A 284,670-nucleotide genomic window follows, 5' to 3' on the forward strand; every position below is an offset into this window, starting at 1 on the left:
CCACGCAGGGCTCCCACCGGCACTGCTTTCTGCCTGGGAATGGGACTGCTGCCCCGCTGGGCTCTGCTGTGTCCCAGGGTTGGCGCAGTGTGCATTAGCTGGGGCTACAGCCACTGTGCCCATTTTCCCCTCGCTGCTCCAGGGCTCACAATCATTTCATTCACCATCACTGCCCACTCTCTCTGAGAGAAGCATTCTACTAGAAACATGCTGGGATTCATTCTTAGGAAGTGGCTGGATCTGAATGGCAGCATTGCCTCCTCCTCACTGCCAAGTGCTCCCGGGGCCTGTGGAAATAGAAAGCAATCCATAAAGCCAACGTGACCAGCATGGGGCCAGCAGCCCCTCTGCCCTCTCCTATGGCACGGGCATCCTGGAACAGGCAGAAAACAATAGAGAGAGACGATGCTGTCCCAAAAGGCTCAGGCAACTGGGCTCAGCGGCTGCTGCTTTGCCAGCAGTGCAGCCGGAGCAGTTTGCATTCACCTCCCGTTCACACAGCCTTTGTGTAATAAACTGCTGTAGCCCCAGAGAAGGGAACATTCAAAAAAATGCCCCGAGGCAATGCATAGCAGAAGCCTGAGAATCCTACTGTATGAGTCACTGACCTCCACACACTGCATCTATTTCAGCCTTTAATTAATAAAGTTTTACATTTCTATAGCACTTTCCATCTGGGAAGATCCTAAAACGATGTGAGGACTTAAGAGAGCACGCAACACCGCGGAAACGTGGTTCCCAGATAGGTGGGACTATGCAGGGCAGCAAAGCTCAGCCACGGGCATGGGGAGAGAATTCTTAATTTTAAATAGAGCCTCTGTTATATCACTGAGCATTTCAAATCCGTGGAGAATAGAAGATTTTAGCTTCTAAGGCACCACTTGAATGAATAAGCATTGTAGACTGCTTTCTTTATCCTGGTGGGAAGCAGGGCAATACAAATACTGTGTGATTTTAATTTAGGGTGTGAAAGGACCCCAAGACAACCAACACTGTTGGCTCAAGGCTTCCCACCTTCCCGATGAACACCTTATTCCCACATGCTGGACACAAGGCTGAATGCACCACTCTTCTTGGCCCGCTTCTCCAGGCTGAGAGGTCTGTGCCAATGAACCAGCCTTGCACAGGGGGACCCTACCCTTGCTCAGCCCCCCCCAGCATCCCCTGGCTAAGTGCTTGGCCAAAGTGAGCTGGCATCTGTTGGCTGCAAAGAGATTTCAAAGGGATGTCAACATTCTCTTTTTCTCAGTGCAGTTCCAGCCTATTTTTATCTGCCTCTTTCTGGAAGAAATACACGGGCATGGACAGGGCTAGTCGTAAAATTTCATTGCTTCCCGAGGAGAAATTGCAGGCAAATTACAGACTAGTGCACTCCTTTTATGTCTGTGCTGCTCGGGGCATGTCAGCACTGCCGCATTCCCTTCCACCCCGCCACATTCCTCACCACCCATCCTCTCTGCTTGCTGATGGAGCTGCTGACGTGCTTTCCTCCGTGATTAAAGCACCCTGCTCGCTCACACGGGGCTGGACATGGTGGCAGTGGGTTGTTGGTGCAGACAGAAATAGGTCCAAGTTGCCTTTATGGTGTTGCAGGGAAACAGAGCAGATTAGTGCCGTTCTCAAACATGAAGAATCACAGAGTTGTTTAGATTGGGAAAGACCATGAAGATCATCATGCCAACTGCTGACCATGAGGTGGGCAAAGCCCAAGCTTGTGTCCAGCTATCCCCAGTGCCCGAATTACAGAATCACAGAACCATAAGGGTTGGAAGGGACATCTGGAGGTTACCTAGGAAGCTCCTTGCCAAGCAGGTTCACTACGTAGGCTGTGGGGGAATCCAGATGGGTCTTGAAAATCTCCACAGGGAATCCAAAGGTCTCTCTCCTCCCTAAGCTGGAAATCCCACTGCCACATATCAGAACTTCCTCCAAAGGGAGATATGCTGCCATCAATGACAGGCATTGCCACCAAAATGTGATCAAAGGGGGAGTTATCAACTTAAGTGTACTGAGGCATTTCTGTTTCAGAGAAGAGAATTATCATTGAGAAAACGATTCTGTAAGGTAGATGCTATTGACAGAAAAATAAAAGGAATACAGTCCTTACCAGACAGACCTAAGTTGCTCCAAATTGCTGTCAGCTTGAAATATCTCACTGGTAATTTGTTTTCAAATTCTTTCTCCCTAAATTTGATTTGTTGCAGTACAGTGGAAGATCTATTCGACACGGCATCTCGGAGAGCGTCCCAGTGTCCTCTCGCCAATGGTGAGCTATCACTTCTAGGAGCTGGCAGCATTTGTTATGAAAAGGGACATCGTCGCTTGAAAAGCAGATTTTGTCTGAGGACATGGATCTGCTGCTGTTACAAATAGAGGCTAAGATCACAGGAGGGAAATCATTGGGGGAAAAAAAAATCGCATCTCCTCTCATCTCTCAGCCTGTCTGCATGGGCAGCTGGCTGTGCTCTGTGTCTGTGCCTTGGGGTACAGAAAGGATGGGGCAGCGGTGTCCCGTTGTCTTACCAGTTTCCTAAGAAAGGAATAAACATTTCATAAATATCACCAGGATACTTCTTAACCAGAGAAAATGTTGGTGGGGTTCCCACCTCCTGGGGTATTGTAGAAAGAGAATGAACATCACACCCAGCACATTTATCTGCTGATCTGCTTTCCTCTAATGCAGAAGAGAAAAGTAGCACTGACTTGGGAAGCATCCTGCTGGATTCAGTGGTGTCTTGTGGGGGCATCCCCTTACCTCTGCACAACCATTCCCAGCTCTCCAGAAACATACATCACTAAAGCAAAGGAGGACAGGTATGCCCCCAGCATTGCTTACTTCTGGGTCTTTCCAGGAAAGGATTGGCAATGTTAGCATATTTCTGCTGGTGTCAGAATGGTGCCACGTTGTATCTGGAGCAGCAAATCCCCAGGTGCCCCTGCCAGGCTTTGGGACTTTATGTGTCCTCAAGCTCAGGGACATTTTTCCTCTCTGCAGGAGAAGCTGGAGCAGCACAAACCCACGTCTTGCTGCTTGGTGAGGCATCTATGCATCACATCCAAAGCCCTTCTAGAACCTTGTGGCAGAAATGGAGTTGTAAAGTGCTCAACCATTTATAGATGAAACTCTGGCGGAAACCCCAGCCAGCCGCGTCCGTCCTGCTGGAGCAGAGCAGTGGGGCCTCAATGGGAGTGAGGAGTAAGGAGCTGCAGTGCAGGGCATCCAAAGCAGAGCAGTTCACTCACAGTCCAACCCCAGCCATCACCACCTGAGGTGTGCCTCCTAACTGACATCAAGTGGGGGGGAAGGGTGACTCCTTAAGTGCAGGTTTAATTGGGTAAATCAGGGAGGGGTGGTAAGTTTTGTAGCCACACAGACATTGTATCAAAGGGGTGGTTTGGAGATTTTAGGAGGGAGTCTGTGGGAGGTTCCTCTGAGGAATATGGGGAGAACAACATGGTTTAGAGCCAAACAGTGCACTTCTGCTTGATTGATTTAGGACAGAAGAAATGAACTACCAACCAGAGCTCCTCTCTCAACAGTCTTCATCCTGAGCTATGTGGACTTCTTGGGGGGGGGGGGGGGAGGGAACTGAAACCTCAGCACCTTTTACTCGGTTCCTTTGCAGTGCTTCAATCTGAGCAGTGGTTAAAAAAAAAAAAAAAAAAAATCAAAGAGTGCCTGTAACCATGGTGATGCTCCCAGCTCCCTCTGCAGCCGCATCCCTCCTGCTGCATCCTGGAGCTGGCAGGCATGGGGAAGATGGAGATGCCCAGCAGTGAGTGGGGATTGGCCCCACTGCTGCATCTTCCAGGGAAAGAAGTGCAACTCCAGGGGAACATTTACTTCAGACAGTATGGAAATGGTGGTGACCACCTTGTGGTGACAGCCACGTTCAGGATGAGAACTGCCCCATGCAAACGTTGGCATGAGTGTGGTCTCCATCTGCAGGGAGCGCTGCCTTGCTCCAGCTCCATGTTGGTCCATTCTTCTGACACTTGGGCCATTGGGAGATTCTGGGCCACATCCTCCAGCATAACCTGGGTTTCAGCCCTTGGCAGCTGGGGAACTGCCAGTTTGGCTTTCATTTAGGGTAAAGCTGTTTAATTCCTCGCCAGCTCAGCACCGCCTTCCTGCACAGCTCTGTTAGCTGGATCTGCACACAGAATATTAGGGATTAATGAGACAGGTGATTAAATGCAGTTCTGCTTAAATTCAATCCCAAGAGAACGGACGTGGAACTGCCCTGCTGTGAATTAGGCAATAAAGTGGGGGAAAGTGGAAAACATGGCAGGGACTGGTTCTCTTTCATTAGTGCTCTCGTGCCTAATGATCCCAGCACCTCTGCTGTCAGAAAAAGGCAGAAGGCACAATTATAGCATGATTCCAGCAAACCTGTGCAGGTGCCGGTCTCGCACTGCAATCCTTGGCTGCCAAGCCAGTCACAAAAGGATGTACAAGGGCTGCTGATGCACTTGGGTAGAAGAAATGGGGCAAAACAGCCTTCCAGCACCAGCACTTCCACACAGCAGCAGCATCCACTTCTTCCAGGGGAACCAAGGGCGCAGGTTTGCCTTATGTAGCCCAGGAAAGCTGGGAATGCAGCAAGATCCCTGATTAAGGAAATCTCAGAAAGATCCCCAGGATCATAAATGAGCCATCAGATGTCAGCATCAAGGCCACAAACCTCCAACCCAGCTGTCCTGTGCAGCTGGGGACATCCATGCTGGCAGGTCTGAAGCAGTTAAGGCTGTCCAGCCCATGCTCTCTGCTCACAGCTTCATTCTCCTTCCAAAATACTGAGATAAAACTACCCATGAGCATCACTAAAGTCCTTGAGAGAAGATAACTTCAATTCCTCCATCTGCTTGCAATTCTCCACCAACCGAGAACCGGGAATAGGCATAAGCAGAGTTCTCTGTGCCCAGCAGCAGCAACATAGCTCCTGCTGAAACATCTGGGTTTGTGCTCCCCCAAACCTCACATTCAGATAAAGCAGTGCTTTTCTTGCACTTGGTTCATGCTGAATGTAGAGGCCAGCTCCCGGTGGCACAGAGGTCCAAATTCCCGCTTTCTCCCCTGTTATCCAGGCATGGTGAGCTGCTCAGGAGCAGAACAAACTGCCTGCAAAACTCTGCTCTCTGTTCCCTGAGGTTTGCTGGGAGTTCGTGCCCCAGGCTGCAGTCTGACGGAGAGAGCCAGTCCCGCACGCTTCAGATGGATATAAAAAGGATATGCAATCAGACATGCACTTAAGCAAGTATATTACCAAGCGAAATGACTTTGGTTTGACTAAGCTAATTAAAAATGGAACAAAGCAATGATCAGATTAAGGTCATAATTAATAACTCCATAGGTTCAAATTATCCAGTCACCAAATAAATACTGCATGTCAGCAGAGGAAGACACAGCAGATGACTGGAGGGTATGGGTGTCCTGCTCAGAGCTCCTGCAGAGACAGCAGCTATCTCTGAATGCAGCTCACTGAGGCAACACATTGGCTTCACTGTCAAGAAGACCCCACTTGTAGGGCTCCAGGGTATGGAAATCACATGGACTGCAGGTGGGTGGGGGCCCCTGGGTCCCCTGTCCCAATAACCAGTGCAGGAGCTCCATTAGCAGAGATTGCATCCTCTTCTTGTGCAGCCATTCTCCTTTGGGGAATTTTTAATGCTTTGAGCCTTTTTAAGTCATCACTGAGACACCTGTGATATCGAGAGCCGTTAGCTGTGGTCGCCTGTGGGCAAGGAGGAGGCCTCTGCACATCCCCAGTGCCCCAAGGACTTTCCCTCACACTTTGGCTGCCTTCAGCCCCATCTCACCCAGCACAAACCTCCCAGAAAGGATTTGACACACAGAAGAGAAGTTTTGTCACTACTGAGAACAGGGCTTTATTGCAGCCCCAGTCCCCAAACCTTCAGCCCCTCTCGTGCAGGTGGCAGTGACCCTTAATCATGCCTTAAACCACCTCCCACCTCTGGGTGCAGCTAGGGATGGGCTGGCCACACTGGGGCACCCAAATTTATAGAAAACTACACAAGTTTTGCATAAGACCTGCAAGTGTGGGCTGTCTCATCCAGGCTTTAGAGGCAAACTGACAGTCAGGGCCTGGCTGGAGAACCCCCCATCCCTCCTGACAGATGGAGGGAGGCACAGCCACAGATATTCACTCAGGAGCCCTCTGTACCAGCAGCTGAAGCATTTTCCCAGGGGAAAAAAAAAAAAAAAGCCTTTTATGATTTATTACTGTTCACAACATAAAATATCATTGCAAATCTAGCATTTCACTGCTTAGGCTGCAGCCCTTGGGAAAACACTGCTAAACCACACCAGCGAAGCCCTGGGCTCTGCAAGAAGCCACAAATCAATTGCACGAGAAGCTACGGCACTCAGGTCCCCAAGCAAGAGAACTTCAGGGCCCCTTGTGTCCCTGCCCTGCACCCTGTGGCACGACAGCAGCAGGCTCACGTGGATCATCCCTATAGCAGGAGGGCAGGCAGTGGTCCTTTCCTACTCTGCTTCCCTGCAGCTCTGCAGTCTGGAGGGAGAGCAGCACTGCTGTGCTCCCAGCAGCTTCTCAGCACCCTCCATCTTCTTACTTAAGGAAGACATGACTGCCTGTTACACAGGTTTTGAGGCTTCCATCCTGCTACCAAAGCCCTGAAGAGGCTTGAGCTGCAGCCTGGTGGCCACCAGGTGTGGGTGAGCAGTACCTGGGGCTGATCTCATCCCAGTGCTCCTGCTGCCCTCACCACAGGGCACCTGCACTCATGGCTGAGCATCACAACCTCTGTGCCAACAGCAATCCGTTTTTGCGTTTAAAGAAATTATGGAAGCGATGTGTTTAGAAATAACAAAGCTCTCCCAACTGCACACTGTAGGTAAAAACCTCACAGTGTTTCCCAGCTTCAGTAGCCAAGGGAGAGAATGAGCTTAATTGCTTTTGTAACGAGACGTGGAGGCACTGTGCTGGTGGCACAGGTGAGCTGTGCCCAGCAGTCTGTGGGCAATGTCCCTTTGTGCAGCTGCAAGTTTTGGTGTGTTTGTGCACCAGGGAAATGCTGCTGCCACGTGTGTAAGGGCCTTTGTACAGGCCTTTGGGGAGCACAGGACCACAGTTTTTGCTAGAAATGCTCAAAGCACTCAAAAGAGCAGCAGCAGGGAGGGTGCAGGGAGCAGCACTCCATCAGTGGCTTTGGCCAAAGCAGAAGCATTTCCCTCCAGAAATGCATCCCATTGCAGTTTCTTTGCAGTTTGCAGCACAGACAGAACCTTTTGCAAACAGGTCAGCATTGTTTCTGTGTATGTTTACACTCCACTATTTTTGGAGCCTGCTCTGGGAGCAGCTGTGTTCATTGAAAAGCCAGCCCTGCTGTCTACTGATGCTGGGATTTGGGGCACTGAATCCTAAATCCTCAGTGTTTGGCCAAGTTCACATGTTCAGAGGACTGTAGTGATGCTCTGGGTATGGAGTTTTGTCAGCAGCAGCTGCAGCAGAGCAGCCAAGAGCAGAAGGCTTTGCCAATTACACGATCCTACTGTTAATTATCTTCATTAAGAACACGCCACTGGGTGACATCTCCATGGTGGTTGGGTCCCAGATCCCCAGAGCTGCACCTGTGGATATGTCTGGAGCAGTCTGAGGGCTGAGTGATGGACAGTGGAGTGGGGGGCATGCAGGGAGCACCCCATATCCCCCCAGCTCCTTCCTCTCTATGCAGGAGGAAGGGGAGGGAGCAGGGATGCCCAGAGATGCTCCTTCCTTGACCCCAGTGTGTCCCCGTGCTCAGGATACAAGGAATGGGGAAAGCTGGATTGTCCCCTCCAGTCCCTCCCCTCCCAGCCCGTTCCATAGCCCTCAGTCACTGTTTATGAAAAGCAAATGTTTTGCTGTTAGCTAATCCAGCTTGTTTGTGAAAGCCCCGAAGGCTCATTTTAATTGCGAGTAAATGATTCTTAACGATATAAATCAGAGCCAGCAGAGGCCGGGAGCATTTGTGATATCTTGCACTGTAACCAGGAGTCAAGAAATGAATTAAGCTCAAATTGAAAAGAGGAAGGTTTCAATCTGAAATTGGGCAAATACGAGACTTCATCAAGTAGAGATAATCACTGTGCAGGATAATAATGAGGCTTCAGCTTAGCAGTTTTGCATGGAGAATCCTTAACGTGCCCGTGGCAGATTTCACTGCTGCAAGCAGTGCAAGAGACAACTCAATAAGGGACCCAAAGGGAAGCAAACACCATGGCAGCCCCAGTACCCCGGCCTCTCTGTCTGCACCTCAGCCCCTTTGGGTCCCAAAGCCACGGGGATCCCCAACACTGCCCCAAAAAGCCCCTCCTTGTGGTTACAGTGGGTATCTGGGGGAAATTCCTTTGAAAAAATGGCTTCGCATGGCAGCTTGGGAACAGGATCCCCATCCCTGGGCCATTTCAGGGCCGTGGCACTGAAGAGTGGTGACAGGACCCAGTAGGTGATGGCTGGCCTTGGGGACGTGGAAGGTTGTTTCCAACCTTGATTCCATGATTCTCAACCTCTGCTGAGAGCCCTGTGCTTACAGTGAAGGAGTGAGAACACATCCTCACCTCCACCCTTAGTAACTGAAAGCTGATTGGCTTTGCTTAATCTGCTGTGCAGCTATCAGACTGCAGGCAGGACAAAAGCATTAATGTAGATTGCCAACAAGCTCATGGTCTCCAGGTAGGAAGGGGAAATCCATCGGGCTAAGAGGGAAGAGCTCACGCAGCCGCTGCCCTCGCAGTGCTACGTGCTGTGTCCTCAGCAGTGCATTAGTCATGGAGATGCCATGAAGTCACCCAGGATGCTCGCCGGATGGAGCAGGAGGGAAAAGTCAAGCCCAAAGGCGAGGTGAATTGTTTCTTGGCTATAAATTATCTCTTTGAAGCAGAGATGAGGTCTCTTCTGGGAAAGGGCTGAAAAATTCCACTGCAAACTCAGGAAAATAAATGTATTCACATCACTGCCCATCTGGGCCAGCACCCGACCTCTGAGAGTCACCAGGGGCCAGGGCAGCTCTGTTCCTTCACCCTGCTCAGCTGAGGCACTGTGAGGCAAGTGGCCATGAAGGGCTGACCTGAGACCAAAGCAAAGCCCAAGCTTTTGGCATCCCTGCTGGAAGAGAAAGATGAATTTGTGCCCACACTGGGAGAAGTGATACCCCACGGGTCCCAAGGTGTGGAAATGGCCTCCTGCTCTCCTCCATGCCCCCAAAAAACAACATTATTGCATGACACTGTGACCAATCCCAGTGCAACAGCCCCTGCTGCCCCCTGTTCTGCTGCATGTAGGCTCCACATAGAGGTTATCACTTCTCCCAGAGAGCTCCCAAAACCAGGTGATCCTGGCCAGGGCCACTCAATTACATAGGAATCCTGTGGGTCTGGATAGCATGCAGCCCTTGGGGACATCCTTGGGCTACACCCACAAGGATGGAGGGACACTGGGAGCATCATGGAGCACAAGGGTTAATGGAACTGGGTTGCTCTCTAAATGTGAAAATAGGCGGCTTCTGCTGGCAGTGTGGGGTCTGTGGAGCAACATTTATCGTGCTGGTGATGCTCAGAACTGATGAGACAATCTCAGGAGTAAAGCTGATTTCTAATGCATTTATTATTGTCAGATATTTTCAGTAACCTTCACAGCACAGTGATGGATTTTAAGACAAAATTCCAAAGTAAAGGAGATCATTTTTGCCAGGCAGGCTGGTTAAACAGCAGCCCCCTAAACTGCCTGCAGCCCCCATCCCTTCTCCTGATGGGGCTTTGATCACCACCTCTCACACAGCCGTGGCTCCTTCCACTGCCCGGGATGAAAGGAGATGGCCCCATGGGGGGATGTGACCCTCTGGGTGATCCCTGGCCAGCCCCAGCCTATACTTCAGTACATCCCCATGGCTGGGGGCTTCTGTGCAACCAGAGAACAGCTGGGTACCAATCCCATCCAGCCATCCACACATAGAATAGGACAGAACACGATAGCAGGGTACCACTGCCATCCATCCACATGCACATAGGATAGGACAGAACATGACAACTGGGTACCAATCTCATCCATCCATCCAAATCCACACATACAGCATAGGATGGAATAGGATAGCTGAGTACCCACCCATAGGAATATAAATACATATATGTATTTTAAGAGAAGAGTCCTTTACCATTTCAATCACACCACAGACTTAATTTCCATGCTGCACTTCTGACAGCACAAGGAGCAAAGCAGTACCACACTCCCGTAAGGCTGTGCTGTGTTTTGGGGCTGGCTGCCTCTCCCCACCAGGGTGGGACATTGCTTTCAGCCTGTTGAACTCCACAAACATCTGCAGGCTTTGGGAAACCCCCGAGTGCTGGGCTGAGCTGTGCCACGCAGCACCTCAGGGGTCGAAGCTCCTGCACTCCCACCCGTGGTGCTTTCAATGAGAAATTGCTTGTTGACGCACATGCTGCTTTGTGATTACCCAACTGCAGAGCAACAGATCCCACCGGCGTGCTGCAGAGCTTGGGAGTGAATACAAGAAGCAGGCTTTGCATCTTTTATATGCTTTAAACATCATCTGGAACGCAATTAATTCTTCCCACCTGCATGCTGGGGATCACAGGGTGCTGCAGTATTGATGGGTTCTTGTCATGAGCCCACCCCAGGATCCTGATGTTTTACAGGCAGATGGCTTGCCTCAGCTGAAGCCACCAGGTGGGACGTGTGGCCATGAGCCCCGTGGGATGGTGCCACTTCCCGTGGTGCTGCCCCACTGCTGGCACTGCTCAATGCACAGCAGCCATTGCCATAACCCGGTCAAGAAGCAGCGTTCATGAATTATTACAGCCAAAACCCAGCACAGAAGTTGCCCTGATGAACTCCAGGTGAACTTCCTTGCAACTACAAAAGGGATGAGGCTGGCTGGGTGCTCAGGTAGGGCTTCTGGGAATACTGGAGTGGTGGGAAGACTCCAGTGGCTTCACCCATACCAACCTGAGTCCTGAAGATGCTCAAGGTCACCTGAAGACCCTCAGGGTCAGGCTGGATAGGGATCTCGGTATCCTGACTGAGCTGTAGGTGTCCCAGTCCATTGCAGGGGAGTTGGAATGGGTGACCCTTAAAGGTCCCTTCCAGCTCAAACAATCTTATCGTTCCATGAGAAGCTACTTTGGACCAAAAGGCTCCCAGTGAGGGGCTTCCCAGGACGAGCACTGCCCTTCTGCTTGAGGGTGATAGAGATGGGAAGGATGAGGGCTTCTCCTGAGATAGGTGTCCCCTGATGGGCATCGTTGGCTTGGGCTAGTGCCACTGGTTCTCACTGAGTATTATGGGATGGGTTAGGTGTTCAGACCAACCCAAGCTCTTTCCTCATCCCATGGGGTCACCCCAGGGCCAGAGTTAGAAAATCTCCAGCTTCTCAATGTTAGCAAGCCAGGAGAGGGAGAGGAGGGTGGGAAAGAAAAAGAAGGGACTTTTGCAGAAGGGACACCAAGCAATCTTTCCCTTTCCTCATTCGCTCACACCTGCCCATTTCTGGGTGATGCCACCCTCATTATAAGTATGACCATACAGTCCCTGCTATGGCTCCATGCAGCACACAGGACAGGAAGCCTTCTGATGAGCTCCTGGTGGTGCCAAAGCCAGCTGTTGGTTCCAGTGACGCTGCATGGAGCTGGCAGCTCCATTGGGCAGGGCTTCAGCCAGTCAAAATGCATGTGGGACACTGCTAGAGGTTGTCTTTGAGTGTGTTTCCAGAGAAAAGCAGCATTTAACTGGATGAAAGCGGAAAGACCAATTTTTCTTCTCCTCTCAATAAATGTAAGTTCCACTTGCTCCCAAGTTGACCTAATAATTGTAATTCTAAATTAAATGTAAATGTATTGGCTGCTGGTAAAGGTCATCCCACAGAAAACGGCTGTGTTTGCCTCTTCTTCAAATGTATGAATACTAAGCATGTATAATTCACAGAATCATTAGCAGATAAAGACATTCCCCACCTTTGCTCCCTCACTCTTGAGCAAATCCATTGCATAAGTCAGCAAGCAAAAGGAAATCTGTTCAGCCTTACCTTCCATAGCTGGGTCCATCTGCCAGAAAAAAGTGCAGTGCTCATCGTGGCTTAGGATGTGGCAGAAGGCTGCCTGAGTTTGGGCACAGCTTGGGCTGTGACTGCAGGACCCATAGCTGCACCCAAAGCTCCTCTACCCCCAAGGACAGAAGCACTCAGCCCCCTTCCCACCCTGCAGTACCCACAGAAATAGGACACACACATTGTAAAAATTGCTCTAAACCAGAAAACAGGTGCCATATCATGGCTGTGCTGTTGATTCTAATTGCCCTGAGCAGCCTCACCTGGGACCCCCAGCTCTATATAAGCTCCAGCTCTTCCCTTCCTCCCCCTTTTCAGTGTGAGCCAATTGCTGAGGGCTGGCTAGCAGGGTGGTTTATCAGTGTTGCCTCTGTCCTAGGCACCAAACCATAGAGCTGAGCTCTGTAACAGTGCTAACAGCCCCTAGTGCTGTGATAATATCAGGGCCTACTGACAGTATCCAGAGGATAGAGCAGGAGTTAATGCCTCCTGTTGTGCCTGGGCAGCAGTCAGTGAGCCAGGAGAGCAGAAGTCAGCTCTGGGGGCAGGTAAGCACTGGCTGTAGTGGGTGGTTGGGTTTCAGAGGTGTTCCTGCTTTTGTGCAGGGGTCTGGGAAGTGATGGGTGGTTTGGGTCCTTGTTGCTGTCTCAGACAGAGCTGTGCCTGCCCCAAAGCTCATGGGATGCTTTCTTGCTTCATCTCCCACCTTGTTCTACATTGAGGAAAACCTGAGTGCTGGTGGGGACTTTAGCTGGCCGGATTCTGCCAGGTGCTCTCAGAGGTGGAGAGGTGTGCTGTTGTCATGTGTTCCACTGAGCCCCTGTGAGGGCTCATTGTAGGAGGTGCCAACCTAACTTCCCCAGTAGCAGCTCCCCAGGCCTTGCTAGGTGCATCTCCTACACGCTGAGCTCTGTCCTTGAGCCTTTCTGCAGTTGCATGGAGGGAGGCGGGAGGTGCCACCGTCCTGGGGAGGTGTTTGCTCATCCTGACGCCTTTATTTGCATGGAGGCACTTGGGGCTTTTTGTTGTTGGCTGACTTACTGTGTGAGTTCTCAAAGCTGTGGTACTGAATTATAAATTGAGACACTGTATTCCATGAAAGATTGCTCTTTGACTATAGGCAGCATTATCGAATATGGCAGTCACAATAAATGCATGCTATAAAGCCTAGCTAAATATGCTCTGCAATCCAAGATGTGCAAATCAAGCAAGGAGAAAAATAACTGTAATATTTTTTTCCAAACAATTCCAGAACCTTGGGTGATGATTTTGTTTAGCTTTATGCGTTGGCTCCTTGGTGAAATGCTCTGGCAGCAGATAATGAAATGACCTACTTCTGCTGTCTTTGCTCATGACAACACATAAATTAAGAATTATGCCCCTTCAAATTAAACTTATTGTTTTTGTGGAAGCAGGAGCCCAGAGCAGGGCTGTGTGCTGGGGGCAGGAGCTGGTGCTGCCCGTCCCCTGGGGCTGAGCTTGGAGGATGCTGTGCCCATCAGCTCTGTCTCCTTGGGACCTCTTGGGGCCTCGGGGCCAAGCAGTGATGCTTAGCCATGGCTTAAGTAACTCTCTGGGTTTAAGCAAAAGCTGACTTGAAAGATCCTATAAACTGGTATCGCTTAGAGCAAATGTTCAGGGAGACCCTCCCTCTTGATGGGGATTGCTGTGCCTCTGCCTGCATGTGGTGTGTAATGCATTGTAATACTTTCTGACCAGGTAACAGCAAAGGGATGCTTGCTTTAATTGAATTTTAGATGGGGAGCACAGTTTACAGCCTATGGGGCTGGGACTTGGGGTGGAGCGGGGGTCTCTGAGCTGTGATGGGGGCACTATTGAGCCAGAGTGTGGTTATTTGTTAAAATGACATCTGTGTGTGGCTGCTGCTGACTTGGAGCAGAGAAGCTGGGTCAGGACAAGGTTGTTTAATAACACTGTGTAATTTCCTGAGGATGCTGAGGGCTGGGAGGAAGGAGCGAGGTCCAGGAGCGCTGCATGCAGGTGGGGGGGCTGGAGAGCTGGGATGGCTCTTGCCTTCCCCAAACACACTCAGTAGCCTGTGTGGTCCATTACGAAACCAAGTGCTGTATTTCCATAAGCAGAAAGCTAAATATAGAGCTCGTTGTGCTCTGTTTCTGCACCCTGGGGGCACTTTCCACATGTGCCTGTCTGCGCTGGGGCTGTGAGCGAGCGTGGGGACGTGGGGACACCTGGAGCAGGATGGGCCCATTGGCTGGGGATGGTGCTGAGCTCCTCCCCCATGGGCTGCAGCTGTTCTCCATGCTGATGCCACTCCTGAAAATGTCTTATTTAGGGCAGATTTTATTTTACAAAGCAGACTGAGGCTCAGTCTGAGCTGAGCTGCCTGGTGCCCTTCATTTGGAGAGGTGTGCCGGTAGGCTGATCGAAGGTGCGCCAGCCTCATGGCTTGATTTTCTTTTCCCTTTTCATGGCAGATTGATTTTCCTGCCAATGTGCTCTCCCCCAATGAAGTTCCCATCAGTGCTAAGTTCAGGCCCTGCTTTGTTCTAATTATTGCTCTCCCCACACAAAGTGAGTGAGGCAAATCCTGTGGTCTATTTTAAGGTGTAAGGGAGATGATAACCCTGCACAGCTGGGGAGGCTGTAGGGAGTGTTGACTCAAAGCAACATCTTCCCTCCTCCACTTTCCTTTTTGCTGGAAAGCCCCTGGGAAAGTGATGCCCACTTGTTGATATGGAGCTGTCTCCCTGGCAGGAGCTGTTTTTCCCTGGGGTCTGGGATAAAGCCAGGACCTGCATGCTGCCCAGAGGCTGTGCGGAGAGGGGCTGGCCTGCTCCAGGGTCACTCCTCTCCCAGGCTGCACAGTGGGATTCCAGTCTTGTGCTGTCCTGGTTATCACTAACTCCCCAGTGCATTTTTTTTTCCCCAGAGATCTTTTTGCTCTTGCCTGCACTCAAAGCCTCCCACAATAACATTATGCAGTAGTAATGTAAACTCAGCCACCCAAATTCCAGGTGAGATCCTTGCAGGCTGTACTTGGAGCCGTGTCTCAACCAATAGAAGCGTATCCCTTCCTCCATCCAAAGTCAACTACAGAGCTGATCCTGTAAGCCACTGCAGCTCCATGCCCACCTGAGCATAACTCCTCATGGGAGGGCAGCAGGTGGGCTGTGGTACTGTCATTGTGGCATTGCCTTGCCTGTCAGTGAATGGGTCTTGTTTTGGGGAATACAATGTAAGAGATATTGATAAATCCTGTTGTGAAGTTGGGAGCCAGGTGTGGTGTGGAAGCTGTGATGACTTGTGCAGCTGGGATGCTGCTGTGGGTGGGAGGCTCAGTGCTGGAGCTCCACACTGCTCTGTAGGTATAGGAGATTCGGGCTGGGAGATAGAGCCATGAGGGCTGAAAGTGCCCTGAAACCAAAGCAGCCCTTGTATGCCTGGAAAGAGGTCTCGGGGCTTGGCCAGACCCTAATCCTGTCCTGTCACTTGGTACCACTGAAAAGAGCCTGGTGCTTGACCCCTGCCTTTTGATAAGGATTGGCTGGATCCCCTCTCAGCCCCAGCTGAGTTGGAGCTCATCTGAGCTGAGTGCCATTTTTCAGTTGAAATGCTGTCTCACTCTGAAAGTCCAACTGTAGACAAAAAGGCTATTTCGGAGATGGCATTTTTACCAACTACCTCAAAATGTCTTAAAATAATCCACCAGGAACATGGGAAGGCTCAGACTGGAAGGAGCACTGGAGATTCTCTATGCTACCCCCAAAGCAAAGCCAACCTGGGCTGGATTTGCCTCTGAATTTATGCTGGTTTTTTTGTTTTGTTTTGTTTTTTTTTACATCTTTTAGTGCAAACCTGATTTATTTTCTATTTGAAGCAAGCCCCAAAATCTGATCTCCATCAAAAAAAAGTTTTAAAAGTTTAAATATGGCAAGCAGTTGAAAAGATGGGTGTGAACATAAGTACTTCAACATCGAACATTTGCTGACCTGTCCTGGATCCCTTTTTAGGGACACCTGTCCAAGCTGGGAATGCCCTGCATGGGCTGTGCCTTGTTGCCTTGCCCCTGTCCCTTGCAGAGCTGCTGCCACGAGCACAGAAGGCTGAGCTGAAACTTCAGAGCACTGAGTGTGGAAGAGGCACCTTTAAAGGCAGTTACCGGTGTGTGCATAAAACCATCTCTGTTTTATTACTCCCATTTTGTTTTTCTTCCTGTTACTAATCTCATTATGCTTAGGAGTGTAAATTTAGGTTGGCACAAATCTGTATTGCTAAAATATTTTACCTTAAGTTCTTCGAAGCTCTCTCCATCTGTGAGGATAATGCTAAGTATTAATTAACCAGCTAATCCTATGCAGCGCTTGCAAAACATAAAACACTATGTGGAAGCCAGGTCCAAAGCATGATTCTGACCTCATAACAAACTTTGGGGAGAATGATTCAGGCACTGTCTGTTCCCAGACAGCAACTCCTTGCTGCTCTGTGAGCTGCTGATTGATGTCCCAAACCCAGAGCCGTGGCTGACCCAGTGCTGAGCCTTTGGCTGGCAATCATCTGCATGGCATCTCTGCAGGACGTGGAGGCAGAATGAGCATTTTGGTGTGAGTTCTGCTTATGTCCTGAACTACTGAACCAGGTGGAAAATGCCTCTTGTGATGGCATGTGGCAACTGACCTCTGCTCCTGCACCCACACCTGCAGTGCCAGGGCCAGCAGTGATCCCAGGGTAGACTTGGCCACAGCTCTCCAGTTTGGAGAGGAGATATCAAGTCAGAGTGCCCAGCTTAGAGAAACCTGTTTTGCTGTGGGCTGTGGTGGGCTGCTTGGGTGTCCCATGGCTGTGGGACCCTGGCTGTAAGATGAGCACAGCACCTGGCCCTTTGTTTGAGGGCATTGGGCTGTTCCTGAGGGGATACAACCTTTTGTACTGGAATGATCCAGAATTCACATCATGTCACTAGGATCAGAATCTGGAATGCTATTTCTAATTAAGTGTTGCTCTGATATTTCAAATTTTCTCCCAGCTTCACAGTATTCTGATAATTGCAACCTCACTCCCGTCCCTCTGGCTTTAATTTGCAGCCCATCACAATGCTGGTTAGAAGAATCAATCTTTAAGGTCATTATCTTCATCTTTTTCCCAATATGTTCTCCTGTAGTTTGACCAAATCATTGTGTTCTTCCTTCAGATCTAGGTTTTTGCCCTCTGTGGCTGCAGGAGACAAATGACCCTTGGGTGAGGAGCCATCCCCATGGCTGAGCACTGCTGGCTCTATAGGGCACAGAGCAAAAACGTGCCCCCAAAGCATTGATCACTGCAGACTCTAATTAAGGCACACTTCTCACTGTGGCTGCGTGGGGCTCTGTGTGTATTTGAGCAATGCACTGACAGCTCTGGGTGTTATCTCCTGCTTTGCTTTGTCCCACAGAGTATCCTCTGTGCTGTAGGTGGGGATGAGACCACAGTCACACTGATGAGAAGCTTGTGTGGCATGTGGCCTCTTCCTGGAGGGAAAGGAGGAAAACCAATTTAGGAACCTTAAGAATGAAGTCTCAAGTGAAGTATTTACTTTAACACTACTCCTTATCCCTGTTCCTCTTAGGCGAAGAGCTTTTACAGCCCTGTTTTGCTGCCGTCTGGATGGCAGTAAGGACAGCAATAACTGTCTTTTGAGGGGCAGAAGGGAAAAAAATGAGTCAATATATGCTACAGAAACTGCTGCTGTTCTTCTTGGGGCCCGATGCCATTTCCTGAGGCTGAAGACCAGAACCTGTGCAGCACTGGGGCAGCTGCTAGCCCTGCTGTGCCTTCACTGCCCTGCAGATTCCACACGGCGCAGCATGCTGCTGCCTGCCCTGTCTCAACCCTGTGCTTGCTGGCACTATGTTAAAGGATTCTATTATCCCCTTTGCAGAGGTTTTCCTTCTCCAAATGCTCTGGCTTGCTCTCTGCTCCCTTGCACTGCTGTCCCACAATTAACAGCTGTTTCCCTCCACTTGCAGACCAATGCTTTCATTGCCAGCTCCTGGTATGCTGGACGTATCCACAGTTCTCCCAGTGATGCCTTCTCCTATTTCCAATTTTTGCTTCCTATTTTTATTTCCTTTTATCTCAAATCCTTTTTTTCCCACCCAGAAATGATCCCGCCAGAGGGTGATTCCGTCGGTAATATTGCTTTTGCATTTTAGACTTTTCAAGGACTAATGAACTTTATTAGATTATAATGAACTTATTACTCAGCGCTGCTGACCTGCTTTCTAAAGAACTTGAATTATTATTTGGAACAGGCCTGTTGAGGGACTGCTTTTTTCTTTTTGCAGTGCAGCGTTGGGCTCGTTAACTCTTTGGATTTCACTTTATTTGACTTTGGTTATCTGAAGATCACAGAATGGCCCAGGTTGGAAGGGACCTCAAGGGTGATGAATCTCCAACCCCCTGCCACATGCAGGGCCACCAACCTCTGGTTAATACCAGCCCAGGCTGCCCAGGGCCCCATCCAACCTGGCCTTGAACACCTCCAGGGATGGACAGGGCATCCACAGCCTCTCTGGGCAGCTGTTCCAGCACCTCACCACTCTCACAGTGAAGAAAGATAAGATCCACATGGAACACAGCAGCTCTGTGCTCTGAGGTGTATGGGCTGCAAGGACGTGGAAATCCAGCCTTTGGGGGATGTACCAAAGCTGTTGGCTCCCATCTCTGGCTTCCAAGGCATTGCTGTGTCTTTGCACCATGGGAGGTTCTTGGGGACACTGAGAAATGTTCCCTGGCCAAGTACTGAAAGTCTTGAAGCTGAGACGTGGGCTCAGGAGGTGCTGGAGATGTTCATGATGCAATCTCTTATGCTTTGCTCCTCTGGAAGAGGGATTGATCAGCTTGGATGAGAGGAGATCAGGGGAGATCTTATCACTGCCTGGAAGGAGGCTGTGGTGAGGGTGGTCTGCGTCTGCTCCCAGGTAACAGAGATAGAATGAGAGGTGATGGCCTCAAGGTGTGTAAGGGAGTTCAGGTTCGGTATTAGGAGACTTTTCTTCTCTGCAGGTAGTGATGCAGTGGCACAGGGAGGTGGTGGGGTCACCGTCTCTGGAGGTGTTCAAGAGCTGTGGAGGTGTGTCACTGAGGGGTTTGGTGGGGCAAGGCATTGTGCTGGTGTTGGCTCACAGCTTGCTGGAGCCCTGTGCTCAGCTCTGTGGGATGTGGCAGCAGCAGGTGTGGAGAGAGGAAGCATGGACAGGAAAGGACCAGCATTTCCTTTCTATTGCTTCATTGTTGCTTCAGTGCAAGTCACTGGAGGAGAGGCAGGGAATGGTGGATCTATGCCTCGGAAATTCCCTTTTTAGGTAATTTCTTGCTACTGGAGGGAGAGGCCGAGGGGGTTGGGTGTTCCAGAAGTCCCAGAACGAGACAGGACTTCTCAGCACTCGTGCAGAGTGAAGCTGGAGCTGGATGCTCCTTGCAGAGTGGGGTGGGGTCTGAGCCAGTGGCACGGGATGTTGGTAGTTGAGCAGTGGGGCGGGGATGCAGGGCAGGAGGGCAGAGGCTAGCACTGCTCGATGTGCATTTGTGGATGAATATTGCTGGCAATTATGATAATGGTCAGGATACCCAAACCTGACATCTTCCTCGTGGATGATGAATAAGCTGTCTGACTCCCGTACATTTTTTATTCAGAACCTCAATGCCAGCTAATCCGGTGCTCCTGTGCTAAATGCTAATGAGCAGCGTGCTGCCTGCCGCCCATACTGAGCAGAGAGGCAGCTCTTGGGATCAAGAGGGTTAAGTATTGAAATTGTCTCGTACATTAAATAATTAGTAGACAAACAGATTGACTTCTCGAGCCATCACCAGCCCCATCTGTTTCCTGTGTGCTTGCTCTCCCTTTCCCTGACGGATAATTGGGCAGAGCCGCACTGCATTCCTCACCCCTCACCTGGGCACGGCACAAGGAGAAGCGAGGCTGCCCCGTGCCCAGTGGGGAGCAGCCAAACCCCACACGGGTGGTGATGGAGCAGTGGAAATGCTACATGCCCAGCCCTGCGCACAGCGCTGCCGCCGGCCCCTTCCAGCTGGAAGAGAAACCGAGGGCAGGGGCCCAGGAGGAATAATTCCACTGCGCTTCAGCCCGGCTCACAACAAAACAGCACGGAGCACAGGCTGCGGGCCGGCCGGGGGGAATGCTTTGAAAGGCCATTTGCTGCACAGAGATGTTTCTGTAAATGGTCCAGATGGGGGCTTGAAAGCTTTTATTCCTTTATTTCCTTTTCGGTGCTGATGCTCGAAGGTTTCCTGTAATTGCTTCCCTGTTTTTACTGCTCTGCAGCTTTCCTGAAATATTTTTTGTTTTAATTACGATATTGATTTAGATACAGTGCTAAAAAGACCCCTGAAAAAAGTTAATGAAAAGCAATTACCAAGGAGTGCTCTAATGGAAAGGAGCTGCGTGGGAGCCAGCCTGGTCCTTGCGGTTATTGGTACAGGTGGGCCCCGGGAAGGGGCACGTGGGCTTGCATGTGGCAAGGCTCTGCCCTCCATAAGGCTGTGGGGAGGGGAAGTTGTGCCCAGACCTCTTGGCAAACCACGTGCAGGTGCCCAAACCTTGCTCAGCCTGACTACCGGGGTGATGCGAGGCACCCTACTGCCCACCCCATCAGCGGCCACCCCTGGTGGCACCAAGCTGTGCTTCTTGCTCTGCTCTCCCCCGCTGGATGCCACAGGGTGACCTTTTGTGCCGTGTTCTGATTTTTTTTGTTTTTGTGAAAGGGCTCCCATAAGGCTGTTACCATGACAGATCGCTGCTCAGCGACGTGAGTGTGACGTGGGCTGTGGAAGAAAGGAGGCATTGAGAGGCACTGAATGTTATCTTGTCAAGGTAATAAAAGAGATGAACCTTAGGCCTGCCATGGAGAAGTTGACTTTTTTCTAAAATATGACATATTGCTGGGAAAACTCTATTAAGAATTTTTAAAGGTGAAAACCCTTCATCCAGTGGACTCCTGAGGAAGGTTCTTTGGCATAGGATATATAAAGAAAGACTTTGTCCTCAGATATTCCAGCATGAAAGGGAAGTCCTATGAATACTCACCTGATTAATGAGACAGAGGACTCATAAATATGCCGGAAAACCCACAATGTCTGGAGATGAAATAGATGCCTCGTTGGGATGCAAATGTAGGGATCCTACAAGGTGGTGCTCACAGCAGTGATCAGGCTGAGATCAGCCTGGAAAATACCACGCCAGTGTTTGCACAGAAGTTCCCAGGGTGTGCAGCAGCAGGCGATATGCTGAAATGGATCCTCTGGTACAGCCTTTGCTTTTTCCCATTGCATTCAATCCCATCACTGCAATGGGTGTGTATGTGGGTCCATCTGGTTCCATCTTGCAGTGCTCTGGAGGATGCTGAGTACATGATTGCAGCGTTGGGCACGTGTTTGCTGGGTGCCACCTCTGGATCCAAACTGGGATACGAAGGAACACAGAATACCAAAATGTTTCCACGCTGGTCATGGGGATGTCATGCTCAGCAGCATGTTTTCATGCATGTATGCAGGGACAGCATGGGCTGGGGGATCTGCTGTGTCAGCTCCCTGCCCAGTGGATCTGGCATTGTAGAATCACAGAATGGCATGGGTTGGAGGGAATACCGAAGATGATCTATTTCCATCCCCTTGCTGAAGGCAGGGCTTCCAACTGTTAAATTAGGCACCAGATCAGGTTGTCCAAGGCCCTATCCATCCTGTTCTTCAGCACTTCCAGGGATGGGAAGCCTACAGCTTCTCTGGGCAGTCTGTGTTGGAACCTCAGCATCTTTTCAGTGGATGCCATGGTTCAGTGCAGGTCTGAAGAACAGCTAGTAATGACTGCTGGAGACAAAGCCCTCTGTGCCAACCCCGGATTGCTGCTCTGTGGAGAACACCTGGCTCAAGGTGTGGGTGGCAGTGGTTGGGGGAGCCCACGGCAGTGGGGGGACTTCCTATACTCAGTACCACAATATCTCTGCAGTGGGAATGCTCAGCACCACCAGGGGTTGGGATGCACTAGTGCTGTCATCAGCTACCTGAGCCATTGTCATGGAAACGAGGAGCTGGCAGTAAGCAACAGGAAGCATCCCAAAAAGCAGCCTGCCATGGTTGTGCTGGGAGATGAGTCAAGGTGATGCTGGTGCTTGACACGAAATGGTGCTGAGCTCAATGCACTGAGGACTGCGGGGACAGAGAGCACAAACAGCCCACCCTGCTGGAATCCTGCATGGCTCCTGGGTAAAGATTGGGGATCACCTTGTTGCTCCCCACTGCATCCAGCCTGGGATCATGCTGGGAAAGGAACTTGGAGCAACTTGGGCCACAGTGTTCACCAGCAGAGGCTTTGTATGGTAAGAGAATGTATAGCAATTTCCCCATATAATCCAACCAAGACCCAGCCCCTGGGTCATCTTCAGCTTTATTACGGGCTGGGGAAATGCCTGCATCCATGCAGATCCTCTGAGCAGTTTTGGGGTGGAGAGGTGCCTTTGGTGGAGGGCCTGGGGGATAAAGGGGAGGGCATCTCTGACCACTCTCTGTGCACTGAAGAGATTTTAAGATTGGATGCTTTGTTACATGATGTGATCTTGTTCCTGAAATGTTAATCATTGAAAATACAAGTGGCTGGTGGTCACGCTCAGCACTCTCCTGCTCCCACCCACTGAGCTCCGTCCCCACATCCCTCCTGGGCTCTGGATGACGGATGGCTCTCTTCCTCACTCCCTCTCACTGATCCCTCTCTTTTTGCTGGGTACATTTGCCAGCAGCAATGCCAGCTCTTCCCTCATGAATACCAGTGCATCAGCCCTGCGAGGAGTGTTTCAGCTCAGCGGCTCTGTGTGTGTCCCCAGGCAGTGGCAGCTGGTACTGAAGGTGGTGGCCCCAGGCTGGCAGCGGTGAGTGCCACTTTTCCATGCACAAAATGCAATCAGCATCCAGCTGCTATTACCAGCTCTGCTTGTTATTGATGATGGCAGCTATCACACCTCTATGCAATGTGGACTGCATCTCTCAGCCCTGCCCTGAGCTCACTGCTGGCTTGTCCCCATCCAGACACCTCCATGCATCCACCAGAGCTGCTTTGGGATTAGACCTGTGTCCTTATAACTTGCAAACATAACTGTGCAGCCTTCTGGGGCTCTGAGATGCACAGGTCCTGTTTTGCACAGTGTGTTGAAAGGAAAGTAATGTATGTCTCCAGTTTAATGGTCTAAAAGTCTGTCTTGTGCAGAAAACCCAGAGTCCCCAAATCCATTTTCATTTATAACATCATGAGCAGTTCTACTGGCAGTGGTTTTTCCTTCATTTATTTATTTATTGGAGGGAGAAATTCCCCATCCTAGCATAATGCTCTTGCTTGGATTGAGTGGCTGAAATTTGGAGTTCTGAAGCTCCAGCCCTGTGCTCAGCATGCTCCCCATGCCCTGCGGGGTGGTGCATCTCAATGGGTAAAGGTAGAAAGGCAAAGCAGCTGCCAGAAAACAGAAAGAAGCAGAGCTCACCAACCAAACCCACAGCACCTTTGGCATGAGCTGTGCTGAAAATCCAAGGGGAGCGTGTGTTGACCCAAAGGGTGAGCTGGTACTGAGCAGGGTCCCAGCCAGCCCTGCCCATGTGGCGGTGGTTGGTGCAGGGCTGCTGGAGGAGCAGGGAATTTGTCATCGTGTCGGTGACAAATGGCTCTGTTGAGTAAAAAAATGGGTTATTGATTTGTAAGCGGAAATGTGGGTGAGATGGTGCCTGCTGTGCCCGCTGCTCCCAGCAGCACTGGGGATGTGAAGGAAGAGATGCAGCCAGCTCCACTCTGCTGCAACCAGCCCAGCAGAGTCCTCTGCGCTCCTTCCACCCCAACCAGGTTCCAGCAGAGTGCTGTGAGAACCCACATCTATGATACGCCCAACGTCAGGGGCTGCACTCTCACAGCCTTCTCCTTGGAAAGCAGCCTGGGTATCTTGTTGTCCTTTTTTTTCTTCCCCCTATGTTTAGCTGCTGTTGCTTTACCCCATCACACCTTAAACAGCCCAAGTGCAATTAATCACCGTTTGCTTCTTTGTGTTTGCATGGGATTCCTGATTCGCAGTAAATCCTGTGGGGGAAGAGATGCAATTATGAAAGAAATGCCTATTAAAAAGAACTATATTTGCCATAAAAAATGTCAGGACAATCATCCTTTAGCTGTTTGCAGCATTGCCAGCTGCGGTATATGATCCTGGCACTCCAGCCAGGCTGTGGGGAGCTGAACAGGAGAGCAGGATGGGGCAGCACACAGCTGGAAACCAGAGGAGGGATCAATGATTTGCTGTCAAGCGAAAGGATGGATTGAGCGACTTTCTGCAGGAATCTGCCCTTGGTCTAATAGGAGTCAGTGTTTTCCCTAACGATCTGAATGATGGAATATTCACTGCTATGTCTGCAGAGGGTTGAGACGGGAATAAGTGCTGCAGTTGCAGAGAAGGAGACTTCTCATGGCCTGTGCTGGGTGCTCTGCTGGGGGCTGCAGGGGCTCTGCCACTGAGTCACACAATCATAAATGTTGGAAAGACCTCTGAGACCATTGAGTCCAAACTCCAGACCATCCCCACCATGCCCACTAAGCATGTCCCTCAGTGCCACATCTATGCACTTCTTGAATACCGGTGGGGTGGTGACTCCACTGCTGGGCAGCCCATGCTGGTGCATGACCACTGGAAGGGAAGAAGAAGAGTTTGGAGAAATCTTTCTGGAGGGATGGAGCTCACTTACTGAGGCAGGGCTGACCCTCAGGTTCTTCTATCCTCAACTCCTGTGAGTCTGCATTGTTCCAAAAGCAGCATTTCATCTCCTCTGACTTCTAGGGAAAAGTATCTTGTCACCTTGGAAGCCAATCCTGGTGCCTTCATCTCAAACGCTTCAGGAGGCCTTAACCCAGCTCTTCCAACACGGGGCAGAAAGGGGAGAGCCTGCAAACTCAGCCAGAGCGGGCTCAGGTTTGAGCAGCCTGACTCCATGGAAAAACATTGGGTTTCTAAGCACACCAAGTCTGAGCGATGTTATTGGTATGAAATGAGAATAAATAAATAAAAAAAAAATCCACCCATTCCTCTGGCAAAGACAGCTGGGCATTTGGAGTGGCGGTGTTTGAAATGCAAAATGTACCTCGTTGGAGAGTTGTTTGATGCCATTCATCTTCCGCCGCTTGTTTGCGGTGCGCGGCGGTAAGGCGTGCTTTGTGAAAGCGCTCCGGCTGGCTCGGAGCTAAGGAAGAGCGAAGGATGCTAATATCAGACGTTTCAATCCCCACTGCAGCCTACATTGCTCAGAGCAAGATGACTTGCAAACATCTAACACAAATGAGGAAGATGAATCGTATTCAAGGTCAGGCTCTATGCCAGGAAACTGATAGAGGCAAAAGCGGTTAATTGCTTTAGATTCCAGCAGCCCCCAAACGTGCCCTGCGTACAGACATCCGCGCCTCGCGCTGCTGTGGACCTCGCCACCCAAACCGGCAAATAAAAGAGGAAATGGAGGTGCTTGTCGTGATTTTTAATGTCAAAATTAGATTCACTGTTGCCTTATGGTCTCTGTAATTACCAGACATCGCTCATCGTTTTTCTCAGCTCAAGGGATACTCTGTTATTGACCTCACTGGGAAGATATAAATACATTACTGAATGGAAATATCACCGTTACTGTTGTGGGAAGGTCTGCACCACGGCTCAGAGGACCCTGAAATCTTTATCTCAGTGTACCTACAGCAGAGAACACCTGATACTGTTGGTGCGATAGCAAACCAAGAGCTTTTAGAGGAGAAAAACCTATTACTGATTATTAAAGTGAGCTGCAACAGCGAACCGTGAGCTGCCGGAGGAGACAAACAGATAAGAATCGATCAGCACAGCCCTTGATGGAGGTGCTGGGGGCAGAGCAGCCTCCTGGTCCCAGGATGATGAGGCCGCCAAGCTGCTCAGGACTGCAGCAGGGCCATGGGGTCAAAGGGTGTTTCCCAGGATGTGATGAGCATCAAAGGCAAGAGGAGGCTGGCAAGGCGCTCCTATGGAGCTGTGCGTGGTGAAGCTGTGGATTGAACTTTATGATGGTAGGATGGTCTTATAGAGCTGTGCATGGAGCATCATGGTGGTAGGATGCTCTTACATAGTGGCTCACGGGGTATGGTGGTGGTGGGGTGCTCTTGTGATGCCGTGCATGGAACATTATGGACACCCTCCAATGTAAGAGTCCAGCCCAGAGCCCAGCTGTGCAGGGGGATCACTGCAGCCTGTGTTTGCAACTCCAGGCAGGGATGCCCATCTGTCAGCTCCCCACTGCTGGCAGCCCTGGGGATGCCTGAGTCCCTCACCCCTCAAGACACAAGGTCCCAGCAAAGCGCTGCATGCCATGGGGAGGGCTGTCCCACGCCCACACTGAGATCCCAAGAGCTGGGAACATCTCTGAGCCTCCAGGCAGGGGATGAGCTGTCCTTGTCCACAGCAGTCACACGCTTTGCTTTCTGGGTCCTTGGGCAGCCTCTGAGTAAATAGCAGTGCTCAGCAGGGAGACCTCCTCCCAGGGATCCACATTCCTTTCTGAATGAGGGATCATAGACCACTGGGGCTCCTGAGGCCGCCATCCCACCAGTCCCTCTTATCCCTGCCCTGTTTTCCTCTCAGTGAGCATGGTCAGAGCTCGTGGACCTGGGGAGGTTTCTCTCCTTTCCCTTCTACGCAGAACCCCCCTGTGTTCGTTTACTTGTACCCAGAGCTGTTGGAGTTGGAGAGAATTGCTGCGAAAAAGAGAAATGGGTCCTCAGCTTGGGAGAGCTGAGAAGCCCATGGGATGTCTGAGGAACGGAGGGGTGAGCAGCCATCCCATGCGGCTCCCAGCCCGTGCTCTGCTCCCAGCTGGGTCCCTCCAGCCCTAACTAGGACGTGGTGCATTGTGTGTCCCTGCAGGGAGCACCACTGTGCCAGTGCCTGCACGGCATGGCGCCCGGCCCTGCTGCAAATGTCACGCCAGTGTCTGTAAGTGCCCTAACATATTGGAGATCAGCGGCGAGGGGAGGGAAGATGACCTTTTGCATTTTGCCCGGAGCAGGCGAGGGTAATGCAATTATAATTTCGTGTAATTCATCTCCTGACGCTGCCATGGCTCAGAGTAGCGCAGTGAAACGTGGGACCCCGAGTGTGGCTCCTGGGCATGTCCCAGCTGGGGCAGCATCCCCGAGCCCTGCGGTGCTCATCTGTGCCCAAAACTGTGCCGGGTGCAGCTGGAGCTGTGGCACAGCAGCCCAGGGCACAGCACAGCGCATGCACAGCAGCTGTGTGGCACCGAGCAGCAATTTGTCTCTCTGCTGCGGGGCTGTCCTGTGCATTTGGATCTGCCCCAGCACAAAGCATCCTCCTGGCAGAGGGTGTGAGGGGCTGTGACCCCCCAGTGCTGGCGCTGGAGAGCCGCACCTGCTTGACGTTGTTTTTCATTGTTAACTGACAGCATTCTGGTGGTTGGGGATTTTATCCCCAGTAAATCCTCCAGGAATCCCAAACAGCGGAGTCAATCTTGGTAAGATGTGTGACAATGGAACCAGACCTCATTTTGCTGAGTTTGGTCTGTGGGTGCAACACTCCCACTGCCCACCAGCCTCTCCCAGCACCAAATAGGAATCACACAACATCTAAAGGTGTTTTGCTGCTGAGTGATGAAACAGAAACCAGCAGAGATGAAAGGGTTTTGTTAATAGGAGCGGCGTGGAGGAGTGCATTGTGGCAGGCACCACTGGCATCTGGAAGCTGTGTGCTCCTGATTTTGGATAGGTTTGTGTGACTGGGGGAGTTCTGGGCAATGTGAAGCTCCGAGCTGAAATCTCATGTAGGCCAAAGAGGCGAGGATTTGCTCAGCCCCTACTGCAGTCAGGGGGGACGCAGCAGGGACATGGCCTGGGGATCACATCACTGCATGCATTGTGCACCGTGTCTGCAAAGCACAGAAAAATGATTCTGTGCAGGAGAGCCAAGGAAGCTCCTCCATCAGCGCCGGGTGGTGTGGGCTCAGTCAATGAGAGCGATATCCTGAATGCCAGCCTCTAATCTATCTCTTCACGCTGCCCTTTGTGCTTCCCATGGATCCTCCACAGCACTCATCTTAAAGGTGCCAAGAAATACATCTTCTCCTTTTAAAAACTGCCCCATCCTTGGGCAGAGGAAACAGAGATGGCTGCTTTCCATGCACAGGGATGTGTCAGCCCTCTGCCCTGGTGGGAGGCAATGGATGTGAGGACGGATGCTGATGGACCTGGCAGGCAGAAGGTCGTTTCCAACCTCAATGATTCCATGATTCTGTTCTCAGTGTTTGGCTCCCAGTGTTGGGATGGCCCTCACTCACAGCTCTCTCCTTCTTGCAAATCCGTGTCAAATCCCAATGCTTATATCTGGATTTGTTGACTGCTTTTGGAGTAGCATGAAGGGAAAAGCAGAAGTTAAAACAACACAGCACCTCCCAAGTATGGATTGGATGTAGTAACTACCTTCTTATTTCATAACAGAAAAGAATGTATCCTGCTTATTTTGGAAGCATGGATTTTCTACGTGAAGAATGTGAAGGCGTTTCTCCAGTCAATGCCATTTAATTGCACCACGAAGAATTAAGGAGCAGAGCTGAACCCCCTGCTTCCCGCAGCTCTCTGCTGAGGACAGGACCTGTCTGTACCATCGCTGCCCCACAGGCCCCTCTCTCCTTGTCCCTGTGGGGCAGGGATGTAACCCCCAGCTCAGGCTGCCCATGCCCTTAGGCACGCACAGTGCTGGAGTCCTCTGCCCTCATGTTTTCTTCTCCATCTGTAGTGGTCCCCAGAACCACTTGCATGGCCAAGCAAGGCCCACCTGGCAGTGCAGAACACCAAAGGGCTCTCGGAGAGAGGCAGAACATTTACATTCACAGCTCTGCCAGAGGTTGGGGATTTATCTCTGTCCTGGGAGGGAGCCTTATTAGAGGCTTTTGGGTACACGCTCCTGAATAATGAGGACAATCCTGTCTCAGGAAGATAAATCCCAGTATAATGATGCCATTGTCTTTCCTTATTGTAACTCTCTGTCAGCACCTCATTTAACTGCTGTTTTACCCAAAGATTTTGACAGCCTGCTTTAGCACAGGAAGGATAACACAATGCTTCTTAATTGCCACTAAACCTAAAATTAACGCTGGGCTAACAAGCGTGGCCCAACTCACTGGGGCCAATGGGCTGAGCATGGAGGGCTTCTGGCACAAGGCTGCCAGAAACACAGACATCACCCAGTGCATGCACACAGGAGGAGGAGCAGCAGGGAGAGGGGAGGAGGAACCGGAGGGCACAGGGCATCAGGGGGCCCGCTGCCCTCGGGATGCAGCAGCAGCAGCAGGCACCGCAGCTCTGGGCAGCTCCCTCGGCAGCTCCCTCCCCGTGATGTGACACTCTGTGGGCGCTGTAAGAATGAGCTCGGTTATTCCCTGGAAAAGAGAAAACTCATTTATTTATGAGGCTGTTTGATTTCCTTGCGATGCCTCATCTAGCAGCCCCTCTCCATTAGAAACCCTCTCAAGCTATGCTAGAGAAAGCCACATCTTATTATTTAAATTAATAAAGCAGCTGCAAATTTTTACTTCATTTTTAAAATACGGCTATAGAAAATATCCTTCCATGGACCATTTTTCCCGTAGTTTTCTTCTGGAATATTCCTAATTATGGCCATTATTAATTTTAACGACTCACCCGTCATCAATTCTACAGTCATTTGTAAGTGTCCTGCCGCTGACTTTAAGAAAAAAATTGCAAAGCAGCTCCCTCCCCCGGCTGCCTCCTTAATGAAACCTGGGATTACTTAAGGAATTGGCACTTGGCCCCAGCGATGCAGAATTGCCCGGTCCTTGGTCAGAGCCGGCCCTGTCCACCCGCTGATGGATGGCATCATTCAGAGCTTTTATAGGCACAGTGAAAGAGGCCAATCTGTCCGCGCTGATAAATCTAAATCTTGTATCATATTTCATAGCCCTACCAGACGGCGGTGGGAAGCCAACGTGATGCTGCGGCGTCCTGGGGAAACGGCTCCTCTGGGGCAGCACCGGCGTCCTTGGGCGAGCTGCAACGTCAGGAGGGAGCAGGGCAAGGTCGGAGTGGGAGCTGGGAGGAACCATGAGGTCACCTCTCTGACCTCTGCACCAGGACAACGTGTCTAGAGGAAGAACTCCCAGCTGCACATGGGCACCAGGCAGCATGGGAGCCCTTCTGTTGGAGAAGCCACTCCTGGGGTCCCTGGGGCTGCTGTGCCCAGGAGTGGGGGCTCACCGGGGTCCTGTTCCCTATAGCACCCAGTGAGAACCATTTCTCCTAATGGTACCTAACAGGAGGAATGATGCTGCTGCTCTCCTGGTGCCATGAAACCAGAAGCCAGCAGGTGCCTCCCTGGCAACTTCGGTTATATCTGCATTCACTCCCCTGGTTGGAGAGCCCAGGTTGGGTCTATTACCAGCGTGTGCTGGCAATACAGATAACCCCTTCCAGCACCCCATGCAGCAGCTGTGCATCCATCCTCCTTACAACACCTGGTATATTTCCTCTGGCAGGGCTTCATCTGCAGCCACTGCTGCAAGGGTTACCCAGGCTGGCCAAAGGCAGCACGGAGAGGGCTCAGAAACTCTAACTCTGTTCCCAGCAACCAACAGACTTGCTTGAAATCTGTGGCAATGCTGAAATATGGTTTATTTTTGAGCGTTTTATTTCTGCTCTTAATTTCCACTGTGCTTGGGAGGAGGGGAGAATGCTAAAAGCATTCAATCTCCTGAGGAGCCCATGAGGATTTAAAAGGTGTTTGCTCTTTACATATGCAAGGTTTAGTGATGATAGCTTGAAATGTGAAAAAACCCCACATTTCCTCTTTACTGCAACTCTAACCAGTGAAATATGGGCCGGCCAGCAGCTGCCGCAGCCGTTTTATCCTCCGATTTACTGCTCTCACTTCAAGCCCAGTCCTGAGAGCCCAGCTCCCTTTGTACCACTTTTCTATTAGTGCTTTTTATTTGTGGCCAGGAGGCAGGGCCATGCTGCGTGCCAGCGCTCTGTGCTTGCCGAGCTAAGCTGAGCCCCTGGAGCATGGCACTGCTGCAGCTCTGCGTGCTGTGCTGGAACAGATGGGGATGGGACAGAAACAGCTATGGGATGGGGATGGGACGGGGTGAGGATGAGACGGGATGGGGATGCTCCTGCTCATCGCATCCCAGCCTTTGCATGGCCATCCCCTCCAATCCCCACCTCTGCTCCCTTGGCCGTGCTCCCAGTTCTCCCAGTGCCTGCAGAGCGACGCCAGCCCAGGTCGCCTTGCACTCAGCCGAGGGCACTTAATCACTGTCTTGGTGTGATGGAAATACGAGCTGCTCCTGTGCCAGTCAGGACACGCTCTTCGTGCACGGCCAAAGATGAGCAAGGAGCCATCCGAGCATGAAATAGTTGTCAGGCTTCCAGAGGGTCACAAGATAGATGGATTATGAAGTGAAGACTCCCACAGATCTCAGATGATCAAATAGAAAGGCTGCAGGAGAAGATTGCTTCAGCTTATTGGGTCCTGGGAGCACTCCCCTGTGCTCAGAGCTGGGCTGGAGCACAAAGGCTGCCTGGTTCCACGGGGCTCTCCATCAGCTCTCTGGGTTTGCCCCAGGTTCAGCTGTCACCATACAGAGCTCGCACATCTCGGCCACCGGCATGATCTTTGCTGTTCCCATCTCAGCTCCCAGAAGCAGGCAGGCTTCATTCCTGTGCCACGTGGAGCAGGAGCCACCCGGAGTCAGAGCACTTGAAGAACCGGAGATCAGGGTTAGGGGACGTATGGAGCAAGGTGGAGAGGAGCAAATGGGATCAGCTGCTACAGGTCTGCTGCAGAGGATTGAGTGCCTGCAGGTTTGCCATCCCTCTGCCATGCTATGGGACATAGAGCTGCCAATTCCCAGGTCCCTGCCATCCAAGCCCATTGTGCAGGAAGTTCAGCTGGGTGCAAGCTCCACACTCAGTTCTCCCTTGCCTTCAACTGACCTCCAGCCGGGGAGTTCCTCCCATGTGCTCTCCCACACCCCGATGATCCTGTTATCATAACCCGACCCTAAACACGGCTCCATGCCACCCCCACCCACTGCTGCTGCCCCCTCCTGCCCCCACCTGCCACTCTTCCTTGAGTCCGGGCTCAGCCCCACGTGAATTAATTGCTGGAGTCCACGTCAGAGCCTTTATGCAGCGCTGCCGTGTAATTCCACCTCCTTGTTTCCACTCCTCCACTCATTGATTCACTCCAGGTTGGCTGCAATCAGCCCAATCTCTTCTCTCTGCAAGCCACAATCCCACCCGTGTACAGAGCATTCCCCATGTACGGGGGTGAGCTCAGCACCTCCAGACTCTGGCAGCAGTGCCAGCCCTATGTGTAGACTTTTCCATGCTCAGGTTTGCCCCTGCCCTCATCATTCCACCGCACTGTTTTCGCCTGACTGAGCAAGGGGCGAAGCCAGGCTTTCACAGAGAGCCCACCTGCAGCACTGCTGTCTGTAGGGATGTGCTTAGTGGGCACGGTGGGGATGGGCTGATGGCTGGACTTGGTGATCTTAGTGGTCTTCTCCAACCTTGACGTTTCTGTGATTCTGTGTACATGAGGAGCTTGTAAGGAGACCAACATAACAAATTCCTGCAGAACTTCTTAGAAAATCACCTCAAAATCCACCTACACATCATGGTTATCCCCATCTCTTGCTCAGGAGTCAATCCAGCCCTACCTACCAGCAAACAGCTGAGTGGAGCTGAGATGGGAGCCATCCGCTGGGGGTTGAAGGAGAGCCTCCAGGTGGGCTGTGCAGCAGCGTGATGGAGGTGTTAGGATCGAGAAATCATCTTGCTTATTGATCTCTAGTAAAATCTCATAATTGGAAAAACAGTGACTGCGTGCATTAATGCTCCTAAAGGAAGGAGGTGAAATCACTCTGAGGCTGACAGTGCTCCAATGCCTGCAATCCCTCCTGAAATGGGGCAGCAGGGCTCCCTGCAGCTGCATCGCTCCATTTCAGGACACAGAGCAGAGCACCCATCTCCATGCTGCCTCCAGCAGGCAGAACTTTATCCCACCAGCCTCACCTATTAGCATGCTGCTCTGCTCTCGGTTTCATAAGCTGGTCTGACTTTGTGAGATAAAAAAGTAATAACGCTGCCCTCTATTATTTATTAGCAGCCTTTATTTCTCCCAGCAAAAAAAATCCCTTCCTCCCCAGCTTGGCTGGGAGCTCAGCATGATGCTGTCACCCCCTTCCCCAGATTGCAGACATGGTTTGGAGTGGATGGGACACCCCTGCGTCCCAGACATCACTGTGTTATCAACAGTGTTTTTCTCCTAAAGCCAAAACGCTGCATCATACCAGCACCATGAAGAACACCATCTGTCCCAGCCAAAATCAGGACAGTAATAACAAAGGGATACTGCATTCTTTGACAGGGCATGCAGCAGGGGGGATCCATCCTACATGTGTTTGCAGCAGGCTTTGCAATCCTGTCGGACACCGTTCCTTTGTTTTAGCCCTGATCCCGAACACAGGAGGTCCATTTCCATGGTGTGCTGCATTGAGCATCCCAGGAACCCTGTCAGTGACTGGGGACAAAGGGAACACTGTGCTCATCTTCAGCATTGTCCCCTGGCCACAGTGCTGGGAACAGAACCCCTGTTTCCAGGCTGGCCTGTGCCAGGAAGCATCAGGTTGACTCTGGCTCTGCATCTGCCTGCTTAGTGCCCAGAATGTGCCAAAACACAGGCTCTTATATCCGTCATCTTCTTGCCATCACTGCTGTTCAGGCAGTTCAGGAAGTGGCTCACCCCAGTTTGGCACCCATCCCTGGCATGCAGGCCCACGGTGCAGCCCCAGCGTGGACCCTCTGTGCCCCATGGGGACACAGCCTTGCTCCTGTGGGCACCAGAGAGGTCCAGGGCCAAACCAGATGGGCCGTGTCCGAGAGAAAGGGTCCCCAGAAGGAGAAGACTGAGGTGCAGAGCACTCCTGTCCATGGGGCTACAGGGCCCCTGCTCTGCACCCAGAACTCCTTCCTCCTCCCGAAATCCCCAGGAGAAGGAATTTCCCTGCTTGGGATCGGTTCCCAGGCTGTCAAGATGTTTCCCTCTTAAATAAGATCTTCAGAAGGATGCTTTTCGGATCCTTGCAGCTTTATTTATTTAGTTGGTTTAGTTTAAGATTAATCAGAAATGGGGAAAGAGCCAGAGACATGCAGAAGAGACTCTAAATAATTCTGAGTGATTGAGAGCACCGTGATTAATGGGATCTGCCAATGCCATTCGGGTGGGAGCAGCCTTCCGAAAAATGGATTTATGTTAAATGGAAAAATACAATAATGTCATTCACAACAGGAGAAAATGCAGTAGAAAAACCTGCCCTGAACAGCAGTCACATATAATTCAGGTTCATGATGAACCAAACTTAACTTCTCTGAGCTCTGTGTGTCCCGACTCTAAATTCATTCATTATTTTTGATTATCTGCAGCCCTACCCAAGTGCAATACATTATTTCGTACAGCATTCACCACGCTTCGCGTCGGGTGCAGTTTAATATTTCATACTGTTCATTAAGTAACACATTCAGCTCGGCTCACAGCGCCTCATTCGCGATCCCATCTCCATCACAGCAGAGAAACAAACAAAAGGCAGAAGGAGAAAGGGAGCAAAGAGTGCTGACTTCGGGCACTGGTGCCTATGCGAGGGGATGGTGCTCTCGTTCACCCAGCTCCTCTTGGAGCAGCCCAACCCAACAGGAGACGAGCCAGGACCTGCAGAGGCCTATTTGTCCATACCTACGTGCAAGGTCCATTTGTTGCTCCCTCTGCAAAGGGAATCTGCTCACCGAGAGCGCAGCAAGCACAGGGCAGGGGCTGTGTGGGCCATCGGAGCAGCAGGTGTAGGAGCAGGGCTCCCAGAGCACTCATTTTTTTCCTCCCAGCTGCACAGCCATCACCAGTGGGCAGGATCCTCTGCCTTCTCTCCCTTTCCTCCTCCCACCCCATTTGCCAGCGCAGAAGAATTACAAGAACAGAAGGTGAAGATAGATCTTCCTCCTTTATTTTTATTTCTTGTTTTTTGGCACCCACCCCTCGCCGCTCCGCCAAGCCGCTCCCGCCCGCCGCCAGCACCCACGCTGCAGGGCCGCGCACCACCCATGGGTGCCATCAGCTCCATCCCAGCACGGGGAGGGGGTGGCAGAAACCCTGGGGAGAGCGGATTGCCCTCACCTGCACCCACTGCCCGAGCCCCATCCAGCATCCCCTCCGTCCCTCCCACTCTGTGGAAGCATCCCCAGCTCTGCTCATCCTTTTCCCCTGTGCAGTGTAGGTGCATGGGGGATTTGTACAGCAGTATCGTGATTTTTTTTTATATATGGTTTTTTTTTTCTGTTTTGCTCTCTGTTCTTCTCTGAGTAATCCCTAACATTCAAAAGCTTTTATTATTTCTTTTTTTTTCTATCTCTGCTGAGAAATGAGCCGATGTTTTTTTCCAAAAACTATCTATTATAACCCCAAGATCTTGTTCCTGTGAGTTAATAGTCAGCTCAGAGCCCATCATTTTCTTTCTGAACTTGGGAATGTTTTTTCCCATGTGCATCACTATTTATCCACACTGAATTTCTCCTGTCACTTTCTTGGCCGCTCACTCAGCATAAGGTCCTCCTGCAATCCCTCACAGTCAGCCCCTGTCCTTAATATCCTAAATAATTTGGAACCATCAGCAAAGCTGTCATTTCACTCCCTCTCCTGCTCCACTGAGACTGCACGCAGAGACGTTTTGGGGAGATGGGGCTGGTGGGGTGTGTGACCCATAGAAGAGGAGCAAGGGGGGCTGCTCTGCTGTGCTTCCTGTGGGCAGGGCAGCGATGGGCTCGGGGCAGTCCCAGTGATGGGGGACTTTTAGCGCTGGGAATGGAGGGGATGTTTGTGAGGGGCTGGGGCTGAGCAGAGCTGTGAAAGTAGGCAGATATGCTCGGGTCATGTTTTATCATAGAATCACTTAGTTGGAAGGGATCTTAAAGATCACTGAGCTCCAACTCATGGGCAGGGTTACCATCGTGTCCTTGGACATTGCAGATGGGGAATGAGAAGGGTCTTTCACACAAAGCTGGCGTGCTCTGCTGAGGATGCCCAGCATTAAGACAGGATTGGGGCACAGCATTACCTGTAGGACCAACGGCCCTCATCCAACCTCTGGGATGGGCACACCCCATGGACCGACTTGTTGTGCCCCTGTGGTTTATTGGGGAATGGGATGGAGGGTCCAAGCTGCCCATCAGGCTGAGCGTGTCCCCCAGAGGAGCAGCCGTGGTTTTCCTGCTCAAGCAGATGCTACACAAAATCAATGCTCCCTGGGGAATTGTTCCAGAAGGTGGATGGAATAAAGTGATTCACAGCACTGAAAAAAAAAAAAAATAAAATAAAATAAAAAGAGAGACATCAGAACTCCTGGAAGCTGTTCAGTTGGCATCGTGAGGTCTGCGAATAACAGACGCCCAAAGGAACTAATGTTTTAAGCCAAAGCAATTTGGGTAACAGGACAGGCTTGGGGGAAAAAAAAACACAGTGCCAGATTTTGGATTATGCTGCACATCAGTGCTAAAAAAGAAGCCACACATGTTGTGGATGTATAGCCCAGGAACACATTTTATGAGCATATTCCTAATGTGGCATGTGTGTCGCTTTCTCTTATTATTGATAATAACTAACTATAGCTCCTGCTTCAGCTCTCCCTCCTGTTCTCTCCCATTCGACTGTAGGATTTAACAATACAGTGATGATACCCAAAAGCATGATCCAGATTCCATCAAACAGCATTAAAACGTCCCAGTGAGCACAGCAGCTGTTCAGAGGGTTCACTTGGCTCTGACATTGGGGAGCATCCATCTCTCAGACTGGCATCTGTGTGGGAGGGCTGGAGAAGGGTCTTCTGTTGACGCAGCCTAGGCATCAGCTTCTCCCGATCAACAAGGCTGTGTGTCAGCAGTGGCAGTGCTCATTCTTTCTAGAAGAGCTTCTCTTAAGTGTACCAGGTGCCCTCGCAGAGCTGAGAGCATGTTTTTTCCTTCTGTAAACCCAAATCAAGCCTTCTCTGTTCACCTTTTTTAGGGTAGTATGGTTAGGTTGCAGTTGCAGTTGGACTTGATGATCTCTAGGATCTTCTCCAGCTTGAGCAATTCTATGATACTTTTCATTTCTATGATACTTTATCCCCACAAAAAGCCCATAGGAATTGCTGGGAACCTGTTGGTGAATTTGTTTAACTGCAGTTTTGGGGGAGGGTTATGAGGCTGGAGGTAGGAGCTGTGAGGTGTGAGGTGAGGGCTGAACTACTGCTGCACAGGGATGACCCCGAGGGCTGGTGCCTCCAGGCTCTGGAAATGCTCAGGGCAGGTTGCTCAGCTGGCTCCATCCCTATGTACAATTCATGACGCAGCCCCCAGGTACCTGGGAAGTGCTGCCTGATGGGCAGGTCGTGCATCACAGCTGGGAAAGCCTTGGTTGGTCCCAGTGCCACTGAAGGCTGTGCCTCCAGACCCCCTGAAGCACCCCTCCCCCCCCGGGCTGGTCTTGCTACAAACTGCTCCTGAGGGCGACTTATATTATTGCTGTTGGTTGTGTGCCCAAGGTTTCAGTGCAGGATGTTCTTGTAGCTCTTGTGCGGTGTTTCTTCTGGCAGCTTTCAACACCAACATCTCTGTTCCCACCACGCTTGTATCTGAAATGGACTGCACAGCAGCAAGTAGTCTGTTAGTGTCAGCCTTGAAGAACAACATACACTGTGCTCCTCTGCTTTCACCCCTTCCCTCCCTCTTGGAGCCCAGGGATGGGCTGGGTGATTTGTAGACTCAGCTGAAGGTGGTTGGTGGCCCTGGTCCCAAGGAGCTCAGGCACAAACATCGTGCTATGTAGTGGAGCTGGTGGTGTTTGGGCCAGATCTGAGGTTCTGCCCCAAATTCTAACTTCCTCCATTTATCAGCATCCCACAGAAGAATCCGTCCTGTTCATGAAATAGATGCAGCTTGGGCCACGTGTCTCCAGTGATCGTGGCCCATTAGGGTTGGCCACCACCCCTTATCAGCATCCCACAGAAAAATCCATCCTGTACCGTGAATCAGAAGCCAGTTGGGCCACGTGTCTCCACTGGCCATGGCCCAGCAGGGCTGGCTTCCACCCAGGCGGTGCAGCCAGCTCATCCCTACCGTGCGTTGCCGGGCCGGGGGACGGAAGCACAGCTCACCCCCGTGTCACGCCGAGCACCACTGTGCACCAGGCTTGGCGTGACAGCTCGGCTGCCTGTGGTCGTCTATGGCAACTGAGCCACCTTGGAAGGCTGCGCTGCCTGTGTGGGTTTGAAATTATGTGGTTGTTTTTGTTCCCTCGTAGAAAAAAAGACAATCTGATTTGTATGTAACTCTGAATAAATTCCTTGTTAACCTTTAGAGCCATCTGGAGGGAAAGTGACTCCTCGCACTGTGGCAGAGAAGGGAAAGGGGCTTCTAATGATGGGTTTTGGAGGGTTTTGAAGGGGCTGGAGGCAGAGCAAGGGGTACTTGGAGACCTGAGTGGCATCTGGGAGCCCCAAAGATGCCTGAACAGAGCCCAGCGAGGAGATGTTGGAGGCTGAAGTGTGCTGGTGGTGGCAGGAAGTGATTGGTGGCGATTTGCTGCTGGATCAGGAATGGCTTCCGTCTGCTTGTCTCACATGGAAATGGAGATGGAAAATCCCTTTCTGAGGAGTCTCCAGCCCAGGAGTGTGCTGGAGCTCTCCTTTTGTCATTGGGGTCACACTGCTCCAGGCCGGCATGCCCTCAGCTCTACAGAACAGACAGCCTTTGGGGCTTATGTTATTCAGTTACGAAGGGCTGAGGGTCCAGATCTGCTCCAGATGCTCAGGGTCCCTCAAGTCATGCAGGCAGAGTTGGATCAGACCTGAAGATCCATCCACTGTGTCGGGGGGGAAGGGACTGCTCCTCTCCAGCGTGTTGGGGTGGCGAGGAATGGGAGCAGAGGGCTGGGGGAATATTGCCCATGCCATGGCTATGGGGGCTCTCTGGGATGGGGATTCCCAGCAGCCTGGACAAAGGGATTACGTTTCCCCCACATGAGAAAGCAGAGGGAGTGGCAGCCAAATAAACAGTGCGACTTTATTTTCTTTCTTTCTCCATTCCTTTGAAAGTTTATAAATATTTTGAAAACTTTCCAAAGGGAGGGGAAAAAACAGCAAGTTGTGCATCAGTGACTCAATGCAGTGTCACTTTGCTCATTAGGAAAGAAGGAAATCACATCATTACTGGAATTAATAAAGAAAAATCTCACGGTTGACTAGGAGAGGGAAGGGGGTTTGCTTTGAACAGATTGGATGTAACAACGGAGTGGCTGCTTTTCAGCCATGCTGAGATCCGTCTGAAGGTCTCAATTATAAGCAGCTCAAAAAAGCCAATGAGAAAAGGAATTTACAACACAAAAGAAATAAATTAGGTCTCAGATGCCACTGTACATATGTAATGATTGGGATGCTGAGGAAGAGGAGTCTCTCACTGTGGCTGCCACGATCCAGATTTGCTCTTGGGGAGTCTGGGGTGGGTGCTGTGATGGAGAAATGCACAGAGCACGGCTCCTGGGGCTTGGGAGAGGCAGCAGCCCATCCTTGGGACCACCTGAGCTCTGATAACTGTGCAGATCGTTTGCCTTCACCCAGCGGCAAATTCTGCCTTACGCATCGATCTGCCGCAGCCTCCCAATAACTGCTTACACCGGAGCTTTTTCAGGTTCAGGTCAGATATTATCTCTCCCTGCTCTTGTTTGTGTTTGCGCAGCGCATCCTCATTAATTAGGATGTCTTGTTGGACGAAGCGTGGTCTTCAGGGAGTTCCTCTAGTGATTTGTTTACAGATGTCAGGTTAGCAATAAATTGGGAGAAATAATTGACCTTTCCTGTAAGACTTTGCTAATCCTGTTTCTTCTTAACTGTTTCCAATGCTTAGTGTACTGCGGTGTTTTTCTTAATCAATTGTTCCGACTGCGAGAACATTAAAGGAGCTGCGATCAGGAACACGTAGCAGTGATGCCATTTTAATGATTCATTCGCCGCTTCTCATTAATTCATTGCCTTTCGCCTTTCGAGCGCTGACTGAAGAAGTTTTCGGGACTTGACGCAGCTCTCTCAAACCTCCTCTTTTGCTGCTGGCCGAGATGCTGCAGGGCTCCATGGCAGGGCAAGGAGTGAATTCCGCTGGGTCCCAGCCCCCAGCAGTGCCCGCCGCTGATCCCAGCCAACGTGCAAAGAGAGCAGCCAGCACAATGCTGCCATTAAAACCCGTTACTTTTAAACAACTTAATTTCCCCAATGAACCGAGCCACTGTAAAGACAAATCCCGCGTGGTGGGCTGAGGGTAATTGTGATGCTCTCATTAGAACTGCTCAGACTGCATTTTTTTTTTTCCCGAACTTTTGGAAGTTGCCTCAGACAACATGGAGGAGATCCAGCTTTTGTTTCAAAGGAAATTATTCAATTTTTTTGTTATTATTATATTTCCAAAACCCTAAGATTTCCTTGGAAAACAAAAGCAGAGGGGAATAGAACATGAAAATATTGGGGGATTTTCCATGTCATTTCTTTAAAGAGCATGGTAATACTTCCTTCTGGTCCACCACAGTCAGCACAGCCAATATTAAGCATGGAAGCACCAGCACCTGGCACTGCGAACCAGAGAGATGTGGGTGCCCCATCCCTGGCAGATGCTCAGGGCCAGGCTGCATGAGGCTCCGTGCAGCCTGAATTCGCATCAGGGGACTGGAACAGGATGATTTTTAAGGTCCCTTCTATTCCAATCATTCTATGATTCTATCATTCTGATCCTGTAATTAATAAAGTACAGACTGAGTTGAAGCTGTTGGACGCAGCCCATTCCATCCCACACCATCTCCTCCTGCCACTGAGGCACAGCACCCAGCAGCTCAGTGGTACATCCCCCACTGCCTTTGCACAGCTCCTGCTTTCCCCAGGGCCACATTAATATCTTGCCAGACCCAGCAGTCTGTAAATCACACCGTCATTAGCTGGCGCCTCAGTTGTGTTTCATAAGCAGTCAGTTTGAGGCAGCATGGCAAACGGTGTGCTATCTCTGGGCTACAGCAGCCCTGGGGATGCTCTGGGAATAGTTCCGGCCAGTTCAGATCTGCTGTCACCACACACATTATTGTTAGCAATCTCCCCTTCTGTCAAATCCTAGCTTGGGGAGGGATGGGCAGAGGGACCCATCATCATATGCGTACTCATGGAGACAGATGTCATCACCATCATATAGATCTATGCTCCTCAGGACAAAAACAAGCTAAACATTTGTAAAATCAAGACATTTCTAGCTGTCAGGATAGTGGAATGTGCCAGGAGGTGGATGGTGAATGCCCCAGCCTTCCTTCCTTGCTCATTTGACTTCGTAATGCTGCCCCATTTTCATGCAGATTCCCATTGGCCTTGCAGGCAGGAGCACAGCATTGGTGATAGGAGTTCCTCCCACATTCACTTTTGGGTTCATTTGGGCTTATTTTTGTGATGTTTTGTTCATATTTGCTTGTAAGTGACATTCTTCCCTCTCCCACTGTCTGTGCAGTTAGCTGTGCCTGGATGGTTCAGGTTGGTTGGAACTTCTGTCTGTAGGATATGATTTCATTTATGGAAGGGGAAATCACAGAACTGTACAAAGCTTCAGCAAAACTGAAGATATAAGAAACTGATAATGATGTAATTGATATAAACCCAGAGCAACAGGCTAGACAACAAGCAGGGAACTGCTGCTGCAACTTGGACAACTTGTATGGATCATCAGATCTTAACTAAAATATATCCAAAGCCTGACAAGACCTGAGAAGTCCTGAAGCTGACACAGCTAGTTACTGCTATGATGCTGAAGGCACTGGGTGACAGGGTTGTGCAGGGAGATGTCTGCCATCACCATGCAGAGGCATGGTAAATAGCAGTGTGGTGGAGAAGCATGGCTCAGCCCCAAATAAGGCAGAGGGAAGCCATGAGCTTGAAATTAGAATATTTCATGGGAAAGGCCCTTATCTGCTCTCACTGCACACAGCTGCATGCATTTCCCCCACATATACAATAAATACAGTTTGTGTGACTCCTGAGGAGGAGGATTTCGTCTGAGGAAGCCCATCCAGCAGTGGAGGTGCAAAGGTCATTCCATCCATTTCCAGCACATCGTTACACGGCAGAGGAGTGCGGCCTCTGCATAGATTTAACAATCTGATAAATGGAGGATCCAGCCAAGCTACATGAGTTTAGAGCTTATTTTATGAGACTGACCACATGGTGAATTTAATAGTGCTGAGCTAGCAGCCTTCCCCACACAACTTCAACTAATGACTACTTCTAGAACTGCTACAAGAGCAGCACAGGGCAGTGCATGTGTGGCTGTAAAGGCAGAGACCCACAGATGTAACAACTGCAGCAAACCCGTGATGGGAAGCAGCTCTTCACCAGGAGCCATTAGCAGATGTGAGAGAAAAGCCTGAAAGTCAAATGATGAGAGAGAAATCTTACGGCCACGAGTTGCTCAGGAAGGGATCCAGCTATGGACAAAACCAGAATAAGGAAAACGCACCAGGAAATGGCACTGCTGGAATGCATTGTGCAGGGAAAGTACCTTGGATGTGAACTTCTTCTGACTCATCCTAATGCCAGGCAGAGGAGGTGCTGGAGGAGGCTGACATGCTGTCATGGGCCATACTGAACCAAGAAGTCAGGCCTGTGTCCCTCCAGCTCCTTCTGGACACCCCCAGCAGTGTGTGAGGCCAGAGCCCTTCCAACAGAGGTACCCTGCATTGACTCTGACAGCTTCCATCAGGTCCCCGCCAATACTGCCTCTTGGGACCACCTTTGGATCACTGGCACCTTGATGGAGGCCTCTTTCTGTTTGAGTTGGCACAGTGCAGCTAAGGCAAGTAGAACCTTGCATGCACCACTGCCTTGGAAAAACAGCCAGGAAACACCAGCACGTGCCATGGCCTCTCCAGCACCCAGCAAGTGTGTGGTGCTGACTGTGCCCTCAGTCGTTCAGCTCTTCTGTCCTGCTGCAGGCAGGAATGGTAATTGGGTGGCTGGCAAGCAATCATTGTGCATTTCACATTCTGATAAGCACTTACAAGACAAATGATCAGTTCATCTTCTCGAGCTTTCTGCGAGGACGTATAAAGCTGTTCAGTACTGAGTGGGGGCATCCTGTGCCTGCGGGCCAGAGGAAGCACACCTAAATGGTGCAGGGATGGGTACAGTGCAGAGCCTGGAGGGAAATTCTGGGTGAGCTCATCGGCTCTTGGCCTGTTATCATTAATAAGATGATTTGGGCAATTGTCTTAAAGAGCAAGATAATACCAAGTCTGGTTTTGAGAACGCTCAGCCATAATTGCATTAATGGGATGAGTGCTGACGACTTCCCAGAAGATGTGATAATCCCTGCGTTGTGTTGCTTTGCTGCTATGGCATTTTGGGTTAGAGAGCGTGCAGCTGCTGCATGTGTTTGTTTCCCATGGGCCGCTGCAGGGTGCTTTGCTCTAGCTGTCAGAGAACCACCATGATTTCAGAAGGCCCAAGAGCGTACCCAGTGCTCCAGCTCCTTGTCCTCCCACGCTTTGCTACCTCTGCAGGGCTTCCCCAGCAGAGGGATGAGCACGACATCAGCTCCATGGGGTGAGTTGAACTTTGTTATGAAAGAAGGAAAACAAACTTTGAGCGGTGTCCTGCCTTTTGGGTGGCCAGCCGGCACTCATGCTGCTCCTGGTGCTTTCTTCCCCTTGTTTCCAGCTTCCTCTGGAGCTTTTCCAAGTGTTCATGCCCATGAGTTTTCCTGGAGTAAGAGCAAGAGCTTATTTGACACGCAGTAGCTGTCCTGAATTGTCATGTTCTGCACTTCCTCTAATCGTGACTTCTCAGAAAGATGAGATGCTATGCTGGCATGGCGTTACTCGGATCATAGCTGGGCTGAGAGAAATCCTTGTCATCGTGAGCTGTCATTCAGACTGGTACCAGTTAGCCTGGCCTTGTGGCTGAGAGGTGTGAGGGATGAGTATGAAAGCAACTGTGACTAATGGAAGCTCTTCTCCAACATACGTCGTCATGGGAGTTAATGAAAAGAGGAAAGAGAGCTGGCTCTTGAACTTTCCATCCAGAGAAGTGAAGTGTAACACCAGGCAGAAAAAAGAGCTATCATTTTCAGATTCCTTTCCAGCAATTATTTTGTATTTTCAAGCATCTCTAAGCTCTCAGAGAACAGCTTAGGAGACTTTTCTGAGTATTTCTTGGAAAACCCCAGCATCGGAACAAAAAACCCCACTCTTGCCCCCATTCCTGCCCTTTCTGGCAGGGGCAGTGAGGGCAGGGAAGGTTCCGGACCTGCCATACTGGGTGCTTGTCCCACTTGAAGTGTTTGTCACTGTGCACTTGATGCTCATCTGAGCAAGCGAGCGTAGGAGCAGCTGAGCTGCCGCCTCAAGCTGCCCCTTCGGATTGCATTAAGTCCTTGTGGCTTGGCCTTACTGCAGCAGGAGAAGTTGCCCTGTGAAAGCAAGCAGTGGAAAGCACACAGCACGTAAGCACTGAAAAAGCCCTGCTCCATTCAAGAAGTAACGTCTGGATTAATTATTTCTGTCTCTTTGCAAGAGATGAATAAATGCTGTACAGTGAATTTTGAGAATGGGAGGAGTGACTTCAGGAGGCCAGGCGGGGAAGGACGAGGAGGAAGGGGACAAGAGCTGCAGGGATTTTGTTGGGGCTGGGGTTGGTGCTGCATAGAAGATCAGGGGGAAAAGAGGTGCCGGTGCCTATGGGAAGTCATGGCTCTACTCCTGTTAGTTATCTGGGGCTTCCTCTGCCCATTTTACTTCCTTTTTTGTGTGTCTGAGTCCTGGGGCTTCCCACCCCTGTAGAGGAAGGAGTGGTTCTGGGTTGCTAATTTGCCTGGAGCTGGGAGGGCTACAGCCCTGTGAGCTTCCCTGCCCATCCATGGGTGCTCAAACCACCCTTGGTGTTCTATCCTCTTTGCTGGCGTGGTTTTAACCTGCCCCTGAATTGAGTCTCTGAAAAAGCCTGTGTTTGTTTGCTAATTAATGCTGCTCTGTTAGCACCTGTGGCACCAGACTGGGAGGCAAACAGCAGTAATTGGGGAGGAAAGGGCTCCAGCAGAGCTTTGCTTTCACTGCACCCTCCTTTCCTCCTCCTTTTAGTAAAAGTGAGAGAGCCAGTCTGAATATTGCTTTTCATGCGCCTTTCTTTTTATCCCTTTTATAAGCAAGCCAGCTTTGAAACAACAGCAGCAAACTTCCAACTGGATTCCTAGGGTAGCTCAGTGATCAGGAGAGCTGCCAGACACGTGTATGGCCCTGTATCTCATACAGCTGAGTCTATAGCCAGGTGAATTCTGCACCAAGAGCACTGTACTCTGTCTGCTTCTTGCCCCCAAGCTTTCAAACAAACTGGAGGATCCCATTTAAATTAGTAGTGGCACTGACAGCCTGGCTTATTTGTAGGTTTTGTGGTTTTGGAATCTCAGCAAGTTTTGGGGTATGACTGCAGGCATTGCTGGGGATGTGGCCTCGTGGCACCCCAGTTCTGGGCTCACCCTGCTGGTGGCTCTGCATCACCATCAGCCCATAGTGGTGCCACCATCACTCAGTGTCACCCAGTGGAGACATCAATCCTGGGGTTGGAGTAACAAAGTGACGGTGACCCTGGAGCTTGGATTGCTCCAACCTCATCTTCCCCAGTGGGTTTTAGGACCCAGATTTCAGTATAGAGATAGTAAGCAGATTTTTGAACAGTAATTGATGCTGTGGAGACCGAAATCTTTCCCAGCCCTTCTCCAAAGCACCAGACATCTCTTCTCAATGTTTGCAGCATGCTCAGCTGCAGTGCCCATACCTCTTGGGGAGGACAACATCCATGTAGGGTGCAAATAGGGCCATGTGAAGCAAGACCTGACCTTCTGAGCAAAGACATGTTGTGGGTGCCCCATCTATGATCCTGGTACTGAGCCCACCAAGCACTCAGGATGTCGGCTCTACTTTCCATCAGCAGCACAGGTCAGTATGAATCGTACCACGAACTCAACCATGGATCTGTGGGTCCTTGATGTCTTCTGTACATTTCCACCACCAAAGACAGATGTTCTGGTGCCCAGCTCTGTGGCCATGAGGAGCTGTGGTGTTCATGGATGCAGTGAAGCAGATCACTGGTAATGGTGATGGGCTTGGATATGGAGTGTAGAGCAGCCCCTGCCTGCCAATAGGGCAAACAGATCTGTCACTTGGGCAGAGCCATCAGGAGGAAGAAAAGTTTCATTTCCAATGTTTTTTAATGGATTTTCGGGGGTTAAGGGCTCTCTCTGAAGCAGGCGAGTGATGACATCAGAGACATCTTTAAAAGGTAGAAACAGATGTTACCCACTGTTACGCCTCAGAGAAAAAGTATGGATCCCAAAGCCCCTAATGATCATTCTGGCCACTTCAGAGCCTCCAAGATGGCAATGCCATTAGTTGCACAGCAGGACGAGCATTATCTCTGCTTCCCAGTTTCCCTGGCTAAGGCATCCAAGAGCACAGGAGATGTCCCAGGCAGGTGTTCCCATCACCGATACAATAGTAGGAGGCAGTGGGTGGAGCCATCAGCTTTCCTGGTCCCGCTCTTACCAGCCCCGAGCATAGGGATGCTCTGCAGTCACAAGATCTATTTCTCAAACCTGAAAGCATCTTGTGCTTCTGCACCTGGAAATCACAACAACGTCAAGGATGTGTTTGTTGGTACCTGCACAGGCTCCTTTGGAGCTCCCAGCATCCCAATCAGCTGGCTGCTGGTAAACGTGCTCTGCGGTTCTGTGCGCTGTGTGCAGGAGCACTGTAAATATTTAAACCTATCAGAGCGAGATTTCCTAAGAACTCTAAAGAGATTGATTCCCCAAACCCTTGTGACTGCAAACGGAGGCTTCGTGCCAGCTTCCTCCCAGCCAGCGTTTTCCAGGGAGCCTGCATGCAGCTCTGTGATGTGCCAGCAGATTTGGGACTTGCTGTTCCTGCTAGAAATCCCTTTCCCCAGCAGTGCAGGAGCTGCCAGCAGTGTGCTGCTGTGTTCAGACCTGCCGTGCTCTATCTTCTTGCAGGTCTGTATCTCTGGTGCTGCTCTTCCTGCGTTCTTGTCCTTGGCAGCCTCCAGCTCTGGGCACAGCACCACAGCTCAGCCACACCTGGATGCACAGAGCCCAGCATGGAGATCCGTGGCCACGTTCATGGTAGAGTGGCTGCAGCACCCCGCATTGTGCATCAGACCCCTGTGGCTCTGCATGTACCCATGGTGTTTCCCAAAGCTGGGTATTAACGGGAGCAAAGACAGACCATGACTCCAGGAGCTCCTTGGGCTTCCTGAGGCCATGCAGCAGGACCAGCAGGAGGGACATCCTGCAGCCCTCAGTGGCACCCCAGCTACCTCGTGCCCCGGGTCACCAGCAGGAGGGGAGCAGCCAGGTGGCATTGGTTGGGTACAGCATATGAGCTGCTGGTTGGGTGCCATGAGAGGGGATGGAGGGACACCGGTGACTCCCTGAGTGCTTCCCAGCTGGAAGGAGCATGGCTGGGGGCTGCAGGGATCTGTGAAATGCACGGTATGTTGACCTGGAGTGATGCTGCAGGCAGCAGCTGCTCCTGTTATGCTTGGAGATGTTTTCTCAGCTCAGCCCAGAAATGCTAAAACACGGGCTCTGCCTGTGCTTGCCTGAGGCCAAGTGAGCAAAGAATCGCACAGCACGAGGAGAAAAATATCTAGAGGAAGGTCAGAGAGCACCGTCCGTGAGCAGTGCCAGGGAGAACTGCAGCAGTGCCAGCGCCGGGGGGAGATGGGGTGGGATGAAAGGAACAACCACGGTGCTGTCAGTGCAGACTGGGGCCAGAATGATGTGCGTGAAATCCCTGAAGAGTTGATGCCAGAAAAAATAAAACCCAACAGAACGTCATACATCAAAATCATAACAAACAAAATAGGCAAAGGGGAACGGAGAAAAGGAATAACATAGGTGGAGAGGGCAGCAAGATGGGCAGGAGATAGGCAGAGGTGAGTGGTGCAGCAAGTGGGATGGAGCAGCACTGCCCAGAGCTGAGATGGGCCGAGCATAGCTGCAAATGAAGCAGTGAAGTAGGGGCGTGAAGGAGGTTGTCTGGAGCACAGACAGCAAGCTGCAGCACAGCGCAAGCACACAGGGCTGCTGGAGCTGCAGCAGGAGAGAGGAACAAGCTGACAGCCCCAGTGGCACTGTGCCCCCTGCCGTCGCTCTCCTGACCTAACCCTTACAGAGCAAACCCCACGTGCTACATTTTCCATGACAAAAACAGTAATGGAAAGGGACTCACAAGTCCCTGTGAGTCCTCTATAGCTGCGCCTGGCTCCAGCCACCCTTCCTGCAGGCACTGCAGCCCTGACAGCACGTGCTGTTCAACTGTTCTCTGCGATGAATGGAGCTGCAGCAATAGCCACCCTGGTACAGTTGGTGCATAAATAACATTAAAATATCGGGATTGTGGAAGGGAAATCTCTGTCATTTCTCTGCGGTAGTTTTCCATCAGCGCGTTCCATGGCTGGGCAGGGTGAGAGGTACAGGCAGGGATGCGGGAGCAAACTACTGCCTGCGTGGGTCATGGGTCCTCTTGTGCATAGAAAGGGGTGCTGGGGGGCACAGGGCTTCGTCAGACTGTGGGATGAAAACAAGACCCCCTGTGTGATGGTCGCTGTAGAAGTCACCTGGCTGGGCTTTGAGTCAACATGCTCAAAGCCGAAGGGAAGCCTCACTCCCTGCCCGTGGGGTCAGGACACCCCAAAAACCCCTGCCCCCATCCTGGTAGCTGTCACCCATTCAGGGAGAACTCCAGGTCTTGAAGTGCAACAGCTGGAAATTACAAAGCTTTTATATATGGGTATATCCTGCAAATTAGAACAGGAGAAATCCTGCTTTTAAAAGGGGCCTGACACCTCCAGGTGCTGCCTCACCTCTGTGCAAAGCAGCATCACCCCACAGCTGCACTGGGACAGGTGGGGATGAGGCTTTGGGTTGTGGTGCCAGGGCTCAGGGCTGTGCCCCAGTGGGGCTGCGAGGGGAGGGCTGCAGGCAGCCCGGTGCTGAAGGATTAGCAGCAATCTTGTTTGCAGCCAGCCTCCAGATGATACAACATAATAAGACATATAACAGCCTCTTGGAAGAAAGAAAGTTATAGTTCCCACAGCAACCGTAACTCAGCCGTGTTACACACATATATATATATTAAGGCATAAATTTAACAGCATATATTTTAATACAAAATGCTGGCAATACACATGGGGGCAAATAGCAGGGGTTGATCCATCATGTTTGGCTCTCCCCATTTTCTCCTGCTACGATCCCCCCCAGCTGCAGCCCCAGCACAGGGAGGGGGCAAAGTGACCATGGAGTGAGTACAAGCCAGGGGCTACCCAAACCCAGGGCATGGAAATACCACATGGGGCAGTGGAACATCCCGCAGGGCACTGACAAATGGCCTTGGATGTGGCAAGGATTTCTCCCACCACTCGTAAGGCTGAATGCAGAATGAGATCCTTTCAACAGATTTTTTTTTTTCTTCTTTCCAATTCTGGGGGAATTGTGCAACAGGGACATAATTCTCTATTACTTTTTATGAAATGGCTTAAAATCGTGGCATTTTAGCTCGTTTTTCCAGACACATTCCAGACCCCAGGAGCAAAGCAGTGCTTTCCCCATGAACTGCTGATGGCTGGCAGCAATGACTGCAGACACAGGGACAGCACACGCTGTACTGATGGCACATCCCACCCCGCAAGCAGCACAGTGCTGCCAGCAGGACACGTCCTGCTCTCCTCCAGCCACCCCAAAAATGTCCCAGAGACAAGCATTTGCTCTATGCTTTGCATGCCCACTGAACCCCTCTGGTCTGATAAACAGCAGCAGCATCTCTACAGGGCACTGAACCTTTCTTTCACATGATTGTGTGCTTTCTCCCACTTTCCTGGGCAGTGGCCACATCACAGCAATGCCCCACGGCCACCTGCAAGCACCTTGATGGTGATATGCAGAAATGGCAACCACAGGTGACCAGTGAGTGGCACAGCTCACATCAGAGCCCACAAGCATTATCTTCTTCCCCTCCTGTGGGCAGGAGCTAAGGCTTTACAGGGCTGCAAGGCTCAAAGCATCAGCACCTGCTGTGGCCCAGCTGCAGCCAGTTGGGTGCTGGGTGCTGGAAGCAGCCCTGATGGGGACATCTCCTTCCCTGGGAGATGCACTAAACTGAGCTCCCTGCTCCTGGCCCAGCTATAGGGTGACTTTTCTTCATGCTGTGCTCGCCTTAAGGGTATGGCCCCCAGGCTTGGCCTGGCTCTGCTCATCTCACACAGGTACTGGGGCTCTGCACCCATGGAGTGCTCTGCGACATGAGATGGGGACCTTGAAGTTCTCTGTGCTCAGATCCATCCTCTGTGCATGCTGTTATTCTGGTGTTCCACTTGTCTGAGTCTGTGCTGCCTGATGTTAAATATGTGTGCTTTTATATATATGTATATATACCTGCACGCTATTTACTGAGAAATCCCAGCTAATCTCTATCCATCCAGGGGTTTAGGATGCCCTTTCAGCAGGGATTTGTAGCATTTGCTACACTTATTTCCTGAGAATGCATTACCTGGACTTTCGGATGAATAATGTAGGTCCTTGTTCAGCAAGTTACTTACAAATGTCGAGCCTTAAACTGCTGAAGTCCATGGATCTGCTTGTGTACTTAAAGTTAGATACGGGCTTAAGTGCTACAGTAAATCAGGGCCTTATAGCCCAATCTGGCACTCCTAATAAGGTCTGCAGATATAAATAGCAGCCTGTATTGACCCAAGGGTGCGTTTGCCTTGGTCAGTGCTACATCTTGCAAGATAAATGCCAACGGTTGTGGCAACAAAGCTGAAATGTCCTCAGTGGATACAGGGACCCAGTGAACAAGCACAGGGCAAACTCAGAAGGTGCGGGTCAGAGACTTCTTACATGGTCTGATGGTGACAGAACAAGGGGAAATGGCTTTAAAGTAGAAGATTTAAGTTAGATTTTAAGATGATGCTCTTTACTCAGGGGTAAGGCTGCCCAGAGAGCTGTGATTGCCCTATCCCAGGATGTGCCCAAGGCTGGATGGGGCCCTGGGCAGGCTGAGCTGGTGGGGGACACCCAGCCCACTGCACAAGGTTGGAAATATATCAAGTTGAATGTTTCCCCTAACCAGGTGAGTTAAGGTTTCTTCTAACACAACCATTCTGTCATTCTATGAGGCTATGGCCCCTGGGTGTTGGGATATTGGCTGGGGAGATGAAATGGATATTCAGGTTAAAGATTAGGAACTTTTTTTTCTCAGGAGTGGTGATGTACTGGCACAGCTGCCCAGGCAGATGGTGGAGTCACCATCCCTGGAGGTGTTCAAGAGCCATGGAGATGCAGCACTGAGGGACGTGGCCAGTTGGCATGGTGGGGCTGGGTTGGCAGTTGGACTAAATGACGTTAGTGGTCTTTTCCAGCTTTAATGACTCTGTATCCCACAGCTACCTGTGAGGAGGCATGCAATGGGGCGGTGTTGGCCTCTCAGGTAATGCGTGTAGAACATGAGGCCTCAGCCCACACCAGGAGAGCCTCAGGTTGGACGTAAGGGAGAACGTCTTAATGGAGAGCACAGTCAGGAGTGGGGATGGGCTGCAGAGTGGCGTGGAATCCCCATCTCTGAGGTACTGATGTGTAAACGTGGCACTGAGGGATGTGATTTGGTGATGGGTTCAGTAGGTCTGGTTGACCCTGAAGGGCTTCCCAGCCTGGCTGACGGATGATTTGGGCAGCAACCATCTGTTGAGACAGAACAGCTGAACAGGTGGTTCTGGGGTAAGCAATGAGGCCAGATGCACTGAGCCAACAGCTGGCAGGGGGGGGCACAGGCCTGTCCCCTCACAAGAGGCCCACAGGAGCCCCATGTCCCCAGGCTGCTGGAAGCTGCACAGAACAGGAATTTACGCCCTGTGTTGCTCGTGCCTGCCTCTTGGTGTCATCCAGAGCTAAGTGCAAATTTAGATAAAAACTCTGGTAAAAACATCACTTTTTGTTGTGGGAGGGTGCAGGATAAATTTTAACCCCAACGCTTCCAGCAGCCAAAGATGAAATGCATCTTCAGGAGAATCACTGCAGCCCAGATGGGCTTTCATCCCACTTTATCAGGTGGCTTGTCCATGCTCTTGAGGCACTTCATTAGAGCATTTAAATGATCTGTAAAGCTAAAACTCATCTTTTTGTCAGCCCTCTGGAGCACTGCCCTGCACCCAACCATCCTCAGAGCCCAGCACTGCAAAGTATCCTCCTGAAAGCCTCTTGTAACAGTGACTTTCTGTCTGTTGACTGAAATTATTGCCTGTGGAGAATACACGGGTGCCTTCCCCAGGATTTATGGCAGAACTGTAGGTGTGTGTCTGCCTGCTCAGCCCACAGGCTCTCTGCTTGGCTCTGGCAGAGTCTCCTTCCCCTCCATCCCTCCCAGCCCTCTCTGCACCACGACTTTGGAAGAAGTCTGCATGCCACAAACCAGCAATTTTTAACATCAAAGCACACAACATCAGAGATCTTCTGGCTCTTACAAGTCCAGAGATAAAATCTCCATCTGAAGTATTCTAAAGCAGTGTTTTAGGGTCTAAGCTCAAGTGAGTAAGGCTTGTTCAAGCATTTCTAAGCTGCTGGGGCTGAAGGAAGGGATGCAGTGGTGGGCACAGCTGGCGGTGGGCTATCCCCTCCGCAGCAGCATTTTGGGGATGTCTGAACAAGGTGGAGCTGGGCTGTCAGCAAGGGTTGTCAGCACATACTGTTCTCCCCAAACCTGCTCCCAGGAAAGCCTGCAGCTCACTATTTTGTAAGAAAACTGGCTTCTCACCAATGAGCAGCGCTCTGTGTGTATGTATGTAAAAGGGAAGGCTTCTGAGCATACCCAAGGTTGGGTATAAAATAAAGGCACGCGGTTGCCTTGCTTGCACGCACACTGCATTTTCAGGGTAGGTAACTCAGGAACGTTATCCCGCTCCCAGCACAGGGAGGATTTGCAGAATTTGTGAAGTGCTCAATGTTTTTATGAAGTGTTTCTAACCCTCTTCTCTTTGAGCAGTAAAGCTTGGCAGGGGAGCGGTTCACCTGCTCATAAATTAGAAGGCGAATTAAAGATGTGCCATTGAATTTCTGCTCTCACCACTTCTACCTCCTGCTTTTAAGACGTCTGGGTGTGGCGATCCTTGGAGGGGGGAGAGCAGCCCCGTGTGCCTCTGTCACCCTGCGTGGGATGAACAGAGATGGGAGCTGTCACTGTGTCAAAGCTGCCCCCAGCCCAAGGGCGGACTGATGGAGCAGGGGAGCAGGCAGCAGGGCAGGGCTGTGCCACACATGGCACACAGCCTGGAATTTCCCTTGACTCTTGCTCCCAAGCTGCAAGCAGCCTGGATTTGGCAGCCTTCACCCTCCCAATGTGGTCCTGGGTTTTGCTGCCCGCTGCAAAGCTCCATTAACCAGCGGCTTGATCTCATATTAACAAGGGGAAGGAGGCTGGGAAAGGAGCCGCAATTAAGGGAGGTGAAAGTTAAACATCAAGGGAAGTTTTTAATTGAACAGTAGCCCTGCAGGGAAACACAAAGGAGAATTTGGCAGTTTTGCGGACAGTGATAATGTCACACTTTTTGGAGAAAGAGGAGGGGAAAAAAAGAGAGCTGGGGTGGTCAGGAGCTTTGAAGAAGTAGGACGTGTACAAAAGGAAGGAGAGGGAGAAGAGAAATGCTGCTGCATGCTGCTGGCTCTGCATTGTGGCCACATCCTGCCATGTGCCAGGTCTGGCAGGAGCCGCCGTGCCCTGCTGTGTGCATGCAGCTCCCCAGAAGTTTGGGCTGTTTATTTCAACTCAGCAAGTTCAGGACAAAAATGCAGTTCCCTGTCAGCGATAGCACAGGACTTAAACTCAGCACCCTGCTGTGTCCTTATTGAAGCAGCCCCCAGAGCTCCTTCCCTTGCAAACCAGAACAAATTGGGTCGTTTTGTATTTTGCCAGTGACGGATTTTGGTGAGCTCAAACAGCCTGTGAGCCTCCCGGTGTTTGCTGCCTGGCCCCCAGGGCCCTTTAGCAGGATTCTCTCTTTGGAGATCAGTCCTTCCCACGAACCCAAGGCTGTCTCAGTCTGTTCTCCCACTAAGCCATCAATGTTAGATTTTCTCTTTTAGGATTTAGGGGCGGAATTTTTGGCCCCGTGCAGCCACCTCCCAGTCTCACCCTGACACAGAACTGGCCGGGGCTCGTTGGCACCACAGAAAAGGAAAGCACCCAGAGGAGGGCAAGGCTCAGCTCAACACCTGCTCAGCTGGCCCAGGGGACACAAACCCATCAGAACTTTGCTTCTGGTGCAGGGCATCACCTGTGCTGCCACCCAAGGGAGATGTGGTTGGAATCAAGGGAGAAGACCTCTGCGTCTGACCAAATCCAACCAGTCCACTCAATTCTCCGGTTCTGGCTGGTTTATCTGATGCTTAGGAGCAATCTGAAGCTCAGGAGTTAGAAGAGAAATTATTCAATGAATAATGATTCCATGATTTGGAACAAGTAACGTGAACTTGGGAAACTTCAGTACTTGCTGGTTGATCCCAGGGAGAAAAGAGAGACTTCAGTGCCTGAACTGTTTGTGTTGTTGACTATGCCAGTGAAGGATGATGGAAGATAGCCAAAATTTTTGCCCTTTTTCCACCTAAGCAGTTTTCCTTTAAAATTAATGTGGATGCCAATATCAGCCCCTTTGCAGTGCTGGGTGACTCTGAGCCTAAACATTTCCTAATTTGCTGCCCTGTCCAACAGCACTGTGGATATTTTGGATCTTTGCAAGTTGTAACTGAGAGGGAAGTGAAGGGTTTTGCTCATCCAAGGTCCTATTTTTGCACTTGAGGTGGTAGCCCTCCCTTAGGGACCTAAACACTCCAAGATGGGAGAGAGCTTTTACTGCGAGAGCAAAACAGAATTAAAGCAGCTGTGCAAATCAAGGCAGCAAACTGCAAAGCCCAGCAGCTGGTGGTTGAGAGCGCCGAGGTGCAAAGACTGGGAGCTGAGAGCCCTGGGGACGAGGCAGGTCTACATTTGCTGAACCAAACTCACTTCACAACACTCATTTTCTGCCCTGCTGAGAGCCACAGCTCCCAGGGGAGCACCTCATCTGCAGGGACTCACGTTGATGTCACTCATCCCATGGGCTGTGCAGCACCCAGCGAGGCAGGCACGGGGCTGAGCCCACGCAGCGCGGCGTTCCCTCCTGCACACAGCAGCAATGGTGAAAACCCTGCTGGGACTAACACACCTTTAATTAACGGCAATTTGGTGGAAAATCCTGTAGCTTCAAAACGACCATGTGAAGAATTGAGGCGTGCTCTCTTGCTCTGGTTTATTTTAATCGTGTGCACAGGGATTTATTGAGAAATCCTGGCGGTGTTTTTGAGCATTAGGTGGCTCTCTCCATTACAAATCCACGGGTTTATGTGCACTGGGTAATGGACTTCTGACGGAATTTGGAAACTGGAAAGAAGCCAGGGCTGGGGAGTCCTCAGGGCGTCACAGCTGGCACCCAAGGAAGACCAAAAATGGAGAGGGAAAAAGTTAATGAAAACACATATTTGTATAAACAATCAATGAAGATCGTGTTCGTGTGTTAAACAACCACCTTGAAATTGGTCTGTCTCTGAGGACTGAGCAATTGCAGACTACCTTAGCATGAATGATTTATGACATTCATGAACTTGGCAACTGCATCAGTTTTCCTAAACCTGGCAGCAAACACCACCTGCATATTAAGTGAAGATTTATGATTTATAAAACTCACCTCATTATGCAGAGGAACATGAATTGTCTTATGTGTGCAGTCTATAACTCCCGGGACAGATGAAAAGGCAGCTATGACACACAATTTATGTGCTCTGGCTGCTGAAGTTTGTAAGGGAAAAATAGGCAGAATAACTGGGTCTTTGAGTTGGATATGTTCAAAGCTGCTGAACGACGCGGTGGCTAAAATCGCCTGCTTCCTTGGAAGAAAAAAAGGCTTTGCAAAGATTAATGGTGGAGGTCACGCAAATCAGTGCACTAAACGATGCCCTCTCTCCAAAAAGCACAGGGAGAGGAAGCATGCAGATACCTCCACGGAAAGCATGCACTCGGCATTGAGCTTGTTGGCTGTATTCCTCCCCGTCCTTCCTGGTGTCCTTTTATGATCTTCCTCACATCGGGATGCAGGTTGCTGGTTTCAGGGAGCAGCTCTGCCACGTTTGTTTGTGTGTTTGTAGCTCAGGGTGGAAGCCCTGTGCTTTGGGGAGGGCTAAAGCAGAAAACGTGAGCTGAGCGCATGATGGGGTTCAATCCTTTGGGGCACGGAGAGCACTGGGAGACTTACAGACAGGCAGAGCTGGTGGACTGGAAGTGGGTGACACAATTCAAGGAGTTCAGCTCAGATCTACCATCTGAGTGTGAGTCTGTGTGGTCTGTGTGTGCCCTTCACTGCCCCATCTTGTGCAGACACCAAGGGCAGTGGTCCTATGTGCCAGGCAGAGGTCTTGCAGCTGTCCTCGTGCTCCTGGATTTGTGCCTGTGACATGTCCCCTGCCATACAGTGGGGCAGTTGCAAGCACCTCCCCTTCGTCCTTGCTGGATCCATCTCCATCTGAATGAAGGGACCTGAGCTGAGAAATGCAGGTCAGTGAAGGCTCCAGGGGTGTTGCTGCTCTGGGGCTGCAGTGGGGCTGTCCCCACGGGGGTGGCAGGAGGAGTGGTGCTGGGAGTGCTGCTGCTAAGCGGGGACTGGGGGAGCTCCTTGAGATGGAGCTGAGGTGCTGTGGGACATGTCCTCCTTTGGGAACGAAGGGGCTGAGAAAGGCTGGCACAGCAGCAGGAGGTGAAGGAACGAGGCTGGAGGATGCCTGGCTATGTCCTTGTTCTGCTGTTTGGGGAGAACGCAGTCACTATTTATGCTGTAAAAACCTGCATCGTATCTCTTTGAAACACATCTTGGTGCTACTGGAGAGGAGGGAGTCAGGAATGTGAATGGCTTTCTATTTTTTCCCCCCTCTCATTGTCTTATTGCCAAGGTATCAGAGAATGAGTGAATTCTCTTTTAAACCCAAATCAGGAATTTTTCTCCTCCAAATGTTACCCATTTGTTTCATGCCTCCCATGGGGCTGATTTCAAAACGAAATCGTTGTAACTGTGAGCATAAAATAAATTGTAGGCTCTACCTGGCCTTGGCCATTCCAGCAGGAGTTTCCAGCACAGCCCTGCCAGCTGGGGAAGGGCCTTCCCCCCCTGCCTCACGTGCAGCCAGCCAGCACAAAGTAGAGCTGCACGAAGCTTTCTGCCTCGTAGCTTACAAAGGAGAGGATGCATGTTTAGGAAATGACAAAGGAAATAGTAAGGATGTATTAATGGAGTGATTTATGACGCTTTCAGATGGAAAAAAAAAAAAGAAAACAACTGCACTGTTAGAGGATAAAGACACTGCCTGAGGACTCGCATGCTGGCTGGGGATTTTGCATCCTCTAGGTTGCATCAGGGATGGGAACTGATGGCTGGTGGATATAAAACCCAGGGAGCAGGTTAAACTGGAGTGGTAAAAGGGCAGTGGGTGACAGGCAGCAAAAGGAACTGCTGCAGGAGGGAACAGCGCGGTCACAGGAGGGTGCAACTGGCTGCCCTTGGTGCCTTGTGTTGGCCAGAGGGAATGTGGAGGACTGTGTCTTCCCATAGCTGTTAGAAATCTAAGAATGTGGCTCTGCAAACAGCAGAGAGGGCAAAAGGATTGGAGAGGCTTGGAAGTCAGGAAGGACAGCAAAGGAGAGGGTGTGGACCCTTGGGCTCATGCTGGAAGCTGTGGGATATTTGGGAGAGATGGTGAGCCTGCTGTGGGACACTGGGCCAGAGTAGAGGACCTGGGGGGAAAAGCCCACCATGAACCAGGCAGGGTGAGAAGTGAATCCCTGCACAGCAAAGGACAGGCTTGAGCCAGGGCAAGTGGGAGGCAAAGCCTTATCAAAGTCCCCAGGGCTTCTGCTGGTGCAGTCCTATCAGCCCTCCCACCACGTCAGTGTGGCACGGCTTGTTGTGACCTTCAGAGCAGCAGGACAGACCCAGCTGTCAGCACTGCTTCGCCTCTCTGAAACTGCTCTTTGTACCTCAGCTGCTTCAGATCAGGGCAAAAAAAAATCTGCAGAGCACTGCATTTGGAAGTTTTCGTTTGTAACATGCTAATTGCCCTCATTATTATGGTTCCTGGAGGCACCTCATATCCTTATTACAGCAGCTGCAGTCATGCAGGGGTGAGATGTGGTTTGCTGCTCCCTCTGGTCGCTGCGTCCCTGGTTGAGTGACAGGTCTCAGCCACAAGCACTGCAAGGAGAAGGTCTGGTGAGCTGCTGGCAGGCTCGCAGGCAGCCTTTGTGTCTGTCTGCTGGTTTTGTTGCTTCTGCGTTACTTCCCGGCGTATTTTATGATGCTCCACAGGCTGCTGCCTGTTGCCAGTCCCACTGGCACCACAGGAGGAAACCAGGACGGATGCTGTGGTGTTGAACAGCTCAGTGCTGAATGCCCACCCCAAATCCTTTCACTCTTGCTGCAGTCCTCCCAAGATGACGAGCTAACCAAGCATCTGGTGTAGCTCATTACTGTGGTGGTGCACATGAACTGTGAAGTACCCAAAACCAGGAGAAACACCTCCCTGCAGCTGGGAGGTCTCATTTATGCCCTCTTCTCATTGCTCCTGAGCACTGTAAGCAGCCCTTCAATAGGCACAAGAAGATAACTTCCAATTCAAACATGACCTTCTCCTCTTGTGCACTAAGCATGGTGGGACTCTGCTTGGCCTTCTGCTGTGCCCAAACCCTGCTCTTTCCATCAGACTCCATGTCAGGGCACAGGAAAGCAACAGAAGTGCTGCTTTCTGACAGCTGTCTCCCCAGGCTTCCCTGTACCAAGGCACCTAAAGCCATGCCTTTCTCATTCAGGGTAACTTCATGTACGAGCAGGGGAGCAGGAATCATCTTCAATCTCTGCTGACGGGAAGTAATGGATGTGGAGATGGTAACGCAGAGTCCCTGTGGGCCTTGTCGTGCTGAAGGCTCCAGGCTGCCTCAGCACTGACAGACGCCTCAGACATGCTTCTTCCTTTGAGAAGGGGTGCGACCTCCCTGTGTTTCACATTTTACAGTGACATCCTTCAGACAGATGCCTGTGGAGCTGACAGACATGGCAAAGCGGCTTGAAGCTCTTTAGGAAACCAGCTACAGCCTCGCTCCACTCCTGTGAGAGCCCAACAGATGCTGGGCTGCTGATCCTGATGGAGCAGGGGTGGCTGCTCTGGTAGGATGTCTGCAGCTGTGCAGGGCTGCCCTGCTGTGGGACAGCCCTGGCCGTGCTTCAAACCACCTCGGGTATGGCAGGAAGGCAACAAGTCAGGTCCCCATGGGCAGCTCCTTTGCACCACATCTGTGGCACTGTGCTGTGGGCAACTTGTACCTGGTCCCACTGTGGATCATCCAAGGAGAATGGCATCGTTTAGACCTTCAGAGCAGGACGATTTCCTTTTGTTTCTGACAATTCTTCAGCGGCTGCCAAAATATATTTCCTTGTAGTTCTGTTGGGAGCTGTTTGAGATCTCCTGCCACCGGGCCCTGGGTGAAGCTTGTTCCCTGCAAGACCGGGAAGCATGGAGCAGCTGTGCAGAGAGCTGCACATAAGTGCATTTGTGTTTTAATTGCAGCCCTGCCAATGCTTGGGAGCTGTCAGCGATGTGAATTAAGCTGTCATTTTCCCAGGATCATGATGCAGAGAGCAGTCTGTGAGCAGCACTACCATGGCTGTCTGCTGCCCCTGCCTGGCACTGCAGCAGCTGACATCCAATCCTGCCTGGCACAGCAGCAGGTGAAACCCATCCCTGTTTAGCATGGCAGTGGGTGACACCAGTCCCTGCATGACATGGCAATGGGTGACACCCATCCCTGTCTGACACAGCAGTGTGTGGCACCGCTCCCTGCCTGGCATGGCAGTGTGTGAATCCCATCCCCATCCCAGCAGGTGCCTCCCCCTGCCCTGCGGCCTGGCTGGGTTGGAGGTGGCTGGCTTCAGGCATGCAGCACCATGCTTTTCCATCAGTAGGACACCTGGGGGTGATCAGCCCCTCTGAGCCCTGCAGAAGCACCCAGTGAGCTGTTAAAGCCAGGCATATGCTGTCTTGTGTTAGCCATTATATTGGCAGGGGATGCTCCCTGATCTCTGCTGCCCTTCTGGGCTGCGCAGACAGACGCTGCCCAGCCTTCCCTGCTCTGCTCCATGGGTCAGGCACTCAATCTGGGGCTGCAGAGCCCCACCAAACCGAGGCAGGAAGCTTCCACCTGTGAACCGAGGTGGGAATTTCTGGTAAATCAAAAAACAGAACTCCAGTGCTGTAGGACTGTATTGGTGGGACACTGCTGCACCCTGCGGAGCATGGCCTGCAGGTGAAGCCGGCAGGAGAGGGAAGCCCACAACAGCTGGGGCTGCTCGGAAAGCTGTCATGCACCAACAGCCCCCACCTCGCTCAATGCAGGGCCGAGCAGCGCACAGCTCCCACCGCATGGCTTCAGGCAGCACCTAAGATGCCTGCACGACCGCCGCGCAGGCGCAATCGGACCGCACATTCACGGGGCGCCACGCGCATGCGGCTCCTCTGGGAGAACTGCGCATGCGCGCCTCTACCCTGACGCAAGCTCGCTGCAATCGCCCTGCGCTTTATCCTGTCCGACCTTGAGTGCGCGGCGGCTCTCAGGACCCGAGCTGCTCGCGGCTGTGCCGGTGTGCAGCGGGCTACGTCGGCTCTCGCGCCTCCGTCAGGTGGTGCCGACGGAGCTCCCTTTTTTCCTCACAGTCTTCCGTCGGGGGCTTACAGCTTTACGCGGCCGTCGGCCCCAAAGCAGCATCCCGAAAGCGAGCGGTGGGAGCAGGCGGTCTCGCGGGCAGCCCGCGCCGGGGGTCCTGCGGCGATCGCTCCCCCCCGCAGCCCACGTGGGGAGAGGCTTCCAGAAGAGCCGCGGCGCCGCACGCCCCGTCCTTCGCCGCTCCGCCATGATCAGTGCTAGCCGTGCCGCCGCGCGCCTTCCCCTGCTGCTGCCGCGGGGCGGCCCTGGGCCCACCGTCCCTGGACTGGCGCAGGTCCTCGTGGGGCCCGAGGGGGCCGGGCGGGCACGGCGCGGCCTGGGCGGGGGGGGGGCGGGGATCTGCTGGTGGGGAGCGGGGCTGGGGGGGTTCTGCGGCGAATTTCCGCTCGGCTCGCGTTTAAGGTTTAGAAAAGGAAGCGCGGTGTTGCAGTAGGGCTGCGTTATTTTAGAAGCTGCCATCCTCTGGAAGTTGTGGAGTGGAGGTTTCTGAGCGTTCCTCTTTGTTTTGTAGACTTTCTGGAATGGCCTCAGTCAGAATGTCCTCAGAGCGGCAGCGAGCAGAAAATATGCGTAAGTGTCACCCTGCTTATCTGTGTCTGTGTGCTTGGCGTTTTTTCTCGCTGCCCTGAGCTCAGAATTGAGCTGGTACCAGAATAGCAATACCAGCGAGGTGGTACCAGAACGTGTGCGGTTCTGAGGCTGCATCTTTCTGTCTTTTCATCTTCTCTTTTTCTGGTGGAACCTTTGTCATCATCCTCCCTGCCCCCACCACTCACAAGATGCACATTGCTGAGATGTATGTGATGAAAAGAATAAAACGTAACAGCTGGAACAAATTGCTTTACGCTCCTGTGAGGGCAGGATGATGCGTGCCTCTGTGTCACTGCAGATAAAGCTTATTTCGATCAGTTTGTGCATGTTAATTGCTTGCTTTTTTACAAGATAATGAGTAAAAAGTGGCAGTTGTGTAACTCAGTCAGGTGTCTTGTGGGCAGTGCTGACTCGTGACACAGAATGGGAGATCTGTTTATTTCAGGAAAACTGCCCAGCTCTGATCAGCACAAAGAAACTGAGCAGTTGTGTGTTTTCACTATCGCTGCTTTGTGTTGTGTGGTTAGGGCAGCCAAACACCTTGGGGAGTGAGCAGGTGATGCCCTGGTCATAACCAGCCCCACTGACATGTGATGCTGTGTGCTTCTTGCCCCAGAATGTGGCTTTGTTTATGAAGAAGAGCTGTTGAGTCGGGGGTTCTCTCTGGCCTTGAAGGTGGTAATGCACCTTTCCTAGCAAGAAGAGGCAGGTTCAAATTTGCTTTGTGTGAGAATCATTATAAATTCTTCAGAATTAATTTGTTGCTTTTCAGGGTCAAAAAGATGGTTGTTTTTCACTCTGTCTCAGAGGATCCTGCTTGGGCTTAGCTAATTCTGCATTTAAGTATTTTTCACTTCATGCTAAGCAATCATAAATGAACTCATCCAATTCACTTGCATCTTGACTCCAGGTAGATGCTTTCTAACAAGTCTGAGTGTGAAAATCAAAAGTAACCCAAAACAAGTCCAGGAGACTTCATGTGAGAAGAACCAGAATTAATTGCAACTTATTTTACATCTAAATCTTAATGGATGTTGGGAACACGCGTAGTCAAGATTTTCTTGGTGAAAGAATAGCATTTTATGTACTTAAATGAATACAAGTCAAGCTGTAAGTGGTCTGATTGAATAGAGACCCAAAGTTTAAAATCCAGGATAAGAATGAGAGGGCATGTTATGGTCTGAGATAGAACGTGGGTTTGCTTCAACGTCTGGTCAAAAATGAGTTCATCCTGTCTTCACAACAGAAAGGTTGTTGCTATTTGCTTATCTGCCTTCCTTTAGTAGTAACGTTGTTTATCCTGTAATGTCCTTTACAGCTCAGAAGCAATTAAGGGTGCCGTTATTGGAATCGATTTGGGTACAACAAACTCCTGTGTGGCTGTTATGGAAGGTAAACAAGCCAAAGTAAGTAAGAACAAATAAATAAATACCATCTTTATGTCCGAATTAGTGTTTTCAGAGGCTGTGTTTTCTGATGGTGTCCTCTTGTGGTTTTTACATAGGTGCTGGAGAACTCTGAAGGTGCCAGGACAACGCCTTCAGTTGTTGCCTTCACAGCTGATGGTGAGCGCTTGGTCGGAATGCCGGCCAAGAGGCAGGCAGTAACTAATCCCCATAACACCTTCTATGCTACCAAGCGGCTCATCGGGCGGCGCTTTGATGACTCTGAAGTGAAGAAGGACATGTAAGTGAGGGGGGAGGGCAGTTCCACCTGCAGCACAGAAAAGAAAGTACAGTGCTGTGTGATGTGAGCAGGCATAGCCCTTGTTTGGGTGAGGTAGTGTGAGCGGTGGCTGGGTGAGAAGGTAGTTATGCCCTCATGTTTCAAAGCTTTACTTATTTTCTGAGGGCTGTGCTGTATTTTAACGTTCTTAGAGAAGTGCTCAAGTGGAACACCACCTGGACTTTCTCCCCCAGGCACTGTGCTGAGCAGTCAACATCTACCAAAGGAGACTTCTTGCATTCTTGAGAATATTTGGTGAATAATCAGTGGTCTGTGATTGTGCCTAAGGCTTCTGATTAAATGGTGTAGGTGAATAAGAACAGAAGTATATTGGCACTTCTAGGACACCCTGGACTGAATAATTCAGTATTCTGTGTCTAGAACTTGCATGTGTTGTTCTGATGGTGCTTATCGTGGTGGCTCCATGCTGTTTCTGTTGATACAGAAGTTCTGTATGGCATTATTGTTTTTTCTGTATTTTTTCAGTAAAAATGTTCCATTTAAAATTGTCCGTGCCTCCAATGGTGATGCCTGGGTAGAGGCCCATGGGAAGCTGTATTCTCCAAGCCAAATCGGTGCCTTTGTACTAATGAAGATGAAGGAGACTGCAGGTTGGTGCAGTTTGATCTTTGCTATGCATAAACACAAGTGTGAGCCCAGTGCTGGGCGCTGGTAACTTCTTTGACATGGGAATTCTTGCATAGTGAGATGTCCTGTGGGACTGGTTGTGGGAGGGTTTGGTGGTGGGCAGTTCTAAAGCCTCGAGGAGGGTCAGTGTGTCTGCTTCAGTGCCTTGCATTTTATCAGAATGGGATACCAGTTGTGTTTTTATTGTAAACTGAATTGAATGTAACACCCTTGCTTCAGAAGGGGGAGCTCCTTTTCCATGCAGACTTCTAATCCTTGTACCTCCCAGGCTGCAGCTCAGCGTGGGCTGTGGCTGTGAGGTGGCTTGGACCAGAAGTACAGTGAGAGAGGGAATCCTCAAGGGATCTGTTGTGCTGGCTGCAGGAACAGCTATGGTGACTTTGAGTCTAACCAGGGAGAAATGTCCTTTCACCTGGAAAGTTTTTTTTCTCCTTTTTCAATTCCTAATATGATTTCTGGCATAATTGTGTAAAATAATAATAAAAAAAAAAAAGAGTAGCTGTCTTCTGTAGTCTGGTCTGGAAAGTATGAAGTGTTTGGAGGGCTGGATTGAAGCTTGTTGCTGAAGCTTCAGCAGGGGGCTGCTTCCTCTGTTGGCTTTTTCCCTAAATGCTGCATAAATTCAAATGACAAGTTATCTGGTGCAAGGGTTAATGGAAAGGTAAAGATCCCACCTGTGAATTCTTGCTGGATCATGCATGCTTTTAGTGTATCTGAATCTGCATTTGATGACACTACTGTTTTCTTAAGAGAGAATTACACCCTTAAATTGGGATGTGATATGTATTTATCTGATTTACTGTCTCAAATGCTTGTGAGCATGTAGTGCTCATGGATGTTATTTATACTGTATGTTACTTGCAATGAACTGTACAATCAGGACAAAAATGAGTTCTGAGTGCTTTGCATATAAGATACTCCAATGAAACAGAAAACAGTCTTGGTCTTGCACTCTAAAAAGGCAAGTTGAGCTCAAATTCTCATTGTTCAGTGGCATCAGTTGTTGTCTGAAGTGCAGAGGTGCACTGCTGGTACAAATCCACACTGCTTCATGTGATGGGGAAAGGCTTGGTTTCTGCAAAGCTCCTGCATCTTCCCAGAAAGCAGCAGGTTCTTGATCAGGAAGCCTGTGTTCTGTTGTCAGTTTAGGAATATAATTTCAACCTAAGTGGCAGTGTTGGTGGTGTTCTTTTCACTTTAAAGATAACTGTTTTGTCTCCTATTTTTTTTTTTTTCTCCAGAAAACTACTTGGGGCACCCAGCCAAGAATGCTGTGATTACAGTTCCTGCTTATTTCAATGATTCTCAGAGACAGGTATTCAGCAAGCTCTAAGATTTTCAGGCTTATAACTGTATATAGTATCAGTTCTCAGTGCTTTTTTCTTGTTTGTTTGTTTTTTTTCCTTCTTCCTCTGCCACATTAGGCTACAAAAGATGCTGGGCAGATCTCTGGCCTAAATGTTTTAAGGGTGATTAATGAACCAACAGCAGCTGCTCTTGCCTATGGTCTGGATAAGTCTGAAGACAAAATGTAAGTGCCTCTTCCTAACACCCTTGATTAAATGAGCGTGCTGTCATTTGTTTTGTAAATGCATCTTTATTTTTTATCTTAATTGCTGGTTGGAATTCTGCCAAAGTAAACTCTCAGATGTGAATTGTGTTATGTGATGTCACCTGTATCCCATGCAGACTCTGCTTGATCGAGGAAGTTCATAATGTGCAGCTACAACTTAATGATCCAAGCTGAGTGTCAGTGTAATTATTTTACCTGCTGGTGGGGCTGTAGCTGTGGCTCAGGACAGCTGTGTGAGAGGCTGTCCCCATGGTGCCAGAGCAGTGTCATAAGAGATATGCTGAGGTTTGGTGCCTTCTATCCACAGTCTGTTTCTTTCTATGCCTGTGTTCAGCCTTCTACCACTGCCAAGGGTGATCACATAAATACAGGGTAGTTTTGTTGGGTTTTTTTGTAACTGGTTTTGTATTTGTGTTGGGATTATAGTGGTGTGAAAGCCTCACATACTGCAGAGCATGTTTCTTGATGGTTCAGGTGTCTTTGCCTTCCACACTAGATGGGAGTGCGCCTTTTTTCATGAAGAAGGAGCCGTCCTCTGGAATAACTGGCAAGGTTATGTGCCATCATTCCATAGCATGTTCTGCAGCAAAAACTTCTACCCAGGCTCAGTGCACTCAAAGAATGTGCACACTGTAATCTGCTTATTGTTATCTTTAGAGAAGGCTTTTAACTTCTGTGGACAGCAATATGAGTTCTGCACATTCTTCATTTCTTCATTTCCTGGTGGGAATGGTTTCTGAGCCACACTATTTTGTCTAGAAAGTAATATTTTTCTCCATCTGTTCTTGTAGCATTGCAGTTTATGACTTGGGTGGTGGCACTTTTGATATTTCCATTTTGGAAATCCAGAAAGGAGTCTTTGAGGTGAAGTCAACCAACGGTGATACTTTCTTAGGTGGAGAAGATTTTGACCAGGCTTTACTACAGTATATTGTTAAAGAATTCAAGAGAGAGGTAAGACATCTCATCAGAATTCAACCTTGCGTTACATTGTCTTCTAACATCACTTGGTGTGCAAAGATGGGAATTTTAATAAAATATTGGAATTTCACTTGAGATCTGTGGTACAATTGAAATTTAAAAAACATTGAAGACACCTGTAAGAACAGGAAGTCAGGCTAACGTTTATTTTCTTTAAGCTGAACGCTCCTCTCCTGGAAGACAGATGAAACAGTAGGACTTCTGCTTTTTTTTTCTCCTAATGTAGCAGGGCTATTTAGCCTGGGGCAGAGAAGACAGAGAGGGGATCTGATCAATGCTTATAAATATCTAAAGGGCAGGTGTCAAGTGGATGGGCCGTGGGTTTTTTTGCTGGCGCCCAGTGAGAGGAGCTGGGTCAGCTGGCACAGGCTGGGATGAAGGCAGGAAGTTCCATCTGCACGTGAGGAAAAACATCACTTTCTGTGATGGAGCACAACAGGCTGCCCAGAGGGGGGGGTTATGGAGTCTCCTTGTCTGGAGATGCTTAAAACTCACCTGGACACTTGCTTCTGCAGCTTACTGTAGGGAACCTGCTTTATCAGAGTGCTGGGCTAGATGATGCCCGGAAGTCACTTTAGACCTCTATGGTTGTGTGATTCTTTAATTATCCTATATTTAGTCTGCTTACTCTTACTAATATGGTTCTGTGGACTGATTGAATGTGTCAGCACAGATGCATACAGTACATTGTTGGCTGTGGAGAAATTGCAGTGTAATTCCAACTCCATTGCGAATCCTTGCCTTTGTGTTCTGTGCTGCAGCTGCTTTTCTAGCCTTTTATCAGTAACTTACTAGATAATCTCTTCCAGAGCTAGCAGACGTTTTTGGAATTCTAAAGAAGTTTGCCAGTAGAGATATCAGCAGAACATGTCAGGCTGTATTTATACAAACACTTTTGCAGTCAAGTGTGATTAAAAAATATAAACTGCAATGAAGGAAAGCTGTTCATGACTTGCTGCTAACCTAATTTGTTGTTGTTGTTGCTTAGACAGGTGTTGACCTGACTAAAGACAACATGGCCCTTCAGAGGGTGAGAGAAGCATCAGAGAAAGCAAAGTGTGAGCTTTCTTCATCTGTGCAGGTAGGTGGCTGGGTTCAAAGCAGACCATCAAAATGTTTTACTGGACTGTTCTGCATTATTTTTTGGTTCCGTAACTCTGAAGTAGCTGCTTTTGTCTTGTGCTAACAGAGAAACTTCATTCAAGTGGCATCAGTGTAACTGAAAGTTCTTAGGCAGGATAATCTCTCAGAGTCTATTTAGGAGCCAAATCAGTTGTTGGAAGCAGAGAGTGATCACAGATGCTGGATTCTGTTTGTGTTCTGGTACCGTGTTTTCTCAACTTGCAGGGAATGTGACTTTGTTCCCAATTTACATATTTCAGAAGTGTGATGAGCATTTAGTACTGCTGTGTTATTGGAAGTACTTGGGACTTTGTGTGAGCAGTTCTGAAATCTTGTGGTAGTATTCACACCACTGGACTAATAACAAGGAACAATTTCTATAAAGAATCTTGTTCCCCAATAATGGGGCTATCCAGAGAATAAGCAGCCTATATTCCTTTTTCACCCATTTTGTATATTATTCAATATATGTATTGATGTATTCAAGCACATCCATTATTCTGGAGAGGCAGTAAGCTAAGGGTGTAATATTCTTGCTGAAGTGAAATTAAGGTCAGTTATATAGTAATTGAAATGGGGATTCTGCCATTTTCTGGGTTCTGAATAAATTTTATTTGTTGGCTGGTGGGAAGCTCATAGCACAGGGTTCAAACCAGTCACAATGGTTGCATAGTTCTGCCAGAGACATAGCAGGCTCTGTGTTAGCGGGCTCAAGAGCTGGCAAATGCAGTCTGCATACCAGAAAAAAAACCCAGAATCTTCAGTGCTGAAGGAAAGGCAGCTCCTTTTTGGCCCTGTCCTCCCTATTTCTGAGGATGCTATTTACAAAGTAAAATAGCACGTAGAAAAGATGGATATTTTTTTTTTATTAAATCAAAGATGCAGGTTTGCTGTGGACAAATAACAGTAAGAGGGTTTATGGCCCCTGGTGCTGGTGATGTTTGTTAAGTAGCAATGAACTGGATCTCAGACAAGCTGTTTGCAAACGATGGTGGGTTACTTCCATTCAGTAGCTTACCACGTATGAACTGTTAGGTAGCTGTTTGGCCAAGACTTTCTGAAGATGAAATTTTGGGCTATATTGAGAAAAAGGAGTTACAGTCATAACTTCAAATGTTTCAGTTCTTACTTAGCTGTGATAGAGATTAAATACTGGTGCTTACAACCTCTTTAGTGTGAGCATGCACATAGGTGCTTCGGTACAGGCAGAACAGAACCTGTAGCTTGATCTATAAATCTGTGGGGAGTTGCCTTGCTTTCCATTCCTGCTTTTCACACTGTTTTTGTGCTGCAGACGGATATTAACTTGCCATACCTTACTATGGATGCCTCTGGACCAAAGCACTTGAACATGAAGCTGAGTCGCTCGCAGTTTGAGGGCATTGTAGCAGATCTGATCAAAAGGACAGTAGCACCATGCCAGAAAGCCATGCAGGATGCTGAAGTCAGCAAGAGTGACATTGGTGAAGTCATCCTTGTCGGTGGCATGACCAGAATGCCAAAGGTAAGAGCTGTCCCTGCCCCAGACACAACTGGCACAGCTGCTCACTGCTTACTGTTAAGGGTGATCTGTATGGAAAAGCTGGGAGTCTGCTAACCTCACAGCTCCAGTAGCTGAAGGCCCCAGGAGCAGATGTGCCAAGTGGCCACGTGAGAGGGGCAGTGAGGCACTCCTGCTGCTCAGCGTGGGCCTGAGGGCTGCAGCTGAGTTGCAGTTTAAAAAGGCAAGTGGGGGAAGTATTGGGAATTGCAAATTCAGCTTGATTTTCTGTTGACTGAACGTATGAAGTATTGGTGAGATGTACAGAATGTTTTCTCCTGTCTACCTTTATCACACACCGAATTCCACTTCAGTAACAGCTGCTTGGTAGTCTTTGCTTTCCAGTAGCTTTCTTCACTGTGCAGGGCACGTGCAGCGGGCAGTGAAGAAACTGCACCAGCACAACTTTTGTTACCTGCTGGTTGTGTGAGTTTGTCTGCTTGCTGCACTGGCTGTTGTCAAGCATATTTACTTGGCTGTTCTGAACACTCATTACCTAACACCTGGCCCTGGTGTTCTGGTGATAAGCTCCAAGTGACTTAGAGGCTTGCTATGCTGACATGTACTGTCTTGCAGATAAGGCACCGCCTTCTGGTAATGTACTGTTTTTGTTCAGAGCAATGCAGACTGCTGTTTAGCTCCCCTGAAGTCAGTGCTCCATTTGTGTGCACACTGCTGTCTTCATAAATACAGATAAACATTTTGTATGGTGATCAGTTAAAAAAAAAAATTGCTGCATGGCAATGATTTGGGGGATTGGTTGTTTTTTTTATTTTTTTCTCCCCTTCCTGAAATGTATTGGCTGCAGTTGGTGTGATAGTAAGAGCAGAAGGTCACTCAGGCAGGGGAACCAGAGGGACAAGATAAGCAAAAGCTGCTGCTCTGAGCAAAGCTGAAGTTGCAGTAACCTTCCCAAAGCCCAAGTTGTTCCAGCTGGAAAAAAAGAATAGATAACCATGTATAAAGTGAGAAAAGCAATTCTGGAAGTGGGGAAACCATTCCTGAGGCATTATGTGCCCTTTGGGAGTGGGAGACAGTATTAAATACTTTTTAGTTACAATTTTTATTTCCCCCAGTTATTAATAGCTCCTGTACTTACAGCTTTGAGGTTATATATACTTTCCTGAGTGCCTGAAGCCAGAGTTACAGCTCTGGCTGTGAGATCAGTGCCTGTATGTTGTGCATAGCACAGTGTGTTCTTTCATATATGTTGTTGTTTGCTTCATTCCTGCCAGGAGGGAACTTGCCTTTGGAGTGCTCACATGGCCAGTGCTCCAAGAAACATAAATGGGTGGTTAGATGTAAGGGTTCTTTCATGATGTAAAATATACTTCCAGAGAGAGAAATACTTGCAGTTAGTTATTTGGTTGTGCATAAAGCATCTTCCCCTTTAGCAAACACTGCCTGCAGATGTCTCTGCTTATTTGCAGAGGCACTGGACGTTGGTTTATGGTGCAGTTTCCCAGGCATACGGCGCTCACCTGTGTAGATGCCTGCCTGTTGAGCCCTCTCAGGGAGGAGGGAAGCTGTGAACGGGAACCAGCTCCCACACTCATCTCTGTAAGGGAGAGAAATGAACTACTGAGCTGTGGCACTGTTGGTGACACATCACTGCATTCCCTTCTGGATACTTCAGCATTCAATCTGTTGCAGTCGTGAACCCGTCATTCCAAAGGGACGGAGCAGTGAAAAGCTAATAATGCAGCCTAAACTGTCTGCTGACATGGCCTATCTGCCTCCCTGGTGAAACAGCCCATTAAGTAAAGAGCTTTTCCATTTCTTTTTTTATTTTTTGGTTGTTTTTTTTTGTTTTGTTTTTTTGTAACACACAAACAAGATGAACTGTCCTTGTGCTCTGGGTGTTTGACCTTCGTTGTGCTGTCTCCACAGTTGTGCTGCCCTTGACAGCTGTGTTCTGCCCACTGTTGACTTATACAAGATCTGGAGGAGCAGTTCTCAACTCCCACTTGATCAGCATGGACTGATCCCTTCTGAGGATAGCTGGTTTTTGTGAGAGGACCGATGTAGTGTGTGCTCAAGCTGAGTTGGCTGACTTAGCTGTGTGAAAACCTCCAGAGAAAAGGATTTCTAGACTGAAATGAATGCGTTTAACAGCGTGCTTGAAAGATGGGGAGTTAGGGAGCAATCACAAGTCCGAAGCTTAGAGTTTCTCTCATGCTACTGGGCTACATGGCAGCAGGAACATAAAGACGTAAACCTTTGGCCAGGGCTGGAATGTTCTTGTGGGCACAGCACTGTGCAGTAATGGCTCACTCTATGTGAACTTTGCTTTCTCCCTATTCAGGTGCAGCAGACTGTGCAGGATTTGTTTGGCCGTGCTCCGAGCAAAGCAGTTAATCCTGATGAAGCTGTTGCTATTGGTGCAGCTATTCAAGGTGGTGTGTTAGCTGGTGATGTTACTGATGTGCTGCTGCTGGATGTGACTCCCCTCTCCTTGGGGATCGAGACGCTAGGGGGTGTCTTCACCAAGCTCATCAACAGGAATACTACCATACCAACCAAGAAGAGCCAGGTACAAAATTACAGTGTCCGTGTGCTGGGGGTTTTATGGTGGTCTCAGTGCCCAGTAAAAGCTGCTTAGAGCATCTCAGCAGACAGTCTTCTCAAGGAGAGGAGGCTTAGGAGTCAAAATTGAATGCTGGCCACCTAATATCTGTTACTTACTAGTATGCTCAAAAGAGGAGAATAAACTGAATTGAGTTAATATGTGCCAGGGTATCTCAGGATGTTTGTCCTGCTCAGGATTGCAGTGTGTGTGTGCCGTGATGTAATGTCAACACATCATTCTGAAGAGGAATTGTGTGGAGACCTTCTGTAACTGAGCACAGCACCTGTTTAATTAGGCCACCTTTCTTGACCTATATGCCTTGGTGGTTTTTTTCCCAGATGTTTTCCTGTTTTTCTATTAGGGGCTTTGGGCCCCTAATAGACTTGGGTGTGATCTGTTCTCTCACTTTGCCTTGTCTGGGTTACTAGTGTGTGCTCTTTCTGATAACATTTGTTCTCTCTGGGCTGTGGGGTTGGGACAAGAGCCTTGCTGCTTCAGGAGGTGATGTTCTGGTAGTGTGACTGGCTGCCAGCCACTGGAGCCTGCTGCTGGCATAACTTTGGCAGCTTTCGCACATTCAAATGCATTTAAGATGAAATGCCAGTGAACTTGGCTGTTGCTCGTCTTGGTGCTTTGTTGTTTAGTCAGAGCTCTTTAAGGAATAGGAATGTGAAAGCAAGAATCAATTCACATATTGCATTTTAGTAGCTGTGTAGTTACTTTATTTGTCTTCCACAGGTGTTTTCTACTGCTGCGGATGGGCAGACACAAGTGGAGATTAAAGTATGCCAGGGAGAGAGAGAGATGGCCAGTGACAACAAACTTCTTGGCCAGTTCACCTTGGTATGTTGGCTAGTCATATTCATGACCTTAGACTTAACCTTCTTTGAGAAGGTCAAAGCTTTCTCTGTGTCAGGTTACTCCTTAGGGCAGTGTAAGGAGGGATTTATCCTGCTGAAGACATTTGTTGCTATTAGTAGTACTTAAAAAAAAAAAAAAAAGGCAATCTTTTGAAAGTAAAGCCTGATTCTGGCCAGCTTTTTAGTGGTAGGGGAACAGGTAGTGTTTAAGATGGAGCTCAGAGTTTCTGAACACTGTTGGGTGATGCAGTGGCTGCTGTGGCTTTCGGGCTAGATTCAGTCACCTAGATGGCTGTCTCCATTTCTGGGCATGAAGAAGTAACGAGCTCTGTAGTGTTAGACCTGTGCAGCAGATAATCTGAATGCTGAGCTTTCCTCTAGTGTTGCAAAGATGAGACTTAACCAAATCAAGCTCCATGCTAGTTTGGTCCTTAGGATGGCTCATTTCCAGCCCAGTTCCACTATTCTACAAGCACATGTAGAACTGCCCAACCTACTGGAGGACAGTCGTGCTCCAGTGACTCACATGTGTGCCATGTGGCTGACTAACCTGCTCCCTGCAGAATTGGATGGCTCAGCTATTAGTGTCTGCAAAGTTCCATCAGGTACCACTGAAATTGCTGTTGCTAGGAGGAGCCTTCCAAAAAGAAGGGGGCTGCCTTCCTTTCGTACTTCTAAAGGAAATGGAACTGTCTGGCACTATTTTAATATCACAGTCTCAGGGGTAGCCAGTGGAGTATAGTTGTACAGAACTGGGGAAGGAGCGCCGTGTTCTGAAGGCAAGTTGTGCCATGTTTAGCATTAAAGCTGAACCTGGGCCACCTCCAAACAAAAACTTGGGGGCTACATCTTGTTTCTGTGCCGTTGTCCTGGGCAGAAATCTAGATCATCTTGAGTTTAAGTTACTGCTAATTCACCTCGCTGGTGCCAACGGGTGTTTGAAGGGCTCAGCTCAGAGGCTTAGTTAATATTCAATTTAACTGGCAAATCACCAAGATGATGTGCCCAGTGCTGGAGCCTCATGCCCTGAGCCTGTGTTTGCAGGGCAGCTAATGACTAAGCACTTGTCCTTCGCAGGTTGGGATTCCTCCAGCACCACGTGGGGTGCCCCAGATTGAGGTCACTTTTGACATTGATGCTAATGGTATCGTTCATGTGTCAGCCAAGGACAAAGGCACTGGACGTGAACAGCAAAGTAAGTGCTCTGGGGTGCTGTGTAGGGCTGAGAAGGAGGGGTGCAGAGCAGTATGCTGTGCCTTGGGGGACAGAAGTTGGAGTTTGGGAATCCTGCACCTTGTTGCTGTGCTGTGCTCCAGGGTGCACTGCTCCTCTCAGACTATTGTCTGTGTGATTCTGTGCTTACACAGAGGCTGCTGAGCCTGCCAGCATGGAGGTGCCAGCTCTTAAGGGAGAAATCTGGTAAACTAAAGCTTCTGTTCTGTGACCCTGTTTTGTTTCTCATTGCTTTGTTGCAAGTACCTTGAAATCTGGGCATATTGAAGCAGCAGGTATTTTGAGCAACCACCTCATGCCTTTTCATTCATTGAGGCTAGAACCATCTCTAAATAGCAGGCTGTAGCTTCAGGCTGTCAGTATGTTGCACTCTGAGAGCAGTGGGACATCAGGCCTGGTGTTCTAGGCTAGTTAGTGACCTGGCTGACCTTCTGATGCCCTGATATGGAATTAGAAAATGAATTTGAAGCATCGATAGATTCCTCTGGTACAAAATAGATTTCTGTGTGCCTCTGACTGGGAAGGCTCTATACTGTCCTTCAGTTATTTCTTGGAGGAAATAAATTACTTAAGTGAACAAATACATGCCTCCAGTTAAGAAAACTGCGGTTGACTCTACTGGCACTGTGATGGTGTTTGCTGTTGGTCTAAATCATGCTGCTTGGTTTGGGGTCTAAATTTGTTTCCAAAAACATACTGTGTGCTACATTGATTTCCTCGTGGATTTTTCCATGTGTGGCAGCCCTCTAGCTCTGAATAAATGTCTCCTGATACTTCTTAGCTGCCTTTCTGCATGCAGTGTGGTTCTAACTAGAAGACTAAACACCTTATCTCACATATCTGAAAGACACCTGTGTATCCTTGTTTAGGGTTTAGTGGTTTTGTTTTATCATATTGGCGAAAATGATGTAGGAAACTTTGGGTCTTGAAGTATCCTTTTCTGGACTTTGCAATACTCAGGATTTTACTCTTCTCTTTCCTAATGGAATAATGCTTTTCTGCAGAAAAACAATTGCTTATGTCTGGGCTGTACTCTGTGGCACAAATGGAAAAAAAAAATGGAGGTCTTACAGAAACCAGCCCATAGAATCATGTCATGCTTGCTTATTAAGGGTAGCATGAGGAGCTAGCTGGGTAGGAATGTTGTCTTACCTCACAGCCTGAGTTGATTTCCAGCAGTGAAAATCCGTATGAAAGTGATTTCTGGATTATGTTATGTTCTGTTTTTGTTTTTTTTTTTTTCCTCCCTGGAGTTTTGTTTTTTTTAACCTGCTGGAGTGCCCCTTGAGTCTGTGGGCCTCTTGTACTCATTTACTTTCCAGAAGTAATAACTGGAGAGAAGACAAGGTGACTTGCAAAGCACTGGTCAGGAAGCATATGGCAAAGCTGGAGAGCATGGATCTAAGATGACAGGGTTTTGTCTTGCTGGCTGCATCACTGCCACTTCAAAGGCTGGCTGTTCTTTGTACTGCCCATGGAGCCTTGAAAGGTGCAGAGTCCCATAGCAAGGCAGCTGCCAGTGAGAGGGTTTGGGAAATGATAATCTCCTTTCCTCAAAGATGAGAGTGCATTCTTTATTAATGTTACTTCTCTCATGCAGTTGTTATCCAGTCTTCTGGTGGCCTTAGCAAAGATGAAATTGAGAACATGGTGAAGAATGCAGAGAAATATGCAGAGGAAGACAGACGAAGAAAGGTAAAGTGATTTTGCTACAGCATCTTGCAGTCAGTAGTTTACCCACTGCTTATTGCCATCATGTGCTATCAACTGTCACCACCTTGAAGGAGCCCCTGGGTTCTGATCTGCAGTCTCGAGCTGTTTGCTTGTACACTTATTTAGATACATGCTTGCTTATATTCAGTCAACCCTCTGAAGCTGCAAGAAAAGCTGCACGGAGGGTCATTTAGATTTGGTTTGGGTGACTGGCCCTGTAAAATTGGTAATTCAATTCCTTCCTGAAAAGTTATTGGGATATGGAGGCAGCAGTAAGCAAACTCACTTGTGTGCAGCTTTGCAAATGCAGCTAATGCTTTCTGTCATCAGTGCTCTGTACTTAACTGTCCAGCTGCCTGTTATCTTGGCTGCTTTTCTGAAGTTAGCCTACTACAGCCAGGTTCTCACAGCGTTCTGTTCAAATGGAAGCAGTCCCTTCCAACATGAGCCATTCTATGATTCTGTCAAGGCCTTTGATATGGTCTCACATCGCTGTCTCATCTCTAAATTGGAAAGACATGAATTCGAAGGGTGGATTATTCAGTGGATAAAGAATTGGTTGGATGGTCACAGCCAGAGGGTTGTCAATGGGTCTTTGTCCAAGTGGAGGCCAGTTGCAAGTGGTGGCCTCCAGGGGCCTGTATTGAGGCCAGTGCTCAACATTTTTATCAATGATGGGATTAAGTGCCACCCTCAGCAAGTTTACTGATGACAGGTAGCTGGTGGTGCAGGGCAGGGAGGTGACTGTCCCTCTCTATTCTCTCCTTACAAGCACCTGCAGCACTGCAACCAGGGCAGGCCCCCAGCACAGTAAAGATGTGGAATTGTTGGGTGGGGTCCAGAGGAGGCCACAAGGGTGCTAGAAGGTCTGGAGTATCTATCTTGTGAAGAAAGGCTGAGGCAGCTGGGGTGGTTCAGCCTGGAGAAGAGAAGGCACAGGGGAGATGTCAGTGCAGCCTTCCAGTACTTGAAGGGAGCATATAAGCAGCAGGGAAACCAGCTTTTTACACAGTAAGACAAGGGGGAATGGTTTTAAACTGCAAAAAGGGGAGAATTGGATACGAGGAAGCTCTTTACTTAGAGGGTGGTGAGACGTTGTGACAGACAACACGCTGTGTGGGAGCTGTGGGTGCCCCATCCCTAGAGGTGCATGAGGCCGGGCTGCACGTGGCCCTGAGTAGTCTGGTGTGGTGGGTGCAGCCAGCCCATGGCAGGGGTTGGAGCTGAGTGATCTTTAAGGTCCCTTCCAACTCAAGCCATTCTGTGATTCTTAGGATGCTTCTGAGTTTATTTTAGAGCTTAATTTGTAGAACCTGCTAATCAGAGCTGCACCACATCCTCTTCCTTGTGAAGTGGGAAGTTGCTTTCTGTAGTCCTTCAGGTCTTGCTGTCTGGCATCTTGGGGGTGTTATTCATCTGAGCACAGCGTTTGCCCTTGATGCACATGAAGCCACGAGGAGACATTTGAAAGCTTCGCTGACGTTGTCAGAAAGGACTGGCATTGACTGACTGACACTTGCCATGGCTGAGTGGCTGAACCTGGGATTATTAATAGGATTAATGGTTGGAACTAATTGGTTTAATGAGAGTGGGACTACTGAATTACACTTCTGAATACAGAGGATTGATTTTAGACAGGCATGGGGAAGGCCTGACCAGAGATACGGCACCAGCATATGTGTAGTGATTGCTGAAGCTGGCACACTGAATTTACTGCCTTGCGTACTCCTACCCTGTGTAAACCTGTCTCAAATGTTCCCACAGCCCTATAAATCTTACCTGCAGTAAGTGAAGAGATCAGAAGAGAACTAAAGGAGAAAATATAAATCCACATGAAGTAGCATTTCCGTGCCTCAAAGGCTCTGGATCCACGAAAGATTGGATATTATCACCTTTAGGTTAGATGCAGAACATTTAAAGACTTTGGTCTGAAAGTCCTACTCTTTAAATAACTGCATCATTGCCAGAGAATGTGGATAGTGGCAGAGAACTTGAAGAGGCTGCAGGAATTTTCTGTTGTACTTTGACTTTAAATCACAGCATAAGCTCTTCCCTATTGTAGTCAAAGTGGGAGTCATCTCTGTCCACTGAGCTATCACATGGGGTGATTGTTGCTTTCTTCACTAATGCTGCTATCTCTTTACATGGTCTGCATAACTGTAATTGTCAAAATTCCATGCTTTGCTGGATTTACCACCCTGCTGTAAACTTTGACATCCCATGAACAGTAAAAATATAGAATAGAAACGAAATTGTCATCAGCTTTCCTCAGCCACCTAAGCATATCATCACATCCTCATTCAGGTAGACTGTTCTTTGAGATGAAGAGGGCTGGGTGTCCCAAACTGATGATGATGCCAACAGTTGGATCAAATTGTACCTTAGGACTACCACTCTTCTTCAGTCAGTGCCCAGGGAAGCATCACTACAACAACCCAGTGTTTAAGTTGTCTCTTAAGTTGATGAAGAAGCTTAAGGGTATTCTCAGACAATTCTGTGGCTTTCTGAATGAGCAGGACGTAGAACTGTGCTGTTACTGCTTTTGCTCACCCTTTCAGCATGCTGGTAGCACTGCTTTGTTGCTTCTAGGGAAGTGGGACTTGCTGGGTATTGAAGAGTAAGAACTGCAGCTGTGTTGCCTTGTTTAGACTGCTTGTTTGGCCTTGGTGGTGCTGGGATACACCTAGAAATGGCTCATCTGCAGTTCATTTCTCTACCTTGCTGTGAAGAACTGTGGTGGGAGCTAGAATGGAGTTAGGCAGCTTGGGAAAATCAATGTTAACAGCTAGTTCATATGTATGTAGCTTGTAGCACCAGTGCTGTGTGCAGTAGGCCCTCATGAGTTCTCTTACCCAGGAACGTGTGGAAGCTGTAAACATGGCTGAAGGCATCATCCATGATACGGAGTCTAAGATGGAGGAATTCAAGGATCAGCTGCCAGCAGATGAGGTAGGTAGTTTCTGTTACCTTAAAAGTAAAGGAGGTGAGATACTTCACCACGTCTCTGCTCAAATTCTCACTTAACTTATAGCTGACTCTCACCAGTGGCTCCAGCTCTGTGTGTTGCCAGTCTGCCTGAAGGCAGCACAGTCACTGACTTCCAGGGTTTCCCACTTGGATCGGTGTGACCAGGAGGATGTGGAAGCCTACTGATGTGGATGTGGTTTGAATGATAGCGAGTATCTTATTTCAAAGTGTGAATTCAGTGGAAGTGAAGATCTGAGAGCCTGAGAAGCTGTTAATCCAAGATTTCTGCATGAACTGTCCTTGGCATGGCCTTGCAGTGCTTTGATAAGGACTGTGCAGTGGCCTGTATGAGAGTACTGCTCAAAAGCTGTGCTCTGCAGAGGGACAAAGCAGAGTTGCTCTGCAGTCCTGGTGGTCTCAGTAGCGTGAATGCAGCACCTGAGAACTGGAAGGCAATGAAAATTCTTTTATTCACTTAGCTCCATTTTTTTTTCTTTGTCTTTGGAGTGAAGTGGATATTCATTGTCAAGGGAGCACTTGTAATAACATTCCAGGTGGCAGTTTAATTTCCATGTTATGATCCATGTTACGAATTTCAAAAGCCAAGTTTCAAACGGATTGCGCAGTCTTCAAGTTAAAAACTCTTGGAAAAAGAATAAAAGGGCACTGTGAGGTGTCTGAGGGAATGAGTTATAGTGTGGTTAAGTAGTCTCTGATGACTGCAAACTGTTTTGGCTCAGATCCTTTGTGCTTGGGATTAAGATTTTCTATCCTGTGAGGGGAAAACTCCAGCACTTACATCTGTGTTCCCTGCAGGGACTGTTCCCAGTGATGTTTTTTGGGAGGGAAAACCAAGGGAAAGCGAGCAGCAGTGCTTGAAAGAGGCCCTGCGTGGTCTGGGTAGAGACAGCAGCCTGGCACAGACCTCAGTTGCCTTCCCAATCCCATGGGTCTGAATGAGGAGAGCTCTGCCCACGTTCTTGCTGCGAGCAGTGCTGAGCAAGCGCTGCTGGCACAGCTGTCCCCCAGTAACCTCACTTCCCAAGCCTGCGTCGCCAGCAGCGTGCCAGCCTGACAGGGAGATGCCAGACTGTGTGGAGGGTTTGACAGATGGCTACAGGGGCTGGGATGAGACCGCATTGCTTTTGTTTGCCTCTCTGCTCCTCCCACGTGTAACAAAGGGATTAAACAGGGTTGTGAGCAGCGTTACTTGCTGGCTTTCCAACAGAACCTTAAGTATAGATGAAAATCAGTTTTCTTTTCCCTTTACCCTGGCTCTGGCGCAGCCAAATGGCTGGTGAGGGGTGCATGTTCCTCCTTGGCGGGCTGCTCAGTCTCTGCAGTGCTGAAACTGCAAACAAGGGGATCGATTAATGCCAGCTGGGGTGCATTTAGTGAGGTGGACAGGTGCCCGTTGGAACTGAGCACAGTTCTAGTCCCTGCAGACCATATGGCTCCAATTTGAGATTAACTTCACAGCTTCTGACCAAAAAAAAAAAAGGTATCTTTTCTGTGGCCACTAGGTGGATGAAATGACTGGACTGGGATGCTGGGTGAACAACGTGCAGTGCTTCATCGTGTTTCTCTGATTTCTTTGCAGTGCAACAAATTGAAGGAAGAAATTGCTAAAATGAGAGAACTTCTGGCTCGTAAAGACACTGAAACGGGAGAAAATATTAGGCAGGCAGCAACCAGTCTGCAGCAGGCTTCCTTGAAACTCTTTGAAATGGCATACAAGAAGGTAGGTTCACAGTCATTTGTGTTTTCTAGTGCTTGGATGAGGAGGGGTGAATCATGCCACCAAACATCTGGGCAGGGGCTGTGCTGGAGGTGATGCTGTGTCAGTGCAGCTCCCTTTGAGTGACAGCTTGCTACAGGGGCAGCTGTAGGAAGTCAGAGCAGAAGGCGGCCTGCAATCCTGGCCATCCTGCTGTAGGTGGGCTGCCTCACAGATTGTGTTACGTTACTGTATAGCGTTGTATAGGAAGGTGGGGAAGCTGTTAATAAGGAGCATTGGGAACACACGGATCAGGCTTTCCTCCAAATGTGTAGAAGGTACCTAAAGTAGTAAAGTGATGCTTGGAATATTTTAAATGATTGTGTAACAGGTTTCCTGGTCAGCTTGCCTAAAATCCCTGTAATAAGCGACTGGGGCTTTTTTCTCAGTGAAGGGCCAGCCTGTTTGAGCCCCTCTTGGGAGATGTGCTTAACCTGTCCAAGGGATATTTATCGGAATGGAAATGGCACTCACTGCCCAGGCAGCCTTGGTGGTGCTAAGCTTCCTTCCTGTAGAAAGCTGCTTTTCTGATGTCAAACTGGAGCTGTGCAGTGCTGCAGTGTAAGCTTTTTATGTCCACTGGGGAAGAGTAATTAATGGAAAGATAATTTCCTTGTGTTAGTAGCAGTCACGCACAGATAAAGATGGCTTCCATTCCAATGAAGGATTACCTTTTTTCTTTGAAGAAAAGTGGAAGAAACCTTGTGGCTCTATAAGTAACCAAGGCAGCTAGTTTGGAAAAAATGGCTGGGAGAAGCATATTGTTGTTACTGTAACTAATAAGCTAACTCTATCACAGATGGCCTCGGAGCGAGAGAGTTCTGGAAGTTCAGGAGATCAGAAGGAAGAGAAGCAATAAGAAGTCTGTCTCACCTTGATGAGAGTACAAAGAAGAGGTGGATATTCTTGATGCTTGGGAGAGAAGGGACCTTCCTGAGCAGAAATGGGCAGAATTCAGACTTACTGTGTTTTTGCAGTATTCTATATATAAAATTCTTAAATGTATAAACTTAGTGATGTGTCTGCTAGATAAATTGTCACATGATGAAAGTTAATTCATGCAAGATGAAGTTCTAAGTGTTTGGCCCTGTGGTATTCAACTGAGGCTCATGGGGACTTGCTGAGCATTTAATTCTAATACTTGACACAATGGTGTGCTACATCTGATATCAAAGTTTGAAAACCATGTTATTAAATCAAAAGGTGGAGATTGAAATTCTGGTGGATCCTCCTTGTGGATCTGAGTATTTGTGAACAGGTAATAAGGCCTGTGAACAATGCAATGGTAAGGCTGGTTGTGTTGCCAGAGAATACTCAGATCTGCAGCTAGGTTAGCACCCTAATTCTGATGGAGGTGGGTTACTTCAAATGTAGTTGTAACATTTCTTACAGAAGAGGCCATGTGGAAGTTGCATACTTTACTTGTCTGAGCCTTCTGCTCCATCCTGTGTCTGTTCTTTGCTTATGGCAAAAAAATTTCCTGGATAATAAAACTGTTATTGGATCCATTCTGGATTTTTTTTAAATAAAAGCAGAAAAGTATCCAACGTGGAGTTCTTAGTATCCTGGCCTTTGGTGGAAAATAAGAGTGCAATCTGCCCAACAGCCTCTGTGCAAGGGCAGTGACCAGCCATACCAGCAGTGGGTTTCTGGAATTTGTGCTTGATTTGAGCATGGAAGGAACGTGCTTGGTATGAGGTTTGGGTCCATCCCGTCTGTGAGGCACTGCTGCTGCCCTCACATGAGATGCCTGGAAGTCCTTGTGTAATCTGTGGTACACTGTCCTGGCACTCTGTGCTTGGGCTCAGTCTGCTGAAACAGGCTGTAGACTGAAAACAGCAGTTGCCCACTGCTGCTTCTCACAACCAAAGTTTCCCCCTGGATATGCTGTCCCCTTGTCCCATTGCATAGTCACCTCCCTTTGTTGCACTTTCTCCCTTTTCTGTCCCTGTGTGTGCAACCTTGTGGAAAGAGAAAAAGCACCACTTGTAGCTGCCTTTATCTGACAGCTCACATGTGTAGGCAAGAGGAAAACATTTAATCCCAGTTTCCTAATTAGAGAAGCTATTAGAGAAGGCTGTAAGTACTGATAAAGTAAGCCTCCCTTTTCCTTTCAGCTGTGTACTGCTAGGGATCAAGACTGTCTACTTCAGACATTGATCTCCCAGCAGTCCAAGAAAGCCTGGAAACAGCTTCCACTCTAAAACAGACACTGACCTAGCTCAGTGAAGCTTTTCTCCTGTTGCCACTTTAAAGAGTGGTGAGTAGCTGACTGTGAAGTGAGAAGGACCTTGGAGCATTTTAGTTTGCCTTAAAAGAAGGTGAGGAAGGGGCTTGGTGCAGCCATGGGAAGAGGAGGGGTGATGTGTTATGTGCCCAGGCTGCAGTGTGCTGTGGTTTGAGGGAGGCAGGCTAGGGTGGCTGTGCTGTGCCAGCTTGTGTGTGTGAAAATCCTTATGCAAAGGCAGGGCAGCCCAGGAACGGGAGGCTGTGGATGCCTCATCCCTAGAGGTATTCAAGGCCAGGCTGGATGTGGCTCTGGGCAGCCTGGTCTGCTGGTTGGCGCATAGCACATAGCAGGGGTTGAAACCAGATGATCATCATGGTCCTTTTCAACCCAGGCCATTCTGTGATGATAACCCTGCTGCTCATAAGCTCTTACCTCAGTTCTGGGCCCGTGGTGCCACCAGGACAAAGGCAGCAGATCAGCATCTCACAGCCTCCAGGCTCCTGAATCATTGAGCAGAACTGGCCTTCTTGAATGAATTCTTCTCCCTGTCACAGTTTGAACACATCTCTCGTTTACATTCTTTATTTTTTAATGTGTTGTTCTTTGCTTCCTCAGCTGCCAGGGAGGCAGGAACTGCAGCAGCCCATGGACTGAGGGCTTTGCTGCTCACGCGCTGCTGTCAGCACACCCAGATGTGCACGGTGTCAGTGCCGCAGCTCCGTGTGGCCCGTTGGTCTGTGCATGACAGTAATTACAAAGGCTTTACAGATTCTTTGGGGGCTGGGCAGTCTGTGCTGGGCATCCTTTGCTCCCCACAACCCGGGGGACGGCAGCGCTCAGCGCTGTGGGATCGGCGGGGTGCTGCAGGGAAAGGTTCTGCCGGTAGGGCGCTGTGCGCGGCCCGGAACCGGACGAATCTCGGAGCGCTGCTCGCACATCGGCCGGTCGCTCCCGCTGGAGCCGGCTAGGACGCGGTGCTCCCTTCCGACCCGGCACGCGTCTGCACGGCGCGCTCCGCTCCTCCCTTCCGAGGGTTAACGCAGCGCCTTCCCTATGGGCCCCGCCTCGGACGGCCGCCGCCGTCGCCTGCACAGATCCGGGGCGCCCCGGGCCATGCCACGCCGCTCCCGCCAGGCGCGGCCCCTTTAAGAGCGCCCGCGGCCGACCCCAGTGTTCTCGCGAGACCGCCGCCGAGCACGCCCCGCCTCGCCGGGAAGTGCCGCGAACTACTCGTCCCATAACCCCCCGCGCGGTCCGTCGGCCAATAGCGAGGCGCCCCGCTCCCGCGCGGGAGGGGTGGGCGGGCTGGCGCCCCCCGCCCCGGTCCCCCGGAAGTGATGTCACAGGCCCCATGTGAGCCGATTGCAACACATGCAGCGCGGCGAGGGGGAGCGCGAGCAACCGGTGTCCGACGTCAGCGCCGCCGCCAGCCGCGCGCCGCCGGGGGGGAGCGGGCCTGAGGTGAGGGCGCGGCGGGGCCTGGGCCGGGCGGGGCGGCGGGGCCGGGCGGGGCCGAGCCGGGGCTAACCGCTGTGCGTGTGTGCCGCCGCGCCGCTGCAGGCCGCCGCAGCCGCAGGAGGAGGAGGAGGAGGAGGAGGAGGAGGAGGGAGAAGATGGCGGACGATCCCAGCGCTGCCGACCGCAACGTGGAGATCTGGAAGATCAAGAAGCTCATCAAGAGCCTGGAGGCGGCCCGCGGGTGAGCGGCGGGGTCCGGGGGGCGGTGGGAGGCGGGGCTCGGTCTTCAGCTCCGCTGCCGGGCGGCGTGGCCGTGGCCGAGAGTAACCGTGGGGCGAGGGGGAACGGCTGTACCGGGAGCGCGTGGGGCGGGGAACGGGCGGCGTTCCGCGGGGAGCCGGGCCTCACCGGGCCTCAACGTGTCCTCCGGCCCCGGCGGCGCTGCCGGCAGGTGGCCGAGCGGAGGGAGGGAGGAGAGGCCCCGCACCGCGGCTGCCCTGTGCTGCCGCCGACGCCGGGAGAGCTGGGCTCGGGCGCGGCGGAAGGGCCCCGCGGGGCGGGCAGGCAGGCAGCACCCTTTGTTGGACCTCTTCTCTCGTCCGCGCTTTGCCGGTCTTTTCGCTCCCTCTTCTTTTTCCTCGTGGAAGTCCTTTGCTCCTTTTCCCCCGAAGTAAGCTTCTCCGAAAGGCTGGGAGCGCTAAGTGTGAGGGCTGTGCCCTCCCAGAAGTTGGCGTTGCACTTTAATGCCGTTCTTTCCTTAGAAGTAAAGAGTGCTGGCTGTTTCTGCGGTGTGCCCCGTGTCAGAGAGGGCATGGGCCTGTCTGTGTGGGGCAGTGGGCAGTGGCTCCATGTATGGGTCAGGAATTGCTTAGACTTCCGTTGCTGCAGGAACTGTAGGCATCAGAGCTGTAAAAAAGCGAGAAAGGTATGTGCTTCAGTAAAGTAAAAATGAAGGGCAATTCCTTAGTTACCCTTATGGCTGCAGTTCTATAGGCTGCTCTGAAATGGTGTTAAGCCAATGGGGGCACTGCTGCCATCCTGCTCAGGGCACCCTTCCCAGTGGTGCCTCCCTTTGAGCAGCTCCAGGCCAAAATGCCCAATTCTTGGTGCTGGTGGAGTGGGCTGGGGAACCATTCAGCTGGAAGCTAACCCAGAGAAGAGGGAAAGGGGAGGAGAACCTGAGCCAGATCTCCATTAGTTTGTATTTTTAATCTGACTTGTGATGTAGCCATGTAAGGGTTGGGGTGTGGGAGAAGAGAATGTGGAGCTGGTGCTGTCCTTGTCTCCTCCAGAGTCGCCTTTGGCTGCCTGAGCTGATCACTCAGCTGTGCCCTCATGCATTGCTGACAGCATGTGTTGTGCTGGCAGGGGCATCCCAGTGAGCAAGGGAGCCTGAGGACAGCTCTTGCCATGCAGGTGGAAGGGCTCAGGCAGCTACAGGCATCTGTTGCAGCTCGTGAAGACCCTTCTGGTCCCGGTATAGTGCTGAGGGAGGCTGGGCTGTATCTGGGAAGGGCTATCTTTCTAACTGCATGCAAAAGCATGTGTGCATTGAACAGCAGCTCTTGGTTTGCTCATCGTTGGGAATAGGTGGATGTTGAAGAGGCCAAGGTTAGAACTCCAGGAAAAGGTGAGGTAGGAGGAGCGTTTTGGAGTGGGTGACCCCCTGAGTCTGGGGCAGCTGCCCAGCTGTCCTCCCCCACCCATCTGTGTTCCCTCTTCATGTTCAAGATGCTACAAGTGCAGTAAAATGCATGTAGGGGTTTGAGGTGAGCCCTCTGGTCTGGCATATCTGCTAGATGTCGTGTTACTCTTGTTCCTTCACGTAATGTGTGCTAGCTGCTAAAGCACCTGGCAAAGGCTGCTGATGCTAGCAGTCCTTGCTGTAAGCAGGATTATGCCGGTTACATGTAAATGCATGTTCTGCTTTCACGGAGTCCCAGTTAAAATTATCCTCCTCTCTTTGGGTCCAGTAAGGGGAAGAGATGCTGTAGCTCCTACCAGAAGCATTAGGCTCACTGGCACAAGAGGTGTGAGCCAGCGAAACAGGCTTTTCCTGCCTTTGGGAGAGTCACTTCCTCTTCCTGCCAAGTAGGAAGACCTGTTCTGGGGTGGGTTAGGGGGCAAAGCCTCTAAGTAGGATGATGTGGAAGCCAGGACTCCTTGGTTCCTCCACCTTCCCTTACTCATGTACTCCTAATAGTGACCCAGCAGCTGTGTCCCAGTTTCTTGCACTGGTTGTTCCTGCAGTGGATCAAAGGGACGGGAAATAGAGGAAGCTGGAGCTGGGCATTCAGGTTGTGTTGTGGCAGCTGGGCACTTCTGCTGTTTTCCAGCCGTTTCTATAAAGCCTTGATAAAATGTGTGGAGTTCTACCAGAATGTTAAGGAAGCACAGGAACAAGGAAATGCTTTTATCATGCCTGGGATAATTGAGGTAAGTGGCAGTGTGTGGCCAGAAAATGAGGCGAGAAGATTAGAGCTTCAGCTTTACCAGGAGCTCATCAGCTGGAGGGCAGTGAGGGGAAAGCTGCTGCTTGAATGTTAAGGGAGCATCCTAGCAAGAATGTCATGTATTTTTTTTCAAGCTTTGCTCTTCTCTGGAGAGCTGGTGTTACCAATGAACTCTGGTTAGCAAGAGCCTGACAAAAACACAAAAACCAACACCCCTCCAAACCTACCCCCAAACCCTCTCTCTGCTTGCAGGGAGTAGCAGGAGGTACATTTGGTATCTAGTTTTGTCTGTGCACGTTCCTCCAAAGCGGAGCCGCAAGCTGTCTGCCCCTGTACGGAGTTAATTAATTGGTCTTTCTGATATGGTGATAAGGGAAAGGGAGTAGCTGGTGTCTGCAGAATGTGTGTGAGAGAGGGCAGGTGGGGCCTGAGTTCTGTGCTTCAGGCCGTGTTCCAGCCAGGAGGAGATGAGAGTGAAAGGCCTTGTGAGAAGTTTAGCCCTTCTCTCTGGTAGCTTGAGCCGCTCAGATTCTCATCAAGCATCTCAGCTTCTCCCTTACAAAAGCATTCTGCTTTCTGAGCAGTCAGCAGTCCACAGTTGGTTTGTGTAACACACAGTCGCTGTGAAAGACTGTGCCCCCCCGGTAGAGCTGCAGCTGTCTCTGCACTTGGATGTTGCAGCAGCTTGAGCAGGAGTGGTATTAGCCACTGTGATTTTCCTTATCCCATGTCTCAGGGCTTTTCTGTTATTGCTTCATGCAGTTTTCCAGTGTCAGTATTAAACTGACAATCGCTCTTTGTTCTTCCATGGTTCAGAATGGTTAGCAGGACTGAGTTCAATTTTTCTGCTCATGTAAGCTGTAAATGCTTGGCAGAATCAAGTATCAGCAACAACTAGCAGTCTCCTTGCAGGCTTAGGCCTGAGATGTCACACTTGAATAGTGTTTGAAAAACTTCTCCAAGTCTTAGTAACAAGGGCTCTATTCCTGCAAACAGTTCTCTGCTGGGCAGATGGGTTTTCTGACCTGGAATAAGAGCACAGTGGGTGCCGCTGCAAATTGTAAGGCTGTGTTATAATGATAAAACCTTCAGGAACCTGCTCGCACGAGACACCTCTCCTGCACTGAGCTTAAAGACAGGACCCTTTGCTTGCCACCCTGCTCTGCTGAAACAGGAGGCAGAACAGAGCAGAAAGGTGTTCTTGGCAGCTCTGCCTGCCAGCACAACTGTGGCTGACAAACAGTAGGTGGAGGTTGGGGATCAGAATGTGTCTCCAAACTGAGTGTTTTGGAAGGTGAACTAGCAGGACATATGCAGGCTTTCTGGGCAAACTCAAAAACAAGGCCTGAACAAGTAATTTATTCCAGTTATGACTGAAAGGAGTGCATGAAGGCAGGAGGACGGAGAAACAGCAAGAGAAGAGGGCAATCGTGGTGTCTCTGGAGCCATGGGGAAGTGAAATGAGGCTGTTTCTCACTAGGGTTTGGATTTTGTCGAGTTGAAACTTCCATCTGCTTTATGGGAGAAACCAAACGGGAGGCAAATAAAAAGCAACCAGTAAAGAGAGGTGTGAAAATGTACAGGAATTCCTGCAAAATGAAATGTATACTCATTCTGCAAGCTGACCTGTAGCTTGCAGAGTGCGTGTTGCAGAAAGCTGCGGTAGCAGCTGGGCTTTCCATCAGTCCATCTGGAGCCTTGCTGGTCCTGGTGGAAGGGCCCGCCTTTGGAATTGGCTTTGGACTGCTCCTGCTCCCTAGCCATGAGCAACAGTGATGGGAATCTGCTCGGGTGGAGGTGGGTGGTGGGCTGTGCATCTTTGCAGCTTGTGCTGGTGTCGCTTCCGTGACCAGGCAGGTTGGCAGGGCTGAGACCTGTTGGGATAACCCAGTGACTGGAGAGCGGGACAAGCTGTGGTCTATTCTGCTGTTAGCACAGTGGGCCTTGCCAGAGGTGACCTCAAAGCCCACAGAGTTGTGACAGGATGCTGGAGCTGTAAATGCTGCTGTGATGCAGTCAGAGAATAGCCAGGTTTGCATTGCTCCTGATTTCTTTGGAATAAGCTCTGGGGAAGCTTGGGGCTGCCAGAGTTGTATTGCTCCACACTGGTGAGCTGTGTTTCTCTCCTGAGTTAAGCAGTGCAAATATTCAGTTCTGGTAGCGTCTGTAGCACTTGACTGTGGGGAGCACATTCTGCCAATAGCAGGTACTGGGCAGCTCTGTTGTGTGTGCTGGAACAGTTGTTGAATGTGCTAGAACAGTTGGTTCTAACTTCATTGTGAGTTGCTCTCCTGCATGATACTGCAGGTGATGTAATGGTTCCTGCTGTACCAGTACCATTGTGCCCAGCTGTGGCAGTACCATGCATGATGGCACCAGCGTGGCTGTCTAGTCCTTAAATGATGCCATGCACTGGGTGGAGGATTTATCTTGATCTTGCATTGCTAAGACTCGTTTCTGGCCATGCTACCAGAGATGTGTGGGCTCAGAGACTCCCTCCCCTGCTCCCAGGATGGCCGTGAACCACTTCCGCTCCCATCTCAGTGGGGATCCATTTGTCATTGTGGTTGTGCCAGGGTTTGTGTTCTGGGAGACAGTTTAACTCTTGATACTGAATCTATTTCTGCAGAGCTAAAGCTTTCACCTTAGGATGTGGAGTATTGCAGAGACCTTGGCCTGGCTCAGCTGGGGACCTGCGAGGGGCAGCACTGTGCAGGGTACTCCTTGGCTTTCCTACTTGTGCTGCGTTGGCTGGGCTGCAGTGCTGATGTGTCAGGTTGGTGCCTGCTATCGAATAGCCCTGGAGATCTCTGCACAGCAAGCTGCTGTGGTGTGCAGGTGTTTCCAGCAGCTTTCACTTGGGCGGGGAATGTGAGAGGGGTATGTGAGGAAAGGACTGGGTAGGCGGTGTGGCACGCAGGGTTTATCTTTGCTGATAGCTGCTTGGGCTTTATGAGCTAGCGTTAAAGTGTGAAGTGTTTAGGGAAGAGGTTATGATTTAAGTTCATATCTGAGCTGAAGTGCTTCCTTGAAAAAGTGCTTCCTTGAAAAAGTGCTTTCTCGATCTGGTCGTCTTCAGGCTCTTTTTCCAAAGAAGGGCATGTTTCTGTTAGAGAGGAAAGTTAGAATACTAAGACTGCTTCTTGCTCTTGATAGTGCAAGGAGGAAGCGTTTGCAGAGGCTGGTGTGGAAATAGCCCATGGCAGGGGGATAACAGGGCTGTGTGGCAGGTTGTCATCTTGCTCATGGTGGCTGCCTGCTGAGGTCTGCCATGCGCTGGGGACAAGCTGTGTAAACACTCTGTGCGAGCAGGGCTGATGGGGCTCAGGAGGAAGGCAGGGTCCCTTCAGAGCTTGCATTTGGGGGTGTCTGGAGCAGTGTTAATGATGGGTGGTCTGTGCCAGACTGGAGGACAGCCCCCATGGCAGAAGGGCTGCTGACGCCCTGCCTGTGTGTCATTGTTGTAAAACACTTCCTGGGCTCTACCTGCCTGCTCTACCTGTTCCTTTTGAATTATAGCAACAATTAAGTGCTGTTTTGAGAATACATTCTAGCAGGTGGCAGAAAATTACCTGCTCTGGGAGAATTGTTACGTGCCAGACAAACTGCAGTTGGTGTTTTATAGCCTTTGGTAGTTTGGTAGCCTGATACCCGCCTTTATAACCACGTGAATCATTGCTGAACAGCATGATTCATGCACAGATCATCATTCACAGAGAGCTAATGAATGAGACCCTGACTGCTGAAGAGAAATGACGTGGTAGGAGATGGGAATGAGCACCTCGAAAGAGGACAGTCTTTTTTGGCTTTGTGGCAACAGTTCTTTTTTTCCCTGTTGGCTCCGTATTCCCATGCAGCTCTGAGGCATTAACATCTTAACGAGCAAATCTGGATTTGTGCTTCAGTCCTTCAGTGTACATCTTGTACCCAACTGGCCCATTAGCATAATGCAACAAGTCTTTAAAACTTGGAGCATTAATAATTGGAGAGTGAGGAGGGAGAGCAGGGGAGCTGTGGCAAAACCAAGCCTGCCAGTGAGTCACAAGTGTCTGAAGTGCAGAAATGTCTGTTCCACTTACCAGTAATTGGAAGTCCAGGCTTTCTGCATTAGGTCAGATGCAGCCAGTAAGGCCTATTCAAAACGTGGCTGTGCAATTATCTTTTTGTCATGTGTTGCCTTTGATCCGGGGATTTCAGTGTGGCATTGATTCACCTTCCCCATGGGGCGCTCAGTTTCCACTGGTGCTGATCCAACGTGCCCCAGCGATGTGGGGTGAAGGCTGGGTTCCCTCCTGGAGCCCCAGGACCGATATGGGACCCACACTGCTGCCAGAGCAGAGGCCCCAGTGCAGGAGCCACTTCCAGCTGAGGAAGGGAAGATCTTGGAGCAGGAGGTCACCAGCTCTGAGGCAGGATGCTGCTTATGCTGAGCTCTAACAGCGGTGTGCGCTGGGCCAGTGGGCAAGGACTCAGTTACCTGCTGCCTTCAGACAAGCGATACCTGGCCAAGTCCTCTGCTGTGTGGGGAAGAAGTCAGTGACCCAGTTCTTCTGTCGCTGCCCTTCTGTCCCTGGGGAGCGGTGTGCACTGAGCTCAGGAGGCAGGTGCTGGCAGCAGTCCTGCTGCTGGGGGGACCGCACAACCTTACCAACCCTTGAGATGTGCTTGTAGCCTTGCCTCTGCTCTGGGGCAGAAGCAGCCATCTGCTGCCTCCCTGTGGGAAGTTCTCCTCTGCTCTGGAGCAGCGGTGTGCCGAGGAAGGCGGGCTCACTTTCTGTGTCCAGGGTGGGTGCCGGCACGGTGCTGAGCTCCATAGCCTGCACTCGGTTCGCGTGGCACCTGGGAGCTTTTCCTCACTTCCGCTTTGAGAGGGTCAGTGGGTTAGGGTAAGAGGACAGAATATCTCCTCGGGGCACTCTTATTAATGCCTGCCTTGAAGCTGTTTCTGGTTACACAGAACGCTTTGTATATCATCTTCCTGTAACATGGGACCTTCTGGCAGATGGGATAGAAGATTCCTGTCTAGAGCTCTGGATCAAGGTTACGGCATGAGACCTTGGTGCTGTGTGGACTGAGGTAGCAATAACTGCACAGCCTTGTGCTGTGCTGCTAAGTGGTGTCTGTCTAGGGCAGAGGTGGCACTCCGAAGATGACTGGGGAATTAACCAGTTGGCTTCCTGGACTTGAGGGGCTTCCCTTTCTCCAGCTAAAGCTTATGCTGAAAAGTACTCTTGAGGAAAGAATGACCTGGTCTCCCAGCTCCATGGTCCTTCTCCTGTGCCTGTTCTCCTCCTTCTGCTTTTTCTCTGCTTCTGAGATGATACCAGGTCAAGGGAGATCCTTCCCGACATACGTTTGCTTGAGAATTTATTGCTTCTGGGTCTTTGTGTCCTTCTTTAATAGACCTGGGAACCTCTGAGGATCACTTTGGGCTAGTGTTGCCTTTTGGTAGGTTATCCAGAATGGTGGTGTACGCAGTGGTGAAATACAGTGCCTTTGAGGTGGGGGCTGTGATGTTCTTACTGAAGCGCTGCAATGAAAAGTGCTGCCTACAGCATGGCTTTCAGCTCTTCTTTACCTTAAGCTAAAGGGAGTAATGGTAATTCCCACTGTCCACTAAGTGGTGGTGTGGGCTGTGTATAGATATCTGTGCATCTGAGCTATGCTTTGAGACCATCTTCTGAACAGAGTGGGATTCCCTTTGTTTCTGGTAGAAACATCTCACAAAGCTGTTGCATCCCAAGCAGCAATTAGATTGCAGTGTGTTGCCTGTGTTAGTATCGAAGCTTTGGACCGCTGTTCTGAAGCACAGGCAGTTCAGGCCTTGGGTGAGCTTCCAGGTGACTGGCTCTGAAGCACTAAAGGGGTGCCTGGCTCTTTCTTCATAGGCTCACAGGATTTCTAGGAAAAGCTGCATCGCTTTTGTATCTGCGGTCATCTGTGTGGGTTTGGCATCTCAAGTGAACTTATGCCACTTCCTATTTGAAGGAGACTGTGTTGTTAAAAGACAAAGTCTTTAAAGGGCACATCTAAGACCTGTTTATGCACTTCCCAGCCATAATTCATCAGCTGTGAGAGCGTACTCATAGAACTTCCCTTAGGCAAGGTCAGTGCTGTTATACCCAGACTTACATGAATAGGGAGTGTCTAGTGGCCTGTGTTCTGTGAGTGAGTCCAAACCAGCAATTTCATACTTGCTTGTACCAAAGGACACTTGCTTTTTATAGCCTTTCATTCAACATCTCTGCTAAGATACAGGATCCAAAAAAGTCCTCAGCTGTTCTTTTACATTGCTGCTTGCCTGGGACTGTGCTCTGTCAACATGGCCCTTCACTGCGGAGTCGTAGGCCAATGGAAGTAGTGCTCTTGGACCTGTGCTGTGTGCCTGGATGCCATAAGCTCTACCTGGGTTTACGTGGGTATTTCTGGCACTCATCTTGCAGCTGGCCATGGATGTGCTGCTGATGGAAGGGGTCCGTTTGTAATTCTGGCTGTGCATGCGGCATGAGCTACCCAGTAATCTGTTGTCCTCTGGGCTGGAGACAGGAGACCTTGGGAAGGTAACAGCACTTGAAGCATCATGTGGCAGCAGTTACAGTAAGCCTCCTAGCTGTATCCTGTGGGTAAGGGCAGATTATCTGAAAGCTGCTTCGCACTCCTGCCGGGCTCTGGTGGTTGCATGTAGGCCTTGTGCTGCACACTTGGTTTCCAAGAAAAGCAAGGCACTTGTAAGCTGCTGCGATGTGAAAATAGGCTCGTCTTGAGTCACAGAGAATGGCTGACCTCCCTTGCCTCTGTGTCTCCATGTTACGCAGTGCGCTATTAGTGTAAACTGCTTCATTGTGGAAGAAGCACGGCTCAGCTGTTGTTGGTCAAGTCTCTGATGCCCCAGGATGGGCCAGGAGCTGCTATTTATACTGCACGGCTGTTACGTGAGTGCTGTCCCATGTCCCAGGAGGCCAACTGCACCTCGGGAGGAGAGGAGGGGACAGCAGTTGGTGCTGCTGTGTTGGTGCTTCTCATGACATGTGGCCTTCCAGTGGCCATTTCCTTGAGGTAATGCTGTGGGAGATCTTTGGGAAGCCACTGGGCCTGTCTCTGCTGTCAGCTGGAGGTCTGGGGGCCTGCTCAGCTGTTTGTTGTGAGCAGGAAAACTGAACTCCTGCAGATGGAGATGGCTGCCCAGAGCAGGAGGCTCAGCTGTAACAACACCTATCCATGGGGTGTCTTTGGCAGTTTGTTTCAAATGTAATGCACTGCGTGCTGTGTGCACTTGTGTGTTGTCAGGGTGGTTTCTTCATGTTAAACTGAGAAGTGCAGACACAGAGCGCCACTCCTGATGCCTGTTTTGGCTGAGGGCTCAGTATGGCTGTCCAGGTGGGTGAAGCGCTGTCTCAAGTCCCCTATTTGCTTCTGAAGAGCCCAACGTGTCCTGCTTAGAGCTGTATCCCACAGCTGTCATAAGGCACAGTGAGACCTGTGGGACAGTGCCATTTTTAGGAAGCGCAGGAAGATCTTGTAGTAAAAACCTTCTGGAGGCCGAGGTGCCCATTTGCAGGAGCACCAGCAGAACCTGTCCCCTAAGCTCTGGACAAGGCCAGAATTGATTCACGCTGCACACACTGCCGCTCGCTGTGATGAAATGCTGGTGTTTGTAGCTCCCTCTCCCACACAGCTCTGGTGGGTTTTAGGAGTGAAGTTGGAGGTTCTCCGGGTGGTAGGAGTAAATTCAGAGCCCGGATCTGTGCTGGAGGTACCCAGTATCTCCAGGCCACACTAAATCTGAGCTAATTGCCAATTACTGGCAGGGCTGGCATGATGTGTTTAGTAACCATAGCACCCAGCAGTGAAGTGTTTCCACTTTTCCAGAGGTTGGCACTTAATTGCCCCCACCCGCCCAGTTTCTTTGCAGGTGCCTGCATTGCTTCCAATTGTTTTCTCCTCTGTAGTTCTATGAGCAGTGGCACATTTTGTGCTGTCCTGCAGACGAGGATGCCAGTTTCTTGCAAAGCAAACATCTCAGCATTTTGGATCTTGGTGCACATCCTTACATTGCAGTGGCAGCTATTTGGCTGCTGTGCTGGCACTCTGAGTCCGGAATAGAGACAGCCACTGTCTGTAGCTGCTTAAAACTTCCTGGCGCGGTTCAGTCTGCAAGCATTAGCTTCCAGCTGATTGAGCAGAATTTGTCTTGGGTGCACTGGAACCGTGGGGGAGAACTTCCTGGCTGTGCTGAGGAGATTGTAATGGGCAATGCCCTGGGTCCCTCCTTGGGGGAGAGCTGTGGGGCTGATGTGGGGAGAACTCGGCTTGCTATGTGTTTGATCCCTAGCTGTGAGCGAGTGCTTCCCTTAATCCAGATTGATTATTTAATTGTTCACTCTAACAGCTCAGTAATGAAGTTCTGCCTGGCGCTGTGCTTGCTGCAGGAATCGCAGTTGGCAGCAGCCTGCCAGGCACAAATGACCCGTGTGCTCCTGAGTAGCAAAACCCGTTGGTTTCAGAGAGTGCTGTTCACAGAGGCTTTACCAGCACGATTTCCATACAGTGTTCCTGGAGGTAAATGTGCTCAAACTCTTTCAGCAGCTGTGGAGGAGGATGAGGCATGGGAGGTACAGAAGTAACCTGTCGTCTTGCTGAGGCACTGGCTGCGAAGACCAATAGGAAACTCGGAGGCTGTATTGCTATGCAGAGATGCAGAGTACTTCCATCCCCCAAGCATTTTTGAACTGCTGTTTTCTTACAATTTCTTTGCTGCATTTTGTCTCTGAGGCACTTTTAATAGGTGGAGCTGCAGGTTTTCAGACCTGGCCATTCTGCAGGAAGGTCATGTGCTGGTACAAGCTAGCTTTGGAGGAGGAAAGCCATTTCTGTGGCAGGTGAATGTGGTCTCTGTGCTGCATGAGGCAGCTCTGCGGCCATCGTCACCACCTGTGTGCAGATGTGCTTCAGCTGATGTCCAGTTTGGCAGGGACCTGCTCTCAATTAGGGATCAGACCTCAACCATGCCCTCATATGAAGAAGAGGGAGATGAACAGGCAGCAGTGGGTGCTGTTACAGTAGGCTAGCTGGGTGGGCTGGCTGTGCTCAGCAGTGGTGTGTGCCAGCTGGGGCTGCCCCTCAGGGTGTGGGGATGTGTGTAGCAGTGCTGGGAGCTGAGCACCCGCTGTCCTGCTGGGCACTGCAGCAGTCGCTGCCTGGAATCACTTTGGCTGAGTAAATAGTGATGAAGGCATGTCAAACCTGAGAACTGCGCTTCAAGTTGGTGATGGAAGGTGCTTTTGGCTATAAATCTGTGCTGGAGTGTAGCGACGGGTTGCATCACATGGATTACTGTGCAAAGCATAAATGAGAGCGAACATGTTGTCTAAAACTCCTCCTCAAGGTAGAAGGCACAAGGCCTTCCTCCTTGCTATTTCCACCAGGCTCCTGCACCTTGCTGTCTGCTTGTTCCCAGTGTGGTTCCTTGTGCAGAGGAAAGGTTGCACTGCAGTCTGTTCCTATCAGGAGAGCCAAGGGGCACGTTGGTCCTGTGTCTCATGCTGCCAGGAACTCCCACAGGTCACACAGCCAGCTAGGAGTGCTCTGCTGAGCTCCCTCATCTCTGGGAAGCAGTGAATCTCTGCTTTCAGAGGAAGAAACGAACTGTGAGCTCGCTTCAGGAGTGTTACTTTGAGAAACGTTGGGAAGAGCCACTTTCCTTCTGATAGGCCTCACTCAAAGGAGCCTGCTGGGAGAGGGAAGCCATTACATGTCCCCAAAGCGTGAGCCATTCACCAGGGAGCGAGCTGCTGTAATTGAGTGGTACATGCAGTATTCTTGGCTAGCATGACCTGGAAGTCTGCGATAGCTGTCAGGCAGGCACAGAGCTCCTTCTGGGAATAATGCTTGTGAGTGGCTCTTTACAACTTTCTTGATTAGTGTGTATGAGGATCTTGGATATTAAACCCAATTAGTTGTCTTTAAGGTCAGAGACTTATTTGACCTACCAGCATCAGATTCAACTTGGCCTGAATTGAAGATCTTCAGGAGAGCTGTACGACTTCTGTAAAGAGGCTAATGAAGTGAGGCTTCCTGAAGTGCTTCCCTGCTGCCTCTGTAGCCCGAACACTTCAGGCAAAGACTGTTAGAGCATCGCAGCATCTTGTCCTAACGTTTAAAAAAATCCATAAGAGCAAAAGGTTGCTTTCTTTTTTTCTTTTTTTTTTTTTTTTTCATGGCTGAAAAGCATTTAGTTGGTGATCTGGTTCAGATAGGAGTGCAGCTTTTGCTCTTGAGAAGGCTGCATGACATGGTGAGGCATTTGATTTTGATGACATTAGTCTAAACGTGAAGGATGCAGCCTGGGTTAAATTTGAGATGGTGCAGAAGCAGCACTTCAGACATCTGGGATACTTCAGTGGCAAATGGGAGATACATACTGGAAGACAGACAGGAATGTCCCTCATTTTCTTTTTGGCTTTGGGTGGAATTGAACCACAGTGTTGCTTTTGGAAATAAAACCTCTGCAGGTTCTGTCCCAGAGCTGTTGGAAAAACGAATATCAGTCTTTTTTTTTCATTTAGCTTAAGCCAGCTCTGTGATTTGTGGGGTCTTATCTCCTGACTGTGTGCCTGGGGCTGGTGCTTCTGAGCCAGCAGTGCTGTACTTAAGTACACTTTTATTTAAAGCAGAGGGCTTCCCTAGGAGGCGCAGTGCTAGCAGGGAAGTAACAAAGAACGGCTGCGACAAAATGACCTTCCAGTTCAGTTTTTTTGTGTTAATCTGAGGAGAACAATGTGTTAAAGCAACTCTTGGACTGGTTAGTGCTCCAGCTGTCTGAGAACAAATGGAATGGGCTTAAAAATGTCCTTAAAGTATGTGGCTGCATTGTTTTAAATAACTGCAAGCAGTCCTCAGCTGGAGTTACGTTCCGTTCTCCCCAAGTAGTATGCCAGGTTAAACCTTCTGGAGGACTTTGACCATAAGTGGCTAACACAGATTCTTGGTTATGGAAGCAAATCTTTTGAATAGCCTGTTATATTTTCTTTTCTCTCTCACCGTTGTCCAGCAGAAGATGAACTATCCTGTTTGCAGTGCATTGAAGCATCCTTTGAGACTGGGGAAACCACGGGAGGAGGGAGGAGACGACTGCTGGCATGGAATGTGGTATGAATACACAATGGTACTTTGGTGTCTGCTCACAAGTCGTCTTTTTCCTTTTTCAGCAATGGTACCAGCATGATATCGTTGATCATTCCCCCCAAAGACCAGATATCACGAGTGGCAAAAATGTTAGCGGATGAGTTCGGCACTGCCTCCAACATTAAATCCCGAGTGAATCGCCTTTCAGTACTGGGAGCCATTACATCTGTACAGCAAAGACTCAAACTCTATAACAAAGGTAACATCTGTGGCTGCTGGCAAACTTCCCCCATGTGGAAGCTCTCTTAAGTTCCTGTATGCATAAGCAGAATTCTGCTAATCAGTTCTATTAGCCTGTGCTGCTGTTTTGCTTTGGTATTCCAGATATTTTGGGTGATTGCTTTAGTGGTAGCCCTTGGAAGCGAGTAGTAGGAGGGTCCTTGTTTTTGATAAGTGGGCTCATGGTTTGGTCCCGAGCAGTGCTGACTCACATAAACCTGGTCAGCCCTAAGAGCTGTTTACTGTAATTCATTTGCACTGAACTAGTGACTTTCCACTGGTCAGAAACAAGTGTTGAAAGAGGGGTCACCAGTCCTGTCCTTACACTGGCAAACGGCCTTCACTGAGGTGGTCAGTCTTGAAATTGCTGTCTGGGTGCTGTGAAAGCTTTATGGGGGCATTCATTCTTTCTTTGGCTTTTATGAGCTTGCAGGCTTCTGGGTTTAACATAAGGTACGTGTTCCTAAAGCTTTGCTCTGAGTCTTCTCTTCAGTGTTGGATAAGGTTGCCATCTGGTTACTGCTCTCAGTTGTTCAGTATAGGTGCACTAAATCAGCTTGTGGAGATCTGGGAGGGAATACAGTGGGGGAAATGGTAGGTAAAAAAGCCTTGGGACCTTCACATTCAATTCTGGCTTAAGTCTCAATGCCTGATAGTTTTTATTGGTTATGTCTTGCGCTCTTTCATCGCGATCTAAAATTGTGTTATATACTTTGTAGTACCTCCAAATGGTCTGGTTGTTTACTGTGGAACAATTGTGACAGAAGAAGGAAAAGAGAAGAAAGTCAACATCGACTTTGAACCTTTCAAACCAATCAATACGTCGTTGTATTTGTGTGACAACAAATTCCACACGGAGGTAAGAAGACTTTTATTGTCCACTGGTTTTGCAGTAGTCAAGATTTGCTTTGCCAGATTCTTTGAAACAATTCTTGGTGTGCATGAGTCCATGGTTTGTAGAACAGCTGGCTTTAATTAAGATGTCCTGCTGCTGAAGGCACTGAATGTCTTGTGACTGGCTAATATGCAGAAATGTGTGATATTTGCTGAAAGGAGTTGAAGAGCCGAGTCCACCTCCTGCTATAGCTTTTTTATAGATTTTTATGGCCCAGCAAGCAGCTGCTGAGTTTGTGTAACCCGCAGACATTAGCTCTTCACTGTAATTGGAAGCAGTCTTTTTTTTTTCTTAACCTTAGAGGCCCATAGATCTTATTCCAAGCCAGGCCTTACAGTAATGGCAAGATAGCTTCAGTGCTGCCAGTCTTGATAATGGATGTGTTACCTGAGACCCCCGATGAAGAAACCTGCATGTGCATCAGGGGCGAGGAGGGATTACTTTCATCCAGCATCTACTTATCTTAGTGAAATGAATGGTTTGAGGCATATTTAAATTAATGTGGATTCTTGTAGCTTTAACTGCATGAGGTCAGTTTGTGTCTGTGTCTGTTTTGGCTCTAGCAGTGGCAGTCTGAAAGTCTTCAGTAGGTGACAGTACTTCGTGTTCATAATGTTCACCACAAATAATGTGTGATACACCTTTGACCTATGAGGTGTGGCAACAGGGTACAGCTCTTGCAAATTCAGCTTGAGCCCATGTGTCCATAGATGTCTGAAACCAAGGGGTAAACGAGAGTCAGGGGCAGAAAGCCAGGGGAGATATTTGTCCCTGCAGTTGTTGGCAGTGGGTAGATGGTGATAGGCTGCCTCTGCCCTATCAGGAGAGGGATTAATTTGGTCTTGGCTGCAGCTCCTGCTTCAGGGCACTGATTCAATACAGAAAAGTAGCTGCTGCCCAACAGGCTGTTCCCAGGAGGCAGCTGTTAATACTCTTGCTGGTGTGTAGCACTGCTCAGCAGGAGAGTGCCAATAACTTGAGAGGAATTTTTGGTAATTGATACTACTGATGACGTGATTACTAACAGCACCTTTCTGTGGTGGCTCTTTGCTCTCCTGTGTCTTATTTGAGTGTGTGCTTATTTTTACTTGGTATTGTCTGCACTGCAGAGTCAAATTTAGCTGTGAAGGCGTACTGCATGCTGCCTCCAGCAGTGAGGTGAGATGATGTTAACATTGCAGTTCAGATTTGTCTGTGATTGTTGGGTTTGGTCGTTGAGCCATGCTTTTAACCTACTGGTTCTTGATGCGTGGCTGGAACTCGAGACAGGGTATCTGCCAGGACACACAGACAGATGACGGGGGGAAGTGAGGACATGTCAAGGAGTGGAAAAAAGGGCCTGATCTTCAGCGTTAGGCTGAAGTGGAAAAAGGACGCTTCCCAGGCTGGAGGAACAGAACAAAGGCATGAATTCCTTTTTTGTCCTTGGTAGGTTGGGTAGTGGAATTGCTGACAGGACTAATGAAGAGGAAATTGGGGGAATTGCTGATCACTGGATACTTTAAGAGGAAATCAAGAACATCAGAATCGTAGTCATTTGCTGTCTGGCAAGGGTATCTGATAAGATTTTCTCTAGACATGTTATTGCCTGTGTGAAACTGAAGTAACTTCCCAAGAGGGATATGAATCCTAATGTGTTTCTGAAGGCTAGGATTTACATTGACTTATTTTGATATCTTGGCTGGAGCATTCATTCCAGTCACACGATTTGCTTGGCTCTGTCCCAGTTAAATAGATTGCAATTTAATATGCCACTTCCTCATCTCATTCATCCCTCTGCTGAGGAATTAATACAGAATATTTACTTTGGCCAGAAGATTCCATTAAACCTTAGTGTCTGTTTCTTTTAAGCCTGAAACCCGTAGACTTGGTTGTGTGGATTTTGGATAAAGATGACTGGTTTTTATTCCTGCTGCTCAGCCCAGTAATCAGGCTTGCAGGCATGCAGACACTTAGGGATCCAGTGGAGTAAATCACCTTCACTCTTTCACTGTTAAATTGGTGACAAAACAATGTGGGCCTCTCCAAATTCTCCATCTGACTAATGTATTTCTGCCAGCATTAGATATAACATCAGGACTGTTATTCTGTTCTTCTTGGACAAATAGAATCGTTTGTGTGCTGTGCCTACCAGTTTGGGCTGCCTTGAGAGGGAACAGCAGGTGACAGATTCCACTGAAAAAAAGGGTTGAGGTAACCACAGATGTGTCACACCAGCAGAATGAGGGCTGAGCAAGAAATCAGACAGTAGGAGCTTGGAAGCCTTCGTACAGTGCAATTGTCAGTCAGTGTGAATGACCTTACAGGAAGAATTTGGTTCCCCTCCATAAAGAGAAGAAACTTGCTCCATAACTGTTTTTTCAGCAAAAGGAAATTATGACTCTATAGCTAGTTATTCACAAGGCAGTTATTGCTGCTGTTAAATGAATTTTGCTTTGGAGGGCTGAATTTGTCATACCTTCTTTAGATAGCTCATTGTTCTGTCTTCGGGACTCCTGTAAGTCAACAGGTGCAGCAGAACAGTACTTGTGATGGCTGGAAGTTGAGCTTTCTTGGTGCTTTGTAGTATAAAACTGAGCTGACTAATAGCCCAATCAGCTCACTAAGCAGGCTTGGCTTTCCTGGCTGGAATGCCAGGAGAATTACTCTTCCACTTTCGCCAGCTGGAGAAGTGATGCAGCCTTGTGGAGGTACAATTCCTTTAACCCAAAGCTTTTCCAGTGCCACTCGTGAAGGTTTTACTGGTACACTTAAATGTGACAACATATGATCAGCTGGTAACACTGTGAAAATAGTTATTGAGCTTAAGCATTAGTTTCTTTCCATATCCTTCATCATTTGAGGTGTGACCTGGAGTAGTCCCAGCTTCTGAATCTGCTACCCTTTGTCTGATTGACTTGTAAAAAATCTTAAGAATTGTGTATTGAACTGAAGTGTACTGAGGTATGTTGTGCCTGGCAGTCATTTTGAACCAGGATCCAGGGCAAACCAGTTCCTTATGGTGAAAACACTTCTCTGTTCCAGGCTCTTACAGCGCTGCTTTCTGATGATAGCAAGTTTGGCTTTATTGTAATAGATGGTAGTGGTGCACTCTTTGGAACTCTTCAAGGAAACACAAGAGAAGTCCTGCACAAATTCACTGTGGATCTTCCAAAGAAGCATGGTAATGTGCTTGTTTATCTCTAAACTGCTCACAGCTGAATACCAGTGTGTTGAGAGGGGGTGTGAAGGTAGAAGCAGGGAACTTAGCTTGGATGTGTACAGCTGAACTCAGTTCTTTGCTCCCTTGAAATTTGACAGCAAAGCCTCTAGTCTGAGCCTTCTGTCAAAATTAATGAATCACAGTAATGTGCAGCTGATCTCCTTGAAGGGGTACTTGTTATTTCTTGATGCATCTGGCCATTTACTTGATTTGGGGTCTCAAGCAACAATGAAAAGCACAGACCTGTTCCTTGCAGGAAGCACAGACGCGTAGTGGAGCAAGCACAACTCTAGTTCCATTATGTTATGCTGTATTGCACTAAGCCACTGATGAATGTAGTGAATTGTCTGTTAGCTCCTGTTGGCTTATTGTCCTACCCTACAGCTACAGAGAAGGACATGTTTCTGTAGCAGAGAACACTGGGTAATGATGCGTCAGCAAGGACGGTGTGTGAGGCAGTGGAAGTAGCTTTGCTGAAGGTACAGGATACAGAGTGTGCAGATGTGCAACATCTCCATAGAGTTGCAATCTGTACTTATAAATAAACAAACCTGCTGTGAGATGCATGGAGAAAAATCTTTCTGTGAATAAATAACTCCATTTGCTGCGTCTGCCCTTGGCTTCACTTACTCAAGGCCCGGTGGGGACCATGTACTAACAACCTTCCTGAAATGGAAAGTCTTCCAAAGTGCTACCTCACATCTGCTCTCTTGTAAAGGTAGAGGAGGTCAGTCTGCCTTGCGTTTCGCTCGTTTGAGAATGGAGAAGCGGCACAACTACGTGAGGAAGGTAGCAGAGACGGCCGTGCAGCTGTTCATTTCTGGTGACAAGGTGAACGTGGCTGGTCTGGTTCTAGCTGGATCGGCCGACTTCAAAACTGAATTGAGCCAATCTGACATGTTTGATCAGGTGAGTGGCCTTCTCTGAGTAATGCTTGAAGTTGTAAGCTGGTAGGAATGTGGTGCTGATACAGTAGCTCTGGCGTAAGGTGTGCGTCCAGAAACAGTAACCTTGATGTCATCAGTGATTGCCCTCTTTTCACTCTGAAAGCTTTCTGAGGTCCCTCTGACGTCTGCTTACAAGTGAACAAAATAAATTTGTGATGTGACTCTTGCCAGCTATTTACTCTTGAGGTGTTACGAAGTAGCTCTGTTGTGGTACAGCTGTCTAATGCTTTTTGTCTCCTCTTTTTTTCTTGCTTAGCGGTTGCAATCCAAAGTGCTCAAATTAGTTGACATTTCCTATGGAGGAGAAAATGGATTCAATCAAGCAATCGAATTGTCAACTGAGGTCCTCTCCAATGTGAAGTTCATTCAAGAGAAAAAACTAATAGGTATGTGACTACATATTTAGTGTTTTCCTGAGCCAAATGTACTTCACTGAATGCTCTGATCTTGTTTTAGGCCTGGTTGAGTGTGTGCGCTTCCTGAATTGAGAAGAGCACAGCTTGCAGTGATGCTTTCTGTTCTCCAGACACCTTCTTAAATACTGCAGAATGTAATGGCTCTTCAAGAAGAGTTTGCTTTGTTGCTGTTTTCCCCACCAGGGCTCCTCTGACCTTCTGTCTATCATTTCATCAGCAGTTGCCTTGGTTTCAGGCATTCTGGTGACATTGGGATGGGAGGGAAGGAAACGTTTCCTCAGATTGTTTGCATCTTCAGCGCGAGAATTAAGATTTGTTTTTGAGATGGCAGTAGAAATGATGCTTTGTCTAACCGTCAGCAGACAGATGCTGCTGATTTGAGAGTGTAAGGGAGCAGTAGTAACAGTAGCTACTTCACACTGAAGAGAATGACGCTAAGTAGCCATTCTGATGATGGTGGATCAGTCCTATCGATTGTTCCTCAGCTAAGCTAAGCCTTCAGGTGGATCAAGATTCCTGACAGGGAAGGGTTTGATAGAGCCGATTTACTGGTGATGAATCTTCTGAGTTGCGTGCTCTGATCAGTTGTCACACACTTTGCTTTCCTACAGCAGTGCTGCAGTTCTCAGTCTCTTCTTGCATTGTTAGAAGTCCACGTGGTGTGTCTTTGTTCATGATAATCTATTTCTTTGTATCTTGGCTGCAGGACGATACTTTGATGAAATCAGTCAGGACACGGGGAAGTACTGCTTTGGCGTTGAAGATACACTAAAAGCTTTGGAGATGGGAGCAGTAGAAATACTGATAGTTTATGAAAATCTGGATATAATGAGATACGTTCTGCACTGCCAAGGCACAGAGGGTAGGTGGTGCTTCTCATGAACCTTCCAGTTGCACAGGAGTTTAACACCTAAGCCATCTTACTTAGGTAGACCACACCGGTGAAGATCCTCAAGTAGGTCTTAAGAAATGGGTTAAGGGAAAGTTGTGGAGGCCCACCTCTAACTTGCAGCTTCCCTGCTATTCCATAGGATGAGTCTGAAATTAGCAAACTTTCATTAGGGAGAAAAGAATTGCAGTGCTAGGGTGACAATTTCTCATAACACTGCCACTGTCTGTCCTTCACTAATGTAAGTATAAGTGCACTGATACCAGTGCATCATAGAAGGGAGTCTGACTTGAGCTCTGTGGCCATTTGAGAAAAAAACAACAATCATACAGAAATCCTATGCGTGTGGCGTGATCCTTGCCTTTATTTGTGGTGTGCTGCTTTTTTGTGGTCGTTGGGTGGGTTTTTTTTCCCTGTGGTACAGTTTCTTGACACTACACACTGATGTGCCTTGTTTAGCTTCCCACAGAGCATCTGCTAGGGAGAAAGGCAGTGTCAGCTCTCTGTGTTGTGATGACTCTTCCGGTCTCCCACTGACTTTAACCTGCTTCTGATAGTCTCATCTAACCTAATATTTTTTTTTTTCTTCCTTCTCAGAGGAGAAGATCCTGTATTTGACACCAGAGCAAGAGAAGGATAAGTCCCACTTCACAGACAAAGAGGTACTTTAGCTTTGCAGGTAGTAGCTTTATTCTGGTGAAGCCAGACTGAATGTCTGACTTGGTTTGTCACAAGCATGATGACCTTTCATGCACTGAGAGGAGACCTGGGCAGGGTAGCCTGTGGCTCCTCAAGTTCAGCTTCAATGTAACTGCTGGATTCTGCTTTGTTTGTCCAGTCTTTATCCTGCTAGTTCTGAGGCTGTATAAATTAGGTTAGGTGACAGGCAAGAGAGTGTCTTTGACCACCATCAACTCATGCACCAAAGGAGTTTGGTAGCTGCCGTGTGTCGTGTGGTCTGAGGTCCCAGATATTACTTCCTGCTCTTTGCTCACTGCTTCAATATAAATTTAAAAAAAAGATTATAAACTGATACAATGAATTTAAGTGTAAGGGAGTATTTGCTGCTTGATAAATTTGTAATATGTATCTGTCATTGATGTCAATTCATTTCATGCCTTTACAGGCTGGAAAAACTCAAGAAGGTGGGTCTGTATTGTTTGATAGTAGTGCAAGCTGGGCAAAAGTCTGTCCCTTATAAAAATGGTGGTCATCTGTGTCTTGCATTAGGACTGTCAGCACAGCCATTGCAGCCACTTTTTCTCCGTGTGGGGGTAATTGCCAATTTCTTCTGTGTGCAGAAGGTTTACGTCATTATCTGAAGTGATGTAGTGTTTCTATGCCAATAATCACTTGACCTTCTACTTGCAACACTCTGCTTTTTGCCTGTGTATTTGCATAGGCCAGTATTTCCCAGAGTAAACAGTGCCTGGTTAGATGAATGCCAATAAACTGTTTGCTGGGTACAAAGTAAGTCTAAAGAAACAGTGAAAATTAAGTGCAGCATGAGGTGACAGTTGAGTGGAAGAATAAACACTTCCTCACTGACTTCCGTGGTATGGAAGCCCAAAACAAGAGCTGTCAATATTTAATCTCTTAGCACCAGGAGTCTTGTGCTTGTGCCAGCAGCGTCTACCACTGAGACCATGGCAAATGTCATGCTGCTCTGACCTGTAGAGCACGAAGGCTAATGTGTCTTCTGAAGACGCTGATGTTGAAGGCAAAGACAATTTGCAACGTGAGTGTTATTGGCAGTTAACATGCAGTGACTGTAATGTTCTTTTTTTTTTTTTGCTCCCCAAATGTCTACGCAGACTGGCCAAGAACACGAACTGATAGAAAGTATGCCCCTTCTGGAGTGGTTTGCAAACAACTACAAGAAATTTGGAGCAACATTGGAAATTGTTACAGACAAATCACAGGAAGGATCCCAATTTGTCAAAGGATTTGGAGGAATCGGAGGTAAACTGCAGAAGAAAAATGTTGCTGTGTTTTGTTTTTTTGTGATGGGTGATCTGATTATTTGGTGCCAACACAAACGGAGAACTAAACAGATGAGTCCTCCTCTTACTGATCGTTACACTGGTTTTAGAAACCTATGTTCAGCAGGGATCTCCAGCATGAATTCCACATCCAATGGGATGCATGTTAGGCAGCTGTCACTTTCAGGCTGTTCCTCAGATTGTTTTGTCCTTCAGAGTGCACAGGGGCTGGGTTCTCCTTTTTTCCAGCTGCTGAATTTCGGAAGGGCTGTGAACTGCTTCCATCTGTATGCAGCATACAGTTGCTTTGTGGAATGCTATGCCCTACTATGTAGAAATGGTGTGTGACAAACACAAGTCTCATTTTTGAAGCAGGTGGATATGTTACTTGTCTCTCAAAACTTATCTGTATTTTGCCCTCCTGCCTTAAGCTTCTTTGCAAGAGAAAGTGTTATTAGACCAACTCTGTGGAGAAACAAAAGTTCTGCAGTCATTTGGTCCATCTCTTAAACTCACCAACAAGCTTAGCTTGTAGTCTGTTGGAGGTGCAAGTAGAAAACAGTCTTCAGTCTGACAAAAGTCAGTAGCAGAGCAAAACAAACACACCTGCCACACACCTTGTTCTCCCCAGACTATCCATTGCTTATTTGTTGATATGCCAAATGCTTTGCCTAGCTAAAGTAGACATGAGCAAGGAAGGATTTCTAGGGATTGAAGAGCAGCACTTGGAGGAAATAAACACTTTGAGGAGTTTGGCTGTGTATGAAACAGCAGGCTTCTAACCTTTTGAGGGCTTATTATTGTAGGAGTCTTCTAGTCTTGTCAGATCCAGGCTCTTAGCATGGTTGGATACTGCTTGCTACCAGGCTTCAGTTCTTGCAGTTCAAATAAATTTCACCTAGGGTAAATTGTTTCCAGAGATAAAAGCATCCTAGAAACCTGGCTTGATGTGGAGGTTAAGAGACCAGGAAGACAGCTGCTGAATTCAGCTTACACTCCACTGTAAAAGTTGCTTCAGCATCAGCTGCTGTCTGAACGTAACTGCTGGGCCTTGGTCAAAGCAGTCGTGTTAGGGCAGATGACCCATTTGTGGTGGTCCTCCTAGCAGCGGGTCAGCTTTGCCGTAAGGAGGCTGGTCTGTGCTGGGCAGGTAGGTATTTCTTTGGCAGTGTGTTGCGTTGAGCTGTGACTCGTGGGTTCTCACCATAGCAGTGTCTGCTGCCAGCCAGCAGCCTGAACACATCTTGCAATGCGAGCACAAAGTTAGCTTCTGCAAATTCAGGTGAGACACTCTTGATGTGCAGGGAGGGAATCAACTTGCCAGCGCCGTCCCAGCTCTTTGAATTTGGAAGAAGCTAAAGTGTGTTGTTTTTACCAGGTATCTTGCGGTACCGAGTGGACTTCCAGGGAATGGAATACCAAGGAGGAGACGATGAATTTTTTGACCTTGATGACTACTAGGTAGTCGACCTGGGTCCGGCAAAACGTGCCTCGCCCCTCCAGCATCCAACCCAAGGAGCAAACTCATGGTGGAAAACACAACAGATCCCTGCCTTAGAATTGGAACATTTCCAGAACTTGATCCACAAACATTGGATATAAAAAAGCAAAACCCTACACTTTGATTTGTCATAGTGTCAGTACAGCAGTAAGCTACTAAGTTCCTATATGCCACTTTGGACTAATTTAAAAAGAATCCCAATTTTTACTTTTACTCAATGGTGAAATTGGTTGCTCTTGTATTTTATGAAAATGATTTTTTTAACCTTCATGATGCATTAACTGCTGTAAACCTCTTCCTTCAAAAATTAATAGAAGTAAGATCCTACTGGTTTGTTTCTTTTTACTTTGATTGGAGAAATCAATTGCTGCATTTTGCAGCAACGTGACCCATTTACATGGCATTCTCAGCTTAGACTGCAGAAGAAGAAATGTAATGAAATTGGAGCCATTCGTTCTCTTCAAAAGAATGAGAAAGCACTTACCTGTGCTAGCTTTATGAGGTGTGGCTTGCAAATTCAGATGGTTTGGGGAGGCTTACCAGCCAAACGTGCTTTTGCCTATCTGCAGAAGCACTGCTCTTACAGACTAGGAAATGCACTTCACTGATTGCAATGAAAATGCTGCTGAGGTCTTTGGGCTTAATTGGATTTGAGCAGTGCAGCCTTCAGATTTTTTTTTTTTTCAGTGTTGACAAAAATAAACATGATTTAAGTGAAGTAAGGTACACTTTGTTTTGTTCCTCAGTCTTTTTTTTGTTTGTTTTTTGCTTTAGGACTGCGTAAGGTTTCCTTGATTATGTGAATTTGATTGAACCCACAGTTCTTTAATGGAAGCGGGTGATTTCCTGAAATAATCAGTAATCTGAGTCCTTGGCTGAAGCCTTAGTGCTGGTGATTTGGGCCGCTTGGTGGGTTGTGCTGAAGCTCATCAGCACCAAGGCGTCCATCTCCCAGCACTAAGGAGCTCTGCTGTGGCTCTCAAGTGTCCTGTAAATCTGATGCTGAGCTCTAACGCGCCCTTAGCGGGTTAAAACTTCTGGTTGCATCAAGATTCAAAAGCTTTTTTGTCATGCCTGCTATGTAGGATGCGTTTCGATCTGTCAGGAATGGCTAAGGGTTTTTCAGGTGGTCCTGCAGGCACAAGATGAAGCTAGTGGTGCAAGATGATCACGTCTTGCTTCTGTTGGGGGTTATTGGGTTCTCTGATGGGCACTGTGACACCTTTGTGCCTGGGAGTTCTGTTCTTCACTGGGATCGCTCTGAATGCATCAGTCAAAAGCAGCTTCTGTTGCTGTAGTTGCATACCTGCCTATTTTTTTTTTTCCAATAATCCTGTTTCACTTGAATGGAGGAGGAGCTCATCTTAAACTTCTGCAACACTGTTCTTTGAGGTCCAAAATTACTGTCATTGTGAGCAATATAACTTGTAACCCTGGATTATAACCCGGCAGATGGCTTTGCTGTTGTTTTCACATCAAAGCTGGAATCTCTCTCGGAAGGTGTCTGGGTCTGCCACAGGTGTGCACAAACCCAGCTTTGAGCACAGCTGCGGCCTTCACAGCGGTATGTTCTGGATTTTGCCATTGTAAATGGGTCTAATGTGACATGACAAGACCAGAAAAATTGGGTGTAAATTTACATTTTTGAATATACTGCTTGTTGTTTCACATGATACGTTTAGGGTATGCAGCTCCTTTTTGTAGTTTTTATTTTTACTATTTAAGTTTGGAAATGATGCCAAATTTTTGTATTTCTTTAATCAATGTGTTCTCTTCAGTGATATATATTGCATTATATATTGATGTGTATATCAATATATACTGATATGTATTACACTTACACATACAAACACGTTAAACGGGGGTGAAAAATCCTAGCCTTTGCATACTATATAGCCTCTGCAGAGAGATCCCAAGCAGTGATATCTTGGTGTTGTGATGTACAGAAATGGAGAAGAGTATTAAACCATATTTAAGAATATAGTATGGACTCCTGATTTATTTCCTTTAGTCCAGGAAACGCCTGCTTTACTCTGTTCTGTGCCTGCAAGGCTGCAGATCTGTATGCGTGAGCTTTAAGGTGGCTGCTGCAGAGCTGAGCTTGGGAACATCTTGTTTCCTCATCATGCTGAGCTGCTCTCTTAAGCTGTGCTGGAAATCTGACTTCAGAGGGGGATAAAAAAAACACCACACCAATAAAAAGTTCAGATGATGTTGTGCTGGATTACCTAAGGTGGTCTCATAGAACTGTGGAGCTGAAAAAATACTTTGCAGGTGCAGGAGCTGGTGCTTAGTGCTCCCATCACAGATCACCTGAGTGCTGAGAGGCCCCTGCTACCCAACCCTTCAGTTCAGGACTAACCCAGATCAGAGCTGTACTTGCTGTACTCTGGCCTACCTGCTGTGGTTTTCCCTGTATCCAAAATAGATGCGTGGATGGCTTTGCCAGAGGGCAATATGGAAATGTGCCATCAATAGCAGGAGTTGTAACAGATGCTTTAAATCACCCTCCACTGCTCTCACCTGGCAGTGATTGTCTGAAGCTGAGCACCCACCTTGCGCTGCAGTGCCAGGACAGCAGGATGGGTGCTGCAGTTGCTGGGCTGCTCTTCCTTTCCATGTAGGCTAATACTGCAATAAGATTTGCAGCTTCTCTGGGGCAGTTTGATATGGAGCTCAGCTTCTGAGCTCCCTGCCTTGCTCCTTGGTCTGTGTTGTATATAGGCCGGTGGTTCTTTGGTCCCTGGGTGCCGGAGGCTGTGGAGCTGTGGTATTTCTGCTGATAAGGTAAAAACGATGCACAAAATGCTTTGCTGTGTGCATCCCATGCTGTCTGCAGCCCTGGTACAAAAAGCTGACTGCATTCAGCTCGTGGTGCAGATCAAAGCGTTGAGCTGAGATCAGCATGAAATGAGGCATCCCATCAGTCAGGGCACGTCATGGGAGAAGCAGCAAACATGCACCCAGCCTCACCGCTTGCTGTAACCAAGCTGTGGATGTATGTTGTTTTCAGGAAAAGCAAACATTCCTCAATTAACCTTTTAACTGCCAGCAAACCTGGTTTCTGATGTTCAAGCTTGCATTCCAAGGAGAAAAGAGGAGCAGCAGAGCCTGGCTGTTGTGAATGGATGCCTGAGAGCTGTCTAGTTAATTGTCACAGGAGCTCCATGGCAGATGTGCTTGGAAGCTGCTGTTACCTCCTGTACTAATCTACATGGTTGCTTCTCACATCTCTTCCCCTTCACGTTTCAGTGAGAAAACACAACTGGGTCTGCTTTGCAGAGTGGCCATGTGAGCGGGGCCAGGTCCCCTCACTGTGTGTGTCTGGCACCTTCCAGCTGGCAGACAGCAGCAGCACTCGGGTCCCTGACATCACCCAGCGAGGTGTCAGCAGAAGGATGAGGCCAGTGAGGAGAAAAGTGGTGAAGTTATTGCTTGTAACTGCTGACAGAAGGACACCTATCCCTTTAGCCCTTCGGAAAGTGCTTTCGATGCAGGCTCGCTTCTATTTGAGTTGCAAGGGTCAGCGTTAGCGCAGGGGCTGTCTCATTTGAAAGCACTGACTTAGTCTTTTTTTTCACCCTGAATAGTGCCACAGGCTTGGGTTGGTGACAGGCACCTCTTCTGCCTGGCATGTGCACAGGACATCACCCTGCAGAGCTCAGAAGTGACTACATGCACCTGCAGGAGCTTATAGGGTGGATGGTTTGTGCTTAAAAGCCATGCAGTGTGGCTCCCAGCATCCCTGCTGTCCTGCGGGCTGCTAACTGAGCATCCTCCTGGAAGGGATCCTCTCTGGATTTGCTGCCTGAATTTGTATTTTATGCAAAGTAAGTCTTACTGCATCCCCCTTATTGCATCCCCCTGTCCAGTGTTAAGTAGGCAATGCATGTTCAGGTATTTGGATAATCGTCTTTTTAAGCACTGCTTTTTGCGTAGCTGTAATTACAGCCAAATTTTGCCCTTTAGAACTCGTTATTCAGGGTGCTGGAGCCCGGCCTGTGTGTTGTCACCATCAGCCTACAGCTGCCATTGTCCTGGTAAGCTGAGCGCAGCCGGCAGCGCTGAAAGGCAGCTCTGGAATTTCGCTCAGTTATTTTTAGTCGGTGGCAAAAAAACTGCACTTCCAACACTTCTGAATCTTTGTCAGTGCATAAATAAATCAAAGGACAAACGCTGGCCTCTCGCTAACAGTGGGACACTGGAGTGGACTTAACCCGCAGCTGGGGTCAGCAGGGATGAGCCCCTCTCCTTGCTGCAGGGCTGCTGCCTTGCATGGGAGGAGAAGGGGCTGCAGGGGGTGGTGGCACAGCTTGTCCTGCTCTATGGATCATTGCCATGCTGAAGGTGCTGCTGGATCCTTGCCCTTCTTCCTGTGCCTCTTTGCAGGCCACTTCCCTTTGCCTATCCTCCAAATAGAGGGAGATTTCCCTTGATTCCTGGGGTGCTGTGCCTGCAGGCTGGCTCCTGGAGCAGCCATGGTCACCCCGTGGATGTGGCAGCTCTGAAATCCAGGACCTGGAGAGCAGAGCTCCTGAAGGATGCTGTGTTTGAGTCTGGGCTGCTGAACTGTTTGGTAAGTGTTAGATTATTCTTTTCAACCCCACTGCCTCTAAAGCTGCAGGGCAAAAACCTGTTTCCAACCCATGGTTTCTCTCTTTTAATATCAGGACAGGTTTCTCTGCAAAGCTGCTTCACTTCTTGGGCCCCCTAGTTTCTGTACTGGCACAAAATTACAGCATTCTCCAGCAAAAGGATCCCTGCAGCTGAGTTTCCTTGTTTTGCAGCCCTTGCTGTGTGCCCAGGACTGCTCTGCTGCTCTCACCCTGCACACCCAATAGCACTCAGGTGCTGACGGACGCTGCCCAGTCTCTGGCAGCTCCATGCAGGTAGGGCAGGGCTGAGTGTTAGGGCTCTTGGTGGTGAGGATGCCCACAACTAGTTGTGCCCCTGCCAAGTTGTGCAGGGCCACTAAAAACTGGTGGCCAGTTCTGGGCCTGATCCTGTTCTCGGGGACTGTCCAGGTTCAGATCTTGGAGGGAGGTGAAAGCCAGGCTGTGAGCTGGGAACGCTGCTGGGTGAAGCCACAGCACTGCAAGTGAGAGATGGACAGGGCCTTTGGTTTCCATCATGCTGTGCTGCTCATGTTGGCATGGGGGAAAATCCTCCAAAGATTTTGGGGTTCTCCTGAGCCACGTGCATGCCCAAGCAGCTGCTGCTTAAAGGGGCACAGTGCTGTGCAGCCCTGGGCAGCAGGCACAGGGGCCACATGCAGGCTCACAGAATCCTTCTGTGTTTCTTGCCTGTGTTTGGGGAGCTGCTTTCAGCCCAGTTGGCCATAAGAAAAGTTCACGGTTGTCCCATGCCTGTGTGGTACCCAATCCTGGGGGAGGGCTGTTCAGGAGGGATGTGCTCAGCACAGACCTCTGGGTTTCCCCTAATGGGATATCCCTGAGTGCTAAGGGCTGGATTTACCCAAGTTAGAAGAATGTATTCTTTGTGCACAGGAGGGCATGGAGGCAGGCAACTCACCTAAGAGCTAAAAGTGTGTGGAAAGTCCTTTTTCTATTAAGGAGAATGGAAAACAGAAAAGGGAAAGTGGCAGAAAAACAGGGCAGGGAGAGCCATCCTCTGGATGCTGTCCTTGAGGAAAACCAGGTGGCTTTGAATGGCCATAGGCAGCCTGGAACTGTGGGTCCTGCAAGTTGTGCTCCTGGGGCTCATCACACTGTGACAACCATGTGGCCCCATGCCACAGTGCTCTTGGGCCGTCCTCAGGCAGGGAGTGATGCTCTCACTTTCTTCCCACTGTGCCTATGGCTTTGTTGTCCTTCGGGCGCTACAGCCCTTGTGGAAGGCTTTGCTGCTGTTCTGCCTTTTCTTTGTGAAGCGTGTGACCTGGCGGCCAGAAAGCAAGAAAGGAGAAGTTTGCTTAGAGATTGTCTCTGTTATAGAAGGGCTTTTCTTATCTGTTTAAGGCTTTTGAGGTTGCTGAGCTGAGATGCCTGTAGGAGCCCAGCGTGGGGCTGGGCACAAACCTGTACGTGGCTGCTTCTCACGAGGAGCAGTTTCCCTTGGTGTGCCCCAAGCGTGCCATTGGCCTGAGCAAGCTGCTGTTGACTCGCCATGGGAAGGTACAACTTCAACCTTTTGCACATGAGATAAAGCATGGGGACATTCCAGGTGAGAGCACTGGAGTCCATCTCTGCCCAGGTGTGCTCGGAAGCCAGGAACACGCTTTGGGAGGGCGGGACATGAGGATGCATCAATCCTACACCTGGGTTTCGTTGTCACTGCTGTTTTGTCACATGCCAACACGCCCTGTCTCTTTCTCGTCACTCTTTTCTTCCCTCTTTCACCACAACGATGTCTTATCTCCACTAAATCTTCTTATTTTATTACACCAGGGTGGATTTTGTTTGCAGCCTAAGCAGCTGTCCACAGCCCACAGGGATTGCAGAGACCTTTGTAAAGCCATGGGGTGCAGGGGTGGCACTCCTCTAGGCCAACCTCTGCATTTCCAGGTGCCTGCTAGGAGCTAGGACTGCCTCCTGTGGAGAAAATCAAGACATGTCTGGAAAGATGTGACAGCATGTCTACAGAGGTGTAAAAACAAATATATTCCAGGCATCCGAGTTAGAAAATAATGAAGAAGGTGTGTGGTTTTGACTGTAGTGGAGCTGGGAGCATCCCTGAGCGCTGCAGGGTGCAGAGCAACACTGCTGGGACAGCTGGGTCACAGCCCTTCCTGCTGGTTTGATGAGGGCTGACCACAGGTCTGCATGAGGTCATCTCTGCTCCAGCTTTGAGGCGATTCTCACTGCCCCTTGTCTGTTCCATGCAGTTGCAGCAGAGGCACAACCCCAGGGCTGCTCCAGCACACCCCACCCAGCCATGAGTCATGGGATCCGGGCACTGCAGCTGGGCACGGCCTCATTTCCCACACCTGATCTCCATTTCCTTCCCTGATCTGTTATCTCCACATCTGTATTCAACAAGCAAAGCCACTGGAGGAGCAGGCACAGGGCTGAGCCTGTGTCTGGGGCAGGTGGGTACCCGGAAGCCCATTGAGCAGCACTGCTGCCTGTGACAAAAGCCACGTGCAGCGTCCTTGTGCCAAGCAGCCCAGCAGCCAACGCAGATTTTGCTGCTCCAACCCTGCAGGGTTCTGCTGTGCAGGCCCTTCCTGCAGCCTGAGCTCAGGGCTCTGTGCTGACCATGGTTACTGCATCTGCAGGTGCAGGAGTTGTTACACATCCAGCTCTTTATCAAAATTAATAATAAAACATCAAACCTCGTGTCATCCATTTTGGATACAAAATATTTATTTGAAGGAGGAAGAAACATTTTCATACTTGGAGTGTGCTTGTGTCCTGCTCCTACCAGCTGTGAGTGAAGTAATATTGTTCTGCCAGCAGGGACATTTGAATTGTATCTGCCTTTGCTTCCCTGTGCTGCAGTGCATTACTGATCATTGAGCAGCCTGCCATCTCTATCCAGCAGCTGAGTTCTTGATTTAGAGCACACACCCAACAAACATGCTTTTCAAGTTGTTGCAGTGATTCACCAGAGCCAAGTGACTCGGCAGAGTATTCTTTGTATTTTGGACTAAATTTATCAAAGCCTTGGTTCTTCATCCACCTCGTTAGGCCCTGGTTGGAGGAATCTCCTTGTCTTGAGAAGCTTGCCTCCGAAACAATTTTAAGTTACAAATATGAGGCTGTATGTCATGTTGTCTCAACCTTCCAGCACAAAAACCCAAAATCTGATTTTTATAACACTTACCTTAATTACTGCCAACACTTCTTTCTTGTTTTTTTTTTTTTTTTTTTTTTTTTTTTCTTTTTTATTCTACCAGTGATTAAGCAAGTTACAGATTTTTGCCCGGGTTCCTTCCAACGGAACATTCTGCTGCAGTGCTCGAGTCCTGCAAGTGCTCCTGTAGTGCCTGTCACTGAGATGCATTAATGGCAGTGCCATTCAGGCTGCAAGGCCATGGATTTACTTCCCTTCAAACCCCTGCAGGAATGTTTGCCTGTTTCTTTTGTTACATGTTCAGCAATGCTTTGCACTTTCAGGAAACAATACAGCAGTGCCTAGGTGTACAGTGTGCTTTATAGGTGGCTCTGTGACATGGCATTGTCCCGGCCCGCAAGGCTCTTCCCTGCGTGTATTTTGAATTAGACCTACTGAATTTTTGCTTTGATGTTTCAAATCTGCTGGCTTGTTTGGTCCCTGGAGTGAACAAAGAGAGCGAGCAGATTGGGATCTGCATAGCAACCAGGGAACAACTTCATCTGCAAGTCCTTAATTGTAGGCAGTGGTGTGAAGGTGGAAAGAATCCAGCCCAGCTCTCAGTCCCCAGGACTGGGTCCCATGGGGATGGAGAGTGTTGGGGTGAGGATGGGGGTCAGTGTGAAGCTGTGAGGGTCCTGGGGCAAGCACACAACCGTGGATGTGCTGAGCAAGTTTTGGCTGCAGCCGTGTAAATGTGGCAGATCCTGGGGCACATTAGTCCCATTTCCTCCACAGGGTGCTGGGCAGCACGGGGGAGATGGGGTTTGTGGACAGGGAGATCTGCTGGGCTCCGATTGCGTTCAAATTGTTGTGTTCCCAGGCAACAAACAGGAGCCAAGGAAATGGCCACAAGTTGTATCAGAGGAGGTTTAGGTGAGACACAGGAAAATTTTTCTCTCAGAGTTGTCAGGCACTGGAATGGCTGCCCAGGGAGCTGGAGGAGTCGCTGTCCCTGGCAGTGTTCAAGAGGCATCTGGATGAGGAGCTGTGAGATCTGGGTTAGTGCTTGTGGTAGCAGTGGTGATGGGAGGACAGTTGGACTGGATGATCTTGCAGGTCCAACCTTGTGATTCTGATTCTAAATTGTGTGAGAAGGACGCAGTTCTGATGGGAAGAATTCTTTATAGCATTGTTATGAATAAAGTACACTTCTGCTGACAGAAAAGCACCACAAAGCAGGCTTCTTGTCAATAACAAAGGACTTTGCGTCATTTCCATCTGCTCTACTCCACATTTTTAAACACTTGGCTCAGGTTTTAACAGGTAAAACGTGCTGAGCAGGAGAACTACCGTGCGCATTTCTGTCAGAAGCATGGCATCGCAGTGCTGCGTTATTACACCAGACTCTTGCAGATGACGCTTTTGCTTCCAATTTTCAACGCATACCACCGCATTCAGTGCCTGCCGCATCGTCAGGTCGACCGTGCTGTCCCTGTAACACTGCGCAGCCGCTGGCGGGCGCGTGGGGCACCTGCAGGCCTCAGCGCCAGGCAGGCACAGAAAGAGCCGGGAGCCGGAGGTGGGCCGGGCCATCCCGCGCCAAGCCCCAGGGCTTCACCTCAGCGCCTCTGAGGGAGGACCAAAGTAAGCGGGGCCAACTCCAAGCTAAGGAGAAAACCGGGCTCAAAAAGCGAAACGCAGCGAGAGCTGACTGCGGGTCGAGGTTGCACACAGCCCCACCGTTTCCCGCCCGGCGCCATTTTCCCTCACCACAGCGCTCACACGCCGGGGCCCGGCCTGCTACCGAGCGTGGCCCGTCAGGCGGCTCGGCGCCTTCCCGGCGACCCCCGCACGGCCGCAAAGCGCGCCGGGCGCCTGCCGCAACCAATAAGAGCGCGGCGCCGCGGGGACCGCCGGGAGTTGTGGTCCGCTTCGAGGAGAGCGGGAGGCGGCGGGCGCCGCTTTTCTTCTGGGCGTCGTGACGTCACGTGCGTGCGCGCGCGCGAGCGGGGGGGCGGGCGGGCGAGCGAGCGAGTGGCGGCGGGGCCTGGCGGGCGCGGGGCGGGCGGGCGCCGCGCGGAGCTGCCGCCGCTATGGAGCCCGACTCGGTGATCGAGGACAAGACTATCGAGCTGATGGTGAGTCACGGCCGCCCCTCCCCCTCCGCAGCTTCCCGCTGGGCCCGGCGCCGCGCTGTGGGCCCGATGGGCCCGGCGCTGCTTGGAGGTTCCTGCGGGCCGGGCCCGGCCGCTGCGCCGCTCCTCCCGCCTCCTTATTCCTTTGGGGGGCCGCTGAGGAAAAAAGCGTTAAAAAAAAAGAAGCAAAATAAAAAAGCAAACAGCTAATTCAAGAAATAGAGAAACTAACGAAAAAAAAACCCACCAAAAAGCAAAAATCAAAAAAACCATACCGCGCATCCAAATGATCGCTGTGTGAATGGGGGGGCTGGAGGCGGGCTGCCTGCACCCGGTGCGCGGCTGCGGTCCGGAACTCCGGGCCCGGGGGGAGCGGCCCTTCCGCCAGCCCTGCAGGGAGCGGCCGAACCGCGGCCCGGCGGGAAGGACCCGCATCGCCACCGCTGGGGGGGAGCGGCGCCGGGAGCTGAGAGCAAGAGTGCGAATCTCCGGTACTGCGACGGTTCTATTTTGTATCGCCGTACGCGGTATTTGCTGCTGTATACGGAATTCAGCACGATGCAATGGAGTTGGGTGGTAAAAGAACCCGAAATGGGCTGTTGCTGCGCTGTGAGGGGGAGCTGGGCGCTGTGTAGGCACTGGATGGTTGGGGTTTTTTAGCTAGCTTAGCGCCCGCTCACACAGCAGCTGTGGAAAACGCCAGCTTCCCTCTGGTGTTGCCTGCTGTGTGTAAGCACAGATGGAAGGCCAAAAGGAAACGGCCCGATGGCATTTCGGTGCTCGCTGCCCGTCGGTGAGGCCAGCAGCTTGAAGGCCATCTCAGTGATCCCACTGTCCCAGTGGATCTGGGGAGCTCCCTCTCATTGTCAGCGACATCGGAGCGGCTGCGGTGCAGCTGTGTCTTCCAGCAGCAGCTCCCTGCAGAAAGCTGCCTTCTGCATTTCCAACACAGCCAACTGGATCCCAGCAGTGCTTTCCTAACTGTGCCAGCGGGTTGCAAATACCGCCTGGCCTTGGGGCGTGTGAGCTGCTCCAATGGGGCTGGGAGGGACGGTGGCCTCACTCAGGTTTCTTGCTTGCCCTTTGTTACAACTCTCCCTTTTGAGACGTCTTCCCTGGTTTTGGCCAAATTGCCAACGGGCAGAAGCAAATGTAATTTCTGATAGCAGCTCTGTCCCCTCGTTACAGCTGCATCTTGGAAATGTGCTAAGGGAAAGGCAAATATGTATGGATATTAAAATTTTCAATTCTTAGGAGGCTTAGGAAACAAATTTTTTCCTTTTTCAAAGCAAATTAATATAAAATTTTAGTAAAATGAACAACTAATTCTGTAGTTCCCAATAGAAATTGATATTCCATAAAGCTTAGTTGGTAGTTTAGTTTTGATCCTGGCAAAGGCTTGCAGAGAACCACTTGTGTCTGAGCAGAAATGTTTCACTGGAGTCACCAAAAGCCCATTGAAATGGAGCCCTGGCACAAAGGTTCTGTGCTCTGCTGTTGTGGCAGATGAGATTCTCTGGAAGGTTTGCTGAAACAAACAGAGCAGAAGTAGAAGTTGTATTGACAGAGCTTTCAGTCAGCAGTTACAGTGTTTTATGCACTCTTGTATCAGTTGATAATAGCAGCAGTAATCATTGCAAAGCCAGAAATGATCTGGAGGTGCAGGACCTGATGGATGCTCCTCTGTTCGAGAGTGTTATTGTCAGAAAGAAGAATGGGTGCTTGCTTACTGCAGGCGAGAAGTTGTAGCCTCCTGCTGATCCAGGAGGCTGTATTTGCAGCACTTTGGGTGCTTGCTCACTGCCTTCCAATGCCAGAGCTGACTCCCCAGTACTGCAGCTGCAGATGGATGATGCAGGAGTTCTGAGCAGCAAATACAAAGCAGTTCTGAGTGGCTGATAAACAAGAGATAACGTGTCAACGTGTTGCATAAAGGCAGAGAACAGGGTGTTCTAGCCCTCAACTTCTCCTTCACTGGCTGGGTCATTTATGCTTATTTAAAGAAAAATCAGTCATAGAAATAATACTGGTCTATTTTTAAAGCTGAAATCTAAGAGAAATATTTTAAGGTTTCAGAGTGACAACTTCTATTTGCTGTATGGAGTGCTAGCTAGTGTTCTGGAGTCGCCGTCTTAGGACAGCTGGAGGCTTTAGCTGTTAAGTTCTAGCTGTGGAAATCACGTCGTTAGCCTTTTAACAGTGATGAGCAGGTGATTTGGTGAGGACTTTCCGTGGCTTTCAGTTGTACACGGGATGGTATTTGGCCCACAGGCCTGTGCTGGCACTGGGGGGATGCAGGGCTGCAGCTGGGCTCGGGGAGCGCTGTGTCCATTGGATGCTGTGAGCGGGTGAAGGATTGGCAATGAGGAGTAAGGAGGTAATCCAGAACAGATGGAGGGCTTGCCAAAATGATGCAGAGGGCTCTTTCTTTGCAAGGTTTTGGTTTTCTCCGTGAAATCAGATAACAGGAACCTTTTTGCTTTTCTAAAGGATCAAACTTTCTGAAGGTGAAATACTGACAACAAATGATTTGTGAAATGTGTTTGTTTTTTTTTACCAACGCATCCTGAGCTGTTTATAAAATCTGAGTTCAGTTGCATCAAACCCATTACACGTGTTTGCCTTGAATACCTGCTAAAAGCCTCGTGGTTCTCCTTCCCTCTGAAAGCTGCACTAAGCCACGCTTTTGTTTCCCCCTGAGGCTTTAAGACAGGGGATAGTTAGTTTCTTAGTTTGCGTTAAATGCGGTTGTACAAGAACGTAGAGGTGTGGAAAACACATCCGGTACAGGTTAAAAAGTGACACAGGCACGGGTGGAACTGCCCTCATCGTAACATCTGGATCACAAATAAAAAGTGTCCTTTTCTCCCAGTGCCTGCTGGGCACCCCGGGGCATGGTTACTGGAGTGCTCCCACTCACTGAGCTGCCATCAGCTCTTCCCGCTGTGCCCTCGATGTGCTGTGCTGTGCTTTGCTGTGCTGCCAGCGCTCACCTCCTGCTGCAGAGCTGGTGGTTGGAGCTCTGCACGCCACTGCTCCATGTGGGGGGCATGGAGGGGCGCTGGGAAGGAGGGCTGTGCTCAGCAGAACCACCAATGTGTGCTTGTTTATGTGTTATTGGAATCTGTATCTCAAACTTACCTATATGGAAAATATTCTTCTTCGTGTGGCACCCTTGTTGTCTAGAATGTCTCTCTCATTGCTGTCCAGTGTTTAAGTGCCTCTGTAAATAATAAATGAAGAACTATAATTCAATATGTTACCAAAAGTCTTTCGGTTTCTCCTGGCAGAGTTTTGATGGGAGCTGCAGGTCTTCAAATTCACAAGGTAACATCTCAGAACAGAGCGTTTCTCACAGGACCACTGTGAGACCGCTGTGTTGCCAGCAGCAACTTGTGTAGATCGTGCTGGTGCTACCTTCAGTTCCCTGGGTCACTGCAGCTGGAGGTGGCGTGCACCCAAACGGTGTGAAGCTTTACTGTGCAACACAAACCTGAGCATTCCATTTGGAAACTCACGTACAACAGCTGGATGTGTCTCAATAGGCCTATAATGTTCTGCCTTGTTTCTTCCCTCCCTGTCTCAATCAGTGCATGCCAAGCAAGCAGTTGCATTTTGTTCAATTTTTCCCAAATGTTTCAGAAGAATCCTTCAGAGGGTTTACTCTTGTGGTGATAGAGATAGTGATGGACTGGGCGATGATCGTATTTGCATCTGGAACAAAGGAGGCACTGTTCTGGCTCCAGTGTCGCTGTTTTGCTCTTAATCAAAGCCTGGGAGTAGATGGAGAGCCAGCAGGACCTTTGGAGACCTGTGTATTAACTAGTTACTGTGCTTTGCTAGGACAGCAGGCTATGCTTTACAGTGCTCTTTATTTATTAGCTAAATGAGCAGTGTTCTGAGCTGTGTGTCAGACATGTGAGTGTGCAGCCAGCAGCATGCTGGGCTGCTTCATCAGTTAGGGGCAGAAAGGGAAATGGTGAGGGCAGGTGTCTGACGTGGTGAGGTTGCCTGCTGGCTGCTCGGGAGGCGCAGAAGAGCCTTTGGGGCAGCAGATGTAAGATCTGTGCTGCTGCAGAGGTCATTAGACTGACAGTCACATTTCATAGTGCCCGTAAGAGGAGGAATGAAAATGTAAAGTGAATAGATTACTGTGACTTTGGCAGCAGTACAGAAAATGGGAAGGAAGAGCTTAAGAAAATGAATTAGAGCTGGGTAACTGAATTTAAAGCCAGCAGAGCTATGGTGAAATGAGGGAAGTAGCCAGAGACGTGTGGAAAGCTGTACCTTTTGGGAAGGGCTTGGTGGAACAATAGGCTGAGTGGGGAACTGATTACCAAGGGAAGAAGGGCGGTGGTGAGCACAGAGATGCTCAGGGCAGGTAAGGGGTGAGAAAAGCCAGCTGAAGTACTGCTTTGGATGGCAGCAGCTACTGGTCTGTTCAGATGGAGGAGAACTGCAGATGCTCCATTTGTGGGGAAAATTCTGAACCTAAGCATCTTTAAATTCTTTCCAAGGGAAGCTTGCAATTTTTTCAGGAAGCTCAATGCTGGCATTTCACCAAAGGCTTTTTAAATCTCATTTGGGATTATTTTTGCCTCATTTCAGTTAAATTATCTAACATGACTCGATTTGCCAGCCTCTGCAACAGCGCTGAGCACATGAAGAGCAGCAGCCAGAGTTGCCTTGGTGCCTGAGAAGCACGTGTGACCTCCAGCCCTTGTGAGCATCCCCAGAGAGCTCCAGGGCACTGAGCTGAAATTGCACAGGCCCTGAATCATGCTGGGAAGAACCCAGTGTGCTACTGGCAGTGTGGGATGGGGTCGGACCCACGGGCAGGCACACCAGCCCGGCCCTCTGACCTGCTCCTGGGTGCTCCTATAGGAACTGACAGGGTGCATGGATGGCGTTGGTGGTTTCAGGCCGTGCTGGCTGTGTCTGTCTGTCCCTTGGGGAGAGTTGTTGGATGTCAAGAATTTGGATCACCAGCATCTCAGCAAATCAAACAGAGCTGTCTTCTTCCAAGCTGTACCCTGAGAGAGGCTAGGGGACGTTCTCTGAAGGATGGATGTACCTTTTCATTTTGTGTGTGTTTGCTAAAGCACCTTCGCTGCTTGTTAAATCAACTTGATGTATGGCTTTTGATGCGTTACGTTTTATTGCTGTGCAGTTTAGAGGTCACTCTTGCTTTGGCATTTTCAGTTTCATCTTCCTGTGCTGCTTTGAGTGCTTGTGCAGCAGGGTGAAAAGCGAGATGGGCTTCATATGAAATGGATGGTGCAGCAAATGTGCAGTGAGGCAGGAATGGCGTGTGGGAGAGAATGAGGGACCACGGCTGTAAGAGGGCTGCTCTGCAACGAGCTGCTGTTACTGCAAGGGAGAGAAGAAATGGAAGGGAAACGAGGATATGTACTGAGTTGTTTAAACTAATGCTGATTAATAACAGTACTTACATTCTAGCTTTTTTTCTCTGGTGATGTTTTCTTTATACTAATGCTACTGTTTATTACATAATCTGATTTCACAGCTTGATTTCCATGGTGCTGATAGTACTTCATTATTCACAGCAAATCCAGTTTTTCTGGAAAATCCCTCCCTTCTCCAGTTTCTTGGTGTATTTATGAGTTCATTGGGGTTACATCTGATAGCCTGCTTCATTTTCCTGTGCTACTTCCATGCATTTCCCACTACGAGTGGTGCATGACCGAGACCAAATAATGCAGAACTATTGCAATACCTTTTGTGCTTTAATAATAAAAAAAAGGGAGTCTCCTTTTGGGAAATTAATTCCTTTCTGAAACAGGCAAACTTGACAATGGGAGTGTTTGAGGGAGGTGTGATGTTTCTTCATTGCTTTGCTGAAACAGGTCCCCGTAGGAGTTGCATCCCTGTGCTTGTAACCTGCAACCGCAGAGTGTTTAGAGGTAAGCACAGAGTAGTTCCACATCCTGGGCCCACTCCTATACAAATGCAGACAGATTTCTAAGATGTAGATAAATACCTGCTTGCTAGGAATAGGGGGAACCACTGTGCTTTCCGTGTAAACTGGCATAAAGCTTTTGGGATCAATTCTTGGCCATACAGCGTGGCAAAGTTTGTTTCCTTCACTGGCCTGGCTGAGGCAGCCAGCTGTGCGTGGTGTGGCCTGGCTGCATTCTGTTTTGTGCTGCTGAGGGGCTCCACAGTGTGGAATTTAGGCACAGAAGCCGTGTACAGCCTGCACTGTGTGCCCCCTGGGGAGGTGTGTGTACTCAGGACGGCTTGCACACTGATGTGCTGTTTAAATCTTCTGTCTTTTTAAGTCGCACCAATTGAAGCATTTCAGACAAAAGCTCTTGGAAAGCCTATACTCAGAATCTGTTTGCAAAACTTAAGCTCCAATTACAGCTTGTATTTGATAGGAGATCTTTGAAGCAATTCTGTCTTGGCACCACAGGACCTGCCAGGGAAACTTGATATTCATGTTGTCTCCATCGCTCCTCCATGGAGAGGAGCTTCCAAGAGAAAAATCAGACCTGTGCTGTCACACTCACATTCGTGCCTTTGTGCCTCTGCTGCTGACATCCCGCTGGCTCTGTTTTGATTTAACAAATCAGTACATTTATATAATTTTGATGGCTGGCTGAGCTATATTGTACTCTTAAAGTTCTGAGTCATATGCCGTGACATCTTATTGCTTTACTTGGCAGCATTAAGGTTCATGTATTGGATGTGGTATTAGACTTACAGCCCTGCTTCACCTTTGAAATGTATGTTGCCCTGTGGTTGATGCCTGCTTTACAAAGGGTCGAAAAGCAAAACATCATCCCACGCTGGAGATGCTCCTCTCCTGGTGTACCAGGATTGGGTTGGAAAGGTGAGTGTGAGAGATGGTGCTAGCTAGCTGCTCTGTGGGCAGTGCAGCGGTGTGTTCTAGAAAATGCTTCTGCTGCTTCTGGCTGGGGTTAGAGGAAATCATTCTGTCGGCTGTCTCAGACTTGCAGAAAGGTCTGGCTAGGAGTCACACAGCCTGGTCTGTTCAGGGTAGGCTTTCATTATTCTGTTACATCTGTAGTTGGAACTTCCACAGGCTCGGTTTTCTCTTAGGTTACAGTTAAAGCTACTTCAAAGGCTTGGTCTCCTACTGTAAGCATGCTGCTGGAGGTTCTGGATGAAGTCCTTTACCATCTTGCTCTGGGAGGGGTGCCCTTCCTCTCAGTCAGGAATAGCGTGCCTTGTTTTGCTCTCTCCCAGCTCCGGGTTTTTCTGGAGGTGCAGCAGTGCTGAGTGCTCTCATGCGGATGGCTGGCTCCATTTGTGCTGCTGGGTGCATGAGGAAAGCTGGATCATTTTGAGTCTGGAAAAGGAAAAAAAACAAAACTCAAACAAACGTGGCAATGAAATGCTTTGGAGCATGTTTGTGGAAAAATGAGGAGAGCTACTGCAGTGTTTTGCAAAGCCACGAACTCCCAGCCTGGCAGTGCACACAGCATGGTGGTCAGCTGTACGCTGGTGGATGAAGCTGTAGTGGTCACTCCACCGTAGGCAGCGCAGTTTCTTCTCATCTTCCTCGATCTTTGCAAAGTGAGCTGCTGTCCCAAAACAATTTGTTTAGGATTCATTCATTTAGAACATGGGAAAGAGCAATTTGTTGTCTGTGAGTCCATTTCTTTGTCTTAGATCCACCAATCCGATGTCCCCACTAACGCAGGTGTTACTGGTAAGGTGTATTGGCCCTGTCTAACAGTGCTAGCAGTGCTTAATTGGAATTTCATTCAAGCAAGGAGTAGATACACCAAGCTGAAGATGATTGGCTGCTCTCTTTTAACAGAAAAGAAGGAAAGCCCATTCGAATCCCCTTTCATTCTGGATTGGTGGATCTGAAGCGCAGAAACAAAGTTTCAGGTAAGCAGTCACCCTGTACTATATCCTGCTGCTTCTGCTTAGATGAGTTTGTCCGCAAGTTCAGTACCTGCTTTAACTGCTTGATGTCCCTCAGATTGCAGAACACCCCAAGCTGCCAGTGTGAGATTGGAGTGAGGAGTGTATTCAGGGGAGACAGCTGTGCTTTGTTAGGATGCTGCTGATCTCTGAAGGCAAGGCCTAGGATAGATGTGCCATCTGCAGAGCTAGACAGCAGTACCTACAGACAAAGGGGCACTAAGGAAACACGTCCCAGATCTTGCATCTGGAAGGTGGAGGCAGCCTTATCAATGACTTGAAACTCTTCTGTTGAGTTCAGAAACTAATGGCTATCTGCTCTGATTTCTGGCTGTATTTTCTCGTGAGTTCATCGGAAATGTAGAGAACAACTCCACTCATTTGTGTTACAAATTGCAGTGGCTTTGTCCTGCTGTTCAGGGCAGCGCTTGGAACCAGCATTTTAAATCCTTAGGGAGATTTCAGGTTCTCTTAGTGATGGTTCTCAAAGCGGTGCTGAGGAGGTGCTGCAGAGCTGCAGCAGGTTTGTTTCAGAGTAGCACTGTGGGTGTGTTTTGAGTCCTGTTGCTCTGAGACTTTGAAATGACTGTAAAAGGCTGCAGTATGGTGTTTCAGATAAGTTTGGGAGGTATCTGTGTGTGTTAGGAGGAAAAGTCAGATCCCTGGCTGATAGAGAAGAATGTTATGTGCCTTGAATGTCCAGTGGGAAGGTGAGCCCCTCTCCTAAGGCCCGGCTCTGTTGTGAGTTAGTGCTTTAATGAACTTGTCAACTCATTTCTAAAGCTAGTGTGAAGCAGGTATGCCTCAATTCCTTTTGATATTAATAGCAATTACACTAAGCTGCTTGAGTGCTCTCCTCTGTAGACAGCTATTCAAACAGATGTTAAGGCCTCAATATTTAATATATCATAGAAGAAACTCTGGTAGGTGCAGCTGATACTTTGTATTATTTTAGCTGTGTCTTTCATTTGCTGGTATGGTATTTTCTGCAAAAATCTTACTTGCATTTAGTTGATGAACACATACGTAATGAATTGCTTGTGCATGGGATACTGTTGTTTCCATGCTTGAGTTTTTGAATACTTGAGTGATTAGGTTAGGGTGAAGAAGTCCTGGGCATGGTTTTTAGTACAGTCTGAAAAATCCCACCCATTCTGAGGGTTAATCCTTAGTCTGACACATTTCTTGCAGTCTCTCCTACTCCATCAGGCCATCCCTCACTTTGGAGCTGCACTGCAATAGAATCTCCTGGAGCGTTTGCTGCCCTGAGTGTGCCCTTTTCTAAAATGAGAGAATTGGGAGACAGGACTGATCTTGACATCTCTAATGATGAGAACTGTAATGAGAAAATAATTTAACACGCGCTGGGGGGAGGGAAGGAGAAGCTGTAATATGTATTCCTGCTGATTAAGATCCCCTGTGTGCTGGTATTCAATACTGTACGAATTGCTGAACTGCTTGAAACGTGGAACAGTCCTGTCAGAGGCATTCAGAAAGCTAAGCTGAGCACAGATGTAAGTGTATGCACATTGCAGGCTTAGTTCTAGTCCAGGTTTTGAATCCTACATTTTTAAGAGTAAAGTGCAAGTCAGCTTCAAAGGCTGCTGAAATACTCCCCTGCAGCATGAGGAACACAAACACTGACCGTGTCTGTAGCATTTTATAACACACTGAGGTTGGATTTCACATGTACTTCAACTCTTCCAAGTTAAAGTGCACACTGCTTTGTCCATATCTGACTTTTTAAATCAGGTTAATTTTTGTTAGATTGCATTAGTCCTTATCCTTCATAACTTGACACAGAAAAGAGTCAGAGCCAGCTCTTACAGTCTTAATAAGCTTCATCTAGATTTTTTGAAGTGTTTGACTTACTCACTGTAAGTAAGTTTTACTATTCCAGTTGGCAGCACCAGGTCTCCACAGCTGTTTTTTTCCTCCGGTTCTGATTTACTGTTAGCAGGTGTACTGCTGTATGAAGGCCTGTAACACCTCTGCTCCTTCAGCATAAGGGAAGGAAAGCCAGTTTTCTTCTGAGGGGGTCTCTGTGTAACGTAGGATGTGCGAGTGCAGCAAGGACTGTTGGAATTCTGAGCTTTTGAAACTGCTGGAGCTGGGATGTTGTGTATGAAGGACGTAAAGATTCACCTAGATACTGTATTTCAGAAGATTTAGAGTGATTTCAGTGGAGAATAACTATGCTGTAAATGTACTGGGATTTTCTTTGTAGTCTTCCATGTCCTCCCAAAAACGAGATGCTGCATTTCACGAGTTTTATCCTGACGAATGAATTATAATGGAGTAAGGTTGTTGCTGTATTCAAAGAAAATGCATTTAATCTTTTCTCCACTGAACCCCTGTTCCTTTTGTAGCATTTGTTCTGTTGTAGCGAACGCATACTTTGATCTTCAGGAGCAGAGCGGGACTGCATTGTTGATCACGCTTCTGTGAATTCATTGCCCTATGTAGAAGAACTGCGTGGTAATGGAAAACAATTTTTCAGATAAATTCTCATTTGTCTTGCTTGGAGCTTCCTGAGTTCTCACTTAGTGTTCTCCCCAAATGCGAGAATCTTACGTGCAGGTCTTGAATGACAGCTGGGAGGCTGAGCTATAATATTTTTGGAATGGCAGTCGTTTATCTGAATAGATTTTTCTGCTGGAGGTGTGACTCAGCTATTGGTTTCCTATTATTTTAATTGGAAAGGAAAAATCAAAAATGTTTTACAAGTTCAGATGAGTTTGCTACTCTTTCACAGCTCTTCCAAACACAGCAAAGCGAGAGTAAGCCAGATCTCTTGTACGGAAACCGCCTGCTTGATGTGGGAGTGTGGCCGTTCTTGAAGCAGAACAGCTGAGCACAGGAGTTGCACTCTGGGCATTGTGGGGGTGGTGCTCAGCCTTCCAAACAGCCGCTCAAGACTGGATGTGAGATTGCATTTTGTATGTGGAAAGGTAGTGATGTGATGGCACCGGTCCATACCTGTGTGACGCATGTGAATACACCACACCTCTCAAGGGACAACTTGGTTTTGAAGTGAAAATAGGAAGAGTGCAAAGTCTTGCTATTGGTCTGACAAATTTTCTTTGGTTTAGAGGACCTCAGCAAAAATACCGAGTGTGCCAAAATGTGCAACGTAGTGAATGTACGACTGTGCCAAGCCAGGCTGTCACTTGTGGAACGTGCTTCTTTGTGTTATGTGCATGCCCACACACTTTGCTTCCAATTAATTAATCACAATTACGAATATACTTTGACACTTCTACTTTTCCACTTGTGAATACTCAGGGTACTTGTTCCAATGTCCAGTTGGTTCAGCACTGTTTTGCTTAGCAGTGTTCTGAATGATCACTTCAGGTAAAGCCACCAGGTAAGATCTAGATGACGTCCCAGCTAGCAAAAGGGATGGGGTGGTCGCCAACTGTACCCTGCCGAGTGTAAAATAATACTGAAGGCCTTTGAATGGTGTTAACTGCTTTCTGTTTTTTCTCTTATTGTGGTTCACGTTGATTTTTTGAGAAGGTTCTGGGCTTGATATTAAATTTGCCTTGGGAGCATTTAACTTCTGTAGTCATCCCATCTGAAAGTCAAAGTTTGTGTGTCAGAATCCCCCTTCAGCAGCACTCAACATGGGATGCCAGTGGGTGTGTCGTTCCCAGACAGAGCATTTCAAGTACCAGCTGTTACCCCACGGGTTTATCAATATTAATCACTAATGGAAAGAAAGAGACATCAGTTCTGTTGGTCTGGGCCTAAAGAAAAAGTAAACTGCACTGTAAATTGAAAATCTTGAATAGCATGTGAGTCTCTTACAACTAAACAACTGAAAGAGAACTTAGGGGGAAGATTGAGGTTTGTTGGCTGTACCTGGCCTTCCCAGTCTGAATCTTCGCACTGTGGAAATGCACAACAAGAGCTGAAGCACTGAGGAGCTGGTTGGTTTTCATGAGGAAGATGGGAAAAGCACTTCAGAACGTGGGAGCCCGGATGGTTTGTTAGGAGCTTACAAGCAATTTTGATTTTGTAGTCAACTGTGTGATCAGTAAGTCATTGCAGGAGGAGTGAATTCATTGGCTAGCCGCGCTTCTTGCCAAGTGCATTTTCTGTATTTCTGTTTGTAATTAGGAAGTAACTCCCTCCAAGCTTTTTTGACCTGCCCAGAAGCATTGCAGGTGCAGGGCTGGCTTTGCTTTAAGAACGGGCTCCCCGCGCTGTACACCTAGCATGCTAAATTGAGATTCCTCAAGTTACCTCTGTATAAATAAATAGAATGTGATTTTGGTGAAAAATGTTGAGGTCACAATTCCTGTACTTTATAGAAGTTGTGGTAATAAGGGTTAGTAATTAATGCTGCCTTAACGATGACACTGCAGCATTGCCATCACCAGACCGAAAATGTGCGTTAGTTCCATTGGGAGCACAAGCTCAAGTCCATATGTGTTTCTTGAGTTAATTTAGTGATCATTACAGAATAATATAAGAAAGAAATCACAAATGTTTCAGTTGGGAAGTAAATGTAAATTGTAGAGGCACTGAAACAAAGATGTTGTGGACACGTTACAGTGCTTTAAGCAAACAGTGCTTTGCACATACGGGAGGTCCCATGTGAGCAAAACCTCATGTTGCTCAGGGCTGAGAGGTTGTTTTTACCCTTTATCCTAAAAGTTATTACAATTCAGTATATCAGAAGATGTTTTTCCCCCCCACTTTTTGTCTGGGATGTGCTGGAGCAGGAGCCAGCCTCTCTGGAACCAGAGCCTTGTGCAAGGACTTAGTCATGCAGCTCTCTCTTCCTTTTCCCGTTCCCAGTCTTTATTTATAGCGCTGCAGCTCGCTGGGAAACTGCTGCAAGGCAAGTGGAAAGTGAGGGCAGAAACTCAGGTGGGTGTTACTCAAAAAGTAAAAGTCTTCATACAGTGCTGTGCTCTTGTTTATGACTGACGGCACTGATGCAGACAGGGTCAAGAAAATAACACGTCAGGGAAGCCCGCAAATATTTGCACATTGCTGTTTTAATGTGAAGTAGAATGCATTATTTAATTTGTAGCATTGTGCAACATCATTGCTACACTGAAGTGTCCAGTGTTCTTTATAAATCCTTTTATTCAGGGTTTTCGTAATGCCGTGGAGAGGTTTTTTGGTGTGGCTTAGACTTGGTGTGGAAATGGCTTCTTTGTCTAATGTGTTTTGAAGTAAATTAAAAAGTTGTTTTCAGGTTACCCACGTTGCTCTTCAGTTCCTCATACTGAGCTCATTTAGTGAGAGCCATTCCTAAAAACAGATGCAGCCTAAGTACTTCATTTTTAAGGCAGAGCTGTAGATGGCCTGTGCTGAAAAGGACCACAGTGCTCATCAGTTCCAACCCTCTGCTGTGTGCAGGTCACCAGGCTGCCCAGAGCCACATCCTGCCTGACCTCAAATGCCTGCAGGGATGGGGCATCCACAGCCTGCTCGGGCAACAGAAATCTTTTCTTGCTGTCTTGTTGAAATTCAGGTAGTTGCCCTGATATCAGTTGCCCTGATTGTCTACAGCTGTTCTGGGGACTGAATTCAAGTGTTTGTGTGAGGATATGTCATGTCAAGTAGCTGTAGATACTGAGTTAATTGGTAGCTGAATAGAAAATCACATTTCCTTAAGTTTTAAATGATCTTCTGAGAGCACAAAAAGGATCTATTTGATATGGAAGGAAAGAAAATACAAAAAAGCATTAATTTTATTGTTACCTCTGTCCATAAGATCTCCACATCTCATTCCATGTGCATAGTGCGGAACTTCCATTTGGAGTTGCACCCTTCCTACATAGGACTGGAGGAGAGAAATCAAGTGGATTTTGGTGCTGCTGGGATCATCTTGTCCTGGTTTTGCTTTCATTTCTCTTTAGCACAGAAGTGAACATCATAGGCTTTCTTGTGCTTTATTTGTAATATATGAAATAAAATTTGCAAAAAGGTTTTGCCCTCCTCAGCTCCTCTGGGTTCCCTCCTTCCCCTCATTACTTACTAACCACTCTCCTTGAGCCTTCATCTGCAGGTTTTCTGCTCTCACCTTCATCTGTGGCTTTTCTTTTTAATGATTTGGTATTTGTTACAACTAATTTGGAAGCCCACGTGAAAATTACAGGAAGGCAGGCTTCAGGGCTGGGCCTGTGACTGCTTGATAGTAATTGAATCCTTTTCTCTAACTTCATCTGATGGTTGTGTAGTGTACTATTGTATCCTTACAAGGAGCTGTGAAATAATACCACGGGGCTATAAAAGGTCTGGAGAGTCTGTCTGCATTGAATTTCTCCAGCTTCACAGAAGCATGTTTGCAAACTTTCCCCAGCTTCCAGCGTCAGCAGTGTGGCACTGAGTGGTTAAGCATGGCTCTTCCCAGCTCGGGGGGCGAGATGAGCCATAAATACTGCTGGGCTGTAATTTGGCTGACAGGATACCTTTAACTGATAACACCAGCTCTTCCCCCACTGACCCATTTAATCAGGATACCGTGCATGTTGACTAAGCACAGCTTGGTCTGGCAGCCTGAACTTAGTTAGCTGCTCTTTTCACAAAATTACTATCTTTGGTTGTGTCGGTGTCCCACACCTAGGCTGTAACCTCACAAGTTAATACGGGCTTTGCTGTCAGAGCAAATAAGCACAAGTGGGGAAAGTGGGGTGCCAGACCTTCATCACCAGCTCCCCAGGGCTGCGTTCTGAAGAGCTGCCGCTTAATGAAGGGCTCCTGTGCTCCTCTTACCCGGGTGGGGGGTGGGGAGGCAGAAGCCAGCAGTGCCTGGCAGTCCCAGCCCTGAGCAGGGGTTTGCCTCGCGCCGCTGAGCTGCTGCAGCTGGGGCACTGCTGGGAGGGAGCTCAGTGGGCATTGGGCACCACAGCCACGCAGCTGCAGGTGAGGCAAATCAGCTCGTTATCCTTGCCAGGGCAGAGGGATGGCTTATTTCCTGAAAAGGATCTTCAGTTGTTATTTTACCCTTGGCCACTAACCTTGCGATGAACGTAGAAATGCTGTAGATAAGTACCCATGTGAACGTACTAATGAGTTGCCTGCGTTGAGTGATTTGTTGTGGCATCTAACTGCTTCTTCTCTTCCTTCCTTTTTGTCACCCTGCAGTGTTCTGTGCCAAGGTCTTTGTGGCTAGGCTGCTCCAACCTGGTAGAGAGCATGTGCGCACTGAGATGCCTGCAGAGCATGCCCAGTGTCAGATGTCTCCAGGTGCCTTTCTTCTTTCTTGTTGTAAATGTTATGCGTATGCTGTTGAACTTTGTTAAACTCGTAGGACTCTTGTTTAATCAAATTGTTAAGTCTGCTAAATGTTTTTTGTGCATCCTTTTTCTGAAATCTTCTACTTAACTGCACTGTAGGGGTGAACCTTAAGAGTGCTTTCTGTACAGGAGGTTCTCTGGGGGGTGGTGAGCTTTTGTGTTTTATTGCCTGTTTATGAAGTTGTGATATAAGTAGCATAGTTGTGCATGTTGCCTGCTACGTTTTGCTTTCTTGTTTAATTTAAAAAAACAAAAACAAAAAACAACAAAAACCCACAACACATAATGAGCTTTGCCATTTCTCTTAAACTGCAATGAACTGAATAGCCTGTAATGTTTTTGTGATTTAATTTAGAAAGGATAAGCTTTTAATTTTCTACTAAATACAGCCCTGGTTACAGCCTTACTTTCATCATTGCGCATGTTTGAATGCAGGGCAGTCAGCATGGAGCCCTGCAGCTCTTGGAGTTCACAGAGTCCCTTAGCACTTCAGCTTCTGAAAGTGAGGAGCAGGGGGTGGGGGTGGCTCTTACTGATGGGGAATTGCTGCTGTTGCTTTACTGGTGTGGGAGGGACTGGAAAAGATAAATAATGAAACAGAGATTTTTGATACCAGCTCAGTTTTGAACTCCCAAAATATTTACCTTGGAAAGTAAATGCAGAACATGTGCATTATCTGTGTGGCACTTCCTGAAGTGTTTGGGGATGTATAATTGGTAGCAGATGTCATGATTATTTCATATTGGTAACTTCTGTAACGCAGTGGCATTGTTCAGTGGTTCGGTCTGCACAAAATGAATGTTTGAGAGACACTGCTTTTGTGAATGAGAACGTAAGCAAGCTGAGCTTTGTTTGCAGTCAGTCTGTTTCCACTCAGACACGGGGTAATGTGAATGCTTTGCCTTAGAGAGTAACAGTCTGCCTGAGAACCTCTGGCATGCAAAATGCAGCTCTGGATTTCGAAATTAAACTTTAGGATTTCTGTTAAAATACGTTTTTTTTTCTGTTGAAATGTTTTGTGTTTTCGGTTTTTAAGTGAAGGAGAATAAAGTTTCTAGGGTGAATGTACAGATGGATAGCAGTCCTACAGGAAGCGCTACTGCATCGTGGCCAAACCCTGGTAACAGCAGATGTTTGTAATCACGACAGTGTGGGACAGAGGTTGGAGCTGCCCTTGGATTTTGGGCATGCAGCTGTGTGGAACGGCCTGAGAACAGATAGCAGCAATTCTGCTGTTAATAACAGGCTTCTAGGTGGTGGCTGAGTGTCTTGGTTTTGTGACTGCAGGCTGTGAGGGGGTAAGCTGCTGGGCCACGTGTTGGGCTGGCTGGGCTCTGTCTGGGTTGGAGTCTGGATTTCAAGCAGAGTGTGCGTGTCTGCAAATCTGGAAACTGGGAGGACTCAACTCTTTAGTAGTACTGAATTGAAATAATGGCAAATTTTGTTATTATGAGCAGTTTTTAACAGGTAGTTAGTTGTCTGAGCTTGCACCTGCTACATTTACCAGGCTGAGCGTTAGATGAATATAAGCTGACTTCTGTTGGTATTACTGATTGTAGGAGAAAATACTGAACTGTGTCGGTGAATGCACTGCTGGCTACACAGAGTGTTCTGGTAAGGTGAGGCTGGAGAGCTGTCTTCAGCAGGCTGCTCACAGAGCCAGCTGTAGCCAACATTACTGCTACATAACAGTGTTCCAAAATAAAGGCCTTTATGTGTGTGTGTGCAGCAGTCAGATTTCTTGTAGAACTGCAACCGAGGTAAAGAGTTGTTCAATCTTTTAGAAGCAGCTGTGAGGGATTTAGAAAAAGAGCTCTCATTTCAGGCATGTGACTCCGTGAGCCCATGGGGAACTTGGAAATGAAAGTGGCACCAGCTTTCTTTCCCCTTTTCTTATTTTTGGCACCTCGACTTGCCTTTTGTTGTTCTTTAGCTTATAAGCCTGTGTGTAGAAATGGGTAGGGCACGTCTACCTGGAGATATGTGATCAGTAATATTAGATTAATGGTGATTAATAGTGAGTTCAAGGAGGGGAATTGAGAAGCCCTTCAGTGGCGTGAAATTATCAGTGTTGTATCAGTTATCTGTGTTTATATGTGTAGGGTAGCTAGTGAATGGTCCAAAGGAGGAAGGAATCCTAGTCTTGAGCCTGAAGCTTTTGCAGTTTCTTCAGGAGGTTCTGCTCCATCTTAGCCCCTTGTAGAATATTCAGGAGTGACCTTACACCAACCTGGAAGAAGGAAGCTGAGGTTAGGTGTAGCAATGCCATAAATCCTCGCTGTGCTTCTAAAATCAAACGGCAGCACTCAAGCAGATGTCCTGCGGTGCCAGTAGGTTGGATGGCCACGTTCTGATTCTTTAGGTGGAGTCATACTTTGTATTCTGTGCTTTCCTCTTGCAGAGAAATACCTGCTTATTTTGTGGGATTTTCTGGGCAGATGCCCTGCCTGAGGCAGGGAGTTGGGAGTTGGGATCGATGATCCTTGAGGTCCCTTCCAAGCCATTCTTTGAATATTTGCCCTCTTTCTGTGACCTGTTAGTGAACGGGCAGAGATAGATAACTTAAAAAAAACCCACACCATGGCTGGTGTTACTGCATGGAAAAGCATGTACTGAATGCCAATTACGTGTTGGAAGTACTGTGGAATCCGAGGGCTTATTTGTAACTACTGAATTGTCTTTAATAGTGGTTTAGTAACAAGGCGTTCACCTTCCTGTTCTGAACACACTTGGATTCAAATAGCTGCTGTTCTCATCCTATCTTTAATACAGATTTGACTGCAAGACTGAAAGCAGGCCGTTGCCTTACCTGAGCATTCCTACCGGTGTGCCTTTCTTGCTCACCCTGCTCACAGCCCTCCAACGTGGTTTCCTTGCTGCTCCTTTTTATTTGCTGTCTGTCAGGCATCAGTCTTCGTTGTCTGCAGTGTCCCTTGCCTCCTTAGCACTCCCCCAGGGCTGTGCACCGCAGGGAGGTGACATTGGTGTGGTTCTTGCCAGAGCCCTTCCTGCTTGCACGTTACAGCAGGAGTGCATTGATTTACTCCCGTAACTGGAAGCTGTCTTTGCAGAAACGTCTTAAAAGCCTTTTGAATTGACCAATTCATAATTTATTGCTGCTTGGAGGAACTTACAATTTGCAAGTGGAGTTATGAAGTGTTAGGGCTTCAATATTCTTTGCCTTATGATGGCATACTCTGCAAAGGAAATGATTTTCTGGCGATGGGGAATCTCAGTGCTATCACAGCTGAGCGAGGGCACGAAGAAGAAAATTTAATTTATGTATTGGAAAGATACAATTTAATGTGAATTTGCCAACACTTCTATTTGTTATTCTTGACTAATTTTGAGTTTCTGGTGTTGGCTTTTCTATTCAGAGACCAGATGGAAGTATAAAAATGGAAACTAGAACCGGAGAAAATGGTATCTGAAAACTAAGAATTGATTTATCGATATGAAAACTTCAGCATCTTATTTTTGTATCGCCGTGCTGTCGTTCTCACAGCACAGATTCAGACACGGACTTGAAGCAGGATTCTTGCAATCCCGAGTGCTGTAGGTGCGTTCTGTTCAAACCTTTTCCTACGATGTGCAAAATCACAAATGGGAGAATGATGAATAGCCTGTCACCGTGCAGCCTGCCTCCTTCTGAAAATGTTATTCCTCCCTGCAGCTGTTAAAATGAGTTGTAATAGCCAGACAACTGCTTTCCTTCTCCTCTTAGGTTTGAAATCATTTACAAATATTTCCTTGACATGTTTTCTGGTATGTTGCCTCAAAACAGTCGGACTGTTACTGTTCCTTCTTGGAAACAGTCCAACAGGTCCATTAAAAGAAATGCAGATTTGATTCCTTTTCTTGTTTGTTTTTTTGGAAGGAACACAGCGTTCTCTCCAATCTCTGAAATATTTGTGCTTGCCCCTCTGCTTTAAACAGGCTTCTTTTTGAGACACAAAGCTGTAGAGCCAAGCCCAGTTTTTGCAGAAGGCTCTCGTGATGGTTGGACTCGAGGATCGTAGTGGGCTTTTCCAACCTTAATGACTGCATGTTCTGTGATTCAAGCTGTAGATAGTGGCTCAGCACACCCGTTGCTATTTTATGCAGTGGGATGGTGCTAGGTCTGTAAGCCTGATGGTAAATGCCCATTTTTCTCCCTGCTCATCAGCAGTGGATACTAGGAGAACATAGATGTTTCTCCTAGTTGAGGCTGAGCCTCCTCCAAAAATGAACAGCAATTGGAGAGGTTTAGGTTGGATATTAGGAGGAAGTTTTTCACACAGAGCATGGTGATGCACTGGAACAGGTTGCCCAAGGAGGCTGTGGATGCCCCATCCCTGGAGGCATTCAAGGCCAGGCTGGATGTGGCTCTGGGCAGCCTGGGCTGCTGGTTGGTGACCCTGCACACAGCTAGGGGTTGGAACTGGATGAGCATTGTGGTCCTTTTCAACCCAGGCCATTCTATGATTCTTAGTGTCTGCTGCAGGTTCTGAGGGCTGCTGCAAGAGCTCAGTTTGATGTTTGCTGCACAGACAGCGATTGCAAGGTTTTTACCCAGCCCTCGTATTCTCCTCTCACCCATGCTCTGGTGCTGGGGCGTTTCTCTCTGCGCAGTGCCCAGAGCAGATCTCCCAGGTGCCCAGCACAGCTTTGTGCTGCACAGCCCTGATGAGGGCTGGACACCCATGGGATGAGGAATTGTGAAGTGCAGGGAGATTTTTTTTTCTCCCAGGAATGATTTATTATCCAGAAGAAAGTGTTGCGATAAGCACTTTTTTCAGTCATCCTTTGTGTATCTGAGTGCTTTCAGTTTTATGACTTTAATTATTAACTAGGCCTGCTGTTTTGTCGGGGCAAGAAGAGAGACCTTCACTTTATTGGGTCAATTTACAGTGTTTATTTTTAAGCAGAAGAGAATGGTTACTTGCTGGATGACTTTGAGTGTTAGCCCGTGAGCTCGTGTTGAGCTGTGAACCAGAGCTCTTGCTCTGCAGCCTCCGTAACTGAGGAGCAGAAGTGTTGTTCCCTGATATCAGACTGAATGTCTCTAAGTTTTGATTCCTGATCCCCCATCTTGAAATATTTCCATGTAATGCAAGCGTTTCAAGTTACTTAACTATGACTGTTAATTACAGGGCAGTTTTCTCTCACGTTTGTTTTTTTCTTCAGAAGCTTTTAGTATTCAAAAATCAGCTGCCTAATCTGTAATCTGTATGGCTGTGATAGAGATCAGAAGGAAGTTGTAGTTCCTTGACCCTCTTTGTGGTATTTCACTAAGCTGCACTCTGCAGAAGTCTTCTGAACATTGGAACAGAAATGTGAGCTTAGAAATGCACTCCTCATCAGTCACTTGCTAACTTGCCTTTGCTGGTGTTTCTCTGTGGTGCTGTTAGAGATCCCAATCTGCCTTCTCTCAGGCTGGGATGGATCCCTAAGGAGGCAAGCACGCTTCTTGATGATGGATTCACCTATCAGCAGAAGATGCTAGACCTTGCTTCAGCAAATCCCGAGCCACGGCTTCTATCTGCCCCAGATAAGCATCATTTCAAGCATCAATTTGTGTTCCTCAGGAAAGCTAACACAGTTGTGCTGAGGCTGATGCATTTCACAAGCAGTGGGCGGGAGCTGTTGTTCCTGATAGCCCTTACAGAAGCCTGCATCTTGGAGAGCAGAGATGCTGGGCACGCCTTTGTGCGCACGCTTCCTCTGCCTCTGTTGGAAATGTGGGGTTTCATTTTTTTGCTCCCTGCCCCTGTTAGGGCGCAAAGAAATCTGTAAAGTAAACTGCCATGTTCTTCAGCCTGCCTGCTAGTAATGCCATGCCTGTGCTGGGAGGGAGTGAAGTCTGCCGTAGCAGGGAAGAGGAGATGCAGGCGGTCTGTTCCATGTATGTCTGATGCAGGCCTCATCCTTGAAGATGTGTGCTGTGCCTCCCTTCAAAGAATCTGCAAAGAAACAGGAAATAAAAATTTCCTGCTGAGGTGGAAATTAAATATGTTCAGTTCCTTCACCCAGTGCTGGTAGGTTTTGGGTCACAGGCTCACAGCCAGGACGCTCGTGGGCAATTGAGCTGCAGTGTTGATAGCAGCGTTAGTTTAGTTTTCACGGATAGAATGGACGTAAATTACAGTCATAATATGCCAGTGGTTGACAAACCTGACGGTACCAAGCCAATCTTCCAGACACCCATGTATCAAATATGGGAGAAGTGATATAGTGGAGAAAGGAGGAACTGTAACCAAAACTTTGTACTGTTCTGTAGGATGTTTCTATGGCAAACGTGACTATTTTGCAACCCTTTGCTACAGACAGGTGGTGTAAGTCCTGAATTGAGGCATGGCATTGCGTTGCTGCTTTTAGGGGTTCTTACCTTTTGAAGCTGAACTTTTTCGAGTTCTTCAGTGTTTTTATCATTCTTCAGGTTGGCACATACTTCTTGATACAGATATTAAGCCAGAATTTAGGGATGACCTGAACTACGCTTCTTGAATAACCCTGATTTTTTTTGGGCATCTACTCTGCTCTTCACTTTGCAGGGTTTTCTTTAATAAATGCAGAAATATTTACTGCAAAGTTCAGTTTAACATAAAATATGAAAAGAGCTAAAGATTTTTTAAAAAATTGCTAGTGAGGAACAGTGGACTTGAAAATTCTCTCTGTGCAATATTTAGTAGCTCATAATTAAATGCCCTGCTTGAAAAATTGCTCAAAGAAGGACTTAGTGGAGATATCTTTGGAATTGTATATGTGACTGCAGAGTGTGAATGCACACTGCAGCTTGCTTTGGGAAGTCATGGTGCTCTTGTCTGCTATACTTTTGAAGGTATTTGAACTGGAGGAGTCGTTCAAGACATGATACAAAAAAAGACATCCATAATGTTGCAGGAATCCAGGAACAATTGTGTACTCTCAAGCTTAGGTAGATAAAGAAAGTGTAATCTGAAAGTCTTGAGCATGCCTACAGGTGTGTGCTTTGGGAGAAACAGTGCATATTGGGCCAAATGCCTGTGAATTCAGTATCCGAAGAGTGGAAATCCAGGATGCCTGGTGCTCTTAACTGCAGGGATTGTAATGTTTTCCTACTGAAGTGATGCGAAACTCAAACGTCTTCAGAAAGTGAGGAGATAATTGTTGGCCTGCTGCAGCAGCCCCAGCTTTGGTTTCAGGGCTTCATTGCACAGCGTGCAGCTTTTGGCTGTCACACTGCCTTTTGGATCCTGTAAAACTTCACCAGCTCTCTGTGGGGCCGGTGCAATGTGCTGTGCTGTAACGTGAATTGCTGAAGCGATGGATGAAAAACAATCCCCCTGAAAGTAGAACCTGAGACTCTGGGCACATCTTCCCCTGCTCTCAAATCCTTTTCTGTAGAGCCTTCAAACCAGAGTCTTTCTGCTGTTAATTAACTGCAAGTTGGAGTTGCAGGGAAAAGTGGCGCTGACCTTGGAGGTCAAGAGCATTTAGACCTCCATTATATAAACCATGTGAAATCCAAATTAGGCGACTGCATGTTCCTTGTAATGCCTAGATAAAATCAGCACTTGAGTGTAGTGTTTGGCTAAGGCCAGGCAAGGCTGAGTGGAGATTGGGAAAAAAATGAGTATTTGATTTTAGCATCTGTTATTGCTGAAAGCTTCTTTCTTAACCAGAGTTAGTCCACAGCCTTTTTCTAAGAAAGGGCTTTCTCAGGGCTTTTGGTTGAGTATCAAAAATGCACTGAAATTGGGTATTAAGCAAAGACTTTTTCATACACTTAGTAAGTGGTTAGGATTTGATGGATTAATATGGCTTCATTAGCTGCCAAATTGAAGAACATTGCTGTGCATCTTTGGAGAAAAACATGGACTTACAATGGCTCTTGAATGGCACTGGAATCTTTCTTGGAGCAGCTGGCTGGTTTTAGGCTTTATTTTTATTGAATGTTTTTATTGTGCTAGCTTCTATAATGTCTTGTATGTAAGAATGTTTCTTCCCACACTTCTATTTTGCAGAAGACGAATACTTGAGGTTACTGAACACATTCTGAGATTTTGCTGTTTCAGACTCCTCCATGTTTTTGAGTAATGTTTTCATAACTTTTACAGAAAAAAAATCTGTGTAGGATCCTCTTCAGAATGTGGCTGCAGTTCTCCTGCTCCCTGGAGAGGGGTGAAAGCCAGAGAACAAGTTCTGGTGTCATCCTGGTGGCCACTGAAAGTAGGAGAGGATGGAGAGGAAAGTGCCAGCTCTGCTCCTAGAAAAACTAGAGAAAGGACGCAGGCAAGCGTGGAGAATTATTTAGTTGAAGCTCATGTTTCTGATCCTTAAATCCTCGTTTGTCTGTCTTTCACGATAACGAACTTGATCCTGTGGCCTTGTGGTTGCTGGGAGTTGCTCTGCGTGCTTCTGTGTGCAGTGTGTGTCTGGAGGTGTCAGGGGAAAGGGGGAGGATGAGCACCAGCAAATGGCAGCGGGGGTGGAAGGAGAATTGGTCAGATTGTTAAGAATGGCTTAATTATTGGGGTTCTTTTAATAGACTGAAGTCTCTGATGCCCGTTTGTGTTCTTTGTATGGCTTTTAAGGCACCGTTGTGCTGGGAGCTGGGCTCAGCTGCTGTCTGGCACATTGAGGTAACTAAATTTGGGCAGAATCGGTTTCACGTGGATCCAGAAGTCTGAACCTAAATTTCCTCTGGGCGTCCAGGAATAACCCTTCAAGTATTTTAGCTTTGCACCAGGCAGCCAAATTGCAAATATATTTAATCTTAACATAGGCTGATTTATTTTGGATGAATCTGAAGGCGTCTGAGGATGACCCGGTTACCAGCTATATCTGAAATTTGCTTCTGAGATGCTCCTCGTCCTACCTTTAATCTGAAAAACTTTGAGGATGGGTGAGAATTGTGTAGAGAACATGCGGTGCGTTCTGTGTGCACTCAGGATGAGATGCACTGGAAGCTCCGACAACTCGAGCTGTGTTTAATTCAGAGATTACCACGCTCCTCAGTTTGAGGGATTTCAGCAGTGTCAGCAATGAGCCGGAGCGCTGTGCACGCTGCAGAAGCACTGAGATGTGTCTGCTGCGAGCAGGAATGCGGCCGGCTGCATGCAGCCCAGAGCCAAGGAGGGCTGGGTGCCCGGCTGAAAACAGGCAGGGCTTGTGAGCTGGAGGTAGAATTCAACCTCTGAGAAGGCTGGCAGAGCTTTGCACAGTCCAGCTGGTTGAAGATAAAGCCAGTTTTCAGCTGAAAGGAAAATGTGATCGGTGCGTAGCAAAGTTAAGCTATAAAAGTGAGAGGGAAAGCACAAACTCATGTGTGGGTTTGGAGGGCGAGAGCTGCTTGGTAGGTGCTGGTGTGAAGCTGAGGGCTGTGGGCTCCCACCTGCCCTTCTGCAGGGCTCCCATCCTGACGTGCAGAGAAGCAGTTTGCCTGATGTCCGTGTTGGGCAAGCCTGCGCCGTGGTGCTCAGAACAGTGCAGGGCTGACTCATCTGAGCCACAATTACACAACTCAGCACTCCCTGTCCTTACACATACAGCGTGGTAAGATGTGATGGATGCAGGCAGCTTTTGTTACCGACGCTTTGCTCCAGACACTCAGAAAATTAAATGAGAGCGGGGTGTGTTTGGGACAGTTACGCAAGGAATATTTTAGGCACCATCCTTGCAGTACCTGTTGAGGTAAGCTCTCCCCTAAGAAGTGCAAAGCTGTTGCATATTATATAAAAAAAAAAAATAGGGGAGGGCACAGGCAGTTTAAATCGTCTGACAGATCAAAAGCATTCTCCTCCCTGTCTAATTTTAGCAATTACACCTGCTGCTGGAAACACTGGTGTCTCTTGGGATTGTAGTAATTATATGGTTTTTTTTCCAGTAACGTCTATTGAGTGAAAATATATGCATGCTGGAAAACAGCTGGTAATTTGGACAGAAGTAGCAGGGCTTTCCCTTGTTCCAGCCTGAATTGACTCCTAGTTTAATCAGTCAGTTAAGTTTTTATACCAAGCTATGATTCTATGGTTCTGATCTGTATAAAAGCCTGTATCGTGCTATTTTTGCTTTTTCAGTTGCTCAGCAGTTGGGCTGCGCAGGTTGGGCTGCGCAGGTTGGGCTGTGCAGGTTGGGCTCACTGCCCTGCTGGCAGCTGCAGGATGCCCTGCGCATGGCTGGCTGCCCACTGCATGGAGCTGCCAGCGCCCTGAGTCCTTCGCTGGGGTTGGAGCCTTTGCTTGGTGTTTCATGGAGCTGGATCACAGCAGGAATTCTAAACTTGTGATGGTTTCGGCAGAATTTCACTTTAAAAACAGGCAGTGTGGTTTAGTACTCCGTGAGCATGGCCCACACTCACTCTTAAGGTTAATTTAATGTTAGACCAGGCGTGCTAAATATTAAGAGATACGCAGTCATCTATTTACTGAAGAGCAGCAAATGAATTTTGCAGTGACATAAGGCAAATTGACACTTCAGAAGCCAAGTTGAAATACTGGTGCTAATTGCAGTCCTCAAAGCATTCATGATTAAACTGGATAACCTGTTGTACACAGTTGTAGTTGTTAGTAGCCATTTGTGTTCTTCCTCACCTGCAGAATAACTGTTCTGGAGTGCTGGAAGTGCAGAAGCACTTGAGGTTTTCTTTCTCTGAGCACAGGGCTGTTGGGTACTGGAAGCTCTTACTGATCAGGCACGGCTTGCTGAAAATCAGGCCCCTGGGAGCTGTACAAATGGGTATGTAAAAGCAACATTAAGTCTGTGAGCTGAGGTCCAAGCAGTGTTTGTTCTCACATTGTTATCCCATTTGTGTTTAAGGTATCTGCTGGTACTGAATCTTCTTGCAAACCTTTCTGGGGTTAGTCAGAGGCTAATAAAAGCGATGCTTTATTTTCAGTATCAGGATTTCCTTCTAATTTTGCCTTCAGCTGTTAGATCTTGGTACACTCTCAGTATTCCAAGTATATTTTCGGTTGAACTTCCAGCAATAACTGCACTACCTGGCAACTGGGGAGCCTGGCTGCTAGGGGAGGACTGAAGGCAATTGAGCCTGATGTGTGTGGTTACCTAATGCTTACATAAACGGTTCAGTTTAAGCTGAAACAAGAAATTGTTAGTACAGATCTCAGATACAGGTATGACTGTGATTAGCAGAACTAACTTTCAATTTACTTGAAACCCTTCAAGTTGAACTCGATGACCCTTAGAGCTTTGTTTTCACAATGCTTTATAGTGACTGAGATGTGGATGAAGAGTTTTCTCTGCCATCATATTTTCTGAATCTCATTATTTGGCCGTGGGCTCCACTGTCTGCTTTTCATCTCAGGGGACTGTTTTCATGCAGGTATGGCTTAATTATCTCACTAAGTAGAAAATCAGAATGAACACAAATGACAAAAAGAGCTGGTGCGTGGCCCCATTTATTGTAGGCATCCTGAGCTGAGACCTGGAGCTGTGGCGTTGCTGTTGCTGTGAGGCCGAACATGTTTGTTGCCCTGCTTTCAGTAACTGTTCCTAGCCTTTTATTACTCTGTTGATACAAGAATCTTTTTTGTGCTTCCTCCCTATGTAGCCTTTGGCTATACTTGCAGAGATTTTTTTGAGGCTGTGAGTCTTTCCAGTTGTTAGCATAGGCACTTTTTGTCAGCGGCTGCCTATTTCTGAGCTGGAATTCAGAGCCACCAGAGTATTTTGCATTCCTCTGCAGATTTGGAGGGACATGAGATTTTGTCCTTGATGTGAGAAGAGCTGCTATGTGCTTTATGTGGTTTAGATTGGTGGTTCTCCTTCACTTAGTGTTTGGGCTCTCAGTAGTTAAAAGATGTCAAGTGTCAAGATGTTTCTAATAAACATAATTTATCAGATTCCTGGATTAGAAAATAGCAACCATTGCTTCCTAAAGAGGGACTTGCATTCGTTTTAAAGCACTCTTAAGCCATCTGGGGCTTCCTAGCTATTTCAAAAGCAAGAATCTGTGAGAGACGCATACCCACCACTTTGAGATGTTAGAGATGTCTCGCTGCTTTTCTTCCTAATCCCCTTCCTGATGTGGTCCCGTTGTCATGCTGGGTGGTGGATGCCTCTCCTCCCCTGGGTGCTGGTAATTAGTGCCTTCAGCAGTCCCTGCCTGGCAGAGCTGGTTTCAGAAGGCAGTGTGAGTCTGCAGGGAGCCAGCTTCAGCCTCTCTGTTCGACTTCTGAGTATCCAAGTATGTACGAAGTTACTTGTGTCATTTTTTGCAACTTCTGTAAGGCTAAATGTAGGCATGATTTGCTGAAGGATATCAGAACTGCTTTGATCGGTTTTGTTTGTCTTGTAGTTTTAACTAATATTCCTCCAGTGAGTGGGAACTTGGTCAGAAATGAGAACTTGAAAGACTCTGCTTACTTGATCTCAGATTACAATTACTGACCTAACAGTGGGGCAGTGAAAGTTCTTGTTGGCCACCACTTTCTATTTCATTATGGCTGAAAACCGTAATGCTGCTATTCCATTTCTCAAGGTAGCACAGCTCCTGTCTAGTTTGGGCTAAAGCTACGGATCCATCCTTCAGCAGGGAGGAGTTACTGGAGAGTCTCAACAATGTTGTTTGCCTGGCTGGGAGCTGCTGCAGCTGATTGTGAGTCTCGTCCCAGTTCCCAGGGTTATTGCTATCACCTCTGTAATTGCTCTGTCGGTACTGGAACTAAAACTGGGTTAAAGAACAAAGCTGCACCGTGCTGCTGCTGTTCAGTCGATTAAGTGTCTGAAAGCACTCCCAGATACAGAAGCGTGGGGCAGAGCTCAGCTCTACCTGCCTGTAGCTGGCACGGCTGGCAGAAGAAGAGAGAGCTTTCTGCTGGGGAAGGTGCACCTCTTTTCTTGGGTTCTGGGAGCAAGACCTGCCTTGCTGGCATCCGTCAGCAGGGAAATGGAGGTGCTTTTGTACCTGGTGTCATACATTTATACAGCTGTGGAACTGTAAATCCTGGGGAGATGCCAGAGTTTAGTTGCTACCAGGTACGTAAGGATCTTGATTGACACTGTGATTTATGACGTTTTGTAATACTTGCAATGCTTTTCCCTTTTGGAAATGTTGATGGTTGTTTTTATTTTTTGAACTTCTTGGAATCAGATTTCTGAAGGAAATGAGATTTATGTAATGATGTTGCTTGTCAGTATCTGTCTCTTCTCCCCAAGAAACTTTTGAGCCCGTTTGCCATGTTCACCTGCATCCCATAGAAGGGTGGAAATCCCAAGGACTGGAAGCACTGCGAGCAGAAAAGTTGAAGAAAGCTTGGAGTTCTTGCAGGGCTAGAGGAGGAGCGTGGGATCTGCCTCACAGAGAGCAGTTTGTGCACTTCATTGCAGCTGTTGATTTACTGTTAGTGGGGATGGAGACGGGCTGTTCATGGAGTGACTTTATTCAGCTGAGCGTGACCGTAGGGCAGCATGAAATGTCTGCTCAGACCCACTGTTACTGCGTCGGTGTCGCTGCCTTTCCTGGTAGGGGATGGAGGGTGCTTGTTCCAGGCTGACTAATTAAGGAATGACAGCTGGTTTGAAATATCATTCTAATTTTGCAAGAGCTATGAGTAAGTTAACAAGAATTTCTGGAAAAAATGAACTTACAAGCAGGATTAATTGACAGTATTCAGAAGCTCAGCTTCTATTGTGAGGAGCTGCTGGGCTTCTGTGGTCCTGGCAGTAGCGCATCCTGCCTGTTCTGTCTGCCTGTGAGCACTGCTCAGCCCCATTGCAGGGGCTCAGGGCTGCACAGCTGAGCAGGGAGGAGCTCACTGCCTTCACCCATGCTTGCTGCATGGGGAAACAGGGTGTGGATGATGTTACTGGTGCTTGGGAGCTATTGGGAAGCTGTGCAGGAGGGCAGTGGGTAGCTGTGTGTCAAGGCTGGGTGGGGTAGGCAGCAAGACGCAGGTGGAGAGCAGGGAATGAATGGCATGATAAGGAGTGTCCAACTTGTAGATGCCTATCTGCCTTCTTGCCTAATAGTTGGAGACCTTCCCGCGTGAGGACCGGTGACACCAGCTGTTAGAGTTCTGGAATTCTTCTGATGAGCACTGTGGATATGTAGGACAAATTAGTCTTGTCTGATTGCTTCTTCCTGGGCACCAGGACAGGATCCACCTGGGCATCTTGTGTTCTGCAGTTAAGTGTTGGTGATGTGTTAGTCTGGGTCTGTGAGTTGGGATGTACGTGATCTGGGGAATAACCAGAAAAGTTAAATATTGTACAGGGTAGAAGTAGAAAGAATTTATTAGGAAGAGAAGATATAATAGGGAGCAATTTGAAGCAGGTTTAGGATAGAAGAAGACAGTAAGCAATATAGTTGATAGCATTAAATTAACATAGCTGTGTGTTAAATACTGTCTCATAGGCAGAGTTAAATTTCCAGCTAAGAGTGGATCCATGCAGTCTGCCCTCATCTCCGTGGCCCAGACATCAAAAGGATATGGAGGTGCCAGTCAGCAGCATTGCTGCGGGTGCCAGGTAGTTGCTGTGGAACCAAGAAGCTGTCCTTGTGCAGAGCCGTGCTGACCCTGTGAAGGACAAGGGACGAGTGGAGAGGGGTAGAAGAAACACAGCCTTCCTATTGCTCCAGCACAGCAGTGTGCGTACCAGGGACACAGCACCCCCTGAAAGCCTGCTACCCTTGACCTGAGCAGCGTCAGAGCCAGAGCAGGGTTCTGTAATAAGAGCTTGCTTTGTAGTCAGTAGCACAGTGTGGAAGTCTGAACATCTTGGTCAGGTTTTTCTTGCACGCTTTGTGTTAAGAGTGCTGCTCTGCTGTAGCTCTGTTGTGTGTTCCTGGAATGAAAGGCATTGAATCATTTAGGGCTTTATTCTTAGCCTACATCCCAGAAAAAGATAACTGTAACCTCTGAGAATTTTCCCAGTGAAGAAGCAGAAGAAAGCAGCGGCAGACACTCCATGACCTATTGAAGCACAGTGAGGTTGGGCTGAATTGATAGAACGTGGGATTTCTGCTCTACCCGAGCCAGACATGGCAGTGGGAAACTTCAAGGTTTGATACTCTCTGAGAGTTCTTCTTCTTGGCTCCTAGGTAATGGCAGCTCATAGAATCAGTGCATGTTTTTAACCTTAAACATCAAAAGAAATGCTGATGTTCCTTTCTCACTTAGGTGCTTGCTATCTGAAAGCACTGTCAACAACATATGGGAATTTTTAAGAAGAGTTTTGATATTTTTGATTTTTAAACTGAGAAACGTGCCCAGCGTAATTCCCTGGAGCCATGCCTGCCTTTTGGGCCGGGCTGGCTGGTGAGGACCTGCTGGGTGCCAGGAAGGCTGCGGTGAAGCTGTGCAGCACGGAGTCTCATGGGCACAGCTGTGCTGGTGCTGGGCTGCAAGGGCCTGGGGCTTGCTTCTCCAGAGACCATAATTGGGAAGTTGGGCTTATTTCTCCAGTGTTACTGTTCTTATGTGTCCAGAAGTACTGGAACACACCTATCCAGGGAATAGCAGAGATACCTTTACTGCCTTTGTCCAATTCTGGATTCCCTGCCCGCATCTCCTGGGCTTGTATTTGGTGTTGCTGTGCGTGCCATAACCAGACAGAGTGGAGCGTTCTATCATCCAGCAGACAGCTTTCATAATGACATCTTCCCTCTGTGTGAGGTGTGATTTTCATATATAACAGCAAGGCAGAAAAGAGCTTGGGGTATGCTTCAGAAGCAGCCCTGGAGTCAAGTGGTGGAGCAGGGCTTGCCTGTAGGGAGAATGCTGTTAATTTTTGGTTTCGAGTTTGCTGATTTTGGTGTGCTTCACTCATAATAAGAGGGGGATACGGAGACGAAGTGACAAATGTTTATTGATGTGGAACAGTGTTTTGATTTGGGAATGTAGTTGTTAAGGAGTTAAATCATAATCAGCAATGGCAAGAGTAAAGGAGATGTGTGACTTATTTCATCATGTGTTTGACTGGAGTGTATTGTTCCTCTTTCTGCTAAGAGAGGGGAGGAAGGATAAAAAATACAGGCGATGTTTTACGACCTTCAGGTTTTCTTGATGGCCACCTGGCAGTTATTCAGTGTGCAGTGGGGAGGGCATGCTGGTAGGAAGCTCAAGAGTGAGTACCAGTGAGCAGGCAGAAAGAAATGGCAGCTGGGTAGTGACAGCAGAAGTGAGCAGGTAATTAAAAGAAGGAAAGATTCTTGTAAAGTCAAGTGACCTCTAAAAAGAACTATTTGTGGCTGAATGTTGCTAGAAATTCTTCCATCTGTTGTTCTCGAGCAAAAGGGAAGATGAGGAGCAGGGAGGAGCAGTGGTGATGGAGGGCGAGCCTTGAAATTGGGGTGAAGGAAGCTGCTGACTGCCAAGGGGCTGTGGCCACAAACTGACTGCAAGCTGCAGGAACATTCTGCAGAGGGTGATCCCTCCTCTCATGCTGAACTGGGTCTGCCAAGAGGATTTAATACTCTGTTGCATGCAAACAGAATACCATGATTTTTTTTTTTTTATTTTTTATTTTCAACTAGATGTGTACGATTTTGCTTTGGCAGAAAGTGCTAGTTGATTGCTTTGACAGGTTTAATTACTTTGGCCTGAGTAGGATGCAAGTGAATTTATTTCCCACTGAGAAAAGCGTTGAAAGGCTGCACGAAAACCCTTCAAAGAAATTGAAGAGGGGCTGGGGAGTTGTCTTTACAGTAAGTGGGTTTGATAAATGTGTCAGTTAAAAGGGGAATTTATTTACAAGACACAGGTTTTGTGGCCAGAAATCTCTGATAATTTCATTCACAGGGAAAATTAATTTTACCTGTTCAATTAATTTGCTTTTTCATCATGCTTGTGCAGCGAGGAATTGCCGTAGTGTGAAAAACAGAACATTGAAATCCTAATTCCGTTTTTCCTAGAACACGTCAGTGATGGAGGATCAGAATGAAGATGAGTCTCCAAAGAAAAATACCCTATGGCAGGTAGGTGTGTGTGCATGGGGAGAGGTGGGCCATGGCTTTCCTAGGGAAGCTTCCACGTACCTGTGTCTGCAGATGCATAATCTTCCTTACATGTAGGTTGACTCTGTCATCCTAAAATAAGCTCAGTGTTCAAGTGAAGGATGACATCAATGAACAATACTGGAGAAATGACAAGATCTTAAATTCTGTGGTTTGTGCTGACCTTGAAATGACACAGTTGTGCTTCAAAGGATGTGTGTGAATGAGGTCCAGCCTTTCAGAGCAGGTGGCCTTTATTTAAAAGGAAAAATCCAACACTTGTGCGTAGAAAGGAGCTGCAACCAGTTGGCTTTGGACTATTTTGGGAATATTTAGGAGAGCCTCAGAAGCCCTTTTTGATGTCATAAAGAGCTCAGAAGAGCCTGGCATGAGCCTTTGATTCTCTTTGCTGATAAGTAGCAAGTCCTGGGGTGGTGTTCTGAACATCCTTATTTGTCACTGAAGCTCTCAGGATTTAGTTTATGTGGATGTTTGAAACGTTGATTGAGCTGTTGTTCAGAAACAAAACAAGCGTTGCAGTTTGACATCACATCATTCCTGGACCTTGTTTGTGGGCAAACAGTGCGACAGTGATGTGGACGGTCTTGATGGTTTTTATGTTAATTGGAGAAGTTGTAGCCAGCTTTTGTACATAACTGAGCACGTATTATTTCAACTGCTAGAGCCTCTGTCGAGCATTTGTGGAGGCAGGCTGCAGCGTGCAGCAAAGGCAAACTGGCATGTGCAGTAGGAGCCACTTAGTTTGGAAAATTTCTAGAACAGGTAAGGTCTTTGATGTTAAAATTGTAAGAGCTAGGAGAATTCAAATTCCAGCCTAACTCCTGGTTTGGAAGAAGGGCCTTTCACTTGGCCTTATCTGTGGAAGATGAGGTGTGCATGGCATTGCACATAGCTTGAATAGTGTTTAAAAGTTTGATTGCTGTCTTTGTTTCTTCTCACCTTCTCTTCATTGGCGGGTTCTTAGAAGGCTGTTCTTGTTCATTTCAAGTACTGACGCTTTGTTTCTAAAAACAGATAAGTAATGGAACTTCATCTGTGATTGTCTCAAGAAAAAGACCATCAGAAGGAAACTACGAAAAGGAAAAAGACTTGTGTATTAAATATTTTGACCAGTGGTCTGAATCAGATCAAGTTGAATTTGTGGAACATCTTATTTCACGAATGTGTCACTATCAGCATGGACATATTAACTCTTACTTGAAGCCCATGTTACAACGGGACTTCATCACTGCGTTACCAGGTAAATTAATACTCATTTTACAAAAAGCATGTTGATGAAAGCGTTTTTCTGATACTTGGAATGTATGTGTGCAGACTTTTCTGAACATCCTCCAGATGTAGACTGTCTGCTTTAAATAATGTGATGTTTCCTAGTCAGAGGAAATGCAGGAGGGCAGCTGAGTCATTTGCTTCTGTGATTAATTGAATTGGCCACTGGATGCCAGTGTTGTTCCATGAAGAGCAGTTTGAGTAGAATATCCTGAAGAACGGCGCATTTTCCAAATCCTGAATGAAAAGCTGCCTGCACAGATAAATGAATCTGGTTTGTCTTATCTTGTTGCTGACTCAAGAGCAGAAACAACTGGGGATTTCTTTGTGTTGTCCAGCTTTGATTCCTTTCTTCGGTTGTTCAGAGCCTCCAGTGCTACAAATCAGAGTAAAACTTTGTCAACAGTTTGAGTATGAAATATATTCTTTCACTTCAGATATTCATGTCTTTGAAAAATATGGAACATTAATAAGTAGGTACACAAAATCTTTCACTTCTGATTTCCTAGAAAATTGTGGATTTTTCTTCCCGTTGATTTATGGAAAGATTTTTTCTGAAAGGTAAATATGTGGATGTCATTCTGAGAGTGGGAAGTATACATCACATAAGTGAGCAAATGTGTTCTATTTGCCACTGGCAGTAAAATAGCACAGACTGATACCTGCAGGGAATGGTCTGTGGCTGTTATCCAAGAACACCACAGCCGTGAGCAGTAAGAAGGGATACAAATGGAATGGACTGGAAATTGGTGATCTGGTAATCACCAGGACAGGTGAGGAAGGCTCCTCCAGCAGCTTGACCCTTACAAGCTCTCTGGTATCTAAGTTTTGAATGCTGCTATTTTGGTTTTTAATATTATGGTTGTTGTAGCTTGGATGTTGTGGGTTTCTGTTCTCTATAATATAAAATATTATATAAATATAAAATTATTTTTTTTCCTCAAAATTCGGATGAATTCAACTTTTGGAGGTAATAATGAGATTTTGACTCATCTGTCAAGCATGGTTGAAATTAAATTCATAGTAGCCAGAGGGATAAAGTAGGAGGATGAAGAATATGGGGTAGGACACAAAATAATACAGAATCTCATGTGCACTATTTCTTTTTTATTAAAAGAAGAAAGTCTTGAAAGTATGAATGGAGGCCATGAAAGGGAGGAAATTGCCTTTTCTCTCACATCTCCATTTCATGGAATTTCTTTTAAGAGAAGACTTAGTTTATCAAGGCACGTGCATAGAAAGGTGCTCCTCATTCTAACTGGAGAGCTCTGCTTTCAGTAGTGGACGTTTCTTTCAGCTTGCTTTGCTCTTGATTTCCTGATTTCTCTAGGGGAATATCTGAGATGTAACAAAAAAAAAAATGAAGTGAAATAGACCATCACAGTCGTCATGTGCAAGCATGAGCTTCAATTATACTTTTGTTTGCCTTTATGTTACGTGTCAAGGCAGATATAATGGAGATGCATGGTTCTTTTGTACTACATTTGTATGCTGAGGCATCTCTGGGAGCTTCCTCGCTGACAGTTGTTTTTACCACATTTATATATGTAACAAACAGATATTTGTGTTGACAACTTTTGTTGTTTGGAAGATGTGAATACTGGAAACTGTTCCATTTTCCTGTTTCTTAAAGGTAATATTGTAAAAAGAAACTCTTTGCTGGGCATAGAATCACAGAATCATAGAATTCTATTCATGCTGGGCATGATTTGCTGTTTTCAGTCCTTTTACTTTGATTAGCTTATGTTTGACACTACCTACAACACTCTGAGAGTCAGGAGCCGCCTCAGGTCATGAGGAAACCTTGGGGGCTTTGTGATGTTTTTATTCATTTGAAAAAGTTACTTTTCTGCAGATACCTGTAGTAGAAAACGCAGTTTCCCAGATGCCCAGTAGAAGCCAGGTTTTCATGTGGTGCTGTGCCACAGTGCTGCTGAACAGGGAGCTGCCCTGCATGCAGGCACCTGTCTGAGGTGCCTCTGCAGAAAATAGTGATGCTTGTTGGCTTTTGTCTGCATCCGGAGTCTTCAGCATTAGATGGGAGCTCTGTGCTGCTGGTGTGCATTTGCTACTTCTTGAGGTGCAGTAGGACACATCAGTTCCTGTGAGCAGAAGGAAAGAGACGTTAATTCTTCCCTTACCATCAGCCATGAGGGAATGTGGATTGGAGTGTGTGGTGTTTCTGTGTAGATTTACCCAAGAGCTTAATTGGACATGATTGAAATCAGAGCCACATTAGAATGATATCATGTTGAAGAGAAGATCAGTATTGCTTTTTAACAGGTAGTTCTACTGATCTGAAGTTAGCTAAACCTGTGTTTTAAACTGAAATCATTTCTGCTTGCTGCTGACCCTGCTGATTTTCACACCTGCGAGAACGAAGGGAAGATGGAAAGCATTGGCAGTGCTTCCCTTTGCCTCAGTGGAAGAAGTGATCGTTCTGGTGAACTTTGTTGCAAGTAGTGGCAGCATGTTTAGCCTGCAGGCTCTGTCCCTGCAGATCAGGCTGTGCTCAGCCTCTTTCGTGCTGCCTCAAGCCTGGCATGTAGCTGATGCTGCCTCAGCTCCTGCAGATCCCACCTGGATCTCTGCAGTGATCAGAGTGCAGTCGCACGATCCAAGGGACTGCTTTGTGTCTCGTGTTGGTCAGGCTCATAGAGCTGACGTCCTGCAGTTGGGTTCCATTGTGACACAAAGTGATACTTGCACATTGAGCTTGGAAATCCCTGTGGATTGTAACTTTTTTAAATTACAGTTGAAATTCAACCAAATCTTCATCTGGTACCTCTAATGAACAACAGCTGGCTTTTTTCACCATCTTCTGTAAAACTGCAGAAGCTCTGGAAGAGATATGGGGGAATAACATGATTTGCTGTTAGGTAAGCACACCCATAAATGCTAGATACATTTTACTGAAGAAAATTCAAAGGCTTTAGTCCCTAATTTGGAAACTGCTTTTCAAACTGAATATTCACAGACTTTTAATGTAAAACAGGTATTGGCAGCTGCTTTGGGCTTGAAGTGTTCTGAAAGTGGAGTCCTGCATGTTGTGTGATAGGATTATCACAGGCCCATCTGAGCTGCAGTGTAACAACCTGGTCCCGCTATGCAACTTCACATAAATATTTCACTTGACATGGCTTTGGTGTGAGTGAGGTCAACCTGGATGTCTTTGCAAGCAGGAAGGATTGTAAGAATAGGCTTGGTAGCAAAGCAAAGAGGTTGTACATCGGTGCTTTGCATGCAGCTTTCAAGGCTGTGTGTACTCAGAGAAGTTGAGATTGCTGTATTCTAACAGCATCAGAGAGCACTCTGCTGATCTTTACAAATCTATTTTTAACCATTATACAGGATTGTAAAAATTATGTGTCTGCTAATGGAGGGTTTCTACCTCGTAATTTGTAGTTGGTCCTTAAAAAGTGACCTAGTGAACCTAAAAAGGACCTAAAAAGTTTCCTAGTGAAACATGGGCTTCATAAAAAGCAGTTTGTATGTGTTGAAGTGTAAAGTGTACTGCCACAGACCGAGATGTGTAGAGACATTCTTGCTGTTGTGAAGCTGTGGCAGCTGATTGCAGCTAGCTTTTATGAAAAGCCTCGGTTAACTCAATGCAAAATTGCTGAGTACTTTGTACTAGGGTTGCACCACATGCAGGAGTCTGCAGCAGTTCTAGCTCTGTCAAGTGATGGGAAGCAGCCAGACACCTCTCCTGCCTTAAGACTCCTCAGGCCTGAGGTCTTGTTCCTAAAGCATCTTTTTGCTGATGGGTGCTCAGGTATTAACCCTCTTTAGAGCATTCCTAGCCTGCAGAAAACAAGCATTACTAGGAGAGAAGGCTTTCTGTGTATTCTAAGTTAATTAGATTACTTGCTCTCCTTAGGGACCACATTCCAGCTCTGAAGTTTTGCTGTGTTACAGTGAAATGTTCTTTATAAAACAGGATTCTGAGCAGGACGTGGGTGCCAACTCGGCGGCTGTGGGCTCTGCATGTGCTGCAGGAGGCCCTGAGCTGGCCAGGGCTGTGCTGTGTGCTGCTCCTCTCACCTGAGGGGCAGTGGCTCCTAGCAGCACAGCAGCCATCACCAGCTTCACGGTGTCTGTGGGCAGTCAGCAAATAGCTGCACATCATCCCCCTCAAGGACAGCTCAGGTTTTGGAGGGACTGCTGGGCCTTCGGGCTGCAGTTTGAGGTCAGTGTGCTGGCAGCTGGTCGCTGCCTTGCCCTCAGCTTGGCTGGTTTTATTGCTTGCTAGAAAGTGTACCACATCTTTTGAATACCTTAAAGTAGATTTTATTGTCTGGTAGCCATCATATTTATTTAATGAGGTTGCATTTATCTGCTTAATTTGATTGCATTTCTGGACTTGCAGCATGAGGTGGATGTGGATTCAGGTTTTTGCAGCTGTTTTTCAGAGGAGTATTACTGCCTTTTCGAATGCAGTTGTTTGAAAACTGAACAAGTATAAAACATTTCTGCTTTTGTCTGTCATTTTTCTTAATCAGTTCTGCACAATGACATTTAATCTGGAGAGCTGTTATTTTGAAAAAAATATAGTATTTCACAAGGAAAAGAAAACTGAAAGCACTTGGACTAGAGAAGCTGATGAATGTACTCGCTGTATTACTTGATCACATTTTTAAGTAGGGAAAGTGGTGGGCTTTGCCAATGCTGTCTTTGCTTAGCACCACAAGAGATAAGGCGGAGAGCCAGCATGGTGTTTGCTGCCTGCCATCATGACTGGGAACCTGATGCTCTTTGGTAGTCTCAGAACAGCAATGGGGATCAAACTACCAAAACTGCCTAAGTGACACTGAAATTCTTACACAAAGGATTTCAAATAGTATGGATTTCCAATGAAGGAGTGTGCTGTTTGCTGCTTGTACTCGATTCTAAAGTGCTTACCCTGCTGCTGGAAAGCAAGGGGTACTGCCCTCCTCACTCTAAAGGCAATTCAGTTCTGCTTAAAGCAGACCTAGTTTTATTTGGTGCTTTCTGAAAGATGATCTAAGTATGGTAGAAGAGGGGCTGAGGCCAGTATGTGCATTGTTCAGTTCAGAGGATGCTTTGCAGTATGGCTTTTTTATTGGGTTGACTATTGGTAACTCTACAGCTCCTTGGCATTCCTGTCTTGCTTTGTGGTGGGGTACTTATTTAGTTCATTGCCAGGAGATGGCAGTAACAGATAAACTTTTATGGTAGCATGAGTGTGTATGAACATTGTTTGAATGTCCTGCATTGTCTGTCACGTTCTGCCTTGGGAAGTGAGACTATGCACATGGCATGTCCGTGGTCTTTACATTTCAGAGACTGCTGAGAGCTGTGAGCAAGGTGACAGCAACAGTCGGGTGCCAGCATGGATGCTTTCTCCCCTACCCTTCCTTTTTGAGTGTGTGTGGTTGTAAAAAGGGCAGACTCGGAGTTCGCTTACGACTAATCAGCTAAAAACGTTTAACTTTTCCCATCTGTGAATGTTTGTATGCCTGTGTGGTGATTTTCTGTTCTTTATGTTTAGCCAGTCTGGCAGCATTACACTTCTCAGGCCTGGAATTAGAGAAGGATCCAGTAGGAGGGTTTGTTCAGCATGGATCCTGCTGTCCCATCTCTGTGACGAGAGATACATAGTGATACTCCAACCAGAAGGTGCCTGCTGAGGACAGCTGTTCCCTTGGTGGTACAACTACGTTATTTGATGAGCTTTGATTTGTTTGCTCATTCACCTGCAGTCTTTCAGATGCTCAAGTAAAAGATTTCTTTCATACCTTTAAGGTGCAGATGATGAAACATTTGCCTGTCATCATTCACATGCTGCCAGCTTTTATGGAACCCAGACATAGCTGGAGTGGGTTATTCCTCTAACATAAAGAAAAATTAAGGTCATTTGAAAAGATTAGCTTTGTGTGTGCCTCTGCTCCTCGGGCAGGCTGCAGCTGATTAAACCCATCTTTCACGTGGCAGAGACAGGACAGCATCGTGGAGCTCTGGGATGGCAGAGCACTGAAAGTCGGTGCTCTTGTCCTGCTGTTTTACAGACATCCTGTTGGCATCAATGATTACCTCCCTTTTCAAGCTTGAAACATAGCAGCCTGATCTTGGCCACTCTATCAGTTCTGTAATTTCCTAGTGTTTCTTATTGCCTAATGACTTTGCCTAAAGATCCTTGTGCAAATCATAATGCATCTGCAGCCCCACACCATGGCACCTGTGCTGGGAGAACAGCAAAAGCACCAACTGGGTCTGAAGAGGGAGAGGAGGGTGCTCTGAAAAGGGAAATGGTGTAGTGAAATGGGAGCCCTGAGCTCTTCCAGTTTGTGCACAGACTTTGGTGTGTTGCTCTGTGGGTAGCACTCACACTTACAGCAGTTAATTGCTATATCCTCTGCATTGTTTGCTTGGGGAGCTTCAGTGCTTCACATGGAAAACTTTCTTCCTTTTCAGAACGCAGTGCAGTATGCTGGGAAAACACTTAAACAACTGTTGTGTGATAGAAGTGTTACACTGCCTGACAGCCATGTCCTCCACATAGGCCGATCTTGAGTTGTTGAGCACCACCGTGTTGTTCTTAAGTTAGTTTTGTTGCATGCTGTGCCCTGTTGGTAGCACCTGTAACCATCAGCATCAGAGAGCTGCTTACTAAGCAGAGCTGTCTTGTTTTCACAAGCTGTGTCCTTTGCTTTTCACTGTGAGTAGAGTTATCAACTTGTTTCCCAGTGGTTTTGTGCTTTTAACTTTGAGAAAGGACCTTGCAATGATTACATTGCCCTGAGAATCCTTGGGAAAGCTGCCAAATCACAGTAGCTTCAATGTGTCCTAAGTATAAACAGTGCTTAGAATCCTTAAGTTGATAGTTACTAGCAAGGTTGGGATGGAGCAGAGTGGAAGACAGCTTTCACAGTGTGTACCAATACAAGCTGCTGGTAGTGCAGGAGGTGCTGCTCATAGCTGCCCTGCGGTGCTGTGTTGTTGGGAGAGACTTCCCTGCCTTGGAAGTGGTTGGGTTGGAGACCCTTGGTTACTTAGACCTTGCCACCGTTCAGTTGTTGGAGTCTATTGTTATGACTGGCCTTGAAAATATTGTAGGAGCTGCATTTCTGTAGTTCTCTGAATTGTTTGGGAGAACTGAACCAAGTGCTCTTCAGCTGCACGTGTTATCTTTTCATTGCTGCTCAAGTTTACAGAGGCTAAGCCCATGTACAGAGCACTGGAGGACTTAATGAGCACTTGAATTCTTTACAAAAAAAAGTTTCTTTTTTTCCCCCCCAGTATTTTGAAGTAGGTCATCATGAGAGACAGTGGAAAATTAAAAAAATGATCATCTCCTACTTTGAAAGTTGTTTTTCATGTGTGACCAACTGGCCTATGTTATCTCTGAAAATGGAGTTGGTTTAGGTTTCTCATGTAGCAGTGGAGAGCTTATGGGAGACCTACCAGTGATGTCTTGTTGGACCAGAGGCACTAGAGTTGAAATATGAACAGGAGAAATTTGCTTGCTATTTTAGAATTAGTGGAATATGTTACATAAGTGGCTTCTGCATGGTTTTAAGCTGCTTCTAGTAGTTAGGATCATCCAAAATGTCAATGTTTCTCCAGTCCACTATTAACTATTGCATATTGGCTTATTGCTGTCATGCCTTATGCTGCAGATAGAGTTAGGGCATGGGAATCTCCACGCAGATGTTGTGTCTGTGACATCTCAGTACTTCCCAAGAGCACAGTTGGAGCTGTGGAGTTTCGCTTGCAGTCCTGTCATGCACATTGCTGAGCTTGTTCTTTGACCTATGAAAGCCTACGTGGTCAGCAGGCAAACACGTATCTCTGTTCTATCATGGTGTGCTCAGGGCTGGGAGAATCACAGAGTCATAGAATGGCCTGGGTTGAAAAGGACCACAGTGATCATCTAATTTCAACCCCCTGCTATGTGGAGGGTCACCAACCACCAGACCAGCCTGGCCTTTGACCCCTCCAGGGATGAGGCATCCACGAGCTATCCCAGCAGGTGAAGAGGAGATGCAAAGATACTGTGTGTTATTATGGCTGTTTTATATATATGCTGTGAAGTCTCTGAAGCTAAACCAGAGTTACTTTGGGCTAGCATGTATGGTTCAGAAGCTGAGCCACCAGCTGTCACTATGTCAGAAGTACTTGACTTCTGGTGATCCTGAGCAGGCTTCAGCTGTTTCTTAGAAACAGTCATATTGCTGGGACAACGAATAAGTGCTGCACTGAATACAACTACGTTAAACCTGATGTTGTTTTAAAAAAAAATATTCCTCTTGAATTTTTCTGTAGCTGCAGAGAAACTGCAGCCGCCCTCCTCCGCTGGTGTAATCCTTCAGTAATAACTTCCCTGAGCGTGGAGGCTGGTGGCAGCCACCCATGAATCAGCATAACTGCCTGAGGTGTGAGAGCACCACGTCCACATAATGAATTTGTCTGACGTGTTTCCACTGCTTTCTCCCGCTTGCACCAGGCTGCAGGGCATGGTGTGTACCCAGAATTAAGGAGAGGCCTTGGCACCTGTAGATTGTAGAGCTGAAATACAAAAGAGGTCCCCATGTTTAATTTTTTTTTTCCCAGGCTTTGCTAATGCTTCTCCTGGAGATGTCTGTGTCTGTTGCTGTAGAGTCTATCTTCTGCTAGGTTGAGTAATCTGATGTTACAGGCAGCAGGAATCAATATTACAACCTTGTATTACAGATATTGAGGAATACCTGCTTCTTGGACCATGTAGCCCCATGGATTATGTGTCTAAAACATCCAGGATTCTGTGCTGAGAAGCAGCGAAATGCTTTCTTGCTGCTGATGCACAATGGTGAAGCTTAGTTTGCTCTCATTCTTTCTGTGAAGATGGGACAGTCTAGTAGTAGGAAGGGACTAAGGAGACAGGAGATAGATACTTTGGTGTACCTGGTGGAATTAATTTGTAACTGATGCTTCTGTGTATGGTATAACTAATCATATCTGCTCCAGTGCCTTAAATAAAGCTGTGTTAGCTTTCTCTCAGTGTACTGTAAAATGTGTTCAGTAGTTCACTGTGAAGTGATTGACGTGTTGACTGCCTTTGTTTCTTTGTAGAGCAAGGCTTAGATCACATAGCAGAAAACATCCTTTCCTATCTTGATGCCAGATCACTCTGTGCAGCAGAGCTGGTATGTAAGGAGTGGCAGAGAGTCATCTCTGAGGGAATGCTATGGAAAAAATTGATTGAAAGAATGGTACGCACAGATCCGCTGTGGAAGGGACTGTCAGAAAGAAGGTGTTGGTAAGTACCAAGACAGTAATTCATCTCGTACTGCATTCTCCTTGATAGACTGAGCTAATTGTGAGCTCCATCAGAGAGCAATTGATAGTGAGCATCACTGCAGTCCTTATTATCCTTTCTGTGGACTCTTGTGGCTGCAGCGGCAAAGAGCTTTTCATCCTTCACAAAGATATATGAAGGTATCAGGTGTTCTGCTTTAGGAACCTGTTTCTCTGTGCTCTCTAGTGGTGTGCCTAAGAAAGTGCAAGGCATGGTGTAAGGAGCTGTGCAAGAGGAGGACACCCTGCTGGCCAAAGCCCTGAGAAGCAGAGAACCCTCAATCAGAAAGCCATAAGGAAAACACCTGTTTCTTTTCAAATACAGCTGTCACATTCTGAAGTCACAAGGGTTATAATTTCAATACTAAAAATTATTACAAGTATTCTGTAAGAATGCGTCGTAAGTTTTTGTTCTGTGCAGATTTTGAATTCCTTTGCAGTTCTGTTTCTTTGTAGTAAACTGAAAAATATGTTTCTGGTTCTTTCTAGGGATCAGTACCTGTTTAAAAACAGACCAACAGATGGCCCCCCAAATTCGTTTTACAGGTCCTTATACCCAAAGATAATACAGGACATAGAGGTATGTTTTCTGACATGTAATATCTGCAGCAGAAATGATATTTCTGTAGTTAATGTTTCAAAGGTGCATGCTGGAATGATGAAGCATATTATATGCATTTGTATTACTACTGCATTCTGGGCCCTGAAAATGTAAGAAATACCCTCAGCAGCTTTGTGTTACTCTAAGCTTTGTGTTAACACTGTCCTTTTTGCATTTAAAGGTCTTGGAGCTCTTTTGGGTCTGTGGTTTTTAATAAAATGGCAGTTTTAGGAAACTTTACTCGGAGACAATCCTTCGTCCTTCAGAATGTTCTGATATATTCGTTAGACTCACTTAAAACATGATCTGAGAGTTAACACTAGATGCTAATCATTTTGAAGTGTAGCTCCTGTAGTAACTTGTTACTCGTAAAACTGTAAATGATACAAATACAGCTTTCTGCACTGGGTGGGAATCTTTTTTGAAGATTTTTGTGATAGAGAAATTAGTCCTACTGTAGCAAATTCAGGAGGGGTATCGGTGGTAAGGAGGCAATAGAAAGGACAAATCTTTTGTCTGATACAAAAATGGTGGTTGTCTTTCTGGAGTAACAATGTTGGGCTCACTTTTTAAAGGTATTTCTGATAAGGATCATCTATTCTACTTAGCAGCAGAATGTCAGTCTTGCTCAGTTTCCTGTATACCCACCACTGAACTCTTCAGTGATACTTCAGGCATTACAGTATTTATTTCAACCACATGATGGATATGAAATTTTGGTCTGAAGTTCGTTAGTGGGGAAATGTGTTTTGATGTTTAAGGCAGATGTGATCTAATGGAATCATTCTGCCATGGCAAACATGAGTCTGTGTTGCTTGGCATTCTGTAAAATTATTTAGAACTCTTAGCCTATCTGTAAAACGTAACTGCTGCAAAATATGATCCAATTTCCAAATATTTTTAACCCCTGTTACACAATTTATAAACATCTACAGATCAGAACTAAGGGTTAAATTTTGCATAGGCAAAGAAAGATCAAATTTGATACTTGCTAGCTGAATGATGCACATCTTAGTATTTGAAGGGAGATGTCTTGTATGTGTAAGGCATGGCAGTGGTATTATAGTAATGGTAAGCCCGTGGAATTAAAGGCAATTCTTGATGTGATATTCTTTTGTTTTCAGCAAAATTTTGATGTTGTTCAGTAACAAAAATGGGAGAAAAGCAGTGTGGAAAGATGGCCTTTGAAATTGTGTAGAATATTGAATAAGTTCATCATTATTTTATCCCAGATTTTAGAAGTTGTTCTCTTCCAGTACTCATTCAGTAAGGTATAAGTGAAACATCTACATAGGTTTATTCTGGTCACTAGAGATGGAGTGTTGCTTTGAGGGGTTATGAAGCTGTAGCCTTTAAACTTTGACAGCCTGTTATTTAATAATGATTCTTTAGTTACTAGAGATGCACTGATAAGATACACAGAAATGGTGCTCCTGAAATGGATGGTTCTCACTAGCAGGAAGTGAGGAGGGGGAAAAAGACCAGACTCTTGTGTTTCACTCCTTACCATTACTAATGCAAATATTAAAAGTGAAATGTTTCAGTATCCTGAAGTGGAAGACTGTGCCACTAAAAATATATACTGTAGCAAACATGTTTCTTGAAAAACTCAATTTTGTTAAAAGAATGGTAAACATATTAGACCTTCAAATTAAGAGAATTTTTGCACTGTGGTGCCTGGTAAGTAGCTATTCAAAATATGCAGAAAATATCAGTGTCAAGAAATAGTGTTCTGTTGAGCACTGTGCTTGTATTCCGAGTTCCAGTTCATACATTTTTGGTTTTTTCATCATATCATGCTGAGGTGGATGATGTGATGAAGGTTGAGTATATGATGTGAGGAGTTACCTTGTGTCAGGTTGGAGCTGAGGAACGTGCTGTGTGTAGAACGCCAGGGAGCACTGCTACCTGAAAATAGCAAAGTGAGTAATGAGCATGGGAAATGAGTTGTCTTCTCATCTGTGTATGAACTTTCAGTTCCTGCCCATTCCAAACTACCTATCCAGCTGCTCTTACAACTTCTGTAGCTTTTTGGGTAGAATTTAAGGTACTGTTAGCTAACCTCAGAGCCGTACGTGGCCCATGGGTATTACTGCAGAAAAGTAAAGCTGGAAGGATGCTGGAGCTGTCAGCTGTGGGCTCTTGATTCTTAAATTCATTTTAGCAAAAATGTAAGCTTCTGTTTGTCCGTATTCAGGAACCAAGCGCATCTTTGTCCAGTCTTCTGGAGTGGAGAAGTCTTTGCTTGAAGCAGTGGCTGCTTCCAGCATCATCACTGTTGGGTTCATACAGGCAACATGTTTCCCCATGGGCTCTTGGGAATGGCTCAGCTGGAAGCAAAGGCAGAAGGGTGAGGGTGGTGTTGTAGCATGCCAGCGTTTGCCCTGCTTAGATGTTTCAGGCTTTTGAAATACTGCTGCTTTTAGATTTCCAACCTGGAGTGGGGTTGGTGTTTTTGCTAATAACCCGGAGTCCTATAATCCATCTGCTTCCCAGAGTGTATTAGATTTTTTTTAACTTATAAATCACCCTTTTAAAGCACTTTTCACAAATTGCTTCCCTAAAGAACTGTCAAAGGAAGCTTTTAACTTTGTTTGAAAATGTAGGTGGTGGGTAACAATGGCAACAAGACTTAACTGTAAGGGTTGGAACACTTCCTAACTCTGTTCTGCTTGGTTTTGATTTTGCCTTTATTTGTTTTTTTTATGCCTTCAGTTACACTTTCCCTTACTTTCATACTTTTCCCATTTCTTCGCTTTTCAAAGCAATATGCAGAATCTCTTAAATAAGACTTCCATTTCAGCAGTGTTGAAGAGTTTTCTATCTCTGAATATCAAAATGTTTTTTCTTTAAATATTTGTCTGGGCCTTTAATAACATCTTCATCTTCTGTCAGAGCTTAGGCAGCTCATGATGAACCAAAGATGCAGACACTCCCTTCATCCTCCTACTAAGGCTACTGTATTAGCACTGCAATGTGATTATCTTAGTATCTCTGTTATCTTCCATCTGGTGGACTCAATTTCTTTATTTTTAATACAGTAAAAGCTACTTGATGACACAGAAAATCAAACCAGTCAGTATTTTTCCTGTGGAGAATGAAGATGAAGCTTGGCTGTGCTGTCCCTGATGTGAGGAGATACCTCAGTTTGCAGGAGCTGGTGCTGAACTGGCTCTGTGGGTGGAGATGAACTCTAAGAGCTATGTCCTCTATTCTTCTGATTGACTGACAGAACTGAAAAGTAATTCAAAGCTTGAATTAATGATTGGAAGGAAAACTGAGGAATGATAAGAAGCAAATGTGAATTCTTTCCCTCGGACTCTATTTGCGTTTTAAGTCAAAAGTCCATGCAACCACCAAGTGTCATTAACTACAAGGTAGGACAGGCTGTGATTTGGCAGATGAGGCTCCCTTGCCTCTCTGAAGCTTTATTAGTGCCAGTGTTTGTTTATTTTGTGCCAAACACATTTTAGGAACATAGTGTCACTTCTGAAATAATCAGATTTGAAAATAAGAGGACATTTGGAGATCTGAAACCAAATTCTTGGAAAGAGGTCTCTCCCTCCACTGTGAAGCCAAATATTTAATAAGGTTTCATTTCACAAGAGGTGGTCCAGCAATGCTAAATGTCTCCAAGTCCCACGTTGGATTGCCAAGCGTCTATAGGATTTTTTTCTAATAGGGGCAAACCCATTTGGGGGCCATATCTTAGAAAACGGAACCTGGGTTTGTGAGACTTGTTGATGGAATTTTTTTTGCTGCAGGGTGTCCTGTGACCGGATGCAGTCCTGAAGGGCGGTGTGATGGTCAGCTGTTTGGAGTGGGTTGTGTTAATGGGCAGCATGCCAAGATGGGAAGCTTAATACTGCTGATTGCAGAACCCTGAGTCCCTGGATTTTTTCCATATTATTTGTGAAGCCCAGCCAACTATTTGGTTTTCCCTGCAGATCTAGCACAAGTATCCATGTGATGAGTTGAGAAGGCTGTTTCATAAATGTTCCCCTTATCTTTGAGAACATGACAAGTTCTCATCTTGGTTCCATGGATACTTAAGTCCACCTAATTCAGATTAGAATTAAAATGTGATTTTTTTGCTTCACATTTTCATACTTGAGCTGCTTGAAAGGCACATCTTAATGTGAAGCTGGCCCACAGACTGAGGTGGAGACCGAATGGCACAGGCCTTGACTCACAACTGAGAGGGGCAGAAAACTGGTCTGGGGTCTCCATGTCATGGGGCAGATCCTTGGCTGGGCTTTTTTTCATTCCTTTTGCATACACCACTCCTGCTTTGCACAAATGGGCAGCCAAGGCTGCTGTTTTCTTCGGAAGGTTTGAAAGAGGGATTTTGTGTTCCTGTTTGAGTATTTCAACTGGTCTCATGCTCTGGTGAGGGCTGATAAGTACCTGTTTAAATAGAACTGTATTTTTATGGCGCTGTGTGTGAAGTTGTTTCAAATGGGAACTAAAAGATACAACAACTCAGTTTTTCATCAGCACTGCACTTTGTCAGAGTGTACAGCAGCTGTGTGTCATCAGGGTACTTTGGAGGAGCTCTCTGCTTCCATTGACGTTAGCTCACGTTTTTAACACTTCCTCTCCAGGTCTGGAAGAGATGGATTTCTTGTGCAGTTGCAGTGTTACTTTCCTCTCACTTCAATAGCAGGAGTCCACTTAAAGTCTCAGTATATTTTGATATTGCATTTGTAACCTGAAAGCTTGGCACTTCACTGCGTCTCTGAAGCATGCAGTGTATTGTTGATGGACATTGTAGATGAGGGGAGCATCAAAGAGAAAACCAGCAAGAGCCATCCACCATCCTGGGCAGTAGGAGTCCTAATACTAAATTACTGTTCTTTAGGCCTAAAACTTCTGTTTGTCTCTGCCCCCTTTTTTTTTTTTTTCTTTTTTTACCTAAGGTGTCCCTGATGTGCAACATCACTTTGCCACTCTGAGAGAACATTTATCTTTTCTTTATGCTTTATAAAATAATCTTTATTACGCAGTCAGCTTTTTTTCCTAGGGTTTCCCTTTTGTGTTGCTGGCCTTTAGTACAGTTTCTGCAAGTCGTCTTCTCTTCCTCTGTAACAAATGAACCTATTCTGTTGTCCATATCTATCTCATTCAGCATCTGATTTGTTTTTTTCTGTGGCTTTAAAAAGGGTTCTGTAAGGCTGCAGTGAGTCTTGGGGATAGTTTTACATTGAGCAGCTTCATATGTATCAGGTTGGTTGCAAGCAGAAAGACAACACTTCATCAACTTCCACTGCTCATGTTTGGATCTTATCTGAGCAGCTGTAAATGATAGGAACATAATTTTTAGGTCTTAATTTTTTAAGCCTCCTGGGCAGCATGCATCATGCAGCCTTTTCTCATAAGACTCTTACAGAGACTACAGAAGCTGCTTGACTTTTGCTGGCTAACAGCAGAGTAGAAACCCAGCAGTGGAGTAGGGACTCCCATTGGGATCTTTGGAATCAGCATCCTTGTTCAGAGGTTTGGTGCTTTCTTAATTTCCTAGGGAGTCTGAAGAGGAAATTCCTCAGAAATGCAACCCTGTCATTCCATCTTTCCATATCAAACCTTTTAACTTCATAAGGAATGAGATAGTTGACCCTCTTCACCCTGACGACACAGGATCAACTCTAAATGTGTGAAGAATAAGAGTTTGGGGCTTCAGCTGCTCTTGCTGTAAATGCCCAGTGCCTTGGGAGAATCCCTGTTTGTGGTTCCTTTTCCTGCTGCTTTTGTTCTGAGAATTGTGTTTTTTCAGGGAACAGTCTCCTTGGTTTTGGGGGTAAAGATAAACCTGCTTTGCAATAATATTCACAAGGATAAAAACCCCCTTTTTAGCAAGGAACTGAACACAGGGTACGTCATCAAACGTGGGGAAGAAAACAACCCTGCTCTTAATAGATTATCCTTACCATCTGAAGTATAGCAAATGTTCCAACTGCTAGTCCAGATGGATTGCATCTTTTTTACTGTCCTTGTACCAGTGAACTTACCTTGTTGCGTTTAAGACTTGGCTATTCCTCTGTATCTTGGGCTTCTCTGGGAGATTTTGTCTCTAAGTGCCTTTTTCTGTCCAGTTCTGCAGTTCCTCAGCTGCTAAATGGCTCTCTGTGTGGCAGACGTTTTATCTTCACCTTTGTTCCTTATCCCTTGTGTCCAGATTTTGGTGGTTGTGTAGCATGCTTGCTGCTGTCACCCTAAGTGAGTATTAGTGAAGTGTGTGAAACTGCTGTGCCTGTGAGCCAAGGAGGCAGAGTTCTGCACCGCTTGCATTCAGCTGTGAAACCCAAGTTTAGGGGCTGCTACCTTGGAGACTTGCTGCAGAAAATGCAGGACAGTGCTGCATCAATTGGCGTTAGGTTTGTTGCTGTAAGCATGCAAATAAATGCAGTCTCTCAGCGTTGACCCCAGGATGCTTGTAACAGTCTATAAAACAGAGCAGTTTGTTGCTCCCTGCTCATATGCACACACACACCTACTGGATGTGTACGTAGTGTGTTGAGATATCTCCTGGAAGGACTGCAGCTGAAAACCTATTAACTGCACCATTCGGTAACAACCAGAAATCTCCTCTAGCAGAAGCTTTTATGTGGTTGCCAGTATTGTATTAAACATGTTCCTTTTCAGAGGGTCCTCCAGGTTGCCCACCCACTCAGCTGTATTTAGTCATCTAAAATAATGTTATTTCTCCATACGTACACATCTGTTTTCACTCTGTTGCTAATTTAAATGCTGCTGTATATCTCTGTGTACTGTGGCTACTTTCCCAGCACACTGAAATTTACGCAGTGTAAGGGGATTTTACAAGTTCTCGAAAAACATGAAGTATTTTCCCACAGTAGCCACACTGTATAACCTACAAATGAAATGATATCTACTCGCAGAATTAAAATGTGCACCTGCACATGACTTGCTGCTTTATGGTGCCTTCATGTAGGTGTAAATAATACCTTAGTTTCTTTTATCTGACGCCAGTGTTTTCTTGTAGTAAGCTTATTATGTCGCTTCCTGCAGTGAGCTGCTAAGAATTAAGCCAACACTGGTCCCAAAATGTTTGGTCAGCATACTGCTCCCGACTGCTGCTCTGATGAGGAAACTGCTGCAGACAACTGATTGGTGGTGTTCTTAATGTATTCTGTAGCTGCCACAGGAGCCTGAGGTGTGGAGGTGCTCAAATGGGGTTGCAGTGCCTGGAGGTCTGAGTAATCCAGCACGTGGTGCATAGAACTGCTTGTTTCTGACCTTTCCAAGAACGTTCCTGTAGGGAAACTCTCCCTGAGGTGACTTCTTAGAACTGGACGTCTGAACTGAACTTATATGGTTCCTGAAGCTATTTAAATGGGATTGCTCGAATCTGAGATACTTCATCTCCAGTGTATTCGGTGTTAGTTATTGCATTTTCAAATATCTTGCCTTCAGATCTCTAGTTACAATGGCTCGAGCTATTAGTGTTTTAAATGCTCTGCTGTTTCCAAAGGCTACTCTATGAGCTCTGACAGTGAGGGAATTAACGAGTTGCAGTTCTGCCTTCCAAGCACAGGTGACAAATCTTCAGATGAGGCTTGAAGAGTCCTTTCTTCCTGACACATCCATCCCATGCTGAGGAAGTAGCAAAATGAGCAGTCTGCTACCTTCAGAGCAGGAGCCCAAGTGGAGCCAATGTCAGGTCTGAGCAGCCTGAGCCTGGTTCAGTCTGATGATCAGCAGCAGGCTAACTGGCCAGAAGAGCTGATCGTGAACTGGCAGATGACTTGCTGTCTTAATTTCATTAGCTTCCCCAACAGATTGGAAGAGAATGAGAGGGATGAATAACTTGTCAGTGTGCTTTTCCAGCATGCTTTAGTACTTGTCTTTAGACAAACTCCCATGGTACATCAGGTTTGTATTATAATTGTGGATAATTCTCTCCAAGTTGCGTAATGGGAGACAACTGAAGGAGTAAGTGCACGGAAAACCAAGTTTTCTGCTAAAATAGGCATATTTTCCTGGAATTGGGAGGTCATAGTTGCACTGTACTTTTGTCTTTAATTATCATTTTAGTTGTTTTCTGACTTGGAGAGGAGAGGAAGAACTGCATGGAACTGAAGAAGTGCCCGATACTGCTTTAGAGTTAGGATTTGATTGTAAATATTTTTTCCAAACTATCTGATCGTTGATCAGCTGTACCCTGGGATTCCGTGCAGCACTGTGGAGAGCATCAGGGAAGCAGTCAAATACATTGGCTGTTCTGGTGCCTGTGCTGGAAGATGAAAGGCATTTTAGCCTCCAGAGTACTGCAGGTGTTGTCCCAGAGCTGTGTGCAGACCTTCTGACCAAAATCCCATATCTCACATGTCTTTGAAGCCACCACTGGTCTTCTCACAAGCAGGAAAGCCGATCACAAGATGGAGTTAATTCTTGTTCAGCCATGAAAGTTTGCCTCCTTTTAAGGTGTCATGTCTGTTAGCTGAAAGGAGGAGGAGGAAAAAAAAGTAAGTTTTAGTTGTTCTTCAGATTGTTTAAATTTTATATTCCTTGCTGAGTGTTTTTTTTTTTTTTTTTAATGCTTTAAGGTGCTTAGCAGAAATTTGTGTATCTCAGAATCCCCTTGGATGCATGACAGCTAATGTGGGAAAAGGCTGGGCAGGGGCAGGAAGGCGCAGGGGTCTGTGTGCTGGTTACTCAGTGATGCTGAGCACACACCATACGAGTTCTTTGCTGCTGCTATCAGATGACTGCATATGTACAAGGGGAAACTGAAATGCATCTTTCTGATCGTTCCTCTGAATGTTCTCATGAAGGCTGCTTGAGTATGATTTTCAGCACTGAACGCTGCTTTTGTTGTGACAAAATATGAAGGTCTAAATTCATGGTGTTTAAAATATTTTTATGGGTGGTTGGGAGAGATACGGATATAAATTTTGCATTTAAATCTTAAGGATGAACTTCATAACAGTGAGAAAGATTTGCTGGGCCTCTTGGAGTAATCACACTGGAGCATGCAGCCTAACCCCCCTTGTTTCACCTCTTGTTAGACTATAGAATCTAACTGGCGATGTGGGAGACATAATTTGCAAAGGATCCAGTGCCGTTCTGAGAATAGCAAAGGTGTCTACTGTTTACAGTATGATGATGAAAAGATAATCAGTGGCCTACGAGATAACTCCATTAAGGTAAGCCCTTGGATGGTCTTTTCTCTGTGTGTGAATGGTAGTTCTGTCTTGGAGGGGGAGCTGTTTGTTTCCTTCATGTGTTCTCTTCCAGCAGTGCTTCTCTCGTCAGGGTTTGTGAGGAATGCCTTCTGTACCCCTGTAAAGTCTTAGAAACTCAGCAGACAGGCTATCAATACCACTGGCTACAAAGAAACACTTGTGAAATCAGAGTTGCCTGCATGAAAGAGGACTGTGTAGCACTTATTGTCAGCTGTGACTTTTTGTCATTCCAAATGGTTGGCTTTCATGAAAACCGGCTGCTTTCATGGAAGCTGTCCCTGAGTGCCATGACATTTTCTTTTTGTAAAACCAGGCTTTTGTCTTTTTGTGATCCTTGGTTGTTTGACTGTAATGCCAAAACCTTGCATCAAGGAGGCTCAGCAAGTTAGAAGGGAGGACAAGAGTTGTTGTCTGGACATGCAGCTTAGCCAAGGGTTCTTGCTGCTGTGTCCAGATTTCTTCCTTTCCTCTCAGTAGCAGCAGTGTGCAAGTTTTTTGAACCTATCTTCTTGATCTTGGCAAGCTGTTTATAGTTTTTATTTTTTGATAGATTTGGGACAAAACAAGCTTGGAATGTTTGAAAGTATTAACAGGACATACTGGCTCAGTTCTCTGTCTGCAGTATGATGAAAGGGTCATTGTAACTGGATCTTCAGATTCTACAGTGAGGTGAGTGTTAAAAGTTTAAAAAAAAAAAAGAAAGTGAGTATCAGGGTTGGGAATATTTGTAATAATCTCCAAATGTCAGAAAACATCCCTCATGTGAGTGTGATACCATTATTCCAAAAGTAAGGTATTTGCACTTGGCAAAGCATCATATTCAATTTTTTTCCAAGTCTGTCTCATGCTTTGTAGTGTTAAGCACTGTGAAGAGATGTGACCTGTATCATTCAAAGCACAACGTGAAGTAGAATGGCTGATGCACTGGTTACGTGGTGATTACCTCATTTAGGTTTCTTATGTCACCTTTTGACATACTTTACTTATGAGCTATAATGAAAGAAGACTTTATATGTGGAGCAGTTGACAGTGAACACGAGACTTCAAATATGCAGATGCTGAGGTACAGATCAGTGGAAGGGCCTTGTCTCCTAGTGGCTTGCATTGCTATATCAATACTGATCTATTGAAATTAAGAACTGGTCATAGCAGTTACTGTCAGTTACTATAAAATCAGTAGTGCTACTCACTTGATGCAGGTCCACAAGGCCACTTCTTTCCAAATGGTACAATGTGTGCTAATTGTGATCGCTATCTCAGCGATATAAAACTCTTAAAATAAAACTCTTAAAAAGTGTAAAGTATACTTTATTTTTGGTTTGCTTCATCAATTTGTACATTACACAGGTTCTAATCCACCTAGAAAGAAGAGTTCTAGAGTCATGTTTCATTACTGTGCAACCCTTTCTTTTAGCAGTGGCCCAGCTTAGGCTTTTTCTGGCCTAATTGCACACTGCTCCCAATTATTGCTTGTGACTGAGAAGTGAACCAAGATATTTCCCCAGTTCCTTTCTGCTCTTCCGTAACCTAAAGAGGTGTTGGCAAACCAAACCAGAGAGCTCTCTTGAATATGGTAGCAGAGCTGTATGTGTTTGCACTGTACAATGCACATAGTTCCTTCATTTGGGATAAAATTCTTTTCTTTTGCAGAGTTTGGGATGTAAATACAGGTGAAGTTCTGAACACGTTGATTCATCACAATGAAGCAGTGCTTCATTTGAGGTTCAGTAACGGCTTAATGGTGACATGCTCCAAAGACAGATCTATTGCTGTCTGGGATATGGCATCACCTACTGACATCACCCTGCGCCGTGTCTTGGTTGGCCATCGTGCTGCTGTTAACGTGGTAGACTTTGATGACAAGTATATTGTGTCAGCATCAGGTGACAGGACCATTAAAGTAAGTTGGCAGAACTTTGCTGTGGGTCTGAATCCCTACCAAGCCAGAAAAGCTTCTGGAAGTTACAATTCAAATCCGAGTAGCCAAAGTTTTTGTAAACAGTTCTGTGCCTTTCTCCTTACCATTCAGCTAGCTGCTTCCTCTGACTAGTTGTTAATGTCTTCATGCATATAACAAGTCTTGTAGCATTTTTGTGGTTACTGTTGTGCAGCTTCAAAAAAGTAAAGCCTACTCATCATCTGAACTCTAATCTCGAGATGGGTTTGTTTGTTAAATGTGGCACATTTTGTGCCTTTTTCCAAATGGGTTTTTTTTTTTAAATTTCAATTGGCAGTCCTGTTCCAGACGTGAAATTTATCAGCAGTTGCCTTTCCATACCACACCTTCCCAGTTAAACCAGACTTTGCTGTGTTTAAAGAATTAAAATGCTGTATTTGAAAACTACTACATACCAGAAAATCTGACTTATCCAGAGTGTATTAATATAACAAAAGCGTTTCCACCCTTCCTTCTCTAGAACCAGAGCTACTCTGTACTGTGCCAAAAAGCACTTGGAAGTTCCATGTCCCAATATCTGCCAAGAAACCCGCTGCACTGTTTTGGAAATGAGCTACTTTACATGAATCCTTTACATTACAACTTCAATAGCAGTTCATTAAAAATGAACCAATTTGATCAAAATACTTCAGTGTTAAAGAAGAAACAGCCACCAAGCCTTAATAGGCCGTGGCTTTGGTCTTCTCTTAGAAGCAGATTGCTAGCAATTTATTTGGTAAAAAAAATACAGCTTATTTTTGTATATGTATATTCTCTTTTTTAAAGGATTACTTACTTACCAAGATTCAAGTGCCATCAGCCGTTGAAGGTTGTTTGGACCAGTATCTACTACTTGAAAATACAGTCTTTCTCACTGACGTGATGCACAATAGCAGAGCCAATGGCTCTTGTCATTGCTAGGCTCTGTAATGCCATCTTCCACTAACACCACGTGCCTCCTCTTTCCCTGTAGAAATACTATGGAAGTTTTCATTCTGCTGCCCAGCAAAAGTCAGCCTCAGACTTCTGCTTATGAGTTTGTAACAGCTTCTGTTGGAAGTCAGAAGCCTTCATTGAGCGTAATTCTCAAAGAAACATCCTTCTTGTGTTCCATAGGTCTGGAGTACAAGTACGTGCGAGTTTGTTCGTACTCTCAATGGGCACAAGCGTGGCATTGCCTGCCTGCAGTACAGGGATCGACTAGTTGTCAGTGGATCTTCTGACAACACCATTAGGTGGGTGCCAGCAGGCTGTCACTGTGTATCTGTGTGCATTTCCACACGATAACAGGATTTCCCCTGACCTTTGCTGCAAACCATCTTCAGTATGTCTTGCTATTAAAGCAGATGCTGTACGACTGGAATTTTGTTCACTTTGAGAGTTAATATATCACATACATGTGAAAAAGTGAGGCTGAGAGGTTCAGACGAACGGAAACAAAACTGTCTGTTCCTGTAGTTTATGACCTAGTAAATAGTTTGTTTTCTACTTGAGAGATGGTGACGCTGGTCACTGGTTTTCGTGCTTTCTGAACTTCTAGTATCACTGATTTATGCAGAATGGAAAAGTATGTTGAGGTTTCTTAAAATAATCTAGCAAGTATACAACCTTTACTCGCATGTAATTTTGAGTGTCTAGATTAGTTTTTATGTACTGCAGCTGCAACGCAGTTTTATCTGAATTGCAAATGTCTTCTAGTTCTACCAGCTGCTCTTTTTAGCAAATTGTGGTATTTTCTGCAGAAACCCCTTCAGAAGCATGCTTAAATCACTGTGTGTAAAGTGAAGGGATAGCACAGCCTGAAGTGCTCAGACTTTCTTCTTTTCTTTTAAGGCTATGGGACATTGAATGTGGTGCCTGTTTAAGAGTATTAGAAGGCCATGAAGAACTGGTCCGATGCATCAGGTTCGACAACAAGAGGATTGTTAGTGGAGCCTATGATGGGTAAGTTTCTGAGAGCAATTTCTAAACGTTCTGCCTTCATTAACAAAGCATTCTGAAAGCCTTTGGGCCTTGTTTGCGGTATGAAAGGTCTCTTCTGATGTGACAGATGGATCACTGTTGGAGTGGCTTCTGCTTCAGCATTTCAGCCTATCAGGCTGCGGTTTCTTGTCTACTTAAAACTACTATTCTGGTGCATTCTAGTGCACACACAATATATTTGGCACTCGTGCCTGACTTCTTACAGAAAATAAACTTTTGTTTGGTTGAAGTGAGAATTGGTCTAAAAAAGTGCATTCTTTTGTGTGTTCCCTTAGGAATTGCTCCTTTCCAGGTCCATGTACTCAGAGTAATCAGTGCTTTCTTTTCAATTTTTGTTTGTTTCAAGACAACGACACTGAAGATATTTATTGTGAGGGCAGATATATCACGTAGGGCCCTCAGAACTGTTCAGTGGCTGTTTCTCGTAGGTTAAAGGCAGGAGCCCCACCATGAGCACTTCTGATTTGCTCTGCCTTGCAAGTGGTATTTCTGCTGTGCAGTGGATTCAGCACAATGTACATTCACATCCAAATTCTCCAGTTCTATTTCTGTATGAACTCTCCTTGTAGTGAACAGTAGAGCTATTGAAAACAATTCTTGAACTGTGTTAGTCTCCAGCCTTCTATTTGGGCTTATCATCCCTCTGGGGTTGGCAGTCCCTGCTTAATTCCTGTTGGATCTTCACACTTCATCAGTAGTGTTGTGGGCTTTTGAGATCCTCTGCAGTTCCAAACTGGCTTGTGTATACAAATGTAGTTAGTTTGTCTTGAGTATAAACAACCCACTTGGGCCATCACAAAGACATCACTGTATTTGCTTCTAAAAAGAAATACAAAACTGTCTGTCCTACGAGATTCAGCTTTAGTAGTTTAGTGAAGATAAATTATAATGTTTTGCTCGATTCTGATAAATCAGCTGAAGGAAAGATCTGGAATTCTGTCTGTTGCTTTTAGATGTTTCTGTGCTTTCATTTGAAACGATGCTTATATAACCTTCTTATCTTACTTTCTAGCAAAATTAAAGTTTGGGACTTGCAAGCTGCTCTTGACCCTCGTGCCCCAGCAAGTACATTATGCTTGCGTACGTTAGTGGTATGTATGATGTATTAATTTGAGGTTTCAGACTTTCCATTTGAAAGCATGAGGCATTTTATTCCCTTACCTTAGGAGAGATGAGAAATTCAGGGGGTTCTCTGTAAAGCCTGGGCTATTTCTTGTGCTAAAAATGAAGTAAAATGTACGTATCATCAACGATTTCAACTGAAGTTTAAATGAAAAATTAAGGCATTCTCACAGACTCTAAAAAATAAATCACAACATTATGTTAAATCATTTTAGCTACTGGCGTGGTTCTCTAATACCACTGTCATACTGGCTTCGAATTTCCTTCTATTAAAGGGGCTGAAATTCTGTGAGTCTTTCCTCAACCTTTTTCCTAACCTTTCAGTTTGAAAGGAAGAGGCATGCAAAGAGAAGGGAGGATAAGTGGAAAGAATTACCAGAGGAACTCCCCTTGCCCCTGAGGACTATCAGAGTTGAGGCTGTTGGTTAAGCTGTGTTTTTCCTTGTATTGAGAGTTTTGGTTTCTGACAGTAAACTGAAATTTCATGCACTTCTTTTTTAAAATTTACTTCAGGAATCAGTCAGACGTTTCCCCAGTCTCGTAACAACCCAAAGTTACTGTCTGCATATGATGGTAACTGGCTTATTCAGCCTGTGTTTGGCCTTTCCAACACTATAGAAGTCCTTATATTCCTAAAAGCACTTACATTTTTTTTTCTTCTTTTGAATAATCTTTGTGTGAAGATGAGCTTTAACTATTCTTTTAATCTGTATGTGTATTTAGTTTTACTGGAAAGAGTTGCTTCTTTCCCTTCTGTGGGTGTACTGTAGCTCAGCTTCTAGTTTGGAGATCAGTCTGGCAGCTTTAGTTAGTTCTCTAGTAAAGGTCTCATACTCCTCTTAAATTAATTAACAAATGGGTAAGAAGGAGGAAGAGGAAAACTTTTTCTGGACATCCATTCTGAGGTTTTTCCAAAGAGCTGGTGGAGCTCCTACGCCTCCTTTCCTTATTGGCAGCATTTGGACGCGCTCCATGAGTGAGCCATGCTGATTCTTGCAGCAGTGTGTCCTCGATGAAGTCATGATGTGGTGTGTTAGTGCTAGAAAAAACTGGGTTACCAGCAGTGTTGAATGCAGAATCTTTTGTATGTAAAGGAACCCCTGGTGTAGACTGTTAGTGCCAGCCAGTCTTCTAGATCGATACTTCCTAATTGATAGACTGCCTCAGTCTTTAATAATGTCAGCCTCAACATGTGCAGTGGGCCCCTGCAGGGAGACTCAGAGCTTACAAGTATTTTATTTGAAAGCTGTGTGTTACACTGGACAAAGTTTATGTATGAAAACTGCTTTTCTTTAAACTCGAGTGCGATTATAACTCAGGGCTTCTTAGTGCACCAAAATTTTAATGCACCACTCCGCATCCAGATCTGTGTGAGCACAAATGTAATGAAATGTTATCCTCCTCTTTGCCTGCTAACTACTGTTCATTTCTCACAGGAACATTCAGGACGTGTCTTTAGGCTCCAGTTTGATGAATTTCAGATCATTAGTAGTTCCCATGACGATACAATTCTGATTTGGGATTTCTTAAATGTGCCACCCAGTGCCCCAAACGAGACCCGCTCTCCATCTAGAACATACACTTACATCTCCAGATAACAGTCTGCACTTTACTACCCTCAGAAGGTAAGTCTTTGTCTCTTCACATAGAACATGTTTATAAATTTATCGCTTCACCTGCAGGTTGTATTACTCTAAACAGTAAACTGTTGCTTTCCTTAAGAAAGCAGACATTTATTATGCCACTTCTTGCATTACTTAGCCATGCATGGTCGTGCTTCAGCTTTCAAAACTTGCCATGTCATGATATCTCATCCTCACGTCCCCTATAAACTCCTGTAATTGGATACTTAAGATATAATATAGGAAGTTACTGGATATTTGCAATGTTCTTGGAGATTTTGGTGCATTGGTACAGGTATTGCAAATATCCTGTGAAATCAGAATCTTTTGGAGCTTTTGAGGCATCCAGGATGAAATCTTTTAACGAGCATCTTGATGTGCTCCTAGTAAACTGAAAACACATATGATCTTTGGACAAACGCTCATCACAAGTGAGCAATTCTGTGATGACCGTAAGTATCTTGGAGGACTTTCAGAACTAAAAATAATGTTGTGTTAGGCAGTGTGACAAAGCTGTCAAAAGCAGGGCACGTGGTCTTAACCTATTTTGTTTCAGTTTTTCTGCAAGTCCGCTTCCTGTCGTTGTTCAAGCACGGTGGGTAAAAGCTCTGCTGTAGATCTGTTTGTGAGAACAATGGTTTCTTTTTCTTATGTCATCTGCGTTGCTGCCAACAATTGCACTTCACACTATAAATAGCTGTGAGTGCTGGGGCTTGGAAATGTAGAAATTGCCTTAGCAAAGAGCAGTGGCCCCTTTCTCCAGTGCCCTGTGTTTGACTATGCTGATAACGCTGTGCTTTCAAGGAAGTGGGAGCACCACAACAAAAGGAATTAGGAGTACTACTGCCTCAGCTGGAAGGGTTTATGTAAAGTAGGTAATTAGTCGTTGGCTTAAACACTGTGGCTCTTCGTGTAAGCCTGGATTTCCGTTGTCTATCTGTATGTGTTTATTCCTGCTATGGTCTCTGACTTCTTTCCATTCCTTCTGTAGGATCTCTCTTTCTGGCTAGGAAACAGCTTTCCGTGTGAAGAAACACTTGGCTTCTTTGAGATAGTTTCTTAAAAGTCACTTTCCTCTGACCTGCACTCATCCCTCAGGAAAGTGTTGGCTGCTGTTCCTGCTGAGTGAATTCCTGCTTATTTTGAGGAAGGCCATGGTGATGTCGTCTCTGGGTAGACATCAGATCCAGTGGCTTGTTGGGTTCGACAGAGAATCGAGGCCAAAAGCTGGGCATTGCTAGACTGAGTTTCAGAACCAGTAATTATTTAATATAATCAGGCCCATGCCTGAGCAAGAAGTCTCATGCTGTGATGCAGTGTTAGCGCACAGAATCAGCGGAGAATGGAGCTTGCTTATTTTCTTCAAAATCTAAGGAAATATATTTACATCCAGCTCCACTAGAACTTGGGTGTAAAGTGCATTTAAATCAACCCATTGCTCATATGAACTTCAGTTCTGCCCTGCTTGTGTGTTAGGGAATCACTAGTATTCCCTGCAGTATTTCATGCGTGTCCTTATCCTCCCTTTCTAAATTAAAACCCCAAATCTGACCGTATTTCTTAGTGTCAAAAGAGATATTGCAGTATTGAATACACATTGAGCAGCTCATTTAAGAAATTGTGATGTTAAGAACGTTGCTGCAAGGGTAACTTAGTGAAAACTCACCAGCTGCTTTATTCTTTGTGCAGTGGACGGCCAGCAGAAATTTGAAAGCAAGTGATAATGTAACATTTATGTTGGGTGGAGAGGTAGTTAAATGTGACACTTTCCTGGGGGAGGTGGATCATGAAGCTGTTCAAAGCAGCAAGGTCCTTTCACACTGCTTCCCTCTCACTTCCACTTCAAAACTGTGTGTGTGGTTGTGTTCTTACATGGAAAGCTTGGTGCCAGCACTGATGGTTGTGTCCCTGGGGACTCTGCCTTACTCTGTAGGCAGAGATGCTCCCGTTGGCTGCTGTGCCACATGGGGCAATAGCTAGGTGAACTTTTGCTGTGGAGACTCCAAGGCTTGTTGAAGTGGAATGGTTACTAGTTTGATTTGTGGAAAAGCTGTACGTAGTTTGTCTTAAGCACAAGAGGAATGTGTTGGTGCTTTATTTTCTTTCCTGCCACATGTGACCTGCAAGATCCACTGTCATGGAGATTTGTTGATGAAATATGAAGAGCCTTTGGCAGCGTGTTCTTCCTCTGAAATTCTGCACACTTGACAATTTTGAGCAGCTTATGACTGACTTGTTTCACGATGCAGAACTAAAAACACGCAGGGATGTGATCCCAGGAATTGCTAGTGTTGATAAATGGCTGTCCCTTCATGATGTTTCCTATACAGGGGAGATGCTGTGATGTCACTTTCTGAAGGGTTTTTCTGAAGTCAGAATTCACAAAACATAAATCTACGTACAATTATGGTCAAACAGCTAATATTTCATTATGACATTTAATGAAACGGTTTTATATGCTTTCAAACATTATAGTTTTCTGTGTTTTGAAACAGCCCCACGCCCTTGGTTTTTTACAAGGCTTGCAATGTTATGCCTCTTCAAAGTGGATCATTTTTGACAGTCCTGGCAGTTGGCTGTGAGAGTTTTATTGCTTTCTGTTGAACTCCTGGTGTTTATTGTAACATGATAAAAATTGTTACCATATGATACTCTGATATTCTTATATTGAGCACTAGGTCTTGTGCTGGGGGAAGGGAAGCCATTGGTTAACATCTAAAGATGTTTTAACCTTTCTTGGGAATTTCATATCAGAACAGGGCAGTTCACCATGGTCCACAAAAGTGATTTTGGAAAGTGGTGAGTAAAACTGAAATTTGGATTTAATTTCACCAAGTATTTACACGGTCGTGTAACAGGATGGGGGAAACAAAGTCTAAAACTAATTTCAGTGTCTTGTCTGCTCTCTTAAAATCCTACGTATTAGGAGCCAAGTTTGTATTTTGAGCAAAGCTTGCTCCTCTGCAGCATTGGAGGAGAGGAAAGTTCATTTGTCCCTCTTTCAGTAAAGTGCCCAGCATTTAGCAGGATGAGCAGGTGGTTCACCTTTTAGCTCCCCAAAGGTGTGTAAGAAAAGCGCTCTGATGTTCGGAGTGTATTGTGCAGGAAAGGCAGTGTCCCATGGAGGTGCACCGTCCTTGGAGGAAGGACTTGTATCACAGCATTATTCCCAGCTGAGTGCCTCCTCAACACGGTAAGCGCCGTACTCCTCACAGTGTTTGGCTCTTGTACTTTCAGCCTGGGGTGCCAGAGATGGTGTGTGCTTAACCTTCTCCTGCGTCTCCAAAAGGTGCTTTTTGACTTGCGTGTTCTGTGAGTTCAGTTTGTCTTTTGTCTCTTTCAGGGTTTCACAGTCTTGAACTACTGGATTTTGGCTCCTACATGCCTGAAGATGTTGATCGACAGCTAAAGTCAGAATTGGTTCTAGATGCTGTGTAGATGCAAAGCAGCACAATTCTATATCTAAATTTCTTAATCTTTCCTGCTCTCAGTGGTCGTCTTTGAATTTACTACAAATTCACTGACTTCGAGTAGATGAATTTCAGAAGCCTGCCCTCCCCTGCAGTGAGAAATCCAAAGCTTCACATGTATATTGTCCGTAGAACCTGAACTCAGATGGCTTGTTTTTTCAGAAATAAATCAGACGTCAAGAAAGGACTTGGCCTAATTTATATTGCTTTGCACTTTTGTCTGACTTCAAAGAAAAAACATTCTCCAATGAAATTTGGGTGCCAAACACATACCCAGAATGTACAGAGCTTTGCTTTCCAAGTCATCATTGTCCTTTAGGCTTTGCTCTTACGACAGATTCAGAGCCTGTTTTGTTTGATAGGAGTGTACGTTGGACTCTTAGAAATATTTCTGAATTGCTCAGTAATATTTTTGGATTACAGTTTACTTGTTTCTGCACCAATAATTTCTTTTAAATTAAAGATTACCTGTAATTCAGGCTAGGTTATCTAAACTAGTTGTATAGCACTGTCTTTTCCTTTTAACTGTGCTCTGTACGACAGCCGTCCTGCGCTTCCTAATGTTTGGTATAGTAAAACCTTTCCGTGTGTGCTTGCCTCATTTCAGATACTGTATAAGCATGTAGATACGATGTACATAACAGTGTAACCTCCAGGTGCTAGGAGTCAGGATTTCCTGACACTACACACTAACGCAAGCTGTGGTAGCACTTGGCAGCAGGATGTTCTGACTACTGGCACTGTAGGGGATAATATGAATTATCTAGAAATTTTCTCTGCAAAAGGAGGTTTTCAGTATTCATTAGGATTTTTTTAATGGGAACTACATATTTTAAAATGTAATTTCTAAACTTTTTAAAAATTAAAAAAAAAAAAAAAGGTTAATTTATGTTCTGTATCTTATATTTTGTGCTGCAGTATTGACAGTTGTCTTTCTTTTACCACCAGTAGGTTGTCACAGTCGCCTGCTGACGTCCTTTAGCATTAGTTTGGCTGCTCAGTGGAGGAAGTGCCATGGGCCGAAGTGAAATTTATTTATGTTTGATTTGTTACCCTTCCTCGTGGTGGAGTGGAGGTCCCTTCAGGTCAATGCTCTGATCGCCGTGCAGGTTTCCCTACCTGTAGCTCTCAGCTGTAACCATAATGCGGTGTCCTGGTCATGGTTTCTCTTTGTTAGCATGCTTTTATTTGGAATCTCAGTAGGGTTTTCTTTTGTGTTGTCATGGTCTCCCCTCTAATTTATGTGGTCACAAACGCTACTGCATTTCTCTTATGTTGGAGTAAGCCGTGGACAGATGCAAACGTGAATATCGTACCTTCGTCAGCCATGTGTGACTGTGCCTGCTGGTGGCTTTTCTTCAGTGCTTCAGCCAGCGTGGAACGCGCCCGTTTTCCTGGGGAAGATACGTGCTGGCACAGAGATGGGTCACCACGGATTGAGGCGTCGTTTGTGTCCCCTGGCAGCACTTTGTTGGAGCTTCGTGCCATCAGGAAGGCAGAGGGCTGTCAGATTGCTGAGGGGCTGATCCCGAGTGCAGGGAGCGTCACTGTGTGTCAAACGAGTTCGGAGAAGGCGTGCGTCGAGACGTTGCCGAGGTGGCCCAGCAGTGCATCCTAAGGTTTTCTCCTCCCCACACTGAGAGAGGTGTTGGGATCAGTGCTCAACTCCCATTCGCGTGTTACGGCAACGTCTTTACTTCATCAAGGTGACCAAACGTGGTGAAGTACAGAAGATGAACAACGTGCTCCTGGTTGTCCATAAGATCCCTGGTTGGGAGACGTGGCAGTACTGTGTGAAGGTACCTTACTTCCCCTTCTCATCTAATAGCTTTAACATCAAATGGTCTAAAATCTGCTGCAGTGCTGAGAAAAAAACAGACAAACAAACACCAAACATAATTGTTTCTGAAGAATGGAGTCCTTTTCTAAATGCATGTGTAAGATTTAAATTCCTGCTTTTTCCTGGGGAGATGATGGTATTTGAACATGCGGTCCGAACTTCTTTGTGCTTTGTGTAACATAGCAGTGGACTTTTGTGATTGGCACCCAAGGAACTCGACTCCTGGGATTCATGGTAGTGATCCTGGCTGCACTCTGGACTTTGATTTGCTAACATAATTGAGCAACTGTACATTACTGCTATATTAATGTTTCAAAGCACTGGGATAGTCTAATTCTAACTTGTAATTATGTTTGCCAATTACCTGTTTGGAAAGTTGGTGTATGAACAGCTTATTGAAACTGTTAAATTGTACAGATATCGTTCATGATCTAAAGCTTTGTACTGTGGAATGTGCTTAATAAAAAAAAAGTTTGAACTTAATTTGTCGAATAAATGGATCGGTAATGTCGTTAAGGCATGCTGGTATTATGCATTAGTTGATGCAAGGGCACGGTGAAATCTTGGAGAAACTCATCTGCTTTGCTGCAGCACTGGCAGCTCGTGCATCAGCAGAAGCAGCACAAGAAGAATTTCCTTGTTATTTATCAAGGATGCAGATAGGGGTGTTGAATGTTACCCATTTCCTTGGCTGCTGAAGTGATCTGTGCTCGTGCTGAGCTCTGTTCCCAGAAAGGGACTCCTGATGTTCTGTGTCTTAAAAACTGCTCTCCTTGGGTTTCCTTCTGCTGATGTGCAGTGCTGAGGTTGAAGTGCTTTGAAGCTCCTGCATAAGGCAGCCGTGGTCACGTAAAGGGGTGTATCTGCCATCAGGCAGACGGTAACACGAGGAAGGTTGGTCTTCCTTCCATCCCCTGCTGTTCAGTCAGTTCTGGTTGTGACTCCTTTGCTTTTAAGTAATTGGAGAAATCATCGCTGCTGATGGGTAACGATTCATTTCTGATCGGTCCAACCAGAAGTGATTCATCCCGCAGATCCGGTGCTGCCTTGCTCTGGGAACGAGGCCCAAAGCAGTTCCCTGCTCCGTTGGTGTCCCCTCATGGTATGGCTGTCTGTGCTGAGCGAGCTGTGACTGCATCCCCACCGCGGGGCTCGCCATCACCTCTTGGAAGTGCTGCTCTCTGTAAGCTGTGTGCAGCGACCTGAAGTGCTTTTAAAGGGGCTGAGAGTGTGAATGAGGTGCTGGCAGGGCATCAGCAAATTTGGTATTCTGAATTTATGATGTATGCTACTTTTTTTCTGACATTGGATAACTTTCCCAGAGACTTTGTTCAGATTACTTCAGAGAGAGGAAAACGAATCTGCATGTGTTAGCAGTGCAGTGGGGAAAGTGTAGCCTCACAGAAGTGTTCAAAGCTGCTGCGAATGTCTTGCTGAGTATCATGACCCAAATAAGCCTTAAAAGTTCTGAGCTGCCCCTGCAGAGATACCTGGAATGCACGCTGTCAGGTCAGACTTAATAACCCATTTTAGTTGGGTGGCTTTGGTTTTCCTTGCTTATGTGCTCATCTGTTAATTCCCGCTGGCTTCATGCTGTGCTTTGGGGTCCTTTGGCTCTTCATCCTTACCAAAGGTTGGGGGTGATAGGCTGTGCCAAGTGTGATGTGACTTCTGCACTGCTGTCCAACATCCTGTGGGCACTGGGCAAGCAGGGCGAATCTGGCCGTGGTTAAGGATGAGCTGTTGAGTATTCTGTTTGCAATAGCTGTGGCTGTTCAACTTACAGCAGAACTGTTTCTCACCCTGCTCGTTGCTGTGCCGTGTTACGGCAGTGTGTGGTTTTGCTGTGTGTTGTTACATGATGCTCTCAGGGACAGGGAAGCTGTTGTTAGCCCTATCTGCTAGTTAATGTGGTGGTGTGGAAGGTTTGTGCTCAGAAATGAGGCAGTGGTTGTGTGTGTTGTGTCTTTCATGATGCACACTCGATATGATGTGGTGGCAGTGAGCAGTGAGGTGAGCGGGCCTGGATGCTACAAACTGCCCACAGCTTTCTCCTTGGCAGCTACAGAGCTGAGTGCTCCAGGCCCAAGTTCTATGTTTGGCCTTGCTAACTCTCCTCTGCTGCATTGTGTTTTTCCTTTGCAGATGTCTGCTCTTCGTTTACCTCTGCTGCTCACCATGTCCAGAAGCTTTGTTATTTTTTTTCTGTCTCTGAGCAGCTGTGAGATGCAGAACTCCAAGTGGGGAGTGTGAACAGGACGGCCTGGGCTTTGGGAGGGTGGTGGTTACCACTGGGAAAACTTGCAGAGATAGAATGACTGGAGGGGAACAGCATGTGCAGAGAGCACTTGGATGCAAGGGAACACCTTGCTTTCCTGTCCTGCATAACTCTGGTTGTATTTCTGCAGAACCTGATTGTGCCAGATCTCCTGCTGTGGGTCAGCGCCTACCAGGGATGGCAGCAATTACAGCTAATGAGTTTCAGGTGTTTGCTCTTTCCTGGATCAGTGGTGGAGCTGCCCAACACTGCCTTGCAGCATATGTTGGGCAGACACCAAACCTCTTTGCTAGTCTGGAGCTAGAAGCTGCTTCCTAACAGAGCAGGAGTTGATTACCAGCCAGGAGGTGACCCTTGCAACGCTTGCCCAATTACAAATAACTTTCTGAAGCATCTATCTAGTGGGCTGAATTAAGGAAGCATCTGGAATGGGGTTTTTTTGGCCTTTCTTTCCAAAGCTTTATAGCAAATTGTGCAAACACATGCAGGAAGCATTACAAAAGCTGTGTATGTCCAAAGAATTAGCAGATGTTATCCCTCTACTCTTTCAGGGAGCAGGGATGAGCCTGCTTGCTCCCAGGGCTGGAACTGACCTGAGGAGAGCAAAATGACTTGGGTCAGCATGGAGCAGATGACCTTCAGTGTGCAGAGGTGAGCTCCCCTCAGTGCAGGTGCATTGCACTTCCCAGGCAGGCTTTTATGGCTGTTATTCCCCCCTTGTTGCTCTTTTTGAGCTCTCACATTCATGGGTTCGCTGGTAGAATCCATGCTCCGGATGGAGGGCTGCATCTTCCAGAGTCTGAGTGGTTTGTGTGGGACAAGGCAACTGCTCCAGTGCATAGGTGTTGCTTTGGAGAGGTTGAGGGGGAATGGAGGGAGGGTTGCCATGGCTGGCCCTGGGCTTAGGGAAAGCAGGACAGGGTATGGGGTGCTCAGGTCCTCCCTGCTGCTTGAGCAGAACAACCCAGTCCGAGGCCGATCTGAAGGTTTTAAGGTTTCCTTGTACCCTATTTGTGGAGATTGAAGCTCAGTGCAGTGAGCCACCTGCACACGTGGCCAGGGCTGTGCTGCAGGTAGGGCAGTCCCTTGCTCAGGCCCAGTACCTGCTGGCCAGTGAAAGTGCTGTGGAGCAGCTGGAGCTTCCTTACCAGGTCCCCTCCAAAGTGATTTCCTTTGGTGCCAGGATGCTTCCCATCCTGTCCTGCATGGGTTTGGTGCAGGATGATATCGGAGGGCAGCAGAGAACTGGACTTGCTTTGCTGCAGGGCTGAGTATTGCTGCCAGCACAGTGGAAGAACGCTGAGCATCAGTGCCCCTGGGGATGCAGTCTGAAGTGTGGCTTCCATTCTGTTTCTGGCTTTAGTTCTTCACCTGTCTGTTGCTATTTGCATGGCTTGACAGAGAAACGTCATCTCGTTTCCTGCAGTCTGCTTGTGCTCAGTTAAACCTTGCTTGAATCTCTGCCTCATTTGAAGTAGCTGTGAGCTGTTTTGGGGGGAGAGGTTGCACTGCTGCTGCTCTGCAGTGGTTCTGCACCTTCAAATGCACGCTGCCCATGTGCCATAGAAGCCATATTGCTACAACCCCACGTGCTTCCTTTCACCTGACAGTCTTTTCCCAAGACCCTCCCTGTGCAGTGAATGGTGACTTCTGCCAACCCCTTCCCCGGGCACCTGCTGTGCCCTTGGTCTTGTGTCCAAATATCAGACTGGCTCAGAAGTGACAGCGGGATGAGGCTGTCAGATCTGCCTCCTGTGGAACTGCTGTGCTCATAGAATTCGAGGGACCTTCCTATGGTGCAGAAATGGGCTTATACCCCTGTGAGAAGTGTTGAAGGCTTGAGTCTTAATCACAGAGAGAAGAGCATTACAGATAATAAATCAAGAATGGTTGCTACCAGGTACCTACCACAGAGCAGGGGGATTTGGTGCTGAAATCTCAGCAAGCATCACAGCTGGGGGTGCAGCAAGGCTTGGTGGCAGTTGTCCTCTGAAAGTTGCATCTCAGCTTGGCCCAGGAAAAGGAATCTCTGGTCTATTATTTGTATGGGTTATTTGGGAAAAGCTATAGGGAAGGATCATCAGACAGAAACCATCACTGAGATGCTAAGATGGTGTGTAGCTCAGGGCAGCAGCGTGGCAGTGCTGAGAGGAAGATGGCAGCGTGTGGCTGCTGTATGCCAGGCCCACGAACCAGAACTGATGGGGTTGAAACTGTTCTACCACAAGCCCTTCATAACTGAGGCAGTGTGTAGATGCTGGCTGCCAAGTTAGGCCCGGAGGTGGCAACAGGAAAGCTGATGATGAGAGCTTGCACGTGTGATATGTGCTGAGAGCTTGGGAATGGGAGCTGTGATGTCTGCTCTGCATCACTCTGGTCCACCAAAGGCTTTGTGCCCACGATTTGAGCTGGCTTCCAAATGTGGGTGCTCCCTGCAGCTGCCTCAGGCCATCAGTTGTGTCTGGGGTCTTCTCTCCTTGCCCTGTATTTTCTTTCCCTGCCTGCACAGTGACTGGGACGTTTCCTGCCTCTTTTCCAAGTGAGCATCCCTTGTGGTACTGTGGGTTTTTCCTCTCAACTCCTTCACTCCTGAAATCCACCCCTTCCCATGTGTACACCATTCCCTTGCCCCCAGCAAAGTGCTGCCTTTTTGCCCAGATCCCTTCCACCAAACAGCAAAACCACCCGGCCAAACTCAGCCATAGCCCGCTGGGGGCAACAGCATGGCTGGAGGGCAGGAGGGCTGGGTGCTGTTCTCTGCCAAGAAATGCTCAGCTGCAATGCAGAGCTATTGCTTCCACAAGTCAAAAGCCTCCAGGAAGACAGGAAACAGCAATCTTCCCTTCTGGAGAAGTGAGAGGGTTGTGCATTTTTGGAGGTTTATTCTTGGTACTCAGAAGGGCTCCATGAGTAGCAGAGGCTGCACACGCCAACAAGAGGGGGAATGCAGATAGAAGTGAGCACTGCTCCTGAGGGACGATTCCCCTCGGGATGCAGAGGACAACTGTGAGACGTTCCCAGTGTGTTTGTGGATGCCCCACACTGACAGCTGTTGCTCAGGGCTGATGTGCTGGTATGAAGTGTCAGTGCAGGAATGGCTTCGCTTTCATCCAGGAGCACAAACAAGGTTCTGGGGCTGCCAGGCACCGTAAACTGCACCCAAACCTCCTGCTGGCCGGTGTGGTAAGTCAGCCCTTCCTGGGTGGCCCTTTTTCTTCTTTTTTTTTTTATTTCTAATATCTGCAGACAGGTCTTGGACTGAAGTAGAAACAGCTTTGCTTGTCTGAATAATTTAAAGAACTGCGATTTCATCTTTTCTTTGGCACAGCTCAGTGCAAATAAAGGGAGATGCGTTTGTATCTCTTGACTACCCTCTTTCCACAGTCTAAAATCTTCTATTTTCTTTTCCTCCTTTTTCCTTTGAAGGAAGCCTTTGAAGGTTTTGTTTTTTATTTCCAAACACATGCTTAGAAGGAAAGATTACTTTTTTCTGTATATCTTGCCATGAGACAGGCTGGCATTTCTTTGCTGGAGGAGGAGAGCTGGGGATGGGGGCTTGAGCCTTGCCAGCTGAGCCTGTTGGCTGGAAAGGCAGTGGGTGAAGAGGTGGTGCCTGCTGTCTGTGGAGAAGGAGACCACGAGGTGCCTATCAAGATATGTTGGTGGCAAAGTCTGCTCAGGACCTGAGGCATCTCTCCAGCAAAGCCTCTGACCTGATGTAGAGCCTCCACTGGAGTTGGCATCTCTCCCAACAGGAGCACGTGAGCAGCATGCCTCTGCTTTGCTGCCTGTTCCTTCTGGAGGTAAGGGAAAAGTAAGATGGAAATTCGGTGCCTGCTGCAGCCATGCAGGTTAACTTGGTGTCCTTGAGTGGTCGAGCCATCAGCATCCATCTGTGTGACCTTAGTAAGGCAGGAGGTGCCAGCAATCTGTGTATTCTCAGAGACAGAGATGCCATGGATGCGACAGAGTTACTGTCAGAGGGATTGAGGTATGAAACGCCCCTGAGCAGTGCCTGCAGGTCCTGTTATCATAGAGGAAAAGTAGTTCTCTCACAGCCAAATTCCTGCCTTGAAGTGAAGAGACCAAAAAATGATCTGAGTTACCAGATTTCCATGTTAGAAGCCAGCAGTGCTTTGGGTGTGCAGAGCAGGCACAGCTCTGTGTCTCCCTACAGCTCTGGCTGCACAGTCAAGGTTTGCCCACTGTCAAATCCAACAGAGCTTTTAACAGTCCTCAAATCCCTGATCCATGTCCTCACCTGATCTGCCATGAGATTTATCCTCTTTGTGTGCAATTATTGGTACTCTTTTGCCTCGAATTCCTGGATTTCATTTGATGACTGAGAACTTCCCTAGGGCATCTCTGGAAAGCAAGCGTGGAGCTGTGGGACTTGAGGTGCTGCTGCAGTACTGCTCTCAGCCAAATGCCCTGGATTCTTCTCATCTACAGGTCAAATGTAGTAGAAGGCTCAGTATTCTGGGACGATCTGAGCAACCACTGTTCTGAACAGCAGCGGGAGATTTGCAGGTCTCCAGTGCAGCAGGCAGCTGGCTTTTCCAAGCTTGCTGTGGCGAGACGTGGCTGCTCTCGTTTGGGAATCTGAGCTGTCGTTTGTGTCAGTTAATTAGAACTCCCAAATGGGAATGGTTTTGAAGGATGGGTGTCAGAAATACATTTAGAAATTAAAAAACAAAAAAAAAAGGTCAAGAGGACTGGAATAACTCCATCTCTTTGGGGTTTCATGAGCAGAACGGTCTAAGAAGTCCCACATCACTTATTTTTGTTGTGCAGATTCTTTGGGGAATGCTGTGACAAGCAGCCACGAGGCTTTTCTCCATCTGTAGCTCTCAGAGGAGTGAATCCTTTAGCAGTTACTCCCTGTAAAGTTCCCCCAAGATGTGCTGCAGGGATGTTTTTGCCTCCTCCAGGTAAGGCTTGTTGGATGAGTCCAGATTCAAGCCCTCAGCACTGGTATTTTTACAGCAGCAACCACAACATCCCATTGGATCAGGATCAAGGTGTTAGTCCTAGTTTCTAAGGTGTGTAGTGGTTGGATTGCAGATTTCTGACAGCCAGAAGCATCCAGCCTGAGTTAAGCAGCACAACATTGCTGTCAGTGCAGAGCTGTTACAAGGATGGGTAAAGCTGGTCTGCATGGGCCTTCCTCTGAGCTGTCCCACGTGCCTGGGGATGCCCAGCACCATGAGCAGCTGTGCTGTGGGCACTGCTCCACCTTTGCTGAGTGACATGGGGAGTTGAGCTTCGCTTAAAGGATGAGTATAGATAAAATGCCAAAAAAAGAGGGAAAAAAAAAAAAGAGAGAGAAAGATCCTCTGCTTCTCACCTCCAATAGTTCTTCTCCTAACGGTGCCAGGCTGGATCCAGTGTGCAGGAATGCAACCCTGCTCTGCTGGAAGAAGGGCAGAGCAATGTCTGCACATGCCAGACACAAACTCCATTGCTTAGCATACTGATGAAACAGGTTGCAACCATCAGTGCAGCTTAAAACCCAAACTGACTCATCCCTTGGGAATGCTAAGATTGCATTTTGGTTGCTCTGTCAGGGCTTGATGAGGTTTTTTTTTTTTGTGATCCAGACCCAGCCTGCTGAGGAAACTGCTGTGCTTCTTGTCAGTGGCAGCTTTTATTGCTGCCCTGTGTTGTGCTGGGCCCTGTGTTCCTGCAGCCTCTTGCTGCTGCCCTGCAGTGTGACGGCCTTGCAGCATTCGTTGACTTTCCCAAGCTCCAGCTTTTTCTGGATACTTCAAAAAACATTTCTGTTGTGCTCTTTGTTACAGGATGCAAGTCAGTTGTCAATGACTCCCAAACCAGGAAAAACTACTGCTGTGAAAGGCAGCATCTTCACTGTAGTTCGTGTGTCTTCCATGGAAATGCTTGTATTTTCTGCTTTTTATTGGCATTGACATCCATTTTTTATATTGCTATCAACAAGAGGCTGTGATTCCAGACATAAGATGGTGCAGATCAGCAGCAAGTACCAACATTTCTATCTAACATCCTCTTAGAATAACTAGTCACCATTGAATCTGAGTGTCGTAACAGAATGAAGGACCTGATGGAATCTTGGTAGCTCTTGATTTAGTTGTTGAGTTCCCTTAATGTTCCCTCTATCAGCAAATATTCAGCAACCAAAGCTACTTGCAGTGGCTGAAATAGCGAACTTTTAATCCTTTTGTTTTCTTTTAAAAAATATTCCAAATAGTAATTCAACAAGTAGAAATTACAGCTGAACCAAAGAGAGATTCCACACAATTTTCAATGGCTCTTATGCATCTCTGCAGAACGTATTTGGGTGTATCCATGTAGGCATTAGTAAGGACTACTTTTTGTCTCCCCTCTGATAATTAGCGAATACTGCTTTGCACGAGGGAGTATTTAGTTACAGCTGCATTTGTAAAGGCTTGGAGTTTGACCCCTCTCTGTCCCAGTGTATTTCCTGCTGTCTGGGCACTGCTATGGACCTGAAGCAGCCCTGATGGGAGGGGATCCAGTTCTGTCTGAGGGCTGCAGGCTCCCGCTGCCTGTGGAGCTCCTGTTGTCAGCGTGAAGAAGCTTCTTGCCAGCAGATGAACCCAATGACCTTGCAGGTCTCTCCTATCTAACTATGACATCTCTGATTAGTTTTGCATATGCCTTCTCTCTGCAGAACGTTTATCTGTGTTTCAGTAGCTCCTTGGAGGTGATGTGGGGGATTTGATTGAGAAAAGGTGCTCGGAGTATCAGACACACATGGTTGCCTCCAAATCCCCCAGAGTGTTTTGGCAAGTGCTATGTAAAGCCATCCTGCCGGCTCCTCCCCAGTGCTTGTAGGCATTCCTTCACTTCAGCACATGCTCCTGGCGAACGCGCAAACCCTTGACACAGTTTACAGCAAATGCCACGAGGCTGAAGCTGCGAAAGGAAAAATCCAAACCACCAGCATTTGGATTGAAATGCACGCATTTCCCTCCTGAATGGGATTGAGCTGAGCGAAGAGGAGAGAGGCAGGCAGCGGCCAGGGCGGTGTTGCCCCAAACCTCTGCTTCCCCTTGGGCAGGATAGAAAATCATTGGCTTTTCGGATGGACCCTCAGTTTTGGAGAGGGGTGCAGGTATAAATGGGCTGGGAGGCCATGATTCGTGGTCTGGCTGACATCTGAGAAGGCCCATTTTGTGCTCCCTACCCCACCTTGGTGCCTTTTGGCATGAAACCCGTGAAATGGAGCGTTCTCATTTATCTTTGCAGCCCCTCTGGGTCACAGCCCTAGGCACAGACTGTGGGCAGAAGGATACAGAGGGGTTTTGGGGATGGGAAAAGCAACACAAGCAGCAGGATGAGCAGCCTCTGTATTGTGCCACAAGCATTGGTGGCAGGGAAAGTTTGCTTTGCAGGGATGTCTGTCCTGGTTGAACCCATTGTTTAGAGATACCAATGTGGTATCCTGCACCTCCTGGATGAAGGCAGCAATGGACAACCATGGAGACTGCCCCGTGTTCCTACGTCTGTGCCCATATAGAATGCAGAGACCAGCTTTGTGAGCACAGGAGCTTATTGCAAAAGCTGTGTTCTAACTCCAGCTGTGTTGACAGCAAGCTATAAGTCTCATTCACACCATGCTGTTGAGGGTCTGTATTTTTCCTCACAAAGAAACGAACCGTTGTGCCTAGAAAGAAAACGGTGGAGAAATCCACCAGTGCCTTGGTGGTATTAGCAGGAATGGTGGCAGCAGGGCAGCGGTGACCAACGTGACGGTGAAATAGTTAAGCACTGACCCTGAACTCTGCAGCAGAACTTGTGCTGGGCTGCGTGGGGTTGAACCAGCACTCCTGGCCCTACCCCACCTGAATCCTTGGGAGGAGATGGCTCTGCACAGTTGAGCTGCCTTCAGCTGTGAGCCAGGGGCATGGTTCTCCTGTGAGGTGGGTCTCCCTAAAACACGGCGATTGCCTTGATGCTCCAAGAAACTGTGGGCAGCAGCCTATGCAGGCCAGGCAAAGTTGTGCCTCTCTCTGGAAGCAACAGCTGCTTCTCAGGCATTCTGTAGGAAAAGGCAGTCCAGAATCATGAGCCTTCACCAAACGTGGGGATTAATCAACAGGAGGCTGAGTTATCACCCACCTCTGCTGGGCTGTTGGGCACTGAATTCTCCATCAGCCCTTGCCTGCATCTGGTAGGAGCGATGCTCTGTGAACCACAGCGTCTAGAAGCTGCATTTTAATGGCCAGCGTCCATTGAGATGAACACAGTATGAAACATTGGAGGGCTGGTATTGAATGTGGAGGCTGGTGGCCCTGCGTGTGGCAGGGGGTTGGAGATTCGTGATCCGTGAGGTCCCTCCCAACCCTGGCCATTCCGTGATTCTGTGAGGGCAGCGAAGAGACAAACCTCTATCCTCAGAGCAATGTTGGCTCCTGCTTCCAGACCCAGCCTATGGATGTGCCTCAGAAGTAAAGCTGAGTGCCCTGGTAGCCACCGGAACACAGCCACCTCTGCACTGCTGGTTCAGAGACATCCCATCGAGGGCAGGCAATGCTTTGCTCACTAATTGCATTTCAGGACACATAATCCTTACTTCACACTTTTTCCCAGACAATATCTTTCCATATAATCTTAATGATTCCTGCTGCAATAACAAATAGGCAGCCCTGAGAATAACTTCACACTCAATTGCTCGTGCCAAGAATCTCACCACTTGGCCCTTCTCTGGGTGTTTTCCCTCCAATCCATCTGCACAAACAGAAGTGGGCCAGTTCTGCGCCTCAGGAATGAGGAGATAAAAAGGCAATAATTTATTTTTCCACCAAAGCTAGAAGTATTTTATAGAATTTGCTCAAGTTTTTGTTTCAGGAAATTTCATCATGTCTCCAGGAAAAAAAGAAAAAAAAAAAAAAAAGAAAAAAAAGCGTCTAATTGGCCTCAGATTTTCTAACTCCCTTTTCATTTTTGTAATATGAGGAGGTCTAGGTCATCTCAAGGTCACTGCAGTTAGTGTTGCTTTAGTGCACCTCTGTGGATACCTCCTTTCTGCAGCAGTTTCTCCTTTAAAAACAGCCCCAGCCTGCTGCTGTAACAGCCACTTTCTTTGGCAACCATTTGCATTCCTTTAGCATATGGAAATATTTTTTAAAACACATACCAGGGTATGCTGCTTATAGGTGAAACTCTGTCAGAAATGGAGCAAATGCTTCCAAACTATTTGAATGTTGTTACATATATGTAAAAAACTCTCTCAGCTTTGAGCAGAAAGCTGCCATTTCCCATTGTCTAAATTGGAACCTTAGCTAATGTCAAAATAAAATGCTGCTGGTCATCAAATTAATAAAAATGTTTTGCTTGGGAAAAATTTAATTTCAGCACCCTCCCAAGACTTCCTGCTGTCCTGACGTGTTGGCTTACATGGCTTCAGATGGTGAGCTGCATTCCGGCCTTTTAGCTTGGGTTTTCTGATCTGAGAAAAGATGTGGACTCAAATATTTCACCTTGGGGTGGATTCATAGAATCATAGAATGACCTGGGTTGAAAAGGACCACAATGATCATCTGGTTCCAACCCCCAGCTGTATGCAGGGTCACCAACCAGCAGCCCAGGCTGCCCAGAGCCACATCCAGCCTGGCCTTGAATGCCTGCAGGGATGGGGCATCCACAGCCTCCTTGGGCAGCCTGTTCCAGTGCATCACCTAGAAAAAGGAGCACATGCTGTAGAAAAGTAGGTAAAAAGAAGTATGTGTATCTGAATGACCAGGTTGTTTTCTAAAAGGCAAGGACCAAACAGGACTGGTGAAAGAAAGTATTATCCCTGTCCAAGGCTGAGGAACTGTGGCATGGAAGAGAAGAGTAGTTTGCTTTTTGTTGAAAGCCTGTGGCCCAGGTCACGTTTTAACCTCTCCACCCCTTATCTACAGCTTTCCTTTGGACATGGTCATCTCAGGCTGGAGCTGATGGGTGTTTCAGCTGTACATTTGCATCACAGCTGATGCACTCTACACGTACCTCCATGTCATGTCCATTTGGTTTTGTCTCTTTATGTTGTTGGTGTCAAAAACTAACAAAGGTTTGCAAATTCACAAAGGCAATGCCCAAGCACAAATGGGAATGGGTCAGGAGAGCCCAGGCAGGCACTTCTGAGGAAGGAGATGCTGGTGCACAGATGTGCTTTCTGCTTTCATCCTCAAATCACAATAAAGCAAGGTAACGTGTCTTATAATGCTAAGGAAGAGCAAACTGCAGGGGTCAGAGAGAAAAGAGAAGTAGAGAAGATGAGGCGATGCACTGCAAAGCGTTCTTCCATGGCAGGAGCCATGGTGCATTTCCTCAAGTATGGAATAGGCTTTGTTGGAGGTTTGGCAGCTGTCAATGCCTGGTTTTGCTTCACTATTTCATACATTTGCCAAACTGCTGCTGGACTTGGGGGCTGAGAAATGGTTCTGTGCTAGGGAGTTTAATTACAAGGAGGGTTTTGGAAAAAGGTTTGTATGGAAGTAGTTGTGTTCCTGTGGGATTTTTTTTAGGCAAGCATGTGGTTAAGCAAAGTGAGAGGTTGGATCCTGGTACTGAGATATGTGTTTGTTTGGGGAGAAAAAATGTGTAAGATACCCTGAGCTGCAGCTGGAATCTCTTGCTTGCTGAAGGTGTCTGGTCCTCACTTCCCCATGGCTCTGATTTCTGGTCGTATGTAGCAGTCCTGGGAAATGCAGTCAAGGCACAGCTTTGGGCGTGTGTTTGCATTGTTTGCCTTGCAAAAATGTTTTCATTCAGTAGCATCTTTATTGCTCAGTGGAAAAGCTGCTGTGAGCCTACTGCCAGTGATGTCTTGAGAGAGTTACACTAGCCTGAAAGGCAAGAGAGGTCAAACCCGGCTTTGCTCAAGATCACATTTCTGAGAACAGAAAGGCATAAATGGCTGCATGGGTGTCTTGACTGGGTTAGGAATGAAAACTGGAGCAGAATTCAAAAAAATTATATATTCAGGGTAAGGGTAGCAACGAAAGCAATACCAAAATAAGCCCTGCACGACCAGGAAGGCAAACGGCAACGTTTCAGAATGAATTCTCTTTTCCTTCAAAGCCACAGTTACAGGGTCTGATTTGCTGCAGGGATGGACTATGACAGGCACAGGTTTAGCAGGTGCCTGAGCTTATTTGCACATTGCAACTAGAGTGATAGTGCTGCTCTGCACGTCCTTGCTTGTGTTCCTTCCTTGAAAGCCATTATGCTTGGTCAGATTTTCACTTTTTTGTATTAACTTCAGGAGATGTTGGTGAGCAGAGAGGCAATCCAGAACAGGTGGAGCAGGATTATTTCTGTAAAGAAAAACTCTTGATCCTGTTACAGGGCACGAAAACTGGCTGGATGTCCTCTTGAGTGCTCCTCTCAGTGTACTTGCTTGAATGCACGGAGTCCGAAAACATGAATATCTGCAATTTTGTGTCCTTATGTGTAAACTTCTTCCTTGTACTGGCTTTGCCTCTTCTATACTGCTCCTTCTGAAGGTTTACACATTTTACTTTGCCTAGATTCTGGGCAAAAATGTAAACCTCCAAGCCTTTTGCACTGGAACTGTTGTGTTTCACATGAGATGAGGTTTAACACAACCTTAGGGATGTGGATTGTGTGAAAATACCCTGGGCTGCCTAAAGTCATCTTGTTGCAATGGCAAATACCATTTAACAAGTACAACAAAAACAAGCCCTACTGTTTTTGAATGTTGTTGATTGCTCATTTGCTGTGATTCTTTGTGAGCGTGCCGTTAATTTGCATGGATGAAAGAGCCACGGATTCTGCATTTGGATAACAAACATTAAAGCAGCCCAATTTCTTGAGGAACAATGCTAAGAGCAGATGGCAAAGAGGGTGCATTTCCCACTCATGGGGAGGAACTGGAATAGCAGCAGAGCATACAGGTGGCACCAGTGAGCACGGGCTGCTTAGGCAGCCTCCCCTCTCCCACATCCTGGAGATTTGGGTCCTGGTTCAGCACAGATACTCCTCTGCTTGTTCATGACTTTATGTGAATCATTACATTCAGCCACAACAGGGCCTTTGTCTCACTTAAGGGCCCTTCTCCCACAACCATAAACGAAGAGAAATTGTGTAGCTATTATTGCAGGGCTTAAGTTCTCTCTCTCACAACCAGACACATGGCCTAGTATCTGTTGGCAAGCTGGGAATGCAAAATGAAACACGTTATATATGATCTATTTACAGCAGTGTATGTGCTGGTGCGGATCCATCTGTGTTTCAGGCCATTTGCCACGTGGGGTGCACTGGGAGGGAAGCCCACTCGGAAAACAAATCTGCAGAACAAGGCATTTCTATGGGTCATAGAATCTTAGAATTGCTCAGGTTGGAAAAGACCTTAAAGATCATCAAGTCCAACCACAACCTGACCATACTACGGTCTTGGGTCTTGAATAAGGTCTTTTGCCCTCAGGATTTTGTTTTTTTCTCCTGCATCTGATGACCACTCAGACAGTGAGCCTGAAGTCAGGTGTTCTCTTTGCATGGTTAGTTCCTACAGGATTTAGTCCTCATATGGACCAAGCTGGATGAACGGATTTTCAAGAGATTACTGTGTATCTGGTGCCACATGCTTTTGAAAATATAAGCAGTGTACAGGGGCTGACTTTAAGCAAAATATTTGAAAACTGTGCCATCCTTGTTATTGCTGAACCCTGCGTGTCAGTAGATCTGAGGGTCTTTGCAGGTGGAATGTGCTCCATCTATCCAGCTGCTTTCCTTGGGAGACCATCCTGGTTCGTTTTTACCTTCTGCTGTGTTAGGTAAATAATACAATTAACGAAGGAATAACTGGCATGTTTTTTCTGTTGGTGAATTTCCTACAAATACCTATTTCTAATAGTCTGAATTGCTTGCCTCTGGCTATTTGCTGTGAGTTGCACAGAGTGAGTGATTAATTGTGTATGTTGGGTGCTTTTGTTGCATTTTGCTTTTTCCTTCCACGAAACAAGAGGAGTGAAATGCGGAAATTCAAGTTGCCACATCAAGGCATCCAGCATAAATGCCAGAGCCAACACACGTTCATGTGGCAGGACTTTCACTGCTCCCACTACCTCCATGACATTTTGGCAACTCCTGATGCCGTTGCTGAGCTTTAAACTTGTCCCATCTGACACGAGCCAAATATGCTTGCCGTGCTTCTTCTCCTTCACTGCAGTGACAGAACAGGCCTTCAGATGATAGTCCTTTTTAAGGAAAATCAGTATTTCTTGTGTGTGGAAGAACTTACTGGACTAGATGGGCTACCTATTTGCTCAGCCGGTGCCCGTGTTGATTAGGAAATACATAGATTGTCACACGGGTGGACAGCATGCAAAATCTCAGCTAAGACCCTCTGTACGTCTGGATCACTCGCTCACAGGCTGGTGCATGCTCTGCTTTGGATGGGTTTGGGAAAGAAAACTGTCTTGCCAAATAGGAAAATCTGGGCACAAGATGGGGAGTAGCGGGAACTGATGTGTTCCTTATGCATACAATATGGAAAGTGCTGATTTAAAGGATGTGATAACGTGACCTCAGACCTTCAGTTGAGTACACCTAGGAAAGACATTTACACCTGAAGTTGGTATTGCTCTCTTTGGGTCTGTATTCCCTGTACAATCAGTCTTCATTTCTTATGTACCTGCTTGTTACACCTTTCTCTTAGCTGCATCACTGCAGCTATTGCTTATAAATAGTGAACACCTTCAAAAAGAACTTCTTCCAAATGCCTGTCTGTCCACTTTTTTTGTGGGTGAATGTCCTTTGCCTCCTTGAGTACACATATGTGGGTTGGCTTTGTTTTTTCGGTCCCCACTGTAATCTCACAGGAAAAGATTTTGGAAAACTTAGCATGATTTTCTGAAGTCGATGTGCTTGAAGATTAACGTGGAGGTGCTGCAGAACCACTTCACAATCCCACTGCTGAATTTCAAGCAGCTCAAGTCATACCTCAGAACAAAGATTTTTGAAGTGATTGATTTTTTTGTTATAATAACTTCTATTTCCTTCTTAAATTGTCAGTCACAGAACAAAAGCCACATTCAACCACAACAGTGATGCCAGGTATGATGTGGAAAGCATTAAGAGATGGTCTTTGTGGCAAGCCTGGAGACAACATACGAAGCAAAGAATGAAGAAGAGCAGGAAGAGGGAAGCTGCCACTTCAAATTGCCCTTGTATTTCTTCAGGTACATCCAAGTCAATGTGTTGATCTTTGATCACACTTTAAACCTGGAGCAGTTTGTTGCATGCTTTCTTGCACAGCGTTTCACTGTGTGGGATTTTGTCTTATGTTTCCTTCTTTCTAATGCTTGTAATACTCGGTCTTGACTTCTGAGTAATCAGAAAGATTTGGAAAGAGGAGTGGAGTCTATTTTGAAAATCTCTCTTATTTGCAAATTATTTATGCCCTTGGATGGGATTTTAATGGCAACACTGACACTAATAACAGGTGCAGATCTATTTTCAGAGCTACAGCAAGATCAGCACTGTCCTTCAGCACCTCCAGCCAACAGCAGTCAATTCTCTGCCCAAAGCATCCCATGATACTGCATGTTAGTGTCCTGACTCTTCCCCAGCACTAAACGGGGCCCCACTGCAGAGAACATGAGCTTGGCACACAGCTTGGAAATCATTTCTCTCTCGTGTAACTCAGCCACCTGGCTCAGCTACTGATTAAATAGGTTGTTCTCCTCGCTTACTTTTGGTGCCAATCCAACTATGGTTGTCTTTTTGACAGTGAAAATGTAGTACTTGCCTACCATATATATATATGTATAGCATATATAAATGCTAGCATTTAAATAGATGGGGCATATCTCCCTTATCCCTCGTGAAACAATTGTAAAGAGCACACGACTGCAGGTGTCTTTGGCAGGTGTTCTGTCCCCCTAACATCCCCCCTTGGGAGCACTTGAATATTAGCTTCAAAGTCTCCCATGGAAATGAAACATTGTGAAAAATTCCAAAAGAAGAATAAAATATGACTTTGCTTCAAAATGAAATAACATCTCATAACTTACCAATATCATATGGCCTTGTCTTCTCCAGTGCGTGTTGGTTTATACGCATCCGTTGCCATTGTTGTAGTTGACATCTTCAAGAATACAAGACTTCCCTTTGGGAAATGGGCTTTCTTTGTTAGCTTGTCTTCTTCCCTTTAGCTCAGCTGTGAAATCACGCAATAAGGTCATGCACAGAAAATAAGATCTTCAAAATTTCATTTGCTGCACAAAGCAGCAATATTCCTAATGAATGGAAGTGGGAGATAGCTGTGAAAATATACCCTGACTATTGTAAATGGCTGGTGAAATGTGTTTATCTAGATGAATCTTTTTATATTACCTCAGTTCCTTCAACTGGGCTCTGAAGACAAATAGAACAAAATATTAAATTATAAGTGCATGCCTAAGATGAAGTTAAGGAATTAAATAATAAATACAATTAGCAGGATGAAATTAGAGTCTTCCAGGGATCATATCCTATTCTTCGTCCAGTTCCAGTGATTTGTGTGAAGAGAAGTTCCTTATGTGGGGGATTGCACTGCTTTTGTGGTGTTACATGCAATTACCTTTTACTGCCCAGACAAACTGTCAGGAGCATTAACCTGAGGTTTTCCATGCAGTGTTCCAGACATCCCTCTCGAAAGAGCCTGTAATGCAGCTCGTTTATGGCTGACTGAAGAAACAATGCCTCCTAGAAGAAGTCAAAGTTCACAGGGATTTGCTAGCATAGCATTTTAAAGCCTAATTCTCAGCAGGTTTTAAGTCTGGGGTGAGGCCATAATAGGATACTGAAATGATTTTCTTTTTCAGGCTTGGCAATAAATTTCTTGACATCCCCTTATAATTTTATGAGCTGGTAGATTGTCGTGTTGCATCAGCTCCTGACAAGCATCCACGAGGGGAGCTTCATCTGCTTGCATTTGTTGTCTGCCCACATGTGATGTCAGAGATCAGGGGGTGGGTTTACGCCTCACTTACCTGCGTGGAAGGAGATAGCCAAAGCAATCCATGAAACACTCATTTTAGTGCCACCTGGGGCTGTCCTGGATTCTTGAAAATCCCAATGTGAATCTTCAGTGCCAGTGCTAGTCTGCTCGTGGAAATGCAGATGTGGGAGCCAAAAGCAAAGGAATGAGTATGTGAGGAGGAGCCCACTGCCTAGGCTAGATCAGTTCTGTGCGTGGACTGATATTGCAGCTCATGGTGATTTGTAAACTGACCTACTCCCATATCTCACCCGTATGAATGGGTTTTGCATTTGTCTGCTGAAAAAGCATTAATGCTCCATCCTCTGTGCCTTCTGTGAAGCATTTTACATTCTGCTTCCCTTGTGCAAAGGAAACGAGTAAATGGACCAAAGGGAATGTTCTACCTGCTAGTAACACACATAACAAAAATGCACACGTGAACTGCCTTTTATTTCTCTTTCCCGATGAGCTGCGAAATCAACACACACAAATATGTTTCTACGAACGGGCCAGAAAAACAGCTGGTTCATCAAATAAAAAAGGGCACGCTTGGCTCCGCTAGGCCAAGCGTTCAACTGGATCCCTTGTATTTATAAAGTGAGAAAGTGGAGCATGTTTGAAAATGCAGGTGTGTAAATATTTCTACCAGTCCTGCTGGAGCATTTGAAGTTCCCCTCCGGCCGCTGCTCTGACTCACCGCTTTCCAGCTCGCAGGGAGCGCTGCCCTGCGGGCATCGGCTGCGGCCTCGCGCTGTGCTGCCCCGAGGAGGATTTGCTGGGAAGCGCTGGAGAACAGCCCCGGGTCTGACCTGGTTCTGACTGCGGGAGGACGATGTGCAGCTGAGCAGCAGGTGAGCTCCGGGATGGCTGTGCGGCGGTTGACTCTGCGGAGGTGCTGCAGGCAGATGTGGAGCTGTTTGTTTCCTTGGCCTGGCATCCGTGGAAGGAGGCTGCGACTGAACTGCCAACGTGGAAAAACCACCTCAGTTCTAAAGTCTGAACTTCAAAGGTGACCGTTCCATTTCATGTCACAACCTCCCTGCTAATCCTGAGCGGGGAGAGCAGAGCAGCAGCTCTGGCACTGATGCAGCCTGCAGATGCAGATATCAGGATAGATGTTTCCCAGCTATGACTTCCTCCTGGGTGCTGTCACTGCAGCGCACAGCAAAGTAAACCCTTTCATAACAAAACGCACGCATGCACACCCAGAGCCAGGCACACACCTGCAGAGCCATAACACAACACTTACATAACACAGGCTTTCCCAGCAATGCTAATGCAAAGGTTGTGTCTGCTATGGAACGAACCTGTGGTTTACCTAAGCAGTCCAATCTTTTTTCCCCTTTTCTGTGTATGGCTAGAGCAAGTCCACAACGAAACAAAGCAATTATTACTAGCTGTTTCAGCATGCTTCAATGTTACATATTTATTTATTTATTTATTTATTTTGCTGTTAATAAATGATTTTTTTGCATGGGAAATTTGGTGAGGAGATGAAGAACTTCCTGAGCTGAAGGGATGGGAAGGTGTATATAAAATCTATGGTAGAATTTGAAATCAGAGGAATGTTTTATAGCATGAAGCTCCAAAGCCAAGTGAATACTGTTTTTCAAACTTTAAAAGCAAAATCTACTTTGTCTAGGAAGAAAATCCAACAAATTTTATGCCAGCTGAATTTTGCAGGCAATCTTACCATGACAAAAAAAGAAAGACTGATATAATATTCATGTTATTCCACAATTTAAAAAACAAGCTCTTTATCTACAAAGCCAATGATAAACTTTCAGGCCATCAGTGCAAAGGAGACGTTTCTACCAAACTCCTGAGCCAGCATTACTTCAGGAGCCCTGTGAGCAGTCTCTGCCACTCATTGCCTCAATTCTAGGAGGCCAAATCTTTACTTTTTGGGTGCTTCTGAGTATAAAACTAGGTCTGCAAGCAAATGTGGCTGAAGGCCTGAGAAGGAGCTTTGTCTTTGAAGAAAATGTTTAAGACATGACATTGCTTTTGGAAAACTGAGGCAAATATCCATTTTCCAAAAGGAGCTGGGTTGTGCCCACGGTCTTTATATTGTGTGGTACTGAATCACCTTGCTTTGGTTTAGGAATTAGAGAATGTGGTTTCTTTAGTTTGTGGTGAAGGAGGGAGCTCTCTGCTGTGAACTGTGCAGTATTTCAGCTTGGCTGTTGAGAGTTTAATGCCATGATAGTATTAGAATTTTTTAATATTAGAAACATCTTAGAAGAGCTCACATAAATCCCACTGACTCAATGATGGCATAATAACTGCCCCAATCTACCACTCTACCAGCTCTGCCAGTCCAGTCGTGTCTCTCCCATGCTCATCACGACGCTAACGAAAGCCACTAGATGTCACTACTATATAGTAGGAATAAAGCTAAGATAATATTTTTTTGGCAATAAATGTCCTGACTCATAAGGAAGCTGGGTTATAAAAGCCGTGGATAGTTTGGATTTCTTCCAGTTAAAAAACAAAACAAAACTTTTTTTTTTTTTTTTTCTTTTACTAAAAATATTGGATTCGAGTTCAAAACAGTCATTTAACAAATAACGTTGACTTGTATTTTAGAAGGAAAAATACTTTGAAGTTCATACCAAGTAAAGAAACGTGGTCTGCGGCTCTGAGAACTGCGATGATGGGAAAAATTATATCTGGAGGTCTACAGTGCTAAAGACAAGGCTTGACTAAATGTAGGGCTGGGGACATTCAGGAGTACTCATATTCTCTTACTCAACCAGAAGTTGAGGCAAAAGGCCGGTGAAATAATAGTAATAGCAGTAATAATATTGTATATTTATATGGTGCCTTTCATCTCCCAGGTTTCCACGCTGCAGTGTCTAGCTGGCTGCAGAATCAATAATCACTTTGCTCACCACCGACTCAGAACCACCCTTGGCAGCCATCACACAGCACCTTGAGAATTACTGCTCCTGTTCGAAAGATCACAGGGCATCTTCCAAGCAGGCAAAGTGTATTTTGTGTCTGTCCTTATTCTTGGGGCCCGTTCAAGTTCTCTCATAGTTTCCCTCCTCTGGACTGGGAGGGTGTTTTGGTTTGTTTGTTCTGAGGCTTGGGTTATTGAAAAGTTGACAGGTGAGCTACACTTTTTAGCTTTTCCTGGGAAGAAATGTAACATGCTGCAACTGACCATCTGGTTATTTCTTACTGCTACCTCACTGAACCATTACACGTTTCTTTTGATGTTGCCTAGGCAAGAACCAACCAGATCCAACCCTGCTGGAGGTCATGAACGTATTGAAATCCTGATGGCAGGACGATGCAGAGAATATATCAAATCCTGTTTGTGTGGAAAAACTGAAATAATAAGAAAATCCTCAGCTGAGGCAGGGGCTCCCTGGGGTCTCTTTTCTTTTTTTAAAGAGAAATGGGGTGGGTTAGGGGATGACTTTTTTTGCTTCATGTAAATCTACTGCCTTCTATCTGCCAGTGAGTGATCTGGACATCTTCATGCAGTTTGGTTACAAGCATTACATATTTCACTGCCTACGCTGCTCTTCACCACTTATGCCTATATTCTAGCATTAGTGAGAATGACTTAGGTGGATAAATTTGTGGTTGAAAAGTGCACTGGGACTAAAGGCACTCTATTAATGTAGGCTTTTACTTAATACCTGGTATCCAGTAAGCAAACAAGCAAAGAAAAACGAACGAACTCACCCCAAAACAGTCACAGACAAGCACTGTAACTAAAACTGGAGCAAAGCTGATTAGCCTCCCTCCTCACAAGTAGTACTATCGAGTTAGTATGTTCAAGGTCTAGGTAAACTCCCAGACAGAGAAGGAATGAGACAGAGAAACAAGGCACAGGCAAGAATAACTCACTTCCTTGGCTCAAGTTACCAACAAAAGCATGAAAGTCTCAGCCCATACTATAAATTATGACCTATCAGCTCAACCAGAGTCATAACAAGAAGGGAGGAATCAGATGAGTAAGGCAATAGGGGAAAAGCAAATACTATGAGTAACAGCAACAGGAGGTTAGTTCCCTAGAAGTTGTCTAACCACATTAGATAGCACAGCTTGGTGACTGAGTCTGAGCCGAACGTCTAGAGAATAAATCAAATGTTTTTTTTTGTTGTTGATAAAACATTTTCTCCACAGCAGATGGATTTAATATTTCCTGGATCCATACTGTTCAAGGCTTGGAGTGGGGATGCTTTTCCAGGATTGCATTATTGATGGTTTTGTTTCCATGGGATGCAAACTCAAGAGAGTTCTCCTAGGACTCGTTGCTATAAACGTTCAAGTGAGAATTTTTCTCTCTTCTTTGTTTCCTCCCCCTATTTATTAAGTGTTTGCTCCTGATCCACTTCAACATTTCCAGGATGAGTTAATTCTTCCTACTCTTACTTCTTCCTTGCTTTTATGTTCCACTGCTTCCATACCTCTCAGCTGCCTAAGTTGTGGGAAGTAGCCTAGATCTTGCCAGGCTGACAGTGGTGGCACTGAGCTCTCCTCTCTCAGAGTGCCAATTTCCCTCTTCCCCAACTAGCTTCCAAGCTTTTCTTTGCCCGGAGAGGTAAGAATTGTGGAGTATTCCCAAAGAGACATGAAGTTTCTGGGCTAACTCACCACCAAGATGTTTTTTAACACACGAATTGTCATTCAGCCATGACTTACCTTTCAGCTTTGTCAGGTGGTGCTGGATTTGCAATAGACTCCAAGAGTGTAATTCCAGTGCTGTGAACAAGCTGTAGGGAACTTTCTCCTCCATACATTGAGCCTGTCGATTTGAGCTTTTTGCTGAACAGTTTACATTCTAATAAGCCTGAAATTTAGATTGTCCAGGTCAAAGAATTTATTTCTTTATTTATTTTTGACCAGTCTAATTGGGAATACACCAAATATACTAACTGGGGATAGACCAGCCACTACAGAAACCTAGATGCATTTCAAAAAGGTAGCCAAAGCTAACCTACTAGTTTTATATATAGATATAAATATCTTCATATATGTCATGCTGTATGTTCATATCTTCGTATCTTCATATATGTCATGTTGTCTGTATGCATAAATTTGAAGACATGCATCTACCTTTCAATAGACAAAATTTTGACTTCTAGACAATTGTGGAACCTGGGAAAACTGAAGATTGGCTGCATGCATGAGAGCTGCTCCACTCTCCCAAACAGAAATGCACTACTTCCATTGCTACCAGCTCCGATTGGGCGAGCAGCGATTTTAAATGGCAAGAGGACAGAGTGGCAGTGAAGAAAGGCCAGCTTTGAATGTGAAGGAAATGGCTTTCCAAAATGGTCCACGACTGGCAGTAAATCCTTAACGCAGAAAATGCATTAACTACACACGAGTCAAAAGGAGAGAGCAGCTTCTGTCCAGATCAAATGCAGTAATAGCTTCTGTAGAATGTTTACTGCTTTCCTCATGAGATAAATTCTTATTGTATTCTTTCATTAAATATATATGTAGTTAAAAATCACACACATATGTGTGGGTGTATATATATACAGCTTTTATATACGTGCTTTTCTGTCCTTCAGTTACACAAAGTGGGATGACTGCAGTAAATTTTTAATTAACATAAACATTTAGCTGTTACTGATTTTTTCCTTTAAACTAACTCATCACAAGGAGCTAAAGTTAATTTTTGACTCAGCTGGAAAGTCGTTCCTCTCTGTCCATCTCCAGCCTACTTTCTCTCACTGCAGCGCTTCCTGCTAGGTATTCGTGGTGTTCACAGGACAGTGTTATTCCACAATGACTAAGTTGTCCTGAAGTGTGTTATGGTTTAATAACAAGGGGAATTAGGTTTGCTGGTACCAAAACCATTTTATTATGACACATCAACAGACATAAAACCGTCTTGTGCAATAATAAAGGAAAAAAAGCTCTTTCCATCTGCTTGTTCAAAAGAAACCTCAAGAGATTAGTACCATAATAAGAAGAAAACAAACATGATTCAGTTTAGAAAAATGTAGCTAATATGTCTAAAGGAAAATGCAAGTACTTAATCAGGCAGAGATTTGGGAAGCAATATTGGACATGACCTGTAAGTAATGGGGAGACAAAAAATCAGATGCTAAATGAATGGTTGTGCTTTTTTCTAAGATGGCATTGGCATCATGTAACTTGGGGTGTTATGTTCAGTTGTGTGTATCCCAATTGGATGGAAGATATGAGTGAGTTGGTAGGGACGAAATAGACTGAAAAACAATCCAGTGTGGAAGATTAAAAAAAAGGGGAGAGGGGATTATCAAAAAGGAAGGATGTATTGGAGAATTTGGTTAAGTGATGACACAAGGAAGTGTGAAGGAGCTAAAATACTTGAAAGCCTTAAAAGGGAAGGGGAAGCACACAGTGCAGCACATGAGATGCAATCTGAAAAATCAGGAGAGAAAGGACTGTGAAACCTCCTGAGAGTTCATTTTGTTTAAATCAAGTGCATGAAAGTACTGGGAAACATTAGAGTATATGACTTGATTAAATTTGGGCAGGAAGAGGGGAGAAGGAATGAGAGTAGAGAAATTAGGTCAGTCTTTTATATCTCTAATTTCAAGGCTGATTCAGCCTCATCTCACTAATGTACTTGGGGTTATCTTATCTGAAACCTGTGGTCAAAAGGTTGGGTCACACTTAGAGATGTTTATCTGAGCTCTCCCATAGAAGTACTGCAAACTTTTTATCTGGGGCAGATAAGTGGCTGTCGCCTCTGGAAATCTTCCTCGCTACCAGAAAGTTTGAAAACTGAAGGTACAGCTTCCTATCCTCACCAGGCCTTTCAAGAGCAATATCCTCATGGCAACAGCAGATAAGGAAAAAAGAAAAAGAAAGAAAAAAAGGTAAAACTGCTACCTACAGTTACTTCTGTTCTGTTACTGCCTGCTCTAGCTATGCAACAGGGACGAAAAGACAATCTGAAGTTACAAGAGCTTACAGAGCACAGGAACTTAGCCCACCACCTGCAGTTAGCCCCTGGTCAGCAGCTTTCAGAGGCAGATGGGAGGTGAGAGTTCACTGAGAAATAACACATCCTCGCTGGTGTGATGAGACGAAGGATGCCAACCTGAATTACTGATGTGTAAGCACTTGAGCCATAGGCAACTGCCAATGGTTCCTTAGCCACACCAGGCCAAACAAAATGTCTCTCTTGAATGTTAAAATTAGAAATGAGATATTTCTCAGTTGGACATCACAATAGTATGGCTGCTCAGAATAATTCTAACAGATTTAGGATTAACTCTCTTCCCCTCCTTTCTGGAGAGTGCATCTACTTGGCCCTGTTTTGACCTCTTGTAATGCTGTTGCTATCCTACTGCACAGTCCATAAGAGTGGAACAGCAATGCTTCATTTCCTTGGAATTCTTAAGAAAAAAAGGGACAATTTTTCTTAAATTAAAAGCCTATTAACAGTGCATTGACAATGCACCGAGACTCCCAGGTAGATGCATCTAATACACATAAGTTTGTCTGGAGACAGAGATGTGAAAAAGGAGACAAGAAGACTGGGGAAAACCAGCCAGTGGAGCCTGCTGTTGTCTAATGTAACAGATGACTAAGAGATGGGTAATATCCTAAAGTTTGCAGTTGTTTGTAGCACAATAAAAAACATCAGGAAGGAAAATCACTGCTGTCTTCAGGTGCAGGCTGTGAGAAAAGGCAGACAGATGGACAGAACGTACCAAAGAGTTCTTGGTTCCTCATTTTGTTTTCTGTATCATAGCTTGAGTTTTCGGTTTGCCCAGCTTTGGTCACCACATATCCAACACCACAGATCTTTGATGTAGAAGCCACGAGGCTCTGCAGTTTGTACTAAAAAATTAGCCCTGAACCTGAGGCTATAGGGAACGTGTTGTAGATGGGCTTGTCCCAGTAGGAGAATTGTGACATACACAGATAGCAAAATTTGCACTTCTGGAGCTCCAGCCTTTTAGTTTTGATTAACAACAAACAGGGCGGTGCATGGCAGCAGAGCTTGGTTGTTCTGTCACTGCAGAACAATGAGCAGTAAAGGCTACATTATTATTTGAACCTGGCTTGGCCAGGGCTCTCTGCAGCTGCAAATTTGAAAGCAACATTAGAACTGGCTCTACTAGATACGACTGCAGTGGGAGTTTATGGGATGGAGAGGGACGACTGTTAACTTGAATTGCATACTTTCGGGTTATTTTTTCTTTTATTGTTTTTAATTTTCTTTTTTTCTTGTTAAAACTTAGGACTGCTCCAATCAGCAGCCTGGCTGCAGAGCGGGAACTGCACTGCCTGCCCACCATGATAACAGCTCTCTCCTGCCATGGCTGGCACACTTCTGTGCATGCATGGTCATCAATTTTTTTGCCATTGGGTGAGACTTCTAGATCAAAGAGGTTTATGAGCAGAACCACCAATGTGTTTGAGGTCTGCCCATCACTGCACGATACTTCCCAAGAGCACATTTCCTCGTTAAAAAGTAGCCAGACTTGTTCCTGACTGTATTATGGTTAGTTTTGATTCAAGGCTGCCTCCAGAATCAATGGGAGTGTGCTCTTGGAAAGTACTATACAGAGATGGGGAAACCTCAAACATTTTGGAGGTTCAGTTTGGAAACCTCTTTGGTTTGGAAGTCCACCAAAAGCATGTCATGAGATGGTTAGAAGGCTGGGTGGGGTTTACATCTGAGGATAGAGTGCAAAAGTGAGAATTGTTTGGTTTGGAAAGAGGAAGGTCTGGAGAGTGTGTAAGTGAGGTGTTTAAGAAAGATAACATGAAAATTAATCCCCTCCCCAAATTAGCATTGCTCCCTAATATGAGAGCAGAGGGTCCATTAGTTAAAATGAAGTGGGGAAAATATTTCAGCATGGACCATTTCGCTCAGACTGTCCAGACTGTAGGCAAGCAATAGGTACAAACAGCACAATTTAGCTGAAATAGAGCTGATTTTGAGACTTGTGTGCCCCTAAACAAAGCTTTTCCTACTCATCTCTTCTGTATGAAGATTATAAACAGAGTGGAGAATCAGTCCAAAACGTAGGCTTGTAAGGCTGTTCACTGAACAGGGCTTCATTCTTAGTAGTGCATACCAAGCATTTTCTTAGTACCTGATCTACTACAGACTTGTGCAGTTCTCATAGAAACAGATGGGACGGTCTTTGGACCGTGTTCAGGCATCAACATTAAAATCGAGTGTCTGATGGGATTTCTGAAAGCACCTATTTGACAAAGTCCTCTTGGGACAGGAATCCAGTTTCCATCTCCTTTTGAAAATTCTGCCAGGTTTTTTATTTGCGTCCCAGGAGTTTACACACAAAAAAATCTGGTCTTCTTTCACCCAGGAACACAACAGGTTTATTGGCACCTCCTCCTCTCAGTGGTACCCAGTGGCAGTGTATGTCAGTCCAGAAGGTGCCTAGATAGCAAATAAATAAATAAATGAAGAAGAGGAAACTTAGGAAAGAAATCCTCACGGTTCTGGAGAATGGTTCCTTATCCAGACGCCTCATAATAGCAGAGGTGTGACAGTTTACTCCAAACATTTCTGGATAAAGTATCTCATTTTACTTTATCTAAATACCCCTTTTGTTCTCTTCAGTAAACTCATGGAATACTTAAAAACTTGCCATGCCAAAATCGGGACAGAGTACACGTATCCTTCAATATTTTTTCCCCTTCTGCCTTGCCAGGCTGGAGCTACTTGGCCGACTGTAATCTAGGTGAGGCAGGACAGAGGTGCTCACCGCAGGAAGGGGAGGTACAGAGCCAGGCAGCAGCCTGCTCTGCTGCCACTGCAAACATCTATTTTGCCTAAACTGCTGAGAAGCCGTCAGTTGGTCATGAACACAAGACTGCTGATGCGTGGCGATGTTTCTCGTACAAACTGTTAAACGCAGCGCAATGAGGACCTAGAGAAGGGCTCAGGAACTGCATCTGACAGAAAAATGCAGAGTTACTTTACTTATCTGGAAGAAAACACCATTTTTAAAAGTTTCTAAGGGCTGGAATAGCGCTACTGATGGGTAAAAGGAGTACAGCAACCGAACATTTACCTGTAACAGGTATGAGATACGGCTTCTTGAGATTGAACGAATACAAATCCACCTGTGATGAATGTAACTCACCACTGGATGTCATTGTTTCTCTATAAGAAAGAAATAGGGACGCTTGTTTGGCAGCAAAATTGTTTTTTGTTGTTATTTTTTCCCCCCAAAATAAAGAGTTTCACATATGGGATACTGAGGTATTTGGCACCTTTTCCACTTGGCTACAGCAAGAGGAGAAACCAAATTATGCTTCTTGTTTTCTCAGGGTGGGGAAGGTTTACAGCCTTGAGGTGAATATGGTCTATCCTCAAATTAGCAGCTATTAGGCCAGATTGTCAGCTGGTGTAAATTGTACTGCTCTGTTGAGTCAAAGAAACGATGCCAACTCAAACAGGCTGAGAAGCTAGCCCATTGTGCCTGCTTCTTTTCCAGGCCCACTCAAATGCAGCCAATCCATCCTGCTTCCTCACGCACCTCCTTCGTGCCCACACAACTCTACTTTTGCGTTCTCTTACAACATCTGCGTTCCTTTGTTCTTTCCACTTCAGTCCACCTACATTTCAATCTCAGCCATTTTTGTGTGTTCTTTCTGCTTTCGTTTGCGTTTTCCTCAAGACGCTCCTTCCAGATGCTAATCTGGAAAGACGTCCTGACAGAGAGAGGTGGTCAGCTGGAAAAAGAAGCAGGTTGTATAGACTCAGTCCAGAATCTTGTCCATTCAACTTAACATCTCAGCTTGGCTTTCTGGTTGTTCTGACTTTGCTTCTTATTCTGACCCAACGCTAATTCTCTGTGCGTGCAAACACATGAACAAAACCCCTGTTTGAAACCTCAAAAAATGTATCTGGGCAGGTAAAACAGCAACGTGGAAAATAAAAACTCTTTAGCATTTAACAAGCAGCATAGGATTTTACCTTGTTTGCCACTAACATGGAGACAGAGAAGGACCAAGAGGGGGTTAATTTTGGTGTAATCAGCAGCTTATCTACTCATAAGGCTCTCAGGTTTGGGGGCTGGACTCAATGATCTCTAGAAGTCCCTTCCAACCCCCACTGTACTGTGATGCTGTGACAGGTTTCTTGCAGCAGACGCTCTGTGCCATCTTTCACTACACATGGTAGATTTGTTTTGTGGAGTTTAAGGAACTGAATGACACCACTGACAGTGCACCATAGGATGGGTTCAGCTTTCTGAAGTGACTGGTTTCTTCAGCATTCTTCTGCCCAAACTCAGTTTCACTCAGGCTTGGTGGCTTAGTGTTCTCTCTCTCCATCTTTTAACCATATTTCCTTACCTAGAATGAAAAGATAATTAAGCCAATTAATTACTCATATAGCAACAAGCAAAAAGCTTTTGGCACCATAATGACAAGGTAGAGCCATCATTTTTATCGTCTTTATATCAATCATATCTCCATCCATTATGCTAAGGATCTTGACAACCGCTTTTTCGCTCACAGATTTGAAGGCCTGCAGGATGACAGAAGCCTGCATGGCCAGCTGATCTGGCCATTGCTCTGTAACAAATCTTCCTGCCCACTTCGATATATGCAGTGCTAGATACAGTGCTACTTTACATCATGCAAAGTTGTACCCCACAGTGCAAGCCCAGAGCTGAGGTTAGGGAGGAAGCTGGCTGTGTCCATTTTCTCTACTCCTGTTCTGCTGGTGCGGCAGCACAGCCACTTGTATCCTGTGGTATGGCTTTTTCCAACGCTGCCAAAGTGGTTAGCTGCCCTGCTAGTAAAAACACCAAACAGAGGACAGGGAGTAATTCAAACATTTTGTTTTATTCAGGAGTTTGGAAAAGCTGAAGAGGATATCATTGCTACTCGATAAGATGGCACGGAAAATGGAAAATCAATTCCAGGAGATGGTCTTCATCCAATTCATTGATTTTGTTGTCAGTGAAGATAATGTGTAACTAAACAGAGAGCTGATGGAGCTGTTTGTAGGGTACATAGACTTAGAATTAATTAAATTCTTCAGCTGCAGAGTGTAAGGACAGATCTTACAATCATAGAATCATAGAATGGCCTGGGTTGAAAAGTACCACAATGATCATCTAGTTAAAACCCCCCCTGCTATGTGCAGGGTTGCCAAAAACAAGGCCAGGCTGCCCAGAGTCTTGCTCTGATGAAAAATAGTTCTTTTTTATTTTTATTTTCCTGCCCCCTCTCTGGATTCTCTGGGAAGAGAAGGAAAGGGAAAGACTTGTCATCTTCCAGGCAGAGACTTTTGAGATGAGATCCAAATTGAGATCTTGAGTTTTAGAGTGAAAGCATGTATTAATCTCAAATGTGGCTGTCTCTTCTTTCCAGTTGAACAGTAGTCTGTGTGAGTTTGGGATCTTACTGGAGTTAGAAACACAAAGAAAAATTCTGACACTCATCAGTGTTGTAGCAGGGTGAGGTATATGCTGCTCATATTTCCCAATGAGAATTCATTTTATTTTCATTTTATATTTTTCCTGTTTTATATGGACAAAAGATGTCTCTGGCAATGAGGTGATGAGGGAGCAGAGGGCTGTTTGGTGTGTCAGATGGAGCAGTAACTTATGAATGCTGAACGGCTCATAAAAAGGGCTAAAGCCTCTACCTCAGAGTGCCTCTCAGAGGATACTTTCTTTAGCAGACAAGCACTATGCACACAGGATGCACTTGATGTGACACATTAGGATGCATCAATCTGTATCAGGCAGCTGAAGAAAAATCTGTCCCAACCTCCACAGTGTCTGACTTTGGGTGCAGTAGATAAACTCTTTATTTACAGGAGACATTTGAAATAGCTTTGCAGATCTGAAATCATGGGGAAATTGTGTTCTAACATGGATACAGGAGGGGCTGGACAAGATGACTTACGTTTTCAGAAATCATCAGAACAGATTCAGCAATATAAATCTGAGGCTGTTCAACGAGGAAGTAATCAGCATGTCTTATGAGGATTCCTCTTGGTCCTTGACATGCTATGATTTTCAGTTTGAATGCCAATACCAGTTATTTTACATCGAGAGTTCATTTCCTTATTTATTTTGCCAGCTGCTCTCTTTTCTCATAGGCTTATATTGCATGGTTATTACATCAATATCTTCTGATGCAATGTGTTCAGCTCCTTGCTCATCAGTTGGTTTAGGGACCATAACTGAAGAATAGTTGATGTGAACACTGAAGAGGGAAGAAAGAAAATGTGAAAAATACAATAGAATATAATCTAGTCTTGAAGATGAAGAACAAATTGCTTCTCAGCTTTACCACAGTTCAGGTTGTGCACTCAGTGACATTTGTGTATCTATCTGACTTGAAATCAGCAAGGCAGCCTGTGTGGATATGGGTTCCAGTAGTGACTCTTTTTCCTGGAGTTTTTGGCTTGTAAAAGCAAACAAGGCCACTAGCAATAAAAGCTTTTGGCTCTGTCCCAGATTGCTTTATGGCTCAGAACAGGCAGATAGTAATACGAAACAAACAAACAATAAAACACAACATTTCATCACATTTATTCTGAACATTTTCATTGCTAGGAGATCAAACCAAAATTTTATATCTACAATTCTTCCCCTGTTCCAAAGCACACTGACACAGCAAACGATGTGGCAGTTAGCATGATTGCTCAACAACTGATGGTTTTTCAGAACTGAAGTTTCTGCAGCACGTAGCACACAGCTGGAGGGATTTCCTAAAGCTTATCAAAGCTAATTAGAACATTGATTAGGACTTCCAGCAGAACGTAAATGGTTTGGATATTTAACTCCGGTGAAATAAATAAGGCGTAGGCTTCTCTGTAAACTTATCCATTGTGCCTGTACATTCAATTTGATGACTCACCACTGTAACACAGCTGCCCGGGCTGGAACGTGGCAACCATTCTGCGCTAACAACTCAACACGGCGGTTTATTTTTCTGAAGAGGAGATGTGAGGAATAACTCGTCCAATTGAAACTGCAAGGTGAGTCACAAAGGTGATGACAAGGATTAGCTTCCTGCAGCCTGCGCTCACGACTGCAGAAACGCTTTAGCAAGTCTTGCAGGAGACAACTTCACAAAGAGCTGGAAGCCATCGGATGGCTGTCCGTCGGGGATCCCTGTGGGGTCTGATAGCAAGGTGGGCTTTTTCTATCTGACTATAAAGACGAGGCTTAAAAGGCTTTTGTCTGTGGTTGTGTATATTTTCCAATGAATGTCCCAGATGGAGAGCTCTTATCAATGACTTTGAGAATGCTCTGGTGTTCATTTGTAAAATAGCTTTATTATTTTCAGCTAGATGAATTACTAGGGGAGATTAGAGCTCCTTTATGCTCCCCTAAAGTGCAAAGGAAGAGTTTGTTGCTTAAATACTTGTGGTCAATCAGTAGAACTGTGATATCTGGCCCCTTCTGTGTGCCTTGAAAAGTGTCTCCTCACAATGCTGCTGGAGCTCACTATACTAAAGGAAAGCAACTTGTCTCATTTCACATTCTGAACCACCACATATAGCACAGCCACCGAGCACTGGTACGCAGCTCCAGAAGGGACAGTACTGGGGGCTTCACTGGAATGCCTGGTGTCCTGAATACGCTGACAAAGGGAACAACGTATCAGAATTGCAGGTTGTTTGGCTAATGACTTAAATTTCTGCTTATTTCCTCACATTGTAGCTGTGATCTGGTCACTTTGCAGCCACTGCATCATTAAATAGAAGTTCATGCCAATGAAAGGTATTTTAAAAAATAACTAAATCAAGTGGTAGATTTCACTCAGCTTCTTGTTCTAGATCCTTTAGAGTGATTTTCATTCATGTTCAGTAATATTCATGTGAATCAGTTGCCCAAAGCAAGCTCATTCCCAAGCACCTAAACCTATTTTTGTGTCACGCGATATATGTCACAGTTCTGACCTTGTATGTTTGCTGTCTGGAGATGCTATTTCGATATTTTCTAACCCTTAAAAAGCCAAGGATTCAATAAAAGACTTGATAACCAGTTTTCCAACACAGTACCCTGGATGGAGAGGCCAGAACAAGGGAATTACACAAGATGTTAGCTTAGACAAAGCTGAAGGTAGCCCAAAATAATTTAAACAGTAAATCTGACTGCACCAGTCTCAGGGCTAAAGCACAGACTTTGGTAATGACGTCAAGGGCAGTAATGCACTTCTCACAGATGAAAAAGGAACAGGCAAACAATGTTCTCTCTGGCTTCTTTGGAAAACCATTTAGGAGCTCTCATATTATATGAAGAAAAAGAAGAAGCAAAGAGCACTCAAAGTATACTGTAGCTCTTCACCTGAATACAACTTCACATGAACAGATCCGCCGAACTCCAGGGTTTTATTTAAGGAATGAAGTATCTTTCAATGTAATTAAGGATTGCATCACTGGACCCTGTAAATACAATAACAATCTTTATCACATAGTACCTTAAAGCCTGATGCAGGCTACATTCAAATTCTCTGCATTCTGTTCTTTCAAAATGAAATCAGACACGTTTTCTGTTCTTTTGGGACGAGTCTCCCCTTTACAAAAAATACTTTTTTGTTGATCTGAGCAGCAACTGCTTTACTGGCAGTATTTAATGTTATATCACTATGGAGGGTACCTCAACAGTTTGTCATCCCCTCAGCCTATTAATTTCAGACAAGCTTGTCCTATTAGCTCTTGCTCTGAATACTGTCTTGCCCTGGAGCCTGTTTTTCTGTGCTTATTGACAGCCTGAAAAGCATGATTATGACCACAATTTTTAAGACTGGCAATGAAGAATTTTTTCACAAATAAGGTCTATTTTTCTTCCCAATGTGATTCAATGCTGTGATGTTACCCTGATTTGTCATTTTGGACCTCCTAGGTTATTTCGATGACAAATAAACTGCAGGTATGTTGAAGGGCCACCTGCTTGTCAGGTGGGATTGATGTAAACGTCTGAAGTACTTCAAACTAAATCCTTTTGTTAAATCTAATGTTACATATGTGGCTGAATGTGTTATTGCACTGTGTGTGCTGAGAAGCAACAGACCTGAATAGCATATATGAGAAATGATGCACAAAGCTTGTGAGTTTATATACTCCTTTTTGAGCCAAATACTTTACAGAGGGGATTAATGTGCATTTTAACTTCTGCAGCTGTTTCTCTGTGTTCATAAAAATTCAAAGTTCAGTCTCATGTTACACCATGGCAAACCAGATGTACTTCATGTTTCAGGTACAGAAAACTACAGCACTGAAAACTACTCTCAGTTCACAGCAGCACAAGTGCAACTGGGATGAATTTGTCTTCCCTTGAGATTCTTTGTCCTTGTCTTTGTAAGTCTGAAACTCCTCTGACTACAGGACCTTCTATGATACTAATTCCTTCCAGCATTGCCAGCTTTTACAGCTTATTCATAAACCTTCTGGATTTGCATGAAGACAAAACACATCAGTTGTCACACTCTGTTCTTGCCTGTCAGGGGGAAATCTCTGTTTGGGTTGGATATCTTTCCTGCTTTCTTCTTCAAGCAAAACAGACATCTGGGTGCTGGGGAAAGCAGGCAGTGTTCTGTTTCACCTCCTGAGGAACTAAGAGGAATTGAGGGATAGGAGGGGTCAAAAGGAAGGATAAAAAAATATCTTTGCCCTCCTCTGAACAACAGAGGAACTACATTCCTCTCAGCTGCAAAGCCAGGAGGGAGGGTGTGAGGGAAAAGGAATGATGGAATCATCTCAGAATAACTTGGGTTGGAAGGGACTTCAAAGATCATTGAGTTCCAATCCTTGCATTGGGCAGAGTTGCCAGCCACAAAATCAAGCACTAGGTGAGGTTGCCCAGGGCCCCATCCAACCCGGCCTTGAACACCTCCAGGGCCTGGGCACCCACAGTCTCTCTGGGCACCCTGTCCCAGCACTTCACCACCCTCTCAGTGAAAAACTTCCCCCAGCATCTTATCTAAATCTCTCTCCCTTCAATTTAAAACCTTTTCCCCTTGACCTATCACAATCTACCTACATCTACCCATTTTCCCTCCTGTTTATAATCTTCCTTTAAATACTGCAAGGCCACAACGAGGTCTCCCCGGAGCCTTCTTTCCTCCAAGCTGAACACCCCTAGCTTCCTCAGCCTGTCTTCATAGCAGAGGTGTTCCAGCCCTCTGACCATTCTCGTGGCCCTGCTCTGGACCCTCTCAAGAGCTCCACATCTTTCCTGTGAACGCAGTTCTGCAGGTGGGCACTCAGAGGGGCAGAGCAGTGCTGCTGATCACAGCCTCTGGCTGACACCTTCCCCCTAATTCCTTATCCACCAAAATGGTCTCTGCAGCTGTAGAGGGACAGGGGCTTGAGGAAAACAGAGGTGCAAAGGCAAAACATAGGCGAAAGAAGGAAAACAAATTATGCAACCATGTGTTTTGGGGTCACCTAACAATCACGTATCAATAGTTAGCATCTCATACCAAATCATGATCTTTCCTTCGTTCTAGTGAGAGTTTTTGTGAACGTGAGACTAACTACCAAACAAGGGAGCAGGGCAGAAGTCTGAATGTCAGAGGGTGGGACAGCAGCAGTATTTGCATGCCAGCTGGTTTCTGGGCCATGGCAGAGGCCAGGAACCCTCACTGCTCCACGTGGAGCTGCTGCTGGGCCCCTCCTGTCAGCAGAGCAGGGGCTGCCCAAGTTCCACACATCTGAGGAGAAATCAGCCCCAACAGGGAGAACTTCAGGCCATTTTTGTCGCTCTGCTGTCCAAACGCACAGCACTGTATTGTTTTTGTTACTTGACCTTCAAGAGCAGGGGCTCATTTGGGATGCACTCCTTGTTTCTGAGGATTAGCAGCTCCCTCCGGAGGGGAACCTCCACCTGTGGTTAATTGATCTCAATTTGCTTAATTATCAGTTCAGCCCAAACGCTGGCCAGGTGCAAGCCAACCCAGGCAACAATAGGCTCTCACACCACCTCAGTGTGGGGCTTCTTGCACCTGGATGCCATTGCTTGGGGACGGGTGGGAGGGGAAAAGTCTCTGTCCAGGGCAGCAGTGTTAAGTGAATTGCTTAATTCCCCCAGCTTCACCTCGTTATTTTAGCATGAATGACAAAGGAGCACTTTTTTTAGAGCCAGTTTTACTCTGGTATGGTGTAGAAGCTGTCTTGGGCTGCCTCAGCTGTGAGTTGTGGCCTCTGGTGAGCATTATCTTACTGTAAGATCTGCTACTCTTGTATTATGGCATGTACTGATCAATTTGTGAAGGAAAATGGAAGTCTCTGACACCCGTGTGGTCTTTAAGTTAGCTGTTTCCTTTGGGTTCCTTAACAGGAGTCAACAAAAGATGTGAGAGTGGAAGAGGTTTTCCCTAGCCTCTCTGTTATTTTCATTGTTGGAGCAACTATTGCTACTGTCTGGGTCAGAATATCACATTGTATAGAATCAGAGACTGGCTCAGGTCAGAAAGGACAATAAAGCTCACACAGTCCTATCCCCCTGCCCTGAGCTGGGTGTCTCCCTGTCCCCCCACCAGATCAGGCTGCCCAGAATATCATTCAGCCTGGCCTTGAGCACCTCCAGGGATGGGGCACCCACAACATCTTTGGGCAACCAAAGATAAGAGTCTGGATGGTCTGGATTGGTCTGAAACAATGTGCCTCCACAGTCTTGTTTGAAGCATGTTGCTCTCTTGTTTGTTTAGATTTAAAACAAAAAGAAACTCGCCCAGAACAACTTTAGCACGGGAGGCTGGGATAACCGTGGGTCACCTGTGCTTTCTTTCAAGGGCTGAGAACATTCTCCCCTCAACTACTTTAGGAAGCCTTTGAGGAGAATTGCTTCTTTGCTGTTGAACAGTGGTGGGTGTGGGCTGTCTACAATTATTGCAAAATATGGGAGCATCCTTCTAGCAGCTAGGAGGAAGTGCAGGGCTGAACGCTGTCCTTGTAGCCTGATGAGGATTATTAATCCCAGCTTTGTGTTTTCTTTGAAGACTGGTGCTGTTTCGGTGGAATGAAAGTTGGCCAGCATAACCGCCCCTGGAAGTGTGGTAACAGACAGCCTGAGGCTATGCATTTCTTAAACTGTTCCAACTCAGCTGACAACAGTGTGTTAGTCTGTGGCTTCTGTGCTAATTAGGCTATGTCATCAATGTAAGCAAGTATAATTTCAGAGTGTATATGTTAATTGCCAGCTGAGGATATTGCTGTTTGACTGTAATAGAGTGTTCACAGGGCAAATTTGCATTGGAGGGTAGAGGCAGCATGCTGGGTTGGTTGCTGCCAGGGTTTGTCTAGAGATGTGTGAATACCAAGAGGCATTCATGCCAGTGTTTTTGTTGAAAAAGAACTGAGGGGCAGAATAGAACTTAATTGTGTCTGATGTATGGCCTCTTGGGTGGGTGAAAGAAGAAGGCACACTTCAACACTTTGATTACAGTGTGTGAAGTACTATCTAGTAAGGAGGGGATAAAAAGGCACTGGCTGGGACCAGACAGTAAGGCAAATTGGTTTGAACTGATTTTAAATTAGTTAATTACACTGTTTATATGTTTTTCAGAATTATGCATTAATTTTAAATAGCTTATTAGATTCAGTCTTTCAAGGTTGGCTTGCACAAAGTAGATGAACTCACAAGGCTTTCCTCTGGAATCAACACTTCAGGTGCTTTTAGGAGCAGCAGAATAAGAAACCCTTAAAGATTGCTGCAAGTGCATGAGAGTAGCCTACTAGAGGAAGCAATATCAATAGAAGATTCTGAGTATATTCTGTAGATAGTACTGAAGGACTCAGTGCCTTTGTCGGATTTCTCTTCCTTGATGTCCCTGGGACTCATCAATTTCCATACCACAGCCCCAGAGCAACAGAAAAGGCAAGCCCATTGCCCCCAGCACTTCCTAAATCTGTCCACAGACTGCAGACCAAGACCAAGAGCTATGCTGAGATCATGTCGTTTTTTTGTCAGATTAACAGCTGATTTCTGGCATTGTCTGCTGTGCCACCTTCAGAACCATTCAAAGGATGCTCTAAGTGCAGGACTGAGTAACCTGGACTAAGGTTTTAAAACCAAATAAAACCAAAACCTCTCAAGGCGAGGAGAACTGGCCCCCAAGGCAGCACAGCTGTGTTGAGTAAGTTGGATGTCAGTGGTGCCGTGGGCTGTGTGATACCAGCATTGGGCTCATTTCTACAGGGTTAGGCTTTATTTAATTATTCCTATGGGAGATTTATAGAGACTCTTGCTAGGCCTTTTGGGTATAGATATTGACTTACAGATCATTCCTTTTTTTGCTCATGACAAGCACTTTTTGATTCCTTCCTTCCTGACTTTTTTTTTTTTTAATTTCTTTTATTTTATTTCAGTTTTTAAAGGCAGTGTAAACAAGTGCCTGGGGAGTTGCTGAGGTTACCTGAGTGACAGTTTGAGCACTGCAAAGGTAAGATCTCCTTAGCAGCAGCAAACGGCTTTGTGCACAGCTGCCATGTATATAGTGGTCATCACCTTGCACATGCTCTAATAACTCTGGGAGCATTGTGGGATGACTAGATTCTGACATTTCTTTTCATATTATCTACTGTCAAACAGAACAGAATGCTCAGAAAAGCTGCTGATCTGCTCAAGTTGTGTTCTACAGGAATATTTTCTGCAGCCTCTTTCTTTTTTTCTTTTTTTTTTTTTTTTCCAGATCCTCATCTCTTTATAATTTAGCCTGTGATGCTTTATTTATGGGAAGCACAGATGCTTCCCAAGACCCATCTTGGGTAGGGGCTATCATTTGCAGGTCCCCAAAGTGGCTCTCCAGTTTGTCTCCTTTGTGAGATAGGGTGCTGAAGGGAGTGATGAGTGAATCACTTCCATGGCTTTTGTCAGGATTTTGAGTTCCCAGATGGAAAGATGACCAGGTTAGAAGAGAACTACTTAAAATACTTATTAAAAAGAGTGAGGGGGGAAAAAAAAAAAAGTAAAAAGATGTATGTGAAGGAAAGCAAGCATGTTAAGTGGTTGTCTGCTTTTTTTTTCTGGTGTAAGATACTGTGAAAAAGGAACAAGACGCTGAAGTTTCTCCCCTATTCATTTGCTTGCTGCTTGTGTTTTCTGAACACCTCCTCCTCAATTCTACATATTTTTTTTTTAGAGGAAAATGTACAGGTGCAGATGGACTCTAATTTTTGTTGTTGTTACTGTTTATATTTGGAAATTATATGCTAAAAAAAAGAGCTTGTTTAACCCTATGTGCTCATATATTCCTGTTACAGCTCTTGTAAGTCACCACTTGTTCCTTCTTCAGAAGGCTTCTTGTCTAGATCTGAATTCTGAAACCAACTTTATTCATCTCTCCATGTTGAAACAGTGGCTTTGGGGTGGTTGAGAATTGTCAGACTGTGAGCTGGCACTGCTGAAATGTAACGGTTAAAAAAAAAAAGATTTGCCTCTCCAGTCTAATCAGCACGAGCAATCAGTGTTCATGGGAGAACACGTTTCAACAGTGAGATTTCCTGTTGAAGATCTGTAAACTGCTTGGGGAAGTAAGTTAACAATGAAGTAATCTAATGATTAAGTGTTATAGCATGACATTAGCAAATAGTAATACCTTGACATCAGTAGTAGAAAAGATGATTGATTTGTAGGGCTGTTATGTATGACTGATCTAAGGGTATGTCAAAATAATGTTTTCTGGCAGGAAAAACCACAGAGATCCGTGGTTCATGGCAGCAGTAAAGAGATAGTGTTCACTGCAGAAACTGCATGAGACAATAAATAGCTTTTGCGGAGTATTCAATGAGGAAATGAAGCTATATACAAATGCAACTCTTCCTGGAGGATAGATGTGATCAAAATGAATACATTTCAACTTAAAATGCTTTTCTGTGTTCAAGTACTCTGAGATTGCAGGGTCTGAGAGCATTGTGGATAGTTCAGATCGCACTGCAGACAGATTAGAAACAAGGTTGTGAAGGGTTAAGGTGTGGAGAAAGCAGGTGACATTTCATAGGCTTTGTCCATCTGGGGGTTGGTACACTAGTTGGTACACAGCCTAGTGGCTGAGTTAATAGCTAAGGTGAATAAGTGCCTATCCATGTACTTTGCCTCTGTTTATAAACTGCTTGTCATCTCCTGCCTCTTGCCGCAAGCTAGTATGATAGCTAGGATCAGTTAGCATTATTATAAATTAGCTTTTTGGACTTTGTAATGTGTTGAGTAATTCTTCTTGCTTTTTTTCCCCCATTTTTCTTTTGCCACCAATATCTTTTGTCACTAAGCAGGCAAGTTTGGGATTTCTTCTTTTTGTCAGTTCAGGTTCATATGACATGGCTTTTACACTTGATATTTCTACACATAGTCCTGGTTATACAACTTCTGTGTATTTACACAGAGTTGAGCTGATTGTTGTAATTTGAAGGAAGGCAACTGAAATAGTTGAATTTTAAAGGTGAATTACTTTGCTTTGGAAGATAGCTTTCTATTTTGCTCTTTGAAACCAAGACCCTTTTTTTTTTTTTTAAGGTATCTCAATACCTTTAAAAAAGAACTAACACTGAACGTTTAGCTTTCTGGTATTATAGTTTGCACGTAGCTAATTTACTGATCTCAAATTAATAAAAAATCAATAGTTAACTGTGTGTGTGTGAGTGGGTTATCCTACATGTTGATGTAGATATTCTGCATAGGATGTTTAACACTTATTTATTTACCATAGGGATTTTTGAGCTATTTCTACTGCCTTCAAGCTTTGTGTGGCTGTATGGTCTCATGTCACATTCATCACTGGCAGCACCTTGTCTGAGTTTGCATTCAGCTAGGTAACTTGGCTAATGCAGCAACAGAGCTTTCAGAAACCTTTTCTTTGGGAGGGGAGAATTCTGAGTGCTGGAGGAATTGCTATCATTAGGTTGCCCCTCTAAGGCCTTGGGCTGGCTGCTTTGGTGCTCTTTTGATAACTGACACTACTTTACTCTCCGTATCTACCGATCTGTACATTGGTAGCTAATAGCTCAAGGATTTCCCTCTCAGCACATATTCATCTCCTAGGGAAGTAAGAAGAATAGAGATTTTGGGATATGGTCTGGAAACTCCTACAGTATGGGAAGGATGTACATGCAGTCTGCGCTCAGTCAAAGATTAATATGCAAGCCAGCATTCAGTGAAATGAAGGAGCTATTCACTAATTTGGAAGTGGTTTGGAAGCAAAGTGGTTTGGAAGCAGAAAGGTTGGTTGCAAAGCATGTGAGTAGACATTCTGGTAGCGTTCTGGTTATAGAAAGGCCATTTGCTTCATCTTTGTGTTTCTGTTTCCTCTCAGAGAGAGGCACTTTCCTGTTTTATTTTATAGCAGGCGCTGTTTCCTTTGCGCTGATGTTAATGTGATATTGGCCATAGAGCAATCGTGTGTGTTTACCCTGCTTCCTCATGTTTGCATGTTCAAAAAGTTTTTATTGCTGGCTGCGTTTGGCTTCCTTTCAAGAAGGACACCCAGAATGCTCTACAGGCTTCTGCTTAAGGAATATGCACTTTTGAAGTCTTGGGTTTTTTTCCTTCTCCTTTCTGGCCCTGCTGACATTCTTTTCATATAAAACAATGTCCTCTTTGGACCTCAGGTGTTTCAACTGCTGTCAATTACCACTTCTTCATGTTTGTTTTTTTTTTCCCCTCAATTTTTATTTAATGCAAGTAGGTTCTGTGGTGTCAACAAAACCTGCAATTTTATTTAATCTTTGCTGATGTAATGTTTCTCTTCCCCATGTTGCCAACTATGAATGCTTTGCTGCCTTCATCCCTTGTCCGAATTTGACACTCTCGTAATTCAATCTTCCAGTCAATGTCTTGCTTTAATCACGCCTCAAGCATGCCAATTGCATTACACTTCTCCCTTTGCACATGTGCTTCTAATTTACCACACTGTCACATACCAGCTCTGAGTGTTGCTATGGGTCATGCGTATGGTTTAGTCTTCCCTTGAATGCTGCCTGGAGAGGGAAGCAGCAAGGAGTTCTTCATCCATCCTCCCTCAGTTACCAGTGTGGGATGCTTCCTAGGGAATTAAGGAGTTTATGTGACCAAAGTTACCAGTAACCTTTACTGAGGAAAACACTCATCTAGTAGGAGTCATTAAAAACAGGATAATCCATGCTATGTTGTTTGGGCACAAATACATTATCTTATGTTGAAACTTCTGCAATTGTGTTCAGTATCTCGTCTGAGTGCTTGCATTATTTGGCTGCCACAAAACTGGCCATGCCCACTGGCTACTGCTGTACAACTGACTTTTGCTAAGCTGAAGGAGAGCGTGAAAGATGGGACTGCCTCGTCTGCCCTTATTTGCAGCACCAGTTGTTGACTCTGCTACACGAGGAACAAAACTGAGTTCTTAGGGATTTCTTTGCAGCAGCTGGGATCTTTGGTGTCAGAGTGAACTACGAGAGGTATTTAAAGAAGGCTTCAGTGTGAGTTCATCTTTTTAAGTCACGAAGGTAATCTTCTACTGTCAATTTGGCCATGTGCTCTCATGACTTTTACAGGACTGCCAGTTTCAGATAAATCTCACAGAGCTGCAGTAATGAATAACAAAGGTTGCTGGGTAGGAATGCAGACTTTGTGTTGTAAGGTTGCATAAGCCTTGTTTCTGCAGGGAAACAAGCCCAAAATTAAATGCCTCCCCGTATGGGAGGACATATAAAAAATATTTCCAGGAGGAATCTACAGTCTTCCTAACTGTGACATTTTCAATGTTGTTCAAACCATTTAAAAGCCATTTCTGTAACCACCAGCTATACAGCTGTGGCTTACTAGCTGGCATTTTGGGATAGCATGGCTGTTCTAGCTGTTGTGAGATTGTTTCATTATTGCAGCACTGTTATCAGTCCTTGGCAGCCTCCAGACTGATCCAGGTTCTGTGGAAGGGTGACTTTCTGAGCTATAGACGATAGCTTGGGGAAGCAGAGGCTTAAATAGGTATTGCAGTTCAATCAGTGTGACTATAAATGACTTTAACAGGTTCCTTGAGGTCACTCCAGTTTCCAGGAGCTAGAAATTGAAGAGGGTGATTCAGAAGGAGTTCAGGATGTGGTGATGAAGGACATAAAGCCACTGGGATATATAGTAAACAGCTACTTGCTGTATTCTTCATGAGTGATAACGTGTAGGCTGCTCCAGAAGTAATGCCTCCTATTTATTTCCAGGGAAATAGCAGCAGACACAAAAGGCAAAATACTATTTCATAGGGCAAATTCTCAGCTGCAAAGCATGCTTCTTCAACATAGTCACCACCAGTAGCTGTGCAGTTTTACCAGCGATGAATAGGAGGCTGCAAGCTGCGCTCCTCAAAGGCTACACCTGCACAGGTGACGCATTGTCACCACTGATGAAACACACAGCTATGCTCATTTTCACTGTTTGGTCTCCATCAATGTTCAGCAAGTGATAGTGACTGCCAATGACTGCCATTTTTTTCTGCAGGGAGGAGTTCCTGAGCACTTCCAGCTCAGTGGCCATTTTGCCAGCCTGCCCCTCTGCTGCTGCCTGTTGTACAGCAGCAGGGTGTGATGGGATACATGGGATAGTTCAGCCTCTGCTGCCATCCCACCAACATTCACCTTTAACCTCTTGAGCCAATATAATCAAATAGGCAGCATTACTTTCAGAGCAACCCCTTTACTTTCAGAGCAGAACTAGTGGGATTTGTGCCTTGTTTTTGTGCAGCTAGGAGGTCAGTGTACCTCATTGGCAGCTACTGCTGGTCTTAGTGAGGCCTCAGGTTCCTCAGTTGCCTGAGCCCCTCCCCAGCACTGAGACCTGAGGTCCAGAGGGGACCCTGTTGTGCTCCCAGGGCAGCCTTGGGAGTGCCAACAGTGCAAAGGCAAAGACTGGTTTGGCTTTGGAAAACAGCTTCAGGATTTTATTATCGTTATCATTTTGTATTGTCCTTTTGAATTGCTTATTGTCCTGGTTTGGAACAGAAGTCATAATAGGGCAGCTTGAATGGACCTTCATGCTGAACATGAGTCCTTCTTCCTACCCAAACCAAAGTCTTCATTTTCTCCAATGAAAGCTGCCTCTGTACCTTCTCTGGCACTGCTGGAGGCTGCAGGGAGCTTGGTGTCCATCCACTGGAGTTTTCCCTTTGTGTCAGCGCAGAAGCATAGAGGACATCAGTCCCAGTCCTGCCCTGTAATGGAAATGCTAAGTCACAGCCTGAAGCAGGGATTGAGCACCTGGTGGGAAGGCAGAGCCAACCCAGGGGAGCTCTGCCAGCAATGCACCTGAGTGACTGGAAGGGGTGGAGCCAGGATCCACCCCTTCCCCAACCTGTTTTGAGGGGTGTTAGTGGTGGTGTGGGTCTTGTTGGAGATCACTGCCTACCTGAGGCCTTCCAAAGGTAAGCAGCTTTTTCCCTTTATTTCTTTATCTGTGGCTGTTGCATTTGGGCTCCTTCTCACTTGCTGTAGCCAAAGACTTTTCCACCTTGCTATTATCATATTGTAGTCTTAGGTGCCTTTTTCTTGAGACCTCAGTGAAGAAGAGGTGAGAGGTTTTGGGGAAGGATAAGGATAGGGGATGTGGAAGGAGGGGTTCTGGAGAGCAGCAGCTGTCCCAGGGGCTCTCTGGCAGATGGTGACTTCAATGCCAAGATGGAAATGGAGAGCCCTGCTGTGCCACAAACAGATTTAGCGATGTCTCCAGGCAAGCATATCATGATGTTATAGTGCTTGCCTGTGCTTGATGGAGATGGATCCACCTCCTTTGGTTTGTTCTCTGGAGGTAGGTCCACCCCCAGAGGCTCAACATTGCTCTTTGGGGGGGTCTACGTCCATTGGCTTGGGCTCACTGCTGCTCCCCAGAAGCCTCCGCTTCTTTGCTGGAGCAGGATTCATCGTCCTCCTTGGAAGTTTCCATAGTGGGAGGGAAGGATCTGTCTGTTGAGCTCTGTGTGTCAGATGCGTGCTTCCTCAACAGAAGTCGGTCAACGACTGGTGTTCTGTTGTCAGGGTCCCTGTTTCTATAGCCGTCAGCAGGGAGGTGGCTCAGGACATCATAAGGCCATGGCAGTGCGACCCTCAGAATGTCCCATGACAACCAAAACATGGCTGTGTTGGGTGAGGGGAGGCTATGGCCTGACATTGTCCTACTTGTCACAGTGGGATTCTGCGGGGCTCCATTTTAAGGTCCTTTCTCTGGAATGTTTTACTGTTGATTCCAATAAAGATGTGGCAGTTGTATGAAGTGAATTTGTGGGTGATGCTAAGCTGGGAGGAGTGTTGATTCTGTTGAGGGTAGAGACCTTGTTCTGAGATCTGGACAAACATTGGGGTAGTCCCCATCTGCGTAAAGAAGAGCAAGAGCTGGGCTCTGTACCAGGGGTGGGGTGACCCTGACTCTGTGTGCTGTCTGTGGGAGGTAGGCTGGAGAGCATCTTTGCTAAAAGGCATCTCGGTGTTCTGGTTGGTGGCAAATTGAATCTGAGCTGGCACTGTTCCCTGGCATCACTGCTAAAATGCACCACCTCACTGTGCTCATATCCATTGTTTGGCCTTATCATTGTTCCACAAGTGTTGATGAATTTTGCATAGAGGAATTCAATTATACACCTTTACTTCTGAAGCACTTCCATGTCAGATGCCATTTTGTTTGCCCTTTTGCTACCTTCTGTCAAACAGCCACAAATGTAGTTTAACACTGGGAGGTTCAACCTCTCCTGCCATCTTGCCAACATCCTCCTTTGATATGCTGTGCAGTGATTTGTTGTTCTTCTCTTTGCTCTGGTGGTTTACAGGTTCTGGCTGCTACCTCAGCTTTCTTCAGAGTTGCAAGGTATTGAGTTTTCCTTGAAATACCATCCCATTACTGCTGATGGCAGTGGCACAGGGACCTTATAAGAACTATTCATTTTTTTCTTACTGTATTGGCACTTCTCTTTGTGCTTTAGCTGTTGATTTTTTTTTTTTTTTTTTTTTTTTTTTTTTTTTTTTTTTTTTTTTTTTCCTGGGGGCTATGCTTGTTAGGCTTAGAAGATTTCTCAGGTGTTACAGTACGTGTATAGGAATACAGTTATGAAAAAGTGTATTAGTTTTTGAGAGTGGATCTCTTTTATTGGACTAATAAATCTTGAAGTTTTGATAGCAAACAATACTGATTTATATGCAACCAGATTAAAGTTTGGAAATAGGAACACGGTTGCTGGCACATCTGTTTTTTGATGGTAAGCCACAGTGTTCAGCTTAGTGGCAGGCTTATCTTTGTGTTTGAAAGCAAACGCTGTGTTGCATTTACAGCTTAATACAAATAAGCAGAATTTTTTTTGTGTTTCAGTGAGTGTAATTGCTGGCAGATGTGAGTTTACGTTTGTGTTCCCAAGTTCCTCACCATTTACAGAGTTCCCCTGAAACCATGCTGCAGCACGAGCCTCTGTGGTTCAGGGACCGCAGGGTGAAGGCTGCTCTTCTCTAATAGAAACAGACAACGGAGTCAAGAGTTGTGCTTAGAAGGGGCACTGCTGTAATACCCCTCATGCCTCACAGTGCTGGCAGGCATCCTAGCTATTTCTAGAGGAAAAGATGCAGCTTTGACAGTTTCTTGCATATCTTCATCTTCCAGGAATTAGTCCGGTTTGTTCTAGATGCCCTGCTAGTACATAGTAGTTCAGGATTACTGTCACGTTTACAACCTGTCCTTGTGCTGTTCCACAAACCCTTTATTGCTATGTGATGTTGCATCTTTCAGAAGTGTGATGGTAGGAGTATCTCATCAGTTTCATTAAAACATTGCTCTGGAAATTTGATTTATTGGCTTGAATAAAGACTTTGATTCCCCATTGTGTATTTGATAAAAGAGAAGTCTGAATAAATCTGTATTTTCACACATCTGAGTGAACGTGAAATGGCTGCTAGTTAATTTCTAAGGCAGTTAGTTGAAGTCCTCTAAAATAGGAGAATTTCTCCAGTGAAATGGTGTTCTGTGACCAGTCTGTAGAATCTGCTAAATGATTTGTCTTCATGTGGCTTTATAGTGTCTTGACAAGCAAGAAGACTTGCTAAGTATTTACTGTATATCTAGAATCAGGAAGATAAATTGTTTTTTATTACTAGAGTGTCTGAATAAATGCTTTGAGTGCACAACTGACTGCAGGCTATTGAAGGAAAACTGTGTTGCTTCACCCTCCAGCAAGGCAGCACTTTAATGTATCAGCATGCACAGGTTTTTCTTTCTCATCTTGCATTTTCAGGAAGCCTGAAAATTCTGGTGCCCCAGCTGATAGATATCCTTGACTCTGAACAGAGCATGTAGCTCGTTTCTGTAGCTTCTCCTTACTCTGCAGCTTCACCAGATGTAGTCATGGTCAAAACTGAGTTGAGTCTTATTCCTTTAAAAAGAATCCCTGGAGTATAGCTGGAGAGAAATGGTCACCATTTGAATTTTCAGAGCAGTGCCTTGAGCAACAAATGTGCCAGAGTTCTTTAATAAAAACAAGATTAGTTGGATTTATGGCCCAGATTTTCAGGAGAGATGGTAATAGACATCTGTGTCAAACAAGAGAAGATCCATATGTATGGATCTTGTATATAAACGTGCAAGCTAGAAAACTACTAAGAACAACTTATTTAATGTATAGATAGAGATGAAGTGGAATACTCTGAGCCTAGAGACAGACTGGATGCAGCTTTTATCAGAATAATATATCAGACTGGTTCTGAAAGCATGGAGGAATTGCTTGCATTTCTGTTATTGGCCCACAGTGATTCGCATAACCCAGAGAAACACAAGTATACTGTAATTGTATGGAGCAGATAATTTTATTCACTATGAACACCTATGTGCCTTCTTTCTCCTACTCATACGCTGCTGCAGCTAAGCAGCTGGGTGTCAAGTACCAATCTGAACCAAGTTTTTGTGGTTGAATTGAAACCAGTAGGATGTGTTTACATGCTACTGACCACAGTGGCTTTTTGCAGTGGGTGCAGCTACGTTTAGTGTGAAATTTGCTGCTATAAATGAAGTTATTTCTCAGTTCTTTTTGTAAGAATGTTGCATGCAAAGCTTAAAACTTCAACATCAGTTTAAAAAAAAAAAACAAAAAAAAAAAAAAAAAAAAAAAAACAGAAAAACAGAACCATAACATGTGATGCTTTGCTTCCTTAGGTTGTTGGGGTTTTTTTGTAGGTGATCGTTGTTTCCCAGCTTTATTACACCACTTCCATTTATGCTGCAAGATTGATGTTGGAAATTCTGTGTAAATACACTCCATCAAGAAGCCATTGTGTCACCTTGAGTTCGTTAAGATGTTCACTGCAACACAGCAAAATTGGCAAAGCCACCATGGAACAAACCTCCATGATTTATAAATTACAGATGTCAAGGCTTTAGGAAAGTTGGTGGAGTACTTTATGGGTCACCTTTATTTTTCCTACCGTGGATGCCTTGCCTCACATGTTTCCTTTATGTCAGTCTGTCCATATTCTGCATATTATTGCCGTGAATAAAGAAGCCGCTGTGTGTTTAGCTGAGTAGAATATTAAATGTCGTTTGGGGGGCTTGCCTCAGAAGAGAGGAAGTGAAGAAGCACCAAATAAAATATGAACATTTGACAGGGGGTGCAAAGTTTGATGGAAGGATTGCCTGTATGTAAGTGACAACATAAAGACACCGGAGGTACGTTGCCTTGTGCAAGTGGCAGTACAAAATGTGCAGGATGGAACAGTGCTCGCATGGAAAAGCCTGCTGTCTAGTGCAGGGCAGGAGGATGGAGGTGATGGTATTTACAGTGTGGAAATAGGAAGCTGAGGCCTGGAAGAGGCAGATGAATTAGCCAAATTTAAACAAAGTTTATAATCGGTGAGAAGCCTGGAAGCAGATTTCAGGCAGTGCACTGGGCAAAAGCTCATTCTCCTTCACTCCTGGTTAACACATCTTGGTTAATAACAGAACAAAACACAACCTGATGCTTATATGTCTTCATGTGGATGTAAGGAAAAAGTCTTTTACAGTGAGGGTGGTGCCTAGAGATGTGGTTGATGCCCCATCCCTGGAAACTTTCAAGGCGAGGCTGGATCAAGACTTGGGCAACATGATCTAGCTGTTCATGTCTCTGTTCATTGCAAGGGAGTTGGACAAGATGACCTTTAAAGGTCCCTTCCAGCTCTAAGAATTCATTCTTCTCAGAGCTTGAATAAACCAGAATTTAATACTTGGACCAAAGAAATTCATCCTGCAATGCTTAAAAATATTTCTGCAGCCCTTCACTACTGTATTTGAGTTCCTGTAAATCATTCTTTAAATTGGTAGTCAGTAGGAATGAGGTAACAGGACTACCATCTTCTGCTCTAGGCTACAATAGAAACAGGCCCTACAGAATTTCTACTTCAGGGATTGTTCTGCCATTTTCTTTGCAAATATAAAAGTTTGACTTGGTAACTGTGGTGGGTAGGTTAGTATTAGACAGGAAGCAGGTGACTGAGATTTAAAAGAACGAAAACAAAACTAAAAAACCCAACAGTAAGTGTGTTAACATCTGGTATTGTCCTTAATTTTTCTTAGTTCTGACTGTGTGTTTGGAGCTTAAGAATTCTGTAATATACATATGGCACTATTTTATCATCAGTGAAATGTTGAAGATTGTGATTCAGTACCTGGCTATTAGTCCAGCGTTGCAAACTAATGTTTAAATTTTAGGCTGCATCAAAAATGAGAGCTGAATGCAGCGTGCATACAGCAGAAGCCTGCAGAGGAAGCCGGGCCAGCGAGAACACAGAGCACTGTAGTGGCAATGCCAGAATGCCAGCCAGATCCATGGACAGGAGCATAGCAAACAGTCTATTTTGAATTTAGCTAATTTCCCAATGAAATTCCAGGCAGTCATCATCAATCAGACCTGCTAATTTCGACAGAGCTGTTACCAATTTAATTTTATTTTGTAATCAACTTTTTGCAGGAAAAATGCATCACTTTCTGAAGGGCTATAGAATTGAGATATGGTGGGCATTGAGACCCTCTGAATACCTGTGGCGGCTTCTTCTTGGTCATGCATCTGGGATTTTTGCTTTGAGTAATGGCTTTTCTTTCTGACAATTGATGTAAATAGCTGTGTTGTACTTTGGACTGAGTTGAAGACCCCAGACCTACAAACACTGCAAGAAATTGAGACATGTAAGGAGGTTCAAATACTTCTGTACAGTATTTCTAGATAAACAGACCAGGCAAAGTCAGGATGAAATTTTAATCCTAAATACATTATAAGTGATGCTGGTAGTGCTGCCTATAATTAAACTTGCCTCACATTTCCCATTATAAGACCCTGTTTTCAGTGGCATCTAAGTTGGCCAAATTTTAACTGTTTGGGCTGAAACTTTCCATGCTGAATGTCTGCTTCAGATGAATTGTTTGGAAAGCTTAAACAAAAAATGGTTTCACCATTTCTGGGAATGAAATTAAGAGAAAAATATTTTCTTTTGCCATGCAAACTTAATTCTGGCATTTCCTGAGTTTTGAGTGCTTGAGTCTGTAGCCTTGATGATTTTGTGTATGTATATTTACATTTCCTTCAGAAAATGAAAGTTTATAACATAATGCCTATACATTTGGATGACTAAAGTTGATGTGAAAACTGTAAATAATTAGCTTGCATTAGAAACAATCAAATTACTTTGATTTATTGTTTATCCTTGGGAAATCACTTGAGGCCTGATTTCAGCAAGCTTATCTCTCATAAGGGTCTGTGTTGTGCGTAGCTTCTAACATTGGTCTCTCAGTCTTTTTACTCCAGTTATTTGCATGTAAATTATAGCTTATGCTCTTCTTCTGCACCCTTTGCTGTCAGGCAGAATTAAAGTTCACTTGTGTTACTGTAATATAAGTGTTACCCAAATCAACCTTAGTGACAGGTTTGATCTCTAGTTGGTTTAAATGAGGGGGATCTTCTACTGGGTTCTGTGCCAAGGTCCGGTGCACACTCGTTGTCTTTAAATACTGAGACTATCCAGAAATCTAGTTTTAATTAGAGCTATAACGGCTTATGCTAGCAAAAAATTGACTTGCTGCTAACCAAGTCTCTCACTCCTCCTTTAATTAAAATAAGTAAATTAATTAAAAGAATGTCTCAAAGCATAGATTTAAGAAAATTAGAAGGGAAGAGAAACTGCAGTAGGCACTGAGCATGCTTAGGGAAAGGATTGTTTCTCTAGATGCACATAGAACAGAAAGGTATCTGTTACTGGTGCTGCATGTAGGTGGTTCAAAGAGTGCAATTACATGAAGTTTTTTCCTACTGGCTACCAACTTCTTCATGAAGAATGGCCTCTCCTGCTTGGAGTATAGTTTATCAGTGATAGACTCTGCTTCTTTGATCCTCTCTGCTTTTACTAATACTCATGTGGTGACCAGTACATCCTGAAACACTGCTGGAGCCTTTGAGGCCCCATTCCACGTGTGTTTATTCTTTCCATTTTTTTTCCCCTTTTACCTTCATGCCTGTTGGTTACTTCTGACTGTAACTGAGAGCTGGTGTAGCCCTACAGACAAACTTGTGCTTTCTGTTCATGGTGGAAGAACTGAAGCTGAAGCAGGGGAAGGGGAAGGGAAGCGGTTACAGCTCTTTGCTAAATGTAGGTCACTGCCAGAGAGAATTCAAGCTGGTATATGGCATCTAAGAGAAAACACATGGATACCTTTTATAAAAGAGAGATGCTGTCTGCAAGCGCTGCTTGTGTCCCATTGCCACATAATCCCTCAAAGGAGCCCTCAAGTTCCCTTCCCATGTCCAGGTTAAGTAAATGCTGGTGGTGCTAAGAACTTTAGACTATCTTCACATTTCCTGGCTTTTACTACAGATGATTATTTATCGTTTGTCATTGCATTTCAGAGAACTGCTTCTTCTAACAAGGCAGTTTGTAGTTCAGGCTTGGTTGGAATCCTTCATTTTTTCAAACAAGTGCTTTGCTGAATTGCAGTCTGGAAATGAAAAAAATGCTGAGGGACTTTGGTATTGTAGCTCCTAAAGGCCTCAGCACACTTCTAGGACTGTATCCGTTAACCTGGGCTAGAGAAGAGCCTTTGAAGTTCCTATGGTTTAATTGGAAAGGGAGACAGAGGGTGAGGACAGTGAGATACAAAAGGGAAAAGCTCCATTCAATGCTATGTACCTGGTCATGGCAGTGGTAGGTTTTTCGCTTTTAGTGTGGGGTAAAGAGACAAGCTGGCTGTAGAGCAGTGTTGGGTGATGAGCTGCTGGACTCATCTGAAAAAAAAAATCAGTCTGTTTTGCAAACAGCAGGAGAAAACAGAGTAACTGGAGAGTAATAAGATGGATTTTCTTGAAGAAGAGTGTTGCTGGGGAATCAAACAGGTGTGTAAATTATATCATTTCTTGTGCTAATATTGTTATTGCCAAGATTTTTTAGCTGCATTGCCCAGGAAATTCTTTAGAAAAGGACAGAGCCAGCTTGATATGTTTTTCTGTATTATTGGCAAGATCCGTGACAACAATGAAATCATCTTCTGTCTCTGTGCTGCGGGCCCAAGGCAAGGCTTTCTGCCTTTCACAGCTTTTGGTGTACTTACCTTTCAGTGAAGTTTACTCTAGATGAGTGTATTTTGATCACAAGAAGATGCATCTCTATAAATTACCTTCACTCCCTCTTGAGGCTAGTAACTGCACTCAGGGTCGGTGCAGTCTTCCCTCTTCTAATGGTGGTCATTTTCCATTCAGAGAGGGAAAAAAAAACCAACAGCCCAACAGCAAAACGCCTTATCCCCATCCTATCAAGGAAGGAATTACCAGAGGACTATAAACTGCATTCCCACTTCAAAGGCTTCTGAGCTAACTTGGATGAGATTCCTGTCTTGAACACTCTCCTGTGGAAGGGCTCCATCCAGCAGCTAACAAGCTTGGCCCCGTTATGTCTCTGAACTCGGTCCCTCAAAAATGGGAGTGGTGGTATACAGTGAAGGGGAAGTTGTTTGCATAGCATTTCTCTTGAAATGACTCTGTCTCGCTCTGTTCCTAAACCACGTGTGCATTCTTTCAAATTAAATTTCAGTGGATGTGGTATTTTCCTCCACTTCCTCCCCTGAATGGGTGTTGACATGCTATTAAACAGCTGCCTTGCTCTGCTCCGGAGATAGGTGCTCTTCCAGAGGCTGAAGTAACTCCTGCAAACATCCAGCTTGCCTTATTGAACTGTTGGGATTGCTCAAGAGCAAAGTTACAGAGGAATGCTGTGTCTATGTGGCAAATGACCTGGAAAAGGTACTTTGTTGTATACGTGGAATTACACTTCCAACATGTATCTATGACAGCCCTCAGACCTCATTGTACAGCTTTTGTTCTCAGTGCAAGGGGTTACTGAAGCAATTCTATACCTTTCTTGATTGAAGTTCAAATATATAACTGAAAATCTGATTACTCAATAAGAGCCCTAAGAAGTTAGTCTGTCTTCAGGACGGTTGCAAGGAGTATGGCAGCAGGGCCAGTGTGAGAGTAGCTGTAGAGAAGTGGTCAGTATGTGGCAGTGTTACTTTCCCAGCTGCTCAGTGGGCTTTTCTTTAGTTTATAGCTTCTTAAGCACAGGAATGATCTTCCATCCTTATTTCTACAGTCCCTTAGTATGTGTGATCTGGAACAGTGCAGTAGTGTAAGTAATAGCTGAAACCTTGTGATGGGCTTCCAAAGGAAGTGTGTTTGGGCACATAGTTGTATCCTTCTAGGAGAACCTGTTGCTCATCATCCTTTCTGGAAACTGGCTTCAGGAAGGTTTATTGGCAGAGGGAGCTTATTTTAAGACAATGAATAAACCATTATGTTCCTTTATTACAGTGTGTCAGTTTTGAGTTCTATAATGCGTTTAAGAGCAACTGTGGTCTTCATGAATGTAATACCAGTAGCTCGATGAGAAGGGCACTGCGTAAGTTGAAGATGAGTTCAGTTGGATATTACGTACTGATTTCCCAAGGGGACTCTTCTTCAGAGTTTGGAGAAGTAATTTCAATATTCATCTGTTTTCACTGTAAGCTAATTACTAAGTACATCAGTAACTTAATTTAGTTTATAATTCGTTAATTTATTTCTGATTATGTTCCCAGACTGGGGGTTAAACTTGAATTAGAACATTCAAATGTTTGCGTATTGGGATTAAAAAGAAATTCTGAATGAAGGAGTAAGTTTGTATTACTTAACTAGCATAAGAAGCAGGCCAGACAGGAAAACTTTGTGTTTATAGCTGCTTTGAAAAAACATTTCCACTCTGCTGAACTTGGTGCTGTTGTGAACATCAGAGTTTTTTGTAATGTGAAGATGAAGGTTTTAGAGGTTGCCATGCTGAGATGTCAGTTCCTTTGGTACAAAGCCTGGTGGTCCCAGTCCAGATCTTTCTCTCCCGATGCCTCCACATTTTTTTAGAAAAGCCAAGAACATGCAGCAGTCATTCTCAAAACCAAAAGAAACCCCACAGAACAAAACAGCCCCATTTGGAGGGAACCACGCTTAGCTTTACAAACTGCTTACAAACATTGCCGGATTTCCCAAGAGGCTGACAACGTTTGCCAAGCATTGACTGATGTTGTATTGTAGGCCAAACACTTGATGGTATTTATGTTATCTGTCAAGTGGTTCGCAATGTTTAATAACATCTGCTAAGTGCTCCGGATGTTAATGATGTACTCAGCAAGGACCTGAGGAGCTCTGCAGCCTGTACCAGCTGGCTGGCCACACTTGTGCTGTCTACCAAGAGGCACTAAGCATATACGTGGACACATTGCTGATGCAGCTTCAGACTTGGTGGGGTTGTGTCAGCAATGGCTTCATACAAAGTGTTTGTAAAGGTTATGATGTCTGTTGGGAGCTTTCCTCTAGGTAAGGGATATTTTTTCACTAAGGCTAAATAGCTGTCCCTGTAGACCCTGAACCGGTGTATCTTTTTTTTTTTTTTTTTTTTTTAAATGTTCTCTGCCGTTACAATTAAGGTATTGAGCTCCTGTAAAATTAAGGACCTGTAAAATTAACTATGTTTTTAATACAACCTTGATTAAGTTGTTTAAGCTCTTCATGTCTCACTTCTTCTCTACGTGCATTAGGGACTCTCATGACCTTCAGGATGTAGTTTCTGTCGTTATGTGGTTTGAGTAGTGCCAGGTGTGGTAGTCCTGGCTAAAGTTGCATGGCCTGAAGACTGTTGTTAATTCAGGTATTAAGGCTCCAGCATGTACTTCCTGCTGTGGTTTCAGATGGATCCTGTGCTGTTAGTTGCATGTAAATAATTTCTGTGCCTTATGGACCTTGTACAGCAATTTAAGAGGCTTGTGAATGGAAGACTTTCTATAAATGTAGGTCGTTAGTACAGTGTGAAAGGATACAAATAGTGGCTTTAGTCATGTGGGGCCTGGAGGTAGAAGTCATCACTCCAGGAAGCAGGAAAGGACGTGAGACCTGGGTCAATTAGGAGAACAGCAAAAGTGATAGATATGCTGATATATGTATGTACATATATATATATATATATGTATCTATTACACAATATCCAGCTGCATGTGCTGGCCGGAAAGAGTCCTTGTGTGTATCTCACAGCTGAATGATGCTCAGGGTGCTGTGAAGCCCTTCAGAGACTTTCATCTTTCTGAATGCAGTTTTCAGGGCCACGTTTTTATTTTTTCCTGAGCGTTCTTCTCCTGACTGAAAGCTTCTTTGACTTCGTCACAAACACTGGGGTCTGATTTTGTGGGTCACCTTGTTAATAGTCTTGTGTTCTTATGCTAGTAATTTCTTAGGTTGCAAGTGTGATTTCTTAGATGCATGAGGGAACAAACTGCCCCTATGTGTGACGTGCTTTTGTCATGCAGGTGATGAATACTGTGTGAAACCCAGGCATAAGAAGGAAAATAGGTGTTGGTTGTGCCAAGGTCACAAGACCTGTAATTAGGTTAAAAATGTACAGCATCCTTCCTCTCTATCAAGCTGCTTCTGATGCACAGTCAGTTTCTTGGATCCCAGTTCAGAGTGCTGTTCTGAAGCACTGATTTCATTTACTTGCAACAAGTGCTCTAATAGGTTTATGAACTATTTTTCTTAACTCCATAAAATTAGGGTTTGACTCACAGGGTGCTGGTTTTACAGTTTTAAAACTTGTGCAGCATTAAAAATGATGCTTTTACCGTGACATCCCCATTATACTTGATCTGCAATGCTTTACATAATACAACTGCAAAGTTGCTTTTGAAAGTAATGATCCCAGCTCGTACCTGTGAGAAAATTAAAGCCAACTTCTAGCCATTGCTGGGACCCATTACATAATAAGAAAAAACTTCAACTCTGCTGAAAGCAATCTTTTACTTGGTACTTAAAATTGAGGAGATAAAGAGGTAAGAACTGATCAAACTGTCTTCCCCCTCCTCCTCCCCTTCCCAGGAATGCTCTGTAGAACTCCTCACGTCTGGCATGGCAGAAGCATGCTGCAATTCAGCAGTACTTTTCCTTTGCTTGTCTGTGCTCTGAGTGATGCTCCCGTACTTCTCAGCTGGCTCCCCAGTGTAGCTCTGCTCTTCTGGGTATTACTGGGGATGTTACCTACTTCTGTTCTGTAATTGTTGTGTTTCCTCTCATATGATCAGAAAAGGCAGGTTGTTTTCTTACAGAGCCACAGGTGTTTGATCACCTCCTATGTTTTCCTTGCAAGAGAAGCATGTACAGGGTTGTCAGTGTGAGCTGATGATCAGGCTCTGATACACAGCTAAAAGCTGCTCATCAAAAATGCTAACATGCAGAATTTGCAATGCTGCATGCCTGTAGTTGGTAGAAATAAGAGGTGAAGGACTCTCTTAAGTCTTAAACTGATTGATAGTTCAATGATTTCAATAGAAATTGGGACGTGTAATCCTCAACAGCACTGTTTAGTAAAAGATACTTATCCCTCCTTACGAACTTCTTCCATCATTTCCTAGAAAGGGCCAGCACTGCTGCTGGTATAATGCACCCTGCTTAACTAATTGCTTTCATTGTGCCAGGTGTGTGCTAATTGGAGCTATATTCCTCAGAGACCATCATGTTGCAGAGGTATTGGAACAGCTTCTAAAAAGGCAGAAAGAGTAATTGAGATTGAGAGGTGCTTCTTAAGAACACAGCTGTCCTTAGACTGGTGAGGATGCTAAAGTGAGGAATGGGCTTGCCTTTTTCTTATCACTGATTGTTTAAAAGCTGTCCTGGAAATACATTATATTGGCTTACATTGCTACTTTAAGGAGCTTCTGCCTGTTATAAAGAAAAAAGGTGAAACTTCGAAACCTGATGCTGAGTTTCAGTTTAGAGTTATGTTTCCAAATATCATAGAATCAAGTAAGAGTGAGAAATATGCCAGGAAATATTTTTCTGCTTAATTTCAGGTGCCCGATTGTTAACATAAAGCAGAATTTTAAACGTGAATCGATGCAAGAGGTCCTCATGTTTGTGATTGCTGGTAGGTGCTCCCTACACAGTTCGCTATATACAGTTGAAACTGTGGGTCCTGTTATTTCATCTAAGCAACAGCGTACTTGAATACTGGGATGTTTTTAACCTTAGTAATTCGTCTTGCCCTTCTCAAACAAAGGAGGAGACAAAGGATGTCCTGCACTCCACCCATCTCTCGTTCTGCAGAGTGCAGTGAATGCAGCCAATGTGCAGAGACAAGGCTGGACGGTGTAGTACTGCCTTCCAGAGCAAACTGTTGTTTCTCATGTGCAAAGGTTTGGTTTTTCTTCTGATTGAAATCACAGTGAGTGATTGTGACCTACACACAATCAGCTTTTTAGAACCTCACTTTAAATAGTGACGTTTGAAAACTGAATTTGAGTAGTCCAGTAAGCTTATTCACTTCAGCCATGGCAATGAGAGTGTTTAACAGCTTGCAGCAGTAGGACCAATAATTTTTTTGTGTGTGTGTGCACTTCTGCAAAAACAGGGAAGTAGGAAGTGAACAGCGACTTACTGACTTTTCTGTTCTGTTCTTCAGTCAGAAGAATACAACAGACCTCCTTAGGAAACTGAATTACATTTCAAATTATAACTGTAACTTCCAGGACATCTTTAATCTCTGAATATACTGCAGAAATTGTGGTTTCTGTTCAGAGACTTGGAGATGAGCCTTGTTTGAGCTGAGGAATCAACTGTTCATTTCTCAGCTCCCTGCCTCTCTAGAGTCACCTGGTGATCTGTAGAGCAGGTTCTGCTATTTGCTTCTGTACGGTGTGGGTAATGGAGAATCTACAGAGATCATAAATAATTCTCTAGAGAATTCTCTATGAAGAATGCAGTCATGGTGCTTGTAGTAACTGAGTTTAGTTCTAGCATTGCTAGACAGTCTGATTTAGTGCATAATTGTCTTTGCAGTTGGAAAGCTCTTCCAAATTTGTACCTCTTCTGTATGACTGTCAGTAGCATCATCCTGCCATTCGAGAATCTACAGTGCAACTGGAACAACTCTCTGGACTCAGTTTGCCATAATGGAAGTGGCTTTAACAAGTATCAGGCAAATAGTTCTGCTGTTATTGAGGTCATCCCACTATATTTCCACATTCTATGTGCCACTTCAATATCCTAAGTGAAAGCAGGAAGTACATATTTTTTTTCATTCCAAGTATACTTGAAGATTATTTAAGCACCTTTTAATCTCTTCTGTTCCAAAAATCTTCATTATTTTTCAATACTTTTTTTTTTTTTTAAACCTTTATTCAGTTGTTCGTTAGTGTTATCTTTCTGAGGAGTTTTCAAGACAGGTTGTGGTGTCTGAGCTGAGATCCATCTGATGCTGCAGGTGGCTTCTAACTGGCTGTCCTTCGGTTTCCATCTTTTCCTGCACCATGAAGTTGCTGTCTGCCCAGATTCCATGATTACAGTTGCACCGTTTTAAATATATTTAGTATCAGACACGAAGCATTCCCAGGCTCTGACTTGTGCAATCTCATTATTCTAGATTGGGATTAAATGATGTATTTTTCCACATTGAATGCAATCCCATTTTTTTCCTGAACCATTTCTATGTTTGTGCTTTGGTTTCTAATAGCCTCCTCTTTCTTTGCAGCCCTGGCTTGCTTGGTGTCAGCCATTTGTTTAAGAAGCATTTTACCTATTTCATCATTGGAGCTGTTCAGGAAAACTCTAAATAAAATATATTAAGGGCATCACCAAGGCAAACCTCGTGCACTGCAGGAACCAGTTACCAAATCAGTCAGCATGGTTTTCTAGCCAGCTGTGTGCATACATCTTGGCTAAGAAATGTCCAGAATGACAAAGTGTTGCTAAGTCAAGTGACTTGTACTCCTGGTCTCGCTGCCCTGTCTGCTGCTCTTGATAATTTAGAGCCTGGGCTGCATCTACTGCTTTTCCCCACCCTACAAAATCTCTCGGTCTGCTCCTGAAGGAGGTGGATTGCTTTGACATGATTTGCTCTTGAGAAACCCATGTTGGCTGTTAGTCATCTGTCTCTTGCTTACTGTTTGTGCAATGATTTGTTCCAGTATTTTTCCAAGAATTGAAGTGAAGAGGCAATTGTTTCGATCTCTGAAACTTTCAGACTTTCTCTAAGTACCCAAGGATGAAAATCCTCTGCGGCCATTGATTTGTGACACGGGATCTATTTGTATACACACACATTTTTCCCCCAGGCCAACAGGGTATTTTATCTCTGTCACTGCTGGGTTATCCCACTGTGCTGTTTGTAATTTCTTGAACTTGTGACTTGAGTTTTGTTGGCAGTGTAGTTAATTAGCTAGAGCATGTTCCAGACAAAAAAATCTTCAGGAAAGCGCTGGGACAAGTAGCAGACACGTGATGTTTAATGTGAAATGTAAAATATCTCATTCTAATTAAGTCTGCTTTTGGCACCCTCCATTGGTATTGTTTTCTGTTCAAAAACAAAGGCACAAATTGCAAACAAAATTGTTTTGTTGGAAAATAATTAAATATAAAACGATCTTTCTTTCAAGGCATCAGCGGTTCCTGAAATCAGTCAGTGCCATTTTTCTCCACAGCGGTTGAAATATGTCAGGCAGGTGTTTCAAAACTCCTTATGCTGCAGGGAAATATACTCTGATGTAATCTGCCTAATTTGACTCTTTGAATTACTTTCAAGAACACTTGCTGTTTGTAATGGAAATAGCTCACCAGCCACTTCAGAGAGGACTTTGTAATGTGAGCTGGTAAAACTCTGCAGGTGTAGCGGGTTTTTATTTTATTTAACATCTTAGGTTTGTTTACTTTAATGTGTTACTGAAAAAGTGACATGAAAGTGGTTTAACAAGTCATTTTTCATTTGAAAAATGTTTTCTTATTAACAAAGTTAACATCCAGTATTCTGCAGTAGAACTACCGACTCCAGGAAACCACATTTTGCCCAGGAGAGTATGTTTCCTGAGGCTGAAATTCCCCAAAGGCTTTTGTTTGGGATTGTACATACCTGAGGCATTTTGGCATGAGCATCAATTAAAAAATGGGAAATGGAGTTTTCCTTGCTAATTCTTGGCTACTGAATGGAGGTTACTAAAAGCCCTCTGTTTTACCAAAACTCTTAATTTATTTTTCTCCTAATGTAAGTTTTTGTGAATTAAATTGGGTTGGCCTTTGGGAAAAATATTCCAAGATGTCAGAGTTCAGCACTTAACTTACAGAGTTCAGCAGTTGTGCTTGACCAAAAGGTGTGGTTTTTGAGTGAGCGGTCATTTACAGAAATAGAAAAACCACCTTTGATGCTGAATTGAAGATGAGTGTTCAACAAGCAGTGCTGTTATGTGTAAAAAGACTCAGGCATCCTATACTGGGAAGAAAATCCAATGAACACAGATTAGGACCAATCGCTGCAGCTGTTGGTTTCCAGGCACTGCTTCATCACACAAGTGAGATGGGAGTGAGAAGTGTTTTGCCCAGTTTGGATGCGTTGGTTTTTGGCATGTCCACTATCATAGCATCATAGAATGGGTTAGAAGGGGCCTCAAGGATCATCAAGCTCCAGCCCCCTTGCTGCGGGCAGAGCCACCACCGGTCTTATATTTCAGTATAGAAAGAAGTGCAAAATTAAAGAACAAAAAAGTATATTTTCAAGAAGATGATGTTTTGCATGATATTTAGCTGTGGGACTTAGCACGGAGAGCAGAATTCAGGAGATTTTTCTTTAAATTGGCCCTTCCTAGCACTTGCATTGCTAGCTCCAGCTTCGATATCCAGGCATTAACATGGAGCACCCAACATGGTGCCGTCAGCTCCTGTAGCCAGTTTTAAACATCCCTAAGTTGGTTATTTCAGAACTGAAAACAGAGCACTCGTTTTTCTGTCAAGGCTACCATTTGCCCTTGCCAAGTCTGGAGGTTTAAATCAAAGCCATTTCAGAATTATCCGAGCACGCACAAAAAAAAAAAAATCTGAAAAATAAAGTTGACAGCTGTGAGGTTTTCTTTCCACATTCATCTACCTCAGAAACAGCTGAATGGATTTTATAAGACTTTCCAAAAATATCCCCCTTTACACTTAGGGCAGAGTTAAGCAGCAGAAAAACTTAGTAAATCTACTACAACTCGCTCTGTTTTGACAACTCTTGTCTAATCCTTATTTACCAATTGAAGTAATTTACGCGCGTGTTTTGTTGGTACTAATATTTCAGGGATGACTGCTCTTAACACAGGTTTCTGTGTTTACAAAAGGTTGGTCGCCATTCATTATTTCCCAGGGTGAGGAGTGTGGGATTAGTCAGAGGTCAGACTGTGCAGCCGTGGCTTGTGAACATCTTCTCGCTGAAGTCAAAACCTGAGGAGCGAGCCACAGGCTGAAAGGACTCTGAAAGGAGTATGAAGTGAGTCAGGAAAGAAAAGGGAGTCAACAAAAAAAAAGGCAACAAAACACACACTCACAAAAACAAACAGCAAAAACCCCATAAAAACATATGTATTTCATTTACAAAAACAAAACGAATGAAAGAGCGCTGATATTATCCACGGATAATTTTTTCTATTGGCCCTCTGCACCCAAATAGAAGACATTCCTGTCCCAGTAGCTTAATAGAGAATCAGACTGAGGTTGTTTCTCTGCATTTTGGTGAAGTTGTGCAATAGCTATTTCCATGGGGCTGTCTCTATGACCTGTATGCACACTCCATTTCTAATTCAGCAGAAAAAGAGTTAACAAGCCATGCCTCCATTACCTGCCCTTTGGGCCCTAATGGTTCTGTGCTCTATAATGCGATCACATAAGTGGGAAGCCAAAATGAATTGGTTGGTTGCTGGTCCTGCAAGCTTGTGTTTTATTACAATAGGCACATCTGGGGAGCACCTCGTGCTCTGCAGCATCTACAGAAAAGGTCCTGCATTCCAAATCATAGCGGATTTTGACTTGCAAGTCTTTTTTTATGAGGTGTATGTGTATGCCTGCCCCAGGAGAGCGAGTGCTGTTTCCACAAGGGCATTTGGATACCATATGCTCTGAAAACACCAGCTATTGCTCAGAAAAAGCAAAATACCTGCTCCTGGTAAATGCTGCATCCCTTCTTAGTGAAGGATTTATCTCTGTAACTTACTCTGAGAAACGATGAGCAATAGATGAGAAACTTGAGTTGCTGTTTGTGACTCTTTATGAAATTTAAGCTGTTAAATCATTTTTGAAGCAGAGGTTCCTGGTCATCCAAAGTATTATTTTTTGTGTGTTCAGTCTAAAGCACACTAATGTCACTGAAAATATTTGTGTTCTCCAGGTGACATAAATTTGGCCTCATATGAGCTTGGCGACTGCATGACAACCTTAATATTTCATCTATAAATTTAATGAATTCAGTTGTAAAGCAGAATAAATGCTGGTATTTAGCTTAGATTCACTTTGTTTAGGGAATGAAGTATCAAGCAAATGTCAAAGCACTGATCCTGGGAGTACGCAGAGGTGGGGAGCTGCTGGGCAGTGTGCATTGTATCAGCAAGGCATGCATTACTCGACTTAATGGCTCCTACCAGCTCCTCCTTCAAAGACTGGGCTGCTATAAAGTCCACAGAGACTACAGTTCAATCAATGACTTGAGAGGAACTGGTTGCATGGATATAGATTGGGGTTGTTAGGACCTGAAGCCCAAGCTGGTGCTTTGTTCCCCATAGCTGAGCTAGTGCAAGGCTGAGCAAACCGAGCAGGTGTGCAGCAGGACAGGAGAAGCTGCCCTCACACTCAAAGCAGGAAGTGTTTCTTTGGGAATTAATTCTGGGAGTTTGGGAATTTGGGTGTGGAGAGAGCTGCAAAATCCTTTAGCCTCATTCTTCCCTCCCTGTTCTGTGTCTCTAAATAATGTCACACAAGCAGCTCCAGAAATCCAGTCTTTCAATACGCAGTAGTGTCCCACAAGGCCATCCTCTCTGGTGTTGAGGTGGGTCACAGGGTTGGAAAGCACACACATATGGCAGGAGCAGCATGTTGGCCTGGGGCAGGACCATGGGCTGGGCACAGGGCAGCAGGTGGGCAGCAGCGGCTGCCTCTGGAGAGGGTGCTGGCCCAGGGCGTTGCTCCTCACCTCTGCAGAAAGCACTGACCAGTCCAGGGACTTGTTCTTAGAGCCAGAGAGTCAAAGAAAATCATTTGGGTTGGAAATCAGGTGTGAGCCCTAAGTGTATTTTCTTCTTAGATGTGGTGAGCCAGGATGATTGTATCTTACTGCATTAAGGTACTTGTCTCAATGATGCCAGCTCTAAATTCTCAGCTCAGACAGCTGGATTCAACAGGGTTTGTGGGTCCCTTCCGACTGAATTAACGATTCTGTAGGAAGTTAATTGCAAGTCTTCTGCTTCTTAATGCCTTTCCTCATAAAGCAAGAAATGCAATCAGAATCTTAACTTTCATTGGGAAAGAAAGTATTTTGTTTCCTCCAGTAAGTCAAAGAATAAGATAATCTGACATGAGAGTGTTCTGGAAGCAAAAAGGAAAAAAAAAAATCCTAAACATTCAGAAGTTTTGCAGCCGGTGATAGCGTAGCTGACACCTAGGCAGATTAACTTCATTGCGGTTACCAGACCATCAAGCTCAAGTGACTTGATGTCACTGTCCTGTTGTGAAAACATCTACAAAAACAACAGTGGAAAACCACATCTGTGTAAGGAAGCAGTAAGCCACATGGGTAAATGCAGACAGCAGTTTAAATGTGCAAATATGTCTTCTGTCAGCCAAGGAAGAATCCCCAATGGGATCTCACTGGATGACACGAGAAAACCCTGCAGTTCCAGGACTTGTGTCCAATCCACGCAGAGGATCTCCTCTCTGAGCCTGCCTTGGTGGTCACTTGAAGACCAGGAGAAATCAATTCTTGCCATGAAGCCCTGTCTGTAGCATGACGTGGTGTTTTGGTGAGTCTTCTGGGTGCTGGTGTGCACATTGAGCTTCCGAGCAGAGAGCAAGCAGAAGAAATAAGATTTACCCTTATAAAGGAGGTAATTAAAAATTTGGAGCATTATTATATTTTGTTTTTGGATCATTATCAAAAACCCAGTGCGTCTGCCTCGTGCAGTTGTTTCTGTCCAAGGCACTGGTCAGTGCAGCCTGCTCTGCACTTGGGCTCAAATCCATCCCTGCCAAACTGCTGCGTCTTTTTGTTGACTTTTCACTGTTGTTTTACTTGAAGACATGTTTCCACCAGAAGATTCCTCATTCTGATTATGAAAATACTGTTTTCTGAGAAGTGAGCCTATTTCTAGCAGCACCAGGGAACTTGTTGGCAGAAGGCTGAGGATCTGTTTGCTCATTTATATCACGTAATTGTGTGAGATTTCATAGAAAAAGGCTCTCAGATTCTCTTGCTCCAGAGGCAACCTGTGTGCTTCCCTCCAGTCTAGTCAGGCTGCTGCTGTACTTGTGCATGTTGAGGTCCCGTGCACCAGAGCATATGTCAATTATTCACCACACTCAGAACTTTCCACGTGTCATGTAATACTAATAGATCCACACTTGGTGTGCTGACATGTTTGTGTACTGTGGCAAGATGGGGCTTGCTCTCTCTTGCTGCTGTCCAGACGGGTTGCACTGAGTGGCTGGGTGTTGCTGGAAGCGGCAGGGCTTCTTCTGCCTGGTGTCCCAGTGCTAGCAGTGCAGCAGCATCCATAATGCAGGTTTCAAAGTGGTTTTCATTTTCATGTTTGCTGTAGAAGGGATGTTTTGTACAGGCAGAAAAATATAGTAGAATATACAGCAATAAGATGTAGAAAGGCAGAAAGAAGAATAAACATTGAACAGCTTTTCTCAACATGTTGGCTTGCCTCAGATTGGTGTTTCTCATTGCACTTGTGGCACAACAATTTTTTTTTTTTAATGCATTTCACAGTTTTTTTCCCCATTACTTGTGTTCAGAAACCACATGCCTCTGTGCACCTGTTTTGTTTAAAATATCTTCTATTTCCTCAGAGATGTTTGGGAACAAAAGCCAAGAAGCATCTTTGGGTTCAGCAAACAAAAGACAAATACAAAAAGATGTACTGTTTCTTCCTGAAACTCAGGGCTTTAAGATGACATTTTGGTATGTGTTTTGAAGCCTGACATTAATTAAATACTTCTGGTTGCCATTGCTGAGTGAGTTGCTTGCTCTTTTAATGCCCCATCTGCAAAATGGGGGGAAATGCTTTCCTACCACATAGAAAAATTATGTTAAAAATGTACGAAGTCCAGATACTGATGTAGTGAAGACCGTATAAATATCTAAAATAAATACACAACAGGATTGGAAAATGCATTTTAATTCTATTGATATTCTTTCTGTCCTTTTTAACAGACACAGTAATTTGGAGTGGTTCTGTGTTGAGAAAGCCATCGAGGCAGATTAATAACACTCTCGATGTCTTATTTTTGTACGTGGGCAAGCTAATATCATTAATATCTGTCTTGCTTTGGCTGGCTTTGTGTGGATTTTGCACAGCACACTACATTAAAAAGAGATTACCCTGCTATGACCCACTGTGTTTCCCTTTCCACCCAAAAAAATATAGGAGAGAGCCAGTACACTTGAGTTCAAGTATAAACGGATGTGCTTCACCAGTGCCCTGGTATGCTTTGTAGTCTCTTGAATAAAACTAGGGCTCAGGGCCAGCTGTTGTTTTGTTCTAGCCTCAGGGCTGTGGTACCCCGACTCAGGACAGCACCAGGCTCCTTCTCCACCGTGTGCTTCCAGAGCAGCCCGAGCTGGGTTTAGTTCCTGCACCACCTTCTTGGAGAATACTCGTCCGATTCAAAGCTATAGGGGCTGTGCATGGCAGCCTTCCCTTAGATTTCTAGAGGCTCTGGGCCGTGTCTGTTGTGTGCAGAGGTCAGGGTGTCAGTTTTTTGAAGGATTCTATGGCAACCTAAGAAACACAGCAACCAGCAACATAAACTTTACTATACGAGCTTAAAATCCAGGGGGAGGTATCAGAGTTGAAAGGTACACCTCTGCACTCTCATGTGCTGGGCTACAGAGGTACACAGCGACTTGCTTTGGGTTGGGCTGCAGCGCTGTCGCATACTCATGCGCAGAGGTTTGGGCAAAACCTTCCTCAAATCTGCCCCTTGAGAATATGGAACTTCAGAGGAAAAGCAGAGGGAAACAAAAATCCTCCCAGCTGGGAGAGAGGCTCTGGGACCTCCACACTTTTCTCACCTGTACATGAGTCCATTTGCTGCTGCCTGTTTCGTCTGCTCATTGTAAAGTTGCTCTTCAAAGAGCTAGATTATTTAGAGTAGTGTTTTGTCTCTATTTATTTTTTATTAATTTTTATTCACCAATGTATGTTCTTTCTGGGGGCAGGAAGTCTGTTTTCTAATGGTTCTAGCCATTAGACAACTGGAAGATGCTCCCGTTGCCTGTAGGTGCATGGGTTCAAACTATGCTGTACAAACACGGCAGAAAATGTCCAACACTTGGTGAATGGGAGTTGATAGTTTCTAATGCGGATTTAAAACAAGAAATCAAACCAAATATTAATAAGACTAACTAAATGGCAGAGATTCTCCTAGCATTATTCTTTTCCTCCATTCTGGAGAGAATAGGTACTTATTTTTTTTTCTGCAGTGATGAACAAATGTATCCGCTTTTTCCTTCACTAAACTCCTGCATGGGCTTGCTAGTTTGTGAATGCAACAGGTTCTTTTCCTGAGGCCATCCATGCATCCAGCTGTACAGGCTTTACAGGCTTCATGAAGAGGCAGCGTATCTGGGCTAAATGCACTGCAGCCTGGCAGGTACTGAAAATACTGAATAGGAAATGTGGACCTGGGATGTTTCCTTCGGGGAGAGGCCTGCATTGACAGAACTCTTTGCTGCATGGGGAGTGGAGCCAGCTAAGGCTGTGCTTATCCATAGCATAAGGAAATGAGGTGGATAGCTCCAGTGCCAGCTGCTGTTCTGCTTGGAGGGTGAGTTGGATTTGAGTTTCAGAGTTTGAGGTCAGCAGTGGTTTTTGTTTTAAACTTGTTGTCCAGCATTTAGAACTTGGAATAAGCACTGTGCATTTTGATAAATCTGAAGGGGGGCAAATGACATGAGATGGAAAGGAATACAGAAAATCAGTAGCTAAAAGAACAATTCAGAATGTGCCACTAGTGTTGCTTTTTTTTTTTTTTTTTGGCATTTCAGTAGATAAGTAAGAGGTTGAAATTGCAGAAGTCCCAAACTCCACAGAAATACTGGAACTAAAGACTGAGGTAGGCTGTGGGGTTTTATCTTGTTGCTTGTTAAGATAAAGGAGATGTTGTCTGAAGAACTGTCATTGTTGTGCCTTTCAAAAGTACGAGATAAATTGGAAAAACAACTGATCAGGAGAACAGGGGAGGAGGGAAATGGGGACACACAAATGCTTCATTAATGGTAATGTTGAAAAGACTTTGTTTTGGATGCAAAAAAGCCTCATCAGAACTAAAGCCACTCATTGATAATTGAAACTATTGTTACATCCCTATTAGGCAGTTTTTATGGATAGTACAAATTTATCTCTACTCAGTGCTGCAGTAGCTGACAGCCATTCTGCAGAGGCTGTAAGTACTTATCTATGTCAGTGTACATGCTACCTTTAGAAGGGTGAAGTTGATTTCTACCACCTCTGCACATAGCTTACAGCTCCAGCTCCCTGTCTGCCCACCCTACAGCTGCTTTACCATGGCTTAGCTGCTGTGCACATCATGCTGATAGACCAGGGGTGGTGCATTGCAGAAGAGGATCTTCAGATGTTTTGTTTCAGCGTTGCTGTGCTAAGTGATCTGTAGTGCTGCTGATCCTGTGCAGACAAGGAAGTATATATATGTATTCTGTTGTTTTTTTCCCCCCTAGTCTTGATATGGTGAGCAAGCCTTCAGATGCCTTGCTGCTAGATCCCCAGTACATCAGTAAGTACAGCTTTCCAGAGGGGAGCAGACAACTTGCTTTGCCTTGATGGGCTCTCCATGCATTGAAGATGCTTATGGGTGCCAGGAGCCAGGAGCCAAGTGTGGTTGAGTGCAGTTACAGCAAAGTCTCTCTTTGCTCCTGAAGCAGAGAATGTACAGCTGGTAGGGTCTGGTTATACCAGAAAAAGGAGATGAGGGCTGTTTAACTGGGGAAAGTGAGCGTAAACAGCATTCAAATTAAATAGCAGGAAATAGGGATAAATTGTTTTCCAGTGAAAATGCACAAAAAATTCCCCATGTGAGAATGGGTCAAACCCTGCCATCCCCTTGAGAGGGAAGGAGGAGCATGTGCAGTCTGTATTTCATCCAGAGCTCTGCAGCTTTGGTACCTCTGTGCTCGCTAGCATGGGGGTCTGGTTTGAAGAGTAACAGGGAGTGGTGCAGACCTCAGGCTCTTAATCATGCAGCTCTTTCTGGCAGCAGCACATTCCATTTCTGTTTTGGGAGCTATTCCCCTGTGGATACCGAGCAGTATGATGGGACATGCCTGTCCTTTTTCTTTTCAGTACATGCATTGTTTACAGACAGCCAAAATGTTACCAGGCTATCCGACCTCCTACATTCGATGAAATGAGAAAGGCAGAGTTGTAGCAACCCTGTAGTACATATTTATGCCTCACACATGTTTGATAGAGAATCCATACTTCTAAATCCGCTGTAGACTTTCTCACCAACTCTGTGACTTTGATGTGGCTCATTTAACATGCATCGTCTCTCTGCCTTCTCTTTTTCCTGGCTGTGCAGTATGAAGGGGTTGTTATCTGCATGCTCCCTGGCTAAGTGTCAGGTCACTGCAGTTTTGATGCCACCTCTGTGGCAAGAGATGCTGTCAAAATTTATTGTTGAGGTGCAGTTACTTCTAAGGCATAATACAATAGTTGTTAAAATGCATGATAACGTAACAGGATGGGTTAAGAGAGTGCAGTATGGAGTGACCACTGTAATGTATATTCTATATATGGACTCTTATGTGCTGAGTTCAAAGGAGTAGTGACCCACCAGTAGGAACTGGCTGAAGCCCCAGCCTGGGATGTACAAGTGCTTTGAGTTACGGAGTGTGCAGCACTCAGATCCAGGCATGACTTTAGACTTGAGCCTACATCTAGAAGAATTAACTGTTACATGTACATCCATGGAATTCCTTTAGGATTCTTCCAGCTGGAAGTGCTAAATGTGAATGTGCCTAATACAGTGATCAGACTTGAATTCCTTGCTCTAGTACCATACATTACCAAGAAATAAAGGGTTGCCTTCTGCAGGATGGGAAGAATTGCTGTAGTTCTAAGGTACTAGAAGAAAAACAGTATTTATCAATCAGCACATTTGAAAATGTATACTTTGCACTCTGAATCTCACAACCTTGATCACGTTTCTCTGATCGAGGACCTGGGTGATTATTAAATGGCTTGGTGTAGTCTGACGTGCTGACATTTTGTATCACTCACACCTTTTCTCATCACTGTTTCTCTATATCACATTTCGGAAGAGGATGCTCAGAAAAGCAAATCTGTTGGGTTTTTTTTCTTGCACATGAATGATGTAAGTTGTCCAGTTCTCAGTGGAGATGTTTTACCCCTGTTACTGTTGGGTTTGTATGAAGGTCAGTCAGGAACATCTCCCTTGATTTGCCTGAAATTCTTGTTTTATTTGAAAGAAAACAAACACGCATACAAAAAAAATAAAATCTTTCAGGTCTTCTCTTTTCTTCCATGTTAATAGAGACCTTGACATTTGTTACTTGCCAATGGAAAGCCACCTCAAGAATTGTCATTAACAAGGACAACTTCTTAAAGGGAGCTTTTGTTCTCTGTATGTTTTAATGAATTGCTCTTCCTGCTGATGTGAGAAGTTCCACTGTATATGGTGGGTGGCCTCATTCTTAGACTGGATGAACATCAGAAGCTATCCCTGATTTCAAGAAGAGTTCAAATGTACTTTTGGGATCCATGCTGTGAGCTGTCTGACAGTACTGCAAATCAGCGGCAGTGCTGGGAATGTACCTGAACAGCTTTCTTCCCACCTCACCTCATTCAGATGTTGCACTTTCCATGTTTGTGGCATAGTGTGGATTGTTCATTCTCTATGAAATTTTTGAAGCGTCACTGTTGAGCAGTTCAGCACTACAAGGAACTGATCGGTTGAAATAAATATCATAGTTACTGAACTATTCTGCCTTTGTTTTTCTTAACCCCGCAGAAAATAGAAGTCAGAGGTTGCAAGAGTTGTTCTGATTGCAGAACCTTCTGGTCGAGCAGAATGATTTTCTAGGAAATGTCAATTAGCCAACTGATATTGAACGTGTAGAGATGAGGCTTCTGCCAAATTCAGCATCAGATGTTAGCGGGAACTGGGATGTAGATTTTGCAAGCAGAAGACTTGCCATGAATATCCAAATGGGCTTTGATGATAATTGTAAATGTTTCACCTGATGGTGAGAGTGTCTTAAGGAGTCCTCTAAATACATGATCATTTGCCATTTTTAGGTGTCTTTATGGAAACTTGAGGAATTCCTTTGAGGAAATTCTGAAAAATACTGAAGCACGTAGCTATCATGTAAGGGTGAAGATTGTGATTGATTAACTAATATGGATCAGAATAACATTATAGGCTCAAACAGTTTGGGCAGAAAAGGTAGAGAGCTGAGGGTCCAAATGAATTCTTTGTGAGCCTACTACATGAAGGAGGATTTGAACTTAAAATATCAGAATTAGGTAGAAGAAGGCAGGTTAAAATCTGTTTTGAAGATCATTGCCCCCAAATCAAAATTCATATGCACTTTTAGATTTTCTTTTTTTCTTTTTTTTTTTTTTTCCACTGTCATCCGCTGCTGCCTTTTCTGTATGGAGAGCATAGCCTGCCCCATTCTGGGAAGCTGGATTAAACTTCAGACGTTCAGGAATGAGTTCCAGTTTGGATAGAGTCTGTTTCATAGTTTTCGAGAGTCAGTATATTTAAAACTAAAGAAAAGATTCAATGAATTTTACATTTAGGAAGAACACATCAAACTTCTGCTACACTGCTCCAGGTCCGTTCATTTTAACTGATTTGTCTTGGCAAGTGACCGGGAGAATATGAGAAGGTAGCAAATTACAAGACTATGTGAAATGCCTATGATTTCACCATCCCGGATAGGTTCTGCTTGCTTCATTTTCTATCATATTACAATAATTGGTCAATAGTCTGATTGCTGTATTCAGGGATTAGTGTCACAGACGATCCATCACAATTCAAACATATGTTCTCTTGGATGTACCGTATTTCTCTCCTTATAATTGCACTTTCATTGTGCACATCAGTCAGAAGAAAAACTCTTCCTCGTTAATATCTGTTTGAACACACTTGTACCAGATGTAGGTTACTGTGGATTTTTTTTCCACCTGGGATAAATCAATACAGATACCGTTGAGCTTTTAAAGACAATGGCCGGATTGTGTGAGCATATTTAGAACCTGGTAAGCTTGTGTATATCACTAGTGTTATTAATTCCTCTGATCTCACTGATTTTCTCTAGGCAGATGTCTTTTCTGTCAGTGTTAATATTTTTTTTTTTTTTTGCAGTAATGTGAAAGAATTTGCCTTTATAACTTCACAGGGCCAGTAAAAGGTACGAATGTGTGTGAAAACTGCAGTTCTGATCTGAGAGGCGCAGTCCTGGAGGTCTGCAGAGATCTGCAAAAAGCAGGTGGAACTGTATTGTCAGCATTCAGCACTCTTGGAGCCTGCCACTCTTGCTGTGAATTGTTTGCCAGTATAATCTCATGAGACCCCGGTATACAGAGCCTTCAAATCTTCTGAATACCTGTCCTTTAAGTCTGTGGTACTTCAGAACACCTCATAGCCTGAGGTACAACTCTTTCCTGGGGCTTACTAATTTGGGGGCAGTTCATATGGGCAGCATTTCTACACTTTTGATTTCTGAGTACCTTTAGAAATCAAGCTATGCAGTGTGTTTGCTGTTGCAGGAGTCCGATCTCTTTCCCAGGATCTGGTTGTGCTGAGTCCCAAGAAAGACAGCGGAGACTGCATGGCTTCACTGATGTGCTTACTGGCAAAGCTAATTGAATAGAAGTAGTCTTCTGGATCCTATTCTCTTGGCACACAGATCTGTTTCAGACAGTTGGGTCTAATGTAGCAGTAAGATATGGATTGTGGGATAGTTTTTTCTTTGTTAAAAGTCAAGTTGTAAGTTTCCTTGGTTTAAAGAATGCAAGATGCTCTTTGGAATAAGAAGTAAAGTAATATCCTGTATAATATCCTCGTAGTAATTCCTGTCCTGTATATAAATTGTCATTTCAAAACAAACCTGCTGAGGCTTTTCCTTATAAATACATTTGCAGGTTGAAAAAGTGTACTTCATTATAAAGATAGGGATTTGACAGAGAAAGGAATGAAGCCTTTCCCAGCTATGGGATGTCTCTACAAGTTGAAAGACCAGCTGCTTTGTATGTCGCTTATGGTATTACATAGTTATGGTGTTCTGCTCTGTGTTGGCTCTTCTGTGGCAGATGTCACCATGGTATGTGTATGAGGGAACAGCCACAAGTTGAGATACTTATAGGATAAGCCAGAGCATTTCCACTCTAAAAGTTAAAGAAAGTATCAGTGAGCTTCAAAATACTTAAAGATCAACTGACATTGAATGTGTTGAACTGATTTTATTGCAAACCTTAAAAAACTCACTTCCTCTTCCCTCCCTCTCCTCAAAAAAGTACCTAACGGTGTTCAAGCAAATGGTTGTTATAGAGTTGTGCATGCTGAACTGATGTTTGCAGATTGTGAAGCCTCTCAAAAGAAGTTCTGTGCTAGTTTTGGGGGAATTTTTTGCTAAGTTGTGCTTAGGAACCTTCAATAATGATCACTTAGGGCTCCAATAACACCTGGCTGATTCAAAACTGCGGTAATGCAGGAGTCTGTTCCTTTTGTGTGCAAAGATTCCTTTGTTCTTGTAACCTTTAAATTCAGTGTAAAAGGTAAATCTTAGTTTGAGAAAGATTAGATAATTGAAAGTGTCAAATTTACAAAAAAATACTAATTTTTACTTCAGTAGCATTACTGATGAGAGTAAAAGCTACACAATTTCATGGATATCTTCCTGAAGTTAGTTGGGACTCTGGAAATATGTAGTGAGCAAAAACTAGGAAGAAGAGAGGTGATGCCAAGGAGAAGGCCTGGGAGACCCTATTAAGCCATATACTTAAACATCTGACCTCATTTAGGTAGTACAGGAGTAGTTGTGTTGCTTTCCTTAAGCAAAGATTATCCCCCTGACCTTGGCAGAGCCATTGGTGCGTGCGGAGCAAAAGACACTTGAACGTACCTTGCAAAATGGGACAGGAGAGAAGTCCTGCCCCACTAGAAAAAGGAAGAAAAGCCCCAAAGCTGTGTGTGCAGCACAGGGGATGCAGGAGTCAGATTCAGATTAATTGGCGTAGCACCAAAACATGCAAGAGCTGCTCCTCTGTAGTTACTGTGGCCTTCATTCACAACAGCTTCCATTACTGTTTGCTCTTGGGCTACCAACAGTTTCCTTGTCAATAGCCAGCAGCCCATGTGGATTTTTGAGCGTGTATGGAATCATGTGGATGTTGGTTGCTTCTTGAGAGTCTGAATTTACATTCATGCACTTGAGTTATATCTCTGAGTACCTAAATTACTGTAGATATTGTAATTTTCTGAAGGTGATCCAGAGCTTTTCTGAGTCAAGCCCCACTCGTGCTTTGGCAGTCAGTATAAGGGCTGAATTCACCAGAAACAAAGCAATCCAAGGAGGTGCATGAGGGTGGGCAGCGGTGGACACTTCAGACAAAAATCAGGAACTGTTTGTTGCAGAGAGTTTTAGAAGAAGATATAAAGCATTCTCCTTTAGTTTACCACATGCCTGATTTATGCTTTCTGTCTGTTTTCATTATCCCTCCTAAATGAGCAGTGCCCTGAAGCCATCGATTGGGTGGGCTAACATAATTCATTGTTCCCTAGTGCTTGAAAAACGTAGCCTTGCTCTGTTAGTAGGTATGTTGAGATAATAAATTATATAGCAACAATGGATGTAATGACGGTCCTCATACTTAAGAAATGGTTTCAAATCACACCACTCTAAAATAGTATCTGCTTGATAGTGTAATAGTAAAAATAGTAAAAAATAGTGAAAACAAACAAACAAACAGAGCCAAAGGATGCTGGTGCTGTGCTGGGGACTGTCCTGTCCCCTCCAGAGGCCTTGAAATAAAGAAGCCAGAAAAAGGAAACAAATTAATTTATGCACTCTGGGGACAGGAGGAGTGACTTGAGTGGTGCATGGGAAGAGAAGTGCTGGAGAGCAAAAGGAAGCTGAGATGATGGATGGTGTGATTAAAAACCAGGCAGCGCTCTCTGCTTTGGCCACATCAGATGAAGTGGGTGAAGCTGCACGCTGCCATGCTGCCCATCAGAGCCGTGTCAGTTACCCTGAAACCAGAAGGCCAACAGAGAGGTTTTTCTCTTTCCCTCACAATCTTCTTTTTCAGTTGTATGAATGAGCAGTGAGGACCAGTAAAGCAGAATTCACAGCAATGATGCTTCTCAGTATGTTTTCCCTTCATTTGCTTAAAACAAAAACATTTCAATTTTCTCTGGCTGCATCTTTGGGTTTTATTTTATGCAGTCATTTTAAATTTACTTTGATATCTCGCCCTGTGGGGCAGAGCCGTTCCAATGGGGAGAGCTGAGGGGAACCAGGAGGCTTAGGGCACCCTTGGGAGTGCATACAGTGCAGAGGCAAAGACTGGTTTGGCTTTGGAAAACAGCTTCAGGTTTTTACTATAGTTACTACCTTGTATTGTCCTTTTGAATTGCTTATTGTCCTGGTTTGGAACAGAAGTCCCAGTGGAGCAGCTGGAATGGACCTTTATGCTGAACATGAGTCCTTCTTCCTGTCCAAACCAAAGTCTTCTGTTTCTCCAGTGGAAGCTGCCTCTGTACCTCCTCTGGCACTGCTGGAGGCTGCACGGCGCTCAGTGCCATCTGCTGGGCTCCTCCCATTGTCCCTGCACAGCAGCTGACAGGACATCAGTCCCAGTCCTGCCCTCTTCTTCAGGGCTCACCTGCAGGCTGCAGGGAGTTCAGGACTGCCCACTGGACTTCTCCCACTGTCCCGTGCAGAAGCATAGAGGACACCATTCCTAGTCATGCCTGGAAGCCCTGGGGAGCTCAGGGCCAGCTCTGGACTCCTGTTATTCCAATGCAGAATCTCAGAGGATACCAATACCACTCCTATCCTCTTCCTGAGGGATCACCTGGAGGCTGCAGAGAGCTCAGGGATGTTCACTGGACTCCTTTCATTGTCCTGGTGCAGAAGCAAGAAGGACACCAGTCCCAGTCCTGCCCTCATCCTCAGGACTTGCCTGGAGGCTTCAGGGAGCTCGTGCCCATCCACTGGACTATTCCCTTTGTGTCAGTGCAGAAGCATAGAGGACATCAGTCCCAGTCCTGCCCTGTAATGGAAATGCTAAGTCGCGGCCTGAAGCAGGGATTGAGCACCTGGTGGGAAGGCAGAGCCAACCCAGGGGAGCTCTGCCAGCAATGCACCTGAGTGACTGGAAGGGGTGGAGCCAGGATCCACCCCTTCCCAGACCTCATTTAAGGGTTGTCAGTGGTGGTGTGGGTCTTGTTGGAGATCACTGCCTACCTGAGGCCTTCCAAAGGTAAGCAGCTTTTTCCCTTTATTTCTGTACCTGTGGCTGCTGCATTTGGGCTCCTTCTCATTTGCTGTAGCCAAGGACTTTTCCCCTTGCTATTATCATATTGTAGTCTTAGGTGCCTTTTTCTTGAGACCTCAGTGAAGAAGAGGTGAGAGGTTTTGGGGAAGGATAAGGATGGGGGATGTGGAAGGAGGGGTTCTGGAGAGCAGCAGCTGTCCCAGGGGCTCTCTGGCAGATGGTGACTTCAATGCCAAGATGGAAATGGAGAGCCCTGCTGTGCTACAAACAGATTTAGCGATGTCTCCAGGCAAGCATATCATGCTGTTATAGTGCTTGCCTGTGCTTGATGGAGATGGATCCACCTCCTTTGGTTTGTTCTCTGGAGGTAGGTCCACCCCCACAGGCTCAACATTGCTCTTTGGGGGGTCTACATCCATTGGCTTGGGCTCACTGCTGCTCCCCAGAAGCCTCCGCTTCTTTGCTGGAGCAGGATTCATCGTCCTCCTTGGAAGTTTCCATAGTGGGAGGGAAGGATCTGTCTGTTGAGCTCTGTGTGTCAGATGCGTGCTTCCTCAACAGAAGTCGGTCAGCAACTGGTGTTCTGTTGTCAGGGTCCCCATGTCTATAGTCATCAACGGGGAGGTGGCTCAGGACATCATAAGGCCATGGCAGTGCGACCGTAAGAATGTCCCATGACAACCAAAACATGGCTGTGTTGGGTGAGGGGAGGCTATGGCCTGACATTGTCCTACTTGTCACAGTGGGATTCTGCGGGGCTCAATTTTAAGGTCCTTTCTCTGGAATGTTTTCACTGTTGATTCCAATAAAGATGTGGCAGTTGTATGAAGTGAATTTGTGGGTGATGCTAAGCTGGGAGGAGTGTTGACTCTGTTGAGGGTAGAGACCTTGTTCTGAGATCTGGACAAACATTGGGGTAGTCCCCATCTGCGTAAAGAAGAGCAAGAGCTGGGCTCTGTACCAGGGGTGGGGCGGCCCTGGCTGTATGTACAGACTGAGGGGCGATGAGCTGGAGAGCAGCCCTGCAAAAAAGGCGTCTGGGCATTCTGATTGGTGGCAACTTGAATCTGAGCTGGCAGTGCATCCTGGCAGCCACAAGGGCCAGTTGTACCCTGGGCTTGTCAGGTCCAGCACTGGGGAAGTGAGGGAAGCGCTTGTCCTGCTCTGCTCTGTGCTGTGTGGCCTCAACTCCAGCCCTGTGCAGGTTTGGGTGCCACAGCACAAGAAGGATGTAAAGCTATTAGAGAGTCCAAAGGAGGGCTGCAGAGATGGGGAAGGGTCTGATGGCACGGTGTGTGAAGAGCAGCTGCGTTCCCTGGGTTTGCTCTGCCCAGAGCAGAGGAGCTGAGGGCAGCCCTCATGGTGGCTGCATGGTGGCTCCTTACAGGGAGCGGAGCGCAGCGCCGGGCTCTGCTGTCTGTGGCAGCGACAGGGCCCAGGGAACAGCATGGAGCTGTGCTGGGGGAAGGTCAGGTGGGTGTTGTGGAAAGGGTCTGCACCAGAGGACGGTGGGCACAGCACAGGCTGCCCGGGACAGTGGGCACGGCCTCGAGCTGCTGGAGCTGAAGGACTGTGTGTTTGGGTGATCCTGTGTATTGTCAGGGGTTCGACTTGATGATGCTGTGTGTCCCTTCCAACTTGGGATATTCTATGATTCTATGATATCAGCGGTTTGCCTGGGAAATACCAGATTATTTTTTCTTCCCATTTTTCATGGCGTTTGAACTCTTAGTTTCACTTCTAAAGCTAGGAGAGGAATTGGCTGAGAGTTGGGGAAACAGTTTCTTTATCTTCTGTTTTCCTAGGTGGAGACTCTGTATTTCCTGCCCAATTTTGTGGGAGCTGGTGGTTCTCCTTATTGGGCTTGGGGGTCTCTGGCTCTGACTGTGGCTCAGCCCCATTCACAGGGCAGGGCTCTGGGGTTCGTGTTGCCACTGGGGCCGTTCCAGTCTGCTGGCCAGACTGCCTTGCAGCTGCCTTGCCTGTGAGGGAAGTGCTGATAGTTGTCAGCATTTGCTGATGTGACTGGTATTTTGGAACAGTGAGCTGTGAGAAATTAAGGAATGATAGCGCACGGTTAACTGCATAGCAAGCAGGTCTGGTGGGCTGCCTTATAAGGCACTCCTGGATGCATCTAGACTTGCAAATCACCTCTTTTAAGAAGGCCAAACTGTCTCTCAGTTATTGTTCTGGGAAGCTCAAATCACTGGGTGTATAATTCATTTCACGTGGAATTTTAGGGTCAGACATAAATGTTATCCGCTTTAGAGGAAAAGCTTTAGAAAAGGGAGTGGGAAGCTGAATTGATATTCGGAAAAATGAAGAATGTTTAAAATATTTTTTTGCAAAAGAAGCCCTCAGCAAACAGTTGTTCCACTCCACTTCTGGCCGGTCTCAGATGCTCGTCTTCCAGAATGTCTGAGTATAGATGAATCACAACACGATCCTGGGAATTCTGCAGCCGTGTTTGTTATCCTGTGTATGGCATCAGACCCACTTGAGGATAAAGAGTGACGAAGTGTGTAGTTCATGAACCTCACCTCATAACACCACATAACATGGTGTATGGTTAGATACATATGTGCAGCTCATAGCTCTAAGGAGAGGGAATACATCTGTAGTGTTGTAGAATGCATAACATGGCTCATTGATACTGAAGCTGTGTTGGAAAAATAATACTGAGTAGTTTTTCTAAGATGTCACGGTCAGAAAAATGGGTTATAAGAAGAGGGGAGATAAATGTATTTTTGATTGTTTTGAAAAATAAAGAGCAGAGCAAAGCAATGGCAATTTGAAATTAGAGTCATTGCCATTTCAAGCAGTTATTTCTCTTCTTGTTGACAAAGCATTGAAATCTCCGTAAGGATCTCCTTTTTCTAGCCTTGAAAGTTAGATTCCTGGTGTAAAGCTCCCTAAATAAAGCCAGAACCCTTTTAGAAACTGAGTTCTTTTCCCAAGAAAGCTTGTATAAATCCCTTTGATAAAAAGAATTTGGCATTGAGCAGGGAGGAAATCAGTCTTCCAGTGTTCTGCCCTTTGCCTTTTCTAATTTATCTTTCCAGATACACTGTGCCAGTCTGTTTGCTCTGAGTTTCAGTGGGTGTGAATGAACTCAGTACCAAGATCTTTATTTTACCTATGTGAGTGGACGTTAGGCTGTAATTTGATCAAAGATGTGGCATTTCTCTCAGCTAGTGGAGCAAGACTTGCAGCTTCTTGTCCTTCAGGTCTGCCAGCTCTGGCTACTTGACGGTATTGCTGATAAATGAACATCTAGAAGGGCCTCAAGAAAAAAACCTGCATATAGTTCAGCTTCTCCTCTTCCCCAGTTCTAAAAGTTCTAAATAAAATGTAAGAGAGGATCTTCCAAATTCAGGTGGTAAAAGGTCTTAATGCTTTAATTTGTAACTGGGATTGTTCCTAATGCTCATAAAAAGACTCCACTGCCAGCACAGAATTGGGCCACAGGACTGCCTGCTGGATGAAATTCTGTAGATTGATTATATGCTATTTGAGATGGAATGTTCTTTTTTTTTTTTTTTTTTAAAGATTGTAAACCATTGAGGTCACTGAGACGTATTGGTATATCAATCACTAGCAACTTGCTAGAGCTTGAACTAGTTGAATTGTCCCACACAGAACTGTTAAATAAAACCTTATAATCACTTTTGGAATTGTAGCTCTGTGCTGGGCTATGCCTCTGGTGTGTGTGTGTGTGAGCTGCAGATGGCATCCTTCATCTTCCCACTGTGCTCCTCGTTGGCTGAAGGTATCACCATCAACTTTCTACCTCACACAGCAGTTTCTATCTGAGCAAGGACTTCGTTGCCTCCCAGTTTTTCTGTGGCATCTCCATACACTGTTAGTCCTCTCTTCCTATCCTGGTGTCTTCTTTTTGCCCCAGGATGCCAGGCCCCTTTAAAAGTATTTTCAAGTTATTTCCATCCTGGTTTTCTTTGTGTTGTCCTTTTTCTTGATGAGGAACACCCTAGAATCTTCTGCAGAAAAAAACATTCCAGATTTCTGTGTCGTTTACCCGTATAATCAATCATTCCTGTCAAAGCTGTTGTTCTCTAATGTGTCCAGTTCAGGATCAGTACGTGTCCTTTGTCCTCTCCGCTTGTATGGATTCACCTGAGTTTTTCTTCAGCCTGCTTTCCTTTCAGTGCTAATAGTCACAAGGAATTCTTAGTTGTGTGCTGCTGCTTTCAGTTTCCTCAACACGTTCATTTCTGGTGTGCAGCAGGTGCTGGTGACAGCAGAGCCCCTGTTCTCTTTGAGTGACTCGTGCTGAGCCAGTGTTTATTGAGCTCTGATCTGCAAATTTTGTGACAAGTCTCAACATGGCTTTAGGCTACCTCTGTGGAATTGTGGTTTGTGCTGCTTTGAATGTAGCCCTGCTGGTCGGAGATGGACAAGATGGAGATGTGATACTGAGAAGAGTGTTGGCATTTGATACTTTGGATTTCTTCATTTTTAGAGAATATTGGGAACCACTGAAATTTAGTGAAGGAACTTTATTGATGTGGTTGTACCAGGTGTACCTGATTTCGTGATGGTATTTGGCCTCTCAGTAGAGTTCAGGCTTTGACCCCTTGAAACAGTGAATAGAACAAGTTCCAGGTGATACCAAGGCTGATACACTAATGCTTTTATGAAGCTGTCACAGAAATGTTATCTATCCTTATCAGCCTGACTGGCGTGTGACATCCAGTGCCGAGACATTCCTTCCTCTGTGTTTGATGACATAGGTGCTGTTATGTAAGGTGCATTGAGGCACTGGATCTTAGCTTTGAAGCACAATGATGGCAATTGGAGGGCAGGGACATGACAAGTCAGAATCATAGTATGAGCCCAAACTCAGCAAACCATTACTGCTAAACAGGGGCCTTAAGCACGTGCTTTAAGTTTCTCTGATTCCTATAAGACTTAAACATCTGTTTGTTGCTTTGCAGATGCCCAAGAGCCCTGTCTGTGTGCTTGGGTATCCTATGTGCTCTTCAGCAAGGACTTGGTAAGAACCAGCCCTGGATGTTCGGCAAGGGAGCAGCAATGAGAGAGGCGAGCCCAGTTAGTGGTGGGAGTCCTGAGCCAACGGGTGGCTGTGCCTCTGTCTAGACCGAAGAGGTTTGGACATTTTCAGATTAGCTTTGGATAAGCCTCTGAACTTCTGGATGCTTCTCCTAACCAGATCAAACCTCTCAAAAGCCTGAGGTTTGTCCATCACTAATTTTCATATGAGTTACATTAAAAACTCTTAAGTTGAAATATTTCTTACTTTAAAAATAGAATAATAAAACAATAAATCAGAAGGAAACGCGTGGTGGAAAGAAAAAAAAAAAAGTAGAAAACAGATGAAAAGCAAAAGGGAAAAGTGAACTTCGTAAAAATACCATACATGCCAGACCCTTCAAATATGATTTCCTGCATATTGCACTTTAAAAAGCATGATATTACAACATGCTCTCGCATCCAGGGGCCAAAAATATGAAAGAATAAAGCCCTGTTTGATCTCGAGAGTTGAATGGATGTCATTTGACCCATCCATGATCTGATCCTAGACCTAGGACATGTCAGATGATTTTCCACTCGATGAGTGTCTGCACCACTCCCTTGTCTCTTCCCCACCCTCTTGTTGGACAGATAGTGCTGACACGCTTCCTGTTATGGGCTGCTGCTCCGGCTCTCGCGCCTGCTGGCACCGAGCCGCCTGTGGCTTGGGCACAGCACTTCAAAAGCCATTTCTGGCACATGGACGAAATATTTTGAAGTGAATTTGGGTTGTTCCCAAAACGACCTGCTCCAAGCGAGCAGAAAGAAAGCTTACATTATCTCATGTAAAAGACCCAGATCCTCTCCAGAGCCTGCCAGAGGTTTATGAAATGCTGCGTTACTTCTGAGAAGCCTTGACAAAAATAAAAAGCATAAACATGATGCTGAGATAACAGCTCAATTGTCTGCTCTTAATTTCTCAGGATCTATAATGTACTTGATGCCTGTCTTGTAAACGGTGCAAAGTGCTTGTTTTGTAGTCAAAGCCAATTGCATGTGCAAAGTGCTTGTTTTGTAGTCAAAGCCAATTGCATGTGTGATGCACACTATGGAAGACAAGAGGGAGGAAGACTTAAAAAATGACACAGAAGTTATGGCCACTATTAACACATCTTTTGAAATGTGATTTTTCATTACTTAGTGAAAGTTTGTTTTACAATTAGACCTTGAGAGCTTTGGAGAGAATATGCAGGGTGAAAAGCAGATGCACATTGTGTTTTGGTACAGAAACAGTGGTTGCTGGAATCTTTGACAGCAACATCTTGAATCAAAGCGGAGTAACAGGTACATTGTTTTCTTATCAATGACTGGGCACGTAGCTGGCATTCTAGCTGATTGTATTCTGGAGCTTTCTGCTCAGCTGTTCTTTTCCTGTAGTAAATAAATTGCAATGGCTCTGAAGCTGAGTAGTGCTACAAAATACCTTGCGCTGCAGATGAGCAACGCAGAGGCTCAGCTAGAATAAAGCTGAGCAGCATCTCTCCGTGTCAGGAAAACAGTTTGGCTGCATTTGAAGCGTGCATTTGGTGCCTGTGTTGTGGGACCTGGCGCCAGTTCCTCCTGGGAAGCTTGTGGGATGGGGGCAGGCAGCCTCCGGCTTTGTCCCCACCTGCTGGTTGGCAGCACTTATTGGTTTGATAAATCAGGTGGGGAAAATGGGCTGTGTAAATAACTTTTAAAGAGCAGCGTGTCTTCTTCGGTCTGCTTTTTTTGGGGTACGAGATGGGGAGAGTCTAAATATGGGGAAGCTGTGAGGGAGAACAGCAAATTGATATGGTTCTTGCTGGGGAGCAGTGAGCAGCAGGCCAGCAGCATCGCTCCAGAACAGCCTGCAGCAGTGGGAGCCTCTGTGCCACCGCATGCATCCCCCGAGTTGGAAGGGACCCACAAGGATCACTAAGTCCAACACATGGCTCCACACAATACCGCCCAAAATCCAAACGCCAGATCTGAGAGTGTCCAGAGACTGCCAGTGAAGTCTCAACTTGGGATATTTCTCTTTACAATGGTTTAAATAATTGCTATATCACATTGTTGGTCACTTTCTGAGAGAAATATTTGTGGGACATTTAACACTTTCTTCCTTCAAAATGTTTTTCTTCTTTTTAGCTTTTCTCCTTTAACCTGGCATGACCAAGCTGGACAGGTGGAAACCTGAGCAGAGGTGTGTCCAGGTGAATTTGGTGCTGGTTTTTTTTTTTTTTTTGCTCTTTATCTATAGCAATCTAAGATGAAATCTGTTATCTCTCTTGACAGATAACTGCAAATTTACCTAATCTTGGACCTTAGGCTATGAACGAAATAAATGCTGGACAGTGCTTAGGCTGTCGCTGGGAAAGAAGGTGAAATTTTGCCCTGCTGTGTGTATGATAAGTCCATTGCTGGCACTGGTAAGCAGAAGTGCACTGCATTCAAGAGATTGCTTGGGGTGAACTCCATCCACGAGTATTCAGATCATCTGTGGTGAGATTAATATTGCAATCTCCTGCTTCATTGGGCTTGTTATATTAGTCATCATTTTTGTACTCTGCAAACCATACTTATTTCTTTTCACTTTGCAAAGAGGCATGAAGGTGCATTAAGTAACAACATCGAGATAACAAAAATCAAATCCTTATTTTTCAGGTGACATAGATGAGGAAAATCAAATTTTACTTGCAAAATCATGGAATCGATCCTAAAGTCATGAAAGTGCTTTTGAAAATTGTGCTGTTAGGCTTTTCAGTGCAATTATTTGTTATTCTTCCAGTGAAATGCCATTTCTTTCCTTTGCTGTGCCCATAAGGAGGGTTCTGTCACCAACTTGTTGGATAATGTTTAGTCCTTCAGTTCATTATTGCAGCTTTCTTTTGCTTATTTAAAATGCATAACTGATGGAACACATTTGGTCTGTTTATTGAGAACATAGTTGTCAATCAAGTTTGCAACACAAGAATTGTTGCAAGTGCAAAATTCCGTTTTCTTGTGCATCCTGCAGTGTTTCTGTTTTTCACCCCCTTAAATATTCCTGTCAGTAAAATATTGTGAAGAAACTGGAAGGCACTATATTCATTGTCAGCTGAAAGAGTCCACTGCAGCCCTGTGAGAGTGATTTTTTTTTTCTTCTTAATGCTGGCTTGTCACTGCAGTGAAAGGGCAGCTGTAAACGTGAGGACTTTGTTCTGCCTGCTGCTCTTCAGCTACAGAGGACTTGATTTCTTGATGAAAAGGGAAGTGAAGAGTAGCACTGGCTAGATAACAAGTGTTGAAAGAGAAGCTGTGCTATTCATCTTAATAGCACAATCTGCGTATCTCAGTTGGGCAGAAAAATGATATATTTTTCCACTCATCCTCTCATTTGAAGTTGAACAAGCTTTCTCAGAGCAGACTTTTCAAGTTGAGGGCAGATGTCAAAGTAGCTGATGCTAGTGCTGCTTTGTTTTGTGACAGGACAGTCCTCCATCAGCATGGATGCCCCCACCCCGCTGGAGCTGGTGGCCGTGGTGTGTCTCAGCCAGCACTGACCTGCCTAAGGATGTGGCTGCGATGGCTTAACGTTGGCAGTTAATAGAGGTAATGTGATGCTATCAATATTTCACCATGGCCCCGTGCTTCTGTTCTCAATGAAGGTCCATGCTCTAGCTGCAACACGTACGTGTCTTCTTAGCGTGCTAATTGCAACTTTTCCTCCTTTGCCAGAAGTTCAGAATGCCAAGAATGTTGCTTAGAAAGAAGCATGTGATCCAGATTTTCTGGTTTGCCCAAGCTGTGTTTGAACCAAGACCAGGCAAGGGAAAACAAGTGTGACTTGGAGCTATTTTTGATGACTTGATCCTGGGACTAGTCCAGCTTCTGCAGCAAGTTAGAATTGCTCTAGTTTCGTGCAAGCCCTGTTGAATTGATGGCATCATGGTATGTGAATCTGTCCCCCTTTAGACTGGAGCCCATCTCCCCGTGCTGTGGGCTTGCAGAGCTGGTGTATTCCCAGCGTGGCAAAGTACAGCCTGACTGCATTATGTCTGTAGAGAATGCTGCATGGGCCACACCATCCTTGGGCAAATAACTGATGGAGAATGTGTATAGCATCCCACTATGTCATAGCTGAGGTGATCCAAACAGCGTATGTGTGGGGCTGACCATGGTCAGTGCCATGAACATGAGAGGAGTTGCAGCAAAGGATACCTCCTGAAGTAACTTCTGAGGAAAAGTGCTTGATATCCCTTTGCTCTTCAAGGAGCTGCAGGCTGTGCTTGTGGAGGCTGTCAGACGTGGTCCCGTCACCTCGGTGTGATTTTGGCCCTAGAGGAGGCTGCTGCTGAGGGGAATGCCTGCAGGGAACAGAGGTGTGGTCTTCCCTTGTGCCCCTATGCTCTGTTCTGTGCACACAGCTGCTTTCGTTTGCTGGCAGTCTGAGATGAGCAGCTCTACTGCTCCTGGAGCCAAATGGCTATCTAGCTTAGTTCTTGTATTCTGCATGGCTTTCTAGTGAAATAAAACAAAACCAGAACACAGCCATGCCTACTCTGCTGTTGCATGAACTGTGTTGTTAGAGGATCTCAGCCTGACATTTAAAGTGTGGTTTCCCCTCGCCCATCCTCCCCCATTTTTTTTTTTCTCCTCTGGACCCAGAAGGCTAAAATGTGTATTTATAGAATGCTGCAATGACTGGCAAAATTGAGCTTATTTAGATAGTGGGAATGGTTTTTCTGTGATAACAGAGGTGAAAAGCCTCAGATAAAGCTGAAAGCTTTGTTGGTAATTGGGCTGGAATTGCTCTAATTTGTTAGTCTGTTTTAAAAGTTTTAAATCTGAAATGCAATGAATAGCTGAGTGAAAATGAGATTAAACCCTACATTCACTCTGTAATAACAAATACTATGGAGAATTTTTCTGAACTTGAAGCTTAAGCACTATGATTACATTTAAACTATCTGATTTTTTTATCTGTGCAATAAAGTGCTCAAGCACATCCATCAGCTCTAAATGGACGTGTCATCCCGTGACTGTTGCCTGTTCAGCAAAGTTCTTCAGCATGTACTTCAGTCACAGAAAAATCTGGGTCTGAAGTACACATTGAGAGTTCAAGGTGTGTTGAAGTGCTTGTTTAACTCCTGTCCCATGCATCTGTAACAGTGTGCTTAACCTTTCAGCTTTGTTTTCGATGCTTGACAATGAGAAGAAATGTATGCAAGTGCTTTGTGTAATGTTCTGTCTCTAGCTATTGAGAGGTAGGTACGAGTAACCCCTGGAACAAGTGCTTCTCTCATGCTTTTGCTGCTTCAGTGGTTCATCCCATTGCATCCTTCGGTATTATCACCTCAGGGAGTTTGCTTCAGCAGAAAGGAAGACACGAGACAGCAGTTGGGGTCGGTTTGGAAATATGTGAACTCTTTTTGGGTCTCAACAGATTTTCTAGATCTGAAAAATTTGGCCAAGGAATTTGAAGAACTTGTGCAGTACCGGTCGGTAACAGCGGCAGTTATTCTTTAACAGGTTGTTGTATGCTACTGGAGGCAGTGAGGAAGCACATACAGCATACAAAACACCTCCAGTGTTTTTGTTGGAGAACTTCTGCTTATTGGTGTTCCTGGGTGAGAAATATTTTAATCAATATTCTCAAAAAAGCCATCAAACAACCCCCAGATACTGTAGAGTGCACTGACTAAAGTGAGCAGAGAAATATATTGGGATTTCTTAATGGAGTGTTCCTCAGTGAATCGTTCTCTACTTGTGTGTTACAACATGAGCAGCACAGACTTCCATAATCTCAGGTAGGAAACCCTGAAATCGTCCTTGCCATGCCCTTCTGTCGTCCCTTCTGGGTGAGCTATAGGTGCTGCTGTTGATGTCTGTGTGTGTGCTGCGCTGATTTTGCTTTCATAGGAATTGGGGATTTCAGGCTCTTTATTAATGTCAGTAATTATTCAAAGTATCTGAGCTTAGTCTGTACACCTGCAGTGGGGCCACTGGGGGAGAATATAGGTTACAGTGTGACCATGTAATTACTCTGAGGTAAACAAAATGATGAAAAGTACACAGCTTACATTAGGCGTTGTTACTAATGCCTTAACAGCTCTAGCAATGCCATGAGACCAGCAGCACCAGCCCCTGTGCCCAGCTGCTGCCCAGCAGTGGGTCAGCTTGCTCTGCTTGTAGGATCAGCACTGTCTGTGGCGTTTGATGCTGCAACTGAAACTTGGCTATCTAGATCTGGTCCCTGGATCAAGAAGTGCACGCTCATTAAAGCGAATTCAGTCCCATCAGAGATTTGTTAATGACTGCATTAAATTGGGGGTAAGCACTGTTGAGCTCCGTGTTATTTATTTCTGCAGTACATGTTGTCTGTATCTTGAGCATTATAGAGGGACTTTCAACTAATGGAAGAATTGAGAGAAAAACAAAGCCCTTCAGAGATGAAAACCAACCCCAACTGTGCTGTTTGTAGAGGAACTCGGACACCCTGATGATGGGAACATTAAAAATGCATATCCATGTGACACAGCTCTATGGTCTGCTGGTTAAAGGGCAGTTTGCTGCCAGAGAGGTAGCTTGCTGCTCCCACAGCAACCGAGCCTTGCAGCCAGCATGCACAGCGAGGAGCTCCAGGCTGCCATGCCACCAGGAAGTGCTTCTTAGTCTGTCTTTTCCACATGCTTCGGCACACCCTAGCTTGAGGTGGGACTGGAAGTGAAAGTTCTGGAATACTCAAGGAAGACCATTCTTGTGGTATTTCCATCCCAGCCAAAGACAGGAAGCACTGGAAAACCAGCCAAAAAGAAAAAAAAATAAAATAAAAAAAAAAATCAGACTGCTGGGGAGCTTGCCAGCCTGGTTTCCAAGCCAAAGGGATTTGGAAAAGCATCCGAATGTTTCAGAGGTTATCCAGACCAGAATAGAAGACTTTCCCTCGCTGCTTGGTGTATGGGTGAATTGCAGCCTCCTGAGCTGTGCTGTCACTGGGTAGGTTCCTGTTCTTGGTTCTGCCCTCCCAACCCCAAGAACATATTTCCCCATAGCTGAAGGTGCCTGCTGCCCAGGCAGCCTCAAAATGCAAGCACGAGTCTTATTCCTGAAAAGAGTGAATGGAGAAGGAGAAAGCAAAGCCAGTCATGAGGCTGTTCTAGAAGTGTCTTTATCTGCCGTCCACTCCAAGTGTCACTTAAAGACAAGCAGCCTTTTCCATTGTCCATCAGCCTTAGCCTATCCTAAACTCTTTCACCACTGCTTCCATAAAGGTGAGACAGGTATGAACGGGGTTTTCCCCCTTCACTTTACTCCTCAGCAGTGCTTTCCCTAATTTGCCAAATCCCGTCACTCTGTTGTTGCATCCAAAGAGGACACGTATTGCTATAAACCATCAATATTAATGATGTATTGTTGAGAAGAAAGGCCTTGAAAGCCATGCTGAAGTGTAGTTTGTGGAGTAGTTTGAGTTTTGGCTCACGTATTCTTTTGAGTGAGTTTTAGCCAAACTGCTTGTGTCAGTTTTACAGACTCAGGGTGGTCTTAAAGACAAGAATGTTAATGGCTTCTTCCTGTCAAATTAGTTTATGACCAAAAGTGTTTCTTTCTTTCTTTCTTTTTTTCTTTAACTACCAGCAGTGATAGCATTAATCTAAACAAACCTGTCCCCCTGTGCTGCTCCTGGCAAGTGAGTCATAGCTGGTGTGGGCAGAGATCTGCAGGTTATCTTCAGGACAGACCCCGTGGCCCTGGGATGGAGAGGAGGTGTGCTGTTAAATCACCAGGCTGCGGTGCTCCTGTGCCTTCTCACACCTTGCAGAGATAGAAGTTGAGTAACTCAAGACATATGGCTGGACTGAGGAATAAAAAAGGCTGTAAAACCAGAGCATCAAATAAGGATTGTGAGCATACGTCCCCTGATGAGTCCATAGGAAAAAAAAAGCCCAGCAACTGAGCAACCTGGTTGCTGTGGTGGACACAGAGCTTTTCTTTGTTTCACTTTTCTTTTTTTTTTTTGCTTATAACCCTAGCATCTGCCTGTCAGTCACAGCACGTGGGCCGTGGTGTTTCGAGAGTTTCAGTGCTTGAGGTACGTTAAGAAAAGCAGTAAAAAAAATTGTTTTATCTGTGGTTTATGCCATCATGTCTTTTGTGAGTTGACTGAACAAAGCAGTATTTGGGCAGTGAAAAATTAATATAGTACAGATAGCATGTTCTAGTTGCTTTGTAAAGGGTATAATATAACAAAACAACAGAATTTTGTGTTATGAAATGTGACAAGAAAACATCTATCAGGATAGCTTGTCCCTTCAAGCGTACATGGTAGAGAATCCCTCCTTCCATAGAGGAGCTATTTTCAGGGTAAAATGAACTTGCTAAATTGAATCAGCAAATGTTCTGGTTGTGTAGCCAAGCAGCTATGATGGACCTGGAATTATCCCTGCTTTTCTTCTCTCTAGGCAGCCGTGCCCTCTGCTGAGAACTCTGCATTTTCTAGCTGTGAGGATTTTCCTAGTAAGGAGCTTTATCACCTTTTCTCCATTTTAATAGTGATTCTACCAGGAATAGTAAAATCTTTCAGCTCTTATGCTGAAAGCGTTTTCATTGCCTCTAGGAGTGATCTATTAGGAAGCATTTTACACCCTTTGCTAGGCCCTCTGAAGGATTAAAAACAACCAACCAAACAATAAACACAAAGCAAACTGCAAGAAGTCTGCTTGCAAAAAGGCCATTCGCACTTTTGGTGTTATTACTGTTTTTGACTTGAAAGAGAAGCATCTCTTTGCAATAGAAATATAGAAGAATGAGCTCCACGTGTGAAACTTCCCCCAAAGGAATGGATTATTTCATTAGTCTTACGTTATTATCCTCTGCTTTGATACCTTTTGTTCATCTGGAATAAAATAAATGAATACCTGCAGAAAGCCACAGAGGCTTTCTAGGGCTGGAAACTCAGAATAAGCTGTAATTGAGTATAAAAATCAAATTGTGCCAGCATGTTTAGCTCCTTCAGTGTGTTTACTTCAGAGTAGTAACAGCTTAATAAGAGTTCTTAGGAAGATTGGTGCCTCAGTCACTTAGTGTGTTTGCTGCACGTGTATTTACATCTCGGAGGTCCGTGCCACAGAAATGCTGAGGCAGAGCTGTCTGTTGCTGGCATACTTACAAAAAGCAGGAGCAGAGCGGTTGCTTGCTGTGCCCTGATGACCCTCAGAAATCCATGTTATTAATAGGTGTAGTCAGAGCTCCATGTTAATTATGAGGTGCTCTCACTGCGGTCGTTAATAACTTGTGGGCCTTCCTGTACAGAAAAAAAGGTACCGTTTGTTTAGACCTTAGTGGGAACTAAATTATCTTTCAGCGTATGTGGAGATATGGCAGCAGCAGATGTGACCTTAGTCTGTTACAAGGCTCTGTGAAAGGCTGTAAGGTCCTGAATCCAGGTGGAATTGTGAACATCTCTTGAGCTTTAGAGCAGAGGGAATATACCTGCTTGTTCTGCCTCTGACTCTGTGTGCTGGGTTATTCTTTGGTATCCTCACTGCAGGCTGGCCAGTTGGTTATCCAGGATGCAGGTTTTGGGGTGCACTGCCAGTCATTGTAAAGAGACACCGTGAAGTTGCTTGGTGTGATGTCCTGCTGCACAGCTGAGAAAAACAGCTGTGATGCTGTCAGCTGGAGTTATTTAAAACCTATTGCAATTTAATAGGATTATCAAATAATCTGCTTTTATCCATGTTTACTAATACATAGTCAGATTTTTTTTCCTCCTACCATGAGGGGAGCTGTGCTGTTCTTGGGAAGAAGACACTCTCTATGTGGCTGCAGACACAGCTCTCCCTGATGGGCTGTGCTGGCACTGAGGGACATTGGGAAACAGCAAGCAGTGTCTATAATGCTCGTAGTTCAGGATCCTATCATAGTAAAACTAAAATAAGGGAAAATGCATGCGTCTTTGGGATAGAGTTTGATTCTCAGTGCCATCCTGATTTTATTTGTGTGATGATCAACCACGTGCCCTGGTGGTGACTGCAGTCAGCAGGGCATGGGAGCGCCGAGTTCATCTGAAGCCTTTGTCTGTCAGTAGTGCAGCAGATGTGAAAGCTTAGCTAGAAGGATCCCAGAAATACTTAAATTTGCTCTACTGGAAGGGTGGTGCCATCAGGACCTACAACACTATTAATAATTCTTAAGGGCCGTGTCTTCTGAAGCACATACTGTTTCCTCTTTATTAATAGAAACTGCATTTTGGGACCAGAAGGCCACTGAGATCTTCTTATTTGTTTTTAGGGGAATTTGGACCTTCCTGCTGAGTTCCAAGCAGCTGGGTAGGTACTTGGTTGATTTGAGTTGAAGTTCCGTCTGTCTGCAATGGAAAGATGGACAAAAAGCATTATGGCTTGATTTCCATCTCATGTTGAGTTATGGTCCATGCATGCTCCATGGCCTTGGGATCGGAAAAGAGCATGCGTAGATTTTCAGATGAAGCCTCTGTTAACCAGATAAAAATGTGCATTTCAGAAGCAAAATACATCTGCGTTGCAGCACGGCAAGTTCAAAGCCACTCGGAGAAGTTTATGGGAAACAGCTGTGGGTTGTCTTTGCTAATTAGGAACAGAGCACGCTGAGGACTTGACACAACAGGTTTACACAGTGCGATTAGGTAAAGAAAGTTAATGTCTGCTTTTAATAACAAGAGCAAGTAGCAGAGGTGGCAAAGTATTTTTAATGACATCATTTGCCCAGCTGTTTTACACATCTGTAACCCGGGACGTCGTTCCAATTCTGTAACACTTCATCCTTGCTCTTCCACACCTTTGGGATAAGGGATAAAGTTACCTGTCTGGGAGAGAGCAGCCTGGGCAACGTTTGCATTTGTGGCCAGTTATCAGCATTGGCCGTGTCCAAGCACTGGCTAAATCCTAAGCATACCACATTAGGTCTATATATTTTTAAAGTACTAATTACTTCACTGTGAATTTGGCACTTACGCAGATCCCTGTGCTCTCGGCCAGGCTTACATCTAGGAATGAAACATTTGCGGCAGCTGCAAAAATGTTTTTACTTATTTAGAGCATTCTAATATTTTATAGCCGTGAATAATGACAAGCCCATGAATCAGGCATCAGTTTGCAGTGCTAGATGCTTCCCCCTGTGATGTCTTAGACAGTGATGGCACGAGGGCCGTGCCACGGGGCCCTGCTGCATGGCCGTGTGGATGTGTGTTGCTCATGGAGGGGCAGGTTCAGCTGATTGGATCCAGTGGGATTTCCACTGAGAGGGCTTTGATGCAGATGCCTTTTTCCTCCTTTTGTAATCTCCATGCAGCTGTGTAGAACTACCTCTGGGGCTCTAGCTGGGCTTCTGTTTCTAAACCTAAGCAGCTTATTCTGCCAAGGTGTTGTGGCCCACTAAAGATGGGCTCACACCTGCACCCAAAGTGTTACTAAGAGTCAACTTGAGGGACTTGATTACCTACGTGCTAACGAAGAGGAGTTCTCTTTCAGATGGGGAACAAGAGGAATGCTGTGCAAAATGTTTGAGGGGTTTGCTGTCATTTTGGAGCAGTGAGTGACTCAGAAGGGCCCCATCCAGCTGCTTTGCTTGGTTTGCCATTTGGGTTCGCTCTCAAATAATGTAATGGTTTTGAAAGTCTTGTTTTTTGTATTTAATGCTTTTTGTGATTTATGGATGTAGAGTATAAGTTATTAGTACATTTAAATGTGGTGTATGGCATGCTTTGGGAATATACTTGAACTGTAGGACTTCATTACACTGTGAATTAACCTCTAATCTGGAAGAGAAAAATACAACAGTAAAGTGTGGTACAAATATATCAGGAGAGAAATATCTGGATGTCTGGAGAGAAATGCAGCATTGACTAAAGCAAAATAAAGCAGGTTCATGGGAGATAGAGCGTGGGTCTGAGAAAGGGGCTCTCTTCATTCTGATGTAATAATACAAATCTTGCTGTTATTCTGTATCACTGGGGCAGGGTTGACCTCAACATTGGGGGCCAAAACTCATGGCAACAGTGCCTCGTTTCTCTCTGGATGATACCAAACTTCAGCAATTAATTGCTGAATTAATTGCAGCTATAGCTAGGCACCGTTCAGCCTGCAGCCCCATTTCATCACAACTTGATTTATTTTCCTGTGTTACAGTGGTTTTGTAGGTGTAATTTTATTCATGGATGCAGTAAGGGTTGAGCATCATTCTGCTTCATTGCAGGAACGTAAGTATTTGTCAAAATGAGAGGGTTTTCCAAACTGTTAAAGTAAACTATAAAACTCCCAAAGAGGTGGAAAGTCTGAAAGCTGCATTTGCTCTTAAAAATAAATTAATAAATACTTTATGATGTGGAGAGGAAAAAAAAAATAAAGAGTCCAGGTGGATAGCACAAGTGTTAGGAAAATAAGTGAAGACAAATATAGTTTCAGGGCAGGTGTATGGGCTCAGAGAACAGCAGAACATGTTTCTTTGCAGTGACACAGGAACTTGGACCTTCTGAATTCTCCATGAAACAGGTGAACATGTTTTTCCTTTCAGGCTTCTTCAGGAGATATGTGAGTGATATAAAAACGAAAAGTAAGTGAAGTGATGATTTGCATCTGTGGGTACTACCAGGCAAAACCAGTGGGATATTTCACGTGCTCTACATATTTTAGAAGTGGAAAAGCCTGTCCTGGTGATAACAGCAGAGTCATTGTTGCATAATTTGAGTTCTGAATGCTCTTGAACTGTAATAAGAGCCTGAGATCAAGATGGGCCAGGAGCCAGGTATGTGAGGAACGTTTCAGGGATGCTCTTGGTGCTGATGTTCTCAGTGTTGTACAGCATCCCTGCCAGCCCCTTGCCCATCTCGATGCATGCAGAAGGCTCTGGGCATCAGCTTTCAATCTTCTCTCCTTTTCTGAACAAAATCAGTCCCCTGATGTTGACACTATCCCCTGTTCTTGGAAGAAAAGTTTGCTGAAAAGTTGCTAAGTCTTTCAACGTTAACTTGGATTGCTTCATGTCAAGACCAAGCCTTTTCCGTAACTGTAACTTACCTGAACAAAAAAGATTTGTCCTGACACAAGAATCGTATGTGATGCTTTGCGTGCTTTGTCATGCAGGAGGTCACCTGGGTGATCATCGTTTTTCCTTGGTGTCTTGAAGGTCTCTTAATGCTTCCTGTTACTTGAAAGTGTATCAAAGCTGCATGATCCCCAGGGAGCGCAGCCAGAGGAGGGGGCAGCTCGATGAGTGGCAGCACGGCAGGGCTGCCCGGGGCCCAGCTCAGGGCTGCCCAGAGGGAGCACGGCCAGCTGCCAAGCCGTGCAGCGGGCGGCTGTTTTCATTGAGAATGCAGCCCGAGAAGTTAAAACCTTCTGAGTTTTTAAAGTCAGCTGGAGAACATTATAGTCACGCAGAACTGAAGGCAGACAACTCGTTAAAATTAGCGTTGGCCGTAATTAAAAACATGCCGGGGGAAAAAGTCTATGAGAAGAAACAGACTCTTGGAAAGCTCCTGACATAGCTACATGTCTAAATGGAAACGTAGCTTGCTAATTGATTTAAATGATTGCCCGGCTCCTCCCTGCTTGCTCCCCGCAGCAGGTACCAAAGCTGCCCTCTGCGGGCAGCCAGGCTGGGCACAGCTCCTTTCCCTCCATGCCTTTAGCAGCCCGGCTCCTGAGGCAGCAGGGACAGGAGCTGCCCTGCAGCTGGAACCCCTGGAGCTGCGTGCTGCCCATGGCTGTGTCCTGCTCTCACTGAGAACGTGAGGGTGCACATAGGAAGGAGGATTTTCAACTCTGAGTTAAGCCTTTGTGGTGGGAGCCAATGCTGACCATTGGTAGCAAACAGCAGTGACTTGGCTATGCTTGTTGTATCATCAGGTCAATTTGGAGTGTCATTGCTAAAATAATGCCACCACCAGCTGCGCCAGGAATGAGCACAGTTTCTCTGCTGGTTATTGCAGTGTTTTGTTTCCTTTTGTTCTGGGCAAAAGACCCAGTCCTTACATAGGTATCTTATGTGCTTCTCTGGTCACCTTCCTGAAAATGAAACAACAGTGGGACTTCAGCTGCATCGTGCTGTGCTGTATGCTGGCAGCACATGGCCAAGCAGCCTGCGTGATTCCTGTTCCTTGTAGTACTACCAGGTCTGATTTTGTGGTGCTGCTAATCTTGCATCCATCCTGTCCCATTTAGCTGAAATTTTTATTTCCTTGCTATTGCCTATGGTTAGGAAGTGTACCCTTCCACACGTCATCATTCATTTTTCCATTGGCTTCCATTGTATAATGCAGTATGAGTGTGAAAAACTCTTCTTGTGTCAGTCTGGAGAAGCCCCATTTCGTGCTGTCATGCGCAGTCTTGGGGTTTGTGTGTGTTTCTATGAAGATAACAAACCCTGCTTCATAGCCTTACATAAGGCCTACTGGCTTCAATTATGTGTTGTAACTCAATGACTACTCTATTAAAATCATAATGCAATTTATATTGGCTTTTATTGCACGTTGTAACATGATGATAGGCCTTTTTCATGTGATGCCTTTTGGCTTTTTTAACAAATCAAAATGTAACAGCCCACCTTTTTATATTCTAATGTAATGAACTCTTTCCACAGCTCCGTCTGATGCTTATTGGCTTCTCTGAGAGATCCTATTCCTAATTTAATGAGTCCCTCTTCACATCATAATGTAATTCATACTGGCTTTTACAGCATATCCTCGCATGCCGGTGCCAAATCATATTGTGTCATAAAGCTAAGTGGCTTCTAATGGACATCACACCTCAGTAACCCTGTCACACGTTGTAACATTTTTGTCTGCTTCTCTAACACGTTGCAGAAGTCCAGTGGTTCCCCAGAAAGCCTGCTGCAGGCGTGAGCCATGGGCTTTAGGCAGCAGGCGGCTGCGGCCCTTGCTGAGCGGCTGCAGGCTGTCGTGCTCTGGCTGTGTGTCACAGGGATATTTGAAGGGATGTTTTAAAGAAACACTACCTGCCTGACTTTAACGACTCCCTTGCTCGTGTTATGGGTTATTGCACAACGAATGCCTTCAGATCTATTTCTCAGTGCAAGCATTTTTAAGCTCGTGTAGGGTTTACCTTATTTAAATTCTTAATGAGGCATATGTTTGCTTCTTTAACCAAATTATGGTAAGATTATTTTTTTGCATTCCAGAGTCCATTCTGGACTTTGATATTTTCTGAGGAAAGGCTTTCTGTAGTGAGAAAATTAAATTCCTTTCTCGGTGTGTATTACTGGCAGAGCGCTGTTTTCTGAAGGCAGCAGAGGTGGTGGCACACCATCCCTGAGCAGCAGCAGGACCTGCTATCCCAGAGTTCATGGGTAAGTTCACTGCTTCGCTGACATCTGATGGAGCCTTCGAGTGTTCTTCAGAAGAAAAAGATACAAAAATATTTACTGTTCTAGGCAGGAACGTCACATAACGTCTCTTTCAGAGCAAGCACCTAAATCTGCTATTTATCAATATAATATTTGCTCCCTTTAGAAGTGCATGGTCCCAGTGTCTCAAGTAGCTCTCAAATCTCTTCAATACCGTCATGCTATGAAGAATGCACTAAAGGTGGGCTTTATTTTCCCAAACTTCAAATGTCTGTGTCTTATCTAGTCCCCTTAGCCGTCATTTGTAGGTGCTAGAAAAGACAATGTCAATAGATAATCACCTATTTAATTATAGATTTACTTTTAGATGAGTTGAATTGCTTTCCGAAAAAGATTTATATCCACTGTTTGCAATGAGACTTGATGAGTATTCAGATGGAGAATCCCACTCTTGGAAGATGAATATTCATGAGAGTATTGCAGCCAGGTACTGGCAATTCCTGTTTCAATTCTTTTTAAACTCTCCATTGTATCTTCTATGCTGTCGTAGTTTCCAGCACCGCGTAACAGCTTATTTTTTTTCCTCCTTTTCTTACCTGTTCTTTGTAGGTTGTTCCCACGCACCACCTGACGTGTCCTATGTGGTTCTGGGTGCTGCTGGTGGCTTTCCAAAGGCTCTCCCTTTTCTGGGTCCCTGACTAATTGGTGAAGTGCAGTTCAGTGACACAAACACCTGAGCACATGCAGTGCTGAGAAAGCAGGTGCACTGGCAGGCACTAAAGGATTGGGGATTTGGACGCACTCCTGGTCATTTCTGAGGCCTCTTAGTGAGCTGTGCATTCTCTTTCCAATTCTCCCTGGTGCTGTAAAAGAGTAATCCTTGGCCAGGGTTTCAGACTGACAAGGGACATGCTCCTTCTGAGTTATTATGATAAGTCTTTATAAATCATTCATTTCATTTATTGCACTACAGTTTATAGATCTGATAGGAGTTATTTGATAACTGAGCTTCTTTTAACACCGTGATAGGATTTAATTCCCTATGAAAAGGCAAGTCATTAACTCCTGCTTTGTATGGGGCAACCTATTCTAACCAGAGAAATACAGATTTCCAATATTGTTGCCTCTGCCCTCATTCAGATCTGAAGATGGAATAGCTCAAGTCTCTTCTGTGGGCTGGGTTTGTCAGCTATATTGTGTTGTCATTGACTCATGGTGACCTGATCTTTCCAGGAAGTGTATTTTGTTATAGTGGGAGGGAAGATCATGGTGCACAGTACAGTGTATGGGTTCAGAAATGAGTTTCATGGTGTGTAGCAGGGGCAGGGAAAGTAAGCTCCCCTAAAGCCAAGTTTGTTTTCGTCCACTCATGGACTCCTCTGGAGATCTCCTTGTCCAGTCCCTGCTGCATGCTGGGTCCTCTGGAGTGCAGTGCTCACCAGCAGGTCCAGTCAGGTCTTGAGTTATCCCTGAGGGTGGAGATGCACTGCTTCCCTGGGCAGCCTTCCTAATGCTTGGCCATATTTGCTAGCAAAACCAGGTTTGCTAGCTCAGCCATCAGCAGAGTTCATTTTTCAGCAGCTTATATTCAATGTGATAGCTTGTATGGCTGGGGTCGGTGCGGTATTGCTATGCAAACATGCTGGCAGTATTGATATAAAAAAGAAAACCTATGTGCTGTACAAAGACAGAGACGACTTGAATAGACAAATGTAAAATCTGAAATTATGTTGATTTGGTAGATGCTGGTATTGGAGCTAAAATTGTGAGAACAGAAAATAAAAGGAAAAGTTTCACGGTGTCTTGTCTTTCCAGGGAAGGAACATTTCCTTGTTTGCCCTGGTAAATGGTTTTGCAACCCCACGTAATGTGTCCTGTCCTCCAGCCAAGGAGGGCTGGCTGTGACAGCTTCATGGCTCATCAGCACCGCTCCTCAGAATGGTAGGTGCTGCTGGGAAGTGCAGGAGATTCTTCCCTATCTCTTCTGGTTTTATAGGCAATCGGTACTGAGTCTGCAGCAGTCCTGGCTAGCTTGTCTGAGGCAATTAAGAATAACACATTGTTGAAGTGATTTTTATGGGCCCAGCACAAGTGTAAGGGATGATTTTATGGGCTAGCACATCCTGAGGGGATGAAAAGACATGTGTTTCCCTGAAGTGTTGCGCTTGCTGCTCATAGAGCTTCTGTGGGCAAATGAAATTAGATTGTGGGACAGAAAGCATGCAGCGGTCTCAAGCCAGAAACGTTGCTCTCTCTGTACTGGAGACAGTGTCTCACAACATCCTTCCTCCAAAGCAGGCTGAGGATCTCTTTTGTCCTGTTAACTGAGCCCAGAGGGAAAAAAAAATAGCTAACAAATGTGTTGTTTGAGGAAAGGACCCATCCTCCTGCAAGGGCTCTGCTGGGCACCTTCACCCACCCATGTCAGTGTGCAGTGCAGTACTGAGGCACATAGGGTTCTGGGATGCTGATACAGCATGTGGCACCTCTTCAGATTGGGATAGGAAATATGCTTTAATAGCTGTTACTGCCTTTGTGATGATGCACATCTTCATGGGCGCAGTGTGGAGAGAATGATGGGAAATAGCTGAGAGGAAAGCAAACAGTGTGTGATTAATTAATCAAAAGGATGTAATTCAGTGAGTAGAATTGTACTAGCAACAAATTACTTATAGACTAAATAATACCCTGAGGATGGAGGATTTGATAATGCAGACACAGGGAAATACATTTTATCTGCAAGTGAAAAGTCTGAGCCTCATCTTGTACACAGGTACTATGTGATGGAAGCTGATTATATGGTCACTGTGATCTTTGCATGCAAACAAAATAGGGTAAGTCTTTCACTTTTCTGAGTAGTGTGCTTCTGCTGAACTTTCACTAAGCTTTTCTGCTTAATCCTCCTTTGTCTTAACAGTGCTTAATAGCTTCCTGTTGCTGAGTGAACCTGCAGGACTCCTAGGTAAAGTTGGTTGCACAAAGGATAGTTGAAATATTTAATATTTTTCTTCCCTGTTTCATGACTTGGGGTAAAAATTGTATTCCATGAATTGGGGAATAAATCCATGTCTTTAGTGGCAGTTCCTCAGTAATGTTGGGAAAACCTCCTCATGCTCATCCCCAGTGGCAGAGTTGCCTCCTAGTTTCTTTGAAACGTAGTTTGTGTTTGGACATTGTGTTTTGGGTACAGCGTCATACAGGAATTTAGTTAGGCAGCAGTCTTCCTCATTTTTCTGTAAAGTAGCACTATTTAGTATTTTCTAGCTATTTTTGAGTCAAACATTCAATAGATGATCCCCAAGTTTTGGGCAAGTATACAAAAAAAGCATACTTGACTGGTTCAGCCTGCCCAGTCAATCGTTGGTGAGGCTGCAGTACTTCTCGAGTTTATGGCCTGATGTCAGGGAACAAGTGATGTGCTCTTGCAGAATACTTCTCCCTCCAGCCCCTGCAGTGCCTCCTCTTCCAGCCATCTTTGCCTTTCAGTCTGACATTATGCATGGCCATGGCAAAGCTGGGGAGAACCATCTACACTGGTGCAGTTCTGGACAGGGTTGCCGGGTCCCACGTCCTCCCACAGGAGCAGAAGCGTATCCCGGATCTTTCTCCTGTACTGTAGATAGACCCAGAACGTACTGGACTTAGAAACAGGTTGTGCAGAATTTGATGGTTTGTTTTTTTTGTTTATCCTAAGCTCCAGACTTAGGAGTTACTTCATTTTACAAGTTGGAGAACTCTGCATGTCGTTGGTAAGCGTAGATAATTTATTTACTAAACTCTTCTGGCTGCTTGGATACTGAGCTGGTTTGTGTATTCAGTTCAGTTATGAAACTGTTTTGGCTGCAGGCATATCCCTTAGGTACAATAAGAAGAAGGAGTAAATATCAGCCTCTCTGCTTGCATGGCACTGCCTTTTGGGAGCCTTCCCTGGGCCCCTCTGCAGAGCAGATTGGCAGCAGTTCTGCAGAAGGGAGATGGCCTGTTGCTGTGGTGACAGCAGGCAGCAGAGGTCTCAGCCAGCCCCAGTAGGCATGCTGAGTAGTAGAGAAACACAGCATCTCATTCTGCAGAATTTCAGTTCAGTTTCAGTGTGCATCAAGGTTTGCTCATGCTGCAGAATCCTGGTGCAGGTAGGTGGTGTGTGCATTGATGCTCCTTATCTGAGGTGTGGAGGGCAGGGGAGTCTCTGTGGGTCCAGCATCCCCATTGCTCTCTCCACCTAGCAGCCTCTCTCCTCTATGGATCATTATACTGAAAAGAAAAACAGTGTTTGGCATGATCAGAATGATCTTTCCTGCCATTCTGATGATATGTGAGCTTTTCCACCTAGCCCAAGGGGAGCACAAGAAAATCAGAGTATAGCAAAAAGCACCACTGCTTTCTGTCCATAGCAGAGCTTGCAGAGCCCCATTTGTGCTCCTCATGTTGCAGAGCAGTTTCTATCTCCTGCTGCTGCTGGGTGCAAGCTGAAATGAAAACATCTTTGCCATTCCCTTTGTATTTTTTTCCCAGGATGAGGCCTTTTCCCTGCTGCAGGAGTTGCAGACTTCAGCACTGTCTGCTGGATGTGCCAAAACAAGCCACCTGCTTGTATGCAGCCCAGTAACTCCCTCATGCAAACATCTGCCACTCGGTGCTGAGATGTGCTGCAAGGGCTGTGCTCACAGGGCCGTGGTCCTGACACCTGCCTGCCCTGCCAGCAGGGCTGCTCTTTCTTCTGGCTCCACGTGTCCCTGTGCAGAGCTGACTGGAGGAGGGAAGGGCAGACTTGGGGCTGTGCCATCGGGCAGACCAATGCTCAGTAAGTTCTGCATGAAGGAGAGTGGAGGGAATCTGCAGTTAGAGCTGACTGATAGTAGACTGTTGCCTTCTGGACGTTTCATTGTTAAAATCAGAGGTTTAAGGAGAATTTAGAGACACATTTGCAGTGGTGATTTTTTTAATGGGACTTAATTTGTCATCTGTCTTGCAACTGATAAATTAAAAGCATACAGAACAGAGGCATGAAAAGGTTGCCAGCTTCAGACTGCTTGCTGTGCAGCCAAGATTTTCTACAACTGCGATCTTGGAAGAAATAGATATTGATAAGGAAGGTGATGTGTGCATTTGTTACATGGAAAGGGTGCTGTGCAACCTATCCAAGGTAGAGAGAGGCTGCTGTTTGATGCTTGATATAAAGCCAGATAAATTAAACTTAAAAAACTTCCAGTTAGATAAAATCAGGAGAGCAGTAAGTGGAGCAGACTGGCACTATTTCTCAGACAGTGGCCTATGAAGGAAAACTGGCTGAGCTTTAAAGAAGTGCTGGAGCTGGTTCAGAGAGTGAATATATCTTTACTTAAAACTATACATAAAGCTTTTAAACCAATGTGGATGAGTGATAAGCTGTTAAAGTTAATTGTGAGAGAATACAACTCTAGAATACTGAGAGCAGTGGTTGATGGGCTGCCAGAGGGATTGTGAAGCTGCAATACGAATTAAGGATGTGAAGGGCAGAATGGGGAGCAGGTAATTATGGCCATTAAGCTGCAGAGAATGTTGGTGTTCCAGCACTTTCTGTGCTCAAAGAGACAAAACCAAATGCCTGCACCCTGCCCCTCCTGCTGTGTTATTTCCATCAGATGCTATACCAGTAAATGCTGCACTTACCAGGAATCGTAACACACCTGTGTTGGTTTACCTGTTACAGCTGTCGGTACTAATAGTAATTTATATCAATTATTATATCATAATATTTATATAGCTACTATAAGGTGTATAATTATATATTGTGAGTTATAATCATGGAGTAATGTATATTGAGATGTCAATATGGTACGTCTAATACATAGCATTGCATGTACTCACATGTGTTTATTATATAAATATGCTTGTCCATGATATGTATTCTGTAGGAGGCTCTTACAGGTTCATCCCATGCAGCACTACATGTCATATAATGCACTACTACAG

The 284,670-nt window shown here is 46.0% G+C and overlaps 3 protein-coding genes, 3 long non-coding RNA genes and 1 other non-coding gene across 13 annotated transcripts; all 7 read left to right on the forward strand.

Annotated features, from left to right (window-relative positions):
* The first annotated feature begins 61,298 nt into the window (after positions 1 to 61,298).
* HSPA9 (heat shock protein family A (Hsp70) member 9) lies at positions 61,299 to 81,974 on the forward strand. Its single transcript, XM_042880641.1, has 17 exons — positions 61,299 to 61,407; positions 61,645 to 61,703; positions 63,043 to 63,130; positions 63,229 to 63,410; positions 63,936 to 64,060; positions 65,339 to 65,412; positions 65,522 to 65,628; positions 66,462 to 66,624; positions 67,640 to 67,732; positions 69,068 to 69,277; positions 71,619 to 71,846; positions 72,621 to 72,725; positions 73,820 to 73,937; positions 75,576 to 75,670; positions 78,545 to 78,637; positions 80,256 to 80,396; positions 81,232 to 81,974. The coding sequence occupies exons 1-17, from the start codon at positions 61,321 to 61,323 to the stop codon at positions 81,289 to 81,291; spliced, it is 2,028 nt and encodes a 675-aa protein (XP_042736575.1). The 5' UTR covers positions 61,299 to 61,320; the 3' UTR covers positions 81,292 to 81,974.
* Positions 72,092 to 72,161, forward strand: LOC122185211. The gene has a single exon (XR_006180789.1). It is a non-coding gene; the product is annotated as a small nucleolar RNA SNORD63 (small nucleolar RNA).
* A 2,274-nt stretch (positions 81,975 to 84,248) lies between the features above and the next one.
* ETF1 (eukaryotic translation termination factor 1) lies at positions 84,249 to 109,791 on the forward strand. Its single transcript, XM_042880722.1, has 10 exons — positions 84,249 to 84,361; positions 97,781 to 97,956; positions 98,696 to 98,835; positions 101,896 to 102,034; positions 102,792 to 102,982; positions 103,277 to 103,406; positions 104,143 to 104,298; positions 104,923 to 104,987; positions 106,140 to 106,287; positions 107,686 to 109,791. Exons 1-10 carry the CDS (start codon positions 84,276 to 84,278, stop codon positions 107,766 to 107,768), a joined length of 1,314 nt encoding a protein of 437 aa, XP_042736656.1. The 5' UTR covers positions 84,249 to 84,275; the 3' UTR covers positions 107,769 to 109,791.
* A 2,216-nt stretch (positions 109,792 to 112,007) lies between these two features.
* Positions 112,008 to 116,484, forward strand: LOC122185082. 2 transcript variants are annotated; one of them, XR_006180717.1, is made up of 3 exons: positions 112,008 to 112,384; positions 112,479 to 112,697; positions 113,787 to 116,484. It is a non-coding gene; the product is annotated as an uncharacterized LOC122185082 (long non-coding RNA). The 2 variants fall into 2 exon arrangements; XR_006180718.1 differs by lacking the exon at positions 112,479 to 112,697 and having other exon boundaries at positions 113,787 to 114,856; positions 115,667 to 116,484.
* A 1,113-nt stretch (positions 116,485 to 117,597) lies between these two features.
* Positions 117,598 to 182,627, forward strand: FBXW11 (F-box and WD repeat domain containing 11). 6 transcript variants are annotated; one of them, XM_042880568.1, is made up of 16 exons: positions 117,598 to 117,683; positions 125,491 to 125,564; positions 127,970 to 128,078; positions 132,708 to 132,809; positions 149,697 to 149,759; positions 150,813 to 151,038; positions 160,140 to 160,326; positions 160,854 to 160,944; positions 169,995 to 170,132; positions 170,722 to 170,840; positions 171,822 to 172,071; positions 173,224 to 173,342; positions 173,941 to 174,051; positions 175,103 to 175,181; positions 176,649 to 176,837; positions 180,178 to 182,627. In XM_042880568.1, exons 4-15 carry the CDS (start codon positions 132,759 to 132,761, stop codon positions 176,808 to 176,810), a joined length of 1,596 nt encoding a protein of 531 aa, XP_042736502.1. In that variant the 5' UTR covers positions 117,598 to 117,683; positions 125,491 to 125,564; positions 127,970 to 128,078; positions 132,708 to 132,758; the 3' UTR covers positions 176,811 to 176,837; positions 180,178 to 182,627. The 6 variants fall into 6 exon arrangements, with proteins under 6 accessions (XP_042736502.1, XP_042736507.1, XP_042736503.1 ...); XM_042880570.1 differs by lacking the exon at positions 117,598 to 117,683 and adding an exon at positions 124,422 to 124,536; XM_042880573.1 differs by lacking the exon at positions 132,708 to 132,809.
* Positions 182,628 to 218,419: 35,792 nt separating this feature from the next.
* LOC122185178 lies at positions 218,420 to 220,191 on the forward strand. Its single transcript, XR_006180772.1, has 3 exons — positions 218,420 to 218,525; positions 219,320 to 219,479; positions 219,990 to 220,191. It is a non-coding gene; the product is annotated as an uncharacterized LOC122185178 (long non-coding RNA).
* Positions 220,192 to 220,294: 103 nt separating this feature from the next.
* Positions 220,295 to 265,595, forward strand: LOC122185177. The gene is made up of 3 exons (XR_006180771.1): positions 220,295 to 220,456; positions 220,689 to 220,762; positions 265,546 to 265,595. It is a non-coding gene; the product is annotated as an uncharacterized LOC122185177 (long non-coding RNA).
* Positions 265,596 to 284,670: the final 19,075 nt, after the last annotated feature.

This window comes from Lagopus leucura, unplaced genomic scaffold (assembly GCF_019238085.1).
Source record: "Lagopus leucura isolate 7727_CA_CO unplaced genomic scaffold, USGS_WTPT01 Super-Scaffold_100027, whole genome shotgun sequence".
NCBI lineage: Eukaryota > Metazoa > Chordata > Aves > Galliformes > Phasianidae > Lagopus > Lagopus leucura.

What these genes read in the sequence shown, in the direction of transcription:
- HSPA9 (XM_042880641.1), top strand. Translation starts at nt 61,321, where the DNA reads ATGATCAGTGCTAGCCGTGCCGCCGCGCGCCTTCCCCTGCTGCTGCCG. An exon ending in TGGAAGGTAAACAAGCCAAA is followed by an intron (nt 63,131 to 63,228) that starts GTAAGTAAGAAC and finishes GTTTTTACATAG; the next exon opens with GTGCTGGAGAACTCTGAAGG. An exon ending in TCAATGATTCTCAGAGACAG is followed by an intron (nt 65,413 to 65,521) that starts GTATTCAGCAAG and finishes CTGCCACATTAG; the next exon opens with GCTACAAAAGATGCTGGGCA.
- ETF1 (XM_042880722.1), top strand. Translation starts at nt 84,276, where the DNA reads ATGGCGGACGATCCCAGCGCTGCCGACCGCAACGTGGAGATCTGGAAG. An exon ending in TCAAGAGAAAAAACTAATAG is followed by an intron (nt 103,407 to 104,142) that starts GTATGTGACTAC and finishes TCTTGGCTGCAG; the next exon opens with GACGATACTTTGATGAAATC. An exon ending in GCACTGCCAAGGCACAGAGG is followed by an intron (nt 104,299 to 104,922) that starts GTAGGTGGTGCT and finishes CTTCCTTCTCAG; the next exon opens with AGGAGAAGATCCTGTATTTG.
- FBXW11 (XM_042880568.1), top strand. Translation starts at nt 132,759, where the DNA reads ATGTGCGCACTGAGATGCCTGCAGAGCATGCCCAGTGTCAGATGTCTC. An exon ending in TACGAGATAACTCCATTAAG is followed by an intron (nt 170,133 to 170,721) that starts GTAAGCCCTTGG and finishes ATTTTTTGATAG; the next exon opens with ATTTGGGACAAAACAAGCTT. An exon ending in GTTAGTGGAGCCTATGATGG is followed by an intron (nt 174,052 to 175,102) that starts GTAAGTTTCTGA and finishes CTTACTTTCTAG; the next exon opens with CAAAATTAAAGTTTGGGACT.